Genomic DNA, 288,358 nt, shown 5'->3' with positions numbered 1-288,358 from the left:
GCCATTAAACAGCAAGCTGCTTAGCAGAGGAGGGGAAGGCCCTTCATGGAGTGGTTTGGTAAACACAGCTGCCATGAAGTTTAACAGACAGGGGAGGCACTTCAGAAAACCCTCCCCCCTTTAAAAGGGGTTGGCAGTGGGAGTAAGCTGTGAGAGGAGGAGGGTGAGCTTAGGGAGAGCTATGAGGGGAGGTGGTATTGTGAGCTGTGAGGGATGGTGAAAAGGAAGGAGGGTTGACCATGCGTAAATGGATCCCAGTCGTAGGAGAAGTGGGGTTGGAGGGCAGGCAGGGATGACAAGCAAAGTGAGCAGGGGCAGCCACCATTCATGTTCAGTCAGTTCATGGTTTGGTCAGTTTACTTTATTGCTGTGAAGAGGCTGAGTGTGGTGTGTTCTTTCTTTCTTTCTTTCTTTCTTTCTTTCTTTCTTTCTTTCTTTCTTTCTTTCTTTCTTGTGAGAGCCAGCATGGCGTAGTGGTTAAGAGCGGTAGACTCGTAATCTGGTGAACCAGGTTTGTGTCTCTGCTCCTCCACGTGCAGCTGCTGGGTGACCTTGGGCCAGTCACACTTCTCTGAAGTCTCTCAGCCTCACTCACCTCACAGAGTGTTTGTTGTGGGGAAGGAAGGGAAAGGAGAATGTTAGCTGCTTTGACACTCCTTAAGGTAGTGATAAAGAGGGATATCAAATCCAAACTCCTCCTCCTCCTCCCCCTTCTAGTAACCATTTCTCTAGTACTCTGCGACCTTCCTGGCTGCCTCTGCTTCCTCATCTGAAAAAGCTCTTTAGGAGCTTTTTTACCTCATAAAATGAGCACCTGGGAAGGCTTCAGAGTGCAGATCCCTGCAGTTGATTTGTAGAATGAAAGAAAGGACAGATTGTGGAGTGTGACCCTGTAATTCTTGATGGAATGTATTAGAGCATCAAAACATTAAATTGTTTCAATATAGGTTGTGCATAAATCTTGGTGTCAATTCAAAACCCATGAACAAGTCTTGCTTCACTGCAGAATATGCCACTCGAGGTACATTCCAGTAAGTTATATCTCAACAACTAATAAGGTTTGGATAATCAACTTTGCATCTTTCCCTCTTAAAAAATAGGCTTCCTTAGGCCAAACATGGAGAAAACAGTCATAAATATTTTAAGGCCAACTCAAACTGCCTGAAACAGATTTTAATAAATTACTTTATATGCTGCAGCTCAAACATTAAGCTGCCACACTTATGATTAATAGAGGTGGAATGTAATTAAAGGAAAACATCTCTAAGAAAAGAGAGTTGTGCTCTGACAGTGGTATAATGGTGGCACTATAAATGGTACAAGGGTTTCACAAAAAGATAAGGGAAACGGTTTTATAAAAATGCAGTTTCTTGTACATCCTTCAACTGGTTACAATAATATCCGTACAAATGAATTTCAATAAGATGAAAGGAGGAGGACAAGGTGAGCATCATCATTACTTGATAAGAAAAATAGATTGCTCTTATGAGAACAATTTGCATTGGAAGACAGGAGACTGCAAAGCTCCTAACTATTGATGAATGCTGCCTTTTGTATCTTTTATGGAATATAATTAAATGGGGACAGAAGTGATTTCAGCATGCCCAGTAATCTGGGTATGCCTGCTACGATTCTTGATATTTTTGTTTGCAACAGAGCCCTCTCCCCATGCTGTATAACAACCTAAAAGAGATTTTTAAAAAAATATCCTTTATTAAATAATAATGATCATAATTTTCTCCTTCCCCCTCCCCTCATGACTGCACTGCAGAGAGCAGGATGAACCTTCTGCACTGCAACAGGTGAGCAGAGAGTACAATCCTGCTGTGTGCTACTTCACCAAGGTGTTCCCTGTAGAAACAGGCACACAGAGCCAAAGCACAGCGTGGGGCTGTTTGAAAGCCCTTTTGCAAACAGCCTCATGTTGCTCTTGCAAAGGCCACTGCCTACCTCTCCTGCTTGCCACTGTCCTGCTGCCCTCAGCCCTAGAGTTGTTGGTTTTTTAAAACAACAACAACCGCAGTCTGTTCTCTCCCAACTTGGTATTTGTTACACCGTCTCCTAGCATTTAGAAATGCTTTCATTTTCCCACTGTTGAACAGTTAGCAACTTATCAAGTCTTAGTATCTACTAACATGCATTTATTGGTTTTTCCATGGAGTATGTCTAATCCTATTTAGACTAGTTCTCCTCAGAAAAAGAAAAGCCTCCCTCTGGACTTGTCCAAATCACTCTTGAGTTGCAGCCTGGAGAATCAGGCCTTGCACTACATTTTCTGTTCATTCATATCACCTCTTTTCTATTTCAGTCAGAATCAATCTTTCATTAATCCTTCTAAGACATCTAAATATTTGATCACCTGTATTTACAAGCTGTTTGCTGTTCAAGTTCTGTTCAAGTTATTAATAAAGTTCAGAATTTATTTACATGAAAGTATGAGCTGGATGTGTGCTTAACACACTTCATATACATGCAGATTAACATGTATTGATAATCACCTAGACTTGGCCAACTCTTTAGTTGTGCAAAGATCCATTCTCTGAATAAAAGGGAATGTTCTGAACTATCTCCTTAACAAAGGCAACTGGTAGACTGGTAAATTACTTAACAAAGTAAGCTGGATGTTGGGCATGATTAGTTATGTATTGAAAGAGCAACAACGACATCTAAAAGTAAGCATGGTGAACAGTATAAAACCAATGTATAACTTGCTAGAAGGAAGAAGGACAGGAAAGTGTACTTTTGCATGTGGATTGGACAAAGAGGGCAGGATACACATGGGATGAAGGGAAGAAGGAAGCACTATAACTCTCCCATGGATACTTTAATGTTCAGATGAAAGGCAGTATATAAATTTAATAAATAATAAAAATAACCTTACCGGGGAACAGGACTTTTTTTTAGCTGGAACTCACTAGAACCCAGTTCTGGCACCTCTCAAGTGGGTTCCAATAGCTCTTGGGGAGTGGGGTGCCATTGCTGTGCTGAGAACAAGGAAGGCATTCATGGTGAGTACTGGCACTTCTTTTTCTAGAAAAAGAGCACTGCCTGGGAGGATGCACCATTGAAGTCAATGCAGCTTACTTCTGAGTAGACATGCCTAAAATAGCACTAGAGAAGTGCCAGACATTGATGAGATTGCACCCTAGTGAAACAGACCCAGAGATTCTTTGGAGTACAGAGTATTAAAAGACTCCTTCAAATCATCTGTTTATTCAGTATTTGTCTGGATTTGCTTACACGAAGCTCACACGGTGGTTAAACAATATCTGGTCTTTGTTGAGCATTCATTCTGATTCATGTACAGGTTTACATACTTGTGTAAGTGTGTGGGAGGAGACTCCCCTAAACCGAAGAAATTAACGAATGACAGGATCTAGCTAATATCTGGAGTACTGAAGGGAAGATTCCTGGCCAGTATAAAAATACTGGCTAAGCTTCCTTTCCAAGCCAGGGCCTCACCTGAGATACAGGCATCAAGAGGACATAAGGTCTTGGTGACCCATCCAAGAGGACTTCTTGGGCCTGGGCAGACAGGGGTTGCCAAGGTGGTGGGGAAGGGGCAGGCAAAAATGTGCCTCTCGAAAACTAGACTTGGGATGGGAAATGGATGAGGAGGAGTTGCTTGGAGCAGAATTGTGCTGAGGAGAAGGAGAACAAAGGCCTGACCTCCATGAGTTGCTGGGCAGACCAGAACTCCATATGGGAGCTGGAGATCAGAACCGTCTTGGCTGCTGTCTGGAGAGGCTACAACCTGAAGACTAGGAACCCTGATTGACTGCTGCTTTGAACCCAAGCTTGCTGAAGCAATGAGATACCCTATTGGGGTGTAATGTTCTGCATCCCCTCCACTGCAGTTTTCCAGGTGTATACATTGTAAGGTAAGGTAAAGGTAAAGGACCCCTGGACTGTTAAGTCCAGTCAAATGCGACTATGGGGTTGAGGCACTCATCTCGCCTTCAGGCTGAGGGAGCCAGTGTTTGTCCACAGACAGTTTTCCAGTTCATGTGGCCAGCATGACTAAACTGCTACTGGTGCACGGAGGACCGTGACAAGTGCCAGAGTGCACGGAAATGCTGTTTACCTTCCTGCCACAGTGGCACCTATTTATCTACTTGTGCTGGCATGCTTTCAAACTGCTAGGTTGGCAGGAGCTGGGACAGAGCAACGGGAGCTCACCCCATGGCGGGGATTCCCTGTTTACTGTAAGTGTAAAATAAACCACATTTCTTAAACACACTAGCCACCACTGAGCTTCAAACTTCCCAATGGAAACACAACCATGGGTAAGTCCTTGGAACCCCTGGAATCTAGAGCAGCTGTTCCTCCCATGCTTTTCAAAGCATTTCCCCATCATATACCAAAACACCAGAAGTCTGTGATTTTTTTAAAGTGGATTTGTTGTGCTAGGGCAACAGAGCCTTTTAATCTACTTTACCTGTCCAAACCTAACATTCCAGGATGGGCTTGAATCCCTCCTGCAAAAGACTGACAGACTGGAGCCACCCAGAGTCGCCATACTCCAGGGTTCCCCCCTCCACTTCCTTTCTATAAAACCATTTGCTACTTATAGTTAAGAGAAAGAAAGGGGAATAATTTTGCATTTCTTCATAATTACAACACTTTGTTCAGTTAAAATAACTGCCTTTTGTCCTCTGAAGGATGCCTTTCCACTATAATCTGCTTTTTGCACACTGAGATACTTTAAGCTTGCCAGAAAATGGATGCATTACTCTTCCTCTTTTCCTGACAGAAAACCATAGAATTGAAAAATTAAAAAGCTAAAGTGGTTGACTTAGATATATTCATATTGACAACAATTAGTTTTAGTATGTAATGAGTTTTAATTCAAAGCAGTACAAATGGCTTCCTGGAGTTTGCATACTGAAGCCTACATTTTATCTACGTTTACTGTCTTGTACTGTTCTGCATGTGGCATATAAATCAAATGGAAAAGGACAGGAAATGCTGCTTATCCACAACTTTGATAGCATTTCTCTCCCAGTATATGTGTCTCTGAACTTGCACACCCAGGTGTTCCACTATAAAAGCCACATGTTAACACCCCTTGAATGTGATATCTCACATGCACAACTTCTTCAGTCTGTAGGCCTATTGCTTTGGTCTATGCAAGTATGCAGTTCACACATGTGAGATGGTACTATTTAACAGACACATTTATCCTGCACGTATATTATGTGACGATCTGCTGTGCTGGATTAAGTTTGCATGTGTATCCTCAGCAGAAAGTTGGTATAGTCAATTTTGACTGTACAGCACATCCATTTGAAGAATAGGGGGATGAAGCCCAAGTACTCCTCTTGTCACTTCAGTCTATTCTCAAGGTTTTCCATGTGTAATTTGTAAGTCCACTCCATCCTTTTCCTACATTAATCAGCAATTGATTGATTGATTTATCTATCTATCTATCCATCCATCCATACACACACTTACAAAATGCATATTTAAATATTATTTTATAATGAAATAGGCAATTAAATGTTGTTTATTTCAATATATGCCCTTCTGAATGTATTTTACCCTACAATATGCACTTTGGTACTTTTTTTGAGCTAAGAGCTACATTGCAGAAGTTGGAACTTCAAAGCATCATTACATTCCAAACCACACTTCATCGAGGAATCAGGTCAGTTTGCATTGGAATTCACAGAAATCAAATTCTTCAAGCATCTCCATCTATCCAGCTCTCTTTAAGGGTCATCAAAGTTGGCTGTGCCAGACATCTCTTTAATGAGTGGCTCTGCATAGATCTTTGCAGGCAGCACCATGTATACTACTGAATGCAGGGATCTGTAAAGGTGAAGGACCCCTGAAATGTTAAGTCCAGTCAAAGGCAACTATGGGGTACAATGCTCATCTCACTTCAGGCTGAGGGAGCCGACATTTGTCCACAGACAGCTTTCTGGCTCATGTGGCCAACATGACTAAACTGCTTCTGGCACAATGGGACACTGACAGAAGCCAGAGCACACAGAAACGCCATTTACCTTCCTGCCACAGTGGTACCTATTTATCTACTAACAGTGGTGTGCTTTTGAACTGCTAGGTTGACAAAAGCTGGGACAGAGCAATGGGAGCTCACCCCATCACGTGGATTCTAACCGCCAAACCTCTGATCAGCAAGCTCACGAGGATCAGTGGTTTAGACCCTATATGCAAGGATCTGTAGATTAGTGCCAACACCACCTAATTTAGTCAGTGGAAAATTCCAATGTTGTGCTAATTATGAGAATGGGGAGCTGTTTGGGGATATGGAATAACTATGGTTGTCAAAGAATTTTAAGCCACCAAGACCGCAAACTAAGGAAATAAGAAGTACCTACTGAATCAGGCCCATGGCCCATCTAGTTCACCATCTTGTTATCACAGTGACCAACCAGAAGCCTGTGGGAAATGTGGCCTTTAGGCACTTCTACTTCACCCCCAGGACTCTTCACAGACCATATGTTCTCCTTAGGCCACGCCCATCATTGGCCTTGCTCCACACCCTCCTCAAGTGCTTTTGCCTGGCTGGGATATATCATTGAACTGTAACAATACTGTACCTCTTATTTGCCTGGATGGAGGTTGGGGATGTGGATGTAGAAACCTCTTACTTTGCCCAGCCGGAATGTATCCTATTGTACAGAGACAATTGCTCCACCTAGTTTTTGCTTCTAGCCCCACCCACCTCTGGCACGCAGCCTTTGGAGACCTGCATTCCCACAAGGCACTGAAGTCCACTGGCTTCCTTTTCATACTCAGAAAATAGTTCATTTGTAGTGGAGTTACAAAGACCCGGAGACTAGATGGCTTTGTTTGAATCATCCATAAAGGATGATATCTCGAGACAAGAACTGCCATCTGTCCTTTATTGTGTTTTAGCTTCTTTATTTGTCCCCCAAACAATTTCACAGAAAGCTGTTCTCAAATACCTTGACACCTAGTTCCCAGCAAGCACAATAGGAGGAGGCTTTTAGCCAAATGATTACCATATGCAGATTAAAAGGTTTGTTTTATGTTATTTACCATTTAGAATAATAATGAGCAGAGGTCCCTTGTGGCACTTGAATTAGTGAGAGAAATAAGCTGGCAAATGACATTTCACATGATCTATATGTGCAAATTATTAATACAGTGCTTACACAGGGAACTGGAAAAATTCTTAGGCTGTGTGATTGTACACCCTTACCTAGGAGTAAAATCCAACTGAACTACTTCTGACTAGACATGGTGATGAGTGTACTGATGATGCCACTGGAACAGAGCTGAATGATCACTGTCTGTTGTTTTCAGCATATGACTCTTGAGGAAAATATATATAGTCACGTGGTTCTCGAGGATTCACATCCAATAAGAATGATGGCCAAATGATGCATCACACTCTACAATAAGAATTAGGAACCTGGAGAAGTACTCTTCCCTTTACAGCCCAAATACAGGTCTTATGTCCCATGTCAGTTCCCATACGTCTGTCCCAGTATGTAACGTAAGGATTAAAATTCTGCATATTCATACAAATTTAATGTCTACAGAACTCTAAAAGCACAATGATTTTTCTGTTGTTTTTATAGAAAGGAGAATGTTGGGCTTGGAAATTGAAGAGCGTCTGTTTTCATCCACACAAAATCTGTGTCATCGACTGAGGGCTTCTAGAATGTAGCCATTAGCACTCAGAAATGGGGCTATAATTCAGCATACACTTTATTGAATCCTGTAGAAGCTGATGGACTTACACTTGTATAGACATAAATTGGATTGCAGCCAAAGTTACTCATTTCATATTCAGTTAATACATTGAGGAGGCAAGGATGACTGACTTGCATTTTCTAATTCCTCACAAAAGGGGTAACAAAGAAGGCATAATTTGTAGGACAAAGAGCAACACCCTGGGAATTATTTCAAAATATAAAATAGATTATGTCTGTATGATAAACATTTCAATGCAGCAAGATCTCTCTAACCTTGTAAATTCCCAAGTCCACTATGATGAACCCTATTCCAATGAATTTCTTTATTTAAAAGAGAAGTGGTAATTAAAATATGCAGTCAGAATGCATGCAGTAACTGTCAGCATATAGTCTAGAAAGGTGGGCTCCTGGTCTTTAATCATCAAACATTATCAATTGGCATAATCCTGTCTGGGGCAAATGAGGTCGCTAAGTGCTTTGAGCATACTTAAGCAGCATTAATACAGCAGTCACAGCCACACAGGCACAAAAACCCCACACACAATATCATAAATCAAAAGGATGAAAATGCAGGAGAGTTTTTACCACCTTTCCATTAATATAAAAAGAGATTTTTACATTATAAAATTCCAAGAACTAATTTGCATAATTCAGAGAGCCTTCTGTCTGAAGTTCAGGGACTTCCAACCAATTAAAATAGTTCATAAAGTTTGTTTACCATCTTCCTCCCCAGCTATCAAAAATCTCTCTGGAAACCCTCTTCTAGTAGCTATATGTGCAAATTCCCAATTCTCATTAGTTATCAAGTTCATTCACTGTACTCAGAAGCAATTTGTTCTGCTTTAATTAAGGTGGTAAACATGCCCTCAAAGCTCAAGGAGGAATTCTTCAGGTCATTTGTTTTCCTTGCTTCTTTATAGAATTTGGAGAAAGCTCCCATTTCCTACACACACACACACACACACACACTCAGCGCCCGTAGCTTACATGGCTATAAAATAATTCAAGGCTTTGCCAGTTATAAGTTTCTACAGAGAATTTCATTCCCCAAGGCATAAAATATGGCTTTGAATTTAGAATGCAACTGAAGGCCTAGCTTGTTTTTAGAAGCCAGGTTCCATCAATTACTTTCTGTGTGACCCTGAGCAAGGGAGATGAGAACACACTGCGACAACTGAAGCTATTGGGAAATGTAGTGCAGCTTAACGTCTCTGATAATTGGGCCAGGGCTCCACAACTCTATTACTTATACTTCCCCCAGAATCAGGAGATAACTCACTTTCAGACACTTATCAAAGGCACTACAAATTAAAGTGAGTAATGTTTACAACCTGTAATGTTTACAACCTGTAATGTAGAACTTTGATCAAAATTCTGTGGGAGCGGCAAGATTCAAACCAATGAGAAAAGGGGCGGAGATGCAAAACTCAGACCACTACAGAGCATCATTTCAGAACGGTGAGTGACTCAGAATATTCCAAATTTGTAGTCTGGGAATGAAGACTGAGGTTTTTAAATAGGTATCTACAATGCATTGATTGGTGTGCTTTAGTGAAAAGGGTATTAATTAACTATTTATGTATTTGAACAAATGTGCTGCATAGGAAGGTATGTTTTCTCTTTAGAAATCAATAAAGTAAAGTAACATTTATATTATGTATTTAAAAGGTAAAGGGACCCCTGACCATTAGGTCCAGTCGTGGCCGACTCTGGGGTTGTGGCACTCATCTCGCTTTATTTGTCGAGGGAGCCAGCGTACAGCTTCCGGGTCATGTGGCCAGCATGACTAAGCCGCTTCTGGCCAACCAGAGCAGTGCACGGATATGCCGTTTACCTTCCCGCTGGAGCGGTACCTATTTATCTACTTGCACTTTGACGTGCTTTCGAACTGCTAAGTTGGCAGGATTAGAAGTCAATACATCACCACTATTTAATCAAGAGAGTTGACCTAACTTCTAGCTCTCTTCCACAAATCTTCTGTCCTCAGGTTCAGCAAAGAAAGGAAGGTGGCCTCATTTAGAAATGCTGTATCTGTCTGATATAGGTGTGGGGGAGAAAATAGATTCAGTTTGAAGGGAAACCCACCTGATAGGCACTTACTGAAGCAATTGGAGAACCAAAAGAAAGCCATCCAAAATCCACTGTGATTTTATTTACTATTATTATTTTGGCAATGTGGTTCTCCAGCCAAGGGCACATTAAGGCCACTGCCCGCTAGGGTCCAAAGGGTGTGAAAACTCACAACACTAAATCATAAGGGTAGTCCATACAACAACACTAGCCTAAGAACTCCAGTTTTCAGAAAAGGGGTAAATAGCAAACTCCAGGGTATATACAGTTCAACATCATGCAAATCTAGCTAGTGGGAGAGTCAACTTACTTTTTAAAAGGGCAGGCTTATCTACAATTCTAAATGGACACTACCAGTAGAGTAATGAAAAGACAATACTGATCGCTGGTCCAAAAATATATATCACAAATCAGAGCAGATGCCACATAAACACTTGTCCTCTGTTGTGATTGTTTTTTCTTAATGAATATTGTCAAAGAGTTGTATTCAAGTAAGTTTTACATGGAGCAGACCCACTGAAATCAATGGCCATGGCTAACTTAGGTCCATGAATTTCAATAGGTATACTCTGACTGCAATTCAGTGATTCTAATGAGAAAGTGGTGCTTAAGTAGAAATAAAGTGATTTTTTAAAAAAGCATGGAAACACTTGAAATATATTTTATAGAAGTATTCTGGCACAAAGTCCTTCACAGATTTGACTATGTCAACAAGATCCTTTAAAACGAACAAGCCTTAACATTGTATCAGGGAAAAGATTGCTCTCTTCCCTGGTCACATTTCTCCATGACATGTAGACCAACTCTGACGAGATTGAAAAAAACAACAAAGAAAACGAGTCATCAAATGGAAGCCCATGTATTTAGATGAAAGATCAACCGCACAGAGAAACAAATAAATTTTCAAAGGTGGAGAAAAGTGACTGAAAGCTTTCAGAGAGATGTGCTTTTGCCAAATATGTGGATTCATTTCGATTCCTGGCAAGACTGGGCCATTCTTCCCCAAATTTTGATACACTGAACGGGAACATGAAAGGGATGCAGAAGATTTAGTGAGAGCTTACTCAAAATGCCTTCGCATTCCTCCATCCTCTGAGCTCAACCATTTCATTCACTATTTAGATGCCACAGAGTGAAGTGATGGATCTGAGAATACTGCACATAGAAGACAATTCACAGTAAGGACCTACATTGGAGACTTTTCCAGAATTGTACCATAGCTCTTTGCCTTTAACTTTGTCCATTTCAAATTCTGAAGGGAAAAGATCATTCACCAAGTAATTTTTTCATTAAAAATAAATCATGGTTACCACTGCTGCAGTCACGACTGCTATCATTATCTGTTCTTTTCTACAGAATTTGATATTACAAGAGCAGTGTCTTTTGAAAATCTCATATCTGAATTTGCTGCCAAGAAAAGTAGAAAAAAGAAGATAGAACTTTACCTATTATATGGCAACTTCTACAATGGCAAGGTCATCACTGTGTGTAAATATTTTCTTTTAACTTTACCAATGTTCATATCAGATGGAACTCTGAACACAGGAAGCTGCCTCACACTGAGACAGATTGTCAGTCCGCTTAGAACAGTAATGTCTACACTCATTGGCTGTGGCTCTCCAAGGTTTCAGACTAGGGACCTTCTCAGCCCTTCCTAGAGTTGCTGAGGATTGAAATTGACAGCTTCTGTGTGCAGAGCAGAGGCTCTACCTTAGACCTTGAGACCTCCCATAAAAGGGGGAGCCTATATGTGCATACAGTGGTGCCTCGCAAGACGAAAATAATCCGTTCCACGAGTCTCTTCGTCTAGCGGTTTTTTCGTCTTGCGAAGCAACCCTATTAGCGGCTTAGCGGCTTAGCGCTATTAGCGGTTTAGCGGTTTAGCGGCTATTAAAGGCTTAGTGGCTTAGCAGCTAAAAGGCTATTAGCGGCTTAGCGGCTTAGAAAAAGGGGGAAAGTGAAAAAAATCGCAAGACTCGCAAGACGTTTTCATCTTGCGAAGCGCATTGAAAAACGGAAAACCCTTTCGTCTAGCAGGTTTTTCGTCTTGCGAGGCATTCGTCTTGCGGGGCACCACTGTATTCCTGAAAAATAACATACAAAAATTCATTGTGTTAGGGAAAATTGTGTGGAAAAATGTGTATATTAAGATAAATGCATATAATTTTTTAAAAGAATCTGCAATCTGATGTACAAATAGGGCAAAGTGAACATAAGATGGGGGAAATGAGAAACCAAGAGGAAGCCTTATTGAAAGATTCATCTATCCGAAACTTACAGACTAACAAATGTTGTTATGGAATAAAGGTCTATGGACCAGAGCCCTGACCATAAAGGCTTATTGTCATAATAAGGCAGGGATGAACAATCATTTTTTGGAGGGGGACAAAGGTGCCTCAAGAACCTTTCAATCAAAGAAAACCATGAAAACTGTAACATTATGACATTCATATCATGGGCTAAACTGGCACTGAAAGTCACGTTTTTGAGCATGTTTTGAGTGCAGTGGGGGATTCATCAAGTTCTCACAGCATATTAGTATATCTAGAGCTCAGACCCATGCGCTGCTGCGCCTGCATCACAAAGCAGCATCAGGTTCTTGGCTCTCAGCAGCAGAGCAAAGAGATAACTTATCTGCAAAACTCTGACAACAAACCCAGCCTCCACTTCAGCCCAGCACTTTGGTGCTCCAGCAGATGTTGGTATAGTAGTTGCAGCACTGAACAGAAATGTATTTGAGAAAGGTCAGTGGGGCAATTGCCCAGGGCAGCAAATTTAAGGGGCTGGCATATGAAACATCAACACGAGGCCTGAACTTACAATTTTCATTTAAGAAGAAGAGTAAGTTCATAAGTCTAAAGGTGAGCTGCTGCCACCTGCAATTTTTGTGAAATGAGTTAGCTCACTTTGGCTGACCTAAGTCCTCACCGATGGTGAAATCAAAGCTGTGGGTTGAGGATGCAAGGACTCCTTCAACACCTCTCCCGTCTTCAGAAAGTCCATAGTGAAGGCAGAAGCTACAGTTTCTTCTCCTTCATGCAGTGCTTTTTCTCCTGACAAAACTGACTCAGTGCTGGCACCCCTTTTTGCTGCCACCCCACCATCTCTTGTGAGGGAGTAGTTTTGCCCTCTACCTTTCAAAAGAGAGGAAGACTCCCATGGCTTCCTCTAGCTAGGAGGGGGGCTTTGGCACTCATCGAATCCATGGCAGCCAGTGGGAGACAGGCAGCTCTCTCCAGTGAAAGAATCCTTCTCCCTCCTTGTCCTCCACAGCTTTGACGCCAATAAGTGAGCAAAAGACTTTTCCCAATAAATAATACCCAGATGAATAAAACACAGAGTCATACCATTATTTGCCATTCCTACTCCCATGTGACTCATTCCTACTCCCATGTGATGCATCTGTGGCTAAAGCAAGCCATGGAATCTATTATCCCATGTCCATTCCCTCACTTCTAAATTAAATGACAGGGTGCCAAAACAGTCTGCCGCCTCAAGCACCATGAAACATCATCTTTGAATCACAATAATCTATCTATGGCTAAGAGATTCCTTCTGTACCTGTATAAAATCCTCAAGGGGGGCAGTGTTAAATGGTCTAAGACAAGAGCTGCATCCTATATCTCACCTGTAGAGAATGACATCAGTGAAGCACAGCACTAAGTGGCTCATGGCCTCTTAGGAAGTTGTGTTAGGAAAGGAGAACCTGTGGCCCTCCAAATGTTGTTGGACTCCAACTCCCATCAGCCCCACCCAGAGTGACCAATGGTTGGGGATGATGGGAGTTTTGGCTAGCAACCTATGGAGGTCCACAGGTTCCCTATTCCTGACTTAGTTCCTCCTTTCCCCTCTTCCACTGCTTTAGCATTAACAGTTCCACTGTGCAAGAAACACCAGCTATTACTACAGAGGCTAGGGCTATTGTGCTAAGTCACCCAACTGTGTCAGTACTTTCTTCCACAATTCCCTCGGTCAGCATAATAGCTCGGCTTATGCTGTTATGTATTTTCAAGCATGACATGTTGCAAAAATTGGTCTTTGGTTTTCTGATATAAAACCAGGCCTTAGCTAGACTACTTGAAAGAAGTCTCCCCCAACTTTCTTCAGAACACAAAGCTTGAGTTTGATTATTTATTTCCCTTATATCATCTGTGGGTTCCCCCACTCCTTTTCTTTATCTAACTGCAATTTAGCTATACACATTTAATTGAACTGAAATGACTGGGCCTAATGTAACCATGACTATAAACTAATTCCGAAAGCTCAATTAGGTATCATTTTAAGTATCTCTTTTCTAAAAAGAATACATATTTAACATTCACTCTTTACTTTTCAATTATTTTCAAGGAAAGAATTGTGTTAGTTATAATTAAAGAACACACAGAAGAGTGGCATTATCTCTGGACCAGCAGGAGTTTCCAGCAACAAATACAACCATGACCATTTTTGATGTGCACAAATCTACTAATGGAAAAGCATCCTACTGTTTCAGCTATTTATTGCTAAAATCATGCACCATTGTGTATTCATCACTCATTCATTCATAAAATGAATAAACAGTTATATTGCCTCTTTCAAAATGTATGATAAAAACCGTATGATCAGATCTCCCACCTCAAAGATATTTCAGCAGCCTCTTGAGATACATGCTTAGTGCAAGGAGAAAGCAGTTATTCACACAGCAGGTTGATCCCCTGGCAACTGATTCTTCCCCTGATCTTTCTTACGGTGCATTCAAGAATCTCTTTCTCTACAACCACATAAGAGCTCTCTGCATGTAATTAGGACTTTTCTACAATATCTCTAAAGGTTTCACCCTGAAGATCACATAGCCTAGCTGCAGAACATAAATTTCTTTCCTGGGAGTGAGGAACTCTTTACACCATGCTGGGGGAAAATAGCCCCTGTCCACCTCCTGGATTTCTCATTACACATCATTTATTGGCTTTATGAGATATTTTGCAAGTGAAAAATGCAACAAAAAGTTGCAGCATGGAGTGCTCCTTTGCAGTCCTCCAAACTTGTCATGTCTTCTTCCAGGATACTCTCTTCCTTCCCCTCCATCCCAGCTTTTCATTTCCAGGGTTCCATTTCACCTCCTTCTTCTGCATGGATGGTGCTGTTTTGACTACATATGGGCTGGTCCTCCCATTAGGCAGAATGAGGCGGCTGCCTGGGACAGCACATGTTGGGACGGAGAATGGCAACAGAGTGCTACAGACCATGGTCTGACTTGTGCCCTCTAAGATAGCCTGTTGCCTTCAGGTGTACTGAAGGATGTTGTCCTATTGCCAGTGTTGAAGGTTCAACTGCCAGTCCATTAAGCTCCTGTATGTTGAATACAATCAACACTCTAAGTATGACAGCTATTATAATATATAGCAGGGATGGTGAAACTGTGTGCCTCCAGATGTTGTTTGGTCCAAACTCTCATTATCACTGACTGTTGGTCATGCTGGCTGAGGTCCATGGGAGTTGGAGTCTTACAACATCTGGACCAAGGGTTCTCCATCGGTGGTATATAAGGCAGAATTTATATTGAGGAAAATTGAAAGGGTTTCCTTTTTTAGTAAATTAGTATGGATCAGTAACAAATTCTCTTGATTTTCCAGCAATCTACCTCCATTCCTGCCTTATCTACATACTCTGACTTTCTGATATCACATGTTCCACCTATGGAAATTCTCTTTATACCCCACACTTCATATTTTGTGAAGAAACTAAGGATGCCTCAAAGTGGACAAGCTCCTAGCTTAAAAAAAAGAAAGAAAAGTCTAGCAATGCCTCTTAAGCCTGCCCCACAAAATTCCTATTTGGGAAATTTAAATATAAATAGGTCCTCAGTAAATCATCTCCTCAAGACATGTGATATCTAGGCATTCAACTTAAAATCATGGCCCTGGGTTTGTAATCTTTGGCATCAATTTTCACAAAGAGGAGCTAAACTACAATAGATGAATCCACCCTATCATAAGGCATTATGCTCAGATAGAAACCAATTACTCTTTCCTTGATAGAATATGAATTCCTATGATAGAATAGTGGTTCAAGTTCAATTTGCAGCTAGTGCTTTCAAATTCCTGAATGCTACTTGAAAATTCAGAAGCACTTTGAAGACTTATGAAAGTCACAAAGCCCAGCAAAGAATATCTCTTGAGTTCAAGGACCTACATTTTTTATTTGGGAGTTGTTGTTTTTTTTAAAAAAAAGATTTAACTCTGTGCTGATAGATGTTATTTTCTTGAGTCTTTTTTTTTAAGAAAGTAAAGTTGTGGATGTGCTAATGCAGACTTCATTGGCAATATTGCATGAGCCCCTTCCCTCTTTTCCATATATTAGTGTTAACAAAAACAAAGCAAAAATGACTTCCAATACAGAAGTATTGACATCTTACATCCATCAAGTACACAGTCTGTGTACACAAAGAATTGAGTTGTACCAATCAATAAGTGTACACTCTTTCACACAATATGCTTGGATCGGTGTTCAGTATAACATGTGAACAAGTCTACTGCCACCATTGGATATGATCCTCTGATTATGTGTTGCCAAACTTATTATTTTGGGAATATCAGCAGAAGAGAGCACTTTCTTCGTCTTTCCCATACTGCTCATCACTGCTGATGGGGTGGGGGCAGAAAGGGGGTGAGGTTCCAGGAAAAATGACTTTGGCAATTCCATCCACCACTGAACCCAATGTGTTTGGCTTTAGACGTGACCCTCAAAACATAACCCCCATGTAAGTTGCAGGCTTACTGTATATGATATATTATAGTCATCATGCATATTGGATTTCTGGTGGCTCTGATATTCACCCTATGATATTTAAACTCAATCACAGCTATATGCTTTTACAGCTACTGCTATATACAGTTTTCCTATCCTTGTTTTGTGTTATTTTTAACAGAATAGATCCATTCCCGGCCTGACATCAGATGGGTACTGGATTATGCAATTGATACTAGACATTTCTGAGGGAGCTGGCCATGCAATCTTATCCATGTAAGAAGTCCAAACAAAAATAAAGGTTGGGCTTGATGAATGTTTGGCAAATCAGATGTAAGCGCCCCTAGTCCTAATAATGCTTAAAGGTAAAGGGTAAAGGGTACCCCTGATCATTAGGTCCAGTCATGACCGACTCTGGGGTTGCTGCACTCATCTCGCTTTATTGGCCAAGGGAGCAGGCGTACAGCTTCTGGCGTACAGGTCATGTGGCCAAGATGACTAAGCCGCTTATGGTGAACCAGAGCAGTGCACGGAAATGCCGTTTACCTTCCCGCTGGAGCAGTGCCTATTTGTCTACTTGCACTTTGACGTACTTTCGAACTGCTAGGTTGGCAGGAGCAGGGACCGAGCAATGGGCGCTCACCCTGTCGCGGGGATTTGAACCGCCGCCCTTCTGATCGGCAAGTCCTAGGCTCTGTGGTTTAACCCACAGTGCCACCCGCGTCCCTTGGAAGTAAATATTGCTTCTGGTAAATTCCACATGAGCATGCTTCCAATTGCACATAAGTACAATAAAGAACCTTTTATGTCACTAGCAGTACAATCCTACGCATGCCTACTTAGAAGTTCCTTTGAGTTCAGTGTGACTTAGTCCCAGGTAAGTTTGCCTAGAATTGCAGTTTAATGAGGTTTTATGCTGGGCATACACTAGCTGATGTCATGCTATTGTAGCTTCTGAAATTGCTGTGAGTTTTGAAGAGGATAAAGCCAAACACTCACAGATGTTTTCTTTCTTGCAAACTTGCAGGGAGCGTTGAACCCTAGTATAAAGTGCTATGGTTAAAAAAGAAATATTTTTATAGAGCTTTGCTTCCAGAGTTTCAGTTAGTAATTATTAATCTCTACAAAGTCTTTCTTGTCTTTTTACCTTAGCACTTCATCGATGTAGTCATTTTTTTTTTCCAGGGGAAAAATAATCTATGGGAATTACATTTCCCTTCCCCTTCCACCCTATAAAACTCACAGTAGTATCAGAAACTAAAAAGGCAGAAGTGATGTCTCTTTCTACCTTACTGAAATTGTAGCTAAATCCATTCAATCTCTGCTACAAATTAAAAAGCAGATGATAGAGTAAGAACTCCCTTTTGACTCCTCTCCTTAGCTATCTTCATTCCTGTTATGTAATGCATCCTGTTTGTATCAACTTTTATTGGTCCGTAACTGTCATGAATTATTTATTCATTCTAATTGCTTTTTTTGTGGTCCCTTGATTTAAATGTGTTCTGCAACTGATGGGGAGATATTGAACTATTTAAATTAACTTGCTTTATAACACTGTGTTATGGATCAATATGATTTGTAAACCTTAAACGAACGTCCAACACAGACTCAGAATGCAGATGGGATAAAGCAGAGGTAAAACACAACAACAAAAATCTAGCACGGGTTCTGGCATGTTTAGGAATATTGTCTGGTATTATTGTCCAGCATTTAAACACACCTGTGTTCGGCATCGATCATTAAAACACATCATGCTTAAGTTTTGGAGGTTTTTTTAAGCAATATGAATTTGCAGGGAAATGCATATTGTGACCTGTGATTATTTCATGCAATAATAATAACAGGCATGGAGGAGGGCTATTTACACCACAAAAAGTAAAAATAAGGATACTATTTCATGATCCAGGAAAAAAGCAAGGTGGATTGATATAAGGGTTATTCTGGCAAAACACCAAGCCTTCCCCATACTGTGCTAGCATGGAGGCATGCGTCTCAATCAATTCTACTCCTCAAGAACACACTGTTTAGAGAGATAGCATGTCTCAGTGCAACTCAACAGTGTTTCACAAAATTGTTATGAGGTACAAAAACCAGTCAAAATGGGAGGTGGTCAAAGACAGAGCAAGAGAATGTCATTCAGCCACCATGGAGCCCATTATATATATCACAGTCTTATATGCCCGATACATTGCCAAAGCCTGTTATAGTGAGATTGCAACTAACAAGCAGCATACGGGATACAGCTGTCTCCACCAATGTTCTGCTTATTCTGTTGCAGCATCCACAGAAGCTGCTCTGCACTATTGTGGTTAGATAGATCAGGAGGAGAGAGGTGCCCAACACCAAGGAAACACAATCAATTAGTATCAAATCTAGCCAGCGTTACACTAAACTGTAGGAAAAGGGCATGCAGGACACTGTATCACACATGTCCTGGGGGAATGTCTCTTTGTAGCATTTGAAGTCTACTCTCTTATGTTATGGTAGACTCTGTGCAATAGCCTACCACCCTTTTCCCTCCACTTACCCAGGAACATGCATCTGCTCTTATCCCAGCTGGAGAAGGCATCAGGTAATATTCACATCCACACCATTTAAGGCACCTGACTTCCTCTGAAGACTCCCAGGAACTGTTCCCTGAAAATATATCTATGTACACTATGTACAATGGTACCTTGGTTCTCAAACTTAATCCATTCCAGAAATCTGTTCCAAAACCAAAGTGTTCCATAGGAAGTAATGCAAAATGGATTAACCTGTTCCAGACTTTTAAAAACAACCCCTAGAACAGCAATTTAACTTGAATTTTACTATCTAACGAGACCATTCGTCCATAAATTGAAAGCAATAAACAACGTACTGCAGTTACACAACCAATCAGTCAACTGGGTTCCACACAGTCACAAAAACAAACAAAAAAATAGTTACAAAAACTAAAACTCAAAATAAATAGCAAAAACAGGCAGACCTCAGCGTAACACTCAAATCGGAAGTGTAACACTCAAAACAGAAGCGTAACATTTAAAATGGAGCAGGTTCGGCTTCCAAAAAAAGTTCACAACTTCCAGGTTTGCAGTGTTTGGGTTCCAAGTTGTTTGAGTACCAAGGCATTTGAGAACCAAGGTACCACTGTACATATTTATAGGGAGACATGATATAATACTAACATGATACAGGGTCCCATCTCACTCTTCCATCTCTTGCATTGCTGGGTCTTTTTCTACTACCATTCATAATACTTCTGAATGCCATTCATAATAATTTCTTCCTCCGCCTTTTACTTACGTTCGTACCCAGTTGTTGTTGTTGTTGTTTGTGTGTCCTAAGAGATCAGATTGGGGATGCTCCTAAACACTGGATTCGGATTTATTTGCATAGATCGGGCGAGAGCATATAGTTATAGAAGTCACTCTATCATTAGCTAAAGAGGGATATTAGAATTATTTAATTGGGATTTTAAAGTTTCCTTACTATGCAATTATGTCTGTGTCTACTCAGAAGTCCCATTGAGTTCAGTGAGGCTTATTCCCAATTAATTGGGTATAGGATTGCAGCATATCTATATGTATATAAGGGACATTTGTGGCGCTGTGGGTTAAACCACAGAGCCTAGGGCTTGCTGATCAGAAGGTCAGTGGTTCGAATCCCTGCGACGGGGTGAGCTCCTGTTGCTCGGTCCCTGCTCCTGCCAACCTAGCTGTTCGAAAGCATGAAGTGCAAGTAGATAAATAGGTACTGCTCCGGCGGGAAGGTAAATGGTGGCTTAGTCCTGCTGGCCACATGACCTGGAAGCTGTATGCTGGCTCCCTCAGCCAGTAAAACGAGATGAGCACCGCAACCCCAGAGTCGTCCACGACTAGACCTAATGGTCAGGGGTCTCTTTACCTTTACCTTATATGTATATAGATGTATACAATCAATCCTTGTTTTGCACTGGGGTTACTTTCCAGATCCATCCCCCACCCCCCACACACTGGTGGAACATGCATAAACCTACTCTGCCCTGCCTGTGGTCCTCCCCATTCTGCCCCTTTTCATGACATTTGGAGACTGTTTCCAAGTTCGGTGCCATGCACACATGCATAACCGTGCATCATCCGGACACTCCTAAATCGGTCGTTGCCTGTATATTAAAAATCTATTCTCTTTAAACAGTAGTGTGTGTGTGTGTGTGTGTGTGTGTGTGTGTGTATCCTTGTATGCTATATGCATGCAGGAAAAGTAAACAGTTTTTCTCTCTTACTAAAGCTGTTCCTTTTTGGCCATTCCTGACAATGCATTCCTGATAGCATCAGGATTAACTTTTCTAATTGTGCTTGGTTTGTGCCAACAGCTATCACTTTTAGCTCCTGTTACTTAATGGAAGAAAAAAATTCTGGTCACTAATCTGTTGGGGATCAGAAGGTTGGTGAAGGAAATTGAATTCAACATCAAAATAGATCTTCTGTGAAATTTAATTTTCCCCTCTAGGGGTTCCTTTGAAGCTTTGAGATTCTCTCTCCTCCTCCTTATTTCTTAGACTCACAGTGGGATGACTTGGCTTCTGGATGTGGAAAGCTGGTTGTCTCAGATGAAGTGTATTCCCAGCTCTGAAAGACAAATGACCCCCTTCTGTTCAGCTACATAAATACTTCTGAAGACTTAAAAATTTAAGGCATGCTGAACCTTCTCTAGAAATATAGCTGGTGCATTAGTAACAGAAGCCTGAACCAAAATTGTATTTTGTTTCTCTAAAGGAAATGGACTCAGACAATTAATTAATTATCCCACACATGTTCCATGCAGTTATTTATTTTAGACTTTAATCTGATATTCCTTCAAGGATATCTCCATCTACTTATTTACGAGGGGACCCAACGCAATGCCTTCTTACCTGACTGATACCAAACCTGTAATGAAGGCCCTATAGCTCCCCCTGCTTTGTTACACATAAAGCCCATTCATCAGCTGAGCCACAAGATCAGCATCTAGACCAGAAATATCAGGAGGAGATGCACCAAAGAACAGCTGGTAGAAACTGCATGGCTAAATTGGTGTACAGTGGTACCTCGGATTAAGAACTTAATTCGTTCTGGAGGTCTGTTCTTAACCTGAAGCACCACTTTGGCGAATGGGGCCTCTTGCTGCCGCTGTGCCGCCGCTGCACGATTTCTGTTCTCATCCTGAAGCAAAGTTTTTAATCCGAGGTAATATTTCTGGGTTAGCGGAGTCTGTAACCTGAAGCGTATGTAACCTGAAGCGTATGTAACCCGAGGTACCACTGTATTGGCAAAGAAGTTGAGAATATGCAAAATAGTAGCCGTAATTTTGTGTCAGAGACCAGACTGAGGATTACAGCTCTGAAGAGGAATGGTGGGAACCTCCCCATCTTCCTGCTCCTGACCAGGATCCTGAAGCTGCTCTGAAACAACGGAACAGTGTAGATTTAGAGAATTGGTTTGCAGAGGGACATAGTTTGGAAAACAACAGCTGGGCATAGCTGAGTGGGGAACAGCTAGGAGAAGCAGAACAGGAAGAGAGAGAGATAACTGACTCCCCTTCGCTAGAAAGTATCCAGCCTCTATCTCCAAGGGCAAGGAGAGCTGATAAGGTTGCTATGCAGAAGGCTCAGTGGTTGCGAGATCAGGTTTCAAGAAGGGGGAAGTGACAGAGATAACTTGGGGGTGGGGGAAGTAGGAGGGAAGCTTAACTGGGAGCACCTTTCCTCCAAGAATGGCTGCATTGTTCTTTTGCTCTGACCATTAAACACTCTTAAACTAGTAAGAGACTTGAATTGCTTTGTTCTGCTGATGCACAGCTAAAGGGGGGCAGAGAGAGAAGCCATTCTCCGAAGCCTGACATTTTGGAACCTGGGATATATCAGTCTTACTGAGCCTTTCTCTTCTCTATGTTAACCCCAAACTCGTTAATTCACCAAAACGCTATATGGAAGCAGGAGCAACCTGGTGTTTGTATTACAGTTTTGGATAAATATAGCAAGAGAGAATAGCACAAGATCCACTGGAGTGGGGGAGGGGGGAAGAGCTCCAGCGTGATGCAACTAGAGCACTAAGAATAGACAGCATCAAACACCTTTGCGGAATTAGCTCAACCCTATCTTAAAACCAATCTTGTTATGGGTTCATGCTGTTGTTTCTTTTTGGAGATTGTTCCCAAACTTTACATGCTAAGCAGTTTGAAATCTTCTTTTGATTCCTCGTTGAAACTGATTAATCAACTTGAAGTTAGTAATCCCCAAAAGAATAATTTGTTTTGCATGCCAAAGGAGATGGCATTTTAAAATGCACCTTCTGTTTTTCTTCCTCTCCGACTCTGCTGGTTATCTGCAGAAGGCTTTCTTCAGATTCCAACATATTAAAATTTAACAACTCGAAATCTCAAGGGATTATCATTTATAATTTATAGGGAACACAGGCAATCTGACATATACTTCCCTTTCCCCTCCAGCTCTACTGTTGTATCCTTCCTCTCTTTACTGTTCTATAAAATATACAATTGTTTTCCGTAGTAGTATTTTTTTTATTACCCAACAGATTTTCCCCCGTTACCTGCTGAAATATTTCAAGATTCTCATGTTGCATTCCCACACCTACTTATCTGGGAGTAAGCCCCACGGAACTCAGTGGAACTTACTTCTGAGCAGATATGTATAGGGTTATGTTGCACAAGTTGAAGTGGCAACATTTTTATCCCCGTGTATTAATGTTTCATTTTAGCTGATTGGATTAAGAGTTGTGTGGTGTTGCTACTTCTATTCTGTAAATGGGGATGGATACAGTTAAAATATAGTGGGTGGAATTAAACGCTGTGCAATTCGATTGTGTCATCAGTTTCTGCTTGACAAATGGAATGATCTACCCTTCTTCATATGTTCTCCTGCCCCCCCCCCCACATTTGGATTGGGGGGCATGCAGGGGGAGAAAGGAAAGCCCCCTTGCATTAGTGGGACTCATTGCACTCATTAGTGGGACTCATTAGTGGGACTCATCACTGGTTTGGAATACATAAGTCAATTTAAAACAGTGCACAATAATCATGGCTCCCCTCAAAGAATCATGGGAACTGGAGTTTGTTAAGGGTGCTGAAAGTTGTTAGAAGACTTCTCACAGAGCAACAATACAGTGGTACCTCTGGTTAAGAACTGAATTCGTTCTGGAGGTCCGTTCTTAACCTGAAACTGTTCTTAACCTGAGGTACCACTTTAGCTAATGGGGCCTCCCGCTGCCACCGTGTCGCCGCCACACAATTTCTGTTCTCATCCTGAAGCAAAGTTCTTAACCCGAGGTACTATTTCTGGGTTAGCGGCGTCTGTAACCTGAAGCGTCTGTAACCTGAAGCGTCTGTAAACTGAGGTACCACTGTACTGCACTTCCCAAGGAGAGGCTATGATGGTTAAATGTGAGGTTGTGTGGATGGGACCTTAAGACCACACCAAAAGGTGGGTCAAAATTACACACTCCACACCCTTGGCGCTCCCTGCCTGCCCCAGGGAGCACCTGCAATCATTCCTCATCCTTTGAACACTATATATCATATAGCCACTGAGAAGCCTACTCTGAATTTATATTTCAAGTTTTTGTTCTGAAAGTAAGCCTACAACAATCATCCGAAGCAGGGTAGCCAGAGGCACAGTATATAATCGGCTGAGCTAGCAGCTTCAAGGCACAACTGAAACTGCCTCGGTATCTAATCTAATTGTATTCAAAAGATAATATTCAAGGGGCAGAGCAAGTAAAGATTCAATAAAAGCCCTGTCCGTTTTTTGTACATCAAAAATCCTTGTGCATGTCTGAAATTGATTATTCAATTGAGCAATCTCTGCAGCCCTGAATAGTCTTTCTGTAGTGTCAGCCAACCTTGAAACCTTTCTCTTTTTCAATTTGACTATTAAGCAAGTCCTGCAAGTTACATTTTAAAACACTGAATTTCATTTTCAGAAAGGGTTCCTCTATAGCTGAGTTACAAAGGAGTAAGCCACAAAACCTCTCTGTTAGGCTGCTGCAATACTGCAGTTCTCCTTCCACAGTGCGACAGCCTACCTGCCCGGGCCTTGGTGCTGTTGCTACTGCAGGGAACAGCTGCAACAGCTCCTGTCCAGGACAATGTTCTAGTGGCCCCTTTGACACAGCACATAGCCATTCAGGCTTCAAGGACATGTAGGCTCTGTCTACCCAGGAAGTCTCCCCCTTCCCCATAACATCCATTTTATAAATAAAATAAAGAAACATTTGGCTATATAAGCCTGGAACTTCCCTCATCTTCGACTAATGGTTTTCCAACTTAATCTCTAATGTGCATTTTGTTCTTATAAATATTACTATTAAATCACGATCTTAAATAAACAATTTGTAAATTGCATTTAGTGATAAATGATAATTTGAGCCTACAAAACTTCTTGTAGCCCTATTAGCGATGTCAATTGTTTACAGTTGTCTTTCAGATACAACATAAATTTATTCCAGTCTTTCAAGAAATTCTGGTCCTGCTGGTTCTGAATTTCCCCAGTCAAGTTCGCCAATTCGGCATAGTACATTAATTTCATCTGCCACTCTTCTTCCAATGGTATCTCTTCTTGCTTCCATCGTTGAGCTAGTAATATTCTTGCTGCAGTTGTAGCATATACCGTAAAAATAATGTTTTGTCCTGACTATGTATTTCTCTACACACAATTCCTAGTAGGAAGGCTTCTGGGTTGTTGTCTTTTACAAATGTACATTTCAACATTTTTTTAAGTTCATTATATATCATACCCAGGAAGTCTCTTGGGCCTGTAGGGCCAGGCTGGTGACCCAACAAGCAAGCCATCTGAGCAAGGAATATATGAAGGTAGCAGCTGATGACAGACTGATGCAACAACTCCTTTCTTATGGTCCCTGGAAGCAGAGTACTTCCTCATATGCATCTGGTTGATTGTCACAAATGCTGGCACACATCCCTTGCTATGCATAGTGGTTTAACACTCTCTCTTCCTAAGGAACTCTGAGAATTGTAGCTCTGTGAGGGGAATAGGGGTCTTCCAACAGCTTTCAGCATGCTTAACAAACTACAGTTCCCAGGATTCTTTAAGGGAAGCCCTAACTGTTTAAGGTGGCATGATATGGCTCAAAATGTATAGGGCAGATGGCACCTGATAAGTTTCTCACCATGTTTGTGTGTGTGTGTGTGTGTGTGTGTGTGCTTCTTTGTGAAATGAGACATCTTAACTTTCCTCAGTTACAATAAGCTTCATATAACTACATGTTTGTTTTAAAGGAGGGATCTATCCCCTCTTCTCCTTAATTCATCAAATTGTATTATATACACCCATTCCAGTTTTCCTTGTTGAGCAAAGAGCCAGTGTGGTGTAGTGGTTAAGAGCAGTAGTCTCGTAATCTGGTGAACCTGGTTCGCTTCCCTGCTCCTCCACATGCAGCTGCTGGGTGACCTTGGGCCAGTCACACTTCTCTGAAATTTCTCAGCCCCACTCACCTCACAGAGTGTTTGTTGTGGGGGAGGAAGGGAAAGGAGAATGTTAGCTGCTTTGAGACTCCTTAAGGGGAGTGAAAGGCAGGATATCAAATCCAAACTCTTCTTATTCTTATTCTTCAAAGTTGGTGATCACTTTTATCGGAGTACTTTCATTTGAGGAAGTACAACAGCAATGAACTACAATTAGGCTTTGTACAATCAGCTTTCTATACAATTCTTTTATTTTCCTTGTGCATATCCACAGCGTTTAACACTCCCTGGAAGAGAGAAGCAGCAGAACAAGAAAGCAGCGAACCCACATGCCTCACTTAGACGAGAGAAATGCCTTGGTATGTCTTAGTAAATATTTGGATGTTACAGTTTAATAATTTAGCCATAAAAGTGCCAGCTCAAACCGAAAGTGCATTGCACAATATTGCACCGTACAAACGAAAGAGAATCCATCTTCATTTCTATCATACCAAATGAGCAATTAAACTTGGCTTATGCATGGCATACAACAGCTGCTTTGTTGCTTGAATGTGAGGCCGATTATTACATGGCAATAGCTTAGCCTAAGTTTAAATGAGAAATCAAATTGATTACCATATAATTGGAAATAAACAAGCAGTCTCATATAAAATCTCAACCTCACGCTAGCATTGTCTGTTCAGATAAGTAGAGCTCAAGCTGAGCTTTCCATTAATAAGCATAAATTGAATGTAGGAAGCTAAAAATTGCTCTGTCTCCTGGCTCTGAGTGATACGATTCAGCATATTTGATGCTCTGTCATCGTATATTGGCATTCAGGGCACCAAATTATTGATATGTGTTATGACAAAGCTATTTTTTGCCATCTCCTTCCAGGCTCAGATACGATCAGTCTGATGAACTTTGCATTTGTGATTGAAGACCTTCATCTACTGTTATAAAAAGGAAGGGCTTGATGGCTTAATGGAGAAAGTGCTGACCTTTTTCCTGGTCCTGCTCTAAGCACTTCACCGAACAATAGACATCCACAATAGATGAAAAGAACATCAAGTGCCATGCAATCAGCAGGTGCTATTCACTGGAAGCTGAAGACTAACTCAAACAGTGAATTCCTCAGGTAGAAACTCACTTTGCTGCACTGGGTTTTTTCCCTTTATTTTAGACCCTTAAGCATAACTCAGATGGCACTGAGTGGGACATGATGGCAAGGGTGGGATCAGAGGGTGGGACCCTGCTTTTACTCTCCCTACCGCTGATCATCTCATTGAGATTACTGAGTGAGCAAAACTTTTGAAGCATTGAAGAGCAGCAGCAGATGCAAGTTGGGGTGTGTGTGTTGCATTCTTCTGAGTCAGACCATTGGTCCACTTAACTCAGTGATGTCTATACAGTGGTACCTCAGGTTACAGACACTTCAGTTTACAGGCACTTCAGGTAACAGACTCCGCTAACCCAGAAATAATACCTCAGGTTAAGAACTTTGCTTCAGGATGAGAATAGAAATCGCGCGGCAGCAGCAGGAGGCCCATTAGCTAAAGTGGTGCTTCAGGTTAAGAACAGTTTCAGGTTAAGAACGGACCTCCAGAACGAATTAAGTTCTTAACCTGAGGTACCACTGTAGTGACTGGCAGCAGCTTTCCAGAGTTTCAGACTGGTGATATTCCAATGCAGGGCCTACATAATGCAGGATAAGATGGAGATAGTAGCCAGGTTTCTGCAACACACAATGAGGATTTGTGAAGGCTATTTTTTTTTGTGAGGGATTTTTTTGTGAGTGGTTCTTTTGTATTGAGCCCTACTGCAATATTTGTCAAGCTCTGAGAGTCCTCCCCTCCCTTCGGCAACTCCACAAATAAGAATTAACGAGCGGTTGATAGATTTATAGTCCTTTTTTTAAAGCTTCATGTTGCGGTCACAAAATACACAGCTCTCCGCAAGGAGAGCAGTTGCCTACTCTAAATTTGCCTCCCTACTTCCCCAGCAAGGAGTGCGCCAATGAGAAGTTCCTATCCGTCTCGGCTTCCTTTGTTCTCTGATACGTTTGGACCTCCGAGTCCGTGGGGAGGGGGTCCCCCACACTCTCAATTGATGTGTCTCCCAACTGCACCCTCCCTTCTGAATCTCTTGTCATTATCTCGTAAGATGGGTAACTCCTTCCTAATCTCTTCAGCTTCTGTGTCTGTGTCTTCTTGTCTCTCTGCTTCTGTAAACACGGGAGATGGGGTGGCGCAAATATTCCCCCTCCTCTTCTGAGAGAAGCTGATCCGTCTGCGACTGCATTCCCCAGTCTTCAGATCCAGACCATTCTCTGACAATATTGTACATATTCGAATAAAGGTTTGAGAGAATCTTTTAAAAGAAAATATTCTTTTATTGATTAAAAAATGTGCATGTCTATGCAAACATTATGTACTATCTCTTAACAGGTAGAAAAAAGGAAATTATATAAAATAGGAAATTTATAAAGAAAGGAAAAAATAAAGAAGTAACAAAGATAAGAAACAAAGAAATTTTAAAAAAGACAAAGTTATTTACATAGTAAAAGTACTCATTGACACAATCCTTCCCATCCTTCTCATTATACTGTTTGATATAACATTCTTTTTTACACAGGTTTACATTATATAATATCATTTCTTTCTGCTTTGTAGACATTCCTTTGATCTTTTTATTTACAAATATCACTCAATTTGTGCTAATATGGAGTTATTTGTACAATAGAGTTTTACATAATTCTTAAATATTATCCATTCTCTCGTTGTTTTTTGTTTCGATAGTCCTCTAACTGAGCCTGTCAGTTGAGAGAATCTGATGATATTCCCAACCCAAGCTAGAAATGCTAAGGATTGCACTTGGAATCTTTTGCATGCAAAGCAGAGAAGGTCCCTGCTTCAATTCCTGGCATCTCCAGGTAAAACTGGGAGAAAGCCCTGCCCGAAGGAACCACTGCCAGTCACCAATGGTCTGATTAATGTTCCTGAGTTACTAATCCTATTGGTGAGTTCTGCCAGTGCCCCATTCTTGCAAACAGGGGATATTTATCTTGGCTGATGTGACATTCTCTTCAGTTGGATCAGTATAAGGCCTGCATGGCACTTATTCCTGACTAAATGGAGCCTAAATGGCATTGGTCATGCTACTCTCCTAAGCGGAAAAGAAAGAAATTACCTCTGTCCTGTTTTAGGGGAAGGTGCTTTGAAAATGAAGACCTACTTTTCAGAGACAAAAATGCTGCAACTTAACTGACTAAGACTTGGTTTCATCATAACTTGCCACTGAGGGTGGAATACAGAACACCTATCAAACAAGGAAACAGAATCATCTCCCACTGTGCTACACAGGATAACGGAGCTCAGGTGTTTTATTTCATTCAACAAAGCAAGACTTTTGAAGCACAAACACCAGCCTAGACTGGAGAGTTTAAAATGGAATTTATTTCCTACAAATAGGAAATTCTCTTTTGGGTAAAGCAGAATAAACAAATGTCATTAATATTTCATTGAGTGCGAATATGTGTGTGTGTGTGTGTGTTTGTTTGTTTTGTGTGTGTGAGAGAGAGAGGGAGAGAGAGGGAATGAGAATGAATTTGACAAAAACATTGACTGTTGTCCTCTTAATGTGCTTATTTGTTTTATGAAGCAGTTTAAAAAACATTTTGGGCAAATTCAAATGTTTTTAATAGTTACAGTATATTCTATGGGGGTATGTGTGTAATACTTTTAAATGCTTTAAGAGTACTATTTTCCCAGCCAGCAAAGGAAGCATCAAAGCTTTGATAAACCCCTTGTTGTTGACAATTATGTGAATGTCTATGCTAAACTAACTTTGCAATTGTATAGAAAATCTGTATTAAGATATAAACATCAGAGTGGTGGTTCTAACACCTTGCAGGTGCTTTTAAAAAGCAGCATTCATTTAAAAAATAACAATAAATTACGGAAACCATCTTTTTTAAAAAAATTATTTCACAAGGTTTATGGACAGCTATTTTTTCCCTTTTTTAAAAAAAATATATATAATGTTTTCACCTATATCTATCTCGCTGTAGGCTGTGCCCCTGCTCATTCCTCTTGCCTTTGCGAATGTTGTGGATAGTAGGAGAGGATATATTGATTAAATATTATCCTTCCTCACTCATGCTAGTGAGTCAGTAACATAGTACATTCCCCAGTATATAGCTAGTTGGTAGAGATTCATTTAAATCTCTTTACTTAAGTACAGTGGTACCTCGGGTTAAGTACTTAATTCGTTCTGGAGGTCCGTTCTTAACCTGAAACTGTTCTTAACCTGAAGTACCACTTTAGCTAATGGGGCCTCCTGCTGGCACCGCGCCGCCAGAGCACAATTTCTGTTCTCATCCTGAAGCAAAGTTCTTAACCTGAAGCACTATTTCTGGGTTAGCAGAGTCTGTAACCTGAAGCGTATGTAACCTGAAGCATATGTAACCCGAGGTACCACAGTAACCCAATCTGGCTTTGATCCAGATTAGGTTTTGTTCCTTGTAAATTCTCCTTTTATCCCTCCTAAAAAGAATAAAGGCACAACAATCTTTTCTTAAAAGTAATAAGAAGTTTACTCACATTCAGTTCACAGTAGGTTCTCTGAAGGCAGGCTTCGGCTTGTAGTTACAAAAGAAAGTTTGAGTTCATCCCGTATGGAAATGAGCCCATGTGCTGCTGTCTGACAGCCCGCAGATAGCAAAATACATCGAGATGGAATAAAACGGAGAAGAAGGGGAAGGGAATATGGCTGTGTGACCAGTCCTTTTATGAGGTCACATCCATCTACCTAGTCACATTCAGGGAAAGGATGCTCCAGACAGGTGTGACAGGAAGTCCTCCGGCTGGAGTAACATCCACCTGTGTGTCCACTCTGGGAAAACAGGAAGTGTTTTACTTGACTGCTTATGTTACATCTCACATTGCCAACTCACCACCACCACTACCCCCACAATTACCACCCAGTGTTTACCCTTTCCAACCCATGCAACTACTGAGCTCACTTTTCATCTTCCAAACCCCATTTCTGAAGCCACCACTCTCTTCGATTCTGCAGCCCCACTTTGCATCCCTGATTTCCCCTTTGGCTCCAAACTTCTGAGGCAAAATGACCCTGAACTCCAGAGTGGGACCCTTCTAAAGGCTTCTAGCCTAAGGTTACCAGATTTTTTTTTCAATGAATCCGGGAACACATTTGAACTTCAATTGATTTTGTATGGTGACTGATTTGTAAATCCGAGGACTGTCCCCGGGAAACGGGGACATCTGGTAACCTTATTCTATCCCCTCCTGTGGCATCCCATGGGAGAGTTTTTTTCTGGGGGTCCCCACAGGAGCATGATCTGGGCAGGACCCTGCCCCCATTTGCGGCCACTTGGCCATGTGTCACCCAACAAAAGGGGTCCCAAGACAAGTGTGCCCTGGAACAAGGCTCATTTGAATGGAAAATGGACTAGATTTTTTAAAAATATATCAATAAATCGGTTAGTATAAACATAATTCACAGACCTGCACTCTAATGTGGTTGTGTTTGCTTTTTAAAAAAGAAAAAGCTAACAAACAATTGCAAAAAAAGATTTGGAAACTAGCCATACAGCAGCATTCTGCACATTGCATGGTGGTCCAACGTCAGCCTAAAGAGAGGCAATCTGGCTTCACTTGACTTCAGTGGCAGCTGGTGTCCATTGGGGTTGGTAGGGTATAAGGCAAGAGCCAACAGCAGGTGAAACTGGAGTCAATGACAGGCACAGTGACATCCAGTGAAAGGCAGAGCCAACTAATTCTAGTTTATCCTCATCTTCCTCCCTGCTGGGTTCTATAAGGGCAATATTAAGATTCAGGAGAAGGAAGCTGAAAGTTCTGCACTGGATGCAAGTAAGAAGGCAGGTGGATGGGGGTTGTCTGGGAATAGACTGAGCTTGGTGGGACAGAGCCCAATTCACTCTAATGGACCAGCCTCTGCTGTTTTGCTCACCATGAAGAGGTATCATAGGAGCCTTGCTGAATCATGGACAGGCTACCAACAAGTTAGCTGTGCAATTATTTTCTCTCACACATGCTGCATTATTGTTGCTGTTTAGTCATTTAGTCGTGTCCGACTCTTCATGACCCCATGGACCAGAGCACGCCAGGCACTTCTGTCTTCCACTCCCTCCCGCAGTTTAGTCAAACTCATGCTGGTAGCTTCGAGAACACTGTCCAACCATCTCGTCCTCTGTCGTCCCCTTCTCCTTGTGCCCTCCATCTTTCCCAACATCAGGGTCTTTTCCAGGGAGTCTTCTCTTCTCATGAGGTGGCCAAAGTTTTGAAGCTGATTTCCTTCAGAATGGATAGGTTTGATCTTCTTGCAGTCCAAGGGACTCTCAAGAGTCTCCTCCAGTACCATAATTCAAAAGCATCAATTCTTCGGCGATCAGCCTTCTTTATGGTCCAGCTTTCACTTCCATACATCACTACTGGGAAAACCATGGCTTTAACTATACAGACCTTTGTTGGTAAGGTGATGTCTCTGCTTTTTAAGATGCTGTTTAGGTTTGCCATCGCCTTTCTCCCAAAGAGCAGGCGTCTTTTAATTTTGTGACTGCTGTCACCATGTGCAGTGACTATGGAGCCCAAGAAAGTAAAATCTCTCACTGCCTCCATTTCTTCCCCTTCTATTTGCCAGGAGGTGATGGGACCAGTGGCCATGATCTTTGTGCTCCATTATAGCAAGATCCAAATCATCTACTGAACCTTCTCCTTTAAAAACAAAACAAAACCAAAAACCAATACTTTCCAGTCAGTTCTCAGTCAGAAAGTTTCAAAGCAGGACCAAGCTAACTACCGAGATTATAAGACATGGCCAGGTTTGGTCACAAAATTGACTTAAAATATAGGCGAAGCATCAGCTGCAACATGAAGTTCTGCTACAGACAAGTGAGATATGAGGCCCCCTTCCTTAATGCCAAGATACCAGCGTATCACTCAAAAAAAATTTATACATGTATCTCCCATATTTCATAGAACACAATTTTCAAGGAATGCTGACTTGCACATTGTAATGACTTAAATGGTCAGGGCAGAAAGGAAGACCACGATAACTGTCATTCTTTAAAATGATGCTAAAGTCCAACCATTCATCATAGGGCATGCAAAAAAAAAAGAAAGAAACCTTTGTGCTGAAACCAGCAGCTACCTCAGCAAACCTTGCATTTACCCAGTCACTCATAATCACCTTTTCTTAAAGAAATGAAAGTAGCAAACAGAACATATATTTCCTTATTATTATTTTTACAAGCAACTAAATATTCATATAAATAGTTTTTGCCCTTTCCTTAGAAAATCAAGAGTGTTGCTGAACACTTAGATATTGGTTTCTTCAGCAGCTTTACACATCTTACATTGGCAACAAATATTATTCAATGATCCAGCCATTTTATATAAACATGAGGCAGTTCTGAAGAGCTATTCTAAGTAGCAACTTAAAATGTAGGATCATAATTTTGTAGATTCCTGCCATGCACACGTCTGGGCAAATGTTGTCTGGCAACTTTCAGGTAAGGCCCTCTTCTCCTACTATTATGTAATATCCGACACTATGTTTGTAGTTCTCCTCTCCCTACATGCTGTCAAAATCTGCTCTGGGTGATACTCCAGCCTTTGAAAGCAGATTTTGAGGGTATGCAGGGAGCTCCAGGAGAGAGGAGAGGAGGGGGAAATTGCATTGCACAGAGTGCTTCTGCGCTAGTGGAAAAACAGCATTGGATATGACTCCTAATGTGTGAAATTGGGATAAACTACATATGATGTTTATCACACACTTTGCCCTCCAGTGCAAGCATTTTCCACCGCAAATTGCCAACATGAGGTGTCCATGATCTGGATCAGAGCACTGGCATTAGGGCTGGGTTTGACCTCACTGACTTCTTCAATTTGATTTCACTTTTGTACTTTAAGTGAACCAACAACATAGGTTGTGTGCTCTCCAATAGCTTCAACATCGTTGTAACATGGTGGGGGTGATTTTTACTGCTTCCATCTGTGTTGTGAAATGTTCTCTTTGCTGAAATATAAGAGTCCTCCCCATCAGTATTGGCATTCGGCTGGCTCTTAAAGACCTACCTGTTTATACATGCATTCCCCAGGCTTCCTGATTTGTACTATGTTTTAATTTCTGTTTTAACTGTTTTAATTGTGCTGTTTTAATGGCCTTGTATTATTGTACATTTTAATTTGGGATATATATTTTGATGCATTGATGAGGTATGTGTTTCGGCTTTATAATTAGAAATTAAGTGGTATATAAATTAATAAATGAGGGTGATGAGGGCCCTCATTGCATCCAACCAACTGTAAGTAGTGGTGGCATAAAATACATTCGGTTGGATCCCAGATTTGCTCCTATGGATGAGAACATCCACCAAGCAGAGTCCAACATCAGAGGACTTTCCCAGTGGCAGAGGTGGGGAGATGACTTTTGATGACTCCCCTCTTCCCCCTGCAGACCATACTTTTCCAGAGGGTTGGAGAACCCTTCTAAACAGTGTGGGAGTTGGCACTGGAGGCTGCAGGGAGAGGGAATCAGTGAAATTCCCTTGAGCAGCAGGATGGAAGGAAGCTTTCCATTTATGAAATATGAAATCTGGATCCAAGCTGTTAGTTATGCTATATTATCTCCATTCTCTTCCTATTGGGCAACAAGGGACAACATGTCAAAATCAAAGTGAATCAGTTTAAAATGGTTTGATCCATTTTCAAGCATTATTTTGGTTTTCGGTATCATTGTCAAAGCTTGAAAAGGAAATTAATGCATGTGTATTTGTGTGTGTGTGAGTGAGTGTGTGTGTGAGAGAGAGGGGGGGGGGAGAGAGAGAGTAGTAACACTTAATTGCAGTACAGCAGCTTTATAAATGGGTGGTATCCACCATCAGTCATGCTGAGACTAGACCCACTGAAACAAGTGAACTTAAGTAACTTATATTCATCCATTTCAATGGATCAGCTGTGAGGATGACTTAGTAATATATGACCCCATGATATTGCATGAAAATCATCACCATCATCATTAGCATTAATTAACTAATTAAGTTGCACTGGGATGGAAAAACCTTCGTGATAGTTGAAAAAGGGAGGAGAATTTTACAAATCACAGTCTGAAAATTTGTAACCATCATTTGGTGCACAGCAAGGCTGAGCCAGTATGGCCAGGAAAATAACTATTAAAGTTAACAGCTCTGCACTGCAAAATCTGGCTAACCTACATTTAATTTCAAATGCAGCCATTAATTTAAATGTGCTGCAGCAGATTCAACAAATGGAAGTGAACCAAATGTTCATTACATGACGCTGGCATTGTATTACTTGCCTTGAGCCACATTTACGGGAATGAGCAAATTGCAGGTGTGGTCACAGGCTGCTTCCATGCCGACATCTTCTAACAGAAAGTTCTGCTGCTATGTTTGAAGACAGATTATGCATTATGGTTTATTTCTTATGAGAACTGGATACCTGCACTCAGTATTATCGTCTGTAAATACTTTCTTTACTCTTAGGCGGGTCTTTCAATCATGGAAAAATTATCCCCCCCCAAAAAAAAAAAAAAAATACTTGATCCACTGCAGTTTGGATATAGAGCTACGTAGGATGAGATCCAACTTAACAGCTCAGGTGTCTGCTTGTACAACAGGGACTATTCTAGCTTTCCTCCACCTGCAGCCTTCCACACATACCCAAAGAAACATGCTCTGGCAGGTGAGGCAGAGCAGATTAGCAGCCAGAAGTCCCATGGTGAGTTGATTCCCATTCCTCATGCAAGTAGACATCATTTGAGGCCACTCACACATGTTTTGAGCTATTCTGACTGAACATCATGCATTTAACTATTTCAGTACAGCCGCAGAATAGGAAAAGAGCAAAGAAGAAAATGATTCCATGTGGCCTAAAACACCTTTTAAAAATCTGCTACTTTACTGGCTTCTGCTTAAAACATGTAAAATAGAGGCGGGAAATAATAATCACAAAATACGTTGATTTTTACTGTGATTTATACTCATGCTGCAACACACTGAACAGGTATGGTGTTGTGGCTAAGAGAATGAATTAGCAAGTGCCTGATTCAATTTTTACCTCTGCCATGAACCCACTACATGGCATTAGGCAAACCATTGCCTTCCAGCCTCAATCTACTCATCTATAATTCGGGTGGATAGTAAGATAATAAAGGTAAAGGTAAAGGTACCCTTGACTGTTAGGTCCAGTCACGGACGACTGGGGTTGTGGTGCTCATCTCGCTCTATAGGCCGAGGGAGCCAGCATTTGTCCACAGACAGCTTCCAGGTCATGTGGCCAGCATGACAAAGCCGCTTCTGGCGAACCAGAGCAGCACACGGAAACGCTGTTTACCTTCCCGCCAGAGTGGTACCTATTTATCTACTTGCACTTTGATGTGGGAGCGAACAACGGGAGCTCACCCAATCGCAGGGATTTGAACTGCTGACCTTCTGATCGGCAAGCCCTAGGCTCTGTGGTTTAGACCACAGCGCCACCTGCGTCCCTAGTAAGATAATAAGTTTATGTAAAAATCACTCCATAATGCATGTGAGGCACTTTGAACACTTGAAAGAGCCTAGGAACCTAAGGAACTGCCAGACACTGAGTCCATTGATCCGGTTAGAAGTTGTGCAGAGGAGGGCAACTGAGATGATCAAGGGTCTGGAAACCAAGCCTTATGAGGAATGTTTGAAGGAGCTGGGTATGTTTAACCTGGAAAAGACTGAGAAGATATACAATAGCCACCTTCAGATATCTTAAGGGCTGTCACGTAAAAGATGGAGCAAGCTTATTTTCTCCTGCTCTGGAGGGAAGGACTAAAATCACTGGCTTCAAGTTACAAGAAAGGAGATTTTGACTTAGCATCAGAAAGAACTTTCTGACAGTAGGAGCTGTTTGGGCAGTGGAATGGTCTCCCTTGGGAGGTTGTGAACTCTCCTTCCTTGGAGATTTTTAAGTGGAGGTTGGATGGCCATCTGCCATGGATGAGTTAGCTGAGATTCCTCTATTGTAGGGGGTTGAACTAGATGAGTCTTGGGGTTCCTTCCAACTTCATGATTCTATTATTATAATAGAATTATTATTATTATTATTATTATTATTATTATTATTATTATTATTATTATTATTTACCGTAGTTCAGTATTGTCCACAGTGATCAGCAGTGGTTCTCTAGAGTCTCAGTTTGAAGTTGGTCCCAGCTCTTCCTAGAGATGCTGAGGACTTGAATAAGCACACAAGAAGAAAATGTGCATGAATTTCCTATGTCCATATTCCCATCTCCTTCACCTGTGTTTCAAGGCTATCTTTCTGGAGCAGGGAACTCTCCTATACTTGTGAAGGGTCCTGCCTGGTTTTGTATGCAGGTAGGGAAAACAATCCATTCCTGTTAGAACTGGAAAGCTGAATTCAGTTTCCCAAACATAAACATGGAGATGATCAAATTAGCTGAAATAGTTCCTAAAGCTAAATGGGCGAGGTGTGTGTTTCACAGACACACACAGATCATCCTTGCCCTCTCCATTGTAACACAATAGTGCAAAACCTCAGTCTGTTAGCAGGATTACTGCATGGCTGATATTCAGCCTTTCTAATAGAGCACCTCTGCACATTCAAAATTCTGCTTACATTGTAGGTAAAAAGGGGAAGTAGTCAGTAGTCATAGTAAGGTATTGATGTTTGTAATCCATCTTCAGGTCATCGATTCTCAACTAACTGCTTCAGAACAACCTCTTTTACTGGTTTTAAGAGAACCAATATGTCACCAACTGCTTCCTTTTGGCACAGGTTTCCCCCCCCCCCCCAACAGGTAATGGCTATAGGAAAAATGGGGCCCGAGGTAACATTGCTTCATTGCTAGCCAAAAGATAGAGGGTGGGAAGAAGGGAGAGGCAGCTCTCATTACATCTTTACTGTGTGAACCTGTTGTTACCTGGCAGTTATTGCTGCCGAGAAACGGACTGGCCAGCTGCTCTGCAGGCTTTCTGCTCTTCTAACAGATGGCACAAATGTAGTCAGTCTATTGACAATGAATGCAGCCAGGCTTGCTCACAGGAAGGGAAGACTCCCCAGGTAACAAGGTCTAAATGGTCACACGTGCTGGAAATACATGACTGTGACAGCAGCACTGTGTTTCTGAGTTGGTCTAGGTTTTTAAAATGGAAAGGAGAAGAAGAAAGCACATCTCAACAAAATCAGCCTGGAGACTGACTCTCAAACAGTGAAAACACAAACAGTGTCTGCGTTCCCACTCTTGCCCTCTTCAAAGATGATATGCATACATCAGTTCTGCCCAAAGCTCTATAAAGGCATACCAACATTTGTGCATCAGTGTGCTAATTACTGTTGAGAAAGATCTCCAAAGGACATGATAGCCTGCCATGGAATAATTATCTCAGCATGTTTTTTTAAAGGAGAGGAGCTGTTTTAGTAGATACTGACAAAAAGAAGATGGGCTCATTTCAAGCTCATATAAAAGCTCATATAAAAATGTATAAAAAATGTATGAACAATCATAGATCAACAGGGTAACCAGTTAAGTGAGCCTTCCACTAGCTGAATGATTGGGTGATGGCCAATATTTAAATACAGTGGTGCCTCGCAAGACAAAAAGAATCCGTTCTGTGATTCTCTTCGTCTAGCGGTTTTTTCGTCTTGCGAAGCAAGCCCATTGACGGATTAGCGGATTAGCGCTATTAGCGGCTTTTAGCGGCTTTTAGCGGCTTATCGGCTTATTGGATCAGCTGATAAGTGGCTTAGCGGCTTAGAAAAAGGGGGGGAGGAAAAAAACCCTGCAGGAACTCGCAAGACATTTTCATCTTGCGAAGCAAGCCCATAGGAGATTTGTTTTGCGAAGAACCTCCAAAACGGAAAACTTTTTCGTCTAGCGAGTTTTCCGTCTTGGAGGCATTCGTCTTGCGGGGCACCACTGTAAATACAAAAAAAAATTTAAAATAATAAATCAAACTCCTAATTTTATTTTGCATTTTGATGCAAAGAGCAAAACAGAGAACGGAGGGGTATCTATGAGAAGAAACAAAGAGGAGATCATTTGGCATATAGCTTGCCTCATATAAGGTTCAAATCAGTCTGAGAGAGACAATTTTCTAAAATCCAATGCAAACTGAAAACGCACAATAAAAATAAGTAAGTAAGTTAATAAGTAATCCTATTAAAAACAGCACTAAAAACTTAAACACCATTTAAAAGCACAAAAATATGAAATAAATATTTTTTGTTAAGCATATGTCTGAAATTCTTATCCCAATAGTTAATTGTGATGTTTTGGAAGATAGGCCATTTTACGTGGAAGGTGTCGTGTTTGGGGCAGGTCCTTATCAGAGATTTCACTACTTCGCATTTTTAAAAAAACCCTGCTCCTTGAGAAATGATTATGTGAGAATCTTCTTCTAGTTGGCATCATTTCTGGGGCTATATCATGGAACACATGCATAAGAGCCATGACCCATAACCATCGAAACAGAGATGTAGATATCTTACTACAAAAAAATCTGAATGGAAAGTACTGCACAGTGAAATTCCATGTGCGCAAGCGGCCGCGGAATCTGGGCATCTCAAAAAGGACTTTCCAAGGCCTCATAGCAAGACAGTTCTGAAATTGCTCCAAAAGCAGTTGGTGATATGACATAGTGATTAACTTTGCAAATAAAAAAATGTCAGACATTTCACTCAGAAGGCAATCTCTCAGGCATGGCTGGAGTAGCATATACTGGATCCCAGCCAACATCAACTTGTGTAGAATCTTTAAATCAACAAGCTTAGGGTCAAACTTTGCATTTAACATGCAGGGAGGTTAATGATAATATTAGGGTGGAATTGGCTTAATGTCCCACTCCTTTCTAACCAATATATACCTTTTCTAACAATTGCCTGCGTCTTCTCAGCAGAATCAGTATTTCATTTGGAGAATTTAAAATATAGGCAGAAAAAAATGCTCATATATTTGCAAAGGCATTTAAAAGAAACACCCTGCTCTGTTAAAGTGGAGAGTCAAGGTGTGATGTCAGTAAATTTTAAGGCATAAGCAAGAAAATATTGCTTATTGTTTTAAATGCATAAGCAAGAACATTCATAATTGAGCATCCCCTGTTCTTGGTGGCAACCACAAAATCCTTGATCCTCAGATTCTGTCTTTGAGTATCCCAGCATTTGGCAGTTCTACTTTTAGCTCATCTCTTATCTGTCAGCTCAATTTGTTTCACTATGACCTTATGTGAAAGAAAACCTCCTGTGGAGTTTGTGATTAGTTTTTATCTGGAAGCCCATGGTGCCCCTCCAGAATCGTGTCATTACCACAAGCATAGTGCATTCGTAGTGGATTTATACTGGACCATCCACACAGCATTCCACTCCATGTTTTTTCTGCAATATTTCCCCAATGCTACCACATAATTGTCACCTAGAGGGGCACTCTTGTGCTGTAGTGCAAAAAAGGCAGGATACTTGTCCTTCCACCCCACTCAAACAGTTGTGGTATGAAAAGTTTTGTGATTTCAGCAGGCATCTCTGAGGCATGCACCAATTGGAAACTAAACAATATGGCCACCCTAAACCTCTGCAGAGAGAAACAGTATTGAAAGCAGAAGCAAATGTGAAGTTGCAGAGTGCATTTGAAGTCACATCAGGAATGCAAACTGTATCAATTGCTTGTCATTTTCAGTCACTAAATCCTGACACTTCCATAATCCACAGGATTAAAATTCACCTGCCTGGTTAAGCAAGTTCAGTCAAGAAGATATCTCTTGCAAGCATTTTACACTTGCTGTCCACATATACTGATCCTGGATGTGTTCCTATCTGTGTCAAACAAGGACCTTGCTTGCCTAGAGTTCCCTCACACCAATTAATGTTCAGGATGTTCCTTTTATATCTGTCCAAAAAGAAATTGTGCCTGTCAAATCGATCTTCCAACCCTGGACTGACTTTGGCATGTCAGAGCATCAAGTCATACAATCACATTGTCTACTGCCTTGACAAGGATAGTGTTCCTATTAAAGTAGCCTGCATGCTGCTGCTAAATTAAAGTGAAGGTGCGCTATTTTATTTTTCTTTGGAAGCACTCAAAACAGGACTAGAGATTTTGCTCTCTCAATACATTGGAAATTTTCTTTCAAACTTTTGGAGATAATTTTATTTTTTTGAGATGGCATAAAGCAAGTCATAGCCTAAGCAAAACAAAACAAAACAAAACAAATCTTGTTTAAAAGCATGAACATATTGTATAATATATACATTACAACATTTATATTTTACTCAGTTTGAAGTCATGGTAAAGGGTGCAGTCCTTAACTTCCCCTGGGAAGGTGTTCTACAAACATATAGGTTTCTCTTAGTAACAACAGTGAAAAGCCGACATACCATATTGCACTTTCAAAAAATGTTTTTCTGTAGAGTGTTATAGGTTTCTCATCCATATTATTTTATGATCAAGGTGTCTCCCCTGCCAGGTAAGTATTCTCATCCATATTATTTTAATCCTCCCCAAAGTCTTTTCATAATCACAAGCAATCATTTTTTTCCTATTTATCATTTCCAAATTATTCTTTAGGAGCAGCCATTTTTAATGTAGTTATATTTTATGACAACAAAACAACAGAAATGAAAATTGTGTGTTTTACAGGGTAGTCAATCTGTGAAAAAGTGTGAAACAAAAATATAGGAAGTTGGTTGCAGACCTCCCCATGCCCTGTGGGTGAAGACATTAATCAGCGGTAGAGGGAACAAACTACACATGAGAACCTTCTGGGACTAAAAACCAGCCACAACTTTATTGATTATGAGAGGAAGGTCTGAAGTTGAACCGGGCTGGGATATGGACCACGTCAAGATGCAGGTCAACTAAAGTGGCCAATCCGAGGCTGCTGCCAAGGCTTCGCCTCCATGGCTGACTCTGATTGGCCAGATTTGAACTGGGGATTTGGTGAGCTATCCCATGATCCCTTGTGGCCAACCAGAGAATCAAACAGCTGGCCAAATATAGAGCCTTTTCATCCTCAGTGGGTGAGGGATGTAAGAAACACACTGGGGCCTAATTTGAATAGTAGAGTGCTAGGTATCTGGTGGGAGGGGCGTTCTGCTCCGGAATCATCCCCTCCCTTCTCTGTGTTCTATAAATTTCTATTAAGAGGGACCAACTGCCTCTTCTTGTTTTCTTGCCTCAGACTTGCCTCATATTGTTGTATTTAGTTTCTCTCATTATGTCATTTTGTTACACTTTTCTTTATTTTTAAAGCTTAGTTTACATTTACGTGAGCCACTTATTCTTTCTCAAAGAAAAAGAAACTCTGCTGAAGAAAGGTGTGGAATGTCCTAAACTGCAGGAGTGAGGGGATATTCCCAGTTTGATTTAGTTAATCATCCCCCCACCTCCACAACAGGGAGAAGCCCATGATGGCTACAACCACCAATACCCCAGAGCTGGGTAAGTGGTCAATCCCACAAACTGCAATAAATGATTCCTAAAGACTTCTTAATCAATTGTTTCAGTTTCCCAATATAACTAGCTTAGTAGCTTAGTACAGAGTTCTGGTAGTGGTAGTAGTAGTAGTAGTAGTAGTAGTAGTAGTAGTAGTAGTAGTTTATGATAATAAATAATAATAATAATAATAATTTATTTATACCCCGCCCATCTGGCTGGGTTTCCCCAGCCACTCTGGGCGGCTTCTAACAAAATATTAAAAATACAATAAAATACATTTGACACTTATCTGCAAATTTGCTAAATTAATAGATTAAAATTTCAAAATTCAAGTGACAGCCCCCATTCTAAACATTATTTGCGTGTACTTTGCAGAAAGATTGCACAACAAATGTCATAAATAGCCTTCTCCTATAGGTGTGCTGAGCCAAGCAGTTAGGAAAACTACAAGCTTTCCTTCAGTGTTGTTTTTTTAATTCTCCCCTATGAATGATTGCTTTAAGTTAATTTTACAATAACTTAAGAGTTTCCATCAATCTAGAACTCATCATTAATGAAGTGTGCTGCTGTTGTTTTCTTTTCTTTGCTCGATTCATTTAAAATGAGTATCTTACACTGATATACAGTAATTGTACACTGTCCAATTTGATGTAATGTTTTTCTCCATTAGGGTAGTTACAAGGCAAGGAAGGGGAACCTGAGGCCTTCCATAAGATGTTGGACTACAAATCTCATCAGCTCCAGCCAGCATCACCAAGGATGATGGGAATTGTAGTCCAGCAATCAATTCTCTCCCAAAGTTGGGTGAAAATATGTGCCTTTACAATATGACAGAAGCCCCATAGCAAGGGACCAGCTGCATCTTCAGAGAAAGGGAATTCCATAGTTGAGGTGCCATTACTGAGAAGTCCCTACCCCATGTCATGGCTATACCCAACATTGAGAAGGGCCTTAATATGAGTGTGTTGAATTGGACCTGGTAACATATAGGCAACCAGTGAAGGTCCCTCAGAATCTAAAAAAAATTCACCCATTTCCCCATGCTCAGGGCCTGTTCAGGACTGCCACAGAATTTACACCTCTGTTGCAAATGCTAAAGTATCTGTTTAATAACTGCCAGTTAAAATGAGTAGTTTGAAAGGTAAGAACCTTCCGCCCCAAAAAATCAAAATAAAAAAATCAATTTATCAAGATTTTTTTTCTAATTCTTTCATGGTAGAAAGCATGAGGGAAAGAGAAGGAGGGAGGAAGAAAGCAAAGTCAGCCACAGAGTGTCAGTTTACCTTCCTCTCTTTTTCTCCCTGGAGGGAAATATTCAATTTATCTTTGAGGGTAAATGTTGATGCAACAAATAGTCATTATGTAACTATGCTCAGCTCAGGAAAACCTGAAATGGATTTTCAGGCTATTTGTCAAGTTATTCCTTCAAGCAGGACACTTGGTATTGATTTTTTAAAAGCTGACCCTGCTCAAAATACACTGAGCTCCACTGTAGAGTGAACATAGCAGCATGTGATATAATGTAAAATTACTTATTATTGCTTAAAACAATAATAAAATGATCAGCTTGACAGTAAAGAGTAATTGCATGCAAAAGGCACACTTCTAATAAACAAATACTGTATTAGGATTAACAAAACCGTTTTGTATTTGTCTTCAGTGTGTTGACCTGATACTATTTCCACAAGGGCCAACATTGATGCTGAAATCCAGAATCACCTGAGCTCTGCTAGTGCAGCTTTCTCCCGATTGAAGCGCAGAGTGTATGAGGACAGGGACATTCACAGGGAAACCAAAATGCTTGTTTACAAAGCTATAGTACTCCCAACCTTACTGTATGCTTGTGAAACATGGACCACTTATAAATGCCATCTCCAACTCCTTGAAAGATTCCATCAATGGTGTCTCCAAAAAATTTTACACATCACTTGGAAAGACAGGCAAACGAATGGTAGTGTACTGGAAGAAGCAAAGATCACCAGTGTTGAAGCAATGATTCTTCAACATCAACTTCATTGGACTGGTCATGTTGTTCAGATGCCTGATTATCATCTTCCAAAGCAACTACTCTTTTCTGAACTTAAAAATGGAAAGTGTAATGCTGGTGGTCAACAAAAGAGGTTTAAAGGCTATCTCATGGCAAATTTTAAAAAATGTGGTATAAACACCAACAATTGGGAAACCCTTGCCTGCGAGCACTCCAATTGGAGAACAGCCTTTACCAAAGGTGTCATGGGCTTTGAAGACACTCAAACTCAGGACACAAGGGAGAAAGGTGCTAAGAGGAAGGCATGCTTGGCAAATCCACACCTTGATCAACTCCCACCCAGAAACCAATGTCCCCACTGTGGAAGGATGTGTGGATCCAGAATTGGCCTCCACAGTCACTTATGGACTCATTGTTAAAACCGTGTTTATGGAAGACAATCATACTCAGTTATGAGTGATCGCCAAAGAAAAAGACTTAATTTACACTTTCCTTGAGGCTGGAGGATCTCAAACAATCTAAATGAATTGTTTCCTGCAATAAATGCTTTAAAAGTGACCTTGAGGGTAACTTAATACAAATGTGTATTTTGCTGGACAATCTACCATGAAGAAATTCCCTAACAGCTTTGGGACCCTGAACTCAACCCTCACCTAGCTTAATTAGGTAATGACTCCCTCCCACAGAAGAAAATATTGTTCAGAAAGAAATAAAAGCATCCATAATGTTTTGGGCTAGGTCCTGGTTGCAGAACAGAGCCAATAACAGGATGGGTAATACTATGTCTTGCAATGGTTAAAAACAACTAGGTGAGAACTAGGCTAGGTGAGAATTGACTTCATGGTCCCAAATCTCTTATGGAATTGTAAAAACAAAAGGGGGCTACTAGTTCCTCAGTCCTACCCTGGAGTAAGAGTTCTCTTAATTTGAATTAGGTGCTCAAAAACAGAATGGGGGAAAGGCAAAACCTAAGAAGGCAACAGATAATACTTATCTGTCACAACAACCAGGTTCACCATAGCTCAAGAAGACTCGCAGTTCCTCCTCTAATACAGTGGTGCCTCGCAAGACAAAAAGAATCCGTTCTGTGATTCTCTTCATCTAGCGGTTTTTTCGTCTTGCGAAGCAAGCCCATTGAAGGATTAGCGGATTAGCGCTATTAGCGCTATTAGCAGCTTTTAGCGGCTTTTAGCGGCTTATCTGCTGATCGGATCAGCTGATAAGCGGCTTAGCGGCTTAGAAAAAGGGGGGGGGAAACCAGCAGGAACTCGCAAGACATTGTCGTCTTTCGAAGCAAGCCCATAGGAAATTCGTTTTGCGAAGCACCTCCAAAACGGAAAACTCTTTCGTCTAGCAAGTTTTCCGTCTTGTGAGGCATTCGTCTTGCGGGGCACCACTGTATCTTATACTCCTGCAAGATTAGAGTTCTGGAATACTAGGCATTATTATTATTATTATTATTATTATTATTATTATTATTATTAGCTACCAAAGCTTTGTTTGTAACTCCAATATTTTCTGACTGGAGGAACATAACGATATGGAAAGAGCCACAGAACTTTTTTCAGTTTGGGCACAATCCACCATTAGTATGGACAGGAAACTCCCACACTTACTTTCTAACAGCAACATTTGAGCAAAAGTGCAGATAATCAGCTACAAATTCACTCTTAAAAATGTTGGATCAATCAGCCACAATAACACTAAAAATGCCAAGTGTGGAAAGGCTCTAGCTAAGGAAGAGTCAACGGCAACTGGTCTCTCAGCTAAGTTGATGGCTTTACAGTAACAGGCATGAATAAGCCACAAAGCTAATGCAAGAAAACCACTTACAGTGGTTTGTTTTCCTGCCCAAAGTTTGAACTGAAAATACAACCTGACATCAGTAAGAAGCCAGTAGCTGATATGTGGCATCAGCTGAATGTAGGTCTTCTGTATTTGTTAAAGTACAATAATCTATGCATCACGACTTTTCAGTGGTGACCTACTGGTTAAGGAGTGCTTCTCTGAAGAGTTTGTCTGATCTTTTCAGCACCAGGTAAAACACATACCCCCCAAAGCTTTTGAAATATGAACTTTTGTATTCCCTGAATTTGACATCTATTGTATGCTTTTAATGTATTTCTCTGGAAACTCCATAGCTCAGTGTTAGAGCATCTGCTTTGCATGCAGAACGTTCCAGAAGGTACCTGACCCCTCCAGGTAGGGCTAGGAAAGACCCCTGCCTGAAACCCTGGGTTGTAGACAATACTGACTTAGATGAACCAACTAAGTACAAGTGCTGCTTCCATTTTAATGTTGATTTTTCTGTGCAGCAATTTATTTACTATTTTTGGTTTCTTCCGCATCTATACTGTATTTTCATGTTTATTGTTGGTAACCCACCCAGAAAATACCAATACCAAATGGCATATAAATACTGTTAATAATAAAATGTGAAAATTCTGGAGTGAGGTACATACTATAAATTAGTTGTTTTCTGGTTTGTGTCAAAGCACATGTTTTGAAAGAAATTATTTTTTAAAAAAGAAGATTGGGAGAGAGGAGATACAAATCAGCACAGGAACCAGTAATACAGAACTATACCTCAAAGGTTTTATAAATTTGTATGTTTGCTCATGTAATAAACTGCACCATAATCAGGAGAGATATGATTTATTGCCTGGTTTGACTAACATCACAATCCCATTTCCATCTCTGAGGGGATTTTCAGGCACAGAGTAACCAGCAAGCTACCAAGCAGAGTCTCGTTAATGAAATGTGTTCTGTCACCAACGTCAGTTACTGCCTATTATAATCTTAGAGATGTCTGATCATTTTGACTGTATTAAATTTAATAACATGCTGTTTGTCAGTTTGATGGGACCCGCAATTACCAAACAGGTCCACTCAATCCTACCGCCTTAAAAAAAAGATGATTTCTTAATTAGAAAGTAACTTTGTCATTTATTAATGTCAAATAAATTTAAAGTGTTGGCATAGTCTTCTCCAAGGGCTCAAATTAACCAACAAATAGATAATTAATATAAAATGTCCTTTCCCTCCATTTCCCACTTTCAAGCTGGCTCCAGTGCTGAGAGGGCTTTTTCTTTCCAATTTTTGGGTGGGAAATTTTCCAAGTGTAAATCAAATGTTTCAAACTTCTGGACTTATCTCATCCAAGCCCTAAGTAATATAACTTATGAAGACTCAAAAAAGTAAATAAAAGTCACTTTCCACATCACTTCTGCATCCCCAGATACAGAACAACAAATACAGCTCTTCTAAAAGACATAATCAGGCCACCTCCAGACTGGCGTTTTACTGCATGTCTAATCCCCAACATGTTCTTGAAACAATAATAGTGCATTTGTTGTGTATTTTGTAATACTTTAGCTTGTTCTGCGATGCTTCCACAATTCTCCCACATTACAGTAGAACCTATACTTATGACCGCCTCTACTTGGGCCCGATCCAAGTTGCAACCGCAGCAAACCCGGAAGTAAATACTGGGTTTGCCGCGATTCGCGCATGTGCAGAAGCGGCTGCCACCATCTGCACATGCGCAGAAGCGTGCTGTCACTAAATGCGCCTGCACACAACGGTGCTTCTACCAGTGACCCGGATCAACTTACGGACGGACCTCCAGAACTGATTACATCCTTAAGTAGAGGTTCCACTGTAATGCTGATGAGAGGGGTAGAAGCACTGGGGTTTCTTTCCAAATCCTATTTCCTGGTGCTGGTCTTAATGCTTGTAAAGGTGAATGTCTGTTTCAGAAATCTATCAGTTACAGTAATTAAAGAAACAGTTATAGGTGCTGAGGGGTGTGTGTGTGTGCACATGCATACACATCATGGCCAAGCCTCTGGCCACCCCATCAAATTTCAGCTTGTTTACTCTGCAACAGAAAACATAGTTGTGGCAGCTTAGCAATTAACAGATTTATCATGGCAGAAGCATAAATGGATTCGAGACAGCTTCATTTGATTCAAGGTGATTTCCCACTTTCCACTGGTACTTTCCATGACCAATGAAATAGGCTCCCATAGGCATTGAGATCTTTGTATTTTCTTGCTGCCACTATGAAACTGGCTTCTGCTAAAGTTCTTGGCTTGGGGATGGCTAGATTTGTAGTAAGCTTCCCTCCTTTGGTCATCTGGAATCATTTGCTCTGTACATGCTTTTCATTTGTGGCATGATGATAATCAGCATTATGGCTGCCTGGCTATGGCTGCTGTGTATGCACAGCTTGGTCCTTGTTTTCACTGGTGAGGTGCTGGGTGGTATTCCAGTAAGAAATACTCATATTCTCTGCTTCACTTACTGCCATCCAGTTGTTAATTACTAATGGATCGTTTTAATTAGGTCTCAAAATCAAAATTGTTACATAATCAAACTGGCAATATAAAACATGAAAATGGCTTGAAAATCAATAGTTTAAAGCTATTGTTGCACAGTTCTTTTTATACTTGACATATTTTCCCTACGGGGTGCTTTTATTATCTCCCATAATTTAGGGCATTAAATTAATAGGAGGCCATTGTAATTTATGCAACCAAATAAAAAGTGCTTCTCCTTTTCCACCACATTTCCCCCTCTAAGTCTAGACTGAGGGGAAAAAAACTGGAGATGGAACAAGTATTTTTTTAAAAAAACACACACAAAAACCTGCAAAGTACTGAGAGAAGGGCCATAACTCAGTGGCAGAGAACTTCCTTTGCATGCAAAAGGTCCCAGATTCAACCTCTAATACAGGCTTCCTCAATCTCGGCCCTCCAACTCCCATGATCCCTAGCTAGCAGAAGCAGTGGTCAGGGATGATGGGAATTGTAGTCTCACAACATCTGGAGGGTCAAGGTTGAGGAAGCCTTATCTAGTATCTCCAGGTAGAGATTGGAGAAGCCCTGGAGAGTTGCTACCCGTCAGTGTCAGCAATATGGATCAGTGGTCTGACACAGTATAAGGCAGCATCATATGTTCCTAAGCAGCTATTTCTGCTTTGTTTTAATTTATTGGAAGAGGGGCAGTCTTATACTGAGGAGGGCCAGAACAGGCTGTATGAGTGAGTAGTCATCAGGCCACACTAACAGGTTAAGGTATCTGCCAAACAGCAACATAACTCAGTTGCTGGAAACCCAGCCAGATGGGTGGGATATAAATAAAATAAAATAAAATAATAATAATAATAATAATAATAATAATAATAATAATAATAATTATGAGCCAGTATGGTGTAGTGGTTAAGAGCGGTAGTCTCGTTATCTGGGGAACCGGGTTCGCGTCTCCACTCCTCCACATGCAGCTGCTGGGTGACCTTGGGCCAGTCGCACTTCTTTGAAGTCTCTCAGCCCCACTCACCTCACAGAGTGTTTGTTGTGGGGGAGGAAGGGAAAGGAGAATGTTAGCCGCTTTGAGACTCCTTAAAGGGAGTGAAAGGCGGGATATCAAATCCAAACTCTAATAATAATAATAATAATAATAATAATAATAATAATAATAATAATATCATGTGCTACCACCAAACAGCACAGTATAAACAAGCATCCATGCTGTGGTGAAATTAAGCTAATAAACTCCAGCTTCAGGAGCATCATAAAAAGGCAGGTGTTTCTTCATCAACAGGAATGGCCCAATACATTTCCTGCTTGAGATTAAGCACAAGATGGTGCATCCCTGCAATTCCATGTACTAAAGTCAGATGTGTTGCAATGGCTCTGTTCCTGCTTGCAGGGTCATGCCCAGATAATAGCACTGGAGTACTGCTCTGTGGCCCTGTGGTAGTTACATTGCAGGGTCCTACCTTTTTCTCCAAGCAGTTCCAGGTGGTCCACATGATTTCCCCCCCCCCCATCTCATTTAATCCCCACAGCAACCCTGTGAGATAGGTTAGGCTTAGAGGCAGTGATTGGCCCAAGTTCACCCAATGATCTTCATGGCTGAGTGGAGATTTGAACCCTGGTCTCCCAGGTTCTAGTCCAACACTCTAACCACCACACCACACTGGTTCCACTCCACTGTACAAACGTTTAGCATCAGGATGTTGATGAGGTTAAAATGTGAAATGTGAAAGTCACAAGCAACTGGTTGGAGATGTTGGCCATATGCTGGCATGATGGGAAAGCAAATTTCCCAAGAAGCAAAATCAACAATTTTCAGAAACTTATTGCTAGGAACATCAATGCCTGTTAAAGGAATAGTTGCAGATGCTGCATTAAATCCTACACGTTTTTTCTTTCCCCATCGTAATAAAGCATCTTTGCTCTATGGGAAGCCCTCCCATCACTTTTCTTCAGTTTTCTCCATTCTTTTAATGTAGATCTTAACACAAATGAAATCTTATTGATTGGCATTTTTCCTTCAAGAGCTTGTATGCTAAAAGCTTCTTCTGGTTGCAAAGGAAGAAAAGGTATCAGCTTATGGAAAAAGGGGGTTGTGCAAAGGTAATCCTGGAACCTGAAAACTTGTCAGGAGCCAGACAGAATGAGAGAAACAATGTTTGCTGACAGTAACAATCTCAGCAGCTGCAAGAAGATATAATTAGACTTCTGGGTTGTTGTTGTTTTTTCCTAGTGTCCATTGTGCTTTACATCAGGATCATTTTCTGGAGGCAGTCAATCATCTCCTCCCCAGGCTGCTGTCACAAAGAGGTCATCAGCAGCTGAGCTGACAACATTATTAAGGTGGAGATGTTTATTTGGTCCCTTTAAGTAAAATATTGCAACAGGATATGACCATTAGTATACATACGCAGGCACCTTTTTCTGCCGTGTTAGTCTGTATTTGATGTCAACAAGGAATATACCGTGTGTGTGTGTGTGTGTGTGTGTGTGTGTGTGTGTTTGTGTGTTGGTGTGTAGGGTTGGAAGGAACCCCAAGACTCATCTATTCCAGCCCCCTGCAATGCAAGAACCACAGCTAAAGAAACTTTAACAGATGGCCATCCAACCTCTGATTAAAAACCTTCAATGAAGAAGAACCCTCCAGCTACTTAGGGGAGTCTGTTCCACTGCCAAACAGCTCTTACCAACTTATTATTGATAAATTAATTTATAGACCACTTATTATATAAAAACTTGTTCCATCCTCCATGTGACAGCCCTCTAAGTATTTGAAGGTGGCTATCGTATCTCCTCTTTGTCACCTCTTTACCATAAAATTGTAGAGCTGAAAGGGACTCTGAGTATCATCTAGTCCAACCCCCTGCAATGCGGAATATACAGCTGCCCCATGTTGAGATCAAACCTGCAACCTTGGCATTATCAGCACCATGCTCTAAACAACTGAGCTATCCAGCTTGTGCCAGGCTAAACACATCCGATTCCATCAATTGTTCCTTATAAGTCTTGATTTCCAAAATCTCTATCATCCTGGTCGCCGTCCTCTGCACATGGTCAAAATCCTTCTTAAACTGTGGTGCCTTGAACTGGACACAGTATTCCAGGTGTGGTCTGACCAAGGCTGAATAGAGTAGGACCGGTGCTATTTTTCTAGGAAAGAAAGGTGATGGAACTCACCATGAACACCTCCCTTGTTCTCTTATAATGGCAATGGCACCCACCTGAGAGGTGCCAGGACTAAAAACTAAAAAAAAAACCACTAAAAGCCCTTGGTGGGACTATTCTTTCCTTTGATCAGAACATCATATTTCTGTTTATGCTGCCTATAGAAGCATTTACTTTTTTTGCTGCTGCATCACCCTCTTAACTCATGTTCAACTTGTGGTTTACTAAGACCCCATGATCCTTTTCACATGTACTACTGGCTTTCCAGTCTTTCCTAGCCCTACTTGGACACACCAGCCATTGAACCCAAGACATTTTGCATGCAAACTGGGCTATGCATGGTTGTGGGCCTTCTCTTAAGCCTATTCTGCATCTCTGATCTCAGGGTCTCTCTTTTGTGCTATCGATTCTTGACTAAGAATATGTTTTGCCTTCTGCGTTTGCCCAGTCAAAATGACTCTCCCCCTTTTTTTCTTTCTTTTTTGGTAAGCCAATGATTTAAGCTCTGTGATTATTCTCCATTAAACTGCTGCAGAAATGCCAGTCAGGCATTATGAGGTTTTCACTCCAGCTGTGCTGAACCACAAGTAGATATGAAGTAATTGACCTTGTTGTTCACTGAATTGTACAGTGCTTTGCTACCTACTGTTTGGTGCCACTCACTTCACTTCACGCGTCTTCGGAAGTCGCAACCTTTGTGGAGGATATTACTCTCCAACATTCCAAAAGCGGGGGAAAGAGCTTTTGCAAAAGCAAAACATTAAATACTAGGAGTCCCTTATGCTGAAACACCGGGGGCAAGCAAACCTTGCAATATTAAAATGAAAGGTTCCAGATTATTCTCAGAAAAGAAAGTTGGGGGTAGGGAAAGCTGCTTTTTGTTCAGTATACAGAGATAGGAATAAAGCTTCAATACTTTCACTGGGAGATCAGTATCATATTAGAACCTACTGTGAGCTGAATCATCCATTTATGAAGAACCTCTGGGCTGTCAGGTGCACTGAAAAAAATACACAGCTTATTCCTGAATGTGTTACCTTTAGCGGACGTATTTTACACTTGCTTCCACAAAATTAAGTACTGAAACTATCAGGATCTCACAACAGCACAAACTGCTCTGTGCTCCCATGTTGATGCTTGGTGCAAAGGTTCATTCTGTGCAGAACTTCACACATGGAATGATAGCAGGATTGTAGCCCTAGAGTGTGCAGAAGCTCTTTTGAAAACCCTCTTTATGCATAATCACTGAACCCATGAGGGGGAAGAGGAGATTGCACCATCTGGCCACACCCCAACACCAGAGGGACGCTCTGATCATGCCCCACCCCCCATTAAATTGAATGCATGGCATAGAAGATTGCAAAGGCATCAAATACATGTCTACACTAAAACACTGACAGAAAGTTTTCATGAGCGAATGTTCGGCTGCAATAAATATTAGCCCCGCATGCATAAGCTCAGGTGTATCCAGTACAGAATGAGTATAATTCATTCACATGGAAGCTCCCTTTGTGCCTCATAGTTCTAGATAGGACTAATTATACAAAATGTCTGCACACAGGAAGTGTAAATATATGTTGAGGTCATGTTTTTCTTAAATTTCATTCATTTTCCCTTTCAGCGCTAAAAATGTAAGGAGGTGTGACATAATTTTCAATTTTTTGGAAGGGAGAATTTTCATAATTTTCAGGAAGGATGTGCCTTCCCATGGCTATGTGTTGGGGTGCCTGGGTTTTGTGGGTGCAAGGCACCCATCAGTCTCAGAATTAGTAAAAGTTAGAATTAATCAAGGTTTGATTGAACGAGGCCATACATGGAAATTCCTAGGTTTGGCTTATGCTAATGAGCCACACTAACCTAGCAGGGCTAGCTGAGTGCAAGCCATTAAGGAACCAAACAGAGCAATGGCCCATCAAGGATACCATCAAGACTGCAAAGCGTGTTCTCACTAAAAGAGAGCACGTGTTGCGGATGGGGCCGAACAAAACTCCACTTGGTTGCCAGGCAGTATTAGATTCAAGGGGCCTGGAGCAGATTGGAGGATGGTGTTACTGGGGTAAATTTGATGTTGCCAATTTAGGGGTGGGATCAGTGGTTATTTAAGCAAGGTCCACAGCTTTCTCTTTCTCTTTCGCTGTGGACATCGGATCACATGGAGCACTTGGACTGTCTGGAGGACAGTGATGCAAACTTCTCATTGTCTGGTTACATTTCTTTATTTCCCTCTTCTTTTAATCCTCTTTAGTCCCTTAAATAATTTAATTCCCCTTTTTCCTGTTCAATTTCCCACCCCACCCCTTACCCTGCCCTGTGGGAAGATTCTCCCTGTATCTGTGGCTTGCCTTTCTTTCGCAAAAAGGTTTCCCCCATTTCTCCTGTTGTAAATTGTGAGGCTAGTCAGGGCTGTTCCCAGCTTAGCTGGAATCACTTTCGTTTATAGCACCCCGAAGGTTGGCTTTATTTGAGTGTGTGCAGCGCTGTTGGCCAAATTTTAATCTAGCCTTGGGCGGGAGCACTATTTTTGAGTTCCTTTAATATTGCTATGAGACTAAGATTCTCAAGAGCAGAGGCATGGAGCCCTATTCGGCCTGGGCATAACTTCCGAGCCTAAGTAAGCTACAGGTAGCAGTTAATTGTTAAGTCTCTGACCTCTCTATAAGAATGTACCTGCTTGCAGGCTCAGTTGCTGCTAATGTATATCTGAGGCAGACAGAGGGCGGCAGAGGCTCTCTGTGCCTCCAATGACTATGAGCACTCTGTATATGCTCTTGAACTATGCTGTTTCTGAACAAGTTTATTTTCTTTAAGTTTGTTTTGCCCTGATAGTGGCGACTGCCATTTTAGAGGCGAGCCATTGTGGTTTAGTGGCTAAAGTGTAGGACTAGGACCTGGGAGACAGGGTTCATATCCCCCTCTTAGCCATTGTTATAACAAAACAAAACAAACTGCTCCCTTTGGGCTATTCTGTTGCTGGGTAGTTCGGCCCATTTGTGATAAAAGAACTTTGGGTTTCTTGAAGGGGTGCTTCCCTCTAAAAGGGCAAGCAGGGGTACCTGGACAAGCTGTGGGCTGCCTCAACTCTGCTATTTCACTGGAAACATTTATGCCTGGCCTAGCAGGTGATCCTAGGGCTTTGCCCTAGAATTCGATGGCCTGGAAGCGTTTCCGGCCTGAATAGTGTCCCCATGTGGTCCATGAAGCATTGGTTTCACCAGTTCCTTACATTGTTTAGTTTTTGCGGACTATGACTGGGCTTTTGCAAATGCCTCAAGAGCTTGCCTCTCCTGCAGGGGATGACTTGTGGATGCCCCAGGTGTCTTCTTCCAGAAGGAAGCATCTTCGAAGGCTGCAATCCAGGAGGAGGGCAATGAGGAGCAGGGATCATGATTCAGACATCACCTTGGACCTCTACAGGGGTCAGGGTGAGGCTGTCCTGGGTCTTTAGGGATCGTCCTGGATAGCTCAGCTGGTCAGCGCATAGGGCCGGTAATGCCTAGGTTGCAGGATTGGTCCCTATATGGGACAGCTGCATGCTCCCCCATTGCTCTACCTGGACACTTAGGTCCAGTGTCGAGGGCCTTTTGGTGGTTCCCTCACTGCGAGGGATGTAACAGGCGCCACGTTTGCAATATGCAAGCGGGAGAAAGCACCTTTGTGTGCCCACACTGCAGTTTGCTCTGTGCGTTGCAGGGCACAGCGCTGCACGGGCTGCATTTGCATTGCATTGCGTGAGAGATTTGCATTTGCATTGCACAGAGGTTGTGTGTGCATTGCACAGAGTGTGTGTGCATTGCACAGAGGGTGTAGTGGCATTGCACAGAGTGTGTGTGGTTTGGTTGTTGTTGTTTTTTTTTTGCATTGCACAGAGAGTGCATTGCACGGAGTGTGTAGTAGCATTGAACAGAGGGTGTGTGCAGTGCACGGAGTGTGTAGTTGCATTGCATGGAGGGTAGTTGCATTGCACAGAGTGCGTTTTTGCATTGCACGGAGTGTGTAGTTGCATTGAACGGAGTGTGTAGTTGCATTGCATGAAGTGTGTAGTTGCATTGAACAGAGTGTGTAGTTGCATTGCATGGAGGGTAGTTGCATTGCATGGAGTGCGTTTTTGCATTGCACGGAGTGCGTTTTTGCATTGAACGGAGTGTGTAGTTGCATTGCATGAACTGTGTAGTTGCATTGCATGGAGTGTGTAGTTGCATTGCACAGAGTGGGTAGTTGCATTGCACAGAGTGGGTAGTTGCATTGCACAGAGTGGGTAGTTGCATTGCATGGAGTGCGTTTTTGCATTGCACGGAGTGCGTTTTTGCACTGAGTGTGTAGTTGCATTGAACGGAGTGTGTAGCTGCATCGCACGGAGTATAGTTGCATTGCATGGATTGTGTGAGCACTGCACGGAGTGTGTTTTGCATTGCACAGTGTGTGTCTGAAAAGGAAGCTGGCTCGGCGGCAGTTTTGTTGGGATTTTTTTTTTTTTTTTTTTTAGCGGTTCTGGCCAGCGTCGGCCCTGTAATTTACGTATTATGATGGCAGCACAAGATGCCCCCTGCCCAAGCGGGGCTGGAAGCTGGCAAGCAATACCTCAATACTTTTTGCCCATATTCCCATTTTATTTAGGGATCCAGTTGGATATCGTTGCTAAAACATACCACTTGCCTATGGAGAAGCTGTCTGCCTTGAAGGAAGTTATTTTGTAATACTTCCTCTGTAGCAAGTGATGCTTCATCAGATCCGATCTTGCTGGGTCACTTAATTAATCTTGCATGCAGAGTGGTTGCCCCAGGCCGCCCCTTCCCTTCCCACTAGGCCAGGCTGCCTGCGGCCTGAGGTCCCCTTACCTTTCTCATGCAATGGTTGCAATTCCTAAATGTTGAGGTCCCCTTACCTTTCTCATGCAATGGGATCTCATGCAATGGTTGCAATTCCTATATGTATGCAATAGTAGTTGGCCATGGCAGGATACTTGCACAGGGATTTTTTCAGGTTCATGCTGATGCTGCTGGATCTTTGCCCTTTGGTTTTTTATTTCAGGGGCTGCTGGTGTGCAAAGCCATGGCCTCAAGCCCGGTATGGTGAGGCAATCATGTGACCTAACTTTTGAGTTTTCCCCATTGTAGTAGCAGTTCACATGTGGCCCGAGGAGTTCAGTGACCATCGGATCTGCTTTTGGTCTGATAACCAGGTAGTGGTGAGCGTCTTGGCTAAACAGTCCTCACGCTCCAGCAGAGTCTCCGCCCCTCCGCTCACGCTTTTGAGCTGCACCGCTTAAGGTTTAGTATTGTGCTTTCTGCTCTCCTGATTACGGGATCATCTAATGATGTCTCTGACACTCTATCCCATTTTTCAGATGGAGCGCTTCAGATCCTGGGCTCCAGACTCAGCTATTGCCAGACTTTTCCAGACCACCTGTGGCATTTTGACAACAATTAGTAATTACAGAGAGCAGCAGCTTCCATTTCCCCTTCTGCTTTTAGCTCTTATGGGAAGGCCTGGATGGATTTCTTAGCCTTAAGCCGGTAGTCCTCGGCCATTCAGATGAACTGGCCCCCATCCTCTGAGCAGATCCTGCAGTATTTGGTCCACCTGCCGCAGATTGGGCGTGCTGTTATAACTATAAGAATTCAGTCTGCTGCAATGTCTGTTATACTGAAGCTTTATTTTTCAGAGACCCTTGCATAAAGTTTGTAATGCGCAGGGCCTTGGAAGGTTGGAATAGGCTCCAACCTCATAGGACAGTGGGCAGGAAGTCGGTCAATTTTACCTATGCAGGATCTGCAACAAGTTAAAACTTGTCTGCTGGTAAAAGATCAAGGCGAGACTCCTTTCAGTAGTCCATTGCATTTTGGGCACTGAGGGTTGGGGAAATGGTTGTTGGAGCCAGCACAGGGCTGAGAGTCTGAAGGCTTATTGCTTCAGGACTTTTCCTTATCTGCTTTGGAGCTTGTCATTAGAGTTGGGAACTCTAAAACAGACTTAGTGGGCAGGAGTCTCACAATCAGGCTTCCCATTACAGATGAGGAGGGCCCTTGCACGGTTATGGATACCAGAAAAATTTGGCTTTTCATTCCCCTGGGGGCTGGCCCACTCCTAGTGCATGAAAATGGGTTCCCGTTAGCCAGGCATTAATGTGCTTACGTCGTGCACCAGTTATTACGGCCTGCAGCTTGCCACTGAACACGCCTCTTGCCACTGAACACGCCTCATTCCTTCCAAATAGGGCTGCTGCAACGGCTGCACACTGGGGGCCTGTCTGTAGACAGGATTGTGAATACGGGTCATTGGAAGTCTGACGCTGACAAGGGTTATATCAGGAAGTGTCACAATGATGTCTGTGCTGATGCTTGTCTGTTATTTCCTTTTCTCATAGGAGCAGCAGTGCACATTTGGGCCACAGCATTGTACACTGGGCTGGCAAGCGCGCTGACAAGTCTGGACTGGGGCGCCATCTCAGTCTTCCTGCCCATGTGGACATATACTGGATGTCCAGATGGGGAATGCTTTGGGAGGAGGTCCTTCCTTTGGTGCGGTCGAGTGTGACCTGTGCAGGTCCTCCCGCAGGGCTGGTGGTACAGCTGGGCGAGAATGATTTGCTGTCTTCCTCCAGCATAAGTTTGCATTCCTGCATGCAAGAGGGCTTGGATTGAGTTGATGGCAGCTCTCCCTGGACTCAAAATAATTTAAGGCATTGGTTCAAGGTGGTCTGGAGGGGGGGTTGGAGCACCTGTCCCCTCCCATGCGCAAAGATATTCCATTAAAGGAAACCAAGGATTTTCCATGCTTTGTCAACCCCTTTCGAGGGGTAGGGCCACGCAAGAGTCCCTGGGAGCATTTGGGGTGAGCTTGAGTCTGATCCTGGTTCATTGCTCCCCCATGCTGTTTACTTGTACTGACGATATGGTGGGGCCCAGTCGTCAGTGCTGCCCTGCTGAGGTCAGGTGCAGCTAGTCGGGAACCAATGCCTAGACAAACTACCACCGAGCAGGCCAGAAAGCATGTTAATATGGTGGTGGAAAATAAAATAAATAAAGTAAATCAAATCAAATAAAATAAAATAACATTAAGATAAAATAACAAATAAAATAAAATAGGTCCTTGCTTTAGGTGGTTCTGTGATATTGCACCCTGCTATTTTCTTCAAGACTGTTCCCCTCTGTGGGGCAGATGGGGGTGCATCTTTCCCCTATGGGGAACGACACCTGGCGGGATGCGATTGCCTTGGGATTCATTGCTCCCCCACAATGTTGCTGGTACTGACGATATGGTGGGGCCCAGTCGTCAGTGCTGCCCTGCTGAGGTCAGGTGCAGCTAGTCGGGAACCAGTGCCTAGACAAACTACCACCGAGCAGGCCAGAAAGCATGTTAATATGGTGGTGGAAAATAAAATAAATAAAGTAAATAAAATAAAATAAAATAAAATAACAAATAAAATAAAATAACAAATAAAATAAAATAACAAATAAAATAACAAATAAAATAAAATAGGTCCTTGCTTTAGGTGGTTCTGTGATATTGCACCCTGCTATTTTCTTCAAGACTGTTCCCCTCTTTGGGGCAGATGGGGGTGCATCTTTCCCCTATGGGGAACGACACCTGGCGGGATGCGATTGCCTTGGGATTCATTGCTCCCCCACAATGTTGCTGGTACTGACGATATGGTGGGGCCCAGTCGTCAGTGCTGCCCTGCTGAGGTCAGGTGCAGCTAGTCAGGAACCAGTGCCTAGACAAACTACCACCAAAGAGGCCGGGAAGCATGTTAATAAGGAAGTGTAAAATAAAATAAAATAAAAATAAAATAAAAATAATAAAGTAAAATAGGCTTTGCTTCAGGTGGTTCCGTGATTTTGCACCCTGTGATTACCTTCAAGGCTGCTGCCAGCTTTAGGGTGAATATTTCCCCTATAGGGAATGACACCTGGTTGGCTATGGTTGCTTTGGGATTGAAGGAAGGGTTGCATTTGTGAGTGGTTTGGCGGTGAGCTAAGGCTCTGTGGCGGTTAGGCATTGGTTAAATTGGTTGGTGGAGGGGTATGGATTGGCTGTGCCTGCCCCTCCAATGCTGCTGCAGACGGGTATTCCGTTAAAGGAATTCTGAAGCTTACCATCCCCTTCGTCCAAACCCTTGGAGCAGGGTGCGGGCCGCGTAAGCTTCAAGGAGCAAGCGCGGAGTAGCTGAGGGCCTGTGACGCAGCTCCAGCTGACTCTGTCCCTTGTTCCTCCGGGACTGACTAGGGAGTCAGTGCTGTCCCCCAAGGCGGGGGGTGACAGATAGTCATAACCAATGCCTAAGCAACCACTCTCAATTTGTATGAAAATAAAGTTGTGGCCAAAAGTATGCCAAAAACCTTAAACAAAAATTATGTGTGATGTGTGAGTTATTGGGGTAGGGGTTTTGGGGGACCTCAGCACGCAAAGCGTGTTCTCACTAAAAGAGAGCACGTGTTGCGGATGGGGCCGAACAAAACTCCACTTGGTTGCCAGGCAGTATTAGATTCAAGGGGCCTGGAGCAGATTGGAGGATGGTGTTACTGGGGTAAATTTGATGTTGCCAATTTAGGGGTGGGATCAGTGGTTATTTAAGCAAGGTCCACAGCTTTCTCTTTCTCTTTCGCTGTGGACATCGGATCTCCCGCCCGCCCTCCCTTGATTTGGGCTTGCGCTCTGACCTTGCTCTGCCTGTCATGGGGTCGTTCGCCTTGGTGCGGGGGCCCAGTAGGAATTTTTCCAATTGGCTGATTAGTGTGTGCCTTTTGGGTTTTGCCTACTGCTTAGCAAATCGTCACAACTTGTAAGGTTGGCGGTTAGGCATTGGTTAAATTGGTTGGTGGAGGGGTATGGATTGGCTGTGCCTGCCCCTCCAATGCTGCTGCAGACGGGTATTCCGTTAAAGGAATTCTGAAGCTTACCATCCCCTTCGTCCAAACCCTTGGAGCAGGGTGCGGGCCGCGTAAGCTTCAAGGAGCAAGCGCGGAGTAGCTGAGGGCCTGTGACGCAGCTCCAGCTGACTCTGTCCCTTGTTCCTCCGGGACTGACTAGGGAGTCAGTGCTGTCCCCCAAGGCGGGGGGTGACAGATAGTCATAACCAATGCCTAAGCAACCACTCTCAATTTGTATGAAAATAAAGTTGTGGCCAAAAGTATGCCAAAAACCTTAAACAAAAATTATGTGTGATGTGTGAGTTATTGGGGTAGGGGTTTTGGGGGACCTCAGCACGCAATACAAAGGCCTCTCCTCCAGCTTTGTGCTGGTGGGCAAAGACCAAAGGATTCTTGGGTTTCCAGGCTGATAACATTGTAAGCGAACTGGAAAACCGTTATGAGACATAACTATGGTTCAGTGAATATTTTTCTGGGTTAATCCTACCATGGAAAGAAGGAAGGAAGAAATGGGAGTGTGAGGTCAGAGCACATAGGCCCATGGTTCATACAAGGCAAGATGTGCATTTACAGTCATACTTTGGAAGTCAAATGGAATTCATTCTGGAAGTCTGCTTGACTTCCAAAGCATTCGACTTCCAAATTGCGGTTTCTGATTGGCTGCAGGAAGCTCCTGCAGCCAATTGGAAGCTGCAGAAGCCCTGTCAGTCGTTCGGCTTCCGAAAGAATGTTTGAAAACCAGAACAGTCACTTCCATTTTCGATCATTCGAGAGCCAAAACGTCAAGGTTCCAGGGTGTTTGACAACGAAGATACGACTGTATTCATTGCGTGTTTGTTTGTTTGTTTATATATACCATTTAACATTTTTGGCCCCAAAAATCTCTGAGCTGTTTACAAAAACTATAAGATCAAAATATAGCAAATATGTTTATCCAAACTAGGCCATTTAATAAATTTGGAAGGAGTGACTGCACAGTAGGGTTTCAAAATGAACCAAATCTTAAGGGTTAATTAAATAAAAACAGAGATATCTCAACAAAAGCTTTGCCAGAAGTAGCTGAGAAATGTCCATCAGGTTTATATATGAGGTGTTTATGTCCCTAGAGCTCCATAATCAATGTATGAAGCAGCTTATTTACAGGACTGTAGCAAATAGGTAGTGTCCTAGGTGTTAAAACTATTATGAGGAGTAGGAAGGTCATCAGTGTGTATTAAATCCTATGTTGTCTATTCATTTGGCCCCTAAACATTTTAGTAGTGTTTTGTTCCTTTCCGTTTTTTTAATTTGAGTAACATTTTGGTGGAAGAAAACCACAGCAACCAGTTACTATAATTGGAATAACTCTTGCTTTTAGAATAATTGATCTAGAGACCAGTTAAGCTAAAGGACCATTTGAACTAATTCTGTTCCAATGAAGTCAATTAACTATACTGATTAAATCCAAGTGCTTCACCTGAAACAATTGAGTTGGCCACCTACCTGGGGATTACTTTATTCCTCTTTCTTTCTTTCTTTCTTTCTTCATGTGTAAAAGATTTAGAAAGTAAGCAATTTGAAATTCTGAAAAGCCTGCTATCACCATTATGTATATTTTTATAGGTATATTTTTATAACCATTTCCTTCTCTACAATTTATTCCTTGAAACTTGAGAAGCCCTAAGACTGTATACATTTCTCTGCAAAGCCATGCAAAATAGCTTTAACTTGGATGGGTGTGATAGGATTCTAAACCTGGCAACTGGAGCAAGTTCTTGTAGTGGACTCTGTCCGCTGTAGTCCAAATAAGCATTGTTGTACGTTGTTATTTTGTTCATTAATATACTGCTTAATGACAAAATAGGTTTATTAGCAGTTTACAAAGTATGGTTTGAATTCAACTAAGTTCCACTTAGACAGGGGCAGAGGAAGGGGGTGTGGTAGGGGCAGGACACACCGGGTGTCACCTCTGAGGGGTGACATAATACTGGGTGGCGCTCACCATGAGGCCTGCAGTGCGCCCGAGCCACACGTCTCTCCTGGGAGAGTCATGGAGGCTTGGGTGCACACAGGCTTTGAACCACCCCAAATGGCTCGCCCGCTGCCTCTCCCTCAGCTGTAGGGCAGCTGAGTGGGAGGAGGCAGGCAGACTCCTCAGAGGCCCCCCAGAGCATGCTGCCCCAGCTAGCCCCGCCCCATGGGTGGCTGGCCCCGCCCCCAGGCACCTGATTGGTTTGCTCCGCCACTGCACTTAGAGCAAACCTACTGAAATCAATGGACATGGGCCAATTTCAATGGGACTACTTTAAGACTACTTAGTCATACTGGCCACATGACCCGGAAGCTGTACGCCGGCTCCCTCGGCCAATAAAGCGAGATGAGCGCCGCAACCCCAGAGTCGGCCACGACTGGACCTAATGGTCAGGGGTCCCTTTACCTTTTTACTTTTTACTTTAAGAGGGACAGTCTCCGTCTGTCTTGAGAGACAATTAAGTGTGCCTCTGAGCACTGGCAGAGGAACGGGGGGGGGGGAGGGAGTGGACGGACCCCAGCACCACAATTTCAGTAGGGTGCCATCATGGCGGCCCCCCCAACATGCACAGCGCATTCCCGCACACCGGGCGCCACGCCCCCAGATTGTGCGTCACGCAACTGCAGGCAGTGCACCACGCCACACCCTCGCGGGTAGTGCACCACGCCCCCAGGATGTGCGTCATGCCCCCGCGGTCAGCGTGCCACACCCCTGGGGTGTGTGCCATGCCCCCCAGGGCTTCAGCCATGCCCCCACCTGCTCTCCGCCCCCGGTAGGGGAGCATGCAGTTTCGCCACTGCCTCTGAGTGGTGAAATCAATCAGTTGTATTAGTAGCACTGAAGTGACCTACCCAGGGCACCTCTAGGCAGAGTGTATGGAGGTCCTGGACTGCCCAGATGGCAAGACCCACCCATCGCACGCTCAGCAACTGGCATGCAGAAGCACACTTCCTCTGACTGGAAGCAGTGAAAAAGCAGTTAAAACAGCTGGATTAAAAAAAAAACAGCAACACCATTGTGTTGAATATTGGCGTTCTAGCAACTACTGATGCAACCACATTGACCCACACTGCTGCACAGTAATGGACTCCTTGAGAGAGGGGAAATTAACCAGTTTGTGTGGGAGAGCACAACCTCAGCTGCATCAAACCTTCCCCCCTCAATATCTCTTCAGCGTCTCAGGGTATAATGCCCCACTTTCCCTAACTATAGCAGAGTTCAGCTGACATGCTCAGCTGACAGAGCCACGTGACTGGGCTTGTCTCATTCATTTCAATTGAAGTTTCACACATTCAATCAGGTTCTTAGAACTACTGTTATCACCATCATTTTCATCTTCATCATCATCCCACCTTTTTACTTACCCAAGGAGTGCTTAAAGTGGCTAACAACATTCAAAGTCCAATAAAACAAGCAACAATTAAGCATTAGAGTGAAGCAGCAGCAGAGCAGATAATTAAAGCAGCATCAGCTCAGAATACGGAAATTAATGGGAAAGCCACCCAAAAAAAATGTTCTTAGTCTAATGAAACACTGTAATAATTTAAAACGAACACAGATACAACCTTGGAACTAAAAGCACCAAGCACGAAACACACACCAGCTTTAACTAGTTTCTAAATCCCCAAGTACATCCTAGGTGCATTCTTATACACACATTTGGTCACAGAGAAAGGCATATGCCAAAGGCACAGCCTCAGGCTACAGTGGCTGAAGGTGTGGGCAGCAGTGGGAAATTCAACAAGCTCTCATGTTCTGCCTAAATGGTCTGGTGTGGATGTGTCGGCCAAAGAAAAGAAATTAATGGATTTAAGTGCCCATATAAGTCCTTGCTTATTTAAATTACGCAGAATTCATGATGCAAAAGGCTGGACTGGATGACTCCCAAGCCGGAATTAAGATTGCTGGAAGAAATATCAATAACCTCAGATATGCAGATGACACAACTTTGATGGCAGAAAGTGAGGAGGAATTAAAGAACCTTTTAATGAGGGTGAAAGGGGAGGGCTCAAAATATGATCTGAAGCTCAACATCAAAAAAGCTAAGATCATGGCCGATGGTCCCATCACCTCCTGGCAAATAGAAGGGGAAGAAATGGAGGCAGTGAGTGGTTTTACTTTCTTGGGCTCCATGATCACTGCAGAGGGTGACAGCAGTCACGAAATTAAAAGACGCCTGCTTCTTGGGAGAAAAGCAATGACAAAACCTAGAGAGCATCTTAAAAAGCAGAGACATCACCTTGCCGACAAAGGTCCGTATAGTTAAAGCCATGGTTTTCCCAGTAGTGATGTATGGAAGTGAGAGCTGGACCATAAAGAAGGCTGATCGCCGAAGAATTGATGCTTTTGAATTATGGTGCTGGAGGAGACTCTTGAGAGTCCCATGGACTGCAAGAAGATCAAACCTATCCATTCTGAAGGAAATCAGCCCTGAGTGCTCACTGGAAGGACAGATCCTGAAGCTGAGGCTCCAATACTTTGGCCACCTCATGAGAAGAGAAGACTCCCTGGAAAAGACCCTGATGTTGGGAAAGATTGAGGGCACAAGGAGAAGGGGATGACAGAGGATGACATGGTTGGACAGTGTTCTCGAAGCTACAAACATGGGTTTGACCAAACTGCGGGAGGCAGCGGAAGACAGGAGTGCCTGGCGTGCTCTGGTCCATGGGGTCACGAAGAATCGAGTGCCTAATGTTGCTAGTTGTGGGGTGTAAGAGGGGCATCCCCCCCGCCTTGTTGAGAAACCTAAGTGCTGAGCTAAATCACAGTGGCTATAACATTATGCAGAATGTTTATGAAAAAACGCTAGACCAACATAGAATTTCCTTTCCTCAAAAGTGGTTATTACCAATGCCACAAAAGGAACATTTAAATAATAATAATTAAAAAACCAAAGTATGGAGAAATTAAGGAAAGTTCCAAGCATTTATTCACATACTGGGACAGAACACTTTTGAAGACAAAACTCAAGGGGCTTTATTGTGAATCTCAGCATTTCATTTGAATGCTAAAGGCAGTTGCTCATTTGTAGCCTTTGCAAATTTACATTTAAGGGTGTTATGAGAATACTTTGTCTTCTACTGTGCATTATGGAAACAAGAGTTTGAAATATGTCATTTCCCAGAAGGCTGGCGAAAGACAAAAGGCCCAGGAAGCCTAGCTCAGCTTTATCTTGCAGTTCCTCAAGGATGATTCAAGTGCAACTCTCTTAAAGGAGGGAATGCAGATGTTGTTATGGCAGTAATAAATTGAAAAGTTATAAACTCAGCAAATAATCTGTGTTAAGTTAACCCCATGTGAATACAAAGGTTAAAATCAAGAATCAAATTGGGGCATAATGATGCAAAATAATAATTAGACTCTTATTTATAATTTATCCTTGACCTTCAATTTATTTAAAGAGAATAAGTAGGAAGAGGTAATGTGTACAAAGCTGAACACATGTTGATCTTGGCATTTTAATGGCACACATAAGATGAATTGATTAGTAATGATTCAGTGGCTTCAGAAGCTGCTGCTCTGCCATTTATTTGTTTCTTAGGATCACTGACTTCATTCACGTGTGGGAGAAACAACCTGCATAGACTGTGATGAATGGAGAACATGGATATATTGACTACATGAATATATTATGTAGAATTTTTCATGTTTCTACCACAGTTAAAGCTTCAAGGTGAAAAATCTATAGTTAAGCCAAATGAGGTCCACTGAGCTACCAGAATCATAGACTTGTAGAGTTGGAAGGGAACAAAGGGGTCATCTAGTCCAACCCCCTGGAATGCAGGAAACTTCTGCCCAATGTGGGGCTCGAACCCACGACCCTGGGATTAAGAGTTTCCAACTGAGCTTGGTTCCTTTTCCCCTTCAGTTGGGATGGCTTACCTGTGGCCTTCCAGATCTAATGCAACTCGCTGACTATAGCCCATGTTTGTTCAGGCTGATGGGAAATGGAATCAAACAACACCTGGAGAACCACTGTTTTCTCATTCCTTTCCTACATGTACTGGTAAAAGGTAAAGGGACCCCTGACCATTAGGTCCAGTCATGGCCGACTCTGGTGTTACAGCGCTCATCTTTCTTTATTGGCCGGGGGAGCCGGCGTACAGCTTCTGGGTCATGTGGCCAGCATGATTAAGCTGCTTCTGGTGAACCAGAGCAGCGCATGGAAACACCGTTTACCTTCCCACTGGAGCGGTACCTATTTATCTACTTACACTTTGACGAGCTTTCAAACTGCTAGGTTGGCAGGAGCAGGGACTGAGCAACGTGAGCTCACCCCATCATGGGGATTTGAACCACCAACCTTCTGATTAGCAAGCTCTAGGCTCTGTGGTTTAACCCACAGCACCACCTGCGTCCCTCCAACATGTATTGGTTACCAGTACTGGTAACTCATTCTTTACAATGGCTTCCCAATGTGTATCCATGCTGTAAACAGACTTGTATTCAACATTGACACAGGATGTTATGCACTATTTCCCTCTCCCATAAAGAAGAAGAGTGATGTGTGTAGTATCACACAGGTGACTTTCAGTGTGTGCAGGTTGGCATGGAATCCCCATCTAGAGTCATGGGGGGAGGGAATGTCCATTTTAGAATGGGATTCTTGTGTACACCCCTTTCAAATTCAGGGAAGCAGTGTGCATCAAAATCCCCTCCCCCAAGGGGCTTTAACTCCATTTTATCAGGGGTTTCTATGTAGCTTTGTGACCTGGAGGTACATGAATGTACTCAAGATTGCCATAACACAGAAAAATGCAACTTCAAAACACATGGCCAGAATCACAGCAATCTCTGCTGAATCCATAGCCTATTGTACATTGTTTTTCTAAACAATTGGGGTCCAGACACAATTGCATAGAAAACAGCGGGTGCATTCCGGAGGTGTGTGTGAACTGGCCCTTAGCTTAGCTACTTCTACAATGGCAGTTCTTTATTCAACTCATTAAAAAAACTAATGAAGCCGACTAGTCTCTAAAATCCCATGTGCCCAATCTGTCAAATTCTCCCTACCCATATTAATAATGTTCTATAAATTCAAAGCCTGGCTTAGAAGTCAGATTTGATGGTTTATATGTAAAATAAGCAGATCAGTAATGTGGTAGCATTATCTCCTTGAAAATATTGCTGTTACTATGAACTTGTTAAAGAGCAACAGACGTGTTTTCTGGAAACTCTACAAAAGGTACAAATTAAAATGGCTCAAGGGTTAGTGGGTAAAAGCAGGTTTTTCTCTGAACATTTTACCATGCGATACATAAATCATTAGAGTAAATCCCATATTGCAAGTCAACTCAGGGAATGGTAGAAAGGTTAATGCTTTGAAAAGTGATGAATGGGGAAGAAATTCCTATTTACTTAGAGGGAAGAATTTGTATAATGATAGAAATTTTACACGTAACAGATTTATCAATGCCTCGGAGCTAAATTTTGCAAGGGATCTCAGTCATTAAAAAGAAGGAACATACTCCTGTTATCGGTTCATCATCTTCTTACATGTGCATCAACAGGAATGCAGAAAAATTCAGGTCTGCTTCTCCCATTCTCCCCCCCCCCCCTTTTCTATTTTTTTATTTTTACCATCATAATTCTGTTCCCCCCGGTGGAATTTCTTTAGAATAAGACCCTAGATTGGAGGTAGCGAATCTTCTCCAGCCTAAGGGCAGCAGGCCCTTGTGAACAGTCTTCTGGGTACCACATGCTGCGGTGTGCAAGGCCAGAGGCAATAATTGTGACTCTTACATTTGTACAGTTGGCTACATCCCAGCCACATAAAAGCCAGAAGTTTCTACACACAAACATCTCCATCCAGGCAAGCAGGAGACATTGTCACAGTTTAAGGATACATCCCTGCCAGGAAATGGACCCAAGGAGGCCACAGAGCAGGGCCAAAGAGTGGTGCAGCATGGAACAAAGGGATGTGCTTTGGAGCAGATGTGCCTTGGAAGAGTCCCAAGGGCTGAATGATACTGAATCCTGGAGGGCTACAATTGGTCCCCATGCCTGAGTTCCCTGTCATGGATATTGGAGAACTTTAGCATTTGAAGGGACTTTTTTGAAGTCTTGAAGGTCTTGACTGTAGACCTTACAACATCAAGATGCATTTATGAAAACAGAGACTTAACAGAGCATGTCTATATACGTGTACCTCAATGGGACATACTTCAAAGGTAAATTTTGACAGCATTGTGGCCAAGGACACCTAACTGTGACTTCATAATGTCAAATCTGAGAACAAATCTGAGAGCCATTGACCCAGAGAGGTCCTCCTTAAGAGAAAAACCACAGCCAAGAAAGGTTAAAGCAAAGGACAAGCACATCTGGCTTCACTCTGAAGCTTATCCCATTGCTAATTTTCATGAATCTGGTGATAAATATTTGGACACTCAACCCCAACAGTAAATATGGACTTTCCACTTGAGGAAGCAAAAAATGCTGAATACCTATGAGATCCACATCATCAACCAAGGAGATGGCAAACTAAAAAGGAAATCACAGAAAAATAATGTTTTAAGCATTACTTTCCTGACTGGCGACATTTTGAGATGAATTTTTAGTTTGCAGTTGTTCTCAGGGTTTTCAGAGGGTGAATGGATGAGTGCACTAGCAAGAGACGCGGATAAGCATGACATTTTCCTACAGACATTATCAGCAATTTTTTTAACCAAATGGTAAACACAGTATCATAAATTAGGGAGGCATGAAACCTGTCCCTGTGAATTTTTCCATTTTGCCTACTATGCTCTCAGATAGCAACAAGAAGTCCATGGAGTGTCTCTGATATCTGTAGTTTTCTGGACAACTTCTACACATGTAGGCTCTTGGTTCCTTTCCCATTGAAAATATAGTTGTACAAACATTACAGCAGCATAGTGGCTAGTTTCACTAGATGTGGAATTCACATTTGAATGTGTATCAGAAGGGACATCCCAGCAGGAATAATGCTGGGCTGGCAGATGTTTGCACCTGATGCACATTCTGATGCACAATTCCATGCTGCTTTCAACCTGTGCACTTTCTGCCCTTACTCTTTGCTCATTCAGTCACCAATTTTCTTTTCAGAATGGGAAGTAAATCAGATCACATTAGGCAGCAGGAAAAATCAGGATAATTTTCCACACCACTAGACTAGCAATATCCATGTCAACAATCGAAGCTGGCAGATTATGATAGAACCCCAAATATAAACTAAGAAATGCCATGCAGGAATTACTGCCAGGGACCTCAAAAGCTGCATGTTCATAGAAAGCTTGTAACCTCATCTCTAGCTTCTTCTGTGTTCATATTTTTGTACAAGTGTCAAGTCAAAGATTCCACCAGATGCCCGAGACTATTCGTTCTTCTTTTATAAGACACCATACTACAGACCCACTCACATTTCTTTATGGAATTTTCAGCTTGCGTACTAGTACCTTTTGGTAAAAATACTATCAAAGAATGCCGTGTTTGCTTCATTGAGATTGAATATTAATGGATGTCAGAGGTGGATGGGAAGCTCCTAAATGTGTGATTCAAATGGATTCTGAAGTAAAAATAAATAAATTATTCATTTAAGAAGCATTCTGATGAACAGTTAGCGGGGGTTATACTTTATGTCTCCTTAATAGTCTGCATGATGAAGCGGGGGGGGGGGGACGGGGGACCTTAATTAGAACTCATCTAGCTATGCATAAGTAACGCCAATTCAGCTTTTTTACTTGAGTATGTTTGGACTCCTCAGAACACACACACACACACACACACACACAGAGAGAGAGAGAGTCAAAATCTAAATTTTATTACTACTAATGTGCAGTAATGACAGTGGCTACAGCTTCTGCACCCAGTCACAGCTGGAGCCACCATCGATTAATAGCTTTAACTAGAGAATTCCAGTTAGCATGCTGAGGAGTCCCTTTCCCCTCCACCTGCAAATTATCTATGCAATTTTACTGGTTATTTGCTTTTATTTTATGAGCTGCTCCAGCTAGTCCAGCAAACAAATACAACATTGGGTACATTGCTTGAGCAGCACAAGTCACCCCAGGATCTTTTAGGGCTTTAGGGAGGGACCATTGCTTAGCAGTAGCTTCAAAGAACATAAGAACATAAAAATAACCTGTTGGATCAAGCCAGTGGCACATCTGTTCTCACACTGCCTGAACAGTTGTCCTTGAAGGGTTTTTCACAGGCAGGAGAACTCTTCTCTCCTGTGGTTTCAAGCAACTGGTATTCAGAAGCATCCAACTATGGCAGCAGAACATAGCCATCATGGCTAGTAATCACCAATAGGCCTCTTCCCCATGCATTTGTCTAATCTTTGAAAGCCATCCAAGTTGTTTGCCATCACTGACTCCTATGCAGAACTCACCATGAAGTTGTTGCATTAAGTTGCCAGGCGACTCAGGGCAGCTCCGAACAGCCCTGAACAGATGCTGGTTTGACAACAGCCACATTCACTGCCCACAGAGGTGCTAAAAAGTATGGCAAGCTGTCACCCTAGCTGGTTTGGGGGTCACCCCTGGTTCTGGTGCAGGTCAAATCAATGTGCACCCACCTGCCTCGTTCTCTTAGATTCAGGCAGGTGGCTAGGGAAGCTCAGAAGGGCCCTCATGCAAATACTTTGTATATGCCTGGTTGGAAAGCTGAAAGCCCACCAGTGCTACTTTGGAGAGGGACTGAAGAAAATGAAATATGAATTGGGCCCACCCCCTAGCTTGGCCAATCCCTGCTAGAAGCAGCTAGGAGTTAGGTGGAGTCATAGATCTAAAGAAAGTGCAGACTCGCACATGCTCGCCAGCTTCCATTTTGACTTGAAATGTTTGTTTTGGGCTTCTCAGAAGTATATAAAGGCATGAAGTGGGTGGAGGGAACACCGGTCCAGAATGGCACCCCCCTGAGAGGTACTGGAACTGCACTCTGGTGCACTCCAGTTGAAAAAGAGCACTGCTCCTGTGGGAGTTCCATGGTTTAACTATGTGCTGTGTGAATAAGTACTTTTGTTTATTCATCCTGAATCTTACAACACTCCGCTTCATTGGCTGTCCATGAGTTCCAGTCCTCTCACCTCTCCTGCCAATGGGATAAGATAGCAAATGTTGGGAGAGATCTCTGCCTGAGATCTTGGAGAACTGGGGCCAGTCAGAGTAGAAATCACAGGCTTGATGGGCAAATAGTTTGGCCTGGAATAAGGCAGCCTCTTGTGTGTGTTGTGTACACTGATACAGCACAATTCTAGCTGAACTAGAATGGCCTCGGTCTAGTATATCTGAAGGAGTGTCTCCACCCTCATCGTTCTACCCAGACACTGAGGTCCAGCGCCAAGGGCCTTCTGGCGGTTCCCTCACTGCAAGAAGCCAAGTTACAGGGGACCAGGCAGAGGGCCTTCTTGGTGGTGGCGCCTGCCCTGTGGAACACCCTCTGACCAGATGTCAAAGAGAACAACAACTACCAGACTTTTAGACGACATCTGAAGGCAGCCCTGTTTAGGGAAGCTTTTAATGTTTGATGCATTACTGTATTTTAATATTGTGTTGGAAGCTGCCCAGAGTGGGCTGGGTATAAATAATAAATTATTATTATTACTACTACTACTACGTAATTCACTCCCACAAGAGGCATTGACGGCCACCAACTTGGGTGCCTTTAGAAGAGGATTAGATAAATTAATGGAGGATATGGCCACCAGTGGCTGCTAGCCATGATGGCTATGCTCTGCCTCCACAGACCTGTGTTTGAGTCCTGCTTCCTGCAGACATCTGATAAGAACCTCTGAAACAACCCCCATTTTCCCAGGGAAAAAAAGGAAAGGTCCACATTTATAGAAAGCATAATGACTCCTTTTAGAAGTCATAATGTTTTCACTCTTTGTTTTCCTGCTGAATATCCCTGCATTTTATCAATGCGACTTTATGAGTAAAAATGAGGAATGTCATCTAGACGAAAAGATCAAGCATAAAAGTGAAAATGAGGATGCCGACATTTTTCATGCATTAAAATTTACTGTGTTTATACATCCTCTTAAACATTAATATAGATTTTGCCAGCTTCCGCTGTGAGATCCAGCAGCATATTCATTAATAGTGGCAAGTGGCTGGCATGCCAGCCAATATAAAATAAATGGATGATACTGGCATAAAATAAAATGGCAACAAAAGGTAGGTAAGCCGGCATCTGTCCTTGAAGTCTGATTTGCTGCCACATAAAAATTATCCATAACAAATTTAAAGCACCATTGAAAAGAAGAAGAATATAAGCCAGGAACTAATAGCAATGAATGCGAAGTGTTTCTCTGAGTAAATGTGTCCAGTAAATGCTGCAGTATGGGGGAAAATATAGTAAATTAAAGCAAGGCTGTTTGCAAGGCAAAGTATATAGCTGTTCCAACAAATCCCCTCAAATGAATATCTATCATGAGTGCCTCCAAAGAGTTCTATGCATTCCCAAATGCAAAAGATATCAATAATATGGAAAAGCAGAAAGGCAGTGGATGGTTGCCAGTACCTTGATAATTAACTGTGCAGTCAGATCCATGTTTACACAAAAATAAGTCACACTGGAATTCATTTCAAAGAAAGTGTGCAAGGATTGCAGGACAAGGGGCAAATCAAATGTTGAATGAGCGTGTGGGTGGGATTTCCAAGAAAATGTAATGTAAATAGCCAGTATGGCCAATAGAAATAGCCACTTTGAGGTCCTACTCAGGGGTGATGGAAATTATAACCCAGCAGCATCTACCAGATGTCATCATTCTTGCTCATACAACTACACTACACTGTCTCCTTATACATATACCATATTCACTCACTCACTCAAAGAGACACATTATTATGGGTACTCAGAAGTGTTCAAGCAAACCTTAATCAGCCTTGATTGAGTATATGCAAATTGTATAATATGCACTTTAAAAAAAACCCTCTCTAGCAATAATTGCCAGTTGCCAGGTTTGAACCTACAAAATGCTGGCTTCTGTATCTATATAAATTGTATTAATTCCACACATGTGCATGCCTTTCCTTACTCTGCAATAGTTCCCATACGCAAGGGGAAACTGTTTTGTTAAAAGCCATCTACAAGTTAGATCTGTATGAGAGAGAACCTTCTTTGCTGATCATGACTAGACTCTGGACCCATCATAACTTGCCTTAACTGAACAACTGTTTTAAAAAAGCAGAAACTTCATTGGAATACTGTACAGAATCCAAAGAAGCTTTAAAAAAGCCAACCCACCCTCAGCTAAATAGTTCTGATTTTAAGTGATGTTCTGTACAGGTGTGAAATACAACTCTAATGGCTTTCCCAGCTGAATTTCATTAATATTGCAGTGAAACCATTTGTGACATTTAGTGTAACATGTATAATGCAGAATTTGAAAAGATGCCTGTCTCTCTTAGGTATGCAACTGTTTTATGTAATCTGGAAACCTGGTGGGAGGAAAGAAGCTGAAATAATTGTAGTTCATTTCCATAATGAATGCTGCCTCAGAGATAATTAAAAGCAAAAACATTTAAAACTTTGCCTACCCCAAATTAATTACTGTGACTCAAACATTCATAAGAAAGAAATGGTCAATAGTAACTGGCTTTCCCTTGACCTTATTAATGTTGGCTTATCATGAATAGATGCAGGTTACAATCCTGAATAAAGCAGTCATGACAAAAGAGGAGTTGGATTCATGTAAATAGCTGGAATTACAGAGGTGAATGACATTAAATGACTGAAGCAAACACTTGAATTCTAGTCTAACTTATTGCTACAAAGGGGTGGTCAGTGGATTCAGATCAGGTTAGAATCATGGAAAGCTGCCATCTTAGATCTGCATCATCCATTGCCACAAGCGCCAACTGGACGAATCTGTAAATTTTGGATTCTCTTGGTTTCTCATTTTAAAACTATTTTCAGTTTGCCCCATTTCCACATCTATGGCATCAACTCGCAGGTGGATCCTGTTCCACACAAGGGAAAGGGAAAACCAAATGGACACAGATACTTTTCTTTAAAAAATCAGCTCTCTCCATCTTTTCTTTTTCTTTAGTAGATGGGGGGCTTTTCCATTTAAGCATGGCATAACATCTAAAAAAGTTTATTATGGCACAATGAGTCACTCTGATGTCCAAGTTATTTTCTATCATGGTAGACACTACTTGGGCAAGCTGTAGCAGTAGTACCAAGACAAACAGTGCCCATTTGCTTGAAATAAGGTGGCTGATTAGCTGTCCAGTTTCACAGCCTAGACACCACAGAGCCAAGCTGAGTATAGATGGAACACCTAAAGGAATGTTCCTCTTTAAGGTCTTTGAACAGGTAATGTGTTATCAAATTATGTTGACTAACAAGCCATATATCTATCCTGCCATTCACAATACTAACTGCAGATCTGGGTACAACAGAAAGGCAAGGGTGGAGTGCAGAGAAATAATCAAACAACAGATTTGAATGGTTGGAAGCAAGGCCACATTTGTTGGTTAACAATAGCCCAGGAGGGTTTGGCTTGGCATTGGGGAAGGATAGGCTTGTATACCCCAGTTGCTGTGTGGGCCCAAAGTATGGACCAGTTTTAGGTAACCCTTGGAAACAACTGGGGATGCCCCCATCCAACTTGTCCTCCTCCAAGCTAGGGCATCTGGACTTGGGGTGGCATTCCACATCCCTTAAGGGGATCCCCAATAATGGGAAGCTGGGAGCTGATTTCCACTTTCCCAACTGGAGATCCTGCCCAATGTCAATTCCCACCCAAAAGCTGTATCTAATATAACAAAAAACCTCCTGAATGGAAAAGCTATCTTTATTGTCTTATCATTACAGGGTTTCAGGTACAATTATTATCTGTCATCACAGAATACAATAACATATTTCCCAAGCTAACTTCCGCAGTTTCAGAAAGGTCTTAGCAAAGTCATTGCCATGCCTTCGGTTGGTGTAGATGAGGCTGGGCTGGGATCAGGCTGCCCTGTTGAAAGAAAGAAAGATCGGAACCAAATGATTCAGCTTAAAGAAAAGTGGTAGACTTTAGATGAAAGGTCTTCTATTTCCTTTTTGACAGCATTGAGGATCAACCTCAAGGTCACAAATGGTTTGCATGAGAATTTTCTCCTTCGGATAATTTTACGAAAAACAGCAAAGCCACAATTTGCCACAATTTGCGTATTTGGTGAGAATAAAACATGGCAATAAGGATGTTGTGTCGGGAGATTGTAAATCAGGCATGGGGACTCTTTGGCCCACCAGATGTTGCTGAACCACAATTCTCATCATTGCTGGTCATTGGCCAGGCTTGCTGAGGATGGTGGGAGTTGTAATTCAGCAGCATCTAGAGCAGTGTTCCCCAACCTTGGGCCTCCAGCTGTTTTTGGACTACAACTCCCATAATCCCTAGCTAGCAAGACCAGTGGTCAGGGATGATGGGAACTGTAGTCCAAAAACAGCTGGAGGCCCAAGGTTGGGGAACACTGATCTAGAGGACTAAAGATTCCCCACACCTGTTGTAACTTAAGATGCTGGACTAATTCAAATTAAAGTATTGAAACCATCCTGTAGGCTTTTTTTTAAAGCAGGTAAAATAATCACCCCCAAATTACCCTAAGATGATGGGCTACTCTAGTGCATGATTCCTACTATAATACAGAAAAGAGCCCCATTAGGACTGGCCTTCATTGCCTTTCATTATCTATCATGCTACACCTAGCAAGAGAATTGCATGAGTTCATATGAATGAGATCGCAGTTATTCTGCAGCAACTCCAACCCCATTAAAACTACTGAAGCTGCACCAGGTTTTAACAAAGGTCAATGGAAAAGCTCTCAGTAACTCCAAAGTGCTTTGGATCCAACCTAGGTCTGTATCTAATTTGGCTCAGTTCATTTCAGGTCCAGGCATTTGTTAACACTGCAATTTATAATGCTTGCAGCTCCTGAAAATTCAGACCTTAATCAGTGGCTTTAGCGTCAAATCAAGTCAGAAAATGCAGGAGGGGGCTTGGCGGAATGAATGCTGATATATATATATATATATATCTGATAGCTTGCAGGAAAACAATGTTATAGATTCCTCCATACAGTTTTTTTCCTTCCTTCATTTCATACACATAAAAAAACCTTAATTCTGCATTGACACTGAATATATTTAATTTGTAAGAAATGAAGATACCGGGACTGAAAACAGATTAGTATAAGCTTTGTAGGCTGCTTCAGTGCTTCTGCAAATGAGCTACAAGGGTGGTGATTAATCTGGTGCACTTTAACTTTTAAATTTATTCTTAAAATTCAGCTCCTCTTACAAAAAAAGTTTCTTTCCTGTCACTTAAGGCCCTTGAGAAAAGTTTTTCTTTTTTGAAAAACAAATTAACAGAGATTAGCGTTTCCTTACCATTGTTAAGATAGGAGCCTATCTGCTTCTTTGTTCGCGGTTTTTATGTCTTTGCACTGCAAGACAGATTCATTAGGAATGGCCTACAGAAAAGGAAGCGCCTCAGTAATATCAGTCGAATTCTAGGCTTATTTCAGACACTCCCATGCCCTAGCACAAGGTTCAGAACCTGTGGCCCACTGTAATATATGATGTCAGGCATTGGAACAGGTAAAGGTGTGGCTGGGTCAAAGAGGGCTTACAGGCGCTACTGATCAGCTGTTCAGAGGGTCAGACACAATGGTTGGGTTCTCTATGAATTGGAGGCTGCAGCAATGGAAGGGATGTGAAAGTTCCGCAGTCTCTCCATCTAAGTGCAGGTTGCATATACAGTGGTACCTCGGGTTACATACGCTTCAGGTTACATACTCTTCGGGTTACACACTCCGCTAACCCAGAAATAGTGCTTCATGTTAAGAACTTTGCTTCAGGATGAAAACAGAAATTGTGCTCCGGCGGCACGGTGGCCGGAGGCCCCATTAGCTAATATGGTGCTTCAGGTTAAGAACAGAACCCCGGAACGAGGTACCACTGTATATGTAAACAAACCATATATCATAAAGGCATCACAGTCCCCTCTGTCCCTCATGTTTTCCAAAAGGATACACAAACCCTGGTAAGTGCACCTGGAACCCCTGGAATCTTGCACCACTCAGAGATGGCTTGTAACAATATATACACCCAGGGGCGGCCCTACCATTAGGCAAAGTGAGGCCTAAAGTGTCAGAGTCGGGGGTCAGAAGCAGCCTCTTGGCTGTTCCTCCTAAGACCTCCAGTCATCCCCTGTGTTGGAAGACACATCTGAGTGTGCTCTGCAGCCCGTCCTGGGCTACCTAAACCTGCATGCTATCCCATCACCAGAGCTGAAGTAGGATTCAACTGCCACTCTGTGCCTGGAATGGGAAGGGGACACAATCTAGTCCTTTGCTTCAGGCAGCAAGATATGTTAAGCCAACCCTGTGTATACACGCCACCTAATGTAATTCACAAATAATGATTCCAAATAAGGACTACATTCAGATCAGCAAATCACTCCAGAATATATTGATCATGTGAGTCTACTTTGCAGTATGGACCCAGCAAATGCCTCCTCTGTTCCCAATATAGTATTGCAACAATATTTCCTCAGTATATCCGCTATCTCAGACAAAACAAAAGGAAATCACATGCACCCTAAAATCTGTGTTCTTATATGGATCCTTCTTATTAGGCGTTCACAACAATTAGAGCAGTTGCTCTGGCTTTCCTCCCCTTCTTAATTGATGAGTCAAAGGGAAAGTTTCTGTAGAGAGCTTGATTTATTTCAGAGGGAGAATTCAAACCTGAGCATGTGTTGGGAAAATAAATCAAGTAAAGATTTCTTTGTGCTCATTATAAAACAAGAATAAACCTACAGAGGAGCAAAGTATTTTCCTTTCCTTTCCTTTAAAAAAAAGGGGGAATTACGCTGTCAGGAATGGATTTTGCATTAAACTGTGCCTACATACACTATGCAACGTCTCAGTTGTGATCACAGCAAAAGCTATTATACTGGCCATTATGCAGCACCACTTTATTTTGCAGTATCTATTTCTGAATATAAGAAGGGTTTTTCCCCCCTTTGCTAACAAAGAGCAAACACTAACAGGGAGAACAATGTCCTAGTAAATGTCTCTCACACAAAGTGTCATTCTCGGCTTCTTTTCTGTGAGCCTCTGTGGCACACAATGAATTATGGTAATCCTCAATGTTCATTTAATTCTTTCAACGGAAAAAAAAACCTTCTGAGGCCAACATTGATATTGCCGCCTACACTTGCCACTCAGAAGTGTTTGCCCATTGAGTTGATAGAACGGTAATTCCCAGACTAGTGTCCCATGTCATGTGCCAAGGAAATGTGAGACCAGAACATGCATCCACAGAGGAAGCCTTCTGCTGCAGCCTTTTTCAGACACCCCACCACCTACCACCACCAATGTACATGCCCCCAATGCTGGCTATGCTCCAGATTGTAATGTGAAAGTAGGCAAAGGATAAGATAATGCTCACTCCCATTTTGTTTATAGAATCTGATTTGCTTACATCTGTTATTAAATTTATTACCTAAGTTTTATTGTGTTTTGTTGCTTGGGGTACTTTAAATAACTTTTAAATGTTTTAACTTAGCTTTTATTTTATTTTCAATGGTATTTTTTATCACAACAGAGTTTGCCAGGCATAGGCAAACTCGGCCCTCCAGATGTTTTGGGACTACAACTCCCATCATCCCTAGTGATCAGGGATGATGGGAATTGTAGTCTCAAAACATCTGGAGGGCCGAGTTTGCCAATGCCTGGTGTTTGCCATCCTGAGCTCCTTTGGAAGGAATTTAATAGATCAATAAAATCAATGAAGATCCAGAGTCACTTCTGTCAGTGACTTGTCAGTTCAAGAGATCAGGGTATGGAAGGAGTGGATCTTACATTCTGGGGCAAAAAGGTTATCTTTATCCAAGCCTTTGGAAAATCAAGCATATGGACCGGACTTCAATGTTCAGGCAACTGCTTCAGAACTTCTTCAGTATCTCGTTCTGTAGTAGGTGAACTGCTGCAGGACCCCTGGAGATCTCTTGAAGTGAAGCTATAACGAAATCATTAGTTTCCTTAACAGTATTTCTCTTTCCTTCATCTCATTTGAAAGACATGAAATCTATTCTTCTTTAGGCTTTCTACAATTTATTTTTTTTGCTAAAGGATTTAAAGAATTATGCGCTCAAATCAATACTCTCTTTTGAGCATCCTGCCAATAATGCATTCTTCTTTTATGAAGGAAGGAATCAAATCTGAACTCACAACGGAAAGACTCACCCAACCATCTTTGGGATTTCTTTCAGGTGGTTAGCTCAGTCTTAAAATGCTCATTGTTGCCATTATAGGCGGTAGATTTTTAAATCAAAGAGTCCTAACAGGTCACTATGAGACCATTGCAAATACTTGATCTCTATTCTCTTTCAAGTGTTGCTAGCATAAGGGATAATGATAATAAAAAGATGGGAAACTAAGGAAGCTTGAGGATGTGCTTTTAAAAATACTAAATCTAGCCATTTTCTGGGCAGTAGAGATATACAAGTTTTTCTCCATCATTAAAGGGTCACTTTATCAATAGTCCTAACCTGGGTAGGCTGGTTATTTCTTTTAGAATGGCAGATATCTTCATCAATGGAAGAATTCCTTCCATCAGAGGAACATCCCTTCCTTCAGAAAAAGTGAATCTTTGATCAAACCCATATCTAGCTGCAGATATGGAAGGGATCAACCATGTGACCAGGTTCAAATGTGAGGCTCAGGAGTTGCATGCCCAGATGCGGTGTGCCCAATACCCCTTTGATGCTGTATATGTAGAAACTGAAAGGATCACAGTACAATGTCACTTTGGTTCTAATTAGGCTACAACTTTTTTGATAACAGATGTAAGTAGGTTTTGGCTCAGGCATTGAGGATCTCCTGTATTAACCAGCCCGCCTGCTGGAAGATTTTCTGGGGGATCAATCCTGATATAGGGTTGACCTATGACATGTATCAAACCATGACAAGATCACCACCTTGGGCAGTGCTATGGCCCTTAGCCTTCTCCTGGGCATATGGACAGAAGCACCTCGCCCTAGGATTCCTTTAACTGGATACCCCATTTCCTTGGAGGATAAGACTTTAACTGCCCCCTTCTGTCCTTGACTAAAGATGATGAAGAAGAAGAGTTTGGATTTGATATCCCGCTTTATCACTACCCGAAGGAGCCTCAAAGCAGCTAACAATCTCCTTTCCCTTCCTCCCCCACAACACTCTGTGAGGTGAGTGGGGCTGAGAGACTTCAAAGAAGTCTGACAAGCCCAAGGTCACCCAGCAGCTGCATGTGGAGGAGCGAGGAAGCGAACCCAGTTCACCAGATTACAAGTCTACCACTCTTAACCACTACACCACAATGGCTCTCTTACTCAATGCCTTATTTACCAAAGTTGTGATGATTACTATGAGGTGGGGGGGGGGGATCCAGACAAGCCCAATTAGTCTGATTGATAAATTCCTCCCTGGCCTTGAAAACAGCAACTGATAGTTCCATAGCAAGGCCATACTAAGGACACTACCCCCTCTGTTGGGTGGGTACTGGCTAACAAGGGAGTGTGGGTGGAAAATCCAAAAGTCGCTGCAATGCTGGGTGAGGAGGCAGGCCTAACTTAAGCCTGGGGAGCAGACCTGAGTGAAGACTCCAGCCTGAGTTGCAGTTAACTCTGCCCTGCCTCCAGGCCCGCCTGTGATTGGCCAATTTTCAGGTAAGCCAAATTCAAATCCCCTTGACCAGCAAAAGAGAACATGACATCTCCCACTGGCCATTGAGACTCCATCTGAGGAGCCCGACAATGGCAGCAGGGCAGCACCATGGCACAACTGTCACCTCACAAAGGATGGAGACAGGACATGCAACCCATTATCATGATTATCAAAGTTGATGTCATTGGCTCTGAGAATTCTAGGCCAGGGGTCAGCAAACTTTTTCAGCAGGAGGACAGTCCACTGTCCCTCAGACCTTGTGGGGGGGGCTAGATTATATATGGGGGGTGAACAAATTCCTATGCCCCTCAAATAACCCAGAGATGCATTTTAAATAAAAGCAAACATTCTACTCATGTAAAAGACAACAACAGGCAGGTCCCACAAATAACCAAGAGATGCATTTTAAATAAAAGGACACATTCTACTCATGTAAAAACACGCTGATTCCCAGACCATCCGCGGGCCGTATTTAGAAGGCGATTGGGCCTGATCCAGGCCCCAGGCCTTAGTTTGCCTACCCATGTTCTAGGCTGTCTGTGAAGTGTTCCCCAAATTAACTTTAGCAAATAAGCTAATTCAAATACACTTTATTGAATGCATGCTCCCAGGCACTGTGTTGTTGCACCCTTCCTGACTTGAAGCAAACTTAGGTCAGACGTTCTCTGCTAAATTACTGCAGCTACAAACACCATGGGAACTGTATGCAAAAGCTCTCTGTAACCTCCAGAGTCCACCTGCAAAATGGGTCAGATCCCCTGGAACAGAACTAAACGTATCTAATCCTTAGGTTCAGTCTAATCCATTAAGATAAACCTCATTAGTACTAATCCCTTTTACTAATTACAAAAGTTCCTTAAAGCTTTAAGATTGCATTACAGACAGGAGGACATATTAATTATACCCATGTGACTCCATTTACCCACATGAAATCCACCAAATTGCTACTTTGGTCTAAAGCAAAAGATGATGAACCAAAATTAATAAGTATAAGAAGTCAACTAAACTAAATAATCTTAAATTAACACTGCAGTTATACTGACCATTGTTTCAACATTAATAAAAAGCAACAGTGTTCTTGAATTTTGATAGCCATCGAGATTTAGATTACCTATAATTCTTGGGTGAGCTGAGAGTTTGTTTGGACTGTGGGTGAAAACCTGGAGGCTGAGAAGGAGAGTGTGTCAGAAGGAAAAGGAATTGGTATGAGTTTATATCTATTAGTAAATTTGTATTAATGTAGCATTTTTATATGTGACTATTTTTGTAATATTTTGTTTAAGCTATCTGATGTTGCTACAATTTTTTGTACACCACTTAGAGAATATATATTTTGTACACCGTTTTTTAATATATTAAGTGGTATAGAAATCAAATAATCAATCGCAGGCATTGAATTCTAGACCTTCTGGTACATCAAGCACTTTACCAATGAATGGGTTCCATGGCAGATCAGCACTGAATGCCTTGCACTTCATTCTAGCCTTGCTGAAAAACCACATCATATACTTCTAATTTATGTTGCATTTATCATTCAGTCATTACAACTCTCTCATACAAATAAAATGTTAGATGTCTCTTGAAGGGGAGTGCGAATCATAGCACTGTCCTCCCAAAATAAAATTGATCTGTATTCATTTGTCTTCATAATTCATAGTAGTGATTGGGGGAGTTCTTCATTTTTATTTTTCACAGTGTGAGAACAAATGGCTCATTAATTTTAAGCACATCAGTCTGCAATCCATGTCAGATAGAATAATGACTGACATTATATAGAACACAATGGACTGAATGTACAAATATAATTTCCCTGCATTCATCCGTGTTTGCATAGGGAAAACTTTTAAGAACCAACTGATGAGAGAGGTGCATAATTTAGCAGAGGCAGGAAAAATGTGTGATGGGTACAGATATGGGCAATTCTGGGTAGAGTGGATGTTTTGTAAAAAGACATGGCTTGAAATGTCCAAGACATTAGCATCTAGCAGAATGCCCACCATGTAGGTAGATATGTAGGTAGATATGTAAACCCTTCTTACCTAACACAGAGAGCTCTGGAGATTCTATGGATGTCTGCATTCTCTGAATGATACAGCGCACAATTGCATCCCTGCAGGATGCCTGCCACTATAAGGACACTCCATCTGTGTCAGACAGACTCAAAGGTGGAGGGTAGCCTTTGCTTTCACCACAGCAATGTTAATGGCAGCCATTCGGTTGTGACATCATTGAGTACCAAGCCACCTGTTATCTACAGACTCCTAGACTGGAGTGCTGAACTTGCCCACACTGGTGAACGATGGAGCTGGTGGAGTGGAATGGGATGCTGCAAATTTGCATGCATAGTAGATAAAGAGATCTGAGAATACATTGTACCATGTCTGATCTAACAAGAATGGTCCTGTTCAGGGTTCTAGCAAGCCATATGCTTTTCCACTTACTTCCTTACCCATCTCCCCTTTCTCCAGCTGGGTTGTTCTCTCTCTACACCCCCTCCCCAATCTATTTCTGCATACCTGCATACCCCCCAAGCATGCTGATACTTTCTTCTCATTTCTCAACTGATATCAACAATACTGGCAAAAAGAGGGAAATTTTGGATGTATATGCTAGACACTTTAACACTGCATAACATCAGTCTGGAGGCAAGCCTTTCTGGACAGCCCATCATCAAAACTCTATAACTGCCAGGTTGGAAAGAGCATAACTTCATTTGTATCAGAGCAGCTCATGAAGGCAGAAGCAAAAACATTTTTCAACGTCAAAAAATACTCCATTTTGTTAATCATAGCCACATGTATATTATTTTCGTTACCACTCCAAGCTTGTGGGAAGTGTTGTTTGATATAACAAAGCTGTCATCCTATACCACCTGAAGTTGCTATTAGGGGAAGTGATGGGTTTGACCATATTCTTTGATTTGTATATATCCTTTATACTTTGGCCACCTCATGAGAAGAGAAGACTCCCTGGAAAAGACCCTGATGTTGGGAAAGATGGAGGCCACAAGGAGAAGGGGATGACAGAGGACAAGATGGTTGGATACTGTTCTCGAACCTACCAGCATGAGTTTGACCAAACTGTGGGAGGCAATGGAAGACAGGAGTGCCTGGCGTGCTCTGGTCCATGGGGTCACGAAGAGTCGGACACGACTAAATGACTAAACAACAACAACAACAAAATAGTGGGATGGCCAACTAACACGGCCAGTTAATATATTCATGCAAGGGCTTTTGACCTAATGCTCACTAGTGGTGAGAAAGAATTGCATGGAAAGCACTATCTTATTAAATTGATATCATTAAATCAGTCAGATTAACTTATCCAAAAGAAGCGGTAGGCTTTCCATTTCCAATGGTGTAGGGAGATCTTGGCCGAAATCCCTTATATAGTTAGACTGTTTAAATTCAGTTGAAGTCAATAGTAGTTAAGTGTCATCACTGTGCACAGGATGGTCGTTCTTGAGGGCATTTCTATCATTCTGCTGCCACCAAATGAGCCTCTTAACTAACATAAGGCAAACCTTCACCATTAATGCTTGATTGAGAATTATATGCTTTCCAAAAGTTTTCTGTGACAATGTCAATGTACATTTATTAGGAGTGGAGCTTTGGAAGTCATTGAATGATCTTGCAAGTGTTTCAGACTTCAGCTCCAAGAAAAAAGTTGAGGGGTTGTCATACACTGAAATCCATTCTCAACATATTATGTCAATGACATTTCCGAAACTGCTGGAAATATAGCTATTTGGGTTGCCCTCCCACACCCACCCACTCCACTTAACCATTTTGTAGAATAACCATTCACAGGTTTGCATCATTTACGGGATGGAAAATACTCAGTGGCCCTGGAATAATTGTATGCTACTTCTAAGATAAAGGGAATGTTTCCTTAAGATAAATGTGACATCCTTCGTATTTTTCTACCATCAATATTTGCTGCCCAAGTGAAGAAAGAAACTTGAATAAGCATGTGAGAGGGAATGTAAATAAGAATATTGCATGCATTTTCTTAATATACTCAGAGATATCATCCATGAAGCTGCTTAGTTAGCAAAATTCTATCAGTTTCCTGCATAAAAATGGCATTAAAAAGCTATAAAGGCAGCTGTTTTCAGGAAACTGAGTCTTTATAGTCCCAAGCTGGAGATACTCTTGCACATCCCAGCATTAATAGTCATGTTTTGTTACTTAATTTAGAGCAAGCAACAACATAATGTAGTGTGACTAATGCAGCCTGACAGTAAAACATTGCCCGCCTCCCCAAAGTCCATCACCTGGAAAATGTGGAAATCAAAGCAATTTTCTAAAAACAAAGGTTAAAGAAATCAAAATTTCAAAAGGAGAACACAAGGAATGATTTGCATTTAAAAATATTTATTTGATACTATCTTTGTTTTTAAGGATTTGCTCTAGTCACTTTGAAATCAATCGATGGCATCAGATTCAGTACCCAAGCCAAGTATGATGGCAAAATACTAATTGTCTGAGTCATCAGTGATTTGTACCCAGACAGCAATGGTGCACAAATGTCCTAGACTGGAAGCAGCCTCCCCAGAGCTGCAAAACATTGAGTCTGTGATGGTATTGTTCTCCATATATAAATAAAAAACAGCCAGAACACATCGACCTATATTAGCAAATCTTTATAATGTGGTTTGTGAAGGAGCAAAATTCAGTGTAATGCTTCTACACGTAAGGATTTTCTCATGTAGGTCAGAGTGTTCTGAGTGCTTTAGATTAATATATTGAAAATAAGACCATCAAAGATTAATAGTTTTAGAGCTCTGGGGATGTTGCCTCCTACTCCACCAAGTGCCTGAACTAATGTATCCCATAATTGATGGTGGAGTACAACATAGGCATCATATGTTTTTAATTTCTCATCACTTAGGGAAATTGGGATTATGCAACAATATTGTTTATAAAATAGGTAATTTAAGCCAGAATGTGACCTCGTCATTTCAGACTATTTAAATTTTATATTCTCAGCATCTAAATATGCTTTATCTCTAATCCAACATATTCTGATACTATAAAATCCCATTCTTCTTACAAGGGGCATCAGAGTTTAAAGGGCCCCATGAGTAATTAAGACACTGCCAGAATTCTTTTGAAAGGTTATCCTTGTTAAACTACGACCTCCGGTATTATTTTCACCAAAACCGTTTTTAGAGCTTTACAAAATAAGATATAAAACTATGTACCATCATTTGCAATATAACATCAAAAACAGGAGAAAACTTGTTGTAAGTTAAAAGTGGTGTATATCAGAGTGAGAAAGTATAGATTGACAGCTGATTGATTGTTCTGAAACCTTGGCCTACCTGGCAGCAAGTCAGTATGACAAGTCCAAAGTTCAAAGTCTGAGGGCTAATTCACATAAGCAAAGTCCAAAGATCAGGAAACTCAGTCCAGAGTCAATCCAAGTAGCCAAGTCTGAAGTCCAGCAGTCAGGATACAGTCCAGAGTCAAACCTGAAGCACAGTCCTGTGGCGGTCCAGGAACATCCAAGTCAAGGACCATCAACATGGTCAATGGAGCAAACACAACAGCCTAGCTCTGCATCCCTTTTGTAATTTGCATGCTGATAGCAGAATCTGGGCTTGATGAGGCATGTGACCCTCACCTGTTCTCAGCCTACTCCAGCTGAGGAACCACACACCTCCTCCCAGAGCTAGCTAGTGAGCTGGGCTATGGGTCCTTGACTGCCTCAGCCTCCCAGAGCACCATTTCCACTGCTTCCTACATGTCAGAGGCTGCCATTCATGGATACAGGGGCCCCTCAGGCTCCAACAATGGGTCCTGCCACTCTGGTTCCTGCACACTGTCCCCATCTCCTCTCCATCCTCCATCACCATGTGAGTACTTCCTTCCCCATCCCCTGCTTGGCCCAGTCCTGCCTACATCCCTCATCTTCCTCTTCTTTCTCCTTCCCTTCATCCTGCCAGTTCCTGACACTGATTAAGAGACAGACAGACCATTCTAAATGAAGCTTCCAAATAATCATCAAGGGCAGACCCATGTATAATACATACATTACAATAATCCAGAAAGTCCTTTGCCAGAGCATGGGCCATTGTGGCCAGGCTACTTCTATAAAGGAACAGCCATAACTGGTGAACCAGCGCACACTGCAAAAACGCATTCTTCACCACAGGTTCTACTTGAGTCTTAATCAACAAAACTAGTTCCATCACATTAATGCATTGAATCCAGACTTGCCTTCCATGATCAGAAAAGCTTCTAGTGCAGGCATAGGCAAACTCGGCCCTTCAGATGGTTTTTGTTCACAACTCCCATGATCCCTAGCTAAGAGGACCAGTGGTCAGGGATGATGGAAATTGTAGTCCCAAAACATCTGGAGGGACGAGCTTGCCTGTTCCTGTTCTAGTGTCCATGGAAGGCTTTTGAGCTAATGGAAGGAACCCACTGGTGGAGTAGGATTTCTACCTACCTACCCCTGCAGACCACCTTTAACACTGTTCCAGGATGTTGTCCATCTCCAGTGTGGCAGGTACTGCTGGGGGCTGAAGGGGTAGAGTGAAATCAGCAAAAGTTGCCCCCACCCTTCTGAGAGGATGCTTCCACCAATGGCAGCAAAGGCAAGATCCAATCCAATATAAATGCAGATGGAAGCCTTGCAGACTTTCCAGGTGGAAATGTGCTCACCAAATCACACAAAGAAAATAGCTCCTGCCTTGAGCATCACTTTTTAAGTTTAGACTTTTTCTCTGTTTAAGGTGAAAAATGAGATAAGCCGCATTGAAAGCAGGAGGTGAGAGTAGCACCCTTAATGTGCTCTGCTTTGTCTGTTGCTCAAACATGTTAATGTGATGCTTCCTGAAAATATGGAAATTAATTTCCTAAATGATCCTATTGCCTCTGCCAGAGCTGGAGTGGATAATTACTCTTTGGAGCCTTTCGTTTTTGTGAGATAATGCTAACAACTCTCTTGTGCAATATGATGTATCCGTACACTTCAGTCTCCCCCCCTTAAGTCAAGTACCTGACACATGGCCTACGATGTTGCAAATCTCATCCCGGTCATTATTCCCATTAAACACCTCAAAATGCCACCTGCCTTACCCAGGAGAAAAACTAGCGAAAGTTTCCCCTTGTAAATATCTGCAGCAGCAAGCTATATACAAAAAGAAAGAGATCACCTTTTACAAGATACTCAAGTAAAAGCTGTTATTTATTTTGTTGCTATCTTGGATCTTCACTGTAAGCACCAGGGACATCCAATAAAGATAGAGAACTGCAACGCAGAGTTGTCTGAGGCACATAAAACACCCAAAGGTGATAAATTTCATTGACTTACCTGGCGCATTGGCCTGGCTGGTGACTGCAAATCCTCTGTTGTTTATCAAATAAATAGCATGCCATTAGGCAAAAACATGCAAGCCAGCTCTGTAATTGCTCTTTTCAGCAGGTGGCATTGATATCTTATAGACAACCTTTCCATCAGTACAGACCATGAGCTTAAAGAGGTGGAGATATTTGCAGTAACACAGGAGAAACAAGCAAGTCCATTTCTGTTTGATTAGATTAGTAACAGGACCAACTATCTGTATTCACCAAGTCTCTGAGCACAGAACTAAATACTTAGTTCTGACAGCAAAATTAGGTGTGGGGTGGAGGAATACCTCAGTCTTTACTATTTATTTTAAAAGGCAAAGTCACAAACTAGAAGAACATAACTTATATTTTCTTTGTTTTTGAAAACCATTAAGTACTGTTTTAGTATTTGTGTTCTACTCAGAAGTCCCACTGACTTCGTTGACTCCCACGTGTGTATAGCATTGAAACCTAATGGATGAGATGAAGGGTTGCATCCTACCACGAGACCCAAAAAGACTTTTACTCAAGCCTGGTAAATGTCACTGATCTAAAAGTGACTGTGAATTTAATCACTAATACTGCTTCATGTATATCTGCTTATTGGAAGCAAGCCACAGATCCAGTAGTTTTGGAATCTCACAGTGGTTTGGAATTCTACTGTTTGTTCAACTTGGCACATATCAGAAGAAGAAATATATAACATGCACATAATTGTGTGGGCTTTCATACTGTTCCAGAATAACATATTTTATAATAGCATCCAACCATATATTATGTTTTCCTTATTATACTGGCTTTGCTTACATAGTTGATACTTTCTATTTATATTATTTCTTTAATTGGGAAACATTACATTAAACTTGAATAGATGGCACACATTAAACTGTGTCTATATAACTAAAATCTAGTTCTAAGTTTGTAGCATCTTTCTTTTCTTTTCATTCAAGGCTAGCATTCTCCTGAGCATGGATATTCCTTTTATATTCTAATGAATTGTTCACACTGCACATCACTCTGTAAAGGTCAATGTGACAAATAATTAAAACTGCAATTATGCACAATGCACATTATGATTAGCTTTTTTCAAATAAATAAAAATGTGTCATAAAACACACACACAGAAACACACACATACACACACAAATATATGCAAATCAGAAATGGTCCGAGGGCTCCTTCTAATAATATTGTATGACCGAAAGACAATTAGAGTTCTTTTTTAAATTCCATTCATAAATACAGCACTTATTAAAAAACCAAACCATTGATGATTATCTAATATGTTTGTGCAATACATTTGTAAATATATAGGAAGAGAGATCTCAGGAATAAAGATACAAATATCTTTACCCCGATTGTGTCACCGTAACAACTGAGTTTGGAGAAATAGTTAATTAAGGAGTACCAGCAGGGAAATGCTGACCTCAGTTCACAGCTGGGAGTAGAAGACAGCAATAAGATGTAGCCATAGAAATATGTCACAAAACCCCACTAGCAAATAAGTAAGGTGCAGATGCCAGCAGTCATCAGAATTCCTAGGAACCAATGCAATTAAACAAGAGGCATCTCCCTAATAAATGTTGCCTTTATCAAACAGGTTTTGTTGTGTTTTTAACAGAGGAGCCCCATCCTTGGGGATATTGTCTACACTTTTCCCCATCCGTCTCTGTCCAATGTTTCCCACTTCTCGAATTCATCTGCAGTCATCTAATGATGATCTGCTGAAATCCCCCTGTGGCTTGCAAGCAATTAAAAGAGAATTAGAACAAATAGGTTTTTAGGGCAAGCTCAGTCATCATGTCTCAGACTTAAAGCTGCCTTGGAGAGTATTTCTGATGCAGATGAGGCTTTTGTGGAGCTGGGTCAGGAGGACAGCCAGGGGAAGAAGGTGCTGCTAGCTGTCTGATGAAAAAGGAGTTCATGCCTGTCTCATCCTGTGGGTTCAAACTTCTCAAAGAACGAACTAGAACCCTCAACTCCATCACTTCTCCAGTCACCTAAGGCTGCTCGCACCCATCTGGCAGAGGATACAGAAGATGCTGATTCTGATTTTTTTAAGCTAAACTTACAGCTGGGACTGAGGCATTGGACACCTACTAGAGCTGGGCCACAACTGCCATTATCCATGGCTACGCTGTCTGAGGTTTATGGCACTTAGAGCCCAACCACATCTAGGGGGCCACAGGTTCCCTGTTCCTGGTTTAGGTGTTTAACTGAGCTCTGCCCCTTCTTCACCCTGCTTCACCACCCTTAGCTGTTTGGACACTTGATCTCCCTGCTGCTGGACTCACATCAAAGGCCAATCTTCTCAAGGCCCGGATGAGCAGCACCTGACAAGATTGCAACTTTGTTAGAACACAACATCAGCATGTCCTACTGAACTACAAAGCAAACCTGTAAAGGGCGAAAGAGTTGGCAAGCAGGAATGACAGGACAGCCATGTGTCCTACTTCACAGAGGCAGTCCTCTGTTGTGAAAGCATGCCATCCAAGTGTGAGTAAAAGCTAAGGAAGAAGAAAAAGGATGATCTGGGACCTTGAAATTGGCTATCAACCATGAACAGTACCAGGTCAGCAGATCAAGCAGGTCCACAAGACACCTGGTGCCTCTCCTGCTAAGGCACGATGCATTGAATTTATATTTAAATTATAGTAATTATTTATTAATTTGCATAAGCATTAACATATGCAGATGGATGTCCTCTGTTGTGATTATGCAAATGCTCTCTTCTTTTTCTATGGCAAACTGGTAACCATAAACAAGGATGCAATCTAATTTTAGAAAACGGGAGCATAAGATTTTTTTTTGCGGGGGAAACACGTATGATAGATAACTGAATGCATGTTTATTGTGATGCAAGTACTTTATACGCTATTCTGCACCCCCTGTGCTTACAGCAGGGGTGGGGGTGGGGTATAACAGGCATTTGCTTATAGACGAGCAGCTTTATTATGGTTGTTTTTTAATTGCACTGGTGCTTGCTCCAAGAAAGAAGAAAAACAATGCAAAGGCTGTCATTGGCCTGGAAGCAAACCCATCTGGTGAAGTCATGAATGACTGAGTTTAACAGCAGTACCTACTGCTAATCAGTTTTGCAGCCAATTGAGAAAGCTAGTGAAAATTCATTGAAGAGACAAAAACCACCCTTAGCCTTTTGCAGAATGGTGGGCTGCTGAAGTTAAATATCAACCTTCCCACCACCACCCATCACCCCACTATGCAAGACACTCTATTCACCCAGCCCTTTGGGTGAGCCTCCTGGGCCTTGAAGTTCCACTGCCTATCAATAATTTATTGGTCACTGTGTGTTGTTTCATTACTCTGCCATTTCATTATGCATCACATTTTTGTAAGCCACTCTGAGATTACTTTTAGTAATGAAGAACAGGCAAGAACCATGTTTTGAATGAATGAATAGAATACCTATATGATGCAAGTACAACAGAAATTGTTTGAGAGCCTAAGAAAAGAGAGAAAGAGATTCTTTATGATTTCAAGTACACTCTGTGTCAATTGTGTCAATGCAATGGCCACTGAGTTGGGAGGAGTTTCATGCTGTTGCACTCATGATCAGATTGTGAGCTTCTTGCATGTCAGCCGCTGTGGGAACAGGATGCTAGACGGGATGAGCTATTGGCTTGATCCAGAAGGTTCATCTTATGTTCTTACGTTTTCACAGTCATAATGCATCTCTCTCTACTCTTTGTACTTAGTAAAGTTTTCTCCCTTTAAGCCAGCATATGCTTACTAGAAAGCAAGGGACTGCTGGAACCAACATTGCAAAATACATTTAAACAGACAAACAGGAAACACAGTGCTCAAGTGATGGAAAGCTGGTTGAATTGGCTGTGGGTAAATCTGAACCAGAATACATCTCCTGACTGTTCAGCTATAGAGCTTCAGTTCTTGGACTCTCAAGTCCCATCAACCCCATGAAGCATGGTCAGTGTTAGGGATTATGTGAGCTTTATGCCTTCTTGATATGTTGACTGGCTGGTTTCTCCAAAATTGTGAAAGGATCCTCTGTTCTTTGCTCCCCACATTCACCTCCATTCTCCTGACAGAAGGTTTGCATGGAACTTGGGGAGAAGGCACCAGCAGCCTCACCAAACAGAGCCATTTGCTATTAAGAGCTTTAATGGGATGTTGCTTTCCCAATGCTACCGTTTCCAATGAGAGAGGGAAAGACTGCCTGGACTCTCCTTCTCCCCTTCCCTCAGAATATCCCACTGCTACTATTTCTGCCTTAATTATTATGAGGAGCAGCAATATTTTCTCTTACTCAAGTGAGGAAGTAGGAGAAGACTGCCAGGTCACTGACTGGCATGCTTATGCACCCAATCCCAGAAGAACATGCCAGCACTCAGACACCAGAGAGAGTGGCTGGCTACCTGGATTCCTTCTGCTACAGTCCAAGGGCTACATTATGTTCTGGAAAACCTTCTGAAGGCCAGTTTTATATATTAAAAATCGATTTGAAATCCAATGTGGGTACAGGGATCTTCAATGTGACTTTTTTAAAAATGAACATTCATCCTGACCAGATGGTGCTAGCTGTCTATTGGGCGTTCATTTTGTTTTGTTTGTGGGAAATGTGATATTGCATGAAAGGGCAATTTTCCAACACTTTCCTTCCATTTTGGGGAAGGAGGCATTCTGCACAAGACCTCTCAGCCATCTATAGTAAGGTAAAGGGACCGCTGACCATTAGGTCCAGTCGTGACCGACTCTGGGGTTGTGGCGTTCATCTCGCTTTATTGGCAGAGAGAGCCAGTGTACAGCTTCCGGGTCATGTGGCCAGCATGACTAAACTGCTTCTGGCAAACCAGAGCAGCGCACGGAAACGCTGTTTACCTTCCCGTCGGAGCAGTACCTATTTATCTACTTGCACTTTGACGTGCTTTCGGACTGCTAGGTGGGCAGGAGCAGGGACCAAGCAACGGAAGCTCACCCTGTCGCGGGGATTCGAACCGCCGACCTTCTGATTGGCAAGTCCTAGGCTCTGTGGTTTAACCCACAGCGCCACCCGCGTCCCGTAGCCATCTATAGTAGTGAAGCCTAAATTTGCCAGTATGTGTCTGAATCCCACTCAGAAAATAGCAACAGTCTGGAGATGCCCACGGACTGGGATAAAAACCTCCAACCTGAAAGTCTTGTTGAAAAGGAAGAGTCATTAGTATGTGCCCAATCTGTAACAGGTGGAAATGTAACAAAATGCTGAGCTGCTGCTAATGTTACCTACAAAATGTCTCATTAGTATGCAAGAGGAAGGTAAGTCTGCAACATCTCTGACTTTTCTGACTTACATTTGGGGAAGTCTGACTAGGGCTGGTGGAAGTTGAGCCTAAAAGACCAGGAGGGCACCAAGTTGGTGAAGGCTGCTCTATTCAGTGCACAACTTCTCAGCCACCCATGGTGGGGAATGGAAGGCCATGAAGTGAAGCAACCAATTAAGATTCTGGAATCTCTGGTCCACTCCAAACGATGCAGCAGCTACTGGTGTGAATTCAAGACTCCTGCTGTCAAATGACAACTATATACCAGCTGGAAATCTTTCCACTTAAAGCAGAATTAGTGCTTCAAATGTTTCATACAGCGTCTACTATGGGAAAGATGCTGGCTCTTACTGAAATTTTGGAACAGAATTTACTGAAATCAAGAAACAGTGCTTTTCATTTTAAAATCATTCAAATGCTTTCCAATTTAAAACACATTCCTTTCCCAGTAATTTTGAGCAGACAAAAGGCTGCAAAAGAAGGTGCTAAAATCATTATAATACTCAGGAGAGTAACCTATTTTAGAAGCAAGATGTCTGCTAGAATGCTTAATAGAAACTTAAAATAGTATTAAACTAGGAAAGTTTCCTGCTGCTATATAGTCTACTTCAGGGACCACCAACTGATGAAGCAGCAGCAGGAACAATCACAGCAAGACCAGCTGCCTGATCAACACACAATGTAAAGATGAAATGTAAGAGAAAAATTGTAAAGGAAGAGATTCACCACATCTTTTCAGCAATGCCCACGGCAGCTGCTACTCCAAATAGTTGCAGCCCTTCACCTAGTTTCAGTGATACCCACTGATGCATACATAGAACCTCTCAGGCACTGTTTTCTGAAATCTCAGCTTCCATTTTTTTATATACCCAAAACATACCTGTAGCATGTTGGACAACTGTCCTGCTTGGTGACCTACAGGGATGTGTTCTGAAGATGTAGTACACTGGGTCCATTACAGCTCATTTGTTTGAACTAGATGCTTTGAGCTGCAGTGGAAGGAAAATGGAGATGACCCTGCCTTGAGACAAGAATGAGGACTTGATTACTCTTGTTGTGTTCCTGCCCTGACTGGGTATTAGAGTTCCTGAATGAGATGAATGTGATACTTGGTTCTCCTCACCAGCAATGTCCACAATCATGGGGCCACATTCTTCTGCTGTCATAATCACAGGAGGTGGTGGTTGTATCTGGTTCACAAGCAACATTCCAAATGTAAACGTATCCCTGCAGGTGCTGGAAGTGTGTAATGCAGAGGGAAAAGTGACTACATGAACTGACCTCATAGCAATAATTCATCCAAAAGGCCACTTTCTTGTTTGGATCCGGTGTGTTCTGCTTTTCCTTTAAAGGATCCTTTATTTAAAATAATTTGCATTCCTTTTTTTTTGCATATTTACTTTCATGTCATATGGACCAGGGGCTAAAAAAATGGCTAAGCACATGTTGGTCCTCATTGTGCATGCAGCTGGACTTTGGTGCATTGTTTTCCTTGTTATGTTGCAGGCATATGGCTCCACCATAAGATCTGAAGGAGAAATAAAGTCCTGGCATGAATGCACTTTCCCACTGCATGTATCATATATTTAAAATCTGGTTCTGGGCCAATGTTATCAGCCTCAGGTCCTTATTATGGAACTATAGGAGGGGGGAACTAAATAAGCAAAATTTCACTTGGATGATCAGGGATAATAAATGGAAGAAATGGTGAACAGTGAATGACCTTATTTGCTTTTTCTTTTCTTTTCTTTGTAGGCTCTCCCCTCTCCCCATTAATAAAAATAGATCAAAGCTGACACTCTGAGCCTTTGCAGGTACAGGTCTTTTCTGTATGATCTGTGCAAATTTCTGCACCTACAGCTTATATAAATGAAGGCTCCATTCACAATGCATGAGCAACACTTGGAGCCTGGATGTTAAATCTGTCAATACAATACTTTCTCCTCTTTTATATGCTGCTGGTGCCTAGTTCTCATTCTTCTGCTCAGGGCTTTATTGGTGCCTCATTGATAGGGGGAAGGACAGGTCAACCCTTCAGTGTCATTTGCCGGTCATATGACACTGCTCGTTTCAATAGACCAGTGATCTGTGAATATAAACTTGAATATTCTCCAAGTTCCAACCAAGCAAGAAATGATGGTGCTGGTTGTAAACTGTGGTCTTCTAAAAAAACCTTCAGCCACATCATGCACACTGAAAGAAGATGGCATCCCCACAAAGAAACATCAGAACTGTAGTTTACCCCTCTAAAGGTAAAAGGATCCCTGACCATTAGGTCCAGTCGTGAATGACTCTGGGGTTGTGGCGCTCATCTCGCTTTATTGGCCGAGGGAGCCAGCATACAGCTTCCGGGTCATGTGGCCAGCATGACTAAGCCGCTTCTGGCAAACCAGAGCAGCACACGGAAACGCCGTTTACCTTCCCGCTGGAGCAATACCTATTTATCTACTTGCACTTTGACGTGCTTTCGAACTGCTAGGTTGGCAGGAGCAGGGACTGAGAAACGGGAGCTCACCCCATCGTGGGGATTCGAACTGCCGACCTTCTGATCAGCAAGTCCTAGGCTCTGTGGTTTAACCCACAGCACCACCCATGTCCCCGTTGACCCCTCTACAGAGCTACAATTCCTAGCACTCTTTACAAGTTACACTTCCCCACATTCTTTGAGGAAAGTCATGTGCTTTAAATGTATGGTATATACATTTTAAGTTGGGGGTTTGGGTAGGTATGTAGTCCCTTTAAGGGTCCGTCATTTTCACCAAAGTCAGCTGAAAGAGTAGACTCTTTTAAAAAAAATTCATTTCCTGCTCTGTGTCCCTCAAGAAATGCTGGCAAGGTGCAGCCATTGCTCCACAGCCTCTAATCATGCTGCTCTAGCAGCTTTTAGATTGCTTACCAGGATAATAGCAATAGAGAAAGCTCAGGTCTCAAATTTTATATATCCCTTGTGGCAGAGTGTTGTGCTATCAGCTGGTTTCCCACGATGTGTGTTCCATTAAGCTCTCCATATATAATGAGAGGTAGCAGGTTACTGTGATGGCTGAGTGACAGGAGAATGCTCTCAAGCTCTCACACATGCACACACTAACAATGTTAGCTCTGTGTCGTGTTAAATGTGATGTGATCTGATGGACTCTTTCTTGACTGAACAGCCCATTATGGTCGTTCCATTTACACTGTATCGATTAAGACTGCCGGAATGTTTCTAAAATAGCTTTTCTCTCCTCTCCCCCCCCCCCCCCGCAAGGCCTTGACGTTAACAAAAAATAATAGTTGGAAAATAGAATTAAGTGAGACACAAATGTTTAAGATCAATGTCCTTCACATTAAATTGCTCTTGGGGCTTACATTTCTTTAAAAGGAAATTAACATGTAAGAATGTCCGCCTGAAAAAAAGTACTGCTAAGTTAGAGATAACTAATAAATATATACAGACAGTCATTGTAAAGGAACAGCCAATGACTGTCTACAGCATGTCATGTTCAGGGCTTGGGAATACTGCAGGAGTGTCATCGCTCTTGTCCTTGCTGTTTGTTCTCTGATAGACAGATAGCATGTGCTTAAGGATGGTGACAGCTACAAGATTTTGCCTCCTACTCCTTGGACTTGGCTTGGGAAATGGAGCATGATCCCGCCCCTGTGGGAGGGAGAGAGAGAGAGAGAGAGAGCTTCTTAGAATTGTCCCTCCTCATTTTTGTGGCTGTGTGACTTGATTCCTATGACAAGCATCTTTTCCCCTTCACATTCTAAACTGCCTCTGGATTTGAAACTTTTGCATCAATGTATGGGCCTAAGAACTCCCTGACAACTGAAGAGAGCTAGTAAACATAGGAACACAGGAAGCTGCCTTATACAGCGTCAAACCACTGGCCCATCTAGCTCAGTATTCTCTATGGTAACTGGTGGCGACTCTCTGGGGCTTTAGATGGGAGTCTCCCAGCCCTACCTAGAGACAATTGGGACTGAACTTGGGACCTTCTTCATAATTGATAGCATGGAGATGCTATCACTTATGTGGCAATTGCCAGGAGTAGGCCACGGCCTCATTTAGCTAAGGAAGGCTTAAATAAAGGATGCAGAACCTGTTTCAGCCTTGGGGCATTTGACATGATACAGCAGGGCTCTTATGTTAGATAAAAGTAGAGGTGGGAAAACAATTAGTGAGAGGTCAAAGCAGGCAACTAAAGCAAAATGGTCAAGGGCATTTGGTTTGCAGATTTTCTCCTCCAGTCATGGGATGATTGAAGATTGTTAGGCAAATACCTATTTCCATCTCTAGATGTATTGGTGTACACAGGTTTCATTCCTGTTCATTACTTCCAGCAAGCAGACATAGGAGCAATGTTGAGATGCCACATTATGTTATTTTGCACCAGGATTATATGTCTTGTGCCACTTGCATTGTCAAACTCTTAATGCTCTCCAAATTCATTTTAAAAATGAAGCACGTTTCTTTGTGGTATTGATGGACACTGTTTAGCCTCTCCTTCTCTATGACTTCATAAGAATTCATAGTGAAACTGTAGCCCTTTTTGGCATCAAAACCATGCAAGGCTCTTAGAGGTAAGTCATAGAACTTCAGTCAGAGGCCGGGAGAAAACCTATCCTCTGTCAAACCAGCAGTCCCTCCAAGCAATTTTTCAAAGACCTCCTCTCTCTGTAAAGTGTTCTCCTGCAGAGCTTAAAGAGCCATTCTGGAAAATAGTTTCCTACATTGCAAAGAACAAGTACAAAAAATAAGACCTCCTGCGGTTGCTATATTTGTTCATTAGTGTTGTGGCCACAAGCTATTTTTCTTCCTCTCAAAAACAACATGTCAATAATGGTTGAAAATCCTCAATAATAACTTACTTCCTTCAGAAACAAATTAGATCTTGTCAATGTTTCACATGAAGGAATTTATCTACTTCATTTTAAAAAAAACTGGTTACTTTACAGATACAGTTACCTGGTCCAGTACAGATGATCATATATTGGTTCAATAAGTAATTTATGCATGAGCCCCTTACAAGCACATTTAGTTATTATTTTTTGTCTTCATGACTGGAAGCAATTAAAGCTGGAAACAGGGACAGGTGAATCTGTCAGTTTTGGTTTCTCCCAGTTTCTCGTTTTTCCATCTCCAGTTCTCCACACCTCTGCAACAATTTGCAATTGAGGAAAAAATCGTTATGAGAATCCATCACCATTTTAGTGCAAATGGTTTATTTCTCCAAATAAACATATTTTATATGCAGTTTTGACATTTCTGCAAGCACTTTCCCTTAATTTAATGCAATCTAAATGTTATCTTCATTAATATATGCATTTTAAACACATTAGTTGGTGGGAGAACTGCATCGCCAATTCAGCAACGTGTGAATTTCAAAGGATAGCTTTGTTTCAGATTATATATTTGTTTGAAAAGTGAAAATTAGTAATTCCTCATTAAGATGCACACAAAATCAAATCTCTTCTTCAATTCCTAGCTGGAAATCTCCAACTAAGCATAGTAGTTAATAGGTCCATAACAAGTCACAATCTTAAACTTGGCTCCATGACTTAAGATCCTGGTTTGTTCCAAAGTTGGTAACAAAGTTTCCTGGTGAATTAGTGACATTCTGGTCTAATGGCACCACACTACAAAAGGAGCTTGTGCAAGACACCTGTGCATATCTTGGTGTTAGCTAGAAATAGAGTAAAGATTTGGTTAGCTCTTCAGAGCTCTGCTACAGGATTGGCAGTTTTGCTTAGGAATTTATTTGTTTCCACCGTTCTCTGTTTGTGTATTTATAAGTAAAGCAAACATTGCAAAGCCACCTTGAGTCTCCAGTACATTTTCTTCGAAAGAAAACTAAACCCTTTAGCATTGCTCCTGGACCTCTCACAGAGAATCAATGATTATGTTGTGCCAGATGCCACAGATTTTCCACTCTAGCAAAATGTCAGTTGATTTTGTCCACAGGATGCTTTAAGAGTTTGCTGCTCCATTATCAGGTATCTTGATAATGCTGCATCTTTTTCTTGATTTCTACAGATTTCCATAAACTCTGCTCAGGAATGTAAGTCAATTTCTCTACAATAATGTTTAATCATAGTCTATATTTTCACCCTGGGCTCTGAAAATGTGGGAGGGAGATTTGTTTACAATCTCTGGACCTATATTCTCAGATATGGAAAATAATTAGTATCAATGGACACTGGAATTCCAGCATCTTTAATAACCTCATTCGAATTTCTCACACATACACAGAAAGCTTGTTACCCTAGGATAGATCTATTACCTGTTGGTGAGGAATTTCTGTTTCATTGTTAAGAGGTGAGAATGTGAAAGCCTTGCTGAAATGCAAAATGGAAGTCAGCCTTAATTACAGAGTCACAACTGGCACTCTCAACATCTCTGGAGATACAAACAAACTCTGCAGAGCCCCTGCCTTGTGGAGTTTGTGAAAGAAGATTAATGATCTGCTGAATTCTACAGATTTGGAGCAAGCCTGCCCATAGAAAATGTCAATAATGTTACCTGTTTATCTTGCACTATATAGCTCAGTGATTTAAGAAGCAACAACAAAACTATGTGAAAATTCCTGGGAAATGAATTTCAGGCTATAAGAGAGAAGATATTTCTCCAGTGTTATTTCAGCAAAGATAAGTTTATAATGTACTCTAGATTCCACCCCACCCCCGGCAACTGATCTGTATAATGTTTCTTCATTTTTTGCTCAACTTCTGTATTGAGCAAACAAGGTCATATGGATACATATCAACTGTGGGTGATCTATAGCTTGGTCAAAGTTCAGAAAATGTACCTGACAGTATAGATAACAATTTTGTGGTTTGTTCTCTGATTGAAATGATTGCCTCTGGTTAGGAACAATACAAGTAAACTCTGTTTAAATCCTGGACAACTGAAACAATTTCAGTTCATTCATGCTCTCTCTTCCTTCCTTTTGATTAGTACCTACTTGAACAGTGGAAACTGACCTCAGAACCTTTAAGTAGCAAATATATTTAATGGCCATAAAGCAACATACATCGGATGTCAAGGTGATGGACAACTACCTGACATTCAGAAAACATCTTAAGGCGGCCCTATTCAGGGAAGCTTTTAATGTATGATATTTTAGTGTTTTTTGGTTTCTGTGGAAGCCGCCCAGAGTGGCTGGGGAAACCCAGCCAGATGGGCGGGGTACAAATAATAAATTATTATTATTATTATTATTATTATTATTATTATTATTATTATTATTATATAAAAATCACCAGCAGGCATTGTAACCACATTGCAAGATTATTTGTTGGGCAACGATTGACTTCCAGCCCACCTGCCAGCAGTGAAACCAAGTGTAAATCCAGCAGGAGGGATTTCTCTGATGTACCTCAAATAGGGGGACCCAGACAGGGATTGTTGTCTTGAGGAGTGCTATAGGACCCTGACCCTGCCTGGGCAATCTGGACACAAGCAACTCCTCCCAGATCCCTTTAACAGGATACCCTACCACTGGAGGGGCAGGCAGAGACCTCTTCTCTATCGAAGACTAATGTTTACCCAATGCTTAAAGTACCTAAATTGCTATGAGATAGGCAGTATCGCCAGGCTGAAGCCAATTTGCCTGAAGGACAAATCCCTGCCCAGCCCTGAACATGGCAACCAATAATGACATAGCAAGGTCAAAAATACACGATACACATCTTAAACAAAAGAGTGTGGATGAGTGGGAGATCTGACCTGAAAAACCAGGTGCCGGGGGCAGGCCATCTTAAATACCCTAGGAGCAGACCCAAAAGAAGCCTACCTGTTTCATTAGGCTCATCCCCAATGGAAGTCCTGCCTCCAAGCCTGCCTGCCATTGGCCAACGTGCAGACAGGCTTGGATCCGGTTCCCAGTCGGTGAAGAGAGCATTTAGCTTCTCTCTCTGGCTAGGCAGTCCCAGCAACCTGAGACTGCATCAGATCTGGTAGAGGAGGCATCACTGGCCTGCAAAGCCACTGTACCTGGACAGAGTAAGCAGACCTGTAAGCAACAAAAAGGGGGGGTCTCCATCTTTTACATATGAAGAAGGTGAATAGACCAAGGAAGATGAAGAGCCCTCAGATCATCTTGTACTACTGTCAGTTCATTGGTAATCTGGCCACCCAAAGGTCTATCTCATCAGGCATGGCCTACGCTGACAGGCAGCGGCTCCCTAGGGTCTCAGACTCATATGCAGATATTGTTTCTGAAATCTGCAAGCTAGTCTCGTTTTAACTTGAGACACCGGGGACCAAATCTAGGATTTTCTGCATACAAGGCACCTGCTCCATCACTTAGCTATGGTCCCTGTAACAATACAGTCAGAAGATCAGGCAGGAGGTTAGTGACACGGAGGAAGGACACGGGTTGAGGGAACACAGACTCAACCAGGAAATGGCTCAACACAAAGAGTAAAGAGAGAAGCAAGTCAAGAAAAGGCATGTTTATTCTGTCGAAATCCAGACTTCAGTTTTGCGTAACTCTGAACTCTTTGTTAATAGCAAACACTTTCAGAAACCACCCCGATTCAGAATTCCCAGCCATAGCTATTCAAAAGTAATCCCCACTGAATCCAGTGAGACTTACTACCAGGTAAGTCACAGCCTGAAACGTGTGTTGTTTTAAAGCCATTATGCCAATGGCTGTGGTGACACCTAGTGGTAAATACTGTGGCGTTTAAATATTGGAAAGTATGGTGTATATGAGAATTAAGTATTTCTGAACTCCATGCCAACATGCAAATAGGACTTCCCCAGACCATTTTCAAACTGCTTTGACTTGTTCACATGTGCCAGGGGATGTGAAAAGCCAGAAATCTTCTTATTCACATGTTAGCTTTCAGTGTGCATAGAACACAAAAGCATTCAGCCTGGATGTCCCCCACCTGCAGTCTGAAATGGTACAATCCAGGACAGGCTGTAACACAGACAATACTATTCAGCACTTTTGGGTTGTCTCTAAAGATGCGTTTGTGCAACTTAAAGGCAGGTTGAAATGTGAGCTGGAAAATGGGCTGAGTCTGAGTATAGAGATGTTGTTAGGTAGCGCCCCCCAAGCATCAGGTCTTTTACATTGGGCCCCAATCTCCTGCAACCCCCACTTTTTAAAACCTTATATTTGCTTAAGGGGTGACTGGGCATGTTGCAAAGTACAATGCCAGTGAGACCCTAGCCATTTATTTAACTTACTCTTCTCTCTCTCTCTCTCTTTCCACATTATAGGTGTTAATAGTAGTCTGAGGGTGGGTTATATACTGGTTAGTACAACTGAACCATATCATGGCTTCAACCCCAAAGACTTGTGGGAAGAGGTGCATCTCTTTACCTAAAATATATGCACAGATGAGGTCAAATACCCATTGGAGATTCCACAATCTGAGGACCACCACAGAAAGGTCTTCTCATGCACTGCTGTCCCTCAAACTTGTCAGTGTAAGCACCTTGAGTTGATTTCGGAAGCACACCCAGGGCACTGCATTCTGCACCACTTGGAGCTTCTGAACGACTGAACAGCCCCATGGAGCCACTCCAAGTATGCCATGATCCATGGTATCACAAGCTTCTGAAAAGTCTCCTGACAAAGGTTACCAGCCAGGGTGACCAAGGAAGTACATGCAATTTTGTGTCATGAGCCTGTGTTCTGAGTCTTTAAGGTAAGAAAGGGTACCTGCTTGAGCATATGGAAGTGGAATAGCTTCAGTGTGCAGACTCAGCTTTTCAATGCATTCAGACATCCTCTGAAGATGATTCAGAAACTGCAGCTAATGCAGAATGCAGCTGCTAAACTTGTCAACTAGAACAAGAAAGGCATGCACATACATCACCAGTAATTTGTTTCTGTACCCAAATCAAAGTGCTGGTCTTAACCATTAAAGCCTTATACAGCTCAGAACTACCATACCTGATGGAGCAGCTCTGGACCCTGGGACCATCATTTGAGGCCCTTCTCTGCATGCCACCTCCAAGGTGGACCCAGATGGTGGGAAGAAGAGAATGGTCTTCTCTCTAAAAGTCCCCAATTTGTGGAATGTTCTCTGCAGTAGGGCTATCTCTCACCAATGTTCTCATCATTTTGGTGCCTGGCAAACACATTTTGTTTTCCTGAACATTTGGGCCACATCAGTAATATGATAATGCATTGCTAAATCTGTTCTTAATATGTTGATGTGATTTTATTTTATTTTTTACTTGGCTACAAATCACTCCAGGACTTTTTCTGTGGGGAGCAATGCATAAATTTAATAAACCTAACCCAAATAAATCTTAAAGGCTTTTGCTAGTCTGGACCTCGTACAGGCTTCTTCAGAACTGTTGCTGATGGTCTTTTAATATCATTATACTTGTGTTTTTTCCCTAATTGTCCACGACAATATTGGTGCTTGTTTCCTGTACATAGTAAAATTCTTCCATCTAGCAAAATAGAATTTTAAAAAATCTATTACCAACCACTTATACTCTGGAGCCAGCAGAGAGATGACTTGTCTATAGCGTTTCTTATTTTATTTTTGCCAAGCATGATCTCTGCTGGAACTCTGGAGTGGTGGAAGTTGTTGAAATTCTATAGTTGTCCTTGATTGATATTTGTATGCAGGGACTGGAGCAGGAGCTTAAGCTGCAAATACAAATCCTTTCTTCTTCTTTTAAAAATCATCCCTTAAGTCAAAACAAAGAAAGAATTAATTCCTGTCTGTTGTGGTTCTCACACAAAACATTACAGCATGGCCGTTTGCAGGTAACTATAAAGTTGATTTACAGTTAGCAATCATTAACACAAAGCATTGCTAAAGCCCACCAAGTTCTGAGATATTATAATCTTTCCCTTGTAAGATACAATGACTGTGCTAGTTCAGTCACGAAGAAAGGAGGGGGAGGGAGAGACTTTCCAATCCCAAGGCAAGCTATTAATTTAGATAAACATTCTACACTCTGAAGTGCTTATCACTTTTAAAGATAAAAGTTCTCCTCTCCTGAAGAGCCATACCGAAGAGTGGCCTTCCCTGTTTCCTTTTAACCTTGCCGCTCCATCTATTAGGCTCCACACTGCTTCGGGTGTGCTGTTTTTGCACCCTATTGCTCTGTCCTTTTGTTTTCTGATTCTCCATGACTGCAGGGATGCTGATGAGATTTCTCCATCTTACTGAAAAGGGAAAGTAAAGCAGACCCGATGAGTCTAATCTCTGTGACCAGGGTTAACCCACCTGGTGCCACTGGATTCATCAGAGACTCATCAGTCGCAGAAAAGCAAAATATGATCGAGATCAACAACTCAAAATAAGGATAACCATTTCATTGTACTGTTTTGGAAAGAAAGTGGTGGGATTAGTCATACTCTCCAGAAAGGTTGATGCTTGGCAATGAGAAGAATGATATCTGTGAAAGGAAGAGGTGAACAAAAGTCATAGGAGTGGGTGTTCTGCGTGGGGATGAATGACTATTCCAGAAAGTTGACTGCATCTTTGGGGAAATTTACAGCTCATGAGGGGAAAAAAAATCGCATTTGTTGTTGTTGGCAATTGTCTGACTCAGAGACAATGGAGTGTGCCTCCAAGGTTGGAGTCAAACTACTGGAGAATCATAGCACCTGTTGTGACTGCAGAGACCAGTAACTTGTAACTGCTGTCTCATGAATTGTTTTTGCTGTGTTAGCAGCAGTTAAGTGACCTCTCTGGGGAACAAGCTTCAGTTTTGTATGGGCTGCCCGGACGACAAGACTCTCCTCTTGGCCTCACTGATTTGGTCCTAAAGAAAGCAGAGCAATATGTTTGGCAGCAGCTTGGCTACAGTAGTTGCTGGAAGGAGGCATACAAGACACCATCCAACCATCTTAGGGATGCCGCTCCAGATATGGGTACAGTTTATGCCTTAGCCTTTTCTTCTCCTGAAAAGATGCTCACTGGGAGAACTTGGGCCACTCACTGTTTCTCATCCTTAATTTATCTTACAAGATAGTTGGGAGGATAAAATGGTCCATATAAGTCACCCTGAGGGAATTAGAGGAAAGGTAGTATAATGGATATCATAAAATAGGTAGGTAAGTAGGTAGGTAGACATACAGACTTGAAAAGATGCTTCAGATCTTGTTGCTGGACTTCAACTCCCGTCATCCCTGACCACTGGTTGTGTTTGCTGGGGCTGATGAGAGTTTTAGTCCAACAATATCTGGAGAGCATCATGTTGTCTACCCCTGGTCTAGAACTACAAGTTTTAAACTTCAGTGATGAAATCCTATCAGATTTGTGTGTTTAAAGTCCTGTAAATCAAACACTTAACATCCCATTTAAATGGTTTCTTGTATAGGTGGTATTTCAGTTCAAGGACAGAGAACAGTATTAGACTTCATGAACCACTGCAATCTTGGTAAAAGATTAAGAAGGAACACAAGTCCTCCTCACTTCCTTTTTTAAATTTTCTGCTGAAGCTTGAGCTATACAACTTTTTTCCAGAATTCTCTTCATATTTCAGAAGCTTTCAGCTTCACATTTTACCTGAGACAACTCCTCTTCCATGGTTTATTACTCTAGGCTGCATTTTCAGATGAATGGGAAAAACTATGAGGAAATTGAGGCACATAACTGTACTCAGAAGCTGACAACTGGAGATTCTCTTCCTTGATCATTTTGCACTCATGTTAGATAGCTTTCTAATGTTTGTACCGGTATTTACAAACAATATTGGAGATGCAATAGATGTGTAAGTAGCAATATCTTTAGTAATATTCTAAACATTTCATTTTACCCCAAGCATATATGATAGTCTTTCTATCCTTAATCTATAAAACAACAAGCAAATAAATAAATACATGGGCTCTGCCTTTATCATATCAGATCTGGCACCGTGCTTAAGTTCTTCATTATCCTTTCTGACTCTTGTAGGGTACAATTATTAAGATCCATTTAATCAGCTAAGAAAGGAAGCCAGAACTACACATTTAATACATTAGCATACTACTGGCTCCTGGAAAAGAATTGATACTCAGGAAATATCATACCTTTCCCTCTTTAATGTGCTTTTGGCAAAGCTCCCTGACTCTTCAAAAATTACACTTAGCATGAGATACTCCAGCCAGACTTGTCACTCGTACCAAAAAATTACAGGCGCATTAGTACAGTTCACCCTCAATTATTCCAACTTACCCATTAGTGGAATGATTAATAACCCGGATATTTTAAATGGCATATAAAACCTTTCACAGTAACATTTTCATACAGTTTGCTAGAGACAGTAGCTGCTGGGTTGCTTTGAAAGATTTACACTTTGATCCTAAATATGGAAATGATTCTTCCTGAGTTTAATGGGACCAGTTTCCAAATGAATATGATAATATTCCAGGCTTAAGAAATAAGGTGACATCTTGTACTGCTGGGATGGGACTACAGCTCCCATCATCCCTGACCATTGGGCATGCTGAGTGGGACTGATAAGATTTGGAGTCCAACCACATTTGGAGGATGAGAAGTTCCTCATCCTTGCACTAAGGCCTATATGTCTTTTTGTCTGTTTTATTTTATCCTTACAAATTTCCATAACTGATGTTGGAATGATGGTGACATTGGAATGGAGAGAGAGTAGGATTCAGGTGATGGAGTGATCTGGGCCTGCTCTAACTGGAGTGTGCTCTTACCTCAAAGGACCATCACGGCCTAGGACCCTCGTACCTACGGGACCGCCTCTCCCGGTATGCCCCACGGAGAGCCTCAAGGTCCATAAATAGTAACACCCTAGTGGTCCTGGGCCCTAAGGAAGTTAGATTGGCTTCAACCAGAGCCAGGGCCTTTTCAACTCTGGCTCCGGCCTGGTGGAACGCTCTGCCTCATGAGACCAGGGCCCTGCAGGATCTGATTTCTTTCCGCAGGGCCTGTAAGACAGAGTTGTTCCGCCTGGCCTTTGGCTTGGAGCCAATTTGATTCCCTCTCCCTCTTTCTTTTTTCTTTTCCTTTCTCCTCCTGCGATGAGGCTACATTTTAATATTTTAATTTCAACATTTTAATGTTGTGTTTTAATTTTGTTTTTAAGTTGTATTCATTCAACTTATTTTTATTATTGCTTGTTAGCCGCCCTGAGCCTGGCCTTGGCTGGGGAGGGCAGGGTATAAATAAAATTTATTATTATTATTATTATTATTATTATTATTATTAGAACATAGGAAGAGTCTACTGGATCATCTAGTCCAACATTCTGTTGGAATGTTTGCTATGTAAATAATAATAATAATAATAATAATAATAATAATAGAAGAAGAATTGAATTTATATACCACCCTATACCCAAAGGTCTCAGGGGAAGTTCACAGAATAAAATAAAACCACAAAAGATACAATCAAAATAAAAGCAACAATAACCCAATAACCACTCGCCCTCCCCCCAACCCACATTTTAAAGGGCATGGGATGTCAATCAAATCAACCAAAGTGGTCACCCTCACTGATCAGAGCACCTTGTCCACATCCTTGAGCCTTATCAAGTGAAACTCATCCAACACAACAAGACTAGACTGTGCTCTGGACACAGTACTTTCTTTTATCTGTCCTGAATCTTCTGACATTCAGCTTCCCTGGATATCCACAAGTTCTAGCATTAAGTGCTTGATGGGAAGGATTCCAGGAAAGAGAGGCAAGCAGGCAAATATGGCTGTAGAGCCTGCTCCAGATGGACTTCCCTCTCTGCCCTCCACCCTGTTCCACCTTGGATGATGAATCCTCAGTTGTCCTGTGGGTAGGATGCTAGGAGAAAGAAGGACACCAGCTTGTATTTTTGTGCTGCTTTCTGTGTTTGCTTTTTCTCACCGTCTCTACAATAAATACATTTTAACTACTTAGCATTACTGTGCATATAATTTTCCTTTCATGGAAAAGACAATCTGAGCCCATCAACATTATTCATTAAAATCCCATTCACCAAGAGTTTTTTCTCTTCTCTTTAACTTCATGAACTTCTTATATGCTCGTGATATAGTAGACGTCAAGGGTATAACAAAACTGTTTTGAGAAGAGGCTAAAGAAGCAGCTATCATTGTGTGTTTAATGTGATAGCTCAAAATACTTTCATCTCTCTTCCTTGATTAGGCAACTCAAATGCAACACTTCTTTAAACTCAAGAACCTTACCTCACAAAGGGAATCCTGTTAATAATGCCTTTTGAAGTAGGATTTGGGGGCTAACTACAGCAAATTCTTGTTGAACCTTATTTTAGTTTCTTGACATTTGTCTGGTTCTCAATTTTCTATTCTCGGTTTTACCGACTGCGTATTCTGCAGTATCCATGCAATTTTTAAAAGCTATTACAATCCAATAACAAAGAAATGTCAAAGTCATAAGCAAAGACTAGCAGAACCTTAAAAATGAGGCATTGACAGTGGTTTGGGTTTTTTTAACATGTAATACTGAAAAAGGATGATGCTTTTCACATTTCTTACCCAAGGGTACATCATGTGTGATCCCATCTTCAGTGTTTTATTTCTGTACTGATGAAATTGCAGCCTTCATGAAATTAAAACACATCTTAGGTATGTCTCACATCTTGGATCCAAGAACAAGGACATGCAAGTTCTTTTTAAAGAGATAATTGAAGAGTGAATAATGAAATGTTTTCAAAGTTACATTCTCCTTATAGTACAATATGAGATTCTTTCAAACAAAGACTGTATTATCCTGTTGGTTTGGGAAGGTTACTCACTGTGAGAAGAAACCGCGAAATGGGTCTGCCCTAATATCAGAAAGCAACAAGAGTCAAGAAAACTTCAACAGTTGTACTTATTGGGGAGGAACATATCAATAACTCAACATAGCAGCTACACAGGTAAGACTCAGGTTTCAAGAGAGTGGATGTAGTTTGTGTTACAGACCAAGCATGTCTCTTAAAGACGCCAGACACACACACTATGAAGACTGCATCATTCCATGTTAAGATAATTTACTAGGGTGAAATAACATGGTCAAAGGACACATATGCCTTAGTACAAAGCTGGGGAACCTGTGGTCCTCCACATCTGGTTGGACTTCCATCAGCCCCAGCCAGCATGACTGGAGTCCAGTAGCATCTGGATGGCAACAACTTCTCTATCCCAACCTTAGAAGCATATTTGGTTCATGTGTTCATCTTTCAAAAGCTTATGGAAGATGGTGATACAGAGGAAAGAAATGAGTAAAGTGGGTGGTTGAAAAGAAATGTGAAGAGTTTGTGTCTCTTATTCACAATCATATACACACTTACTGGAAAGTCAAACCCCTCCCCAGAACCTCCTCTTGCACTTTGGGCTCCCACCTGCAGCCAAGACAGGAGACTGTATATCATGCAGAGTAACCAAGATGATCAAGGATCTGGAAACCAAGCCTTATGAGGAACGATTGAAGGAGCTGAGTATGTTTAGCTTGGAAAAGAGGAGGCTGAGGGGAGATATGATAGCCATCTTCAAATATCTCAAGGGCCGTCACATGCAAGATGGAGCAAGCTTGTTTTCTTCTGCTCAGATCCAAACCAATGGATTCAAGTTACAAGGAGGGAGATTTCATCTAAACATCAGGAGAACTTTCTGACAGTAAGAACTCTTCAATAGTGGAACAGCCTCCCTTGGGAGGTTGTGGACTCTTCTTCCTCGGGTGTTTTTAAGGAGAGGTTAGATGGCCATATGCCATGGATGCTTTAGCTGAGATCCCTGCATTGCAGCAGTTTAGACTAGATGATGTTTGGGGTCCCTTCCATCTCTATGATTCTATGACCCCCACAAGTCTATATAAGAAAGTGCTTAGATAAAATATAGGACCGTTGGTGTCGAGATGAAAATGGTTAACATCATTTCCCACAGAATGGTGGGTCCCTGAGATACAGATTACCCTGTCCTGATTTCAAGAAGGAGCCCACAGCACAAGAGGTTTTGGGGAGGACACTGACTCAGCTGGAGCCAGTGCATCAGGGTACCAGGAGTGGTCAGGCTACAGGACTTTGGATAGGTCCTACAAATACATCCTCCCCTTGGCTCTAACTTTGAACTTTGAGACTAATTTCTACTTGCCTGCCTCTGACTTATCTCACTTCCTAACCTGTTCTCCTAGGACCTCATCTCCTAGTATAACCAACTCCTTAATTTTACCTGGAAATGCCACCCACAGAAAACAGATCTTTCCAAGCTCAGTGAAGATTGTGGTGTTTCAGGGTGTTCAAAGCCCCTGGAAGCTCCACCATCTAGGAGTTGCTCATGTCATATTTGACCATGCGACCATTATCAATAGTGTCTGATTATTATCAAAATTTTTCTTGGCAATGCTGTTTGCCTTCTAGATGCCCCATCAGACGTTTCTCATTTTCTTTTTCTTAAAGCGCTGTGCGTAAAAGTGGTCAGTGTGCCATGCTTTTCCTTAGAATAGCTTCCTAACAATTAGGCACTGTTTTATTGGCTAGTTTGCTGACCATGTCAACAGAGCTTGCCAATGACTTAGTTTTTAATTTAGGAAACATATGCTTAATGGTTGTAGTGTTCAAAGTTTCATCGTAATCAAATTTTGTAGAACTGCTTTGATTTCATTTCATTTAGAATTTGGCAGGAAAAATGTCTGGAAGGTGGAAAACAAACATTCTTGTTTATGTACTTTCTCCTGCCCACAGTGGAGACAGAGCATGAATTAATTACGATTCTGTGTGAAGGCAACACCTGGATGACTAGGTTTTGATATATTTTATTACAGCTTTTTCTGATTACATCTTTGCCTGTCGTTTTTCTCTATTCACAGTTCCAAAGATGATTTCTTTTATTGGTAAACATTATTGCTTTGGGGAAAAACAGGAGCATTTTCTGAAAGTAGGCTGGGGTTTATTTATTTATTTTTGTTGTTGTTGCTTAAGTTTTTATTTGAGTCTATGTTTTCAGAGTGCTTACAAAAAACGAGTGTTAAAAATGGCTGTCTATATCGTTCTTTGTTTTAAATGCTGGTCTTAAATGTACTCCCAGTTAAGTATTGTCCTAAGTCTCATTACACAAACATTATGATTGATAAATGAATATGGTATTGATAGCTGATACAATCAATTGAGATATGATGGATGGAGCTGAGTTATACTATATATTTTTATTTAAAATGTATTCTGTTGTCCTCTAAAATGACAAGCCTAACTTCAAATGACAGAGAAGCTGCTATGGTCTTGAGAATATTAGCCATAAATATAAACTAACAACATAAAATATTGCTGTGTTCTTTCTTGTCTATGAGAACTGTATTGCCCCATTTTCAGATTCATCAGTGTATTTGTTCTTTCATTATCAGTACAAACAAAAAAAAAAATGACTGCATTCAGGGCACGAAAAACAGTAAATTCCCTACTCTTCCTTTCTCTGCAACAAACACAACTTATCCCCAAATAACATGCAAAACAAGATAATGGACCCCCAAAGACTACAAAGATCCTGTGAAATGGGTTGGTTAATTGACCAAAGACCCATCTAAGTCTCAACACCTAGACTCAGGAATGTTTCGATTAGGATTCATTGCCATATTCTTTTCCTGCCTTGTTAAAATAACATATGTGACATCTTTCTTTCCCCAGCAGTTTAAAGTAAGAAGTCTTTTATCCTGCCGGATCCTGAAAGTGTGCCCCATATAATTCTGTTTAAAATAGTGTGTTCTGACCTGCTGCACCTCTGGGGGGGATGATTGTGTGCCAAGGCGGTCCCCTAGTGGATAAATAAAGCACACAAACAAGCGGATTTTGGTTTATGGGTTCAAATAGGCCACAGTTTTATTGGTTACAGAGGTGAGCATTTTGGCTTAGGCATTGAGTGAAGCCATACTATAGCTCAACTCCTGCTCATTTGCTGGGAGTCCAACTACAGTGGTACCTTGGGTTACATATGCTTCAGGTTACATACGCTTCAGGTTACAGACTCCACTAACCCAGAAATAATACCTCGGGTTATGAACCTTGCCTCAGAATGAGAACAGAAATCGTGCTCTGGAGGTGCGGCAGCAGCAGGAGGCCCCATTAGCTAAAGTGGTGCTTCAGGTTAAGAACAGTTTCAGGTTAAGAACGGACCTCCGGAACGAATTAAGTACTTAACCCAAGGTACCACTGTAAGGGTAAACCACCAATAAGGCAAGCCCTATGACTTTCATAAAAAGGGGCACCCTGATGGGTCCCCATTGGGGCAGTGGTGTGGCCCTATCCCATGTCCAGGCATTGGACACCCCCGGACCCTTTAACAGTATACCCTTAATGAGGGGCAGGCAGAGGCTACAACCTCCCCTCCATCCCAACAAAGGCTTACCCAGTGCCTAACCTCACAAAGTTGTGATGATTGCTACGAGGCAGGCGAAAACCAAATGGTGGAGCCAATTTGCCAAGTGGAAAAATTCCTGCCTGGCCCCAACCATATGACAACCGTCCTTAGTCCACAGCAAAGCCGTACACATCAAAGCAGAAAAAAGAGAGTGAGGTGGGTGGGAGATCCAGCAAAGGGTGCGATAGGACGGCCTCCTCGCCACGCTGGAGTTTAAATTCCCTGCGGACACATCTGTCAGCACTAATTGGACAGTGAGGCCTGCCCTTTGGGCGCGGCCCTGCCCAACAGCGATGGCATGGGGAAGTGGAGGTAGGGAGAGCGCCAGTCTCTGACCCTTGACCAGGTCATGCGAAGCCCAGGGCCCAGCCGCAACGCCACCTATGAAATAAGGTAAGTGGACTTATTGCAAGGCTGTTGACAGAGTCAAAGACTCAAGGGGCCATTTTGTGACTTGAATAGCCACTCCACTACCTTCCCACCTGCCTTCAATGCACTATGAATCTGACACCAATTTCACAAAATTCTCAATGAGATTCTTTTCTTTTCTCAAACTTATACATGGGCCAAACTGGATCTTTGTCACATCGGTCAACCCTTCAAAGTTGGGTTGTGGGTTTTTTTAGCAAATAGCCAGTGTGGATTGAACCCAAACTGTGAATAGCCAACCTGCATCAGTTATTTGATAAAGAAAAACCAGCTATGAAAGACCAAAGTATGTGCTAAAACACAGAGACCTCTAGTCTGACTAGTCCAATGACCAAAGTCCAGTGTTCCACCAGTATCTGGGTTACTGCTGGATCACCCATTTGTGAGACAATAGTTTTTAAAGCATTTGAACAAACAAGACATAGAAAATAGGATCTAAATTAAAATTCAAAGCACTCCCAACATAAAAGTCACTGAGGCCTAATGCAGTATAATAATAAGTTAAAAGAAATAATTTTTATTTTCAGCAGGAAAATATTAAAAATGTATTTGAGACTGTTGGGGCTGACTCATTGGGGGAATCAATAATTAATTGGCAGGAAAGTTGTGGCTCACTTATAAATATCAAAGACTTTTAATAATTACTTTACAAATCCAAATTAGCACACACCACACAGGCTTCAAACTGTGTGGGGCACAGAAGCACGTTAAGAAGCTGCGTGATTCAAAATTCATCCAACTAAACTGCGGTTCTTTGTTTGAATTATTGCTGGCACGCCACGCAAATCCCCATTTGAACATGAAAGAGAAGTTGCTATAGATCACAAATGGCTTTCCAGACATTGTTGGACTGTGCTGACCATAGTTGGTGAGAGCCTCAACAACAGCTGGAGGAGCACAGCTTCCCCATCTTAGTTAGATCTGGTATATAGGTCACACCTGCACCATATATTTAAAACAATAATATGGTTTTAGATATATATGTAAAGCACTATCATGGTTTCCCCAAGGAATCCTGGAACTGTCGTTTATTCAGGAGCCCCCTATTCCCCTCACAGAGCTACAGTTCCCAAAGTGGTTTAACAATGAATCCCTCTCCTCAGGGAACCTTGGAGACTGTAGTTCTGCAAGAGAATAATTGGTTTCACATCAACTATCCTTTGCAAACTACAGTTCCACAGATACTTTGAAGGAAGCAATGGCTGTTTAAAGTGATATAACAGTGCTTTACACGTTTGTTGCAAATGTGGCCATAGTTTAAGTTCTTGTAATAGTCCAAGTTGAACATAACGGTGGGTGCAAAGTAGGGAAGAAATTTAGTTTGGTTCACCTTTTGATATAAGCCTACTTAATTTACCCTGTCAACAAAAGAGGTTTAAAGACTCTCTCAAGGCAAATCTTTAAAAAATGTAGTACAGTGGTACCTTGGTTTACGAACTTAATCCATTCCGGAAGTCCATTCTTAAACCAAGGTGTGCTTTCCCAAAGCAGTGAGGGACTCAATTTACAAATGGAACATGTTCTTATTCCAAGGCAAAGTTCACAAACCAAAACACCTACTTCCGAGTTTGCAGCGTTCTTAATCCAAGTTGTTCATAAACTAAGCTGTTCTTAAACCAAGGTACCACTGTATTAACACTGACAATTGGGAAACGCTGCCCTGTGAGCACTCCAATTGGAGAACAGTCTTTACCAAAGGTGTCAGGGACTTTTAAAATGCTCGAATTCAGGACGAAAAGGAGAAACATGATAAAAGAATGGCATGTTTGGCATACCCTCACTGTGATAAACTCATGCCTAGAAACCTATGTCCCCACTGTGGAAGGACGTGTGGATCCAGAATTGGCCTCCACAGTCACTTATGGACTCACTGTTAAGACCGTGTTCATGGAAGAACTTGGCTATGAGTGATTGCCAAAGAAAAAGACTTAATTTACACTTCCCAAATAATATGCTAAGCAAAACACAGCTCTCCTTCAAAAGCCTCACTTCTCCAAATTTCACACAGCAAAAGAGTGCATACATAAATGCATATATTAAGGGAAAGTGTGGATAAAAATGCTTATATTAGAGGGGGAAAACAACAAAAATGCATTATGTTATGGAAAGTAGTTTGCAAAGAATGTGCACATTAAGAAAAATGCCAAAATGCTGTCAAAATTTCCATGAGGACTTTTAAACCAACCAACCAACCAACCTGTAAACTGATACAGAAAAGTGGCAAAGTAAACTTAAGAGTTGGTAAAAAGGAGAAAATGAAAGAAATCAAAATAGATAGATTTGTGCATCCATGTCAGCATCACACAAGCTGGTTCCGACATGGAATAAACCCTACTGAACTCACTTCTGGGTAAGCATTTTAAATTGTTTTGGGGGGGGTGTAATTATTTATTTTAAGAAATTATTTTTAAATGTATTGTTTCAACATTCTTGCCTTTGCTGCAGGGTTGAAATGCTGGTTGCTGTATAAGTGTAATAAATAAATATTAAACATGAATAAGGTTTTTCTTTAAGCCCCATTTTGACAGGCCCAGGGCTTAGTTCATCTGTGTTTGTTCTTTACTATCTGTAGGTACAAGTTCATATGAATGAATGATCACCCATGCAGCAACATATACACATATAGGGGCCTGGGAGACATTCTGGTGGCATTTGTGTGCAACTATTCTCTATTTTTGGGATGCGGGTGGAGCTGTGGGTTAAACCAGAGAGCCTAGGACTTGCCGATCAGAAGGTTGGCAGTTAGAATCCCCACAAAGGGGTGAGCTCCCGTTGCTCGGTCCCTGCTCCTGCCAACCTAGCAGTTCGGAAGCACCTCAAAGTGCAAGTAGATAAATAGGTACTGCTCCGGTGGGAAGGTAAACGGCGTTTCCGTGCGCTGCTCTGGTTCACCAGAAGCGGCTTAGTCATGCCGGCCACATGACCCAGAAGCTGTACGCCTGCTCCCTTGGCCAATAAAGCGAGATGAGCGCCGCAACCCCAGAGTCGGTCACGACTGGACCTAATGGTCAGGGGTCCCTTTACCTTTTACCCTTATTCTCTATTTTGCACATGCATGTTGGCTAAAATATATCCCGTATTTCCATAAATCAGCAATAAAGTAGAAACTTGAAGCTGCTGAATATGTAACAGGAATTATTAGGGAAGATTTCTTGTGTTTGTGGATCAAAACACTGCTCTGGACTAATTTTCCAGTACATTTTCAAATTAAAGTTAATGAAACATGCATTTTTCATATCGTTAGGCAGCCAAAGTAGTTCAGCTACATGCCCGGTAAGGGGGGGGGGGGGGAGATGCTTTGCTTTTCCTAATTGCGAGCCACACGTTTCTTCTGCAGCAAGAAGCTGAGAGATGAAGAGTATTTCAGACAGCTCCTTCCTCTGAGTTCCCATTCTTCATCTTGCACTCTACTTTTGTGCAACTTTCTGTGCTCCAATTCCCATGTGCTCTGTGTTGTTTACCCTTTTCTCTCTGCTTTTCATCTCTCTGCAGTGCAGCTCAGAGGGAATTAGTGACACTAATATGGCAGCGGGGAGTTCTCCCTGCAAGATGTTGTTGACAAGATGCTTAGAACTTTTGGACTTCAAAGTGCACACACTTCCCTCCGCCCTCCTCAAAGGCATGTTTAAGATAGACCAGGGGAGAAAAATATTTCTTTACCCCTGTGAGCAATTTCACAATTATGTAAGGCAATCAAGAGGCAGCTCTTAATTAAAGGCATACCGCTAAGCAAGATTAATGTTCATTTATTGATCCTTTTTAAAAAAAAATCTCTTGAAGAAATCTTTAGAGGGACTTCTTTTGTTATTGTCATAACCATCCGCCCCCTTGATTATCTCTCTGTGTCCTGGTTCCTTGATTAAAGTTTATGGTTCGATCTTGTCTCTATCCAGCTTTCTGCTCTTTAATCAGAATGCTGCCTGGCTGCTTACTTTGATTTTACAGAAAATTCCAGGTGAGCTTTTCATCAGCTGTTTGAACCCGGACGGTTCCTTTTAAAAATATTTAAATAGTTTTTTTCTTTATTGTCCTGGCTTGTGTTGAAATTGCATGCCTTTTTAAGTGCTGCGAAGAGGCAAACAATATAGCTTAAAATTACAGGGCCACAGTTGTGGTCCTACTTTATGCATGAATACGCTGGATCACTTTCTGCCATTATGGTGAGAAATTGGAGGGGCAGGATAATTAAAAATTATTCAATGGACTGGTTTGAAACTTGGCAGTATAGGAAAGGTAAACCTAAGCATGGCCCATGCCAGATTTGGCATAAAAAACAATTATTTTAAACTAATTAAATGTGTGTTAAGTAACTCTGAGCGGTTGACATGTGATATGTGCTTTCCTGCCATATTTATCCATTTGTATTATGCCTTATGTTTGTTAGTTTAAAAGGGAAAAAAATAAGAAGAGTGTCTAGTATGTATCACTTCTTATGAGCTTTTCAACATATTTGTATTGTAGGCGTTTTTGTGACTACGATTTCTCCCACCAAAGCCTCTGAACCTGTTACACCTGTCCCCATCATTTAACCTTCCCTCCCCACTGCCAATGCCTTCCCATATTACTCCCTTGTAGAAATGTGGCTGTGTTGGGTTGTATGAATGTACCCACGTGTGCACAACTGGGTATATAAGGTGGGAGGGCAATGCCATCCTATTTGCTTGCATCATTTAGTCAGGATGCAGCAACAGTGAGGAGAGAAAAATGCACTGGTTTGGAGAATGCTGCCTAGGCTACTCCCAGCTTATTGATGGGCAGGTGAATCGGCCTCCTAGATCTTTCTTCAGGCAGGTAGGCAAACTGACAGGAGGCAGTCCAGCAGCACTGGAAATCCCTGATAGGCAAGCTCAAGGAAACTGATAGTCTGCCAGTTCTTTGGGAATGAAGGCATGGGTAGGCTAAAGGGGGCTCTTAGACTGGATTCCTCTTACTCATGGGTAGGCAAATTAAGGCAGCATCTGGCCCAATCACCTTCTAAATCCGGCCCGCGGACAGTCCAGGAGTCAGCATGTTTTTACATGAGTAGAATATGTGCTTTTATTTAAAATGCATCTCTGTGTTATTTGTGGGGCATATATATTTGCTGACAAAGGTCCATATAGTTAAAGCTATGGTTTTCCCAGTAGTGATGTATGGAAGTGAAAGCTGGACCATAAAGAAAGCTGATCGCCAAAGAATTGATGCTTTTGAATTATGGTGCTGGAGGAGACTCTTGAGAATCCCATGGACTGCAAGATGATCAAACCTATCCATTCTGAAGGAAATCAGCCCTGAGTGCTCACTGGAAGGACAGATCCTGAAGCTGAGGCTCCAATACTTTGGCCACCTCATGAGAAGAGAAGACTCCCTGGAAAAGACCCTGATGTTGGGAAAGATGGAGGGCACAAGGAGAAGGGGACGACAGAGGATGAGATGGTTGGATGGTGTTCTCGAAGCTACCAGCATGAGTTTGACCAAACTGCGGGAGGCAGTGGAAGACAGAAGTGCCTGGCGTGCTCTGGTCCATGGGGTCACGAAGAGTCGGACATGACTAAACAACTAAACAACAACAAGGAATTCGTTCATTATTTTTTTTCAAAATATAATCCAGCCCCCCACAAGGTCTGAGAGACAGTGGACCCGCGCCCTGCTGAAAAAGTTTGCTGACCCCTGGTCTTACTGCTTGTATAGCCTTCCAGTTTGCATCAGGATCACAGAGCAATTAAAGAACCATTAGTATGTGTCCCTGAGGCAAATACCTATGTCCCTGATAGGTCAACCTGAAAATAGTTGCTTTTGGGTGCAAAAAAAAAAAAGTGGCAAGAAGTTTTCTTTTTTGTAAAAAGAATAAAATGAGCCTGAAAGGAAAATGTCCATGAGGGAAAAACTACTCTCCCTCTTTGTTATATTATAATGCAAATTCAAAGACTTGAAATACCCCACATTTCACAAATAAGTAAAACTCTCTCCATTTTTAAACCCCCTTCGGGAACAAAAGATGATGCAGAATATACTAAAAAACAATTGCCACAATGTCAGACGGAAAGTGCAATGAGGAAAGGAAAGGAAAGGAAATGTGGGAGAAATGCTTAGCATTAATCCTCAGGAGCATCTTCTGAATATATTATTAAGTAATAATTCACCTCCAACTGAAAGTAGAAGTGTGTACAACAACCAGGTTCTCCAGGAGTCTTACTGATATTGAAAAATGTAACTTTTATTCTTTTTTGGTGACGATATGCATTATACATAAAAGCAAGAACCATGCATAATGGAAATTAATGTCATCCCTATATGTCCCATATGTATCCCTTTCTACTAATCTCTGGAAAACAAGTAACACATCAGGTGAGAGGCTTTGAAGGTACCTTTTGATCATTCTGAAGTGTCACAGCGTTCCTTCTGCAAGCAGGGTGGGTAACACATATCTATTAGAGGCACACAGGGAGAGCTATTCGAGAATCCTGTTTTATTTACTAGTTCAAAGAATGGGGTTACAAGGGATTCCTGCAGAAAACTTTCTAATAAATGGACCCACAACAGCATTTCCTCCATACACACACACCTTCACCACCTTTCTGTCCGGCTACCCATTCACCACCACCTGCACTTCCGCCACGTCCTCTAATGTACTTCTGGAAGTGCCAAAATCACAGCACCAGCTTCTGGAAGTACAGAGGAGGAAGAGGAAGGAGCCAAATCAGGAGATCCAAGATTTGAGAAAGAAGCCAGGTCGGCATCTGATAATCTGGTATGCCTTGCTCAAAATGGGACAGTTGGGTGGTATTAAAGAGTAGAATGGGATATCAGCATTTTTAGGCTGCTTATTTTGGGCCTGGCTCTGCCTCACCCCAATACAATATAACATACAATAAAATCACCGAACAAATATTCAAACAGCTCTGAAAATACTGACTTTCAAAACATAGCCAGAAACGTTTTGACAGGTTAGTATAAAATAACTTTAATCAGATTATTATTTTTTTAAAAGCAACAATTTAACAACAATTTTAAGAAGGGGTAATTCAGAACAGATGAATTTTAAGACATGTTTAAAGGCTTCCATAACAAAGGCAGGAACCACTGAGAAATGAGACTTAATAATATAACGGGGTGGGTAACCTGTGGTCCACCAGATGTTGATGGACCTCAGCTCCAGCAGCCCTGACAATTGGCTATGCTGGCTAGGGCTGAGAAAAACAGGAATACAACATCTGGAGCAGTGGCGTAGCGTGGGGGTGCAGGGGGACCGGCCGCACCGGGCGCAACATCTGGGGGTTAGAGTTAGGGGGTGCAAATCCACGGGTTAGGGGGCGCAAATCCATGGGTTAGGGGGCGCAAATTACTTGCCTTGCCCCGGGTGCTGACAACCCATGCTACGCCACTGATCTGGAGGGTCACAAGTTCCTGATACCTGGAATACAGAAAATTCAACAGTCAGTACAGTTAACCTTTCTGAGATTGTCTTTTGTGATGCCATTTCATCTCACAATCTATAGTCTTTCACCTTCTTGGCCTCTGGAACCAGGCCTCGATCTTATGGCACTTGTAATCTCAAATGTATAGCTTTGTAGATAATGGTTTCTGGAGTCTGAGTAAAAGCTGCAGAATTTATCCTAATGCTATAGTCATTGCAAAGGTTAAGAACAATATTGTGTACAACATGATATCTCACAATATGGCTATTCTCTGTGTCTTTTACATCATTTGATCCTGCTTTTGTTGTTCTCCATGAAAAAAAAAATGTTCACTGGAAATTGCATGACATTATCGTGACAAGTTTCCCCAGCTCCTGTTCAGGGCTTTAGCCATTGTGGAACTAGGTGTCACAGAGCAGTAATTTGTCATATTAACTGCATCCTACCATCTTGACTCCATAAACGTCCACATTGCCTGTAGGTGGTATGTCGTAGTAGAGATTTGAGATGATTTGGATGTTGTAATCCAAGTTGTATTTCCCGACCTCTATTCAGGTTGATCAAAGGGATTCTCATGGGTTGTGTGTATCGGCAATGAGATCTCCAGAACATGCAAATGCTTTTTTTATTTCTATCCTACCCCTAACCCAATTAGGTCATCCCAGGCATAGCCTGTTTGGACCTCCAAAGAGCCCTGATGGAGTGAACTCCGTGTCTTAGGTATGAAAACCACCAGCAGACACATTAGCACCAAAGAGCATGGCTTAAAGTTGGAGCAGCAGAGATACACACCCAACAATCTTTTTTGCAAACAGCATGCCTGAACATTCATCATCTGAATTAAATCTGGATAATTTAAATTGCCAGAAAAAAAGAAAAGAAAAGGCTGTCTTCTATTTTTTAAAAAAATAATAATAATCATAAGTTCTATAAGGACACAATCCTAAGGTCTTGTTTTTCAAACCAACACCCCAAAAGCCACAGGATATTGTGGATCTCCCTCTGGGCAGACAGGGAGGTCAGTGATGGAGCAGCTCTTGGTGCTCTGACAGTGGAGAAAGCAAAAAAGAAGCATTATGGGGGTGCATTGTGGTGGATCGATGAAATGTTTGGCTCTGCTAAATCCAAAGCCCTCCTATTCCCCCAATGTGCCCCCATAAAAGTATGCCAGCCTAGGAGTGGAGCACTGAGTTTTCCTCCTCTTGGGACCAATGTGAGGCAAAGTCTTGAAAAGAAGATACTAGCTGACAAGTCTGGCAGGGCTTTGGATATGGGAGTTGTTCGCCTGTAATTCTCCCTCTCCTGCCCTCTTTGAATGGCTCTGCCTAGGCTGCAGCCCACAACACACTTGCTTGGATTGAGCCTCATAAAAAGCAAAGAGATTTACTTCCAAATATACATGGATAGCATTGCACTTTAAATGAAACCATTCTGCTTTAGCGGCAGCGTGGGGGACAGCAAAATGGGATATATTTTATATAAAGTACTTCATATAACTTCTCTAAAATGAAAAAAATATATCTATTTAAATGCACAGAAGTCAAAATTTTAAAAGAAACAAGTCTCATAAGTTTCTGCAATCACCTTTTTTTTTAAAAAAAAAAAAAAGCATTGAGTAGCTAGACTTTTCAGAATGCAACACAAACTCTGTCTAGCCTTGAGTATTCAGAAGCTGCCACTGTTGAATAATGAGGTCATTTCTAAGGATTTAAATCATAATTTCAATAGCCATTAGACATCAAAAAATTGCATGCATTTAGGGAAATAGTTATTCTGTATTAACATCAGGTCTAAAGTGGATGCACATCAAAATAAAAAGTGATAGTGCCATTAATACAGAATAATGTAGACAGGTCCCCCCCCCCAAAGTTGATGTCAAAAATCTGAAACTGGCTTATAGAAAGAAAACAGGCTTCCAACAGTCATACATAAAGAGGGCCCTATCAATGGGTGTATATGCCATCTTAAAGTGCAGTTTTAAGGAGTTATCGCAACAGCAAAATTACAACATGGTGGTGTTGCATTGACTATATCAGGTGTAGCCTAGGGAACCTCTTTTAGCCTACAGGCACATTTCATCTTAGTGTCTTACACCTTATTATATGAATTATTTCCATTCATCCATTCTGGCTGGGGCTGAGGAGAGTTGTAGTTCAATGTACCTGGAAGGGAACAGGTTGGGGAAAGCTGTTTTAGGGTTAGAAACCCCCAAACAGAATTGCTACATCCCCAAACCCATTTCACATTGTGGTACCTGTTTTTGCCCACCCACTCTCCCCTAAGGTGTTAGCTCCCCATTCAAGTGATGAATTTATTTACAGTTAAGGGCTTCATGTGCAGCAAATGTCAAATCTGTGTATTTGCATTTCAACACTAGCTGTCTCTGAAGTGAGTAATAACGTTGCAGTCGAAATAATAATAATAATAATAATAATAATAATAATAATAATAATAATAATACCTTTATTGTCATTATACAACCTGTGTACAATGAAATTAAACAAGCCTCCCCCACAAAACTTTCAATCTCTTATCGAACAACGCACCACCTCACAAGTCAATTTCACTATGTTATTTTTCGTTCAACAGCCTAACAGTCCACGGATAGAAGCTATTTTTTAGCCTGTTGGTACGGCTGATTATACTTCTATATCTCCTGCCCAAGGGTAGAAGATTAAAGAGGTGATGGCTGGGGTGTGAGTCACCCCTGAAAATTTTTCTCACTCTCCTAAGACAACAATTCCTTGCGATGTCATCTCGCAGACTCAAGGGACAGCCCATGATATCATGTGCTGTATTCACCACCCTCTGTAGAGACTTTCTGTCCATGGCTGCCAGGCCAGCATACCACATTTGATCTACAGAGCCTTGTGGTGTTGCCTGCTGCTTCGTTTGCTGAAATAGTTGGTGTGGCAGACAGAAGGCACTTTACCTTGTGGGTAAAGAAAGCTGTATGCCATTGTTTAAATCTCACAAGGGTGCTGGGGTGTCTCCCCTTTTGCTGCACTGGGGCATGCTTTCATCTAGTGGTAGTTCATGGAAGCAGATGCCATGCAGCTATTTCATTCTAAGCATGAACACTTACGTCTAGACATTCCCCTTGTGTAGCAGAGTTGGAAAACATTGGCTTGATTACTCTAAATGTGAGTCAGTCAGTTCTGGTTGTACTGAGCTATATGGATTGCTGGCCTGACTCAGTGCCTTAATTAAGGTTACAAACTAGATAATATCGATACAGTATCTTACATCAGACCAGCTACTGTTAGTTTTTGGAGCATTCAGGTTTCCAAGAGACACAGAATTCTCTATCAGACAGGATCTGGCTGGTTACACATTTCCATTTACTCTGCATCTAGTGCCCTCCCTAGAGCCAGTGTGGTGTAGTGGTTAAGAGTGGTAGACTCGTAATCTGGTGAACCGGGTTCGTGTCTCCGCTCCTCCACATGCAGCTGCTGGGTGACCTTGGGCTAGTCACACTTCTTTGAAGTCTCTCAGCCCCACTCACCTCACAGAGTGTTTGTTGTGGGGGAGGAAGGGAAAGGAGAATGTTAGCTGCTTTGAGACTCCTTCGGGTAGTGATAAAGCGGGATATCAAATCCAAACTCCTCCTCTTCTTCTTCTTCTCCCACTACTGGTGTGTGTAGCCATATATTCACAATGTTAAGTACGTTGTTCCTTGAGTAATACTGTGTTTTGATGCATTTCCCACACTCCAAATCAACTTCAAGCTACTAACTTGAAAATGTTAGACCCCCTCTGTGCCCACAGACCACAACTTCAAAACACATACAAATCTCATTTATCTTTGGTTTTTTCCCCCTATAAGAGTTGCAAGCTTGGTGGATCAAGGGAATGCTGGGGATGTAGTGTATATTGAGTTCAGTAAGGTTTTGACAAAGACCCCCAAGATATTCTTGCAGAGAAACTTGTAAAATGTGGGCTGGGCAAGGTAACTGTTAGGTGGATTTGTAGCTGTTTGACTGGCCAAATCCTGGAAAAAAGTAAAAAGTGTGGTGTCGCACGGTCCATTGTTGTTCAATGTCTTTATTAACAACTTGGCTGGAAGAATTGAGGGGATGCTCATCAAATTTGCAGATGACACCAAACTGGGCAGGTAGCTAATGTTGCAGAAGATAGAATGAGGATTCAAGATGACCTTAACAGATTGGAGAACAGGGCCCAAAGTACTAGAATGAAACTCAATAAAGACAAAAGTAAAGTTCTACACTTAGGCAGGATGAACCAGCTGCACAAATGTAAGATAGGGGACACCTGGATTGCCAGTAGTACATGTGAAAAGGATCATGGGGTCTTAGCAGACCACAAGCCAACATTGTCAATGGTGAGTCAACAGTGTGTTGCAGCAGCAAAAAAGCTAATGCTCTTCTAGGCTGCATCAACAGAAGTGCCCCAATCATGGGAAGTCACAGTACCTCTCTATTCTGCCTTGGCCAATACCTGGCCAGAATACCTTGACCACACCTGGAATATTGTATCCAGTTCTGGGCACCACAATTTAAAAAGGATATTGACAAGCTGGAATGTGTGCAAAGAAAGGCAACCACAATGATCAAGGGTCTGGAAACCAAGGGTCTGGAAACCAAGCCTTATGTGGAACAGTTGAGGTAGTTGGTATGTTTAGACTGGAAAAGAGGAGACTGAGAGGAGATATGATAGCCATCTTCAAATATCTAAAGGGTTGTCACATGGAAGATGGAGAAAGCTTGCTTCTCCTGCTCTGGAGGGTAGGACTCAAACTCCAAGTTACAAGAAAGGAAATTCCACCTAAAAATCAGGAAGAGCTTTGACAGCAAAAGTGGAATGGACTCCCTCAGAAGATGGTGAACTCTCCTTCATTGGAGGTTTTAAGCAGAAGTTGGATGGCCATTGGTCATGGATGCTTTAGTTGAGATTCCTGCATTTATCATCTTCTTCATCATAATCAATTAATTAAATTTCTATACCCAGAGATCCCAAGGCAGTTCACAACAGCATTGGAGGGGGTTGACTAGATGACCCTCATGGTCCCTCCAAAGTTTGTGATTCTATGATGTGTACAACAATATGCAAATGCAATTTGAAATGCAGGCTAGCGGGGTTTATCTTGCTGACTTTTAAGCCAATAATGTCTACATCGTCTAGTCTAAATTCTAAAGCACAAACTAGAGGAAATATGAAAAATGTATTTCACATCTCTCTGTATGTGGTTTAACAGCACCCACACAGGGTGGAGCAGAATTGGGACTATAGCATGTACACAGAAGGGGTTTAACCTTTTCCTTCCATGACACGGTCCTAATAAAACAACCACCCACTCTCCAAGCTTTCCTTCATCCCAGGAGAGAAGTTGCCATTCGGCTAATGACAATGAGCATGTTTCAGGTTAAAGTTTGTTGTTGATAAATTAAAAGGGATTTTCCTAGCCTTGCCCCCCTCCCCCCAACAATACTGGAAGAAGCCTAGGGAAAGCCTCTGAGATTCATTGTGGAGCACTGCTTCAAAACCGTGCACCGCGACCAAGGGCAAAGGAGACGCGAGAACAAAGATGAGTTGAACTTTTGAAGATGTATATTCTGCCACAGTTTCAGCTTGGGCCATGCTGAGAGCTTTTCTAACATGCTAAATCAAAACAGCAGGGTAGCTGTGGCCTCGAGGAAAGAAATATTAAACATCTGCTAGCTTTTAGACTTGAAACATTGCCATAACCTTATCGGAGGGGGATTTCTTGCCGTTACTCCTCTGTGGAACACACTCTTGCTGCAACGTGGAGATAAAGGTGTCGGCACCTTGACACAAACTGCCACTTCCCAATAGTTATTGATCACACCTAGCGTCGAGTTCCATATTTAGCTACCATCACAGCTTTTCCAATACAGATTTATTGTTTTTAACACTGGTGACAAGTCTTTTGTGAAGAAAGAGTCCTGAATGCATTGCCGTTCTCCAGGCAATATGAGATGTAGTAGATGCTATGGGTGCGCACCAGCCCCAAAGTTCCTTTTTGTTGTTGTTTAGTCATTTAGTCATGTCCGACTCTTCGTGACGCCACGGATCAGAGCATGCCAGGCACTCCTGTCTTTCACTGCCTCCCACAGTTTGGTCAAACTCATGCTGGTAGCTTCGAGAACACTATCCAACCATCTCATCCTCTGTCGTCCCCTTCTCCTTATGCCCTCCATCTTTCCCAACATCAGGGTCTTTTCCAGGGAGTCTTCTCTTCTCATGAGGTGGCCAAAGTATTGGAGCCTCAGCTTCACGATCTGTCCTTCCAGTGAGCACTCAGGGCTGATGTCCTTAAGAATGGATAGGTTTGATCATCTTGCAGTCCATGGGACTCTCAAGAGTCTCCTCCAGCACCATAATTCAAAAGCATCAATTCTTCGGCGATCAGCCTTCTTTATGGTCCAGCTCTAGCTTCCATACATCACTACTCGGAAAACCATGGCTTTAACTATATGGACCTTTGTCTCAAATTCAAGGTTATCACATTAGTGTTTCGAGCCCTAAACAATTCGGGTCCCAAGTACCTGAAAGACCACCTCCTTCCCTACAGATTCTCTTGGGTGCCAATATTGGCAGTGGGGGCCCCCTAGATAGTTCCTCCATGCTTAGAAGCTTGGAGTGTGTGTGGGGGGAGCAGTGGTCCTGGAGAGGGAAATATCTGTGGTGGCCCCCAAGTTGTGGAATTCCCCACAGAGGTGCGTCTGTCACCTTTGTTATACAGCTTCTCACAATTGCTGATGACACATCTCTTTACCATGGCTTTTGACACCTGAGGCAGATACTTTTGGGACCCACCTTATTTCTGCAAGTGTAAGTAGTTCTAAAACAACTTGTAGTTGTGTCTGTAGCTTTGCAAAGTAGCCTGAGCTGTTTGGGAGCCACTCCCATTTACTATAATGGGCAATCTAAAATTGGCTATAATCTCTCCTCCCTTTTCACCAAAATGGACAGAATCTGCATGCATGGCAACCTTTCAAGAGTAGACTAACCTTCCCAAATTGTAGCAGGGCAGGATTATGCAGGGCACCTTTAAATTCAAATTGATAAGAAAGAAAGAAAGAAAGAAAGAAAGAAAGAAAGAAAGAAAGAAAGAAAGAAAGAAAGAAAAGGGAAGCCTGTAGGTATTTATTTTCTGCCAGCATTGTGGCAATTTGCAGGCATGGTCAACCTGCTGAGTGAATGGCACCTGCCAAATATCAGAATGACTCCTGACATGGGTCTCACCTTAGTTCACATCATAATTCAGGGTATACATGGTATACTCAGAGCCTGATGCACATCCCTAGCAAATACCATGGACTACTGGCATATACAAATGCCTCAGTCTACAAGCATTTTCATGTGCAGTGATACCGGCTATGATTTGTGTGACAAGTTTTCTCTCATTGATTTCAGAACTGCCCCATCTATTGAAGTGAAGTGGGGAGCCAGCTTGCGCAAGAATCCCTATGAACACATCAGGGCTCATGGAGCTCTAGGCAGGGAGGAAACATTTCACAATTTCAGGTGGAAATGTCTATGGCGTTAATGACTTAAAACCTTAAATGGTATATAGGATTCCTGGGTTATCCTGAGCTGTACTATAATTGGTAAGGCTGTTTTGCCTTCTCTGGCTAATAGCAGCTCTTTCACATCCCGTGTTTCCAGGTCTCTTTTAAGAGAATATTAATAAACCTGAGAACTTCCACATACAAGGCATGTGTTCCCACCACAAATTAGATTTGTTTTTGTATGTTCAGGAGGCAAATGCCTCACAATCTTTCTCAATGTAATACACAGGACAAGTCTAATCAGGTGTTTACCAGTTGCCTTATCCTAACTTCACTGCTTCCTTTTGTCTTCCAGTTTCTCTCTTCTATTCCCCTCTCTGCTAGAATAAAGTCTTTTGAAACATACTTTTTAAAAGGCACCCTAATATAGCAGATGAGATTTCCGTACAAACTTCTTTGTAAATGATAATCGGGACTACAACTCTTTGTCGCCTAAATACTGTGATGGGAAGGTTTAATGAAGAAGTTCCATACATGTGCTAATATTGCCCTCTAGTGGTTACTGTTCCATAACTATTTGCAACCTCCACCCCCCCACCCCCCGTTGCTTTTGAGAACCAAATTCATTCATGTTGCTTTTCTTTTTAATGCACCATCCTTGTAAAATTAAAACTTCCTCTTCACCATCACTATCATTGAGTTTGATGGGATAATACACTATTATCCACTGTGCTGACTCTCATCAGTGAAACATTGGCATTTACTCTCTCTTTTTAAAGTTTTAAGAGTTTTGAAATTTCCTCAGGTTCCTTCATCCATGACAAAATCCCCAAACAGAAATTGTCACATTCCATTCCTGCTATGTAGAAATGTTACCATGTGTGAAGCAGCACCTGAGTCTCAGGGGAAGGCAATTTCACATTTGTGTAGGAGCTTCTTAGAATAGCTCTGGGCACTACAGGAACCATCACCAGTCACTCTCACAAACAGCTGGCACTGTTTCCTCTTAACAGGCAAAAGAAAATTCAAACTGGGGCTGTGTGCACATTTCAGAAGCAGACACAGATTGCACATGTCATCTGAACAATTTTCCCTATGGACTTGTGAAAAGGCTTATGTATGACGAAAACGAACCCAAAAGAGAGTGTATTTGTGCATAAACTGTGTATGTGCTCATGTATATTGTTGCACACTACCCCAATCTCTGAGTAGTGCGAGATTCCAGGGATATCAGGTGCTTCCTCAAGGTCCATGTTTCTTTTTGGAAATGAGGGGTTCACAGAATTAACACCCCAAAAGGGTCACAGCCTTGGATTCAAACAGAACTCAGACATTGCTCTCAAATGTTGCTCTGACTCTCTCTCCAGCTTGCTGCTTCGCTTCCAGGTCACATCATTGCCACTTTAACTCTAAACTCAGACTTGTCCTTCTAACTATCTCTGAGTTGAGAGGGGGCCAACTCATTGGCCATCTCACACAGAGCCCCCTTTCCTCTTTTCTCCTAATGGTCCATCACCCAGGTGATCACCTGGGTCACACAGGAAGCTGGCCAGATTTATATTTTAACACTTGCTGGATTCAGGGGTTAGAGAAGGATCTCACATACAATCTACTTCTTCCTTCCCAAACTCATAACAATAAGCATAAATGATGGTGGTGGTGATGATGATGATGACGACTACCCACCATTCACCAGCAAGTCTCAGGACAGCTTGCAACAATTTAAAACTCAGGATTTAAAGCAGGTTGCAATCTCCGGAATAGGAAGGGACCTGAACACACACACCTCAGGTGTCAACAGCCAAGGTAAAGAGGTACCTCTATTTAGAAATAACTACCAAGAGGGCTCCCCCCTGCAGATCTTAACACCCAAGAGGGTCTGTGGAGAAGGAAGGGGTCTTGAACTAGTCACTGCAGGTCCTTGTTCAAGCAAAACTTTAGCTGCAGATTTCAGCAGGTGACAATGTTGTTTCCATGCTATGAAAGAGTTTTTGCCTACTGATTTATCCAGACTGTTGTTGAACATAAAAGCAGGCCGGGCTCTTTTCCAGGGTTATTTTACTATGCTATGCACATACACTTCATAATTTGTTTGTCCTTTGTTTATCAAGGGTCAAAATGTTTGCTTTATTTCCATAAAAAAAAACACCCTAGCTTGCGAACCTCCTGGTTGGTGCTGGATAGTCCTATAGAAAAATAGCCAAGCTGTGATAATACCCTCCCTCTCACTTTTCATTCTGCAAACTAAACTTCTTTGGCAATGGGAAAGGAACTCGTTCTGCTCTTAAGGGTGCTTAACCTTTAGAGTGAATAATATGTCCCGGCTAGCGCGCCAACATTTGCAGACATGAAACCTTAATATTGCACATTATCACAATGCAATATTTCTCGCACTGAATTACAAAATTGCTGAGCAGGTAGTAATTGCAAAAATGAACACTTCTGCCTGAAAAAAGCCTGTGAGTATCTGCCCCTGTCCAAGCCAGTTAACAAGAATTACGCATGAGGCCTTTTGGAATTAAAAATTTAAATTGCTTTGGGCTGTCAAGATGTGAAACATAGCTATAGGGTTATGTGGCCTAGAAATTCAAATGTACAGCATCCAATTAGGAAGGAGGGGGGAAACAGTTTCAACAACATACTGCATCTTTAGAATGTTAAAATATGATCCTTCTAAAAAAAAAAATCTACGTTTTTCTATTGGCCTCAAAGCTGACATATATTCTGTGCTTGTCTTGCTTCTCTTTCTGATTGGAAGTACAAGGTAAGTTAGAATGCAAAGTGTTCAGGAAGATTCTGGAAAAAATATAGCCATAAGGATGTGCCTGTAAGAATGGGCACATCCAATAAGTCCACACAAGACAACAGGTTTAAGTTTCCAGTGACTGTAAAGGCAACAGAATGTGAGATTAGTGCCATGATCCTATTCCTGTCTTACAATGCAGAAGCAATGTAGCAGGGAAAGACAGGTTAAATTGGGTGCTACTTTGAACCATCTTTCTGCTCATGTAGGACTGCAGCATTCTTTTCTTGGAAAGGTCAGGAAGCAACAAAGCTTAACAAGGAGATGTGCGGTGTTGGAAAATCTGGAGACCAAAGAATTGGGGATAAACTGCAAGTATTCACAAGAATTCAGCCACCGCTAATTACAGAAATCCCAAACCACATGCAAACTTGATATATAAACAGTTCATTTAAAGTCCTTTGTGCACATTTTGCTTGAGATATCTAAAGGCAAAAAAACAAAAATCAACCCTCTGAATTTAGGAAAGATAAGACTTGATCATTTTCCATTCTAGCCTCCTCTCTCTTGACTAGAGAATCAGCTGGGCAAATATTATTGAAGCTTAGTGGAAGTCCAACACAAGAATTGGATTCAGATACTTTAGAAGGTAATGTTTCCTTTATTCATTCTTGCCCCAATGTCAAATTTGGGTAGCATGACTACTAAGTAAAAATGATTGCATTAATTGAACTCTCACAATGCTTGCATTTAATGAGCCCCTCTTATCCTCAGAATTTCAGACAGTTATTGTCTGTATTGTTCAGAAAACCACTGAATAAGCATTGTTAGGATTAGTCATGCTGAATCATGGTCTCCTAGAATACAGAAAAACAACAGCTTGTGCATTCATTAATCACAACATTGCTATTTCAGCAATGTAGAAAAGGGGGAATCAGATTTGTCTGTCAAAATCTACCATATGATCCATACTACCATCTCTAAAATCCTGCTGGCACTGTATTCTGGAGGGGGAGGGACATGGAAACTTCTAAAGCTGTAAAACTGTCAAACAATATTTAAACTTTAGTTGCAAAATAACTCATTCAGAAAGATGTGCCTTGTTTACATATTTTTAATACGTATGTTTTAGCCTCTCTGTACTTCCTGCTTTTTGTCACCTTTGCATCTGCAGTTTAATTCCTTGATAACCGTATCATTTGAATTTTCACTTTTGTTTCCCTTATGATGGCAGTAAGATCAGAATTTCACTTCTTTTTTGCCCTTCCCTCTCCTTCAAATCTGCTTCCACTTTATCTGCTCCCATTTCTTCTGGGCTCTGAAATGAAGATACACACACAATTTGAAAACACAGGCACCCAAAATGTGAAGTTTACAGAATCAAAGTGTTCCACAACAGAGATGCTGTAAACCACTGACTACAATAATATATGGAACTGGGACTATAACTGACATGAAACGGAGCCTCAATAAATTAAAAAATGGAAATAATCTAATTATAGTTGCCAGAGTTTAAAAGTCCATCTATCAGCACCCTGGACAACAGTCTTGGGTACACTTCCTCTGCACAATACAAACTGTTGTCCTAGGGCATGCCTTGAAGGCACTTGAGGTTATTACTTTACAAAAGCCAAACATCGTCTGGGTCTGGTAGGTGCCTGGATGGGTCAGTTACTGGGAACCATGTGTACATCTCCTTGGATTCCTTGACGGAAGGAAGATGGGATATAAAAGTAAGAAAATAAGATAAAAACAGATAATACTTGGAAGCAGGCCTCATTGAAAAAGAACTTCAGGAACAAGTTCCTCCAAGCAGAATTCATATTCTACTGTGTATGGCTATTTCACATGAAAGTATAATACATATTAATAAAATTCCTATCTTGCCTTCCCTCCTTCAGGAGCTCAGAGCAGCAACCAACAAAACAATGCAATTAAAAACAAAATAAAACAGTCACATATCCTTACAGCTAATAATTTCAACACTGTCAGAAACAGCATCTTACAGCCGTCAAATGCTTGGGTGAACAGGAATGTTTTTCAATTCCTTCCGAAAGTTACTAAGCACCCCAAAATTCAGTATAATACAGTAACAGATAATACATTATTATTATAATAAATAAAAACACACTAAAATCAGGCAGAAACGACTGGAAACTAAACTTCAGACCAAACAAACAAAAAGAAAGCTGGACAAATAAATGGCTGGCACTGAAATGGCTGTAAGATGATTTTAACATTGGCACCAGTCATATTCCTTTAAGAAAGGAATTCCACAGATGGAGACGCCAACAAGAAGGTTTTATTCCTCATTGACACATAGCAAAGTTTACCCAACAAACACAAATGAAGAAGAGCCTCATCTCAAGATGTTAATACATGGGCAGGACCGTTCCATTTTCAGACCACCTTCTAGATAGAGCGGGGATAGCCAGCCTGGTACCATCCAGCTGTTGTTGATTCCAACTCCCATCCACTCCAGTCAGCATGGCCATTGGGGTAAGGAAAGATGAGAGATGTAGTCCACAACATCTGGCACCACATTGGCAACCCTGGGCTGGTTTTAGGCAAAAGTACATATTGACGCAAGTTATCATTTTGCATATCTGACTGCCACATGTCATCTGTACCCTCTGTTACTCAGGACATCATCACACTTCCCCCTCCCTTTGTGGTTCTGGTATGTTGGTTCAGCTCATCGGATCCCCTCCCAGCCCAACTTCAATCCCATATATCTCATTATAGTTTCCTATCAGACTATATGCTAGACTGGGAGCAATGATGATGGCACAGTCAGTGGAAATGTGTGCAAATGTGAAAGGGCAGCAAGGAAACTCAGGATACCCTTCTAGAAGGCACAGGTGAAGTTTCCAAGAAGCCCAAAACAGGTGAAGGGGACTATGCTGGGAATGGAGGTCAGTGGGATAAAAAAGGGGGTGGCTGCATAACTACAGTACCAGGAGCTCTGGGGGATCTGTCCCAGAAAAAACACCATATAATCTTGATATTTCTGAGATCAGTATTATCTAGTAAAGGACAGAAATGGGTGGGATAACCTCCCATGTAGCCAACACGCAACTGGAGAGAGAAAACTGTCATCTGCATCCAAGCCCAGTTACTATGTGAGAGTAACAACTGAGAAAAGCAGTAAGGGATGTCCTGAGTCAGTTTGTCTAAACAACACAAGTTTAAAGAACAAATCTCAGATGTCAACACTTTCCCTTCTTATCCTGAGTGTCTCTGGGGCACAAGTGCATAGGCTCCAACACTAAACAGATTTCGTGAGTTCTCCCCTCCTATCCACTAGCAATATACAAAGATAAAGTAATCTACATAATAAGATACTAGCTCTTTAGAAATGTTCCCCATTTTATAATTTTCTTTCATTTTTAGCAAATACGTTCATATTGGCATTGTAAATACCTGAATGCATTTTTTCCGCTTTAGTATATACTTTAGTATGTGGGCTTCTTTTTCGCCAAGCTGGTATATTATATGCTGAAGTGCACCTCTCTGTAAAGAAAAATACAGTTTGATTTACATTTTCAGCGATAATTATAATCATATTCTGCCAATCTAGTTACACACACACACACACACACACACAGAGAGAGAGAGAGAGAGAGAGAGAGAGAGAGAGAGAGAGATTTAGCCATGATGTTACCTGACATCACATAAATCATAGATCACTTCGAAAAGCATATTAACCCCAAGGGAGAATGCATTCCATTTTCAATCTGGGAACATGAACTAGATTTTGGGAGAGGGAAAGCTTAACACATATGGGTGGCAAGACCAGTAAATACTTCCTTAAAAGAAGGTGTAATTCCATTGGCTGTTTGGGACTTTTCAACCCTTTACTTAACTCAACAACTCCTACGCCAAATTCACTAATCTTACAGAAGTGCTATTGGGACTCCAAGTATTCTTGGATGAAACCAATTATTTAGATCTGTTTTAATATTTGATTTGGACTGGAACTGCTTTAATTGTCCTGGTGGTTGACTTCCATTAGGAAACAGACAGGAGGAAGATGGCTGTTGATTGTCCAGGTCCTAGCAATAGTGCTTAATAGCAATGACCATGATATACTTCTAGATCACCTGCCTGGAAAAGAAATCATAGGACATTGGACTCCAAAGATACTACAAAGTTCCATCTTATTTCCCACGCTATTTAACATCCATGTGAAAGTTTTGGGTGAGGTAATTCAGATGATACCCAAACCTCTCACTCATTTCTTTTTTATTTCTTTTTTTACTGAGGCTTAATATAACAAAACAAGAAGAACTACTGCAAAATGACAAAATATCAAACCACACAGAGAATTAACCAAACATGTTTCTGAGCATAACGTAAGGCTTAGAGCTCGCAATACTTCAAGACAAAATTTAAACTAGAGGAACTCATTGTCTGATTTTTATGACATTCTCACTACAAAATTGGCAGAGTTGGGACAGATTTATAAGAAAACAAACAAGCAAACAAACAAACAAAATAAACATTAAGAAGGATAAAGACAAAAGGAGAAGAATTAGACCATCCAAACCATTCTTGCCACATCTGACAACAAATTATCTCTATTTGTATCTGAACTGAATAAAACCCCACCAAATTGCAGCAAAATCTCGTGGCTGTGCTTTTACCTTGTAATAAACATAAATTATAAGTTGTTGTTTTTTCTTCAGAAATAGCTATTGACCAGACAGAGACATTACAAACAGACAGTTTAGAAGGTTAAAAAAATCAAGTTCTTATATATAACCTTACAAATAATAGATGAGACTGATAGGTAAAAGAACAGTCAACAGTAAACAGAATGGTAAGCCCTGAATTTATGTGGGGTTGATGTTCCGGAGATCATACCTATAACTAGTCAAAACACAACTGGGTGCAAGGGCAGGCCAAACTCTTATCCCCTGGATGCTGACCCACTATCTGCCTCCTATTTACGCTGAATGCACACAAGTTAAATGTGCTCAAGCTGTGCGCTTATTGTACATAAAGCTACCTTAAAATCTTGAGAAAATGGGAGGGGAAACTTTTCCTTTTAAAAAAGAAAGCAGTGTTGGCCACAAGGCGAACCTGCTGAGGGAAAGCGTTCCATATTCAGGGCACCACAATGGTAAAAGCTCTCTCTGTAAGACCGTCTTTTGTTTAAGTCAAATTTGGTATAACAGAACACAAACTTAATAACGCAGGCAAACTTCCATGCTAGGAGGAGGGGTCTATGAGACTATGTGCTCACCTGCAGCCAAATTCATCTTGGATTCTTTGGTTGCACCAATTTTACCATAAGTCAGATTGGGTGACCTTGCAGCTGCTGGAGAACTCAAGGAAATACTTCTCCCGCTGGCTCTCTGAGAAGGAACATAAGAAGCATTCTCAGCATTCTTGCTTTGATCATTTTGTTGGCAATACCCTTTACCTTTAGGGTTTGAAGTATGCATTGCTGCAAGAAATAATACGATAATCAATATTTTCCCCAGACTTGTAAGAAGCTACTGAGTGCTGCTCAACATATAGGGCAATGGACAGGGACATGAAATTCAAATATGGAGCTCGCCCCTTTTAAGAGATTGCCTCTGATGTTGAACCAGGACCAAATGAGTCAATTGGCCCTGTGTGACTTTTTCGACCTACTAAAAACTGTTTTTTCAAAATACCTTTTGCTGTCAACGGGAGAGGAAGGTTTTTGGGTTCCTCAGAAAGCCATTTCTTTTTCTTCACTCCTTTAAAATGATGCTTCTTTATGCTTTCAGCGTGACTCGTAGCTAAAGAGAAGAAAAAAATGACAACAGGATTTTGCCTCTCAGTTCTAGGGCGTTGAGAAAGGAGGTGGATTCCCAGGGTTGTTTCATGCATTCACTGAGGATTCAGTAAGGGGGGGGGGCATGGTAAAGGCCAACATTGCTGTATTCATGACTTGGAATGTGATCCAAAAATGACCAGCAGATAGCCTTACATGCATAAGTATGGTTTTAACAATCCTCCCTTTCTCCTCCCATTTTTTTGTGCAGTATAAACTGGCCATGTGTGTGTAGCACACCTAACACCTGAGCTGTTCCCTCATTTACCTGCTACTCAATCTATGTGAGGATGCAGGTGGCGCTGTGGTCTAAACCACAGAGCCTAGGACTTGCGGATCAGAAGGTTGGTGGTGCGAATCCCCGTGACAGGGTGAGCTCCCATTGCTTGGTCCCAGCTCCTGCCAACCTAGAAGTTTGAAAGCACGTCAAGTGCAAGTAGATAAATAGGTACCACTCCGGCAGGAAGGTAAACGGTGTTTCCATGCACTGCTCTGGTTCGCTAGAAGCGGCTTAGTCGTGCTGGCCACATGACCCGGAAGCTGTACGCCGGCTCCCTCGGCCAATAAAGCGGGATGAGTGCCACAACCCCAGAGTCATCCATGACTGGACCTAATGGTCAGGGGTCCCTTTACCTTTACCAATCTATGTGAACCAGTGCACAGATGCAACACAATATAGATTTTCCCCGCCGCCATTCCAGTGCATTATTACGGGAGGCAGCTGGACTGAAGCAGCTGAAAGGAGCTGTCCACCCATACAGAGAGGGGACACAAAGAATAATTCCATGTATTAAAATGAGGTGGTTGGCATTTTATGCAACTAGGTGCCTGTTGTGGAGGTCAATAATGGATATGTTTATGGTGCTCTTTCGCTGGCAGCCAGGGGCATCAGAGGTGGGCAGCACGGGGTATCTGTTGAAGCTCCTGCCCTACCAGGTAATGTATCATTGGTGCCCTGATTCTGCTGCTGCAACCATTTGGTATTGTTGCCTGTTTTTACCTGTTGCAGCCAAGTGAGTGAGAAGTGACTGGCATAATAAGAAGGGACAGCAGTCTTGGCTTACCTAGTGCACACACACACACACTGGCCATTGGTGAACATTGGGCATGGAGGGATAGGGCAAGTGAATGGGCAACTCCAATGAAAATGTGGGACTGTTCAGTAAAGGGGATTCCCTGATCTTGCCTAGCCACCTCCCTCCCCTCCATAAAAGAACCCCCCAGTGCTTCCCCCACCTACAGTATGTCTGAATTTGAGGAAGTATCATGCTGTCAAACAAGGCTATATCCAGGTTAACACAGAAGCATCTTTGGTGGCTGTGATAATTGGCGTTATGTGAAAAGTCCAGCTGATTATTTCACACATTTAAATGTGTCGTGAAACTGAGCCTGCTATCTAATACTTCTCAGCACGGGCCCCTTTTAGACTCTTGGGAAGTTGCAATGGTTCACTGCATCACAGAACAGTAAAAGTGATCACAGTAATTAATTGGATGATCCTGCCAAAGCTAAACTCCGTAACAAGCTTGTGTTGGCACCAAAGAGAATAGACAGAATGAGCTGTAGCTGGGGGTGGGGTGGGGAATGAACCGAGTGTTAACTCTGATAAGGAAATGAAATTAACCACCAGTACAGTTGAATTCCCTGGCACAAATTATAGAAAAATCATGCAGATGCATTTGCAAACTGCAAAAAAGAAGAAACATATATCTTTCCAATTTCCCCCCTCCCCCAAAAGAGGATACATGAGCTCTGAATACCTTTAATGTTCGAACACTTCAGCATGGCAAATTCTTTTTCTCCACTGAATGCTTTGCTTTGTATCCCTGCAACAAATATATTTCTTTGTGGCAAATAGCAATCACCTCCTACAAAGAGAGACAAAAAAATAAATAAATCGCAGAACTTGTATTTGTATTTTAGTTTCCACTGTCATTTGATTGTCATGTAGATCATAAGAATTTAAATAGTCAATGTACGTTTGAAGTAATTACCTCCATTTTCAAAGGCACTAAAATCAGATCGAGAGCTACAATCTAATGATGCCGTTATCTCCGTTTGCCTTTCTGCAATATTAAACTTTGATGGAACTGCAACGCCATCACCTAAAAGGGCAAGAGACAGAATCGTTGAACTTACTAAACTTATTTTAATAGTAGGAAATCTCCATCGCATAGGTATTACCATAGCATTAGTCAAACTGCTGTTCTGTTAACTTCAGCTTTCCCATCTGCAAAATGGGGATCATAATATTATAAGAATCTAATAAGGATTGCTGAGATGGCATTTGTAAAGTGTTTTGAGCACTTGGAAGATAAATAAGGCTGGCAAATAAGACACCAAAGTTATCAGCCTGCACATTTAAAACAACAACAATAACCTAGACTGCATTTCCATGCTGGGCTACCATGGAAATACAGGCATATTAGCAAGCTATTTTATTATAAATATCTTCTAGCATATGGGTTGGTTGAAGATGAGCAGGGCAATCCACCTCGCCTTCCAGCAACCCATTCAATTGCCTACATGGAATTCCTAGTCAACTATAGTGACCAAGGTGTTCCAATTTTCATTTTTTCTGAGTATGTGTGTGTGAAAAGACCATTTTTCCTTTTCTGCAAATTCATCCCTTCTCTTCTCCTCTTCCTTAGAAGCACATCTTCCACTGCACATCTGTGGACATGTTTAGAGACACACATGGTAACAAATCTCTCTCTTTCTTCCAGTTCCTTAGAAGCCACAGTTTACTGCGCCACTATACTTAGATCCCTCCTTCTTGGTCTCCCTGCCCTCCCTGTGTGAAGTCACTAAATCGCTGCAGTGGTACCTCTGGTTACGAACTTAATTTGTTCTGGAGGTCCGTTCTTAAGCTGAAACCGCTCTTATCCTGAGGTGCGCTTTCGCTAATGGGGTCTGCCTTTGGTGCACAATTTCTGTTCACATCCTGGGGCAAAGTTCGCAGGCAGGAGCAGCTACTTCTGGGTTAGCGGAGCTCGTACCCTGAAGCGTTCGTAACCAGAGGTACCACTGTATTTTGTTATTCCACCGGTAGTCTGCAGATTAAACACATCTATCCCAAGCAAATGTGGCAACAGATAATGCACAGCAGTTGACAGAAAAACACAGTTTTACAAATCAAAACGGATTATTCCTCAAGCAGCTTTTTTGAGAGGGTCACTGCTAAACACACCTCCAAAGAAAGGATAGTGACTGAAGCAGGCTTTTTAGGTTTACAGTTATTAAAGGCTTGTTCAAAATATAAAGTCACAGTGTGATGCCTCTTTAGATTCAGTGGGGTCCACTCTGAAGTCAACATACTGATGAATCAGCAAAATAAATCAGTGAAACTAAATTGAGCCTTCCACTAAATATTTTCTCCCTAAATTGACTGGGCCAGTTTAATGATTTCTTCTTTTTTGTCCAAATTACTGTTTCTCATCAGCACTTCCTAAATATTATTATTCCTGAGTTCTCTTATTTTAAGCATGGATTACATGAGATATTACGGATTCTTTTTTCCTGACTGTTCCTTTAAAAAACCTACTGGGGAAAACCCTGGGGTCACTAATGGCAGAATAATTTGCCCATTTACAGTGAGCAATGACTTCCATCTCTATCTAATAAAAAGAAATCATATAAAAATATACATTTTTCTCACTTTGTTAATTTCCTTTACATGACCAGTATTGTTTTTATTTATTTTGTTGAAAACATTCCAGGGTGGTTTACAACTCAGTAAAAACAGTCCATTAAATCTGAATAAGCACTAGCTATATGTTTGTTGACACTCTCAGAGAACTCATTAGAGTTAGTAAGTTAGTAAGACAGGACTTGTGGGACGCGGGTGGCGCTGTGGGTTAAACAACTGAGCCTCTTGGGCTTGCTGATCAGAAGGTCAGCGGTTCGAATCCCCGCAACGGGGTGAGCTCCCATTGCTTGGTCCCTGCTCCTGCCAACCTAGCAGTTCGAAAGCATGTCAAAGTGCAAGTAGATAAATAAGGACTGCTCTGGCGGGAAGGTAAACGGCGTTTCCGTGTGCTCCTCTGGTTTGCCAGAAGCGGCTTAGTCATGCTGGCCACATGACCCGGATGCTGTACGCCTGCTCCCTTGGCCTATAGAGCGAGATGAGCGCACAAACCCAGAGTCGGCCACGACTGGACCTAATGGTCAGGGGTCCCTTTACCTTTACTAAGACAGGACTTGCCCTTGTAGAACCCATCCTGGCTGTGCTTCAGCAAAGCTTGTTCTCCTACATGAAAAATAAAATAGAAGTTATATTGCTCAAGTTCTTGCCTTCTTGTAAATCTCTGCCAGTTTCCATGGTTTTCAAGAGGTCATTCTCCAGCACCAAAGGTATGTTTTTTGTTAAGAGGTTTTCCTGAGAAGTCTGAATTCTGTAGTATTCTCCTGTTTCACCCCAAGGAAGAGAAAATGGGGGCAGTTACCAGAGTGATATCAGCTGAAAAGTGAGATAAGAGAATCAGAAATCACATTCTTACCAGATTTATAACACATTTCCTTTATTGCCTTTTCTTCTTCTATGTCTTCTGGTGTCTTAGACAGTAAATAAGAGGCATCTGTAGGGACCGAATTTCACAGAGCTTACTAAGCAAAGACCTTGCCGGATGTCTTCTTGTACCGTGTAAAGCAAAACTTAACTGCAATTGCATTCATAGTACAAATTGCAATATGATTATTTACTGGTGGGGTTCTTCAACTGGGCTGTATTCTTGAGAATTTTTTCAATATTCTGGATAAAATAATATTATTGCTTAACATTCTATTTTTTATTAATAAAAGTTAGAATCCTCAATTCAGCTGTAATTTATTTTAGGAATAATATTAAATTTGCAATAGAAGTTGCAATAGGCCAACTTCTATTATCAAACAGGGTTGGTCATTTATAAAATATATTAACATTACTTCAGGATACATATGGGTAGGTAAAGTCTAAAACATTTTTTCTTTGTATGTGTTAAAAGATTGAAGTCACATTGCTTGGGATGGGAGCTTTTAAATACTATTACAGTTACCACAAAAACGCTAAAAAAACTTCTAATATAATGTTATATGAGATCCTATTTTGTAAACTTTTTCTAGATACAGTGGTGCCCCGCAAGACGAATGCCTCGCAAGACGGAAAACCCGCTAGACGAAAGGGTTTTCCGTTTTTGAGCTGCTTCGCAAGACGGTTTTCCCTATGGGCTTGCTTTGCAAGACGAAAACGTCTTGCGAGTGTTCCGATTTTTTCCCCCGCTCCCCCCTTTTTCTAAGCTGCTAAGCTGCTAATAGCCTTTTAGCCGCTAATCCGCTAAGCCTTTAATAGCCACTAAGCCTTTAATAGCCGCTAAAACGCTAATAGCGCTAATCTGCTAAACCGCTAATAGGGTTGCTTCGCAAGACGAAGAAGAAGAGTTTGGATTTGATATCCCGCCTTTCACTACCTTTAAGGAGTCTCAAAGCGGCTAACATTCTCCTTTCCCTTCCTCCCCCACAACAAACACTCTGTGAGGTGAGTGAGGCTGAGAGACTTCAGAGAAGTGTGACTGGCCCAAGGTCACCCAGCAGCTGCATATGGAGGAGCGGAGACGCGAACCCGGTTCCCCAGATTACGAGACTACCACTCTTAACCGCTACACCACGCTGGCTGAAAAAACCGCTAGACGAAGAGACTCGCGGAACGGATTAATTTCGTCTTGCGAGGCACCACTGTAGATTCAAATTGCTAGAAACATTGAACAAGCACACAAAAATGTCTGGCAAAGTATTTACATTTCTCCTCCTGTTCTTCTTCGTCGTCGTCCTCAAGATTGATGGTAATAATCAGTGGAGGATGGATAGGTCTTAATGTATTTTCTTGACCTTTTGTGGAATCTTGATTTTGGGCAGGAGGTAAAATCCCTTCCTGAACTTCCCTTTGCAATGTTGAATCTATAGGAAGGAACTTAAATTTCAGTATAAAACTTTGAGTAAAACTTTGAAGTCCTCATCATACTTAAAAGCCAAGACAGTGGTTTGGTTTTGCTCTTAGACACATATGCAGTGGAAACATATTACAACTTGGGCCATCACCTAACTAACTATATCATAGTTGATTAATTGTATGAATCCTACACAGAGCATTGATTCATATGCCTACTATTCTGTTCTGTTGACTTCACTCCTATGCTAGTGTGAAGAGGATTGCAGCCTATTAATTGATTAATTAAGGTTGCAACCCTATGCACACTTACTTGGGAACAAGCCCAATCAAATTCAGTAGTTTTTTTATTTATTATTTTGATTTCAAGACCACCCTTCACCATTCATGATCCTAGAGCAGGGTACAACATAAGACCCCAGTACTATCAAAACACCAGTGAAAGCATATATCACAATTGAAACCTCAAATACAAATATGCAACCTTTGCAACACAGTAGGCACAAACCCATAATCTCACAGCTGGCCATATCAATTTACCTCTGTTGACATGAGGTAGGCCTAGACTTAAGAGTGTGCCTTCAAATGAATACAACAATGGTGCCATCACACTCATGTTAATCACTTCCTTTGCTACCTCTAGAGCAGAGTTTCCGAAACTTGTGTCTCCAGCTGTTTTTGGACTGCAATTCCCATCATCCCTGACCACTAGTCCTGATAGCTAGGGGTGACAGGAGTCGTAGTCCAAAAACAGCAGGAGACCCAAGGTTGGGAAACCCTGGTACTGTATAGACAATTCTATGCCCTCTGCCATTACAGTGGTACCTCTGGTTAAGTACTTAATTCGTTCCGGAGGTCCGTACTTAACCTGACACTGTTCTTAACCTGAAGCACCACTTTAGCTAATGGGGCCTCCTGCTGCCGCCGTGCCACCGGAGCACGATTTCTGTTCTCATCCTGAAGCAAAGTTCTTAACCCAAGGTACTATTTCTGGGTTAGTGGAGTCTGTAACCTGAAGTGTATGTAACCCGAGGTACCACTGTATCATAGCTTTTTGGGGGAAGGGGCTTTTATTCCACCCATTTCCTCTCCAATCAGAGTTAGTTCAGAGAAAATATATTTCTTCTGAGCAGGAAATGCATGTGGAATCCATCAAGAGTGGAATGGAAATGCACATGCATTTTGCAAGAAAGATACACGACAGAATTCGATCTGTGGATCTTTCCTGCAATATTCAAGCTGATTCTCCCCACCCCACCCCTGCTCATTATAATACAATGCTTTCCACATGTATTCTTCCATATACAAACATATTAAATTGGAACCACATTCTTGTGTTTGAATATAAAATGTAACATTCATTCTTCGATGGAACATGTACACTTACACTTTTAAAAAATAAAGAAACAGAAGATCCTGAAGTTATGCAGTATGTAAAATATTGTGCTTGAATTCCTCAGTAGCACAGATACAGACACTGGCAGCACTGCAACTGCCAGCCACCTCTCCCCCTCCTCCCAGGATTATCTGTGGTGCTGCTGTAATGGGCTGGCTGGAAGCAAAGGGGTTGCTTGGCTCCAATTGGCCCCTGGTGGTCACCATGGCTTCTCCCCCTTAATGCAGTGTCTGGTTGTCAGGTCCAGCACCTGTATTACTGTGGGGATGGCAAGGCAGGGCAGTAATGACAGAGGGATGGCATTGGCGGGGGGCAGCAACTCAAGTCCATGTTTGGGGGTGGTACTGGTGACATTATGCTGAGGGTCCACTCAGCCTGGTGCCTGCCCTGTTCTTATCCCTATGGATGGGCCATTAATATGTTGCCCCATTTGCCTTGTATTCTAGACATTCTACTAGTGATCTACTAGTGAAGCCATCCATCTCTAGTTCAGACAGCTGCTCTAGAAGGATACATGGTCAATGGTACCAAAAGCCACTGAGAGGTTGAGAAGAATTAACAGGGACATGTTTCCCCTTTCTCTCTCTCGACAGAGGTCATCACCAAAGCAGTTTCTGCACCAAAACCAGACCTAAACCCCGATTGAAATGGATCCAGAAAATTAGTTTTTTCCAAAAGTGCCTGGATCTGGTCTGCCACCACTTACTCCAGAACCTTGCTCAGGAAAGGGAGATTAGCAACCGGCCAGTAGTTAGTTAGGTATTCCAAATCCAGGGAAGGTTTTACCACTGCCTCCTTCAAGAATGTTAATCTTGAAAACACTGACCTCATTCTGATCGGTTAGGCAACAGCCCAGAGTATTTCAGTGTGTAAAAGACAGTGTCCTTCTACAGTGATGTCCTTAATATTTTAAGACTAGACTCTACTCTAGAACATTTATATTTCAGTTTTCCGAATATGTAAAAAAAAAAATTGTACTCACCATTACTAGGTGGCAAAAAAAGTCCATTTATGTTACGAGGTTTCCGGTGATGGAAGACACAACTGATTCTCACACAGCCCAATGGCTGTGTCTCCCAGAAACATGAAATGCTGTTGTATTTTTGCTATGGAAAAAAGAAAAAAAAGGTGGTTCCATATTTAATGATTACAAAACACTAAAGCGGGTCATGGCTGGAACACTGGAATCCATAAAACTAGACAGTGAAGAGCAATGGCTGAGAAATTGCTGAGAAGTCTGTCCCTTATATTTTGCAATGGAAACTTGCAGAGACATCAATAAAAGATGTGTGAGAATGTGATCTTATTGAAAATGATTTGGCTGATTTCCCTACCCAATCAGCTATCAAAAGAGAATCAGGCTTCTGGTTCTTTATACATTACACATTTTCTGTTGAATCTAAAGGTACGCTTCCAATCACAGGAGTTGTGTGAGGAAAGTAAAGCTCAGTCCAAATTTATTGTTCTACTTGTGTAGAATACGAGCACTTGAACATTTGCATTATAACATATTGAGCTCTTCCACTTTTGCAGAGCACTGCTAGTGGCTTTATCTTGTGAACCACCCTGAGACCTTTTGATGAACGGTGGAATATACCGTATTTTTTGCACCATAACACTCACTTTTTTCCTCCTAGAGAGGAAGGGGAAATGTCTGTGCGTGTTATGGAGGAAATGTCTACAGGTGGCATGCCTACGGATTTTCCTCCTCTAAAAACTACGTGCGTGTTATGGTCGGGTGCGTGTTATAGAGCGAAAAATACGGTACATCTAATTAATAAATAAATATTTCCCTTCTGCCCATTTCCTTGGGTTCCAACCCATATGTGGTATCTGAGAGAGGAGGCTGTTCCCCTGCCCAGCTTCCTTTTAATCGACTTGAAGCGCAAAAACAAGTTGCCACTAAATTTAAGAAGACTCAAGATTTGACTAAAAAGCTCATTTTTCTCCTCTATATTCACTGCAGTATAAAAACATTCTATTCTCGCAGTGCAAAGAAGAGCGTTATGGGAACATAAAGCGGTAATAAAGTACAGATGAAGGGATCCTTAAAATTCAGTGAATTCGTTCAGCTTTTCAAGTGGGGTAGAAGGTGTGAACCAGTTCTATCTTTAGGTGATAAAATGATGTTTGACTATTTCCAAAGCTGATATCTGGGCGTCACAGGAAGATCATGCATCTTAACTGTGAAACTTAAGATGTCACATCTGCAGCAGCAGAGGCGAGAGACAGCCAGTAAATGCTTATAATAGATCTCTTCACAAGAGAACACTTCAAAGTGCTTGCCGTTTCTACCTGTATTTCCATATGTCTAAATTTGCAAAGTTGATGGGAACATCTCCCCTCTCTCCATAATGAGCACACGGTGTCACTGCCAATGGCTTTTTCACAGTGACGGAATCGGCACTTTGATCCCTGAATAGAGAAGAGAGAGAGGTTGGAAAATTCGGCCAGGCAGCATTTCTTTTAGTGTTCTTTAGGCTGCCCTTCAGTTTCCAAAAACTCTAGCGTGGATCACAAACAAACAATTAAAAATACAATAAAACTCCAGTCAGAGAACCAGCAGAAAGGCAGCAGTGCAATAAAAACCAAGCTGAACTAATAAAATAACAAATAAGATTGGATTATATCAGATTATGTGACATGCCAGAAGGCCTGAACAAATGAAAAGCACTTTTTGCCTGGCACTAGAGATACATCAGATGTGGTGTCAAGCAAGGCTCCCTCGGGAGGCCACTGCACAAACAAGGCCACTGGGGTGTGTGGGTGTGAAGGAGATAATGATCCAGACCACCAGAAAGATCCAGTTCCACCCCTGCCTTAGGACAAAGACTTGCTGCAAGCTACAGATCAACAGTTAGAACCTAGACATTATGTGGAAGCACATTTAACATACTGAAAGGGCTTTGTAGGTGTAGAATATTGAGATGACCATGCCAGTGGAGCGCATTGATATTTGAAAACTGGTGAGGTGTAGGGACTGTCTGTAACTGAAGGAATTTCTCACTAGTGTTTGCAAGTGATGTGGAAGTAGAATGGTGGGAGCCTGAAAGGATGATTAGCTAACTGTAAATATTGTTTTGTTTTGAAGGACAATGATGGTCCAACTTAGGAAGATGTATATCTATATATACTTAGTCACACAATTCATTCATTGCTAATGGGAAAAGATCTTCATAACCGATAAACAGCTAACTACACATTGCCTTGTATGTTCCGGATTTTTTGTTAATCTTGTCAGTTATCTCCTACTGGGGAAGCCTTGTGATCACCACCACTCTTTTAAGCCATATTTGTAACGGAAGAAAAGTCATTAGGGGAAGGCTGCAGGCCCTCTTTAGCCTTCTAAATGGGATGCCCATTTGAACTTGGAGAAGGTGAACACTCCTCCTGAATGGGGAGAGCAGAGGAGCAGCAAAAAGTAGTTTGCACTTTCCATAATTATTGTGGGTTTCAATGGAAAAGGCAAATGAACATTCCTTCTGCCAATGACAAGGGGAGAGAAACAGCAAAAGTAATCTGCAGTTTTTTTTAATGGTAGAAACACAAAGAGGTAAATCAACTGAGACCTGAGAATTTCAAGGTGGAATTAAACAAAATGAAGCATTTGTGCACTCTAGGGCCTCTTTTGCCCATTGCGGGAATGCATGTTTGCTTTTGCTGTGCAATCATCATCATCATCCTATTACAAAGACAACTGAAGTCTCTAGTGCTCTTTCTTATCCGAAGGGAATGAGACTCCAGTTTTCTACACGTACCTGGGATTAGACTCTGCTGAATGGAGCTTACTTCCACACAAAAACACACAGAATTGCTCTCTGAACCCTTCAGCACCATCCCTGAAACATCTCACTACTTGGAAAAGTGGAGGGCACATAACAACATGATAGATGCAAGCCATTATAAATTGTGCAGTATTTACCTTTATACAGGTTGAATGAAAATAGAAATAGCAGTCATCCCCAACTTCTGCCATTGCCACCTCTTGTGCTTCTACTCCACTGCCTTTAGAAAGGTCTCAATGCAAATGTAAGAACTATCAACGTGTAAGGAAAGAACATTCCCTTTTGTTCTGAATACAGCTGTATTCGGGATCTAAATTCTATTTCCTCTTAAAGGGAGACCTCCAGTTGAGAGTTTTATTCAAAGGGTTACTTATACTAATTGTAAAACAGACGGTACCTTCTCCAGGTTTGTTGAAGTGCTCACAGATTGAGAGTGGTTGCTAGACAGTGCGCAAATTCAAACTTCCAGAATTTCTCTCATTGTTACCTTGGTTCTTATGACATCATCACAAAGGCCACCATACGACCCCTCAAACTGGGAGTGCTCGCTTATTTTCATCGCTCCTATGTTTAAAAGAGGAAGAAAACAGTGATTTTTGTGTAGCCCTTTCATCTCGTTGTACCTTACTAAGTCAGTAAAATTCAATTAAGAGAAGAACATCTGTAACTTATATAATTAAGAGAAGCACAAGGATGGGAGTGAAAGCAAGTGAAAACATCAGCTCCTGGCCTCTTCAATAATTGCCTGCCTGCCAAAGCCTTGGTTTTTAAATATATTTTGATCATTGATCACTGCTGACTGGCATATCTACCCTACAAACTGAAGTTACCTGGGAGTGATTCTGTACATTTCTGGAGGGAGGGATTCCTGTTTTGCCTCCTTTAAATTATCCTCTCCAGTCCCACAGAGTTCTGTTTGTCATTAAATGACAAGATTATTGGAGGATTTGGAGTTCAGTGTCATTAGTATTGCAGTTAATACTCAGTTACATCTCTGCTTTCCCTCAAATATTAGTGAAGCAGTGGAATCCCTGAATCATGACACAAAATCAGTAACATGCTGGATGAAGGCCAATTATCTAGAAAAGACATGGATTAAGGTGGTTAGCAGGACTCTGGATTGTGGAATGAATGGTCTACTCAATATAGAGTCTCACCCCTCCTGAAAGAACAAATTTGCATTCTATGACTTCTGAATCTGGCTTTATTCCTAGACTATCGGGTGGCGGTTGTGATCAGGAGTAACTCCTTCTAGCTTCACCTGGTACACCATCTGCAATCTCGTTTGATGATGCAGCCTTTGTGAACTATGCTTTGCAATATCTAGATTGGATTAATGTCCTGGAAGACTTTGCTGGCCTTTTCCCACCTGGCCTGCGAGGGCGGTGTATTTTTATTTTAAGATTTTATTATTTTATATGCAAACTGTTCAATTTGGCTGTGCACATTTTAATGCATTTTGGTTATTGCTTATTACTGCTATTGTTATGTTTGTAATTATGCAAATCTTTTCAAGTTGTAAGCTGCCTTGAGCCTGGCTTTCTATGGAAAGGCTTTTAGGTCATAAACTTTTAAAGGGAGTTGCTTTCAAATTGGAGAATGGTTGTTTTAATCCTTGTAAAAAAATATTGTCACTATATGTTTAGTTATATTTACAATTAATATTTTTGTGTGGTTTCTTTGATAACTGTTGTTGGAAACCAGTGTACATGTTGAATAAACACAGTTTACATTTTATACAGGACTTGTTTTCTGCCTTAAAAACTGAGCTAGTCACACCAAAGAACACACAATGAGTTTAGAAATAAGTTTTAAATAAGTAGAACATTAGAAGAAGAAGAAACAATGAGAAAAGGTTAATGTAAAAGACTGGTCCTGAACTTCTTGCTATTAAAGGTTGGGAAAGCATAGAACAGTACCAGCTACAGTACAGCTATTCAGACTGTGTATGCAACCTTATAAAGCATGTTTACCCTAATGGGTCTTGTAGTTCAGTGGCAACTGGTGTTCCTTCCATAAATGAAACCATGAGTAAGTCATCTGAATGAAGAAACAAGCTGATTTGGTATTATTTTAAAATATATTAATATATGTGGCTAGTATCAGTTCCCCATGTGTTTAATAACACTGAAACCCTAGAATTCCACAGTCAGAAGGAAGTTCCATGGTTTGCAGTGGGGCTACCTCCCACTTAATCTGTATGTAACTGAAGCCAAAAGTAACATTGATCTAATTCAGTCTATTGCTTGACATGGAGAAAGGGCACGCTTGTTTTTATGACAGCTCATAGTATAATAATAGAGAAGCAACACACTTCTGCTGAACAGGCTACATATCTAATAGAATATTTGTAATAGTAACTTGTGAACATACATTTCTCTACAACCCTTACATTTGATTTTAAAGACTAGCCATCATTTCCCCACACAAAGGGAAATCACCTGAAGACTTGTCTATGAAACACAGAAATTTTTTCAGAGTTACGGAAGCTAACTGCTGGACACATGCTATAGAAAATGAACTAAATTGCCCATTTAGATGTAACTACATTACCAAGCAGCAGCTGCCGGGATAAACATCCAGGGAGAGCACGGATTTAGCCTGTAAAATGGTATAAACTCTGGAGATGTATATTTTAAACGGTATTTCCTTCCTGAATAACCACACACCACTTTAGTAATTAAGCAATATATAAATATCTAAAATGTGTGTGTTGCCAGTACCCTCAAAAGACGGCTCTCCATTTGAAACATTGTTCAAGGACAGTCCTCTATCTGAACGCATTGCTGGAGTTGTCCAAATCCATTTTTAAAGTATATACTGTATGTGTACTTCTTTAATTCTATCAACTTGGCTTCTTTCTTTCTTTTGAGCGGTGCCTCTTTTTCACTGCCAGCCGCCTTGAGTCCCGTCGGGGGTGAAAGGCGGAGTATAAATACTAACAAACCAAGTGGAAAAAGTTGGCCATCAACAGGGAGCACCTGGGTGCTTGTTGCTTATACTTTTGCCCGCTAGGGGGAGATGTACTGTCTTATTTCCAAGCACAATCATTTCTAACTCTTCAAGGCTGTCATATGCAAAAGCTGCGCTCTCTTTATTAGGGACGAGCGAGCGGCCCCACCAGCCCCTCTGCGCTGACGTCACGCGAGAACGAGTCCCTCAGCTTCCCTCCCGGACTACATTTCCCGGCACCCCTTTCAGCCGGGCCTAGCTACGCCTGCTGCTCCGGTCGCCGCCGGGGGGAGGCAGACTCTAGGCCTGCTGCTAATCACCGGCGTCGCGCGCGGGCCGGCCGGCCGGCCGCTGCCTGCTCCGAGGCCGGAGGGACCACCATGAGCCGCCTGGGCTCGGTGCAGCAGAAGGTGGCCTGCCTGTTCGTGACGCAGGTGAAGGAGGAGCCCTCGGCCAAGAGGGAGCGCCAGGTATGGGGCGGGGAAGGCAGAGCGAGCCCCGCGCCCGCCGGGGGGAAAGAAGAAGCCGGCGGGGGGAGGAGGGTCGGCAGCTGGGAAAGGAAGGCGCTTCTTCTTCCCCGACTGCCCTCTTGACCGCCTCGTGTTTTCATCCCACGTGAGGCGGCTATTATTATTATTATTATTATTATTATTATTATTATTATTATGGAAGACCCTGCAGCCTGTGCTTCGCATGCAAGGGCACTTTACCTGCGTGCACCTTTCTTTGTACAAATGTCTGCAGGAGCGAAATGGCCCTGAATGTTTTGAGGACGTTTTGGGGCCCCTTTCTCTGTTTCCTAGCCCTTGGTAGGGTGGGTCGTTAGTTACTTGGGCATCATATTTGGGCCAAAACTTAGCTCGGCTTAGCCTCCGACCCCTCCAAAAAATTCCACCCATCCACCTTGCATCTCCCCTTTCAGAAATCCCATACAGTATTTTTAGACCTGCACACAACATCAACACCACCACCCCTCCCTTGGAATATGTGAGTCTCATTTAACACAACAGGTGTATCTTACTTTATTTTTGCACCTGCTGCTCAAGTAAGCGTGCTCTGTTTGTCATTTACATTAATCTACCTAAGTGCCATCAGTAGCTGGAGTGGGCTGGATACTTGTGAAGGTGAAGATCCCTCCCCGCTTTCCCCTCTCAGGTATATTTTCACATTCAGTCTGAACCATTATAATGCACTGAGCGAGTTCCTTAATAACTTTTCTGTATTCAGATGCTAAGAAACAGCAGTAACCGCAAGCCATCAGAACACATCTCACTCTTTCTCTGCTTAAGTTTGATGGAAGAAAAGGTTACATTACAAGTTGGATACAAGTGTAGCCATCTTTTAATGAGATTATCCCTGTGATTTCAAAGTAATAAACATAGCTACGTACCATTATTTTGTTGGTGATGCGGCTTCTAATTTCAAACTGAAGCCTAGAGAGCAACTGTTGTTCCCATGATAAATGATGCATGGAATCTTTGTTGCCATGGATATAGTAGCTTTTAAGATTCTGTAACCCTAGGCTTGATTCCTTCAAAATGGAGAACCCTCTCAAAAGGACTTTGAAATTCAGTAGGAAACAGAGTCTACGTTTCATCCTGTGAATTGATATTGTTATTATTACTTATGAAATTTATATACCGCTCTTCATATAAATACCATAGGGCAGTTTACAACATAGAAATATGGAAACATAGTGTCATGGAATCAATGTTATTAAGAATGAAAGTTGCTGGGTTTGGGGGCAGGCGTGGGGGTGGGGATGGAGAGCTAATTCCTGCCTTGAAAAAAGTTATACTTCCAAAATACTTTGACACCTATTTTCTCCTTAGCCTTTTAAAGTGCTGGCCACCGAAACAATTAATCCAAAGGCATTAGATGCAGATATATACAGTGCGATCCCAACTGAAAAGGTGGATGGAACTTGCTGCTACATAACTACGCACAAAGGTAACGTGAAAGAGCTCTGTTAAGTAGTCCTTTTTATAGTGAAAATATGCTGTACATAATTCAAGATATGGGCTTTATCCATATTGAATTCATGGCTAAGGGAAGTGTTGGGCTCCTGTCCATGGTCAGAGGCTGAAAGGTAGGTAGGGCAGCCTCCTTCATTTGCCCAGGGAGATGGAGATGAGTACATCAGCCCACACTATCTTCACTGGTAAGAACAGTGATAGCCTGATGTCACTGTAGCCACCTTGGGCAAGCCAGACCTTGGGCAATTGGTTTAGTCGCCTCCTTCCATTTCTCTGCAGTGCCCCCCCCCCAATTGAGTGAGCAAGGTCTTCCTCACCACATATTGATTGGCAAAAGTGACCGGCTGTTCTCTTCTCCCCACTGCACACGACTCCACTTGCAGGCATCTGGGCCCCATGCTTTCTCTAGGCGCTTTTGTAAGTTTCCTTCCTCTAGGCCAGCGTGGAAGCACGGGGCTACTATCCCTCTAGTAGGCCAGCAGAAATTTGTGTAGATCCGTAACTTTTGTGGGTTTACTTCCAAGACTGTTGTAAGAGCTTATACGAGCAGCTGCTCCATGCCAGAGTTAAAAGCAATATTCAGTACTTGTTGAAAGCAGTTGTCTAGATTTTTGTTTGTTTGTTGTAAGGAACTTCATGATAAATTTTGATGCCATTTTGTTCACTATAGGGCAGCCATACCTTTGGGCCCGGTTGGATAGAAAACCAAACAAGCAAGCTGAGAAAAGGTTTAAACGTTTTGTGCACTCAGCAGGCGACTCAAAAGGTTGGTAGCTGGCGGGGGGGTTTTGGTAATCAAGAGCTTATTTATTTTAAAGATTTTAATGGTTTACAAAAGTACATGTCTTATCTCTTTTGGTTGTACTGTCTTTCCTACAAATCAGTTACATTTGTTGTGAGACATTAGTGTTGGGTACAATATAATGTTGGGGAAGAAGAGGGGGGAGAGGATGAGTGGGGTGGTGAGGCTTACATTCTTTTGTATAGTGTACGTGTGGGGTTTTGTGTCAGTGTCAACTGGGTAGGTTTTCTTTCTATTTGTTTATTACATTTCCTTGGTAGTGAGATGTATTGGGGGGGCAGGGTGTGGCTGGTTGACTGTGGTTGGCTGCAGTGGGGTCTGTTTGCATTTGTATGGGGGGGGGGCTTCTTGGGTCAGGTAAACCAGATTTATTCATATGCTTTCAGTAGATTCTTGTTGTCTTGTTGGGCTGATAAAGGGGAGTCATACTGGGGTGAAGGCATCCTCTTATATTTGTCCCTGTGTCAGTTTCAGTTTATTGGTTAGCTTTTCTATCAAGGCTGTTTCCCATACAATCTGATACCATTGGTTCATGTTTACTCCTGAAAATTCCCTCCAGTGTCTGGCTATGAGGCTTCTGGCTATTGAGAGTAGGTGGGTTATAAACTCTATATAATGTGAGTGGTCATTATGATCTTGGAAGATGTTCAGTAGGGCCAATTCTGGGGTGAGTTCTAATACCTGTTTAGTTATTTTGCATATCTCTTGTAGGACTGCTGTCCAGAAGGGTTGGATTTTAGGGCATTCCCACTACATCTGGAGGTATGTGCCTGTGGAGGTGCAGCCTCTCCAACATCTTGGTGAGGTTTCTGGGCATATCCGTGCCAGTTTCCGTGGTGTTAAGTACCACCTGTAGATGAGTTTCAGAGTGAGTTCCCTTCTTTTGGCTTATATGGACTTAAAGGGCGGTTTAGACCACATTCTAGACCAGCGGTTCTCAACCTGTGGGTCCGCAGATGTTGTTGGACTACAACTCCCATCATCCCTGAGCTCTGGCCTTGCTAGCTAGGGGTGATGGGAGTTGTAGTTCAACAACATCTGGGGACCCACAGGTTGAGAAAGGCTGTTCTAGACCATTGTGTGGGGTTTATTTCATAGCCTATGTCATGCTCCCATTGTTCTTTGATTGCATCAAGGGGGGTTGTGGGATTTTGGAGCAGTATTTTATATACTGTGGATACCATTCCTTTACTGTGTCCCTCTGCTGTCAGGAGAAGGTTTTTGAAGGTGGCCAAGGGCCTAGTGGCTGCTGATTCTACTGTTGGATTGTTTAAGAAGGCATGTAGTTGATGATGTTAGCCAAGGTATTTGTGTGTCCCCTAGTTCGTCCTGTATTTCTTGTGTTGGTATGGGTTTGCTGTTGTAGAAGTCTTTTAGACAGTGTTGGCCTTTGGCTAGCCTGGTTTTTATCTGGAGGTTTTGTGCTGCATGTTGGAATAGTGGGTGATAGACCAGGGGGGGTTAGTGAGGATGGGGATAGTTTGCCTACTTTTCCATTCCATGCTTTAAGCATGGACTGTTCAGTGTTGTGGAGATTTTCTTTAGTTTGTTTTGGAGAAATGGGGATGCTGTTGTGGGGATTCTTTTGATGGTTTCTCTCTTCAAGTGGACCCATTGTTTCGTCTTCTAGAATATACTGGATTATGTGGCGTACTTGGTTGGCGATGTAATATGATTCTATTTTGGGGCTTCCCCATCCTCATTCTGAGGTGGGGAGGCACAGGTATTTGCGGCTTATTCTTGGCTTTTTGTATGAGAAAATAAACGAGAGCAGTTTTTTCTGCCACTTCTGGAGTTGGGCTGGGGGAATCCAGGTTTGTAATAAATAGATTAGTTTTGGGAGGGTGATCATTTTGATCATGGTTATTTTGTCTGAGAGGGTGAAGTTGGTGTTGTTCCATTTCCTCAAGTCTCTGTTGATTTGCCACCATGTGCACGTGCTCCTTTCTTCTTGTTGACTGGAATATCAACATTTTTAGGAGGAATGTAGGAAGGTTCAAAAAGTAAATGCTTCTAAATGTGTGGGGCTGCCTTTAAAAGGTGACTTGGAAACTACAATTAATCCAGAATGCAGCAGCTAGACTGGTGACTGGGAGCGGCCACCGGGATCACATAATGCCAATCCTAAAGGATCTACATTAGCTCCCAGTACATTTCCAAGCACAATTCAGAGTGTTGGTGTTGACATTTAAAGCCCTACAAGACTTCAGCTCCGTATACCTGAAGGAGCATCTCCATGCTCATCATTCAGCCCAGACATGGTCAGTTCTGAGAGCCTTCAACAAGGAACCACACAGGTGGTATTTTTGGTAGTCACACCTGCCATGTACATTGCATGTACCTCCTGCCAGATGTCAAAGAGTTAAACAACTGTATAATTTTTCGTAGACATCTGAAGGCAGCCCTGTTTGGGGAAGCCTTTAATGTTTGATGTTGCTGCTGCTTTTCCTGCATTTTTGCTGGAAGTCATCCGGAGTGATTGGGGTAAGCCAGTCAGATGGGTGGGGTATAAGAAAAATAATTATAATTACAAATGCAGAATCAGTATTTTAATACCCTTGATAATTCTCTTAACAGAGCAGTCCATACTACTTAAATTTATAAAAATCCATGTAATCAATTGTTATTGCCAGTTTTTTTGTCTTAGGATAAATTGTGTTAATACTTGAGAAGATAGATAACAAGTGTATTTCATATTCTTGCTTCCAGGATTTACTTGGAATATTGAAGATGACTTCAAGCCTGTCCCTGAATGCTGGATTCCAACAAAGGAAATAGAGTACTGCAATGGAAAACCTTTTCCTGATGAAAATGGACATATTCCAGGTAGAAAAACATAGCTTAACACCAGAAAAATCTGTTCCAAACTTTAGTCACTTAGGGATCTTGAATACTTTATGTAATAATTTATTAATTTACTCATTCAACAATTATAACTGAAAAACAAGCCACCCAGATAAATTTGTTCTAGGGTGGCCTATAAATATTGCAAACAAGTAAGTTGGGAATTACCATGTCAAAAGTCATACTTGCATGGTGAATTAGTCCTTGTATAACCTATTTCTTCTTCAGGTAGCTTTATATATCTTGTTTACCTTCACTATATTATTTGAGGGACTAAGGTTGAAATATCATGACAGGGCTGATCTGAATAACATGAATTCTCCAGATCACACTGAAGTGCAATATTGAGACAGAATTGTTGGAGGCATTCCCTAGTGAGCAATATAAATTTGGATATATGAAAGACCTCAGTGTCTGATTAGAGATTATTTTTTAACCATTGGTTTTTCATATTTGAGCAATATTAATGTTCATATCACCTGTAATATTTTTATAAACAATGGAGCCAACCTAAATAGGGGGGAAATATTTTGCTTTTTTACAGGCTGGGTGCCAGTGGAACAAAACAGCAAACAATATTGTTGGCATACCTCTGTTGTTGACTATGAATTTGAACTAGCGCTCATTCTGAAGAATCACACTGAGGAACCTGGTCTTCTGGAAATTAGTTTAGTGCCCTTATCAGATCTCTCAGAGCAAACTCTGGAGCTTATTGGAACGAGCATTAATGCAAATCCATATGGTAAGCATCAAGATTTTTCTGAGAGCTTTATATCAGGCACTGGTAATAAACACTGTGTACCATTATTGCAAACACAATCTTTTAAAATAAAAAAATTCCTTCCAGTAGCACCTTAAAGACCAACTAAGTTAGTTCTTGGTATGAGCTTTCATGTGCTTGCACACTTCTTCAGATACACTGAAACAGAAGTTGCCAGATCCTTCTATATAGTGAGAAGGTGGGGAGGGGTATTGTTCAGAAGGGTGGTGGGATGGGAGATTGCACATGAAAGCTCATACCAAGAACTAACTTAGTTGGTCTTTAAGGTGCTACTGGAAGGAATTTTTTAATTTTGACTATGGCAGACCAACACGGCTACCTATCTGTAACTAGAACAATCTTTTAAGAATTACAATTCACAGCAAAACCTTTGGCAAACAAACATTAATATGCAGCTTGCTTGAAGTGTTTACAACTAAACAAATAAAAGCATTGTGTTGATAAAGCCTAGGGCAATGGTCGGCTGAGCTGCAGCAAACAGAAGGTTTCCTGTCTGTCTTTAGCTGAATTGCTCAGACTCTAGAAACAAAATATTTGGAAAACGTCTACATGGAGCCCAAGAGAGTTGGCTAAGGGAGCATCATTGATGATTAGGAAATAAAGGTGGGACTTGGGAACTTCTGTAATACAATAAAATAGTTGATTGTATTTGTTTAATAATCTTTTAAATAGGCTTAGGAGACAAGAAACATCCTATCCACTTTCTCGTACCACATGGAACATTTCAAATAAAAAATGCCCCTCCACTGAATCATGATGACATATTGTCTTGGTTTGATGAAAACAAAGAAGGGAAAATTGAAGGAATTGTATGGCATTGTGCTGATGGAAACTTAATTAAGGTAATTCTGAAAGATTTATTGAATAACCAACATCTTGATTTTATCTATGAATGAAAGGCCTTGAGTTCAGTAGCTTCAACATGCTGCCAAGTTTATTTTTTAAAAATTGAGCAAAGAAGAAAATGGATTTTCAGCTGCAATTGAAAGCTTAGTAAAAAAAAAAACCACCAAATTATGTTATTTAATTCCCTAGAAGCACTTTCACATTATACATGAATGCATTTCAACATACCAATGCTTACAGAAAAAGTTGCATAGAAGATGCAAATATACACACGTGAATCCATATAATACTTTGGTGTTTGCTCATCATTCAAACTATTTGGCTGTTAATTTTTCATTCTCATGGCTTTCTTCTAAAATAAAGCCTCCAGAGTCATTTCCAGATGTCAGTTTTGATTTGGTGCAATTTGTATCTTCTATTTTATGCTTGTAATGTAATTTTGGAGAGAAGAATGGAGTAGCTGTTTCAAACACAAGTAGGAAAGGATGAAGCCTTCAATCATCAAGAATTTAAAAACCTGTCTCAGTGATTGAGTATTAAAATGGGTCCGTGCAATTGTTTCAGTGCAGTTAGTAATGTAATTGTGTTTTTTTTCTTCATAGCTCCATCGGCATCATCTTGGTTTGTGCTGGCCAATTGCAGACCCTCATTTGATTTCTCAGCCAGTTGTTATCACCTTTAGTGGTGCCAAATACGACTATAATTTTGAGCCAAAGACACTTTTCCATTATTTTTCAAAATTGGAGGGACAAAGATTCAATAGTCTCAGAGATATAGTAAGTAATCTGTGACCAAATTATTTTTTTTATTAAAAAAGTAGCCATCTGTGTGATTGTTCATTCCTTAGGGGATGTCAAAAGGTTTCCATTGTTGAAATGCAATGTAAATAATATTTAGGCAACACATGGCTCAATGTGTATATAACAAATACTGCTGCTTATTATGTAGCAGACAAGCCACAAATAAAAATCTATAAACTTTTGAGCGGTTGTTTTTTTAAAAAATTGTGTGGGAAACATACATATTGAAGTGATGGTTACGTACCTGAAATCTCCTGCTTTTTGTTTTAAATTATTGTATAGTTTGTATGGATGAATTTCTTCTAGCAACGTATAACTGAAAAGCATATTTAAATTTTGCAACAGATCAAACTATAAAGTGAAAGAAAAATTTCCAAAAGGCTTTTTTTAAACAGAATGCTTTACTGTCAAACTTTTGAGGAGCAGAACATTATTCTTCACTAACTTAGGGTCAGTTGAGTAGCCTCGGGGTAGCTTTCTGTTTATATTTTATACTCTGCTACAAATATTGTAGCAAAAAATACTTGTGTGCATTATATCAATTCTGAAGAGTTACTGTGTGCAAATTCATTGCTGTTTCCTCAAAAATACATACATGTAGTGATTTCGTTGCTTCTATATATTTTCAAAGGAACAACATATATCTTATGAGTAATAAAAGTAAGATACAAGTGTATATGTCATGGAATACAATGTTTGAGAAGCCACTGGCATTTGTTTTAAAATGTTTAAATTAATAAGATACATTTCTTTTGAAATACATATGTTACAATACTACTGTACATTGTTTGCTTAAATGATGTCAGGGCAGCTTTACGTAAAGTTGCTTCTGATAATGAAACTAAAATTCAGTCATACTAATGGAACGCAAAAAATGAGAAGTAAACTTGTTTAGCAAGTATGTATATATTTTATTAGATAAAGCCCATATTTCTGGGCTGTCAGTTTTAGGGTAAATAAGCATAAAACTGTTTGAATAATACACTAGTAATGAACAAATGTAGAAAAATAAATAATTTCTAAACTGCATTCAGTTTTATACCTTCACTGCAAGCACATCAATGTAAGATCTATAAAAATATAATACTGACTATATAATAAATTAGCACAAAAAACAAGTATAATAGTACTATACCTTCATTCCTTACTTTTGCTTCTGTGTTTGCAGAAGTGAAAACAAGCAGTAGCTCATGGAGATGCTTGCTTTTGGCAAGAGCTGAAACACATTTCTGAGAAAGTATAAAAAAAGCTTGTTTGACCCCTGACATAAGAATGTTCTTGTTTCTTTTCTGTGCCAAGTCTCAGGTCTTCTTCAAAAACATTCTGTACCTTTTCATTTAATCAATAGAAACTCTGGCTGGAATATCTACCTGAACACCAAATTGTTCAGAAAGTGTTTTCAATTTCTCTTCCAAGAGAATATTTTTTTTAACTTCTTCATTATAGTTGTATTTTAGATCCTCAATTTCTTCAAAAAAGGATGGATCAAAGTGGTCCAGTTCATTTTTCAGCTTTCTGACTTCTTCCTAATGAGGAACAGCAAAAATTTCACACAATAAATCCTTACACATTAAATCCTAACAATTTCATCTCAGATACATGTGCATTGTTTCATCTTTCGCTTGGGGCTTTGATGTAAAATGTAGGCCATAAACATAATGGGCACAATCCAGCCAAAGTTAAGTACTTTTAAATCCCAGAGATTCTAGTGGGGATATAAGAATGTAGCTCTTTACCCACTAAAATCAATGGGACCCAGAAGTCTGGCTAGCTCATGCTCCGAGTTTAAGAACATGGATGCAACTTTTCATTGTAGCAGAGGAGTGAATCTTCAGGTGGGTCGTTTCTCTTCATTTTGCTAGGTAGGACTGTAGAAATACAGAAATGTGTGGGAGAGAGCCTTGCCTTAGCTCCTATAGACAAGCTTTGGGTTTGCTCTCCCATTTTCTCTGCTTGCTGGAACTTCATAGTCTTTCTTCTTGCTAGATCTACTCTCAAAACCCCAAAGCTTTGCACTTGGGAAAGTTTCACTATTTTTTCCACAGAATTAGGTTAAAAATCTCTGGTAGTATCTTACCTTTGGGAATCTACAATCCAACATGGGGAAATTTCACCTGTCTTGAAAAGCTTGATAAGAAAGAGGTAACCTGTGAGTGGCAGGTGAAATATCTAGCAAGGAATGACTGTTAATAGCTTGCCTCAAATTGTGGGTAATGATAGCTAAAACACATTCTGAAAATCTTCTCAATAAACAGATACTTATCTGGAAGAAATTGGAATATTTACAACTCTTACATGAAGTCGCTGCTGTTCTAAATCGGAGGTTTTCAACTGTGTCTTGAGGCTTGTTACCTCTGCCAGTAGTTTATAGTTTCCATCTTTCCCTAGGGATTCAAATGGAAGATTTTCCATAGGTATGTGTGTGTGATGAAGATGCCTCAAAAGTTACAAATTAGCTAGAAAGTCTGTTCTCTACTGCTACAAAGTTAATAATTTACTGCAAACATTTACAGGCAGCTCCTCATTTACACACCTTTGATTGCATGCGGTGCAAGACACCTGGAAGTGGTACCCAGAAATGGGGAGCATCTGGTTAGCCAAGTGCTGATGTCCCATACATGTCAGCTGTGCCTGCTATGCCACCCCTGTGACTCCTGTGAGCGTAAGGGACAGCAGGCCTTGGTTGAGGACTCCTCTCCAGGGTGCTTCCATTTTACACGACTTCATGTGTGCATGCGGGGCCCAGGAGCGGAACCCCCACGTAAATAGGGAGTCACCTTTACATTATTTACATAAGCATATTGTTCAGGCATCTTCAGACAAATAGTCTAACTGCTCATGTGTTTACTAGGCTTGTACCACAGGCAGTTTGGCCTACTTTTTTTCATACATGTAGGTAATACTCATAGGTTTTAGATGCCACTTAACAGCCTTATGTGCAACAGCTGTATAACCTCAGAGTACAGTAAAAACTACCACTACTTTCCAGTGTTCTGTTCTCATTTTCCTGAAATGTAATATTCTAAAGCTAATGTGATTTCCCTCAATAAATGTAAAGTTTCCAATACAAGTGGAGTAAATGAAGCTGTTTCATTGGTCCAGCCAGGTGAGTAAATAAAGTCCTTACATGACAATTCAAGATGAGTTTTATCATTAAATAAAACCAGGGAGTCCCAGGTTTTCTAGAGCTTCACCTGAGTTGCTTTGTGACAAAAAGTGGATATTCTGGGAGAATGGTTCCACAAAAACTTAGATACTGCTTACTGTAATTTACTTCACATTCAAAAACCTATTAGTCAAAAGTCCTAAACCTTCCCTTGCTTGAGTGGAAGGCACTTTTGCTCACATAGGTCTACCATTTCCTCCCTCTTTTAGCCTTCCACACGTCATTCAGCATTGTTCAGATATGTCCCTGATTCTAGGAAGTAGCTTTTCAGAAGGCTAGACAGCCCTGTTGTGTGAGTGAAGCTTCTTTATATTTAAGTCTTTGATAGGTTTGATCCGTAGTATTTTAAACGTTACCAGCTGCAAAGCCACCATCTTCCTTAACTTCAGTCTGTTTTCGAGAACTCTCCACCTGGTAAGCTAACTCTGCCTTTTCCTTTTCCAAACGATCATTGGTTAATCTGCAACCGCATAAAACAGGACAAAGATCTAGATAGTCCTCAATATTTTTCATGTAGATCTATAGAAGAAACAAGCTTTTCTTCACTTTACCTGAGAAGCTGAAGTTCTTTGGCAAGCCCTTGCTCTGTTCTGGCACCCTCAGGAAAGTGTTTGAGAAGTTCAACCTTTATATAGAAGAAAAAGATTACTGTTATTTTAACATTAGAAATTTCTAGGTCTTTGCCAGATTGCCTGTAGCAGAGCAAAGAACCCAGAAGACAAAAGTTCAGCTCCTGTGCTGTCTGGGATTGGGGTGTGGCGTGTGGACAAGAACAGGTAGTGCATGCCTGCCTCCAAAGGAAAGAAAAAGCTAGAAAGTAATGAATTAAAAAGCTGCTGAAAATAAAACTATAAGGGACCCTTAAAAAACAACCCTGTTCTTTGTAAAGCCAGAAGACGTGACACAAACAGAAGATGGTGCCATTTCAAATGCAAGGCCTTTCCTCTAGATGAGGAAAGTACAGCATCCTAAACAAAAGGTAGATTGCGCATTAAAAATTTGCAAATAAAATATAAATTAAAGATGGTTGGCAAATTACACCCAGAATCATGTTTACTTACCTGTTCTTTTAAGATTTCAATATATTTTTCATTTTTTTCTTCACTCTCTGTGGATTTTCGTAATGCCTGTTTAAGATCACTAATGGCTTGAGTTTTTTTGGCAATATCAGCTTCCATTTCTTTCATCTTATTTTCATACATTCTGAAAGAGAAAATTAAGATCTGTTCAAAACATTGTTTCTAGACGTTAGAATAAAACCTTAAGCTGCTATATCAAGGGAGTGCAGCAAAGAGGGATCATTTTACAAAACTGTGGGAAAGATGTTTCATATGTCAAGACTTGCTGATCTACAAATTATATTAAGGCACCACACTTTACAAATTTTGCATTAAGGAACTTGTGCAACTTGCATTTATTATTCCATTAATATACAAAGCAGAAACATCCAACTAATGAAATTCACAAGTGGGAGAAGATATAAATAAGGAGGGTGGGCAATTTTTTAGCCATTTCTCTTCAGTAAATATGAAACCAGTATGATGCTTTATCAATTTGGTGGTGGTGGCTTTTTTTTAAAAAAAAGGATACTTTCCCTCTTTCCAACATTGTTGCTCAAAGTTCAAAGAAAATACCTACAATATGAGAAGAAATCTATATGATGGTGAGTATTCATGAGCACACCATTTTCTATGGACTACTTGATACCTGTTAGTTGCTGGGAATCTTGCAAAGTATCCTGGACTAGGCAGAGCCTGGTTTGATATAGCCAAGGCGTTTATTATATTCTTTAACTGGAGTGCAAATTAAGGATAATTTAACTATCAAAAAGTCCCAAAGTATGTCCTCTTTTAACAAATGTGTAACGTGTGAATGGACCACAGAGACTCTTAATAAAAATAAAACCAACCTGAAATCAACTCACTCCTATTGCACACTATATTATTCACAGTAGTCTAACAACAGCCAGCAACTGTCCCAAACAGCATTTCATACACTTTCCTAACTCGATTATGTATGTATGACTGACTAAATAAGTATACTTTATACATGACTCAGGATCATATACTGGATATGTACAATTTTTTTTTATTACTTCTGAAAATAAGTCTCGTTTATTGGCAATAATGAGGAAAATAGACAAGCAAAGCTATCCAATTAATCTTCAAGTTCTTACCTTGTTATCACAATGGATTTCCCACCCTTGCCATCAGCTCCCTCAAGCTGCAGGTTTCTGCTTTCTGCCAAGCTTAACTTCCTTATGGTCTCTTCCAGTTCTGCAGTCAATTTCTCATTTATTATCTCAAGATTATTCTTTGCAATTCGTAGCTTCTCTGAATTCTCTGCTTCCTAGTGACCAACAACCCCCCCCCCCCAAGATATTGCATGCATTGAAATGGTTCAGATGGAATTTTTCAAGACAGGGTACGCCCACACCTTATGTCAGTTTAAGCACCGTTCAGTTCAAACGAGTTGTTCATTATATCCGAAATGAGAAACTCTTTTAATACATGCTTACAAACCTAGATCTCAGAAACCATCTTTCATTCCTGATTAGTAAATACAAAAACATATTAGCTTGTTTCAGATGTAATGAAGAACCCTGCTCTGAATGAAACAGAAGTGTTGAAGCTGTTGTGCAAGGGAAGGGCAAAAGGAGAGTATTAATTCCTACTTGCTATATACTATGCTTTAACATGCCAGGGTTTTTATGCCCCAAAGGATCCATTGTAACAAGGAATTTTAAAAAAGCTATATTAGATATTCTAAGCTAGAAGGCCTTTGTGTTTTGAGAGAAGAACTGAAAGATAATAAGAATACGTCATGATATCAACGTTTTCACAGATGTACCTTTTTCAGCTCCTTCCGGATTCTCTCATTTTCAGCAATTATCTTTTCTGTGCCTTTAGTTTTCAGTTCATAGCGCATACTCAATTCCCCTCCAAGGTGAACTTTTAGTTTTTCCATTTCAGTCTTAATTCAGAAATAAATAAAAAAGAGTATTGGTTATCTGTCACGTTGATATTGCTACAAACTGGAAAAAAGCACCGTGCCCATTTAAGTATAGGAAAAAAACTCACACCAATTTATAGACAGCTGTGTGTAATTCTTTAAAAATCACCAATAAGTTTAAAATAGAATCCTACACTGAGCTTTCCATGTATACATTGAAAGTGCTGACATGGATCTTATATACATTAAATTTTTATATTAAAGAATGAAATCATACTGCTTTGAAAAGGGAATATGTTACCTTTAAACATTCATTTTCTTGTTCAAGGCTGGCCAGTTTTTCATTGGAGACTACTCCAGGTGCTTTCTTAAGCTCTTCGTTTTCTCTCTGAACTCTCTCCACAACCTTTTTCATCAAACCAATTGTTTTCTCTAATTCTGGAATAGTTTTCCCACTTCTTCCAGACTATACAACAAAGAAATATTTGTCATTTTCATGTCAAAGAACTCCAGTTATTAGACAGCACCAGTTCATTTTCATTTAGTTCTCACAGAATCTTTAGCTTTTTCTGAAACATTAGTTATCAAGGGTTGGCAAGCTGGAATTGTGTTTTTGCAGGACCACCTCTATCTATCTTTTTTATGGATGATAAACTTGGCCATGCAAAAGCCAAACGTTCCCTATAATCTTAATGCAATCAAGACAACTCAACACTTGGCTCGAAAGTTCTAGCCCTGAAACTCATCCATCCAGAGTCACATGCCCAGAAAAGTGCAGATAATTGCATTCCCTTTTAACTCACTTGGAAATTTCCCTTTCAGTTGCCACAGTGGCATTTTGTTCTCTAAGATAGCTGACTTTAATCCTGGGACTCAGCATTCTTTGAAGCAGAGGCGTATGTGACTCCCAAAGTTAAACATTTCATATTGTTTTTTGTGTGAATAGTTAATAGCTATAAAATAAGTATGATTTAGGAAAAAGGAAACAAAATATTTGGTTTACACTTGTTCTTAAAATTTCAGCTCCACAATGTTTAATACATACCCCTCTGACATTGCCTAGCTTCCGCTCAGCTTCTGCCTTCTCTCGTTTCAGGAGCTCACACATTTCCCTTAAATCAGCTACTTGGTTCTAAAGAGAATAAAATAGCTTTACCCAGCTGAAAACCATACTCTAAAAATTATGCAGTTTACACTGAAAATAATTGATCAGAACCATTATTATCTAATGAATTTTTCTGTTTGGGGTAAATGAAGGTTATATATGTGACTTATCATATAAATGATTCATAATGAAAGGACTCATGAACCCCAAAGTATATATTGACATTCCGTGGCACCGGTCAACACACTGCATGTTAAAAATATACCTTTAATCTTGGCAAGTCTTTGTTGGCCTGTTCCAGCTGGAATCGTAATTCCATATTTTCAGATGATAGCATTAGGTTCTCCTTTTGAAGCTCTTGTTCTTTTTGATATTGATCGTCTGATCCTAATCCTGATGTCTTAGCAAGCAGAAAAGGAGAAAGATTAGTATCAAAATGCTGAATATTTGCATTGTTTCACTTGACAAATAGCAATGCAATTGTAACATTCTGGTAAATGCCTGATCAGTTTATCCATAAACAGATCAGGCATTTACCAGAATGTTACAATTGCATTGCTCTTTTTGTCTTTGGGTTTGTCACTGATATATGGCGTCTGATACAACACTTGTCAAAAAGAAATGTTGCTCACTGCTAAGGCTTTAAAGGGACTAGCAGTTTGAATTGTGTTTTGAAATGGGCTAGAAGCCCATTTCCAAGAACAGTCCCAGTAAGCAGAACTAACAGTAGCTGTCACATACACATGCGCATTATACACATACACATATGCATTATAGTAGTGAATCCTGGGTCCTATTCACTCGATAATTCTGTGAGTACTGTTCCACTGAATTCAACCAGAATTTAACAGTAATATTTGATTTGAGCTCAACTCACTGCAACACCTGCCATGGTTTGTTATGAAAATATTATCTGCTTTGTACAGCTAGCCACTATGCACAGAACTGTATGCTAATGTGCTGCTCATGGTGGCTAATAACTACTTGTAGTATTATATGCACAAATAACAAACAAATTCAAGCCCTATTTGTGTGCACATGCAACACATGGAAGGTGGTAAGGCAGGTGGCAGGGATGCAGCAGAGATATCAAGGCTAGCTGTTTGGGCCCCTTCCGACTTCCCTCCCAGTGACTAATCACAGGAGGGGCCCCTTTTCCAACTCTACAATTCTGTGACTGAACATATAGGGCTTGAACAAGCAACAGCAACAAGACACATTCACAATGAACCATAAGCAACGCTCAGGATATATGCTGGAATGTTTCTGTTGTAGAAGTACAAGCTCATATTTTAGTACAATTTTTTACATTTCATTCACCGTCCTGGATGTTGTGGCAGCCTATTTCATCCTATGCACTTGTATTCTAGAGCAAAAAGCCTCAGGTGTGGACAGTTACTATGATGGTGCTGTAAGTTAAACTAGGAAATGATGGGGTTTCTGGTCACACTACATGACATACTTCAAGCAGGATCAGCTACACAAAGGATTGGTAAAGGGGAAAAGCAGGGAGTTCTTGTTTTTGGCAAACCTGAGGAACTTCACAAAACTCTGGAATCAGGTCAGCCCTCTCTTGCTCACTTTGACGGCTCTCACGGGCATCTTCTACCATGATCTCATCATTATTTTTTTCAATTTCTGTATCAGAATCGCTGGGCTGATTAGCAGCTTCATCCAAGTTAGGTTGAATGGAGCTCTTTCCGTCAGGACAAGATTCATGCCCTATTGCTTTTTCTTGTTCACCTTCATCACCTTCATCTTTATCACCACCACCGCTGCCACTAGAATGCTTGCAAGTTTCTTCTGTTTCTCCTTTGGTTATTTCACATTCTTGGTCAATTTTCTCTTCTTCAGCAGAAGAATTTTTCTGTTCTGCATTCTCTTCAATGGAACTTGTTTTTGGAGAGCTGCTCGTTTTACCTTCTGATGCTGCCTCTAAATCCACTCGATTTCCCCCATTTTCAAAGTGCTGTTCTGGAATTCCATTGACAACAACACCTTTGGCAGTCTGATGGGATTCGTCTGTAATATGTGTCCCCTCATTGTTCCCATCGTCATCTGTGTTAGTCATATCATCAAAAGCTTGGTGTCTTGACTTGGTGTTGCCCAACAGAGTCCTCTTAGGCAGATATTTCAGATGTTTGTGCTTAGTGAATTTGTTAGTAGTAAGAGAAGTATTAGCCAATGCAGCTGTCTCACATGGAGAGCTCTGATACAGAGAAAGGTAATGTTGCATAAAAAAAGGTAGTAGATAGTAAAGGAAGGATGACACCTATTAACATTAATGTAACTTAATCGGAATATAGCTTAACTGCAACAAGAAACAAGATGCAAGTCAGGATGATGTGGACTCGTTCAGTACATCAATTTTATCTGGTTTCAGTTCTCTAAAGCTTAATTCAACCTCTGCTTCCACTTGTCTCTAAACTAAGCTGCCATATTCAAATAAAAAAGGGAATTTCTTTTCCTGTCCTTAAATCTAACAGAACTTTGTGACCCATCTAGTTCAACATTCTGTTTTTAACCAGTCAGATGCTCCTGGTAGGTACTTCACTGTTTGTCCCTGCATCTAATACTCTGAGATGCAGACTGCCTCTGAAGATTGAAGGTTCCATTTAGTCGTAACAAAAGAGCCACTAAACAGACCTTTGAGTTTGTCTAATTTTTTTTCAAGTTATCCAAGCTAGCAATTATCACTGTATTGCAGTAATGACTATTATAAGCAGACCATAAGTTGTTTGAAGAAGTATTTTCTTTTGTCTTTCTTGAATGCACTGCCACACCAGCAATTTAACAGTGCAACCCTGAATTATAACATTAAGAAGGAAGATAAAATTTTCATATTTTTTTCCATAACACTAACAAGTTTTAAAAATCAATATCATACTCTCTTTAGCCTTCTTTTTGAACTTAAAAGCCCCCCAAATTTTAACCTTACTTAAGATGCGAGTTGGGTCCAACCCCTTTTCTAGTTCTTGAAATAGCAAGGTTAAAACTGCACAATATGTGCTTGCATCATAACATAAGGATACACTGACACTGATTTTATATCCTTTTTCTAAAATGTGCCTTACTCTGAATTTGCATTTTTCACTTCCACTAAGTTCAAACCTTTCAGTGGGGGTATTCAGATGTTACTAAGTTCAGTGTATCTCTCTAGTGGAGATGGAATTGAAATTCCCTTTTTATCTAAGCCTGCTCAGGCAGTAATTCTTCCCCCATTACAGGACCTTACATGCTTTCTCATCACCCCTCAAGACAGGCATTGATGCTTCAATCTTCTCACTTCAGTCCTTGCAATATAAAATCTGAAGGTTCTCCTAATGTTAGTACAACGCTGTCATTACAAAACAACCAGGTACAGACCCATTGGTGTTCGGAATTACAAAGCTTTAAGCACCCGGTTTCTGCAGCGCTTGCACAGGCATTAAAATTCTCATCAGCTGAGATAAAGAACAGAAACAAGACAGCTTACACAATGAAGGCTACAAGTTGAATGTAAACACACACACACACACACACACACACACACACAGTTGCATAATTCAAGTAATAAGAATAGATTAACCTACCGAAGGTCTTGAAAAAGTGTCTCTGGAAAGCTGTTTCTCCAATACAAGAAGCTTTTCTTGTAGGTATCTGTTTTTTAAGTGTAAATCTTCTACAACAGAATCTCGAGGGACAGCATACTGTGTCCTGCATAAAAAGCATGTGAGACTGCAGAACCAGGGCATGACTTGACATACGATTTACATTTTTGTAATTATTCTACTTAAACATGGGTAAAGATGAGTAGCATTAGATATGCAGCAGCTTTCTTATAATGCACATGCTATCCTACAGCATTACATAAAATATATTTATCCACACACCTATTGATCTGGTTCAAATGCAATGCTAAACTATGCTTTAGTTTTACATGCATAACTCTCGGACTTGTACACCACCCATTCCCCTCTCCTCCTCCAACATGACCATGAACAATTGAACAGAAGGTTTCACTTCCATTTTCAATTAACCACGATTAATCATTTCATCAGAACTCCTAAAAATACATATTTCTGCACTGAACTTGTTAATAAGAGGGTGCCACAGAAAACTTTAATCCTCTTTTAAGAAATACCTGTTTGTGAAAAAGCAGCATTCCTTTCTAAAATATCAAGAGTAGCCTAATTTGTACATAAAGCTAACCCATAGCTGTTTAGCTAAAGTATGGTTTTTCTGAAAATCTGAACCCAGCTTACTACTTTACCCATATTTGTTTCTGCCAACAAACCATCTTGTGAAGCCACAATTGCTTATTGGGTTACAATGATTTGGAGTAACGCCCAAACCCCAAAGCTGTGCTTGACCATGGTTTGTTGAGCCAACTCACCCCAACCACTCACCAAGCTACAGTCATGAGGCAAGAACAACTAGAAAGCAAACTAAGCTTTAGAAAAATAAGCTGTGGCTTGTTTGCCTGTCTGCTTCTTGAACAAAACCATGGTTAAAACAAACAAGTATCCAGCATAGTGTGTACATTAAAACTAACTAATTTAATTTTTTAATGCCATGCTTGTATTAATTCCTCAAAATGGTTAAAATGTTCAGCTTCCAGGAACATTGCTCTCTTGAAATGTACTGAATATAATAAATCAAAAGTGCCTATTTAGAAAAGACCACAAAAAACAGAGCACACTTTTTTTTGGTAGTATTTCTTACTTCAGGTGAACAATCTCATTCTCCAAATCTATATTTCGTTTTCGTAGCTCTTCCAGCTCTCTCTCTGATTCAGAGGCTCGTACTCCTACAACCTGATCAACAGTAACACCACAGTTCTTGAGTTTCTTCTGCAAAGTAATTTTTTCTTTATCCGCCCTGTAGTATTTAATGGATTTTCATTAATATAAAGGTACATTTGCTTCCATACAAAATAACATTTGAAGATTAATTGGTCTGCTTAATCTGATGCATGCCTACTCAGAAATCATTCCTACTCAGTTGAATGAGATTCCCTCTCAGGAAATGTGTACAGGATTGCAGCCCTACTTGAGGAAGTTTTTTCCCAGGAGTACCTACAATTAGGAGATCTAGAAAACTGTGCCAGTGCACTACATTTGAGAAAGTGAGGTCTGCAGCCTTATAGACATACAATACACTACTATAGCACCATGTCCTTGTGCAATAAATAGTGGTATGTCATATTGCTGTAAGTTTTGTTAATTAAAGTAAGCTTACTTTGAAAAGAGTTCCTTTACTGTGTTTAACTGTTTGGCTAAGGACTCTACTTCCTTCTCCTTTTCTTTCAGTTTGTTCCTCATTCCTTCCATTTTCATCTGCCATTTCTTACTTTCCTCCCATCTAATTAATTCTTCCTTAGAGCTCTGCAAAATGACCAAAAACAAATATGTAAAGTACTCCAATTTTATTTCTAAAGAGTGAAAACATCCATATTTAAGTCTGCTTATTTTTCTTTAATAAATGCACGGATAAATGTTTGATGTGCTGCTTTTTCTATCCTCTTCACTGTGGAAACGACCAATCGACAGGACCAATCATGCTGTCTGACCATTCATTTGCATTCTGCCTTTGGGGGCACAGCCTACCCAAGAAGCCTTGCAATATCAAAACAGTATAAAACACATCACGCATAGCATTAACAATGATCTAAAATGGGTAGGCAACCTAAGGCCCATGGGCCGGATGTGGCCCAATTGCCTTCTCAATCCGGCCCACAGACGGTCCGGGAATCAGCGTGTTTTTACATGAGTAGAAAGTGTCCTTTTATTTAAAATGCATCTCTGGGTTATTTGTGGGGAATAGGAATTTGTTCATTACCCCCCCCCCAAAAAAATATATATAGTCTGGCCCACCACATGGGCTGAGGGATGGTGGACCGGCCCACGGCTGAAAAAGGTTGCTGACCCCTGTGCTAAAACAAAACTTTAACCCAACCCTGCCCACAAAGTGTTGCATTCATAACAAAGCAAAGGAGTCATTATAATGCACCACCACCCCCCCCAACATGACAGTGAGAAATGATGTAAGCTAAATTTATTTTAGTCGTGCATCTCTCATACCTTGTCCTCTCTCGGGGTTTTCATTTCTGACTCATCACTCTTCTTTCCTAGTTCACTTTCCAACTTCTTAATTTTTCTTTGAAGTTCCTCTATCAGGCTTTGGTCATCAGCTTTTCCCTGAAAAATTGGGAAAAGTTTAAACTAACTTTAATTGCCATGCATCATGACTGTGGACATTGGGAGCATTTTAGCAGGTATCACCACTGCACATCCAGATGCGATATGCAAACTCCATTGAAATAATGCAAAATACACAGTGGCTGTCTTTTCTGGATTATGCTCTTAATTAGAGAAGCACTGGCTCTAAGGAATGATTCTATATATTACACACACACACACACATATACATATACATACACACATTAAGGGAAAATGCAAGCCTTCTACACATGCAAATATTCTTCATTCAAATAACCAAGTTTAATGCTTCAAGTATATAAATAAGATTATAATTAAGATTTAAATCAGACACAAGCACAGATACATAGATAAGCTGGCTGATTTGCACTTAATCATAGTTGCCAGGTTTTTATTTATTCAATTCATTTATATATTGCAAACTCAGATAAATATATATGCAATGTACAAAATTCTCAATTAGAACCGAAACAACGTTCAGATGATTTGCTGCAGTGCAAAACTAGCCAACCAGTGACTCAAGAAATATGCAATTTATTTGTATACTACCCAAACAATGTTCTTTGTTTTATAATTCAAAATATATTTACCTGAATTGCATTGGTTAGCCTTTTAATCCGCTTTTTCAGTTCTTCATTTTCTTTTTCCATCTCTTCTCTCTCCCTTAGAAATTTAGTGTGGGCTTTAACTTTTTTCTGAAGCTCATGATTTAAATCATCCACCTCATCTAGTAATGAATTCTCTTTATTTTTGCTTAGTTTGAGGGCATCTTTAAGTTTTGAAAGTTGGTCATTTAAATCTTCTAACTGAATCTAAGAAAATATTTTTTTATGATATATTATTTTCAGACTGCCAACAAAATGAACAAAGAAACAAATGACAATGCATGCCATGTCAGACAATAAACATTTGCTAATATTGGGTGATATCATGGTCAATTAAACCCAGCATGGATCCACTGAAAACAACATACAAGTCAACATACAATCTCTATTTGTCTACTCTGAATGTGACTAATCTTAGATATCACCTACTAAAAACACAGTTCTAAAAACCCTGACCCTGTACATTTTTGACCAAAAAAAAGCTAAAAGGAAAGATCCTTTTTTTCTTAACCACACCAAATACTCTGTTGCATTAAGACTCTATGCTGCTGGATTCAACATCAAAAGCTGGGGCCGTTGGTGCATCAAGCCCAGTATGATCAATTCTTCTAGGCAGCACCTGTCTTTTGGAAAGTTACTGACTGAAATATTTTTAGTGGAAATGCTAGAAGTACAATCCAGGAATATATGTATGCAAAAGGACTTGGTTCATCACATAGCAGCCCTATTACCACATAGTAAGTAATTGCTGAACTGCAAGCCTAAATTCAGCCACTTTCTCTAAACACCAATAAAGTATTATGATGTATCCATTTATTGTTCTTCTAGGGAAGAAACCATGCAAAACCATGGGTAGTATCCCATACATCTTGCAATCCATGTGCCAGGTTTCAAGGAAGCACAAGTCTGTTTTTTTGTGGAATAGACTACGATTACAGACACATTATCAGTGTACCTTGATCACAGTAATATGGAACACCGTTTCATTCAATTTTATGCAGGAGGCCCACACACAATGTGGTGAAATTAACAGAAACTGCTAAGTAGCAGTGTCTGGGAAAGTGCATCATGGGGCTTTTAACACTCAAAAGAACTATTTGAGGACTGGAAGATACAGCAGCGTATTGGTGTCTGTAATGCTCACAGTGACATTTATCCGCTCTGGTGTTCTGCTTTCACATCAGGCCAATATAGGTAAGAGTTCACTTCCTGCTCACCCTCAGTTCCTTTGTTTGCTTGTCAACGATCTGTTGAACGTTCATGTGTGCCTCTTTTTGTGATGCTACAGAAATAATCTGTTGTTCTGCAGCAGCTGTCATTTCTGCTCGGAGCTCCAGAAGTGCTTTACTCAAAGCCTGAAAAATATTTATCAATCTTAAAAAATGATTAAATTTGATGAAAAACAATAAACACAAATCCTTTTAACATCTAGGTCAGAAATTTGCAGTTATACGCCTATGTGCTTTGCTGGACAGCTAAAGAAAGCAAGCAATTTAAAAAAAAAACCCAACAGGGATAAAAAACAGGAATAAGATATATGTCTATGACATATAGAGGGAAAAGGTTAACAGTAGATAGAATTAATATTAAGTTTAAATAATAAAGTAGGCTAATATTCAACAAGCTCTCTGCTTAATATATTGCCATCATTTCTGGTGGCAGTTAACATAAGGCAGTAAGAAGAGCCATGCTGGTTCAGACCAGTAGCCCATCTAGTTGGGGTAACCCAGTCAGATGGCGGGGGGGGGGGTTTACAAATAATAATAATAATTGTTCAGCATCCTGTTCTCACAGTAGGAAACCCACAAGCAGGATTTAAGCAGAAGAGCATTCTCCCCTCCTGTGCTATCCAGCAACTGGTTAAGTGTTTAGAGTGGAGTTGAGTCCACGACATTCAAAAAGTTATAGAATTCAAGCCAATGTTCCCTCAATTAATTCTTTATTGTTCTTATTTCACAAAAAATGTCTAAAATATACTAGACACTGTATGTAAGAAAAATGAGTAGGTCCCTGCAGAGAGGCTCACAATAAAAAAGGTGAAATAATTCTGTTTTGTTAGAGAAAATGAGCTGGTTTACACCCAATTACTAGTTTCCACGCTTACCTTCTGCTGTTTCTCTTTTAAGGCTAGCTGATTCTTCAGCCGTTCCACTAGATTTTTCATTGTAGTTGTTGGAGCTCTATTATTTGCTTCTCTTTGGGCCTCCAGCTCCAGTTTTGCATTCATTAATTCTTTCTCCATCTGTGACAACAAACTTCTTAGCTCATCCACTTCATCTTTCAATTTTTTCACTTCAGATGCATGCTTCTCTTCAAGCCTAGCAGAGCAAAATAATAAATAATAATGACATCCATTGGCAAAATTGAGCGAGTTCCAGATGGACTAACTAGGCTGAAGGATTGCATCGTTTCGATTATAATTATACATTATTCCCAACAGCAGCCTAGAGGAGCAACACACTGTCAAACTGTCTTTGTGATAAGCAAAGTCAGCTGTGTTCTCTCATTTATTTTCTTCATAGCTCATTAACAAACAAATGTCCTCATTTTATTTCACCTCGTGGCTCAAAAATCTACTGTTCAAAACATATGCTTGGGAGGAGAATCATCAGGGTAGTCCATGCCACCACCCACCGCATAAAAATCCTGAGAGTTCTGCCAGATGTCTGCTTGTTAAGTTTCATGTTAGAATGGGGGTTTATCAAAGCTGAATCTAATGCATGTGACCCAGAAATTAGGAAACTGTGGCCATTCAGATCTTGTGGGACTCCCGTTTCCATCAGCCCCATACAGCGAAGCCAATGGCCAAGGAGAATGAGAACTGTTGTCCAGCAACATATAGAAGGTAATGGGTGTTCCACGCCTGTGATGCACAGACTGCAGAGACCAGTGAATGGATTCCAACTGGTCAAACCTTCCAGTAATTTGAAGGCAAGTAGTTACAATCCAGTCACGTATACCTAAATCTAATTTGGGGAAAAAGACACTATATAGCAACCCCAGTAACAGGAGGTTAATTATGGAGGGAAGGACACTGTCTACATAATGCTTATTCCAGAGCAATGAAGCTGAACTAAATAGGACTACAGGCTATGGACTACAACCAATTTTATTCTTTTAAGGAAATCCTATAAAAACCAAAGGGTGGTATCCAACAAAGCAGTTCCACTAGCCCAAGCAATGAAACTTATTCTCCCTCTCCTCTCCCCATGCAATCCATAAATATGTTCTGGGGTTCCCCCAGAGCAGGTTGGGGGGCCTGGTGGGAGAGGAAGCTCCACAGTTCAGCCAAAAGGGCTTGTGCAAGAAGAACTGTTAGTTGGATACTGCCCAATGAACTGATCTTTTCAACATACCTTTAAAAGATAGTGTTGCTGCTATTATTATTATTATTATTATTATTATTATTATTATTCTTAATAATAATAATAATAATAATAATAATAATATATACTGCTGTATGCCTGGAGGTCTCAGGGAGGTTCACATAAAAAGATCACAGTATATAAAATAAAAATAAAAGCAATAACCCAATAATACGCCCCGCCAAAGAGCCACATTTTAAAAGGGTAGGGGATGTTGATCAGGTCAACCACAGGCTTGGTTAAAAAGGAACATTTTTGCCAGGCGCCTAAAGGTGTATAATGAAGTACTCCTGAAAACAAAAATAACCTATTATTTTTATATAATGAAAATGAGCTCTATGTTTAAGCTGAATGCTTACCTCTACGATTATTTATATTATATATTTTAGCCAAGGTTTTCTAAAGATTGATGAAACATGATGACTCTCAAGATCTCAGCAGATCATATACAGAATGAAGTATAATTCTAATCTACACTTACTGGACCCTGATGTTATCAAATTCCTTGATTTTTGCCAAAGTAATCTGCTTTTGTTTCTGCAATTCGGACGATGTTTTCTTTAATTTGTTCAGAAGGGATGCAAGGGAATTGTCCTGTTCTGCTACAGTTTGCTCCATCTCTGCCAGACGAATTAAATGTTTATTTGCTGGGACAGCTAAAGATGGCTTTTTCACCAACTCCTGTGGAACAAAACAGGTTATCTAATGAATAAATAAATATTCCATTGTTTGTTTGATATTACTGTTTAACTCATATCCTGGATGTAATGCATAAACTAAGATGCATGATATATTTGCATCTTAAATAAGTTGAGGTACAGTATGGCTCATTTGCCCTTATTTACCTGGTAAATTCTTGCAATATAACCATGTTTTTCATTCGCATGCTGTGAAGCCCTAACCGTGAAGCTGTGAAGCTTGTCTAAAAATAGCATTTTACAAAAATTCCTAAAAATGGTTTCCAGAAATCCTTTTTATTACCAGTGTGTGTTTTATTACTTTTCTATCATCAGGAATGCAGTACACTATGGCACTGATGATATCATAAGAAAGGCACCTTTGTTGGTTTAAACATTGGGCCACGGTCACAGGATATGAAGTCATCACTGCAAATTTGGGGCCCAGATCCTTAAGAGCTAATGGTGCCCCAAAGGCTGCAGAAAGTCAGTGGAAGCCTGATGGAACTCAGTGGCTGGAACCCAAGGGCTTCTGATTGATTCAGCTCACTCAATGGGTGGGACAGTGATCTCCGTTGACTTCCCACTTCATATGTATTCCTCTTTAAAAACCAAAAAAAATTCCCAAGGTTGTCTCCAACCCATGGGACAGCGTTTTGACGGTGGGGTGGGCAGCTGTAAAGAGACAACTTCCACAAATTACCGTATTTTTTGCTCTATAAGACTCACTTTTTCCCTCCTAAAAAGTAAGGGGAAATGTGTGTGCATCTTATGGAGTGAATGCACGCTGCGCAGCTATCCCAGAAGCCAGAACAGCAAGAGGGATTGCTGCTTTCATTGTGCAGCGATCCCTCTTACTGCTCTGGCTTCTGAGATTCAGAATATTTTTTTCTTGTTTTTCTCCTCCAAAAACTAGTCTTGTGGTCTGGTGCGTCTTATAGAGCGAAAAATACGGTACTTTACATCTGAACTTTGCTGGATCCAAGCCAAAAAGGATAAGAAATCACCATTTTTCAATTCTGTCCCCATCTTATCTTCATTCCCCAAATCCTCAAATGCATAAATCATGAACAAAACTTATACTTACTAATGCAGTTTGCTTGAATTTGTTAAAAGAACTGTCAGCATGTACATCTAACTTTTGATGTAGCACTCTGAGGTCGTCTTCATGTTTCTTTGCAATTTCCTCTTGTTCCTAAATAGTGCAAAAATATATATATTTGTTTCTGTGTCCATTCTATTCTACAAAAATTTCAAATAGTTAATCTTATCACACTAAAGAAACTGAAAAGGATGTCCACAACAAAAGGCAATACTCTTCAAGTTTTCCAAACACAGAAGTCACTTTTAACTTCCTTTACTTCCTTATGCTACGTATTCAGGACTTTCCCCCATGAATGGCACTCAAAATAATGCAGTCCCAAGTCATGTTGGAAACACCAATCCACACAAATGGCACCTCTGTGCCACCACTGCCCAGTTCAAATGGCCCTGTGTAACCCAGCATTTTCCATTCATTCATTCATTAAAAAAATTCTACAAAGCCCTTCAATTCAAAATTTCCAGGGCTGCTTACAATAACAGCTCGTGCATTTTGTATTGTAAATACCTCTCTTGCTTTGGCCAAAAGGTGTTGGTACTTTTTCAACACTTCCTCTTTTTGATTTAATCTTGCTTGCATATTTGCAATTGTCTGGTGCGCAATTTTCAGAGCACGAGGAGAGGCAGCAGAGTCCTCCTCTTTTGGTCCAAGCTCTGCTATTATTTTCTCTCTCTCTGATGATGCTGGCAATCGAAGTCTCAGTTCATTTATGATCCTGTCTCTGGATAATATACTTTGCTCCGCTTTCCACAAAGCAGCTTCTTTTTCTTTCAGTTTCTGTAATAAAATTAATCTCTGTTACCAAAAACGACAAAAATAATTGAGAGGATTTCTTCTTCTTTTTTCAACATGGAGAAAAGAGTGGGGAAATAAAGGCAAGTGGGGAGCTGTGAAAAACAAGTGGTGGGGGCAGGACCAGAATAGATAGATAGATTATTCATTTTTAGGTCAACAGAACTAGACAACCAACAAAGAACATCACAGTATAGCTGTTTTAATCAAAGGCAGGAGCAACTGAAGTGCATTCTGGGAGCTACCTGCTTCCCAAGACATTGTTCCTGCCTTTGAGCACCAGGTGGAGTCAAAGCCCAACCTGATAGCCTGGCGCCTTCATTACATATCTTTAAGTGCCAGGCCAAACTGTTTCTCTATAACCAGGCCTTTGGCTGAGTAACATTCTGCGGCCTTTTAAATGGGTTTGTGGAAGAAATTATACAGATTTTTTTCTTTTTGTTCCATTATGAATTTTATGTTCTCATCTTATATTTTTACGCTGTGAATCACTGTGTGATCCTTGGGTGAAAGGTGGCATACAAATTTAATAAATAAAAGGTAAAAAAAAAAGGTTTTCTGGAGTGAGAGGAAGGAGCAATGTAACTAAAGATACTTTCCTCTGCCGGAGGCAAAATCTCTAATCTACAAATCACTAAAAGCATATGATTCAGTTAGCTGAACAATCCAATCACCTCTTCTAAGGATTTGCAGGTGGCTTGCACTTCCAGGATAGTTCGGATGTGTTCTCGTATTTTCCTTAGAGCTTGCTCAAGCTGATGTGCAAGGGGCAAGCTGGGGTCTGGAACTGATCCTGTAGCTTCATCAAACTGCAGAGAAGGAAACAGAAAGGGTTGTTTTGCGCAGGCAGGCGGAGACCCCCACCCCCAACCCCAGACGACAGCCGGGTGGAATAATGACACTTGACGTGTTATGGGACTTATCAGTACGAAATCAGGTACCTTCTGAGCGGTTCTAATTATGTCCTTCTGCTGACGGTCATAAGTGTCGAGCTGACGTTCTAATTCTACTTCTCTTTGTTCCCAGGCCAACTGCCGCTCCTCATGGAACTACAAGATTTAAGGGGTTTAATAAGGACTGTACACAGTCTCTGAGAGCAGCACAAATATATGCTAGATACAGGAACATTTTCCACGTTACATGCAGCAAAACCTTTGTAGGAGTTTTCTCTGCAGAATTTCTAAAGTTACATTAATTTTTAAAAAAACCAATAGTGCAACACCACTTGCTTTTCTGTACCTTGCTCTGCTGTACAATTTCTTCTTCCAGGTTATTAATGGTACGTTCGTATTCAGAAAGGATATTGTTCAAATATTTAATCTCTTCCTTTTTCTTGGCTAATTCGCGGTTCAGTTTAAGGTCCTGAAGACGAAGCTCTTCAATTTTCATATGCCATTCAATTACCTGACAATACACAAATGACCAAATCTGACAACAATTTAAGGACCAAACTGATTCCAAATAATGCCAAACTACTGCAGAAAAAAAGATGAACTAGCTCATTGTGGTGTTTCTCTCAAAAATCAGGAGAATTTAGTTGAAAGGAGTGGTGGTTGGGAAAAAATACATAACCACGTAGAATCCTTGGTGCATGGGTAGAGGCACAAGCAAGCATCTCATGAATTCTTTGCATTTTGGCCCAGATTAACAAAATGAAGAATGTGTGCATGTGATTAAATATGAATACGAAAGAATCTGAGTGATGAAGCACTAATGGAATACAACACACATTCAAATGGGGGTGACTGACATTTTTACAGTGGAAATTGACATTCTGTCAATTGACATTGATAAGCAGATGCTGCTTTTCCCTCTCGGCTAATCAAGGCAATAAAAATGAAAAATCAAATCAAACAAACCCCAAAACTTTATCTGAACTGAGAGTCAATTCTCAAATCTATAGTTAAAGTTGTAATATCACAAACCTTCTGTGCTCCTCTTGTATCTTTCAATGTGGCTATTAGTTCTTCTAATCCTTTTAACTTTGTCTCCAGCTCCAGTGCTCTGTTCTCTGCGTTTCGGCGCTCCTGCTGAGCAAGCTGGACCTCATCCATAGTCTTAAGTTTGTCATTCTGAAGCTGAATCATAGTTTTGGAGAACTTCTCCTGCTGAGCCAGGGGCAAAGCGCCACTGAATTGTCGTCGCAGTGACTGTACAGTCTGGCGGAGATGCTTAGCTCTATTCCTCCCCTCGAGGCGTGTATAGTACAATGCTTGCTCTTTATCATCCAGTTTCTGCTCTAGGCGCATATTAGCCACCTCCATCTTCTGAAGTTTTGATAGGGCAGCCTCTAACTTGGCCACAGCAGTGGCTTCACTAACCTGAAGGGCCACGATATGCTGATGTAATTTTGCAACAAGTGTTTTTTCATCTGATTGTGCCTGAATAGCAAGTAAGATAAAATATATATATATAATCAAATGCATTCGCTAAGCATTTACACGGTATTGGGCTTATTATCTGTGTCACAGGGGTGAACGGTTATGCTTCTAAGCAGAGATAGACCATACCTGAAAATCCAAAATCTGCATTCTGAGCGATTCCACTTCTTTCTCTCTGGATTGCTGGCGATTCTCCAAAGCATCAACTTGCATCTTGGCAATATCAGACAGCTCTTTTAGCCTAGCAAGACAATTGAAACCTATTTACCAAAAAATACTGCAAGGGTAACAGTATTCCCTTTTTCTTTTTCCCCCAATATGCAAATAATAAAAAACAGTACTGAAAGGATATATGTTGAATGGAACTGCTGGACATTTAAGGCTAGCAGATGAAAATGTCTAGCAGATGAAAAAGCTGTTTGATTCTCTATGCCTGAAGACTGTTTACAGGTTGAGAATGTGGTTAAAACCTGGAACATTGTCACAACAGCACTGTCACTAGGTCCGTATGCAGTGCCACATGGAATAGTTGTGTCACATAACACAACTGAGTTTTGATGCTATAAATGAGCTGTTTACATTAAGTTGTAGCCCACCACATATTGGTTACATTCACATGCAACACGGTTTAAAGCTATGTGGACAAGCTACAGCAAGCCTGAGCAAAAGATCTGACTCCCAACACTCCCCCTTTTGCATTCTCCTGCAGGTTTGGTGAAAGGACATCTTCAGAGTTTAGTTTCCCTTTTAAAGACTCTTGATTTAGGATTACACTTCAACCAGGTACATCTCATAAGAAGCCATTTTCAAACCCTAGGTTCTGCTGGCTTGTGAAACCATTGTTTGATCCTTGATTTGTGCATAACGCCAAGCCAAGATTCTGTAAAAGTGATACTATAACTTAGCAGAGGTCTTCTGAATACAATGGCGAAGCAGGGCTCATTTAAGCCAGGCACTTCGTTTGGGCTCATGAGCTTCATCCATACAGCACTAAACCATGATTTCACATTACAGTCATACCTCAGGTTACAACCACTTCAGGTTGCGTCTTTTCGGGTTGCTGACCGCCAAAACCCGGAAGTACCGAAGCGCCGAATCGCAACCCACACGTGCACAGACGCAGTTTGCGAACGTGCATCCCGCATGGATCACGTTCGCAACCCAAGCATCCACTGTACAATGCAATCCAGACCACTATGTTAAACACATGTAGGTTTTTTTATAGCTGCTTCCAAACATAGATTCTATTCTATGGAATTGTATAGGTTTCAGTTGTTGCTGCTGCTGTATAATTTTTTGTAATGTTTTATATATTTATTATCTATTTTATACCTGCACACTCTTGCCTTACAGGCCTTTTCCCACCTCGCCTGGGAAGGCTGGGCCCTGACTGACTTCAGCTACAAAAGTTGAAGCTGCTGAACAGACTCTTAGGTTGTGATATTGTTTTTGTATCTTTATTTTTGTGATTTATGTGGGTATTTTCAATTTGGTTGTGTACTTTCTGATATGTTTTATTTGTTGTTATTTCTACCTTTGTTAATTTGTAATTATGTAAATATTTTCATGTCGTAAGCCACTGTGAGCATGGTTTTAACTATGGAAAGGCAGAATACAATTACAATAATGCATGTTTACTCTTTTGATTATTTTATCATAAAGCTGCCTGAAAAAATGACCGATAATATTTAATTAAACAAAACTAGAGCAGCATGCGTACACAATTTCAACACTTCTTTTGCAAATCTTCCCCAAAGACCTCCCAATTACTCTTTAAACTTCCCCCAAGCAGCTCCAAGATGAGGAATGGTTGGGTTTTAAAGTGAAAAACTGGTGTCATTCCCCACAATTTTCCCTTTAAAAGGCTCCCATGACATGTGTGCGTGCGTACAAGGGAAGAGGGGGGCAGTTCTAGAGGGAAATTCAAATAAATTTGGAAGTATTCTCTCCCCCCCCCCCCACACACACACTCTTCTACGCAGGGCTGAAATCAGAGTAATGCAAGAACATTTAAACTTACTTTGATACTTCAATCTTGAGCTCAGTTTCACTTTTCTCCAGGTCCATAATTCGACGTCTATCTGCCTCGCTGACTGCTTTACTCACACTGCTTGACAGTTCATCTCGCAAAGACTGTTCCACTTTCTGTGCTTCAAGGTTGATCTTTGTAAGCTAACACATGGCAGGTTTGGTAAAGATATTCAGAATCAGAACACTACATTCAGTCCAAAACAACAACCTATTAGTACATGGGTAGCCAACATGCATTATCAGGTGTTTGTGGCACGCTTTGATAGGATTATGAGGACTCGTGGCATCCACAGCTGGCTGTAATGTAGAACACCAGCATGTCTTTCCTGGGCTGAATTTCCGCCTGCTCTGACTACTTCAAGATACAGGAGACTTACAAACACTAACTACAAACAATCTTGGATTCAGCTTGTGACAAACTTGCCAAAAAACGCCACTCTCTTAGTTCATGTGCCTCAAGAATTAACTGGGCGAGAGAAATGGAATGAGAGCCTTTCAGCAGAATGCACCAACATCCTGCGTATTCACATTAATCCACAGTTTATTTCTAACTACAGTTTAATGTGATGTTTGGCTTGGTCATAAAGCCATTTCTTCTGGGTGTTAGGAATTTGTCAACCTTATATGCATACTTCCCACCTTACTCAATAGTGTCTCTCAAACAGTGCAACATCTCTAAATGCATCTAGATCCAAGAAACTATTTGGGGGGGGGGGCGCACGGGGGAATGATAGGAGTAATGAAAGAGAACAGTATGCTAATGCATTTTCCAACACCTTAAGCAAACTATGTAATCACAGCTCAGCAGCCAACCTCAGCAAACTTTGTTTCCAGTTCAAAATTACGTTCTTCCACTTGTTTTAATGTGTTCCGTAAGTGTTCGTACATTCGCTGAGAGTGCTCTGCCCTTTGCCTTTCATTTAGTTCTTTCATTTCCAGCATAGTAATTTTCTTAGAAATAGAAACAATCTCACTGTTTGTTATTGCTTTTGTGGCTTTATCTGTAGAACTGTCTCCTCCTACAAATTGACAATAATATAAATGGAAAAATTTAGTGACAGACACATTTTTAAAACCAAACTATATAAAATCTGCAGTATGGAACAGAGGCAGAAATCTTCAACTTTTTCAAAATATTTAAACATCTTTTGCATAGTTTAGAACTGGAATATCATTTATAATTGCCCTTTACCTTGTTTAGTTATTATTACTTCCCTTTTTTATCAAAGGGACTGGGTTGATCTTTTCAGACTTTGGCAGAATCTTGACAAGATATCTCACTTCTAATACACTACAGGGGTTGTCTTTGCAAATAAAACACTCTAATAACAGGTAAGTTGTACTAATGATCACAGATGCCTTTGGGGATATATTGAGATCAACATCATTTTCCCTTTTATTTTTCCCTTTAAAAAAAGTTCTAGACTTGTGTGAATACCATTTAAGAATACTAACAAACTTTCAACTGAATGTTTGGATTCTTGTTAATTTAGGAATAAGAAGGCTTGTGTTTCAAAATGTTGTTCAACTCTACATTTTAAAATACCAGGTTTACAGAGAAAACATGTATCATCTCATTGCAATAAAATGATCATCATACACAATGCACTCACCCAATTTTGCTGTTTGTTCCCAAGCTTGTTCAAGTGTATGAAGTTTCTCTTTTGTAATTTCCAGCTCCTTGTTTAAAGACTCAATCTGTTCTTTCAGGGATGCATTTTCACGCTGTATGGTATGGCAAGATGTAGCACACCAAAAACAATTTAAAGACAAATTAAAATATAATAACTGTTTAAAAACAAAAATATTGCTTTGTGCAAGCGGTGAGAGAACGTTAGACACCAATTAAAGGGATCTATCCATACAGTGCTTTCTCCTAAGTTAAAGTGTAAGTAGCTTTCAAAAGAGATCACTATGAAAATCAGACCTAAGTATACCCTTCCCTCTCTGTTTTTATAGTTAAAGCACTAGTGGTCTATAATAGTATTTGGGGAGGACAATAAAAAGATTGTTTTCCTTTCAAATCCTGCCTACAATATTAGGCAGCTGAATCTTCTGCTGGACCTGCACCACCTACATAAAAAACAGATGGAGAAATGTAGATACTCAATCTAAAGTTATCTCAAAGTAGCATGGTAGTATTACCTCTAAGTGCTCCAAATTAGTTGTTCTTTGAACAAGCAAGTTATCTTTTTGTAGCATATCCCTGTATTTAGCTGTTAATTCGTTATACTGTTTATTAGCCATTTCCAGATCATTCAGAGGTACACAATCATCCAACGCTTTCTGCAATGCTGCCATCTTGAAGGTTGCCATTTCCTGAACAAAGAAGGAAGAAACAGTCTATATGGCATTCGAAAAAGGAGGAATGCTGAAAGTGCACTCAAAAATACCACAGGTCACTAGGAATATAGAAGCCAAACTGTACTGTGAGAATAGCTGTGGCATATATTGAAAAGTGCAAAAACAGCTTGGATTTTGCAGAGACACTTGGAAAGAGTACATGATAAATCCTATTGAAAAAGAGAAGTATCGAGGCTCCACACAATCAGGACATCTGATTTGAGTAGGAATATGACCCATATGGTGCTCTTATGAGCAGCTTGTGTGCAACACTTGGGATTCCTTTTCAAATGTTGGGTGGCACACAGTTGGTGCTGCCTGAGGATGTGATGCTCGAAATGGTTCGGGAAGCACAACCTCACTGCTGCTTTGAATACAAAAGCGTCTTGCACACAATCGCCATCTGAGTAGAGCTGGCATGATATATAAAAACATACCTTGAACCTTTGCAAACGGCCAATCTTTTCTCCAACTGCAGCCTCCACAGCTATTAACTCAGCCTTCATCTTCTCATTCTCTTTCCGGAGATGCTTCTCCATTTCAAGTACGGTTGTGTACTGCCTTGCCAGTGACCTTTCATTTACCCTCAGAACAGTTATTTTTCTACTGTAGTCCGCAAATAGCCGTTTAAAGTCATCGCTATTCTTTTCAAGTGCATCTAATAAATTCTGTGGGAAGATTAAAAACGTCACTGGCACTGTGATGTGAGCATTAACACATATTTTAAGCAGTCAGTGGCCTTGATCTAGCTAAACAGAAGCAGATACATTGGTGCATAACAGGCCTCTTCTCCCTTCCTCCCAGTCCTATGCACTCCTGGAAAAGCCACTCCTGAGAACTGCATGAGATGAGACATGGACATGAGGGAAATCACTGCAAATCTCCCCTCAGAAACCTTGCCAGACCCCATATTATTTTTTATAAAATAATCCAGCCTTTAGAAACAGCATTTCAGGAGATGAAAGGGCTCATAGCAGGAAGGAGGTGGGAAAGCCTTGTTGTCTCACGTGGAACTTGTCATTCCTGGCACCCAAGCCCATGAATATAGGATCACTACTTACATAATATTCTTTTATTTTCACATCATCTTGCTCCTTTTGATGCTCCAATCTTTTCTTTTCTTCTTGTATTTTTTCACCAGCAGAATGCCAGTGTTCCCTTTCACTAAAACAAGTAAATGAATGTTTGGAGCTTTTTTCCTTTTTGTAAAACACATTATTGCAACTATTGTGTCATATTCTGCTAGGTAAAATCTGAAGTCTGAAAGTTCAGAACCAAAGATTTATAAGCTTCCAATAGAGGGGAAACAGATCTTAGAAAGAGCAAGTTAACTCTTCCATCATTGCAGAGAATGGCTGAATATAAGCATTATGTACTAGAGCTGAACAATCTTTGACACCAGAATTACTAAGAGTATTTGAAACCCTTTTAATTAATTTATATTTATTTATTATGAATAAAAAACTGTATTAATGAACTTTTTTATTAAGTACTAATTTATTAATTTTTATTAACAACATTAGTTTGCTGCCCCATAAATGTTTTCTTGGAAAAAAATACAATTTTTGTTCCAAAAAGGATAAAATACACTATCTTAACTGTAGTGTTTGATTTTATGGTTGCATTGTAATTCACCTAGACACACCTTATTTATTGTAATTCACCTTCTTTGGATACTATAACAAGGTATCATCCTCAGGAGCAACAATTATACCTTTGATATTCTTTATACAGCAAGCCTTGCTGGTGGCGGGCAACTGCAACTTTCCTTTTATAGTCTTCTAGCGCTTCTTCTAATTTCTTCAGCAGCTGCTCTTTATTTTCCAGTTCCTAATGATACACATCAAATTAATTGTATGACATATCTCAGCTTCAGTTCGAATGTTAATGTTATATAAAATGGAATGCCTTCCGATAACTATATGCTTTCTGAATTAAAATATTCTACAAAGACTGACCTCATCACATATATTTGTCTGTGGGAAAAGTTGCAATTCAAGATGTAATATCAGTTTTCACCTTAAATAATAACATCAAGGTTATATAAAAGATACGTGAACAGGATTTTGTTCCTTTCACTATTACTTTAAAAGCCATTGATGAGATACTCAACTGCCATGAATACGAAACTCTGAATATAGAATGCTCTGTTTTTCATTAAAATACTGCATGGCTTTGAAACCACCATGGTATATACATACATATGTACATACGTGTGTGTGTGTGTGTGAGAGAGAGAGAGAGAGAGAGAGAGAGAGAGAGAGAGAATGGACAGAGGTAAACATGTTAAGATATAGCCACTAGTCAGTTTTAAAGTATTTACCTGCAAAAGGTATATTAAATATTCATTCTGTGAATTTATTATGTTTACACTAGATGGAGCCATTCCTTCCGGAAGATTTACTGCTTTGAACACCATACCGGCATCTTCTGATTGCCGCAGCAAATGGATCTCATTTTCTAAAGAGGCAACCTGAAACATATAAGCAACAATAGGGCACAAAGAATCACTGAAAAACTTTAAATATGTTAAGTATATCATTTACATGTATTGCAAAATATTGTCATTACTAGCAAAAATGTTTATGAAGCGCCACAATTTTTTAAAAAGCTGCTTCCAGTGATGGTCAGATGAGCAGCAGTTTGGGTGTGCAGAAGTTACAGCATCACTATCAGGGTCCCAGTACGCACCCATAATCCCCCACACTAAAGCAGCACTCTTTCAGTGGGTCTACCTTTGTCTATCAATCAAATCTTGCATGACACATATGAGAAGCTGTGGATAGAAACCCATGTGTACTTCACTTTGTATTGCTACCTAGGCTACTTTTGAAGGCTAAGATAGCCTGCATACCTTGGCATTTGCTTTTGAAAGCTGATTGGAAAAATTCACTGCTTCTTTTTGTGCTTCCCTCAGTTCCTGCCTTAATTCTTCATTTCGTCCTGTTAGTTGGTCAACTTGCGTCTTTAAATGTATGCTAGCATCGAAGTTTCCTTCTGTATTCTTTAATTCAATTGCCTGCCAACAATTGATTCACCATAAAAGAAAGTAAGTGCTTTCCATGAAGTTAAACTCTCTTCTCCTAACCCTACATGGAGATACAAGTCTGGTAAATTTTCCCATGCATAGCATGCACTCTACCAATTGCCTAGATTCCTCCGTTAACAAATATACATCAAGTTCAATTAAAATTATATAGAGCCAAACAGTAAATCTGGCCATTTAAAGAGTAAAGCATGCTATCTGCATGAGGAATAAAACTGCAATAGAAAGGAATATTGCAAAGGTGTGATTCTACATATGGCGAATGTATTGGGGGTGTGAACCTTTTCTGCAACAGTTAATTCCATTACCACATGATTTGTATAGCGTTTTAGCACACAGGACACACAAGATTCAAATTGGGAAGTGCAGCTCAGTTGCTTAGCCGCTGCACTACAGCAGCTTGACTACTATGCAAAGCAGATTCCCCGAGGGCACACTACAGCAACAATCCAAGCTACAAATCCCAATGCCCATGCATTCAGTCTTTTCTTTCTTCTACTTTGCCTGTCAAAGGGAGAAAGCCAACGCAGATTGGCTCTTCACACTAGGTCACGGCCCTGTGACCATTTGCTGAAGAGGGATGAGAAAGGCTCAAGAGAGACACCCCATGCCTTCCGGTGCAGACCATATCATAGTTGGAGAGAACAGCCTCCCCAGATAGCAATTATGTAGGAAGAAAGCAAAATCCTTAAATTTCAACACAGGTTTGCAAGCACCTGAACTATATTTTTGCTGCCCTTGTTGTTTAAAAAAACATTATACACTCCGTTCAACGTATTTGGTAAGGATACACTTTCCCCTCCAAAACCCAATTTCCTTTATCATCTCATACCTGTGTCATGATGTACATATGGCAACCAATCAGCTAAACAGATTCAGCCAAGCTAAGTAAGTAATGAAATACAGACTTACATTTACTAATCGTTCCAGACTAGGAATGATTACAGCAGTTTCTCCACCTTTCACACCTGGATCTTTCTGCATGTCCTTTATAGCTTGTAGGATTTCTTTCATGCCTTCTTCAAGGTGCTTATTTTCTTGCACCAATTCTTTTACTGCAATTACATTACATATAGTTCACTTCCGCACACTTTGCAATGGACAATTGCAAGTTCATATGTATTTCAGCTGGGTTTCTAATTATGGTATCCACACTTCCAAGAGGAGATATTAATGAATTTTAGCAAGAGTTGTTACTCAAAACGATTCATTCAGAAAATATTTTCAAACTTGGATTCTTTAAAGTCAATGTAGATACTACAAGGTTTGCAAGATTTATAAAACAAAACAACAAGATGGTGTATTTTTGCCTGACTCATTAACCATTGCTTTAGCACTCTTATTTTATAAGTAAATTAAAATTTATGCTTACATTTCAATTGAAACTTGGCTATCACGGCCCTGTTTTGTTCCAAGTCCCTGTCACGTTCCTTTAATTCTTTGGTAAGGTAGTTATTCTGCCAATAAAAACAGAATTACCATAAAAATGTGTTTCCACAACTTTAAAAAGGCTCGTTTTTTAAACTGAGTTGTTGAAAAAATGTTAAATGAGACAAAACATCTAACCTGCATTTTGAACAATGTATGACAGCATATTGCATTTCATGTATTTCAAACAAAACAGCAATAATGTTTTTGTAATAAGGAGAGAATACTAAGAACAGTAATGTTTTTGTAATAAAGGAACATTACAATTTGCACGACAGTATATTCAGTCAAAGAATACTATGTTATTAGAAAAATACTTATTAGTCTCTTAATATGGACTATCATGACTTTATCTCTCAGGCAGAAACCCTGAACTACCTCAAACTCCTGGCTCCTGTGTCTGTCAAGCTCTAGCTCTGCGCTTTTATTCAGGGTATTCTTGGCGAACAAGTCTTTCAATATCTGCTCGTTCTAGAGAACAAGTAATAATTAATGGATTTGAATTTCAACTCCTAAAGACTTTTATATTCTATATGCCTCACAATTCAGTTTTAACTATTTGTAGTTGCCTTTCATAATGAGTCACAACAAGGTATCTATCAATAACAGTCACTGCCGTTTTACTGGGATGATCTTTTTTGTAATGATGCAATGATACCACCATTCTCAAACACCTTTATGGGCGAGTACAGCCAATCTTAACATCAGACAGTGACAAATAATTGGTTCAGGTTTCTGAAGTCCCAGTCTTTGTGCCTTTACTCTAGAAAGCATATATATATATTTATTTATTATATGTTTGCAAATGTGGCACATTCATCTGTATTGCAGTGGATTAGTTTTAAATATGAAATTGTTTTACTTGGTAATCACTTCAAGATATTTCAAATGAAGTGATTCATAAACAAAACAAAACAAATCAATTATGGAAGGCACAAATTTAAGCGCATATGAAGATGTCTCACCTCTGACCTAAGGAACATTAATTCACTCCTCAACTGCCTTATAAGACTCTCAACTCGATCTATCTGATATGTATTCATTCGCAAGCCACAATCAAGTCCTTCATCCATGTGTTCTACTGCCCATGATTCTGGAAAATAGAGCTGGTCTTTCCCCATCTCTCTCATATCAGTTCTTAAATCCAACAATTTTATTTCAGAATTGTCCTTCTCATCTCGCAACAGGACCTCCTGCACTACGTAGGAGGACACTGGCTTTCCAAGCAGAGAAAGAGGCAGCCCTTCCTGGAAATCCAGTGACAGAGTCTGAACCCGAGGTGCTTCAGGTCTCTTCATCTGCCTTTCCTGTCTTTGTCGTCTTTTACTAGCCCTTTGTTTCCCTTGCATAGCAGAAAATGATAGTGGACCGTCTGCTCCCAGTTCTTTCGATTCACTGTAACTGACCGGACATAAAGCTTTCCCTAGCATTTCTTTAGATTGCTGCTTTACAGAACTGTAAAGTTCCTCTACTGTAAAAGACTCGGAGCCATCACAGTTATCAGTCACTTGTATCTCTGAATCAAGCTGAAAACTCAACTGAAAAGAAAAGAAGATATGCTTTCACTTTTTCAGAGAAATAAACTTTTAACACGTTCCAGATCTTCTCAATCCATTCCTCAAAGTTTTACTTTTTTCCTCTGTTGCCTCCCACAACTCTGAGGGAAAAGAGTATTGTTTTAGGAGAAGCTATGCTTTTCTTTCTGTACTACACGAATTGCTATTTACAGAATAAAGATCAGCATTCTTTATACGTGAAAGCAATTAACAAGATGGCCACACATTAAATAAATTCAGTATAGATTTTTTTTGCATACAATGCTTTATTTTTATTTTTAAAAAAGATACCATATTTTTCGTCCCATAGGACGCTCCGTCCCATAGGACGCACCTAGCTTTTTGGGGGGGAAATAAAGGAATTTCCCCCCCTTTATTTCCCCCCCAAAAGCAGGTCGGGGAAACCAAACCAGGTCGAGGAACAGCGGGATGGCGGCGCTGCGCCTCCCTGCTGTCCCCCAAGATTGTGGAGCTGGCCGATGTCTGCCCGGCGTGAGGGGCGCTCTGCTTCAGGGCGCCCCGCCCGCCAGGCTGCTATCCGCAGCGTGGGGAGCCCTGCGGGGAACTCCTGCAGAGCTCCCCACGCTGCGGATGTCTGCCCGGCGCAAGGGGCGCTCTGCTTCAGGGTGCCCCACCCGCCTACCGGGCGGCAGGCTGCTATCCACAGCGTGGGGAGCCCTGCGGGGAACTCCTGCAGGGCTCCCCACACTGCGGATGTCTGCCCGGCGCGAGGGGCGCTCTGCTTCAGGGTGCTCCACCCACCGGGCGGCAGGCTGCTATCCGCAGCGTGGGGAGCCCTGCGGGACCTCCCGCAGGGCTGCCTAGGCTGCGGATGTGTTCCCGAAGCACCAGACGCTCTGCTTTCAGTGCGCCCGGTGCTCCGGGAAGCAGGCTACTATCCGCAGTCTAGGCAGCCCTGCGGAAACTCCCGCAGGGCTGCCTAGGCTGCGGATGTCTTCCTGAAGCCTGGAGAGCGAGAGGGGTCGGTGCACACTGACCCCTCTCGCTCTCCAAGCTTCAGCAAAAGCCTGCATTCGCCCCATAGGACGCACCCAGATTTCGCCTTCATTTTTGGAGGGGGGAAAGTGCGTCCTATAGGGCGAAAAATACGGTACTTTAATGATACTCCAATCTAAGAAATCAGTCAAAATGGAATTTACAATGAATAAAACTTAGGCCATTACCTTTTCTTTAACCTCGTCAACGTTAACTGTACTCATAAACTCATATTTACTCCTTCTCATCTTCAGATCTTCAGTAAAGGTATCAATCAGCTGTAGGTCATCTGTATCCAATCCTAATCAGAACAAAGTTTACAAGCAGTACTTTAAAATTTAAAACAATGCAAGGTTGACCTCAGTAGCGATAAAAAGTCTCAAAAGCAAGTCCTGTGAAAAAACTCTGTATGTAACTTAAAAGAAAGATCTCTCATTATCTCTGAGCCTGCACCAAAAAAACATTGGTCCTCACGCATCCAGCCTGACTTAGGAAGAGATTAAGGGGGCTGGATAGAACACAGATAGGAACTGGCCAGCCCAAATGCCGAGATCACACAGGAGATAGATATTGCTTAAATGAAACAACAATTTAGCAGATCAGATTACCTAGGGAGGTTTAGCATCTCCCTCTAGATATATATTCAAAGGCAAATGCTATAATCATCTGTTTAGGACTGTCATAGAAACCAAAGACCACACTAGATTCCCAACAAGAGTTCAATGAATTTGAGAAGGATTGTTTAATTCGTTTCCTCAGTGGTACCAAAAATTCATTATTCAGACTGTTCCAAGAGATAAACGAAGATATTCTTCTGGAATCATCTATTGTTTGCTCATGGCGCAAAGTAACTTCAGAGACAACCTACCTAATGTCGCAGCTCTTCTTCCTTTCTCCTGAGCCAGTTTACGAATATGTTGTTTCAGGGCAACTCTTTCTTCTTCTAGTCTTTCAATCTGTAATGTATTCAAATGCCTAGTATTATTATTTCAATCTTATTGAAACGGTATGGAGATGAATCAACTGAGATGCTTAGGCAAGAAAATCATGACTATGTCCATTTATCACTTGCCTCCTTCAGCAGGATTTGGTTTTCAGCCTTGTACTGCTGCTGTTTCAGTGCTTTGCTGTTTCTAAATTCCGTTAAATCAATCATTGTCTTGGGATCAAGACCTGAAATGTAATACATTGCAGAAATTTGTATATTCAATTAGAAGAATTCCATTCAAGGATGATGGCCTGAGGGATCTAGGGTAGGGAGGAAATTGTCGTCCTACATATCACTCAGTACATAATTATCATCCTACATATCACTCGGGACGCGGGTGGTGCTGTGGGTTAAACCACTGAGCCTAGGACTTGCCGATCAGAAGGTTGGCGGTTCGAATCCCTGCAACGGGGTGAGCTCCCGTTGCTCGGTCCCAGCTCCTGCCAACCTAGCAGTTCGAAAGCATGTCAAAGTGCAAGTAGATAAATAGGTACCACTCTGGTGGGAAGGTAAACGGCGTTTCCGTGCACTGCTCTGGTTCGCCAGAAGCGTCATAGTCATGCTGGCCACGTGACCCAGAAGCTGTACGCCGGCTCCCTCGGCCAATAAAGCGAGATGAGCACATATCACTCAGTTGGATATTTTTGCTCAGATCCTCATTTAGCCAGCCACACTAGGAGCAGTCCTCAGCTGTTGCTTTCAGCTTGTTCATTAAAGGCAGAAATATGCTCTAGAATTCTCTAACTGCACTCTCATATACATGCACTAGGTGGCAGTTCTAGACGTTTCCTAACAATGGCAAATAAACCAACTCTCAGATCCTAGTGAAACGTTTCTCACACTGTTCCTGGTGCAGCAGTGAGGGACTACTTCTTCTGTAATTGATTATTTGTACTTTCCACTTTTGGCGTAGGGGTCATAGTAAGCCCTGGATCTCTTGCTTTGAGGAAAGGGGAGAGAGAGAGAGGACCCAACCTTATCATTACATGATGTCAGATGGTCCTTCCCCTCTGCCACAAAAAATTCTGCTGTCCTTGTCCTAACACTGGAGCTTCACTGTCATGGGTTTGCTGGGGCATAACAGGGGAACAACTGGTTCCTAAAGATCCAACACCTTTCCAGTGTCCCAACATGTTCCTAAACCAGAGAGTATGATAAGCCCTGGAACAGGGGTAGTTCAGTCCCATTTATTTCACTTCCATTGTTTCCAGTGAGAATAAAATAATTAAGGGGAAAAGGATGGAACAGCACAATAGGATCAATTGCCTTCAGTTCACAGTCCCCCTGGTCATAGGAAGGTTATCTAAGGGCCGCTATACAATTAAATATCTCCAAGAGTTAACATGATACATACCCAGTCGTCCACGGAGGTCTTCATTTTCATCAAGAAAATCATTGATTTTAAGTTCAAGTTTGTTAACTTCTTTAATTAATGTTTCAATTTCATGATCCCTTATTTTAATTTGCTTTTTTAAATCTTTTATTTCAGCAACAGCATCTTCCAGGCCATAAATTCCCTTACAAAAGGAAAAGCAGATAAACTAAGAAGTGCATTAACCAAATGGATTAACCAAGAAATATAGTAACACAAATTCACGGAAGATAAGGCTATCAAAGACTACTAACCATGATAGATATGTTCTACCTCTACTGTTGAAGACTTTTGAATACCAGCTGCTGGAAACCACAAGAGGGAAGAGGGTTGCAGCTTACAAGCTTCCCACAGGCATCTCGTTGGCACCCTTAGAACAGGAGGCTGGACTAGATGGGCCACTGGCTTGATATATATATGCATAATTCAACTTAATGAATTTTCATCTTTTCTGTGGTTCTGCTATCATGATCACAAGACATTGACCTATTAATGGTCTAACAACTTTGGCTAATGTAATATATTCAAGGGAAGGGGCAGATCTGGCATGGACAGAAATTATAAATAAAGAAAAGGACTCCAGGACAGATTCTTTCATCACCTCAGGGACATATTATTTAAAATTATGTGTGACCCATTTAACAAATTTGCTATTAGTCTTCCCCATACCCTTTTAGAGTATTGTGTCAAATCAAACTACATACCGATTCATAATCTCTCATTCGTTTCAGAGTGTCAATAAGTTCTTTGTCCTTCTCCCTTGCATCAGCTTCTGCAAGTTCTGCTACCATTTCAGCTTCTTTGGTTTTCTGTTCCAACATATGTAATTTCTCTTGGATGTTCCCAATATGGCCCTGTTGAGCAGAAGATGACAGACCTAAAAAGATACAACAGACGTCCATAGAAAGTTGGTGAGAAACTAACTGGAAGACATACTGACAGTGAGTGAAAATTAAGAGAGAAACTCATAGCGAGTAACAATTAATCAAACCTCCTTCCCATCATATATATCTAATCCAGGAAGGGGAGAGCATTAAATATTCAGTCTTGCATACAAAAGCAGGAGCTCTGTAAGAACTTGCTCCTATGCAATAAGCAGGACCAGAACTGGGTGAGGTTTTCTCCAAAGGAAAGTCAAACATCTGCAGTTATAAGGACAAACCTGCCTGTGGAATGTGTGAGACCTCAGGAAGAATGGTTTATATTCATAAATGCACCATAAGACATACAACAGGAAATGAAATATCCATAAAAGGTTCAGGCCATTGGTAGGGAACCTCTGGGCTTAATTAGATCCAGCAGGACATTTGGAACAAGCAATACCTACCTCTCCCATACCTAACGTCTTCTGATGCAGACATGGCAAAAGCTTCAGCTACTAGGAAAGGAAGAATCCTCCTTCACAGCCATGGCTTGAAGTTTTAATCACCTGACATCATATTAACTCAGGTGATTGACTGGTGGGTGGTTTGGCCCACTTGTGGAAGTGGCCTGCAGAGGACTGGCCTCTGCATGTGGCCCTCCAACTGGTTGAAACGTATCATTATGAGGCCATGCAGACATAATGCTCCCACTCAGTAGTGGTCCACAAGAGTATGTGCTTTCTTGTCTCATGCACAAAATCCACAGTATTAGTCACGATAAATGGGTTCAGCACAGACAAGAATCATGGTTAACACTAACCAAACTTGAGTCTTAACCAGGTTATAAAATCAGTTTCAAATCCAGTCAAGACATATGGCTAAAGTTACACAAAACACATAAACAAGTTACTTTTTTCTTTTTGAAGTTCTCTTTTCATGTCCTCAATAAGCACTGCATTCTTTTCCATCTCTTTCGTATACTGTTCAACCTGTTCCGTGAGCAGTTTGATCTGACTGTCTCTTTCTTGCACACCCTGAAAAAATATAATTTGGTACCTAATTAATAGCACTGATAGTAAGCCATTAACAAACAAAAGATCAATGTTAAAAGAAAAACAGAAGTACTTACAACATAGAGTTCTGATATTATCTAGAAGAACGACAAGGAAAGGCAAAAGCAGCAAAAATAAAAGCAGAGAGGTAAAAATAAAATGCACATCCTGCATCATCATAAAAACGAGGAACTTTTTAAAGCTAAACTCAATTTAATTTGTACTTTGGTCCAGACAGATATTACTTACCTTATACTGTTATATGAAAACAGAACTAACATTTTAACTGCATACAACAGTTTTTGTCATAATTTACTCCAGGGTAACATATGCCAAAGAGCCACATGTTAGCTACTATGGGTGCACCATGCATGCATGTGAAGTTTCCACATTAAAATTATAGTATAAGAATTTTCCAGGGGTCCACAGACTTTTTGGGGGAGAAGTGCTACCACCCCCCTCACTCTGTGCTTTTGGAGAAAGTACAAGCAAAAGGTAAGCCAGAGGTTGCCATTCATTGCTGAAGGCCCCACAGGCAGGAACAGGCAAAGAAGCTGGCATGCTTTCAAACAGGGCCACAGCCCCATTGATTAATAGTGACCCCCAACTTCAGAGCTAAATGTTTCGTGTATGAAGACCATTAGTTATAGTTGGAGTGGATCCACTGAAATCAATCATCTCAGGTTAGTTTAAATTCCTTGATTTCAGTGTGTCTATTCAGTGTGTGACATAGCTGGGTATAACATAAGATTATAACATAATAAAATGTAAACATGTGAAAAAAGTATAGTTCATGCTGGAAAACATATATGTATGTTTCAGCTGAGTTTATAGTAAGTTTTAATACATGCAGCTCATTAGAAAATGATGCACTGTTTTAACAGATACACATTTTTGGTCTACAACACCTATTAAAATCCTAACACATGGAGAAGTCATCAGATTTCCCCTCCAAATGAAACTTAGGTTTCATAATTCATAAGTAGGAACCAGTGACGGTGAACCAGTGAACCTACTCTATAAGTAGGAACCAATTTGAACCAGTGAAGGCGGTGAAGGTCTAGTGTGAGTGTCTAGAGGTGGTTGGAGAATGGATGGTGGCTAACAGATTGAGGCTGAATCCTGACAAGACAGAAGTACTGTTTTGGAGGGACAGGCAGGTGTAGAGAACTCCCTGGTCCTGAATAGGGTAACTGTGCCCATGAAGGACCTGGTACGCAGCATGGGAGTCATTTTGGACTCACAGCTGTCCATGGAGGCACAGGTTAATCCTGTGTCCAGGGCAGCTGTCTACCAGCTCCACCTGGTACGCAGGCTGAGACCCTACCTGTCTGCAGACTGTCTCACCAGAGTGGTGCATGCTCTAGTTATCTCCTACTTGGACTACTGCAATATCTCCCCTCTAAAACAGGGACACAAAGTAAACTTCTTCTGTTCATTGTGTTGTACTCTATACTCATGCATAGATTTCTAATGTTTAACACAAATATTTGTTTGGTTTCTTCTTATTGGAGAGAAAACTACCTGCTGGAGGGCCATAACGCTGCTCTTGTCAGCATCAAGGTGGGCCATTTTCAGCTTCTCTCTCAGAGTTAACAACATTTGCTGATACTCAATGATTTCTTCATCTTTAGAAGCCAAGATTCCCTGCAAAGTAGAATATGGTAAGGTGGAAAATCTTCAACAAAACGTGAATCTTAAAAGGTAGCTGAAATAAGATATGTAATACCTTCCATTCTTCCACTTTTTCATTCACAGCTGCCATGAGAGGGTCATCTTCTTCATTCTTTGCTTTAAGTTGCTCCATTAACTCATGCACCTGTGAGGTACCATCGATATATGATGCATGAAATATGACGTATGAAAATACAAGCTATGAGTGTGTTACTCCAAAAGCATTAACAAAGGGAATCAATGGTTATCCAGTTTTTACTCTATTTGCTTACTGAATCAAATACTTATTTAATGATCAATTCGTCATCACTCAGTGGTCATGCAGGATGTGTCATCTTTCTGATTTGATCTTTCTGTTTTGGTCCATTGTATTCCAATTTTAAGGTCTTTTATAGTTGTACAGTATCTTTACTAATCTGCTTCTGGAAAGAAGGTAGGTTACATTTTACCTGAAACTTATACTGTTCCTTTTCCTTTTTTAGTTGGTCCACAACAATGTCAGATTGCTGCACGATAAGCTTCATTTTATTGTACTCATCAGTCATCTTTTCCATTTCTTGCACCGATTCTTCTAGATTCTTCCTCATTTCCTGATTCTGAGCCTCTAATTTTTCATTAGCTTCAGTCAAACTCTACGAATTTAAAAGTAAAATATTTATAATGAGAAACCCATTTCAAAGTTGAAAAAAGCCAGCTCTGGCAAACTCCAAAATGGACTGATAGAGCCAACCCTGGATCCAAGTAAAGTAGGATTAATTTTTACCACAAGACCACCACAACTGACAACCACTGCTGAATCCACTGAAATATATTACTCATTTACTTCTTAGCCCCAAAGTCTAAAACAAAGCCATTTGCAACATTAATAATCAAGAGATCTTAAGAGCCATATCCTAAGTGTCCATCTAGAAAAATTGGAGCGATGCCATCTTCATATCAGCAGAAGATACAAAATTCACTGAATGCTGATGTTTTAAATTCTTCTGTTATTTTGGTGCTGCTGATTGTATCAATATACAGCAAAAAACAATTTGAAAATTTTTTAATACGCTGATACTTATATGCTGTTTTGGTCATTATTGTAGAAAAGCAGGATAAAAATAAATTAAAACACCACTGTAACAAATTTCTCTAGTTATTGAAAGGTGAAGTACTCATCACAATAACCCAAATTCCAAACTAAGTATCCTTGGCACAAGAAAGACTCTGAAAGTCCACTAGATAGAATGATACAGTCCGAAGATTTATATTAGATTCAAAATTCTGAAAATAAAGACAAGACAAGGGCAACCCCTTTAAGTTTACCTGAATTTCATCTAGATACTGGACAAGCTCAAAGTTCTTTTTTGATAACTGTGACCTGTAATCTGATTCTTCTCCTCTTCGTGAAAGAAGCGTTTCTTTTTGTGTATCTATCTGTCTCTGATAGTCAATTACATCCTGACGAAGTTGTTCATTCTGCATAAGACAAACAGGAGGAATTGGGAAAATTATACAAATCAAGCATTTGAAGTGTGCCAACAAATGCCACAAGTCAATGTGTGATCTACAGTATCTGAAAGAAACTACAATATCACACACAAATATATCCAATAATCCTACAAACTATTAAGCTGAATACTCACCCTCTTTTTTCTTCGCTTTTTCTTCAAAGGAAATAGAGTAGAATAAGAAAGAAAATCAAGGCTAATTAACATATAACTTAGGAAAGCTTAAAAGTAAAAAGAAGAGAGCTGTTCATAATTGGCCAGGAAACATCAAAAAAGCACATTAACAGCGTAATGCTATGAAATTTATGTTGGCAATGGCTAATAAGTTAAAGTGAGAGGTCTTTGTGCAAGAAGGTGAGGACTTCCTTTCTCCTTGCATCAGAATTCACCCATCGCAGTGATTTAAATCATTCCAAATTAATGGGCCTAAATTTAAAAAATATATTTAGGACTTGGATACAAGCCAGAGGTAAGAAATGATAGACAGACAGCAGGTTAGAAGTACAGTGCCTGATAAAACAGTTGTGACAGTAAGACAAAGAAAACAAGCAGGTTATAAAGAACACCTATGAAACAGAAAATACTCCTTAGTAACACAAGTCCTTGCCACCCTACAACAGAGTCTCACTCTAAATTATTTAAAATACTATTTTAAACCAGAGGAGGGAGGGAGAGCTGCATGCATGGGAGGGAAGGTCAATCAAACATTGATTCCAAAGTTCTTCACTAACCTCCCTTCTCAACTTGCTGTTTTCATTTTCTGCATCCTCATTCCGAAGAGCAAGCTAAAACAACAAAATTAGTTAGCTAGGAAAATGTATCAAGTACAAAACAAAGGCATATCTTCCAGAAGTATCAACACTCCTGGAGTACATGAATAGTAAATATTGTATTATATATGCATAGATAGGTAGGTAAATAGATACACACAAACACACACAGGGGGAGGGCAGCTCCTGCTCGCATTTCTCATCAACCCTTCCTACCAACTACCCCAACAAATCCTTCAATGCTATTGCCAGTCCACTTCCTTTACAACTCACCCAAAGCCCACATCCCCTCACAGCTCCTTAAACAAATTCAACTGATCTCAGCCTACCTGCCAACCCACCCCCCACCATACTGCCAATCCCTCTCCCCTCACAGCTTGCTCCAATGCCAAGCTCCCTCTGTACTACTGCCACCGGGGAGGGGCAGGGGATTGAAGAGAACAAAATATTTCATCCCTTTGCTCCTCTTAAAACTGTACAAGACTGCACTGCTTTACAGTGGTACCTCGGGTTACATACGCTTCAGGTTACAGACTCCACTAACCCAGAAATAGTACCTCGGGTTAAGAACTTTGAATGAGAACAGAAACCGTGCTCTGGCGGCGCGGCGGTAGCAGGAGGCCCCATTAGCTAAAGTGGTCTTCAGGTTAAGAACAGTTTCAGGTTACGAACGGACCTCCAGAACGAATTCAGTACTTAACCCGAGGTACCACTGTATATTTCTAAATTCCCGGTCTCATAGTGTATTCACAACCTCTGTTTTGTGCAAATGCATACATCTTTAACTTTTTTCCATTTCTATTGCTATTATTCAATACAAGTCTTCAATTTTATATTACTTTCCACAGTTTTACAGATGTCTACTTAAAATACTGCATACCTGTTCATTGACTTTCTTTTCTTTCTCCAGCTCCTTCTCCATATCTGCCAACTCTCTGTCTTTTTGTTCCATCTGCCTTTCCAGCTGACGGATCTCATCACGCAAAAAGCGAGTATCACGACCACCAGTAGATCGATGTGCTGCCTTAAAACACCATTAAAATATAACAAGCTATGAATGTGTTTCCAGTTAAGGTAAGCAGGATAGTACAGAACTGTTTTAATCAACATTTCAACACACACACACACACACACACAAACATTTTGCACAAGTTGGGAAAAGTCAGGTTATACCTGACTTTAATCTAGTATTTGTACTGTAGCGTATTTCAGCTTCAAAAATTCAAATGGTTTAAAATAAAGGTATGCTTTAAAGGACTAAGGTAAAGGTAAAGGGACCCCTGACCATTAGGTCCAGTCGTGGCCGACTCTGGGGTTGCGGCGCTCATCTTGCTTTACTGTCCAAGGGTGCCGGCGTACAGCTTCTGGGTCATGTGGCCAGCATGACTAAGCCGCTTCTGGCAAACCAGAGCAGCGCACGGAGACACCATTTACCTTCCCGCCTGTTTATCTACTTGCACTTTGACATGCTTTTGAACTGCTAGGTTGGCAGGAGCTGGAACCGAGCAACAGGAGCTCACCCCGTTGCGGGGATTCGAACCGCCGACCTTCTGATCGCCAAGTCCTAGGCTCTGTGGTTTAACCCACAGCGCCACCCGCATCCCCTTAAAGGACAAACTATGCACAATTATATATGTTTAGCTGTTTTACATTCCCACTATGTTTAATACATGAAGGAAAATCGAAAAGTTATTTTGTCATAGCGTGCAGTAGGAACTTGCCTTTGCTACATTCTAAAGGCACTATGCTACAGATGAAACCTGTGATCAAAATAGCTGTGATTTCAACCAATAAGGGTCTGACCTTCCTACAGTTAAGCAAATTTAAGTCCTGCTTATTTCATTTGCCCTTTGAAATTGCAGGACACGGTTTAAAAGTATCTAACTTTAAAAGGTTGAATTACACACTTACAATTATAGTTATGTCCCCAAATGTTCTGTTTATGTTTAATCAAATCAAATCAAATCAAATGTTTAAAATATAGACTAGAAATGCAATCCTATTCTCCTCTACAATGTTTATGATTGGAAGGGGTTAGGATTATATGTAGTTTCCTCCCTTCCATCCTCCAGGGGGAGACTGCACAGAAGGGAAGCTAAACTTTCCTCAGGCACAGGGAAAGCTATCACCAGCTGTTCTTGCCAGTATGAAGCTGGGATGTTCCACAGTGGGGTTTGGGTCTCGTAAAGGTGTCAATTATTGAACCCATCAACAGTGCCAGACTGAGGCTGGCACAGCAGAAAGTATGTTCTTTCCCACTCCTTCTGCCCTGGCCAGAACGAGCCAGCAGGACTTGGAATGTATTGGTGGACTTGCTGTTCCACTCCACCACTGCCCTGCCTCTCGTTAGGATTGCTTTGCCAATGCCCATTAAAAAAATAATGCTTAATAATGCTATATATCAAGTAGTACCACCAAGAACAGAATAAATAGTATAAAATGCAACTTTACATTTTGGCATACCTCTAACTCCTTTTCCAGTTTCATCACTTTAGTTTTTAACTGATTTTCTGTTAGAATAAACAAGACACACAAAATTACCAAAATATATTTCCATAAGCCTCCAAATGAAATCTACAATAAGCTTGGTGGCAACCTCTACTAACATTACAATGAGTGACTTATTTAAATCAAATTTTAGTAACAACAAAATTGAAGCTACATTATGATACTTTTTGGGAAAAAAATACTCTTTACATAGTTTTGAAAACAATAAAACAAGCAATAGAGGAGAAATGGCAAATCACATGTTGATGGACTGTCACTATAAATAACTGAACTCAGGAACTTAAATATGCTTTAAATTCTAATGGAAGTTTCCATCATCATCTACTGACCCTGCTGAAAATTGTGAATATACAAGTGTACATGTAAGTGTGTGTTACTTATCCACAAAAACTGATGATACCAAATTTGGCTTGCTCCTCCCCAGCTTTCTCAACTTCTTCCAATGCCAGTTCTACTTCTTGATTTTTCATCTACAACAAAAATAGAAGACAAGTGCCCAGAACAAATAATTACATATGAAGCTACAAGATTACCGTATGTAGACTAAAAGAAGATGCATGTTGCTACACACAAGTAAACACAATATAAGCAAGCAGAGGTTTTAGTTTGGAGGAATGCATCCGTTATAAATTTCAGCAGATCATATAAAGCAAGCAACAGGGAGCGATTCATCCAGCTATTTCCAAATGTGCCCTCTTGAAAAATGACCATGCCCACTTTTCAGCTCCTGTGGGGTTGGGAATGGATCCATGCAATCCTTAGCTCAAAAAAAGAAAAGAAAAGAAACCACTATACTATGCATCAGAAACCAAGAAGCTTTCTCATTTTCACACTTGACATAGGAATTGGGTAGAAAACTTTAAGACCCAGAAGAAAAACTCCAGGGAAATTAGACTGTTTCCTAACAGGGTTATTCAGACTAAGGACTGGGAATCTTTCAACAGGTGTACACCTTCCTGTAGACCAGTAGGACAAAACTCAAATTACTCAGGGCACTGTCACTAGCATTCAAGAGGGTTGCACTACTGCATTAACTATGAAAAAGCATTTCTGTCACATTTTTCCTAACTGCATTTATCAACCAAAGGAACTGTAGATGGGCAGGCCAAAACGACATGTTTCACCTCAAAATTCTAATTTATCCCTTTTTAAAAAATAGTAATTACCCTGTGACACAAACATCAGAACTTCCACTATAGATTAAGTGAAGAAGACTGTCTTTCCGCAACAAGATGGACTTTTGGCACGCCCCTGACAGGAACAACTGCACTTACTACTGTTGGGGGCACCTGCTGACTTGGCTGGAGGGGAAAGGCTGCAAGCAGAGAGTTTGCCCTAGGATGGAGGAAATAGACTCTGCATTGCTGCCTAGCCTGGAATGGAAAGCTCATGCTCATGCAAAATTTGCTTCTTAGAAGTAATTAGGACGCATCAGTACTGACCCTCATTAGTGACTGAGAAATTTTAAAAAGCTGAATTAAACGTTCAGGGTTCTCATCCTTCAGATCGCTTCCATCAACCTAAAGATAAAAGCAAAATACTTTATTACTATTAAACAGTTTAATATTAAGCATTATATCCATTTAGTTTCTTCACATAAAATGCTCAATTCACTGTTCAAAATACCTTAGCCAACATCTCCAGCAAAGTATCTGCTAGCTCCTCCTGACGAGGTAAAGAATCAGGATCTACTCTCATAACCTTCTTCCATTCTAAAATGGGTGCCATCTTGAATGTTCATTTATCTCTGTACAAAAAGAAAAAGAAAGGTATTTTGAGAAGACATGAAAATATCCACAAAGGTAGTCATTCCCTTTACAAAGATATTTACAAAGGAAGCAAAAGTTTACTAGACATTATGTTCATGATATAAACAGAAACACAAAACAGGTCATTATTAGAATCAAAACATTCTTGCTTGTGTGCTCAAGTGCTTCAGCATCATTTCCATTTTTAAAATCTCTAACTGTACTAGTAGTTCAGGAGGAGCACTCACTTATAGGAGGGGCCCTCCTGAGCATACAAGGGAGGGAAAGGACAACTCTAACGGCATAAGTGCATGGCTTTGTTGATCTCACATGGGATTGAATACCACAACTTTAGAGTCGCTGCTAAGAAAACCCTAAAGTACAGACAGTGCCTTTTGTTTTTCATACAGAAGTTGTGAGGTTTCCACATGCCACTTCCATCCCTCATCCAACGTAGCATATCCGTCAAGTGAGGATAACATTGTAAACCATCAAGCTTGCTCCCACAGGAGACCGGTGATGGCTACCAGCTTGGATGGCTTTAAAAGAACACTGGACAAATTCATGGAGAAAACCATTCATGGTTACCAGTCAGGATATGTTACTCTGCTCTGCTGCTACAGTTGGAGGCATTAGAACCAATTGCTGGGAACCACAGGAGGGGAGAGGACTATCTTGCGCCAAGGATCCTGCTTACCGGATTCCCACAAACACCTGTTTATCCCCTGTGAGAACAGGATGCGGTGCCAGGTGAGCATGGCTCGTTTTTTATGTCCTTACCTGATGCAGTGGGCTCATGAAGCGCACACACTTTCAAGCGAGTACACCTTAAACCTATAGAGGTATATAGCTGTACCTATAGTTCACAGGGTATATAGCTGAGATATATAGAGATATATAGTTATAAGTATAGCTATATAGAGGTATATAGTTGAACCTATAGTTCACGGGGGAGAAAAAATTAACAGATTGGCTGGTGTTTCAATGTCTACTACAAGACTCTCTAAAAGGACTTTAAGGTGCTACTGGAAGGAATTTTTTTATTTTCTCTAAAAGGAGTTTAAACACACACACACACACACACACACACACACACACACTAGGCCTTCGCCATAAACCTTTCGAAAGCGCCTCTAGACCCTCCGAAGTGGGTCAGCTGGGAAAGGAAGCGAAGCTATGAGCCTTTTTACCCCGGATACCTAGGATGCGGAGGCTCCACGCAACCTCTCCTGCGCGCTTCGCAGTGAGCCAGTAGGTTTACTCCAGGGGAAGCGGGTCGAGGATTGCAGCCATTTGTTTCCCCAGGCAAGGAAACGCCTCTCCGCTCTCGGAGCCAAACGGTCAGCGAGGAGGGCAGCCTAGTGGCCGCTAGTCCTCCTTCCGGAGCCCCGCCTCGCCCGCCAGGTGCAGGCGACGTTAATCCGCGTTTATTTGTTCACGAAAACATCCCTCCCTCCTTCTGGCTCGCTGGTTTCCTCAAGTCGTTCACCGAGGAGGCGGAGCAGGCCGCTGCTGCTAGGCGACGCCCTCAAACACTGCTCGCCCTCAGCCGGAAGAACCCGGATCTTCTTAACTGGAGCGAGAGCCGAGTCAAAACTCCCGCGGGACTACAACCCCCATCATGCCCCAGCCGAAGACCACAAGTCCCGGCATGCCTTGGGGTGAACGGACCGAAAAGGAACAGCCGCGGTGTGGCGCGCGCTGAGGCTGACTTCGCACTGAACAAGGGCAGGCGCGCTTTCCCGAGTGAGCGTGCCTGCATGCTTGTTCACGGCATGCCGTGGCCTTCAGCAGGGAAAAGATACCGCCGAAGGAATCTTAGGCTAAAGGGCGGGAGCCACGGGGGAGGACTACATATCCCAGGCTGCTCCGCGCCGGCCAAGAGGCAGAAGTCGGCGGAGTATCCACCGCTTGGAATGCCGGGGGAGGGAGTCGGGCTTCCCAGCATCCTTTGCCGAGCTCCGTGGGTGACAGGGGGAAGTGTCTGCGCGTGCGCACTTACGGGAGGGAGGCTCCGATCGCTCGCCCCGGGTTCGGTTTTCCCAGGGAGGTGCGGCTGAAGCACCAGCGGAGCGAGACATGGCGGAGAGCGTGTGCATCCCAGGCGAACCCAGGTACAGGATCACGCGCAGCTAAGAGCTGCGGGAGAGTCTTGGATCGGGGTTCTGAGAGAAGAGAGCGGCTGGCTCTCTGGCCCCCACGCGACGGGGACGGGAGAGGGACGGAGGGGAAGAGGCGGGGGTGCTTGGTTCTGCCCGGTGCGGTTTCTTGCGCGACTCTCGAGGAGAGCGCTGCAGCTTCCATGCCAGGTACAGGATTCAACCCGATGTAGGGATGAATCGCCTTTGCTTTTGGAATTGCGCGCTGGACCTCGCGTGCAATTCAGCAGCTCGCGGTCTCCCTTAAGGTGGGAGGATGTTCTGCTAAGATACGGTCGAAGGAAAGGCTTGCGGTGTATAGCGTGAGTGTTCACACGTGAGGCTTGTGAAAACCCCCGAGTTAAGTCGTGGATTTCTTCGTGCATATCATGGGCGTGATGGGGGGCGGGGCAGAGAGGAAAGTGCTCTCTGTGTAGAAAATAGTGCAAGAAAATAGTTGCACATGCCCCATGGGAAAACCTAAGTGTTTCCCAACTGCTTAGTGCACCGTAGGCCCAGCACAATCCCGTGCATCTTTACTCGGAAGCAAGTGTTTGTACATTCCATAGGATCTACTCCGGAAGTAAGCGAGTTTAGGATTGCACCCTCAAGCTGCAGCGAAGTTAAATGGCTGCACATTAGTTCCAACTGAGTGATACGATTGGTTACATGGGGCTTAAGCGCTACTTTCTCTTACTTTCTCTTTATTTATACTGTGGAGATTTCAGTTACTGTGTAACAAGTTATGAGCAAACCTTACAACTACTGTAACGTGTGGCGTTTTTCGTTACGATGTTGATTTCATCAAGTAGATAGTAGCAATGCAGAGTAAAGTGACTGCTGTTATGTTTTGTTATTTTACAAGCTGTAACATTTGTTAAGGAATGCTTTTGAGAACAGGCTGCAACAAAACTCATTTTAGAATAGGAAGAGGGTAGAGGAAACATATACCCGAGTACACACACAGTAATTATATATAAACTTGGGTATCACTTTCCTTCTGCATAGATAATTTATTAGAAAGGTTTAATGTTTGTTGGTGACTGTATCTATACTGTATCTATTCACCATTTACAGACTATGAGCTGGGGGGGGGGGAGCCTGAAACTTTGAGGCAAAATGTGGTTCTGACTGCTTATCCCCATCTGCAATGTTGCTTTGTTTTATTTGACCTCTTATCATAAGCAGCCTTGAGCAGCTTGAGTAAAGAAGAGTTCAGTAATTGGGATGCTCAACAATACTGAACCAAAGGCATTCTAATTGTCTTCTTTCATTATTCATGTGTCCTTTTTTTGTTAGCATAAGCCTGACAAGGAATAATCTGTTACATGTGAATATTCTTGATATTATCAGCTTGTCACTTCCCAGACTCTCTCTTTAAGAACCAATAAAAAGATCATAGCTCTCTTATAAATGCATTATTGCTCTTTTTATGCTCAGAGAGAAGCTTGCATACCTTACAAACAAACATTTTAAAGCAATTAGTGCGATGCAGAATGCCAAATGGTTGTTGCAAAAGTAGTAATTGACTCTACTCCAGTTCGACAAAGATGTTTTTAATATACCGTACCGTAACTGGATGTGGTGATTCAAGCCCCAGTCCAAACAATGGATTTCCACACCATATCACAAACTCCTTTTGAAGATTTTGGGAAGGGTTGTAGCGCAGTGCTTTGCATTCAGAAGGTTTGATTGGGAATGTTCCATGCCTGGAGAGTTGTTGTCAGTAGTGCACTGTAGACAGTATTAAGCAAGATGGACTGACTCAGTATGAGATCATTTCCTGTGTTGCTTGTTTGAATTTTAAAAACAAAAGCACCATAGAATTGTACAGTTGAAAGGGAACCTGAGGGTCATCTAGTCCAGCCCCCTGCAATGCAGGAATCTCAACTAAAGCATCCATGGCAAATGGCATCAAGTCTCTTCTTAAAAACCTCCAAGGAAGGAGAGCTCCCAAGGGAGCCTGTTCCACTGTTGAACAGCTGTAACTGTCAGAAAGTTCTTCCAGATATTTAGTTGGAATCTTCTTTCTTCGTTCTTGTAACTTGAAGCCATTGGTTCAGTTCCTATCCTCTGGAGCAGGAGAAAACAAGTTTTCCAGCAGTTCAAACTCATACTGTAAATGTTTCTAGGTGTGTGATCCTCTGGATTTTGATAACAATGTGCAATGAGGTGTGGAGAGTGGATTCATATTACAGTTCCGCACTTCATCTTCCTATATTTGTCAGATTACCATCATAAAGGTCAGCATTCTAGATCTTCCAGTTTTTTGCCTTTATGCAAAGTGTAAACTTAAAGCAATCCTGTCAAAAAGCAACAATAAAAAATAAGACCCAGCAGCAGAATTTATACAGTTGAAACCTGCTAAGATCAAACATGTTTTGTTTCCATATAAAAAGACACCAGGAAGGTACTCCATAGTCCAAGCACTACTGCCAAGAAGGCTCTGTCTCTCATGCTTGCTCACATAACCACCCAAGATGTTGGCATAGAGCAGTGTTCCCCAACCTTGGGCCTCCAGCTGTTTTTGGACTACAACTCCCATCATCCCTCGCTAGCAAGACCAGTGGTCAAGGATGATGGGAATTGTAGTCCAAAAACAGCTGGAGGCCCAAGGTTGGGGAACACTGGCATAGAGAACAGCAGCTCTGGGACAGACCCTTCTTGAGGTAGCAAGGCTCAAGACTGTTTAGCAGTGATGGCCAAACTTGGCTCTCCAGCTGTTTTGGGACTACAGTTCCCATCATCCCTGACCACTGGTCCTGTTAGCTCGGGATGATGGGAGTTGTAGTCCCAAAACTACTGAAGGGCCGAGTTGTTGCTTTGAAAGGAGCCTAGAAACCAAGTAATCAGTGAAACTGAAACAAGGTTGGAGTTCTGTGCTTTAGTTGTTGGGCTGCAGGCAAAGGTCTGACTACCACATTTTGAAAAAAATCAACCTTTCACCATTCACATTTTAACAACGCAAGTGCACAATAGGCTTCTTTCTCAAAACAGTTTGTAGCACATGTCTTTCTGTTCACAGTGAGTGAATTCAGGAAGATTTACATCATTGAGTTGCCCTATATAATCTATTCAGTGTCTTAGTTATACTATCTAGTTTTGTGGAACAATATGTCCAGACACTTCTGTTCTCCCATAGGGCATTGGTGCTCAGCATTGTCATTTGAAATGTAATCCGTGGTTCATGAGCTGTCCGAGTGAATCTACAGAGGGATGAGCCAGACCCATGACTCATTTTTCCTAACACATTTTATTTCTCATAGTTAGCCAAGATCCCTTCCATTTGGGGAGATCGTTACCTTGGATGTTAGAAAGAATTGAAGAATTGAATTGGACATCTCTGTAATGTCCAAAGGGTCAGTGCAGGCCTGACAAGTCTCTTTCTAATCTTCTCAACCTGCTATGTTTGAAACACCTGTTGGGCTACAAGCAAGATCTGCAGATGCTACAAAGAAAAAGTCCAGCTGATGTTTTTACAAGCAACTCTTTAAGTGATCATAAGTCTTAAAGTAGTTTTGTGCAATGGTGGTCAAACCCTTTACTGAAGGGGAGACTCCCAAAAATTCCTTCACCTTTGCAGGCAAACTATATTTTCAGTTGTGAACATTCTCCTTGAGGCCTAAAAAAGGGGCAAGACTAGTGGTATAATTCCAGTTGCCTGCTCTTGCATAATCCCTCTTCATTTGAGACGAATTGTGAAATCATTTGTAGCTGAGTTAGCAAGATGGGAAGATGCTGAAGATATAAACAAAAGATTCCCTTGCCCCCTTGACTCATGGGAAATCCTTGTCTGTTCCAGGTTCTCTGCAGTAGGCTAAAGGTAAATTCACTGGGAAATACGACATTCTGTGTCTCTAGAGACCTTTCCTGTGTGCTTGCACCAATACACAAGTAGTCCATGTACATGCCTAGGGATGAAGTATTACCTTGTCAGCTACTTATTTATTTCCTATAATTTATATACCGCTTGATCGTAGAAAAGAACCCAAAGTGGTTTCCAAAAAAGCTGCAACAATGATATTATCACTAAAATAAAAATAAAAATACAGTCATACCTCGGGATAAATATGCTTCAGGTTGAGCACGTTCGGGTTGCGCTCCACAGCGACCCGGAAGTAACGGAGTGCGTTACTTCCAGGTTTCGCCGCTCTCGCATGCGCAGTCAAAATGACGTCATGCGCATGTGCGGAAGCGGCAAAAAGCAGCACGCGCAGACGCGCTGTCGCGTCTTACGTTATGTTCAGAATGTGAACGGGGCTCTGGAACGGATCCCGTTTGCATCCTGAGGTACCACTGTGTATAGCAATAGTTTTAAACATGCAAAAAGTGAAAACAAAAACAGACTGAAACAAATTAAAACTTGCACCAGCTTTCTAAACATCTGGGTAGGTTTGTCTGAACAAGAATGTTTCTAGCAGGTGCCAGTAAGAATACAGTGAAGGTGTTTGATTGATATTAATAGTCATATGAAGGCTCAGTTGCCTGCCCAGTCTCTTGGGCAGCAATGGGGAACCTGTGGTCTTCCCAATGTTGTTGGACTCCCAACTCGCACCATTCCATCCAGCATGCCCAATGATCTGGGGTGATAGGAGCTATAGGCCATCAACCTTAGGAGGCCTACAGGTTGCCCATCCCTGCTGTAGTGAGAACTTGGTCCATGAGGGCAGATCAAAAGGTAGTCTTCTCAAGAGGAGTCTGTGTAGCTTCTCTAGTTGAGGATGCCGAATGGTTTTCTCTTGTGGTTAAAGTGTGGAACTAGGACCTTGAGGGACCTGGGTTCAAATGCCCACTCAGCCATGAAGCTCATTGTGGGACAATCATTGCTTCTCAGTCTAACGTACCTCACAGGGTTGTTGCTGGGATTAAATCAGGAGAACCACGTATACCAACTTTAATAAGATTTTTTTAAAAAACTAATAATGGGGAGAATCTAGCTGCATCTAGCTCTTTAGAAATGATCCATTTTCAATGTAGATTTTGACTCCTATATACACCTTTTAGTTTGTATCAGAAGCCTGCCCATTTCCCATTGGGTGCCTATATCCTAGCGACATCTTCCCTGACATAAAAATTGCATCCCTTCTGTGTGCATTATGGCAGGCAGGTCTCCATTTAATTGCTCTTTAAATAGCACTAGGAAGAAAAGAAGACAGAGTTCTCTTTGTTGGTTTTCATCTTTTCTTTTTCTCCTCTGTAGTGTGTTTCTGGAGATCTTAACTGACAGCTTGTGAACTTTCTGATGTTTGGTTGTTTTTATTTTCTAATTCCCAGAGTGCGAGATACATTCACTGTCTTCTGATTTCTCACCTATGCATCACACCAAATGTGTGTGTGTGTGTGTGAGAGAGAGAGAGAGAGAGAGAGAGAGAGAGAGAGAGAAAACCTACTAAGCGTGTTTTAATTCTCTGCTGTAGAATGTTAGGGATGTGTGTTTTCTGGAAAATGTTGGCATAGAAAACATTCCTAAGTAAACTGAAGCAATTTACATGGAAAAATTTATAATGCCCTAGAGAGTAATCTAGTATAACATGTTTATTTTACTTATATTGAGTCAATTAAGCTAAAAATGGTTGCCGAATACTGTATTTGCAATTGGAATGATTAGCAATGAACTCAAAAAAATGGACAGATTTCCATGGAAAAGCAAAGCGCTAGAAAATTCCCACCCCACATCACAATTTTTTATTCCATAACATAAATGTGTACTGAAATGAATACTTCACCTGAAGTTCTGAAGGACACAAATATGCAAGATTCAAGTAGGTAGCCATGTTGGTCTGACGTAGTTAAAAGAAATTAAAAAAAATAAAAAATTGTCCAGTAGCACCTTAGAGACCAAACTAAGTTAGTTGGTCTCTAAGTTGCTACTGGACAATTTTTAAAATATTATTACAAATAGGCAAGCAGAACATTGCACAAATGGAGAGACTCTCATATTCATAGTGGTGCTTTAGATTGCTCTGTGCACATATATGCATCTGGCTCTGATCAGTGAGGTGAATGGCAAAGAGCTCTTGCACAGAGATCTTTATGAATGCTGTGTATTTTTGACTCTGCGCGCCCCCCCCCCCAAAAAAAAAGCTGCACAAAGAAAATGTGAACTTTGTGCAAAATTAAAGCAGTATAGGTATATTGTTCACTTTTGTAAAACTTGACCTGTTTCTCCTAGTCAGACATAAATTGAATTTTCTCTAGGTGAAGCATGGGCTAAACCTCTTGAGTTTATGATCCCTCTTCTGAGCATTCTTCACACACTTTCAAGACTGACTTTAAAGCTTTTGTGAGCAGAAGAGGAAGGCAAGCAATGTTTAGCAACTTCCGCTGCCCCTTGCAGCCCCTTGGGGACTCCCCCAATCCTCTGGAGCAGATTTATGGGATGTAGGGAGGGGGAATTGCTAAAAACTTCCTCCCCACTCCACCTAAATGTTTAACTGTACATGTGGGACGTGTACATTGTAACATGCTACAATAATATACCAGTTCTGATATATTAGAGACCAAGTTTGTTAAACAGGTATCTTCAAATGTTACTAGTTACTGTTTATTAATGTATAAACTGCTTATATGCCAAGTTGAATTCTAAGCTATTTACATCTATAAAATCAATTATAAAATAAATATAAACTAATGGGGTTCCGTTTGCCAGTTGGAAAGCCCTATTTAGGCATTGAAACAGAAGATGGTTTTGGAAGTAATTTAAAGAGTGCTTTCCTAAATTATTTCCTGTATGTACGATTATTTGTATACGATCCTGTTTGTTAGACCTTGCAGTATTTTAAAATATATATTTTGTCAGCTTTCAACTATCTGGGTGTGAGGGCTTTGTAACTGTATGGGGAAATCACAGTTCCTTTAGCAAAATGTTAACTATCTTGCTAATAATAATAATTATTATTCTCTGTTTTTCTAGTAAAGATCCATAAAAATCCAGTGCTGGTCACAGTGACTTCAAAACAGATTTTTAAAGAAGAGAATGCTTAAATGAACAGATACTGTGCTTGAAACGTAAGTCAAAGATTTTATTAAAGTTGTTTAGCAGACGCTGGTCATCAGGTTCATACTGCTTTAAATTATTACATGCACACCCCAGATAAAATCTAGGTAGTTGTTTTCTTCTAATATAAAGAGCATAACTGATTTTTTTTTTTTTAGCAGCAGGCATTCTTTGTGTTATTTTGGGGCATGTCTCTTTGTTCCTGAGATCAGAATGTGAACCCCAGGTTGTTAATAGAAGCCAGTATCTGCAACTAATTCCCGTATTGTTTTTTTATAATGTGGTTGATCTCACTGATGGAGGTGGGAAATGACCTGAAACCCTGACAAGCAACAACTAGTGAAAGAATATTTTGAATTTTCCATAAATTTGCTTCTGGAGACCAGCACCGTACAATGGTTAAGAGGCAGAGCTATGAAACTATAGCGCTGTGAGCTAGGAGTAATTATTTACTGCTGGGATACTTCAGTTGGTGGAGCATGAGACTCCTAATCTCAGGGTTGTGGGTTCAAGCCCCATGTTGGGCAAAATATCCCTGCATTGCAGGGGATTGGACTAGATGACCCTCAGGGTCCTTCCAACTCTACAATTCTCTCCTTCTATGATTCTTATAAACTCAATCTAGCAGCTCAATCTTAAGTTTGTATTCTCATAAGGAATCATCATTTGTGTTCAGTAGGGCTGACTCCCAGGTATGGGATTGCACCTAAAACAGGGATGAACGCTACTACCCTGACTCCTCTTGTTGTCTCAGGATTCAGGTTTGTAGGTTTCTCCTTTGCACCATTCATATGACCGCACTGGTAAAATACCAGTAGGCGAGAACACTGAAATATATGGCTTGGATTTAAACACTCTGAAGGGCACCAGGTTGGCAAAGGCTGTGCTAGTTAAATTAGCCATTTTGATTTGCAAATGCCGATTTTTATGAAGAAGAAAAAAGATTAAGACATGTTTGAATCTGTTCCACAGCTATAATTTGTGAGCGCTCCGGAGAAGATGGCTTATGTTAACCTAAAGGAAATTGCACTAATAGTTGGAGTAGTGGCAGCTTGCTATTGGAACAGCCTGTTTTGTGGCTTTGTTTTTGACGACGTTTCAGCCATTTTGGACAACAAAGATTTGCATCCTTCTACTCCATTAAAAAATCTCTTCCTGAATGACTTCTGGGGGACTCCTATGTCTGAGGTAACTGATTATCATCCTGTAGAAATATTGACAGCATTTTTAAAGTGTCTTGCTGAGCTGAAACATTGGCCACATTAGGACAATCATATATTGGCTTAAACGGGTTTTTGACTGAGGTTTTTTTTGCCTGTGTCTGCATCCCCTTCCCTCCCATTTTGCAAGCTTCAATTAGGTCAGGAAATCTCTAACCATGATTTCCCATTCCACCCATACTGGGAAAGCAGGGTTACCAGACTTGAAACGAACCAGAACGTTTCACAGTTTGAACTAGTTTGAGATCTTGGCTTGTTCAGAAACCAGTAACTCGACCTTCCCAGATTGGGAAGTGGTGGTTTGTTAGAAATTTCTTGGTTTAGATGTTACTCCTGCAGAAGGAGGAGTGAAGGGACTTTGTTCAAAAGCTGTATGCAGACAAATGCCGGCTCCCTAGGCCTATAGAGTGAGATGAGCGCACAACCCCAGAGTCGTCTGCGACAGGACCTAACGGTCAGGGGTGCCTTTACCTTTACTAAGCTGATGTATAATTATCTGAAGTAGGCCAGTGACTTCCAACACCCAAACTTTAAAGTTCTTAATGAGATTTTTAGAAAAGCTGAAAAATTAGTATTATACCTTCCATAAACTTTATTTTGTAATGTATATGTTCACAGTCTTGATCATGGGTAGACAAACTAAGGCCTGGGGGCTGGATCCAGCCCAATCGCCTTCTAAATTTGGCCCGAGGACGGTACGGGAATCAGCGTGTTTTTACATGAGTAGAATGTGTGCTTTTATTTAGAATGCATCTCTGAGTTATTTGTGGGGCATAGGAATTCATTCATATTTTTTTTCAAAATATAGTCCGGCCCCCCCACAAGGTCTGAGAGACAATGGGTTTGTACAAATGTTGCCAAAATAACAGACCCTTAAAAAAAAGATGGGAGGTATTGGCAGAGCAAGGTAACCATGAGGTTTGCAGGAGCACCAAAAATGTCTGTTAAAAAAAACAAAACCAACCAGTAAGGACTCAATGGCTATGGATTGCTGTTGATTGGGTTGAGTGCGGGATTGTAGAGCAGGTGGGAAGTGGAATGGAATGGGGCCACTAAGAGGAACTGGAACAAAGATATAACAAGGCACAGACAGAGAAGGGAAAGAGTGGCTGGAACCCCGAACAGAAGCCCTCCTATCTTCAGCAGTTTGTTGCAGGGCTCTGCTTGTATGATCTAGACACCAAGCCCCATCTGCAAAACTGCAAGGTTTGCAGTAAACAAATAATCAAAGGACATAAACTTGCAGGGGAGTTGGATTGTGTTCTTTTTTATGCTACTGGGTTGAACAGGCAGAATTGGGGTGAATGCATCCATAGCTCAGAAGGACATCAAGGAACCTCCCAAGCTTCCCTCGAGTCTTCTCCGCAAGCCAGCAGACTTGGGAGAGCACTGGGAAGGTCTCACATTGTGCTGAGCTTTATTAATGTAGAGTATGAGGCTTTCTTATGAATTCTGTACAATGTCCAGCAGTCTCAGGGGCAGGGATTTGTGTGTGCAGTCAAACAGAATACGTTTTGGAAGTCCGTTCGACTTCTGAAACATTCAAGAACCAAAGCGCGGCTTCTGATTGGCTGCAGGAAGCTTCTGCAGCCAATTGGAAGCAGCGGAAGCCCCATCGGACGTTCGACTTCTAAAAAGAACATTCAAAAACCAGAACACTCACTTCTGGGTTTGTGGTGTTTGGGAACCAGAATGGTCACCTCCCAAAGGGTTCAGGAGCTGAGGTATGACTGTATTGCTTAAGGTAGGGTTTTTTGCCGCTAGTGACCATATTTGTGAAGCCTGCATCTGAGCAATACCTTTCTGAATGTTGGGAGGTTTTCTTTTATGGTGTCTGCCTTCTTGGGAAGACTCAACTATTTGCAATGCGTCTTGCTTTTAGGCTTCTGATTTTATGCTCTAGTTGAGCTATTTTACCACAAAGATGGATATATTCCCCCCCCCCCCAGTTCGATCTACATGTGGGTCTGTGTGTTTTTGTTTTTTAGGAGCGAAGTCACAAGTCATACAGGCCGCTCACTGTGCTCACGTTCCGTTTGAACTACCTGTTCAGCGAGTTAAATGCTGTCTCTTACCACTTCCTGAACGTCATCTTCCATGCAGCTGTTTGTATTGTCTTCCTCAAGGTCTGTAAGCTTTTCTTGGACAACAGGAGCAGTTTGGTTGCTTCCTTACTCTTTGCAGTGCACCCAATACACACTGAAGCGGTAAGTAAGCCTGAAAAGGCTCCGTTGAGTTCTTGTTAAAGAATAGTTCTCTTAACGACAAATGACAAACTGTCAGCAATGACAGTCTTGTATCTATCTTGGGAAGGAGAATAGGAACATAGAAAGCGGCCTTGTATTGAGTCAGACCTAAATCAGACCATGGTGTGTTGAATTTGTCAACTTTCAAATTCCAACAATCTCAAGAAGTTGGTTTGGCACGGTAAAAAAAAAATTCCAAGAGTACAACTGGAGCATTTTTTTGTCATCTTCTCTGTGGTAGGTTTCAATGACAGGCATTGAAGTAAGCTGTCACTTGTCTTTAAAATGAGCTTACCTTGTTGGCTGTGGGAATTGTATCAGGGTTAACTACAAAGAGAATTCTGCTAGCTACATAGTTCATTTGCATGAACAAATCCTTTGGATGATGGCCTAGATTAATATGTTAATTTTCTCTCTCTGTTTCTTTCCATCCCTGTTAGGGCATGGGCTGAAGCTCAGTGGTATAGCTCATCCTTTGCATTCAAAACGTCCCAGGTTCAACCCCTGATTTCTCTAGACTGGCGGAGGTCCCCTCTCTGTAATCCTGGAGAGTTGTGGCCAATGTTGACTATACAGTGGTACCTCTGGCTATGTATCCTTTGGGTTACGCATGCAGCAAACCCAGAGGTATTTTTCTGGGTTTCGCTGCATGCACCGAAGTGCTCTACCGTGCACATGGACAGAACAGGCACCTCCAGTTGCGAATTCCTCGGGATCCGACCGGAGCTCTGGAATGGATTCCATGCACAACCGGAGGCACCACTGTACTGAGCTATAGGGCCTAACTTCATATAAGGCAGTTTCCTTTCTTCTTGTTGCAATGTTCAGTTTGGGCAGTTTCATAAGCCTGACTGCTCCTTGAGCCCCTTTTCAAAAGATACACTTTGTCTGTGAGTGCCATCAATATCTTAGCTTTTGCATCATGCCCTCCAGATTTGGGGAACTCCAGCTCCCATCATCCCCAACCAGCAAGTCCAGTGCTCAGGGATGCTGGGTGTTGAATTCTAGTCAGCTTTTCATTGTCTGGTTTAGTGCTTCAAAGGCAGCAAGCGGCACTTTGAACTAGACCAGGAAACAGACCAATGCAAAGGGTATTACGTGCTCCCATCACTTGGTTCCTGCAGGCAGCTGCCTTCTGCACCAATTGAAGCTTCTGAATTTAGCCAGATAAATCAGTGTAGAGCAGTGCTTCTCAAGCTATCTGATCTGGGGGACTGGCAATCCCCGCCCCACCCGCCATATGCCAGGGGCCTGTACCATACAGTGGTACCTCGGGTTAAGAACTTAATTCGTTCTGGAGGTCCATTCTTAACCTGAAACTGTTCTTAACTGGAAGCACCACTTTAGCTAATGGGGCCTCCCGCTGCCGCTAGAGCACAATTTCTGTTCTCATCCTGAAGCAAAATTCTTAACCCGAGGTACTATTTCTGGGTTAGCGGAGTCTGTAACCTGAAGCGTATGTAACTCGAGGTACAACTGTATTTGGTCCATGAAGCACCCTGCCCAAGCTGGGCTGTGATGTTGTTGTTGTTGTTGCTGCTGTTGCTGTTGTTGTTTATTGAATTTAAATACTGCCCTATACCTGGGAGTCTCAGGGCAGTTCACAGATGCGGTGATAGAGTCGCTGAGGACGAGCAGCCAGTGACTCACAGACCAGCACCAGCCTGTGTACCATCACTTTGAGTAGCACTGGAGTAGAAGTTTAACCGTGGATTTGAAATGCAAGTTCTAAACATGGCTGATCAGTTGTAGAAATAAACAACATTGAAGGTTTATAACAGTCAAACTCCAAGCACTCGACTCCTGGGAGATGGTTCTGCTAAAGAATATGTTCTATTTTCCTCTGTGGTGCTTTTATAAGCTACTAAAAGCCTCAAAAAATGAACAGTGCATTTATTAAGGCAAAGGCCAGTCTTCCCAATCTGGTGCCCACCACATATTTTGGGCAATAACTTTATTCGGCACCAACCAGTATGACCAGTGTTCAGGAATGGTGGTGGTCTTGTAACCCTTGGAGGACGCCCTGGGAAAGGCTGAGCCCTGTGGAAATTGGTGCATGCATGCACTTGTGCATGTTGCACATGGTGAGACTATAAATGCATCCGCCGAAAATGTCATTGGTTAGGCATGCTTTCTCACCATGTTTTCTACAGAGCAATCCTAATTAGGATTTGAGTACTTCCATTTATCAGCCACTTGAGGGCACAATAATGCTGTACTTGACATCGTCCGTCACCAAAGTAGTGGAAGCTCATTCCACTTGTCTTTGCTTTCTTATTTAGTTTACTTTTGGTGCAGGTGCCCCTAAGGATTGCATTTATCCTGCAGTCTTTGTTCATCACTTGCATAGCTGGTTTATCTTCTGTCTTTACATCCTAATTTTGTTTACCTAATGATCACTCTCTCCTCTTCTGTTTAGGTAACTGGTGTAGTGGGCAGAGCAGAGCTTCTCTCCTCCATCTTTTTCCTAGCTGCTTTTTTGTCATATACCAGGTCCAGAGGTCCAGAAAACACGATTGGTAAATACCTGCTTTGGGTCATGTAGTTTTATTCACAGACACAATGACCTCTAAGGGTGTAGTCCGCAAAAGAAAGCTATCAAAACTGCCCTTTGTGTTGGTCTCTGGTGCTCCCTTTCCTTCTGTCAAAGGTGGAGTACTAATAGTGCAGTCCTAGTAGTAGTAGTTCTTACTACCAGTGGTATACCAGTAGTAGTACACTACTGGTAAGAATTAGTGAGTGTAAGAGGCACTCTTCTTAAATCAATGCATTCTGATTGTTTCTACTCCTCATTCAAACCCTGTTTGGCCTCAAACATCATTAGGAACATAGGAAGTTCCCATTGGTTATCCATTGGAACATAGGAGTCAGACCATTGGTCCTCCCAGTTCAGCATTGCCTATGCTGCCTGGAAGTGGCTTTTCAGGGTTTTAGATGGGAGTCTCTCTCTACTCTGCCTGGAGATGCTGCAGGTGGGAAAGGAGCTGCTAGGATGGATTCTTTTCATCTGAATGTGCTTGTTAAAATGCCAGTTTTTAGGTTCATTATTAAAGGAACATATAGCCCTACTTGCCACCTCTAAAAACTTCAGAAACAGGCAGTGTATACAAGGACTGCTTTATAAGTCTGTGTCAGTAGGTGAGAATGATACATTATTGTTAGCTTTCAGTACAGTAGTACCTTGGTTCTCAAACGCCTTGGTACTCAAACAACTTGGAACCCAAACACTGCAAACCCAGAAGTAAGTGTTCCGGTTTGCAAACTTTTTTTGGAAGCTGAGCATGCTCCCTTTTGGTTGTTACGCTGAGGTCTGTCTGTTTTTGCTATTTGTTTTGCATTTTTGCTTTTGCGGCTCTTTTCGTTTTGTTTTTGTAACTGTGTGGAACCCAGTTCAGCTACTGATTGATTGATTGTGTGACTGCAGTACATTGTTTATTGCTTTCATTTTATGGATCAATGGTCTTGTCAGAAAGTAAAATTCATGTTAAGTTGCTGATTTAGGGGTTGTTTTTAAAAGTCTGAAACAGATTAATCCATTTTGCATTACTTTCTATGCAAAAGTACACCTTGGTTTTGGAACGCTTTGGTTTTGGAACGGATTTCTGAAACGGATTAAGTTTGAGAACCAACGTACCACTGTACTAGCAGTAGGAATGCGCTTTGCTCAACCCAGTATGATTGGCTTGCCCACCTCATTTAGTCTACAAAAGGATAAGGAAATTGATGATCGCTCCCAAGTCATAAAGTATTGCTAATGCTCTCAGCATTTACAAATGACACATTTTCTTTCCCTAAATTTTTTGCCGGCTAACCATTTGTCTCTTTTGCATTGCAGTGTGGACTCCTATTGCAGTGACTGTGTTTCTGGTGGCTGTGGCAACATTATGTAAGGAACAAGGAATAACAGTGGTGGGAATCTGTTGTGTCTATGAAGTATTTATAGCTCAAGGGGTAAGGAACTTGTGCAATCTCATTCTAAGCCTGTGGTTAACCCAAGAAATGTGCACATTTCTAATTTTGTGATAATACGCCATGCTCATGTGACCACTTATTTTATTTTGTCATGCTTGGGTGGGTGGCTTGCACCCCTCAAAAGGTTTGTGGCAGCATAGAACTAAAAATCACCTCAAGATAATCTAGTCAATCTTGCTGTGCCAGAACAGACAGACTGAAAACATTCCAAGCTGGTTGACTCACAAGGTACAGTGCCACTGTTGGAGAAATTCAAAAGGGGTACCTAGGCTGCAGGTTACCCTCCCAGAAACCAAAAATAAAAAGGATGCAGGCTTCAAGTGAAAAAACAGGCCTTTATTGAAATACCAGTGTGCATAGGGACAGCCTCAAATATGAGAAGGTTGTAAAAGAACCACATCCAAAGAAATGGGCTTTTATACATTTCCAGTTTACACACATGATTTCTATTCACAAATCAAACCAAGCAAGCTTAATAAATGCAACCCATCATCCTGAACCAATAAAAATATTTTGGCTCCTCAGATCAGTCCTCTTCATAATATCATGTGATTACATATAACCGTTTTTCAGTGTCTTTCTTTATTAAGACTTTGATTAGTTTCCCTATTCATTAAACGTCTCTCAGGATCCTCTTTCACCTGTCTTCAAAGCAATTCAAGATTAATCACCATCTAGAGATGTTTTGAAAGCATCCCTCCCATTTAGCCAGTTGAACAGAACTTCCTTAGCATCATTCCACCCTATTACAAAATCCTGGCTTTTCTTCTGGCTCCTCTGAGAAGGGCGGGGCAACTGGGGAGGAGAGCGCAGACTCTTTCATATTTCTAGAGATCCACTTCTGAGCCAATAGGGGAATAAGTAATCAAATAATCACCCTTTGTAAATGTATGCTGCTTACAGTATAAAAGCTGGGGGGGAGAGCATGCAAGCACCCAACAAAATATCAATAGAAATGTTTTCCATTTAAAACAGGCCGACTTTTTAATTTGGTGATCTTTAAGACTTTTTAATCAAGGTTTAGAAGTTATAATTGCGGTGGCTGAGAATGAGACAAATAAATTTCCTCTAACCCCCCCCCCCCCCGTCCTTAAAATTAACTTTACTGAAAAGGTTCTCTGAAGTTGTTCATAATGTGTGTATATGCAATATCTGCATTCTTAGATATTTTGCAAGTTTGGGTAATAAACATTGTGTTGCAGGGGACTGTCACAAATTGGATTTTGGGTTTTTCTTCCTACTCATGGGCAGGACCATAGGTTGGCCATCTGTGATACATAGCTATAGATAGATAGGCAGGTGGATGGATAGATGGGTCAGTGGGTAGGCATCTTTCTCCCTAAAAGCAAAATAGTTAGGCCTTTATTTTCAGAAAGATCTTTTGTCTGAGATCCAACAAATGGGGAGGGGGAATCCATAATGATTTGGCGATGACTAGGTGTGCAGTCCACACCTCCAGGGCCAGCCTGCCCATGAGGCACACTGAAGCAGCCACTTTGGGTGGCAAAATCTTGTGGCGCGGCACTCCCATGGGTGCCCTGCCACCGTTGGGGTTGCATGGTGGCGGGTTCCCAGGAGATCTCACCAGAAGCTGCCACAGCTGCACAACCTCAGTAAGTGAGGCGGGGGCTGCGAAATGGGATGGCTCATCTCTGTGTGCCTCGCTGGCATGTCACGACTCCCCAGAGAAAGCAACTCAGCCTGGCAAACCTCCAAAGTACATGACAGCAGGGGCACTGCATGGCCCAGCAGCTATGGAGTCTTTGCAGAGGCTGCTTTGACTGAATAGAGCCACCACAAAAGCTTCCAGCAGCTGGAATCTATAAAAAATACAGCAGCAGCAAACCATTAATGCCATCCATAGAGGCACTTCACTCTTGCAAGGCTCGTGGACAGTACTTATGGCTGTGCTTACTTTATGCTGCCTCTTGTTGCCTTTATGTGACTTTATTGCTTGCGCTTTTATTGTACGCTGTTTGGGGAACTTCAAAACTGAGAAGTGGTCTATCAATTTAACTAACCATAACTGTATTCATTGCTGGTATTGGTTCATGGCAGTGAATGGCACTGAAAGGTTTACTTTGCTTGAAAACTAAGCTTTTTCTCCCCCCCCCCTTTCCCCCCCCCAGTATACCTTGCCTATTCTTTGGGATACAGTGCTACAGATTCTCCGAGGCAAAGGCAGCATTCCTTACTGTATGCTCCAAATGCTGTTGAAGCTGATAGTTCTGATGTTCAGTACTCTGCTTCTTGTTGTGATCAGAGTCCAGGTCATTCAGTCGCAGTTGCCAGTGTTTACAAGGTAAAAAAAACAACAACACCCAGTATTACAACTTGGTGATGAGTAAGTTTCCACCAGGTGTCCACTTGGATTTATTGCAGAGCTGATATTCTTTTATATCGTTTGATTTCTCTGAAAACTAAGATATCTCCCTAATTCATGTCCTTGAGAAGAAGATATGCAAAGCTTGCTGGATCAGTCCAGTGGTCCATCTTGTCTGTCATCTTGTTCTCACCAAATGCCTACTAAATCACAATTTAGTGTTTCACAACGAGCCTCAGCAAGTCTTGGGCTTGAACAACCTCCCTCCTCTGGCAAAGCCACAAGGAAGGATATGAAAGGTTTTGTGTACATTTTAGATTAACCACAGCTTTCCACGCTGGCTAATCTTTACTTGTTCTTGCTAACCATAGTTATGATATGAAGAGATCTTATTTTCACTGACTGTAGTAGAGATTAATAACCACAGTTTCGGGTTCAGGCAGCATGCCTGTTAACTGTGGTTAATCTAAAATCGAAGTGGAAGCTTCCAGTCTCATTGCAAATGCGCTTGGAGAGAGGGAAGGGAAGAAGTCTCTTGTGGCTCATCTTTCTAACTCCAAGCCGTGGCCAGTTCTGTCATTGCAGATGGAATAAAACAACTTTTTTAATTAAAGGGAGCATATTCAGAATGCTAGTCATTCTTTTGCAAGTGACCTCATGGTAATACTTCAACCTTGTTCTTGATGACTGGCTGCATGGCTGATGTGTGTTTCTGACAGAAGCACAGTTCTACACTAGTAGCTCATGCTATTGAGACAGAATGTATGAGGCAGATTGATTCTAGTTTATAGTAGTTCAGGTGGATAAGAATGCAGCCGGACAACGACTAGGCTATCTCTTTTCTTCAGTGGTTTTTGTTCTAAGGTGAGGGTCCTGAAGGAGTTGCTGGGGGAACAGACAGGCCTCAACTTGACCTCTACTTGTGACTCATTATTAGGTCATTGCAAAGACTTGGAAGGCAAAGGGACTTACACACAAGGTGTTAGAAATCAGAAGGCACATGTAGCCTCCCCCTTGCAGGCCAGATATACTCTTGCATGATTCACTTGTGGACTTCAGTACACTCTGAGGTTCTCCTTAATCCTTTCTGGTCGCTGAGCAGCAGTGAGAAAGAGTATACGCTGTCAGATTGACTTAACTGTTACGGCCTATGGCTTATATTTGTTAATCTTGGCAAAGCTTGAACAATTATGGAGTTGGAGGTTTCAAGATTTTTTTCCTCCAACTTTTCTTACGGCAGATTACTATGATTTAAGTTCAGAATCTGCTGTTCTTTGCAGTGTCTTGGGATCTCCTGTTACTCAGAACAGTTTAAAACAGAACCTTTGTTGTTTCTTTGAACTAGGTTTGATAACCCAGCTGCTGTCAGTCCATCTCCTGCAAGGCAGCTGACTTTCAACTACCTCCTTCCTGTGAATGCTTGGCTGCTTCTTAATCCCTCAGAATTGTGTTGCGATTGGACGATGGGCACCATACCATTGGTAGAATCTCTTCTAGACATCAGAAATGTTGCCACCATCGCCTTCTTCTGCTTTTTGGGAACATTGCTCATCTTCAGTCTCCGCTATGCTGGAGATTCTTCCAAGACTGTGTTGATGGTAAGTGATGTCTCACTGTGATTTAGAATTGAAATGGAAGAATGGTCCATGACCAGAATTCACAGGAGAAAATCACCTTGGCTATTCTTTCAGACAACCCTTCCCCTGCTCCAGTCTCCTGGTGCCTGTCTCCATCCGGCCACTGTACCTGAAAGTATTCATATTCAGATTATAATGGAAACTATTTTGCAGGTTTCTTCATGAATCTGATTCTGAGAAGCTCTTTAAGTCTAACACTAGACGCATCAAAGGGCCCTGAGTGCCAGAAAATGAAGATGCATTAGTGTTGATAGAATGATTCCTTAAAGTGCTGCTTAAACTGGTTAACAGGGAAATCCATTTCCTTCCTTTTAGAGCCTTTGGGTATGAGCTGTGTTCATACACCTTTTAGGGGCCATGCACCAGGGACTTGCACTGCCAGATTCCATTGCTTCATATTAATTGATCCTTGCTACATATGTGCTCATTCAGCTCCACTACTTTGCTTCCTTTGTTAGACCATTTTGCGTTCATTCACTGACATGTGGGTCCTTTTGGACCTGGAAAAGGGTAGAATGTACTGTCGAACACGAGGGCCAGGAACAGAACCCCTAAATTAACACTCTTTTATGTATTCCTAGTAGGTCCTAACATGGCTTCCTATTATTTAGCATGACAGCATATCAAGCCAAGTTAGATCAGTGCTCCTAAGAATGTTATTGGTAACCATCAAAATGGTACATTGTATAGCTATAGTTTAAGGTTACATCGTATGTAGTGTTTGTCAATAGTTTGCCATTCATTTGCTCCATTTTTCAGTGTATCTCTAACTTTGCACTGTCTGCTTTGCAGTGTACTTTCGTGATTTCCCCCTCTACTCTTATCGCCCCTTGTAATGTATCCCTCCCCTCCCCCTCGGTAATGTGTTCACGCAATGTGGGCCGTGTTGGCAGCAAAGTTTTTTTGTCAGGTTACGACGACATCATGCCAGTAGCACTAGGAACAGTGTGAACATTAGGACAGGATGATTTTTTTCTCTCTCTCTCTCCCCCACACGCTCATTCTAGGGATGAATCAAAATTTGTGAACAGCAAGGATGCTGGCAGCTGCTCTATTACTTGTTAACAGCCATCCCTGCTACAGAAATGGTGTGAGAATTCAAACAAAATTCAATATAGGAGCAGTCCCCCGGGCAATTCAGGACTCTTGAGTAGGCATGTCTTGCAATCGGGATCAGCTGAAGCCATAACAAGATTTTTCCTCCGTTCATTTTACAGCTCACTTGTTCTACAGATTTGATCAAGTGTGCTGTTGGTCATGGTTTCGGTAGAACTGAAGGCATGCAGTTTGCATTTCAGAATTATTGTTGTTTTATTATGAATGTCAGAGTGCCAAAGAAGAAAGGTGGTGGTAAAGAAATGTAGTGAATAATACATTATATGAATATATGCACAATTTGCAATTCTAGCTAGTGTTTGTATGTCTTTTTTTCTTTTGCTTTTTTTAGGCACTTTGTTTAATAGTGTTGCCATTCATCCCAGCCTCCAACCTTTTTTTTCCTGTTGGCTTCGTAGTAGCAGAGCGAGTGTTGTATGTTCCCAGCATGGGATTCTGCATGCTAGTAGCCCATGGGTGGAAAAAGCTCTCAAGCAACAGGTAGGTTAAAAGTTACTGCTTGCGGGTGAGACTGGGGTTCACGGGGCAATTTAATGTTGTGGCGTTGCATGCATGGCAGCTGTCTCTGTGGCTCAAGCTCTTAACTCGCTTTACCATCTTTTTCCATTAACATGATTAGCAAAGTCACGGGTTAATGCGCCCGTATGTGTCATTCCATTTGGCCAGGAGGCCATTTTTGTGGATATCCCGTGACAAATGTGACAACTGCTACTCTGTCCTTCAATATGAGGATAAAGCTCCAACAATAATTATTATTTATATTTAATAATTTATAACCCGCACTTTCTAAAAATGCAGCTTGAATAAAATCAACACAGTACAAAGTAATACCATTTTTAAAAGTCTGATGGAAATCTCAGTTGTATGCAGTGTGCATAGCATGAAATGGCCTTGTTTAAAATGTAAAAATATTTTGAAAGTAGCTATTTAGTAATTTGCAATGGACACCTATGTTTGCCTACCCACCATTGCATTCAATGAGGCTTACTCCCTAGAAAGTGTGCACAAGATTGCAAACTTAAAATACTCTATTAGGCAGCAATCTTGTACACACTTACCTGGAATCATGTCCACGTGAACTCAGTGGCACTGAGGATTGCCCTGTTAAGTCTTATAAAGAAGCCTACAGAATTTCCCACCAAATATGATAAAGGGGTCTTTTTTATATTTGATTGAGTACTTCTTATAACTGAAACATCATGTGGCTATTATAAAATGGTTGTGTTTTCAATTTGAAAACAGAACTCCTGCTTTTCCATAAGTTGGAACAAGGAAGGAAAAGCAGATTGGGAGTTGTCTCCATTGTAGTTTAACTGTACAGCTTTGTGAGGCATGATTTAAAATCCATACTTGTCTAAAAGAGTAATTTCCTAAAATACATCTCACTAGCCGACATTATAGTTTAGGGATCACTAACCCATTGCCCACAGGCACCAGGTTGATTGCCCTTGTGTGTTAATGGCTGGCACTTCCTTTGTGCATAGAGGAATTTTTCTAAATGGGGAAGGAGAAGAGGCTTGAATATTGTGGGTGGGATGAGATTGAGAGAGCTTCCCTGTGGTAGAGAGGGAAAGAGAGAAGTGTGTGTGTGGTCTGTGGGAAGGAGGTGTGGCGTGTGAGAGGAAAAAGCGTAAATGGTAAGTGAGAAATGGTGTCTATGAGTGTGGTCTGTGAGAGACAGGGAGACATGTACAGGCAAGAGCAAGTGAGTGTGGTATGGTCACCTCGTATCAATCTCTATTATGATTGATCAGCCCCAAACCTGTGCATCTTTTGTATATCTTTCCTGGTATTGGGGTATGCTTCTTCCTGATAGACGGCAATAGCATTGTTGTGGGGAGGGGGACCATATTGTATGACCCCCCCCACACACACACAGTCAGGACCAGCTGGACATAGGTGACTTCCTATGGAAGCTTGAGGTTGTCGCAGGGGCAGTGAGGATCAGCAAGGACTGTATTTACCCTAATTTGTGTGGGGCAACTGTTGCATTATAGATTATGGTAGTCCCATCCATGGTAGGGAAATAGGGTCCACCAGTTTGCGCATTGCCACTGGTGTCCTTTCTGTGTGCTGAAGAGCACAAGGGCACTTTCCCTGCAAACAGGACCCTTCTTGCTTTGACCCTTATTCCAAGGATTCTAGTAGGCAAGGAACCCTTCTTGAATCCTTGCAATATCCCTCTCCTCTCAATATCCCTGTCCTGAACTGAGCCACATGGTCACCCTGCTTGCCTATTTTCCTATATAGAAGGGGCCTTAGCCTTCATACGCAACAATAATGTGTGTGCATACACAATACCTCCATTGACACAAATGGGAAAGCATGAGCAGGAGATCTATATCTGCACCTCAGATGCGCACACAGAGAGAGATCTCTAGATCAGGCTTTGTGTTCTCAAACCAAGAGTCAGATATGTTTTCAACATCTCTTTGAAAGAGCCATAATTGCTTTCCAACATTGTACTTGGTGTGAAGGTATTTGTTACAGCTTACTAATTATACTTCTAGCCACGCTAATCCTAATAATTAGTCTCAGATCTTTTTATATCAAAGAAACAAATGATTAATTTTGTTTCTCTCTTACATTGCTCTCTCTTTTTAAGAATGAGAACAAAGAAAATGTAAATTAGGTGTATCTAAGGAGAATCTGTTCCAGCTTGACTTTACTGGAGGGGGAGATACTATCAGTTGCTGATTCCCCCCCCCCCCCAACAGATTTTTAATCATTATTATGAAATGAGTTGCAGTTTATTAGGTAATTAAAATTCCTTTTCAAAAGTACATTTTCATAATATCAGGGGCTATATATAGACACAGAGTAATACAGTGGTGCCTCACAAGACGAAATTAATTCGTTCCGCGAGTCTTTTCGTCTTGCGAAGCACGGTGTTGGAAAAGTTTTGGAAAAGCTTCAAAAATCACCAAAAACCTCAAAAAAGGCTACCACACCGCGTTCTATGAGTTGCTCCTCGAAGTCAAGTCGCAACTATATTAACGGAGTTAAGAAAAAGGAAACAAAATTGCAAGACGTTTTCGTCTTGCGAAGCAAGCCCATAGGGAAATTCGTCTTGCAAAGCAGCTCAAAAACCACAAAACCCTTTCGTCTAGCGAGTTTTTCGTCTTGCGAGGCATTCGTCTTGCGGGGCACCACTGTATCTGTGAATACCAAACATGCTCTCTAGCCTTAATCATTTGAATTCGTCTTAAGAGCTTAGCAAGATGTAAAATAGCACATCATTTTGGTAATTTATTTCATTTCTCCCCAAGACTGCGGAAGATACCATAAATCCTTCAGCAGCCTTGACGTGTATATGAACAGAGGCATGAAAATTGCAATACTTGCTTCTGATGGGATCACAACCACAGTGAATCAATACATGGCAAGAATTCTGAATCTGTGGCACAGTAATGTGGTTTTCACCAAGCGTTGTTCTGATTCCCGCCCCGTGTAAATTGTACCAGCAGCCTGTTGCTTAACCGGTTATTGTCTCAACACACAAACAATATGGTAGATGGTGGAATATGATAGTTGTGATCTACCTTTGAAAGCCACTCTCTACATGTTGTGCTTTTCCAACTCCTTAGTGCATTATTCAGCGTTGCCTAAACATTGCTCAAGCTCTCCGTCCTTTGATATTAAAAGTAAGGTGATCATTATCTATCAACAAGGATCAGCCTGGAAGTTTCAGTACTTAGGGTGACATCCATGTGTAGTTGCCCTTGTCCGCCCCCATGCCCTCTCTCAAATCTGTTGCAGACTCTCTGGAGCAAATGTTAAGGTTGCAGTGGGTGGGGAGTGGGAACCACCTTAAAATTAAAAGAGGCCCCCATTAATGTCACATTTAAATTTTCAGTAGTATTTTATTACTCATTATTTAAATTATATGTCCCCTGTTCTTTCTCCTGTTCTGATTCCCTCCATTCAGATGAAGGTTATATATGGTCTGTTTCCTTTTGCTTTGCGTTTTGCACCTTCACATTTAGTGCTGTTTCTCTAACTTCCTTTCGTGAAGTAACCTCATCCTCCCTTCTCTTTTGCTGCTGCTGTCTAATTGTTGTCTGCCCTCTCTCCTGCTGCTCATGGTCCCTTCTACTGCTTACCCCCTATTAATGTCTTGTCTGTGAATTATTTAGATTACCTCTTGGATGAGTACTATAAAACCACAGAATTTCTGGAATGACATGAACAGCAGAATTATTAGTATTGGTCCATGAAGCACAGTATTAGTGCTGGTATTTTTAAATCTGGAAAATAGTATCAATAAGAAACCAGGCAAGGAATAACTTTTACAAAAGCAGCAGAAATACCTTACTGGTATTAAATGTCCCAAACCATTAACATTTCTTTACAGAAATCTGGTCAAATGTTTCAGATTGCTGTTTATTTGTTGTGTAGGCGGACGTCTTCATTAATTTGGCCATTACAGCTAGATTCCAAATCTTTGAAAGCCGTTATCTGACAGTTGGAGGATTAAGAGTCCTGCCATTTATGGGGAGTTAAAGATTATAGCCACAGTTTATAGACGTCAAGCCAGTTCACAATTCTCTCAACACAGAGAGCCTTCCAAGCATCCTAACAAAATCCTCGGAGAATTGAATGAAAGGATATAACCAATTATAGCATTAAGAGCAGAAATGACTTCTGAAAAGTCTTAATCCCCAGTTTGAAGGGTGGATAAAAATCAGCTGCAGGTTCAGAGCATTTCGAGCACCTTAACATCCGTATTTTATTTTGCTTTGTTTCCAAGCTGTTTGAAACTATGTGGGCAACTCCATGCGGCAGGCTCTGTACTCTAGTGGGGAACTAAGTGTGAAAAGGTGGAGTAAATGCATGACTCTGATGGGGCTGGGTGGCCAAGAAAGTAAGATGGGTTCATATGGGGCAAGTCTGGTATTTGCTTGCACGGTTGGGGTGTCTATCATCCAGTGATAGAAATGGAATTAAATGTATTTTTTTTAACTTGCTCCTCCTGCCTTTTTCTTCCCAAACAGTGTCCTAAGAAAGCTATCCTGGGTTTGCCTCTCTATGGTGCTGTTTATCCATGCCTTAAAAACCTTGCACAGGAACTGGGACTGGGAATCGGAATATACACTGTTCATGTCTGCCTTGAAGGTACAATATTGCGATTCCAACTTTCTCTTACTTCTCATCATAGAAAAGAACTTTAGATCCGTAAAAACCCTGTTGGGTGTTGTGATGGGATGATTAGCTGCTTGTGCGTAAAATCGTGCTCCCTCAGAGTTTGTGCCGCTTCACAAACCTCTGTGTGTGACAGAGCTCCACAAACATGTCTGCCCTAGTCACTTGTAGATTCCGACAGTGGTTGTTTTTGGAATCGTCTCCAACATAAGAGCTCCTTAACGGAAACCCGCCTTCTGGACTCACAGCGTGACAGTTTCCGGCGAGGCGTGGGTCTCCCTATGGGAGCTTCAGATACCTCCCCACTGTTCTCGCTGGAAGCGTCTCTGAGCCCTCCCTCCTGCTCGCATTCCCTCAGAGATCCACTCCTCCCCCTGCTGGTTCCTGCTTCAGCTGTTGAGTCTCTTCCTTCCTCCCTGAGCCCCTCCACCACCTGTCCCTCCGATGGCAGTTCCCTGACATCCACCTCCCCTCCAGGGCCCCCCTCACCCCCTCCCATTTCCTCTCCTCTGGGAGGTGAAGAGGTAAAACCCCGAAAAGAATCTTCTTCATCTTCAGACGTCTCGAACAATTCCCTCCATCGATCGCCGTCCTGGCTCGCTGAATCCTCCTCCTCCTCGGAATCTGTGAACCCCTCCAACTCCTCTTCTTCGTCGGTGGTGGCAAAGTATTCCCTCCGGAACCTCGCTACAGGCTGAGGTTTACGTGGGAACCTCTGATGAAAAGTTTCTATTAAAACTTCGTCATTGACATCCTCTGCCCTAACCCAGGTGTTTTCCGACTCCGGTTCCCCTTCCCACATTACCAAATACTCTACTTGATCTCCCTTCCACCTGGAATCGAGGATCTCCGCTACATTGTAGCTTTGTTCCCTTTCCTCCATTGCTGGTCCCCGAGTGACCCTCCCTTCTCTGTCCCCTTTATACAGTGACAGCAATGACCTGTGGAAAACTGGGTGCAGCTTCATGTGGTTCGGTAACCGGAGTCTGAAAGCCACTGGATTGACCTGTTGTGTGATTTCAAATGGGCCCAGTCTTTTGGGTCTTAACTTCTTACAACCCCCTTTGAAGGGTAACCCTTGGGTTGACAGCCACACTTGGTCCCCCACCCTAATGGTTTCACCTTCTCTCCTGTGTTTGTCTGCCTGCCTCTTATATTCCTCCTTGGCCCTGTCTAAGTTAAGTTGGAGCTGGCGATGGATAGCTTCCATTTCTTCTACAAACTGTTCGGCAGCTGGAACGCTCCATCTCTCCCCTTCCCCCCCTGGGAAAGCCCTGGGATGGCACCCGTAATTTGCCAAAAAGGGGCTCATCCCCGTGGACACGTTCTCCGCATTGTTGTAGGCAAATTCCGCCAATGCCAACTTCTCCACCCAATCATTCTCTCTGTCATTGACGTAACACCTCAAATATTGTTGGAGGATGCCATTGGCTCTTTCCGCCTGCCCATTGGTTTCAGGATGCCGGGCCGTCGAGAAATTTACCTCTACATGCAGTAAGCTCATGAGCTTCCTCCAGAACCTGGAAGTAAATTGTTTCCCCCGGTCTGAAACCACCCTCAAGGGGGCGCCATGCAACCTAAACACATTTTCTACAAACAATTTAGCGGTTTCTTCTGCCGTGACCGCATGCGAGCAGGCTATAAAGTGTGCCATTTTGGTTAACAGGTCTACCACAACCATGATGGCTGTTTTCCCTCTGGACCTTGGCAGATCAGCCATGAAATCTATAGCTACTGCTTCCCATGGTCTTTCTGGTGTGGGTAGCGGTTCTAATAACCCTGCCGGCGCCCGCCTTTCCCCTTTGGCTCGCTGGCATTGGTCACAACTCCTCACATACTCCCGCACGTCTTCCCTGACCTTAGGCCACCAAAATTCCCTGGTCACCAACCACATGGTTCTGTGTTGCCCAAAATGCCCCGCTGTGGGGCTATCGTGCAGCTGCTTGAGTACCTTCCCCCTCAACTCTCCTTCAGGTATATATAACGCTCCCTTGTAGTACAACGCCCCGTTTCTCTCCTCAAAACCTCCGGGTTTATCTCCCTCCCTCCTGAGTCCCCTGAGTTTGTCCTGTGCGTATTCATCGTTCTCCGTTCCCTCTACCAGTTCTCTTTGCCCCACCAATGCCGCCCCACACACCCAGCGGTCCTCTGGAATGACATGTCTCTCTTCGGGTGCTCCCTCCCCCTCCAAATATTCAGGTTTACGTGAGAGAGCGTCCGCCCTAACGTTCTCTGGGCCGGGCACATAACAAATCTCAAAGTTAAATCTGGAGAACTCCTGGGCCCATCTCAACTGCCGTTGGTTGAGCACTCGTGCCGTTCTCCAATACTCTAGGTTCTTGTGGTCAGTGCACACTTGCACCTTATGTTGAGCGCCAATTAGCAGGTGCCGCCATCTCCGAAAAGCCTCATGGATAGCAAGAAGTTCTCGATCGTACACCGTGTAGTTCCTCTCGGATTTGTTCAGTTTTCGCAAAAAAAAAGCACACGGTCTCCACTCTGACTCCTCCCCCCCTGGCTGCAGGAGAAGCACCGCCCCAATGGCTCTGTCTGATGCGTCTGTTTCGACTCTCATCTTTTTTTGTAAATCCACATGCAGAAGTTGTTCTTCAGAGGCGAAGGCCCTTTTTAGCTCCTCAAAAGCTCGTTCCGCCTCCTCAGTCCAAACAAATTTCTTCTTACTGCTGAGACAGTCCGTTATGGGCGCCGTCAAGTGGGCAAAGTTTCGGATGAACTTACGGTAAAAGTTCCCAAACCCTAGGAACCTCTGCACATCCTTCTTTGTTTTGGGAGTTTTCCATTCCAGCAGTGCCTGGACCTTGCCGGGATCCATAGCCAATCCCTTGTCTGACAGGCGGTACCCCAGGAACTCCACCTCCTTGGTATGAAACTGACACTTCTCCAGTTTCACCCACAGCCGGTTGTCTAGCAGCCTGCGCAACACTTCTCTGACGTCTCTCACATGCTGCTCCTCATTCTCAGAATACACCAACACGTCATCCAGGAAGGCCACACAATTCTTGTAAAGCAAAGGCCCTAGTACGTGGTTCATCAGCGATTGAAAGCACGCTGAGCCTGCTTGTAATCCAAATGGCATAACGAGATATTCAAATGCCCCCAAAAGGGTGAACATGGTGGTTTTCCATTCATCCCCTTTCCTTATACGTATCAGATTGTACGCCCCCCTTAGGTCCAGCTTGGTAAAAATCTTTCCCTTCCGCACCCTGTTCAAAATGTCATCTATTCTAGGCATGGGAAAGGCCAATGGTTCTGACACTGCCACGGCCCTAAAATCACACACAAGTCTCGGCTTGTCCGTGTTTTTTTTATCCACAAAAAACACTGGACTCCCCCCCACTGCCCTTGACTCTCTGATGAAACCCCTCTTCAGGTTCTTGTCGATGAATTCTCGTAACTCCTGCATTTCTCTGTCTGACATGGCATACAACTTGCCTACAGGGAGCTGTGCCCCAGGGAGTAAATTGATTTGACAATCAAAGGGTCTATGCGGGGGTAGTTGGTTAGCTTCCCTTTCACTGAACACGTCGCTGAGATCTGCGTATTGTTGTGGTACCTTCACTTTCTCCGTTACTTCCGTCCCTGCTAGGGTAGCTTGGGCTCCTGCTGAACCCTTTCCCTCCCTGCAGTGTTCTAATCAATGTGCGGAACCAAAGGAAACCACTCTCTGATGCCAGCCCACCAGTGGATCATGTAACGCCAGCCAGCTCATCCCCAAAATAATGGGAGCCCCTCCCAAGGTAGCCACATTAAACGCTATCAGTTCCGTGTGCCTTGCCACCTTCATTGTCATTGGGACGGTCTGCAAGCTGACTTCCCCTCCCAACAGCTCCCTGCCATCGATCGTGGTCACCTGTAGGGGGTTGCTTAAAGGGATTGTCTGTATCTGGTGTTCAGCTGCAAACTCCTTGCTCATGAAATTGCAGGAGCTGCCTGAGTCCAACAGCGCCTTAATCTTCAGAGGGTATCCGTTTTGCAACTCTAGTGATACCTCTATCACTAGGGCAGGTTTGGGGGGTTCTGGCGTGGGCACTTTCACTGCTCTTTGGCCTGGCTGCTGTGCCCTGACGGTGGCAGCCAGGCGTTGGCTTTTACTTGCTCCGATATCTCTTCCACTCCTCCCTCAACAGCTCCCACCATTCCTTGCCATTCCTTCCTCTGGGGGCAGACTCTGGCAAAGTGACCTGGCTGTTGGCAGAGATAGCATTTCCGGGCGCCTTTTCCCTCCTTCCTACCCCCTTCGCTGGGCTTTGAAACTGCGCGCGCGCGCGCTGTTCCGATTTCCATCGGCTCTGCCGGCGGGAAAGCTGGCTCAGGAATGTCTGGAATGCGGAACTCCTTCCAACGTTCCCCTTTACCTTCCCGCCTCTCCAAGGCTCTTGCCTCCTGGCGCGCTCCTATGGTCAGCGCAGATTTGGTCAGCTGATCCATAGACACCGCCCTGGGGCTCCGGGACAGTTCGTCTTTCACAGCCGAAGAAAGACCTTCTTCAAATAGCATCTGAATGGGTGCCGCCGATAAATCCCACCCCAATCTGTGAACCAGCATGGTAAACTCAATCCAGTACTCACGGACAGATCTGCTTCCCTGCTTGCAAGCCATTAGCTGTCTGCGCACCACTCCCTCCTCAATATCGCTGGAAAACATGATATCCATTGCACGAAAGAACTTCATGGTGTCCTTTAGGACGTCATTGTGCGTTGCCATCAGGGGTCTAACCCAGTCCCTCGCCCCCCTCGCAAGATGCCCAATCACGAAAGCAACTCGCGATTCCTCATCAGGGAATTCATCAAACTGCACATTAAGGGCATATTGCATCTCTGTCCTAAAGGCATGGTAGTCCTTGGGGTCCCCCCCAAACTTCTGCACCAATCCTGGTACCTTTCTGGGGAACTGGGTGGCTCTCCCCTTCTTGTCTGCATCCTGAGCCCTACTCTCCTCAAGCCTCGCCGTCTGCAGCGCAAGTTGGATTTCCAACGCTCGGTACCTTTCTTCCAAGCTTGGACCAGCTCCAACCCCTGCTCCTTCGGTTCCGGCTGGGTCGCTCATGATGCCTGCTCCTGCACAAACAGCTTACAAAGACTGTCGGAATGCTGTGATGGGATGATTAGCTGCTTGTGCGTAAAATCGTGCTCCCTCAGAGTTTGTGCCGCTTCACAAACCTCTGTGTGTGACAGAGCTCCACAAACATGTCTGCCCTAGTCACTTGTAGATTCCGACAGTGGTTGTTTTCGGAATCGTCTCCAACATAAGAGCTCCTTAACGGAAACCCGCCTTCTGGACTCACGGCGTGACAGTTTCCGGCGAGGCGTGGGTCTCCCTATGGGAGCTTCAGATACCTCCCCACTGTTCTCGCTGGAAGCGTCTCTGAGCCCTCCCTCCTGCTCGCATTCCCTCAGAGATCCACTCCTCCCCCTGCTGGTTCCTGCTTCAGCTGTTGAGTCTCTTCCTTCCTCCCTGAGCCCCTCCACCACCTGTCCCTCCGATGGCAGTTCCCTGACAGGTGTGTTCTGTACAGTGGTGCCCAGGATGACCAAATTCTCTTGGTGTTTTTTTCTTCAAATGTGAAACTCTGAGCTTCATATCTAAAAGTACACATCCAAAAATTAAATTGTATTATGGCTTCTTACAGATCGTTCATTTAAAACCCAGAAAGGGTTCCTCAATAGAGCCCCTTAATATAGTGTTGAATTGAAATCTGAACTTCTAAAGGGGGTTGTGTTGGATATATCTGTTGTTTGACAGGTAAAGCTACTGGGGAAAATACAAGTTTCAGTTTAAATCTCAATAGAGTCTCTATAGGAAGAAAGTAGATAGAGGAGTCAGATTTCCCAAGCGCACATGAAATACATTTAGGGGAAAAGGATATCTGGATATTACAGGGAAACATTGTTGTGGCTGCCCCTGTTTTAGATTTAACAGGCATTTTCTGCACAAGCCACTAGGAAATATGTGTGTGCATTGCTGTAATCCACCATGAGTTAAAAAAATCATTTTTCTATTATGAGTTCTGTAGATTTTTTTCTCTGCATTGAGTAGCTCAGTTTCAAAAGTACTTTGAAGTTACAGTGCACACATGGAACTCCCATGTATGAAAGATGGTCCTACACAGACAGGTACTTAATTGAGTACAACCCTACATCATAGTGTGCACCAAACGATTTCCACAAGTGCAGTAGAACTAACCCCCCTTCCTTCCTTCCTTCCTTCCTTCCTTCCTTCCTTCCTTCCTTCCTTCCTTCGCTTCCTTGCACACCACCTGCCATATCCCCCAAATCTACTCCAGAGTGTTGGAACTCCAGAGCAGATTAGGGGGACGATAATGTGGGGGGAGAGGGAGGGAAAGTACCCTTGTGCTTGGAAAAGTCATTCCATGAGGACAATTATTTGGTTGGATATGAGTGTTATCCAGTTCCCCTCCACCCAGTCCAAGGGATTTGGCAGATAGGCTAATGCTTTCAAAATAAAAAAAACTGCATTACTTAAATTTGTATGGCGCATTCCTGTGTTGGATGCACTTAAGTTTGTTTCTCTGTGGTTAGGTAAATAAGAACAATGCTAAACTCTGGAATAATGTGGGCCATGCTTTGGAAAATGAAAAGAATTTTGAAAGGGCATTGAGATTCTTCATACAAGCCACCCAAGTGCAACCTGGTGAGTTTGGAAACAATTTTCTGGAGGGACTGGCCAGGAAATAAAGATTGTACTCTGTCTTTGCATAATTACAGACTGCTTAATACTGTGAAGTCATAGGGGGTCTGTATTATTTACGAGGGTGTATGGCTGGCTAGCTGATTTTGTATCCTCAGTTCAACATAGCAATATTTCAAAAAGGTATTGAAAGGGGTTTGTAACTGTATTGTAAAACAATATTAGCCAGAGAAGACATTCACACCATGCCTTGTTTCTGCAACGTTTGGTTCATTTTCCAGCTATTCTTGTCTTGTGCCTTCATAGCTGGTGAGTGTCTAGAGTGGGGATGACCAACCAAACTATGGTTAAGGAAAGATGACAGCATTGCACATTCCACCAAGCCATAGTTTAAACGAACTAAGGTTTGTGAGCTAATAGGAAACCATGTCTTCAGATTTTGGTTCTTTGGTAGCAAACATATTTAAGCCACTGGGCTGGGTTTGGACAATCGAACAAGCCAAGGTTTTGTTTGTTTTTTAGCAAACGATGGCTTTATGTTGTATGAGAACCAGGCAATTGTATTCAACCATACTTGGCATCGGTGTTGTATTCTGAATAAAACTTGTGCCTGTTTATTATATCTTCGGATGCCATTTAACATTATTCCCAAGGCAAATGTTTTTATGGGAAAAGAAATATGAATATTCGTTTCTTTACATGTGAAGATGATATTGGTGCCCACATGAATGTAGGAAGGACTTATAAAAACTTAAACAGAACCAAAGAAGCTGAAGAATCTTACTTGATTGCAAAATCATTGATGCCACAAGTAAGTAGGACAATAGTTCTTCAAATGTACTTTCAGTAGATCAGAAATATCATTTTAAAAGCAACAGAGTTTCTTCTTCCTTTTCATTAATTATTTGTGTGGATTACAGCATCCTGACTTAACCTTTCCGTTATCTTGGAAAAACATATAAAATTGTGGTCAAAAAAGCTATGCATTTATTTGCACAATTCATCAAGATCCAGAATTTCAGTCGCTTTTGTACAGTGTGGAGCAGCAAATCTTTGAAAGCCTGCCCGAGTGGTAGCAGTGGAACTTAACTCTGCTCTGTTTCCTAAAATTTCTGCATTCCTTTAAAAAAATTACAATAATGCAGTCTAGATATTGCCTGCAGGTCATTCACTGCATGGCTCTGCAATGACATGTTTACTTTTGGTGCAAATGGAAGTAGCTCTTTCTTTGCAAATAATAATATTTTGAGATCTATCTTCGTTTAAGCAGTTTTTAAAAGTTATACATAAATCTGCTTTTTTTTACTACATAGCCCTGGTTTGCAGGTCACTTTAAACCATAGTTAAGATTAACCGTAGCTGAAAGGTGAATGGGCAAGCATACTGGTGCACAGGTTGAAAATCGTAGTCCCTGCTGCTGGAAGCTAAGTTATTATTTTCCTTAGTGTTAGACACAAAGCCAGATTTGTGGTTTCTCTACACAAAAAAATGAGCTGAAACCAAGGTTTTGTTTTGGGCTTGCTGCTCATGATTTGTCAAGGGAAACGAACTATGAGCTTCAGTTCAGATGCTAAGCCAAGCCATGTAGTAGAAGGGAAGAGCTGTGCACCAGCTTAAACTATAGCTAAACCTAACTATGGTTTAAAGATATGTCTGGACACCGTCGCTGATCTTGTCAAAATAAATTGAAAAAATTGTCCAGTAGCACCTTAGAGACCAACTAAGGTCTTGTCATTCAGCTCATTTTAATGCCTTCAAGGGCTAAGAACAGTTTCTTCTGCTATCAGATTATTCCAGGTAAAAAATACGCTGCCCGAGTCGCTCCTAACCACCTGAATGTTTATATCAATCTTGCAAACCTGATTCGAGCGAATGAGTCTCGCCTTGAAGAAGCAGACCAGTTATATCGCCAAGCCATTAGCATGAGGCCAGACTTCAAACAGGCGTACATAAGCAGGTATTTATTTATGTTTTGAGATATTTCCAGGCATTCATTAATGTAAGTAAAATAGTGTGCTGTGAATAAGGGGGCAAGGTATATTGCTTTAAGACATCTCTCAGCTGGGCAAGAGGGTTATCTCTTTATAACCTTGGGCCTTGATGAGAAGAAAGTGCCTTATAACCTACTATAGTCTTTGCCAACCTGGTGCCCTCCAGCCATTTTGGACTACAGCTTCCATCATCCCCACCTAGCAATGGCTGCCCTACTGCATCATAATGTTGTCCTTCACACCGTTTTTTTTGCTCCCTCAGCTTCCCAGGAACCTGGTCCCCATTTCCATTGACCGTCTCCTGTAACAATCAGCTTTGGCAAGATGCATAGGTGTGAAAGGTCCAGGTTCAAAGTTATTGGAGCAGGAAAACATTTCACATTTCCCTACGTTTCAAAGGAAAGGAATTAGATTGCCATCATCTACACCGGTCACTTAAAACAAAAAGTTTTGACCTTATGATTCAGCATCAACAAAGATGCATAGTTAGAATTCCCTACAGATGTATCTCCTTCTTTGCAGGAAATACCCTTGCACACAGCCAGAGCAGCGCACCATTATCCGTCCATATTTAGCGTTAGATTCTGGACAGAGACATGTTTAAAGTTCTTGGTGTAGACTTGTCATAACACTACAACTTATTTTTTGAGATGATCTGGGAAAGAATACATGCCCAGTCTCAAGGGCTTTCCCCTGTACACTGGGTCTAACTCCAGCCCCGTGACTGCTTGGATAACACAAAGGAACTATTTAGAATGAGCAAGGAATGTACTGCTGCAGCCAGCCAAGCTGGATAGGTCCTCCTTTTGCATTTGGTTGTAGCTCTTCATCCTGTGCACACTTCAGATAATAATAAAACAAAGGAGTTCATGAGCTTGGAATGCACTCTTGAAAAGGCCAGGCTGGGCATTCCTTCTCCTTCCAGAATGCTATTACGAAATGAGAACAGAACCTTTTGGCACTTAAGAAGCTGACTAAATGCATCATGAGCAAAATAGGACAGAGGTGGGGAACCTGTGCCCCTCCAGATGTGGTTGAACACCCATTAGCCCTAGCCGGCATGGCCAGTGGTCAGACATAGTAGAGTCCAGAGAACATCTGCAGGGATTCTCTGCCTCCAAAATTGACTCTTGAAGGGTGTAACTGCAAGAGTGGGCAAGCCCATAGATCACCCATGTTCAACCTGGTACCCACCATGGTAGTTGTGGGACTACAAAGCCCACCACTCCTGATCACTGGCCATGCTGCCTGGGGTTGATGGAAGCTAAGGTTCAAAACATCTAGTGGGCACCTGGTTCAGAAAGCCAGCCAATGCTCATGTTGTTCATTTCTTTTAGGGATGTGTAAATCTATTCTATAAATTGGTCTATGTTGATCTCAAGTAACAAAGGCCCCCTTTTCAACTTGAGATCTTGTTCTTCTAAAGAACTTGAAGATGTGGGGCCATCCAGCTAGTCTCTCACTCTGGAAGCTCTGCGTCTTACTTTGTATTCAAAAGACGTCAGACTCATTGAGTTTGATTCCTCAACAGGGGCGAACTGCTTCTGAAAATGAACAAACCTCTGCAAGCCAAGGAAGCATACCTTCGAGCCCTCGAACTGGATAGGAGCAATGCAGACCTGTGGTATAACTTGGCAATTGTTTACATTGAACTGAAAGATCCGACGGAAGCTCTGAAGAACTTCAACAGGGCATTAGAACTCAATCCTAGTCATAAACTAGCACTATTTAATTCTGCACTACTAATGCAAGAATCTGGTATGTGTGTGTTCACTTAAAACTCACAAATGTATTACATGCACACCAAGGGCTGTGTTATGTTTCTTAGGACTCAGCTATGCAGCTGCAAATATACAAATGTGACTCTAGATGGTGATGGTGAGCTATGGCAAATTCAATATATTTTTCAAAACGTTTTTTTTAAAAAAAACATTTCCACAGCTTTTTTTTATATGTGTGTAGATTCCACCTTAGCTTGACACAGAGCACATGAGTACAAAATAGTCCCTGAACCCCTTTAAAAGGTGCATGAGCAGGACAGTGTTTTATCTACACCTCAAAGTACAGCAACTACACCTCAAAGTATAGCAATTAATGCAGTTGGCAGTGTTCAATGATGTCTCCTCCGCTGATAGAGAACATCAGTTGGTGAAGGAGGGTGTAAGATGAGTTCCAGTGATTTCTCTTCGTCCCCACCCCATTCCCTCCCTAAACCTGCTCCAGAGGGTGCTGGGACCATCCAGAATAGATTGGACTGGGCAGAAGTAGGAGTTGCCAAAAAAAGTCCTTTCCATCCATGGAGGAGACAACATTGAATTCTCATTCTTTTCAGTCTGCAACACCCTTGCATGGTTAAGTAAATCCTGAGTACTATTCCAGTTTAGATTTAATACTAATGTGAAATTACTCATGGCTTTGCCTACAGCATAAGTTTTTCTTTCTTCCCTTTAGGCTCAGTATTCCCATAGCCCCCCTAAACCCTCTTATTATTCACTGAGGGGTTCTGGTGAGTCTTTTATTCAACCAGAACAAAATCTTAGACTCTTCTCATCATAGGGCACCCATGGACACCATGTGCTGTGTTTGACTGCCATTTTCTAGTTACTGAACCCCTCAGAATTCTGCATTCATGGCATTCACATCTCTCCTGTCATTAGTGACCTTGTAGAAATCACTTCCTCTTCGGGTCCAATTTTATGGGTCTGGTGTGCTGCAATGTCCTCCTTTTGCATTCAAAGTCAGTTGCTATCAGTCATTCACTGAGGCTCTGTCTCTCCTTCCTCCCATTATTATTATTATTATTATTATTATTATTATTATTATTATTACTACTACTACTACTACTACTATTGGAAAACAGAGCATGCACAGCATGCAGCTAAAACTACATAGTGATCACTTTCGTTTAGAATATACGTATTCATGTTCTGTGTTGTCACAGCTGTGTAGCAAAAGGACAATTTCATAATACTTTTTCCTCTCTTTCCTTTAGGTGATGCTAGACTTAGGCCGGAAGCTAAGAAAAGACTTCTAAATTATGTGAAAGAAGAGCCTCACGATGCAAATGGCTATTTCAACTTGGGCATGCTTGCAATGGATGACAAAAAGGATGCTGAGGCAGAAACCTGGATGAAAAAAGCCATAAAGCTGCAGCCAGGCTTCCGAAGCGCTCTGTTCAATTTGGCCCTGCTTTATTCCCAGACTGCAAAGGAGTTGAAAGCTTTGCCAGTTCTGGAAGAGCTGCTAAGATACTACCCTGATCATACCAAAGGTTTGATCCTGAAGGGAGACATTTTGATGAACCAAAAGAAAGATATACGGGGAGCTAAGGTGTGTTTTGAGAAGATTCTGAAAATGGACCCTAACAACGTACAAGGGAAACACAACCTTTGTGTGGTTTATTTTGAGGAGCGGGACTTGATCAAAGCGGAGAAGTGTTTGGTGGAGACTCTGGCCTTAGCGCCACATGAGGAATATATCCAGCGTCACTTGAGCATAGTCCGAAGTAAAATCGCTTTGCTCGGTACCGGAGAAGCAGCTACCATTCCCACGGAAAAGACGACAGCTTCGGAGGTAGGGAAAACTCCTCCTGAAGACTTGAAAGGGGCAAAAAACGAAAACTTGAAAGTGGCCAAAAATGAACAGAGGAGCTCTCGGACCACAAACAGTGACAGCAACAAAGGGCAGGCGAAGCCCAAGAAACAAGGGGAGAAGAACACCACAGACAAAGAGACGAAAAAGAAGTCTACAAAAGAAATCAAAGACATTGAGAAAAAAAGGGTTGCCGCTCTGAAGAGACTAGAAGAGATTGAGCGTATATTAAATGGCGAATAATTTCTTGGGAATACCTCCAGTGCCAGAGGTTTTTTGCACCTACTTCCGGGGTTCTGTGCGCCTGTGCGTCTTATGTTCAGTCGGTATGACTACTAGGCAGCTTTTGAATTTGGAAAGAATACTGAAACCGTATCACCTTTAAAAAAGAAAAGCAGGAGAAGGCTGTTCCTACTACACAAAGAAATAATATGTCATAAAAATAATGGATTTTAATTAATGTTTTTGGTTTAGGGTTTTGAACATAACTGACAACATGGGGATTTTCCAGGTACAGCACCTGCAGTTCTAATGCTGCTGTTGAGAACTGCAGGCCGATTCACAGGAAGCAAGCCCTGCTGAACTCCAGTGGTGCTTGCTTCAGAGTAAACCTGCTTAGGACCAGGCTGCAAATTACTAGCAATCAGGTATCTTCAGTTCTTCGTGTCCTCTAAAGAACTGTCAAGTGCTAGAAGGCAATTTTTTAACAGGGGTACCTCAGGTATGATGGCTTCCAGGCTGACTGTAAGGGAAATTCACTGGTGCAAATGATTTAGGAACGCAGCTTTCGTTTGGATAACTTTCTTTGCTTGGGTTTACTCATCAAGTCATTGGTGATTTTTATAGGTATTAAGTTATGCATCATACAGTCCATTTCTACCTACACCCTGGAATTACAGGCATTCCAGAATGTGTTGAAGGTTAACTAGGAAATATCACTCATGTTATGTATGTGCATGCATGCATTTTGTAGTTTTTTCAGTCCTGCGCAGATCATATTAAAGGTGCAGTGGTCCGCTAAGCCGGGGGGGGGAGGCATCCCTGCAAAAACCCCACAGAGGTTTGTATTCAACAGTGACACTCAGTTGATGATAAGGGTTTCATCAGTGGAGCAGAGAGAGAAGCAATTTTCAACTGTTTTCCTTCCCCTAAAGCCCCATCCTTCTGTCACCCACTGGGGTTTTTATTGGGAGGAGAGATTGCTGAAACTTGCTTGCCTTCCCATTCTGCCTTACTCCCAGCTGAGTGGCTCCACTGAATATTATTCAAGCTTATTAAAATTCTCTGCCCCTTATGCTATTTATTGCAATCCTATGGTGCTCTTACGTTTTAGAAACAAATGTGATTGTTTCTCAACAGCCCCCAGCCATACTGTAAGGAATCACTTTGTGTGAATCCAGTGTGGAAAATTTTGTTGGTTTTCTTTTTCCCCTTTGCTTTTCAATTAATCAATATTTGTGGGGCATTCTGTGCTTTTAAGTTTCTCACAAATTAACTCCCAAAATTATATGGATTGCAAAACATCACTACTCATTATTTTATTTTTTGCAGTCACTGTAAATGTGCTTTAACTTTTTGACATAAACCAGTGCTTGTCTGTCTGCTGTTCAGGGCTGTTCTGCCGTGATTAAGGTTGCAATCCTGCACTCACTTCCTTGAGAATAAACCCCACTGGACTTAACTGAGAAGATCCGTAGCTCAGTGGCAGAGCACATCATTTGCATGCAACAGGTCTCAATCAGCCCCTAACAGCTGTAGGGCAGGCTGGAGAAAACCACTTCCCCAGGACACTGGAGGACCACCTGATCAGCCTTCCCCAACCTTATTCCCTACAGGTGGTTTTATACTACATCTCCCATAATCCCTGGCCATTGGTCATGCTGACAGAGGCAGATGGGAGCTGTAGTTGAAAACATTTGGAAGTACCAGGCTAGGGAAGGCTGTGCAGTAAAAGCACTTCCTGGTAGGAGAGAGCATGCAATGTGTGTGGATCATCATGTGTCCATAAAGCAAATTATGATGATCACACATACACATAATGTATATTCCGTTTGGAAATGATGTGTAATCTCCAGATTCTGCATTGTTTCCAACCTTGAAAGACTGACTTCTGGTTTGATTGCTAACACACTAAATGTTTCACTTTTCATGTCAAAAGTTCTAGGGCTTTTAATTAAATATTTATTCAGTCTGCTAAGTTTTCAAATGGTTTCCACTAACGACATTGTTTTTCTAAAATGAGTTAACCCAATTCCTTATGTGAAACATGGATTGATAACTTCTGCATTTTATATTGGCGGCTATGCATTCCCCCCCCCATCTAAATATATTGTTGGATTGCCTAAAAAAAATGCTGCTTTTTGTTTTGTTTTACTGTGAGCTCTTCAGTGTGTTCAACACTGGGAAGTCAATAGTAATTGACGCAAGCAAACATTTTTCATCTTGTATTTAAATTGATCGCATGAAATACCTTGGAATTAATTTAGTGCTTAGTTTAAGCTCTGAACACTCAGGATTGTTTTTGTTTGTTTGTTTGTTTTTTGGAAAAAGGGCAGCCACAAGACCAGACAGTTTGTGCACACCAAAAAAGTATTTCAACTTTTACCATATCACAAACTGCATCTCAAGTTCCTGCAAGTGCAACAAAAAATCCTATGCTTTGGAAGGAATAAGAACAAAGGGCAAATGCTACCAGTCATTCACATCTAAAGTATGACCACAAAAAACAACAATAATACATGTATTTCTTAATCCCTGGTTAAGAATACCAGGATTCTATGTGCCAGTGACTTTTTATTCAAAGTAAGCAAGAGATAGTTTAGGCATTTGGAGGCTGGGCTTTCATTTATTCAAAATATAGTTCAGCATACTTTCAGAAAGCTGTAGTTGAAGCTGTGTATATACCATATACACAGCTTCAACCACAGCTGTAGTATAAACACCGACAACTGGGAAACACTGGCCTGCAAGTGCTCCAACTGGAGAACAGTCTTTACCAAAGTGTCATGGACTTTGAAAACGCTCAAAGTCAGGACGAAAAGGGAGAAACGTGCTAAGAGGAAGGCACGCTTGGTAAACCCTCACCATGATCAACTCCCGCCAGGAAACCAACGTCCCCACTGTGGAAGGACGTGTGGATCCAGAATTGGCCTCCACAATCATGAACTCACTGTTAAAACCGTGTTCATGGAAGACAATCTTACTCGGCTATGAGTGATTGCCAAAGAAGAAGTTACCTACCAACAGTTCATCCTCGGAAGCAGAGTTTAGTGAAGTGAGGCCTTGTAGGGTCAAGTGACCACTCCACCTGGATTTAGTATTTGGAGCATCTCTAGTTAGAAAACTTTGTCCACACAGCCAGAAAAGGTAAAAAAAGACTATCTCAAAAGGATCTGGGCAATGCATATGCATGTGGGGAGCCTGTGGTCCTCCATAATCCTTGGCCACACTGGCTGGGAGTTGGAATGCAACAACATCTCATATGACTTATCACATGATAGGCCTTTGATGCACAGAGCTATAAATCCCTGAGTTTCTGGGGAGGAGGTATTGCTGCTAAACCACTCTAAGAATTGTAGTTCTGTGAGGAGAACAGGTCTCGCAGTTTTCAGCATCCTTAACAAATGACTGCTCCAAGATTCTTTGGGGAAAACCATGTCTGTTTAAAGTAATATGATACTGCTTTAGATGTGTTGTGCGGATGGACCCCCAGTCAGGTTTCAACCCAATAATTGTATTCAATGCCCATTTATTTGGCGTTGCAAAAATATTGGGGAATGCAACAACCTCCAGCACCTCTGGGAATTAGGTAGGCAGTGAGTCTTCCAAACTCACCGTGTGTGTGTGTGTGTTTAAAGAAAGTAAGTTTCAACATCAGTCTTGATAGTCTTCAGTTTGGCTTTAAAAAAGACCAAACCCTGATCTGAATCACTGCACCTTCAAAGGGCCCTTTTTCAATGGATGGCTTAACCCCAAAGCTTCCTTTCCTTTATGAACATATTTTCGTTCTCTTGCTTTTTACTCACCTGCCCAACGTAGCAAATTTCAAGAGAAACTGTGCAATCAAAACTCCACAACTTTTATGAACGATCAGACCAAGGGTCAGTGAAAACCTCTGTAAATAGAACTCTTGTTTATCTGAATGTGTGGAATATTTTGGACATCTGGGGCAATTCGGACTAGTTAAGAGTTCTTTCTTTCCTTTTTTGTAATGAGGACAACATTTTCAACTCAATAATAATAATATATGAATAATAATCCTAACTGCATATTAATATCTTAACTATAGCTGTGTTCAGACCCACATTCTGAAGTTTTAGCTGCAGATGGAGAAAGGGCATGCATACAAACAAGTTCTAACCCCCAGAATCCCAGGGGTGCTCTTACAATCTTTGCATGGTTAGCACAAAAGTATAGGCTGGGTTTCAAACTGTGTTTAACACGCTTAAAAACCTGCCCACAAACAAAAAATCTGACTTATCAGAGTTTTGAATCATGGGAATTCCTAAACTGAGCACCCTTAAAAATCATGTCCAGACCTTTGTAGTAATTGTACAAAGATCTGAAGAGCAGCCTAGGCATCAGGATGCTAGGGGCGTGGCTTTTATTTGCTGCTCTGCACCGCCCCCAGAATAACCTTTTGCGCGTTCTGGCAAATATTTGAGCATCATTTATGTCATCTTGGTTCTTACAGTGGTCAACAGCATGCCATCCATTATTGGTTTGACTAGGATGCTAGCTTCAAGGTCTTCCCCACCTACTCGCTTCATCCTCACAGCAATCCTGTGAATTCTGTTAGGTTAAAAGACTGTGACTGGCCCAAGGCCACCCAGCAGGCTCCATGCCTGCATGAGAATTTGAGCCCGGTTCCCAGTCCAACATTAACCAAAATATCACACCACATAAGACTCAGATAAATAGTTTGAATTACACTGGCGAAATCTTATTTCAACACTGTACCTGAGTGCAGCAACAATCTGTCTTGCAGCAGCTTGTTTCCACTCTATACCCTTCGTGGCACATGCTAGAGGTTGGATCGCAAGACCTGCCATTTTCCTCCTATAGGCTTATATGTTTCCTTACTACAGTCTCTATTTTTGAATGTTCAACAAGGCTTTCCTTGGAACAAAAGGCTATATTTGAACAGGAAAAGATCATGGCAAAGCATAAACAAAGCTCTTTAAACGACGCAGATTCATTTTAACTTATCAGTATACTGCTTTGTAGTTATAGTTGTCACTGTGTCAGGGAAAATCTAATTCCAGCTAGCTTTGTCATGGAATCTTTTCACTTTCGGTGGCCTTCCATTGTATGCTTTTATAAACCTATGTTTTTAAAAAGATATCAAACTGGCTACCTCAATATACCTGGAAGGTAGTCCAGCTGAACTCAGACAGGCTTATTTTTGACTAGATATGCATATGATTGCTTGGTAAGACTAAACTTCCCTGCATTAGCTGAAATTTTGTTCCAGTTGTGTTCTGAGAGGATAGATGGACAGTGAGCTAGAGAACATACTTCAGGCATATGTAGGATTATGCCTCCACAGGTAGCTGTGAACCCAGGCATAGACACTGTGTTGTTGGATGAAAGGGAACTGTGAACACTGAACCATAATAACAGACACAGTGCGGCTTGCATCTACGCAGCATGTCGCTTTTGTGCTCATCAACTTATAAAGAGCTGGTGTATTTTAAGCTATGATGACCAGGGTACCTATATTTGTAGTTCATTCATGTGCACAATAGGGGAGATTTTGGGGAGGAAAGGATCACAATTCTAGGAAGTAGCATACTGTACGTGTGACTTTTGGTTTCTAAATATTTTAAGAGCATTCTCACCTTTCTTTGGGGTTTTTTTTTTTAAAAATATATTGGTAACTGCAGTGTAGTTTTGATGCCATAGCTTTGCTTAACAATAGCCTTTGTCAAGGCAACAATGAAATGCTTAAATATAAAATGTACAGTGAGTGAAAGCAGAGTTTTTATCAGTATTATTTGTTGCTAGAAATTAACACATTTCACCCTCAAAATAGACATGGAAGAGCAATGAAGCTGAAATACACACACACACACACACACACACAATAATAATAATAATAATTGAAGTTGGTTCTTCTGTGTCAGCTTTCAGTGTAGCAGCTTCTGGTGTGTGGGTGTATCGCTGTGTATCAGCTCAGAAAACAGCAACCATTTCGTGCCAATTCTAGAAGCATTTAATGACTTCTCTACAATTGTGTAAAAGCATGTACCCCCTCATTAGCAGTCAGCAGAGGTCTGAATATAGTATGTGCAGAACTGCAGGGTTGTGAGTGATTGGAGGAAGCAGGAACTTATGAAGTAAGCTGCCAAGCACTATTCTCTAAAAGGTACAAAATTAAAGGATATAGAGGGAAACTATGTATAGTTAAGAGTGTGGTGTGCCTCACTGTACATTACTGCAAGTCAAAGAACTGATAGATAAAAATTATTAAGCACTGTTTTGTTCATGACCTCACCAACAATGCAACATCGATGCAATGCAAATTGCATAATAATTCCTGGAATGTAAGTGAATGTGTATGTGTGTGTGCGAGAGAGAGAGAGAGAGCGCACACAAAGATGCTGTTTCTATGGCATGTGTAAAGGGTCATGTTTCTAGCATCCCCATCTATTAGGATAAACAGGAATATATTTTCCTGGAATACACCCGGGAGACTATAGCAGCTTTCATCAGCTCCATCCAGCCCAACCAATGGTCTGGGACAATGAGAGTTGTCATCCAAAACTTACAATAGCTGGAGTGCTACCTGGCTGAAATCTTATACACAAATTGAGCTAAGTCCCATTGAATTTAATGAGATTTACTCCTGAGTAGATATGGATAGGATTGCACAAGATTCCATTGGCAGCCCAAAGTCAGGCACCAGAGACCTGGAAATGTCCACTCGTCCCATTCTGCTTCATCTTTCCCCAAATGGAAATTTCAATGTCTGTCAGCTCCTGGGAAGCTGTCGACAACCATCTCACCTAGGTATTGTGTGTCCTAGGGATGGTTTGATCTTCATTTTCTCATTCCATCTGCATGTTGCAGTTTCAAAATGCCATACACATGGATGCTCATGGCACTGACAAAAGTGCCATGTGATGAATACTTTGGGTCTGTTATTACATTAACTGCGGTCAGCTCTTCTCACTCTCTCCCCCCCCCCCCCGTTCTTTCCACTGCATGGCAGATGTTTGTTAATTGTGCAGATGTAATGCAGAGGCCTCGAGAGGTGATGAGACCACTGTTTCACAGTTTTGGTGACTTGTACGCTGGACTGAATGGTGTTTTTTCTCACTTCAACATTAATAAAACCCAATCCAAGGGGGAATGGCGATGACAGACTCCTAAATGCAACGTAGCAGCAGCCAAGTCTAAATGTACTAATGGATAGTTTGTTACTACCTGCCAGACTAAATTGCTACCAGATGAGGCGGCTCTTAAAATTCAGTTTTATTAGTGTGATAGCAATGGCTTAAAATTAAAGCTGCCGGGATGCATAACTCTACTTACTGGAACTGCTGGCCTGAATTGTGGTTTACTTTGGGACAGCCTTCCCAGTCTTTGTTTTGTGTGTTTCCCAAAAAGATAACCCTCACCCAGTCCCACCCAGGATTCAGGAGAACTTTCTGGTGGTAAGAGCTGCTCAGTAATGAACCAGACTCCCTCAGAAGGTGGTGGACTCTCCTTCCTTGGAGGTTTTTAAGCAGAGATGCCAACTTCAATGTACAGGGTAGTATTAATTTTATGTACCTGTGGATTCACTGTATATATGCAGCTTTGTACAGTGGTACCTCGGGTTAAGAACTTAATTCGTTCTGGGGGTCCATTTTTAACCTGAAACTGTTCTTAACCTGAGGTACCACTTTAGCTAATGGGGCCTCCCGCTGCCACTGCACGGTTTCTGTTCTCACCCTGAAGCAAAGTTCTTAACCCGAGGTACTATTTCTGGATTAGCGGAGTCTGTAACCTGAAGCATCTGTAAGCTGAAGCATCTGTAACCCGAGGTACCACTGTATATCATCTGCCACCTGGACAGCTCCTACAGCTTTTACTCTTATTTTCCAAGCGAGTGTTTAGCCTTCAAGTTTGAAAATGTGCAAATTCTGAAAAGTTCTTAGGTGTGATCCTCTTGCATATTGCTATGGAGAGATGTAGGAGTGTACATCTTGTAAATGTAAACAACTTTCTTTTGTAGGGTATGTGCTTTCATTTGTAGAACAAAAAGATTTGTTTAGTGGTCCACAGAGACTCCTGGCAATTCTCAGATGATCTGCATGGGAGGCGGGGGGGGGGGGAGCAACAACTTTGAGAAGTACTGAATTAGAGACCTAGGCAAGATCCTTCTTTAGGTGTTCACGCCATTTTATTTTTTATTTTATTTTTGCATGCAATGGAATAGCACTTTCCCATCTGCAGAGGATTGTGGGCTGTTATGAAAATGAAGTGCTGCCTTAAAGAAAGATAGCTAGATCTTTCAACTGACAATTTAGGTTGCCTTAGATTCCACTTCAGGGACAGGACGTGCAGGGTATAAATAAGTAAATACAATGTTGTTCTAACATCAAAGCTATTAAAAACAATGCAGACACCCTGGAAACAATAACAACACACAATAAAATGATGTAAAAGCACTGTAACAAGTAACAATGTCAGGAAGCAATGACATCATTTGGCTATGAGAGTTAAACCAGTTTCAGTTTACTATGTAACCACTCATAGGACTGGTTTTTGCAATCTCTGCTCTGTTGGGTACAATGGAGGAATGGGTGCAGGCTTGTGTTCACTCCATGCATTTGATATAATGTTTGATATGAGTGTACCTACACATATACATCAGATCAGGACCAGATTTAGGTTTGATGAGCCCTAAGCTACTGAAAGAGACGCTGGTGGTGCTATGGGTTAAACCACAGAGCCTAGGACTTGCCGATCAGAAGGTCAGTGGTTCAAATCCCCATGACAGGTTGAGTTCCCGTTGCTTGGTCCCTGCTCCTGCCAACCTAGCAGTTCAAAAGCACATCAAAGTGCAAATAGATAAATAGGCACCGCTCCTGCGGGAAGGTAAACGGTGTACCCAGAAGCTGTACGCTGGCTCCCTCACCCCAGAGTCGGTCACGACTGGACCTAATGGTCAGGGGTTCCTTTACCTTTACCTAAGCTATTGAAGGTAATGGGGCCCTTTATATGTCCAGCTGTCCTTTGTCAACAACAAATTGTCACTGTTTTTTGTGTTGAATATATGCTATATGGTAATTTATGGACCTAATAGGTATCTAAAGCCATTTGCACATAACAAAATATGTATTTTTTTCAAAGTAATTGTTGAACTGAAATACAATTAAGAAGAAGTATATTAATAGTAATATTTTAGGGAGCAGGCTAGCAGGCGGGGCCCATTACTTACATCATAGGGGCATACACAAGACACAAACACTGCTGCTGTATGTAGGTTTTATTTTGTGTGTTTTTTATCTTAGATTTTGGAAATGTACATCCAGGTTTTTTTCCTTTAAGTTTTTTTGGGGGGCCCCAAGAGAGTGGGGCCCTAAGCTATAGCTTGTTTAGCTTATAGGTAAATCTGGCACTGCATCATATGCTGGAACCGTCCCATTTTATATCTCCTCCTCCACACCACACAAAAGGATGCTGGTGATGCTGGAGACCTCCCATAAATCCAGAGCCCATTTGGGAGAACATGTGCTATTTAACCACAGCAGACACTCTTTCTCAGCAGCATACCAGGGAAGCATCTAAGGATAGAGAGCTAGTTCATGAATATAGCATGCAGTGCTCTGCCTAAGCTGAACAGTTGCTGTGGATCATTTTCTCTTATTTATTCCATTCTTTGTGAAGAAAATTGAGTTTGTTCAGACTATTCAATGTCCTTTCTACTTGATCTTGGAAAGAGGAGCTGGGGCAATATAATTTACTACTGTTACCTCATTTTAGAGAGATGAGGTCTGCATGTACAAATCCATTTAAATGGGAGCACTTTGACTTCAGCTGATTTAGTGCCATTTGCTTCAATGGAGTAGCTGTCTTTAAGTATTGTGGCTGGTTGATTTGGAAGTGAAATGCAGGAGTCTGTTGTTCATCGAGGTCACAGCTTGTTAAGAAAGCAAGGCTGCAATCCTTGAATTCGATATGACTCACTTCTGAGCAGGCAGGCATAGGAAAATGCTGCCAATCTATATTCTGCATAGATTACAGTGCCTTAAAAACATTGGTTTAGATCCTTGATCAACCAATAATTTTTAGATATCATTTATTATTCTTTTTAGCAAAACTGTTAAGCTTTGCTGAGTAGATTTGCTTTTTTCTGATCTTTTCACTTGGAATGCCTTAAAACATTCTGGCATGCATCAGAGTTAGGAAAGTGTGTGTGTACACATGCATACATACATACATACATACATACATACATACACAGACACATGTGCACATACACGTTTCAGAAAATCCAGGTGTCCCTATAGCAAAATAAATCCTGATTAGATTGTTCTGGAAATAAAACTGTACAACGCTGGCACAAACACTTTGTGAACTTCAGCCTAGCAGAAAGTTTTCTTGTATTCCTTTCTGTTGCGGTGGGTGATGGGAAGGCCTGGGTTCTGCTGAGGAGATTGTGAAACACATCAGAGGAAGCATGTGCCTCCTAATGACCTCTAGTAACCTGTAAAATGGAAGTAGAATCGTAGAGTTGGAAGGGACAATGAGGGTCATCTATTCCAGTCAAAACCCCTGCAATGCAGGAATCTTTCACCCAGTGGGGTCTCGAACCCACAATCCTGAGATTAAGAGTCTCAAGCTCTACTAACTGAGTTATCTTTTAGATAGGCTTTCTGGAAAGGATTAACTATGCCGTGCTGTCCCTTTCCCTCTAGTTATTCATTTCTTCTGTCTACAATCTCTAAGGCAGCGGCGTAGCGTGGGTTGTCAGCACCCGGGGCAAGGCAAGTAATTTGCGCCCCCTAACCCCTAACCTGCCGCCGCTGCCAGCTTCTTCTTGCTGCTGCCTGGTCTGGTCTGGTGTGGTTCTCTCCCGCGCTCAGCGCTGCGCTGGGCGGCCGCTGCACTGTCCCTCCCCCAGATAGTCCCTCGCGCTCTCTCCGCACCGCACGCCTGGCACCCACCCCCTCCACAGTGGGCGGCGACCCAGCGGCTTGGATCAGATTCGCACAGCCAGCACTGCAGTGAGAGAGAGTGAGTGAGCCAGGTAGGGGCAGAGAGCTGTGAGTGCGAGCGCCCCCCCAGATGTTGCGCCCGGTGCGGCCGGCCCCCCCCTGCACCTGCCACGCCACTGCTCTAAGGACAGGTTTTTCTCATGCAAGGTGTGCAGCTTGTGTTAACCACCTATTAGGAAGGTCACTGGGGGTGTAGTTCTTTGAAAATGAATCTGCATGACACTCCCCACAAAAGGTCTGGAACAGTCAGTCGTGCAGTGTGCCTAGCTGAGATTCTTGTCCATGACAGGAGGCATGAAGCTAAGCCTTTTCACATGATTTATACTTCCTACAACAGAAAATGTCAACAATAATAGGGCAGGTGACTTACGGTCATAAATGTTGCCATAAACCAATTGGGAGTAATTTTATTTCCTGAAGCACAATTGTAGCAAAGTTCATGTTCAGCGGTAGCCAATTAGTCCAGGGAAATATATAGTTATTACCTTTGTTCAGTGCAATTACCTTTTACAACCAGCAGTCAACCAAGATTGTTATATTATGATGTTAACCCTCTAAGGTGTGGATTCAGACATGCATTTCCCATTCCATCCCAAATCAGCAGTCAGTTAGGTCATCACCAGTCAAGTGAGAGTTAAGCAGAGTTAGGGCGCCTTAAGGAATACAGGGAGCAACTGACTGCACAGGCAATGCTAGACAGACAAGCAAAAGTCTTTCATGTGTTGAGTCTTTCCAGTAACAAAGGTGATAAGGAATTGACAGGTATGGAATATTGGCCAAATGTGTTCAATCAGAAAAAAACCAAAACATTATTTACATTAATTAAGGATTGGAAACTTCTTATGGACTTTTTGTGTAAAAGAGAAACTGAACTTGTAAAATCTGGATTTGGAGATTGAAAAAATAGCAGTTTATAGAAAATAGAATAGTTGGATGTCAATCTGAGTGAATACTTCAAACAAGTTATTATATTTAGCTGGCAGAAAGAGAATCAGAAGTCTTTTTGTCTTTTTCTTCCCTTTTTTCTTTTTCTCTTTTCTTTTTCTTTCTTCTATTTCTTTTTTCTTCTTTGTTCTCTTCACTCCTGTTTCTTTTTAGATTAGAATTTTAAAATATTTTTTTATTCTTGTATATTATAAAAAAATACTCAATAAAAAGTATATTAAAAAAGGAATATTGGCCAAATGTGATAGATTATCTGCATAATCCATTTAATATCTGTCCCAACTTTATTAAAGGGCAACTTGTAATAATGTGCTGCTGCAAATCAGTAAGAACAACACAACTTGTACTAAATACATGTCTGAACCCTCCACTCAAAAAACAGCTCTCTTGTTATCGTGGCAATGGTTTTAATTTATGGCTCTGGCAGACATAAGACATTATGTAATTGTGATGTCTGTCACATGTGACGCCAATGTTCAAATGAAATGAGGAGAGTTAGTGAATTTAGCGTTGGTTTCTCAGATGAGAAGGTATAGGCTGGCTGCTGAAATAAAAAGGTCAGTTAGAGTTCTTGAGGCTATTAAAGATAATGTATCATGGCCATAACATTTCCGCCATCAGCTCTTGCACTGCTAATTTTAGCAAAATATTGATTTGTCTGTTGAGAAAGGGACAGCGCAGATTTTGGGCATCATGACATGAGTTTTTATTTTATTTATTATAAAATATTATTATTTATTATGAAAATCCTTTTATTTTAAAAATATTAGTCACAAGCTTTTCTTGCATGAAGAAACTTCTGAAGCGACCCATAAAATCTTAGCACAAAAAGTTACTCATTACTGTGTGTGGTGTTTTTTTCCAAAACCAACACTACATTTTCTCAATTTTGTATTTTTGAACCTGTAAATTAATGTAGAGAAGAAGGCAGCAAGTGACATCTTGTGACCTTTATTTGGCACTAGATTTTCAGTCACTCGGTTCCAAGGAGGAAGAGATCCCTGACCTTTCAAAACTGGCAGCAGAAAGTCATGCTAGAATCTTCATGGTAGTTTTGCATGTATAGGGAAGCTTCCATGGGGGGGGGACAGTTTTGGGAGAAGTGGGTGGGGAATAATCAATCCTCCAACTCAGATCTGAAATGGTAAGAAGACCAGCAACAGCTTCATCACATCACTAGGGCTGTTGCTCGTGTAGGTGAGTGAAGTTTTCCCTGCCAAAATACTCACAAGGCAAAGGGAAATCGTCCAAAACATCTAAGCATTTGGAGGGAAATAGATGCACTTTTGTTTATTTTCATAGCTGAATGCGTAGCTTTTTTCCTCCAAAATATTGGGTCTCTGGTTACAGTGTGTGTGTGTTTGTGTGTGTGTGTGTGTGTTTAAGAAAGGCACTTTTGAAATCTACACATGGACCATGGTCGGACATGGTACCATCAAGAGATGACTTTGAGGGCAGACATCTAAATCCTGCTCATCAGAATGAACAGGAGAGCCCTCAAACTCAACAGGATTGGCTTACCACATTTTGAAGCATCATCTTAAAAGGGTGGCAGTAAAAGACCATTAAGGCCAGACTCTAAGGTAAAAAGGCAAAGGACCCCTGGACAGTTAAGTCCAGTCAAAGGCGACTATGGGGCGTGGCGCCTATCTTGCTTTCAGGCTGAGGGAGCCGACCTTTCGTCCACAGACAGCTTTCCGGGTCATCTGGCCAGCATGACTAAACAGAACGCCGTGACAGAAACCAGAGCACACGGAAATGCCAGTACCTATTTATCTACTTGCACTGACATGCTTTCGAACTGCTAGGTTGGCAGGAGCTGGGACAGAGTGACAGGAGCTCACTCTGTTGTGGGGATTCAGACGACCGACCTTCTGAATGGCAAGCCCAAGAGGCTTAGTGGTTTAGACCACAATGCCACCTATGTCCTTAGGCCAGATTCTGACATTATGTAAGTGCAGCATAGTGGTACAAGAACAGACAGTTCTGGTTGCATTTCATACGAGGAGTTGTTATCAATGTAGTGTTGGCACCAACACCCAGATCCCTGAGTGACAACATTTAGTATTCTTGTGCACAAATCGGAGAGAAGCAGGGGTCAGGAGGAGCCTTGAAAAAGCTGGTAAGGGCAACTGAGGCCTTATGGCGAAGACAAAACAGTTGCCCACTGCTGATGGAATTTAGCTTGCAGCAAGCAGTATGATCCTAAAATCACCAATCTTCTGGCCAAAGTCATGCTTTGTTTTAAGGTGGTTTTTCTGATGTAAGAAATAAAATTCCATGGAGAAGAACTCAGTTGAACCATCTGGCTTCTGTGTTTGTGTTGGTTAAACACATGCATGTAATATGTTCAACAAAGAGGGAGGAAGCCAATGAAGAATTTCATGCTTGACTTCAGAGAGAGAACAAAAATAATATGACCATAGGACTACAAAGGAAACTTTGAAACTGAAATGCATGGCATATCCTCCAAGTGCCCCAATTCTCTAGGGACATTCCTATTTCCCCTGCCAGCACTGCCACCACCGAGCTCGGGGAGGAGGATGAGCTGGTCTGTGTCCCAAATGGTGGCCGTGGCAAGGGAACTACCCTGTTGTGTAAGCAGTTGTGTAAGCACACACAGAGAAGGAGACACGTAATTAATACCTTTTCAGCCCAGGAAGGAAGGAAGAAGAAAAAGTGATAACGGAGGGGGGTGGATTTCCAGGTTTCTGTGTCTGTGAGATGTGAGAAGACATCATCCCTGTATTGGAGATTTGAAGTCATTGGGCCAGAAGGAGAGCTTTTTAAAGAGGCAGACATTAGATTCTCAAACCCTTCACAAGCCACCTGATCTGGTTCTCAAGTGCTTTCACAGTTAATTTATCATGCTAGAAACTGTGTGTCTGAGAAGTCAAAGAAGTGTGTATCGCAGTAGCTTTCAGAAGTAGATGTTTATTGCTACAACAATGGGGGATTGTAGAATTCCATGCAAGACACAGAACTGGGTTGATAAGCTAGGATATTATTTGAAAGTTTTCTTTAAAAACTTGGCAGGCTCTTCACCAACTACTGGCCAGCTTTTTACTAACTACTGCATTATGTTCCAAAAATGGATAAACTTCCTAGAATTGTGTGAAGACTCTTTACAAAACAGAACTCCATGCAGTCATAACATTTTTTTTTAATGAACACCATTGCTTTACAAATTCAGTATCCTTATAAAATTCTGGTTCTTTGTGTTATTGCATATTGGGTGTATGGAATTGAATTTTGCAAGTGGGTTGTGCTTCATGGAGTTACAGTTTGTCCTCTTGTGGTGGCCTCCATTTATTGTGGACTACAACTCCCATCAGCCTCAGACAGCATGGTCAATAGTCAAGGGTGATGGGAGCTGCAGTCCAAAAATTTGTAGGGTACCACAATGGCTCCTTCTTCAGTCTGTGCCTCCTTCTCCAGCTGTACAGATTTAACAGAGATTAACAGAGGGGAAAGAAGCAGGCTATATACCTGGAAAGGTATCATCGCATGGATGCATGTGATAGTGGTGTAGTAAGCACTGAAAGCAGGGCTAGAAATGAAAGGAAGAGGTGGGGCAACCAGTGGGGGAAATTATCACCGTAACCACCTTTGTTATGGAATGGCACAGGAGCAAACCTAACTGAAGCAGAAAGCAAACACAGCATTTCTCACAAGGTGAAAAGTAATACCTGCTCATTGTTTTTTCAGATGCCAATCACAGTCAAAACGGTATGTGCTGTGATTAATAGGAGTGAGCAGCAGCGTACTGTTACTTGTGAAGTTATAACAATTGCATTTCACACGGTAAAGGAATTTGCAACCCTATTTGTTGTTGTTTTTTAGTTTGCAAGATTAAAGTACTGCACAGTGTTCTATTTTGGCAGCAGCACAATTAGTACTACTTCTAGAGAATATTGGTTAGAAATATATATCAGCAGCTTCTGCTTTTAAAACGAGGAAGGTTTATGTTAGTTGTGTGGGTTCTCAATAAAGGGAAAGTTAATATTGGCAGCTTCAGGAGTTTATCAGTTAAGCCACAGTCCCAAAAGTGACACCCACGCCAAAAAGGTACACATGATTATCCATGCCTGCTTGATGTAGGTATTAAGGAGCAGCCAACAGGAATCCACATTGGTCTTTGTTTTCTTTGCTTGCTAGCGAGCTAGCTAGTTTTAAAAAGCCATGGGGTTTTTTTGTACTTAAAAATGCTAATAAAAGTTGGAACAGCATATCATTTTACACTGGATCAAGTGCAGAGCTAATGCAATGTGAACATAGATACACACTGAACAGAACTGCCCTCCTCATATGGTGGTGGTCAACAAAACATGAAAATACAATAAAATAGAGAATATAATAAAACAGTACATCTGTCAATATGACTTTCTATAAAAGACCAACAGTTCTTTTCTGAATGTATGACAACCTGATACAGTTAACTTACTCATTACATCCACATAAGCAAAAGAAGCTGGGTATTGAATAACTTTGTACAAAGCTGGTCTTGAATGTTTACTTGAATTTTGGTGAAACAAACTACTCACTGACTGCTCCTAATTTATTGTGACTACTAAATAGAGAGAAGACTAGACTGTTAGCATATGATAATGTGGCATTTTCCTTTCCTTTTTATACTTCATTTTTAAACAAATCTTATGAACCTAATAAACTTTAAATTAAAATAGGCCCTTCAGGTTGGGCCAAAAGAAAAAGAAAAAGAATGGTGCTTGAGGAGAGAATTCCAAGAAGAGGGTGCCTTAACTGAGTTGGCTCTATTTCTAATCCTCACTCTCCTTAAATCTGAGGACAGGGCCATTCAGACAAGTTTCTCAAAAGGATGAACCTAGCACCTACACAGATTCATGAAACAAGAACAACAGGGGAATTTGCTTTGTTGAAGAGATAAGGACACTCTCTGTGTTTTCATTGAAGCCAGTGTTGAATTTGTTCATCATGGTTCTCAGGAAGTCAGTGTTTCATTGCCTGACTTAGATGCTGACACTCTCCAATTCCATTGGTCTGACTTCTTCATTGTCCATACAGTCCATATAGTCATTTCACTTTTCATGATGTACACAGAATCTGAATCCTCTGGTGTAAAATATAAACAGGATGTACAAACTGTCCACAATATTGCATAGAAGAGGCAATGACTCTAAAGGAGTCAGCTCCATCATTTTCTGAGTTTGTTTTCAGCAAGCCTTGGTTATGGCTTAGATCTAGGGAAGGATCAGCAGAAGGGTGGTGGTGGTGGAAGGCAACAGCTTCCCAAGTCCCTCAAAAAGCCTCTCCTAAACTATACTGTGGAGGAGGAGGCTAAAACCAGAGGCGCCTTCTGTGACCAGGATCCAGGCATAAACCTTGCTGAAACAACAACATATTATTTATACCCTGCCCATCTGGCTGGGTTTCCCCAGCCACTCTGGGCGGCTTCCAGCAAAATAAAATACAATAATTCATCAAATAAAATACAATAATTCATCAAATATTAAAAGCTTCCCTAAACATGGCTGCCTTCAGGTGTCTTCTAAAAGTCAGATAGTTGTTTATTTCTTTGACATCTGATAGGAGGGCATTAACAGGGCAGCACAACTTCCTACAAGGCCCTCTGCCTCGTTCCCTGTAACTTTGCTTCTCTCATACAAGAGAGGGAACTGCCAGAAGGCCCTCTCATCTCAGTGAGGGAACTGCCAGAAGGCCCTCGGCGCTGGACCTCAGTGTCCAGGCAGAATGATGGGGGGGGAGACACTCCTTCAGGTATACTGGTCCGAGGCCGTTTAGGGCTTTAAAGGTCAGCACCAACACTTTAAATTGTGCCCAGAAACTTACTGGGAGCCAATGTAGGTCTTTCAGGACCGGTGTTATGTGGTCTCGGTGGCCACCCCCAGTCACCAGTCTAGCTGCCGCATTCTGGATTAGTTGTAGTTTCCACGTCACCTTCCAAGGTAGCCCCACATAGAGCGCATTGCAGTGGTCCAAGCGGGAGATAACCAGAGCATGCACCACTCTGGCGAGACAGTCCGCGGGCAGATAGGGTCTCAGCCTGCATACCAGATGGAGCTGGTAGACAGCTGCCCTGGATACAGAATTAACCTGTGCCTCCATAGACAGCTGTGAGTCCAAAATGACTCCCAGGCTGCAAATCTGGTCCTTCAGAGGCACAGTTACCCCATTCAGGACCAGGGAGTCCTCCACACCCACACACCCCCTGTCCCCCCCAAACAGTACTTCTGTCTTGTCAGGAGTAACCTCAATCTGTTAGCTTCCATCCATCCTCCAACCACCTCCAGGCACTCACACAGGACCTTCACTGCCTTCACTGGTTCTGATTTAAAAGAGAGGTGGAGCTAGGTATCATCCACATACTTATGAACCCCCAGCCCAAACCTGCTGGGCTGAGTTCCTGCTCATAGAAAGTGCTTTTGCTCAGTCTTTGGTTAACTTCCAGTCTCTACTCAACCTCCCACACCACTTTCTACCCCATTCCTGATGGTCAGGAGAAGCCATGGGGCTAACAGAGTAAGGAGCAGCGGGAAAGCCCCTTTTTACCAATGCTTCTCTAGCATCAAGGCAATATCTTCTAATAGTCAACGTTGCCGCCATGCACCAGTAAGCCATTAATTGAGGAAGTTATAGAACTCCGGATGTTACTAATAGAATATAGCTAATTACAGAATACAAGGAAAAGCAAGAATGATGGTAACTTTTGCCAACCACCACAATGGAAGAGCAAGTAAACCATTCATACAGTCCACAGCCATTGAAGGCAATTAATCATACAGTTGCACTGTCATCATTCATCTATTTGTCTCTTTAAAAGAGCCAATACACAGAATTTATGGAGACCTTTTACAAGTTTCTTATTTTAATGAAAATCTGCAATCCACAGCAAAGGAAAGTCCCTCCCCTGTAGGGAGTAAACCAGTTTGAGGAGGGTGTGTTTGAGAAGAAAAACAGCTGGAGGGAAAAGTAGGCATTCGTTCACCACCCACCTTTTTTCGCTCCCAATTTCAGCTTCCAGAGGCTATGTTTCATTTTATGAAAGTTACACAGAATTCTGGAAAATATGCAAATTGGCACAAGCTCAAAAAACAAAAAGGTTATGCAGGTTTTATACGAACTAGTTCATGATGATAGGAACATTTTGTTTTCATATTTGAAGGCTGAAATGCATTGCTCAATATCCATCCATCCATCTATCTCTGTTGACCTGCCATGGTCTACCTGACTTCTCTTTCCTTCTCTGTGTGAAAAGCTCTACAAAAACAGCGGAAAATATGTGACACCCCCCCTGGTCAGTGATTATGAGTCCTAAAACATCAGCTTCATATAACCAACATGTTTAACTCTAAAGAATGCATGAAGGGGTTAAGAGCACAGAATAAGCTGTCCCCCCAGGTTTAACTTGGGAAGAAGGGTTATCCAACTCTTTGTTCTCTTTCTTCTACCATGTGAACCATATCAGTAAGGAGGTTTAAGAGGGATGCTCCAAGCTTAGACTGTGTGGTTTATTTGTGTTTCTATGCAAAAAAGTTAGAAACATTTACCATTTCAGAACCTAAATTATGCAGTTGTACCTCAGGTTAAGTACTTAATTCATTTCGGAGGTCCATTCTTAACCTGAAACTGTTCTTAACCTGAAGCACCACTTTAGCTAATGGGGCCTCCTGCTGCCGCCCCACCGCCAGAGCACGATTTCTGTTCTCACCCTGAAGCAAAGTTCTTAACCAAAGGTAATATTTCTGGGTTAGCGGAGTCTGTAACCTGAAGCATATGTAACCTGAGGTACCACTGTACTGCCTATCTTTTCTTGCTGCTGTATGGAAAAGCACATGAATCTGACCTTTGAAGAGTTTTTAAGTAAAACATTTTTAACTTACCAAATATGTGGTCTCTTTCTATGCTAAGGGAAGTGGGGAACTTTGGAAGCAACTTAGAAGGGGATATTTTAAAAGCCTAGCAGCTTATATTTCCATGTTTTGCTTGGCTGAATGTTTCGTGATTTTAATTCTCTGCTGGGACTCTCTCACCAAATATTATTTGTCCCAAACCTTGATCTGGGCATCCAGGGAATCCCCCCTTTTTAATTATACCATATCTAGTATTTATACTTTTAACCAAGCCAAAAACTAACATCATGTGACAACCCCATATCATAGTAGTGAAAAGATGAATCGGGCACATTCACAAACCTGCCCTAAGATAAAACTATGGAGACAGTTCTATAGTTTTTAACAGACCATGTAGCATTCTGAAAGGTCAAATCTTTGGCAGTCTCTTCATTTTAATGTTATGTTAAAGTAAGTAAACACAGTCAATAATTCATTTCTTTTGTAAAAAGAACAGATGAATAATGAAGGAAGGTTCTGTTTAAGAAGTGTGGGGAAATCATTTATTTACTATACTGTGATTTCATAGACATTTCATCAAGAAAAGGTTGAAGAGAATTATTTTAATATGGAAAAAGGAAGCACTACAGGTTTTTCTTTCCCCCACAGGGAGAAAAAAAAGGCCATAAAGAATTATGCAAGAGTCTTCTCAGGTAAACTCACTATTTAAATAACTTTTTTTAATCTCACAAAGGAGTTCAGAATCACGTACATGCCCCCTCCATTTTATCCTCACAGCAGCTTTGAGGGGTAGCCTGGGCTGGAAAAAAAAAAAGGTGACTGGCCCAAAGTCACCTAATTAGCTTCGTGGCTGAGTTGGGATTTAATCCAAGATCTCTAGGTCCATGTTCAAAGATTTTCATCCTCCCACTCCCTTCTTTGTTTTCAGTTTAACTGTGAATCTAAGCATTACATCATTGGTTAGTTCTATGCTATGATTCTCTGTTGGGAACAACAACTGAAGCATGAACAGCTAATGATCTTAAAACAACAATAAAATCAAAAAAGCAATCATAATGAAAAACAAAGACCTATCAATAAAATGCTACAGGACATATGAATAACTAACCAGCAACAATTAACTAATACCATGATCTCATCTTATGTCAGACCACCAAAAATGTGCTCCAAAACAGCCATGCTTTTAGATGCTTGCTAAAAGATAAAGCATTGTCTGTTCTGAATCCTGCTGTGGTTTGTATGAGTCCAGAAAAATCCTTATTCTCCAAGAGAACCTGGAGAAGTCCCAAACAGCCCACTCCATTACGCAGCTACAAAATTAGATACCAGTCTAGAATTGTTTATATCAGAGAAAGGGGGCTTTTCCTATAAGGGGAAAATTACAGCTACTTTTACTTGGTCCCCTGAATGCCCATTTAAAAGCTGTAAAAAAGGAACTCAGCAAAAACTTGTTGGTTTTTACAAGCCATGATGATCAAGGGCAAGTCAACTACCACATTTACAATTTCCAAAAATCTTACCCCCATCTTGCCCAACAAAATGGTACAAGCAGAAACTTCAAATACAATCACACCTGGGCATGCAAAACTGCCAGAATCTGAGTTGGGAGAAATATGAACAATTGTATCTGTAAAATATCTAGGAAGCTGGGCACAGCAGTTCATTGGTGGTTATTTACCCTTTGGGAAAACTGAATGTAATAAACCCTTTCCTATTTGGCAGAACTCAACTAGAGGATGTCGATCAGATGCTGTGGTGCCAGAGAAAAATAGATTTTTGCCATCATCACATAGACTTTAGGATGTCCTCTAATTTGCACTCAGTGTATGCTCTGGCTATCTCTCTTGCAACTTCATATCTTGGAGCTCCTGTGTTCAAGCCAAAAGCATCAGCCACATTCACACCATATATTTAAAGGACTACAATCTCATTTTGAACAGGCAGCATTTCTCCCAAAGAATTATTGGAGCTGTACTTCATTAAAACTGCTGAGATTTGTTAAGAAGTCCCTCACGGAGCTACAATTCCCAGAGTCCCCCATCAAGAGTAATTGATTCTTAAACTACTCTGAGAATTGCAGCTCTGTGAGGGATCTCCTAAAACCTTTTAGCACCTTTAATGAAGTACAGTTCCCAGGATTTTTTGAGAGAAGTGCTGCCTGTTCAAAATGGGATTTTAGTGCTTTAAGTGGTGTGAAATGTGGCTGTCTTTGTTTTCTTGTCATCAGAGAGGCCATATGTGCATTGTCATGTCCAAAGCTTAGTCCTGTTCAGCCATGCTCCTTCCATGCATTCAGTTGTGTGCAACTGCATTTAGCTGCACTCACAGAGCATCCCTCCAGTATTCGTATGTGTGGCTGAGCATAGATAGGTCAGGATGTGGCCTGCAGGTGTACTATTCCCTCATGCTTAAGAACAGGGGTTGGCAACACAAGCGGCCCATGGGGGTTGTTTAACTGGCCCATGGACCCCCGCCGCCCGCTTGTTCAGCTCCTGTGTGCTGCACTAAACCGGCACAGAGCAGAGCAGGGACCACCTTCCGGGACGGCGGCCGGCTTCCCATTGGCTGCACGCCTCCTTCGCACCAGAAGGAGGGCCAGAAATAGCGTTTGCGCATGTGCGCATGCACACACACACACACAAACACTCCGGCCCACTGTGGCATCTGTGGGACCCTGAACTGGCCCAAGCCACAAAAACTTTGCTGACCCCTGCTTAAGAAGAAAACCTCAAGAAGAAAGGCTGTGGCTGAAACCACTGGGTCCACCAAGGTAGTGATAACCCCAAATTCCCAAGACATCTCCAAATCATTCTAAAAACCAAGTGGATTCACAAGTCTCTGTGGGTGAAGCATCATAGCTCCTATGCACAGAACAAGCTTTCCTCCTAATGCAAACAGAAACTTTAGCAACTTGCAGGAGAGGACATGCCTAAACTCCCTTTCCCCACCTACTGTGATCCTGGTAATCGTCAGCCAAACTCCACAGTGACTGCTATTTGCATTTTTTAAAAAACAAATAAATGTGCATGCCATGTTCAAGAAGTCATTTAATGTTACATCTAGCTTGACCAATAAAGCTGAAGTGTTTAGAACTATATCATTCCTATGGAGTAATGAATCATAGGGAGATAGACTTGGGTAATACTTAAAAATCATGGCAAAAGCCCAAAATGTAGCTAAATCACTTGGATTCCAAAATGTACTGCACCAGCCTCTGATGCTGTTACCACAAGACACCCCAGTATGTGATGTGCAGCATTGTCATAAAATGTGATACCACACCAGGATTGCAGTTACAGGTAGGTAGCCATGTTGGTCTGCCTTAGTTGAAACAAAATTTAAAAATTCCTTCCAGTAGCACCTTAGAGACCAACTAAGTTTGTTATTGGTATGAGCTTTCATGTGCATGCACACTTCTTCAGAAGGATTGCAGTGATGCTCCAAAAATCTCTATACCACACTAGATCGTTTCCCACAAAACTCATTGCTGATGATTACTTGCAAGGCTATGAGGGTGTAGGGTGAGCTACAGATGTTACAGTTCTGTCTTTAAGGCAACTATTAAAGTCGCATGAACCCTGTCCCCGAATGAGTTCAGAAGCCCATGGGAAAGGGACAGGAAGGTTGTCTTCAGATGGACCATGACTCATCTTTGTAACTTATTTCCGGCTATCATCAGCCTAGATATTGGCTGGAAATTAAGCATAGGGACTATGGTCAAGTCTAAAGGGAGAAGGTTTAGGGAGGGGGGAAGGAAACCAGGGGGCACAAGGACTTCCGGCAACTAAACCTACAGGGAGTAGTTTGAAAACATGTGGTCTATGTCTGCTTGAGGCTCAGAAATGAAAGAAATCTGTGGGTAGGAATTGGAGAGAAATTCAATTCAGGTCTCCTTTGAAACAGAGCCTATCGAACTCACACTTTCTGGAACAATTATGAGAACTGAAACACATATATCCCTTGAATTTTGCACTTACTGTGCAGTTTGTTAACCTTTGTTTACACAGGCACACAAAATGCAAATATATTTTTAAACGAAGCACTGCATCTGGTAAGCACGTGACGGAGAACTTGGCAAGCATCTCTTCAAGCAGCACTGTTTAGATCCTTTCACACGGAGTCTGTTCCTCAGTTTTATGGGGACACAGTATTGTAGGATTCAAGACTTCCTTTCAAACAAGTCCAAATCTTGGTGATAATTCTTTTGAAATCCTTGAAATATTGCTTGACCTTCACATTACTCATAAAAGAAAGCTTATGGAATTAGGCTCCCTGAACTCTTTTGTGTTTTCTGTTCCTTCTTACAGATTTTAGGGAGCTTATTGTTAATTGTTTTTAATACAATTCTAAACACTATAATGCCATCTCTACGTTAAAGTATTCCCCTACTGGGGAAAAGTTAAACAACACAAGGATTTCATCTCCTTTGGATGACAGAGAACTCCCTGGAAACTTTTTACTGCCTTTGTACTATTTGCCAATATTTGCTTGATTTACAAGTGGACAAGCAAATGATGGCAGTCCTATAGCAGGCAGTATATCTGCTTAGCTTGATTCAAACAATTCCAGAGAAGGTAAAAAAAAAGGTAAAGGACCCCTGGACAGTTAAGTCCAGTCAAAGGTGACTATGGAGTTGTGGCACTCATCTCACTTTCAGGCAGAGGGAGCTGGCGTTTGTTCACAGACAGCTTTCCAGGTCATGTAGCCAGCATGACTAAACCACTTCTGGGGCAATGGAACACCATGATGGAAGGCAGAGTGGATGGAAACACTGTTTACCTTCCCACTGCAGCGGTACCTATTTGTCTACTTGCACTGGCATGCTTTCAAACTGCTAGGTTGGCAGGAGCTGGGACAAAGCAATGGGAGCTCACCGTTATAGCACCCCCACTTTAGCTAACTCTAGCTAAAATTTTGGCTCTCTCTCTCCAAATTCAAAAGTGCAAACTCTTTCCTTTGCTACATGCATACCTCAGCAGCGCATTGTGGTCACAGATTCCACTTCTTGCAGATAGATTGATGAGGGGTAGGGAAATCTTCAAACTATTATCTCCTCCTGAAAGAGTTTGCCAACTGTCCTGGATTATCAGCAACTCAGCAGCCAAGAAAGTTGCAACAACACAAATTTAAATGGCACTGAACCATCTCTTGAGAGAAACCTGGTATAGCTATGCCCCTATCTTAGTAAATACAGTATACTGCTTCTATTGGTACAAATATGGTGAAGGGTTTTATGTAAGTAGCTGCAACCAGCAAAGTGAGAGAACACTGAACACTCTTATGAACTCTTATTTATGAATCAACATAGCTGTCAACTTTTCCCTTTTCTTGCGAGGAATCCTATTCAGAATAAGGGAATTTCTCTTAAAAAAGGGGAAAGGTTGACAGCTATGGAATCAGTAGAGCCACAGGTTTATTCAGTGCTGTAATATGTTCTTTAATAAATGGGCATGAGAGTGGCAAGTGGGTTTGGGTTTTTGACTCCTTTCCTTGACCCTACTTCTCCCTGGAAAGGAATTAGCCTTTAATAAGCTCCTGACCTCCAGGAGGATGTGTTCTGGAGTCTAGTGCACTCTCTTAAGTCTGACAACCTCCTAAATTAAGATTCCCACCTCATGTGGGAATTTTCAGAAGGTTTCCAGCCCATCTGGATTCCTATAAAATGTCAGTTTAGCTATCTTGGTGATGCTCCAAATCTCATAAATCCACTAATCTCTTGCCATTCTTTCTGTCTTCATTTACAGCAAGCCATTTGGCTGATCAGTAAATAATTTACAGTGCAATCTTAATGGTAGGTTCTCAGAAGGAAGTCCTATTGAATTCAGTGGGCTTACTCCCAGGTAAGTGAGGTTGGGATCAGAGCCTAAATGAAAGCTCCTCCTTGTAGAAAGGGGGAGACAAATAACCTGCCTTCCAATTTGCTCATCTGGCTGAGTTCATTCTTTTTTGAAGCAATTATTGACATTCTTTCAAATGAAAATACAATCAATCATTTTAGTGATTCGTTAAGTTATATATGTATCCGTGCACCATGGAGGGGTAGCAGCAAAATGTTAATGGACGTTAGCACTAGTAGGAAGTTTTTTAGTCCCTTGTGGTGCTACAAACCAGATAATTCTTTGCTCTATTAGACAGCATTAGTGTTATGTTCCCAACAGCAATCAGTATTTCTGGCTGGCATTTCGGACAGATAGATTTCCTATCAATCACAGTTGTTTCTGAGGTGCAGTATGAGCAATTTTCCTCTTACAAGAAAATAGTAAGTAAAGACTAAGTAACGTAGAACAGGGAAGACTAGGAAAGATAATGGAAACAGCTTTGCTTCAATAATGGGAAGCTATCTCAGGAATTGATTGTGACAGGACAGTCTGCTTCAGCTGTTTGTGAGAAGAGAGACCTACCATCGATAAGGAAGAAGATGAAGAGTGGAAAATAATTGCGACTGACTGAAGACAGAGCCAACACATTCGAGTTTGTAATGCAATTTGCTGCTAGGAAAGAAATGCAAGGGAAACTGGCACTAAAGCAAAACATAAAATTAAACTGAACGCAAATAATAAGTATTTTTAAAAATATATATCTCCTCCTCCCCAAGTATTATGCTAAGTAACTATATTCCTGAATTGAGCAAAATATTTTACTTTCTCAATAACAAGGGGCATGTTCAAACTGTTCTTTATCATATGGCATTACAATGGCCTGGTTCATGAGTCATGATAAGCCAAACTGTGACTTACCTGGACATGTGAACTCCCAGAGAGGAGCTCACAGTTGTTTTGCTCTTTCCTGGTAAATTCTCTCTTCACCAACCACAAGTTGAAGCTGGGGTTTAATGTTTAAAGCCATAGTTTAATGTGACCTGCCAACCAGTCCAATGAGTGTGAATGATGAGATTTCAGATGGACCAGAGGGAGAGAATATCACTTATAAATGCTAACACCTGATGACAATCTTCTCTTGAAAACATGATACCCTCCCAGTGATGGCCTGGCACTGGTCCTCTTAGTTATTGTAACTTTCCTCAAATAGGAACATGTTGTGGGCTTTCCCAAAGAGTCTAGTTTGTTGCTTCTGCTTCTTGGGGTCACTCTGAAAAAGACTATCAGCAGACAGGCCAAAGGAAGTAGTTCTTTTTAAAGCCGTTTTTAATGCAAAGTTTTTGATGATACAGGAAAAAAACAAAAGTGGGAGGGAAGGAAGAAAGAATAATAAAAATACAGTAAAACCCCCACAACCACCAGTTAATTAAGAATACAATAAACATCAATTCTTCCATCTTAGTTTGCATACAGAGTGATATAAGCTATCCTAACATTTGAACAGGTATCTAGGCAAAGTTGGTGTTTATCAAAAGCATGTCTAAGTGTACTATGGGTGTTAAGTTCTTTGGACATTTGCATAATCAGTGGTGTTGATTCCAGGCACTTAGAGACCATAACAGCCCATAAAGTCCATTTTTGTCATCCTGCCATTAATCCCATGCAGCTGGAATATAAGTGAAAAGTACATAAACCCCACAAATATCAAGGATTTCACTGTGCAAAGTTAATACAGTGGTACCTTGGTTCCCGAATGGCTTAGTTGTCAAACAAATTGGCTTCCAAACGCCGGAAACCTTGAAGTAAGCGTTCTGGTTTGCAAATGTTTTTCTGAAGTCGAATGTCCGACACGGCTTCCACTTGAGTGCAGGAAGCTCCTGCAGCCAATCAGAAGCAGCACCTTGGTTTTTGAATGGTTTTGGAAATTGAACAGACTCCAGAATGGATTAAGTCTGAGAACCAAGGTACTACTGTATGTATGGACAATGACGTCATACAATGTGCCTGGTGAGACATTTCAAGGATTGCAGCTCCATGACCTATCTGAATGAGATGGCGTCTTCCCACAGAGATGCTGCGGAGTCTATTATACCTGAAATATAAAAGGAAGTCATTATTTATAGTTCATTGAAGGCATTTAGTGCCACAGGGTGTGGTCATAGCCACTGGCTGTAAAAGATGCTGCACAAATTTGCCTACATCAAATCACCAGTGTGCTACTAAATAGTAATGGTTTCTGAGCAGTGGTGGTAGTGGGATATGATGATAAGGGGCTTTATGGAGGCCTCTGGTGAACACTTCTGTGAAGCAGGATCCTGGACTAAGTAGACCTTTGGTGTGATTCAACAGGGCTCATCTTATGACCTTTATCTTATTGTCTCATCATTTTGCCAGCACCATGTCCCTTTCATGGTCTCCATTACAATAGAGTCTAGATTTATTAACATTGTTCTTTCAAGCTGTAGTTATAATTCCTCAAAGAGCCCTGCCTTTTATCATGGGATCTTTCCAAACTCACAGGTTTTACATTTAATTTAAATGTTACTGCAGAATGATTTATTGCTCTTCCTCATTTCTTTTGGATACAGGTGAAGAACTGCTGACTTTCATAAATCACTGCACTTCTTAGAATTCAGCAATGTTCACTCTCAAAGGTAAGTGTCCCTTAGCCTCTCCTTTCACATGTGAGAACAAAGAACTCTTAGACACCTGTGGATTTTCTTTGTCAGCTGGATTCATTAAATAAATGGCATTTTATTCAACTTTGCCAACAAAGTTGAATAGCTTCCCAGTTATTGTTTCAATATGATTTGAGTTCTAATCTCACATTCAGACTCCATTTTGCTTTCTAGATGGCTGTAACCTCACAGTTACCTGTGGCACACAGCACAAAATGCAGCCTTAGCATTAAACTGGATGCCAGGATTTTTCTGTGTAATCATTTTATGAACTGGTGCTACAGTTCCAGGTTGAAAGACTCTGGGTAATTAGTTCTGACAATGGTGACAGAAGTGGCTCATTAGCTTCAGCTTGGATTCAGTAGGAGGTTCAACTGTTAAAGAAGAGGACTATAGCTCTGTGGTGGAACATATGTTTTGAAGGCAGAAGCCCCCTAATTCAAGCAGATCCTGTCTTCAGTCCTGGAGATTGATTATTTAATTTACACACCACTTAGCATATTTAAAATACAGCTGAGTGGTGTTCAAAAAACTGAAGCAGCGACAAACAACTTAAACAAAAAAATTACATCAATACACAGTTACATATAAACATGTTACATCAATACAAAGTTACTAATATATATATAAATCAATATCAGTTCATTTTCCTTCTGATACACCGTCCCTCTCAGCACCAGGGTCCAAACAAACTCTCAGCTCAACCACAAAAGTCTCACAACTTAGAAGGGTTCTGAAAACAGCAGATATCACCCTAGTCTTTCACTCTAGACATGCTTTTTGTGGGCAGGCCCAAGGTGGATGCTATTCCCTCAGACAGCCCATAGCTGTGTCCCACACAGCTGTGCTCTCCACACCCAGTTCCAGAAGCAGTCGGTTTCTTGAGTTCTCCAGGAGGTCCAGAGGATGGGAACCCTCCTCCACTCATAGCTCTTTCTTCACCCTCTCCTGCTCTACCAGCTGGAGAGCTTCTGCCATTCAGTTTAGAGACAGTATACATGGCCATGCTAGTGACACAGGAAGCTATAGCAGGTATCAGCTCAAACTGGTGGTTTTGCACAAGCCAAATTCTCTTCTGCTTGTGCCACAGCACCATTGGGTGCAAGCCAATTCAGAAGGAAAGTTTCTGAGTTGGGTTCTCTGCTTTTAGCAAGAAAACAACTGATGGAAGTCCTTTTATTTTCCAACAATCAAGTTGGAAGTGGGGTTGGTTATAGCTGATTGACTACTCTTTATCAGTCATCCAGATTGCAAATGGAGTAACATTAGGACTTTGTTTGAGCACTGAGCTTATTAACAAACATGCAGGAACTTTTGATGTCATTTTCTGAACTGCAAATTTCCTGTCTTGCCCCACAATTCTGCCTTGTGCTTTTATGAATTAGGACCCTGGTTTTCACACAAGGTGCATATACTAAAGCTATTTTTCATGTCCTTAAACACTGTTTGAGTAATCAGAGTCTCTTTCTGGTTATGAGTTGTGGCCGAACGCTGCTGGACAAAGGCCACAGTTCTTGGCATGAAGTCAGCAACTGCTTGTATGTGTGATATTAAATCCATGTTCAGATTAAGGCCTGTTTCCGTATAAATTGAAACGAGCTTTCACAAACAATAGATTGGTGCAATGTTGTTTTTCAAAAGTGCGTAATTTAATTCAGAAAGAGTAATTTTATTTAGCACTTTTCCACTTCAGTTTAAAGGATTAAAATATTTATTTTACCTAATTGTTCTTGCAGGCTGCATAAATAATAATAATAATAATAATAATAATAATAATAATAATAATAATAATAATAATTTGAATTTAGCATGAAGGGGCTTAAGTTATTAATTTGGTTCTCAAGGCCCTCCACAACGCAAAGCAATTCATTCCATTTTTATAATTGAAGGTAATGAAGTTCTTTGCAAATTAGGATAAACCTTCTTTTTATTTGAGCTTCAAGGTAGTTCAGCACTACACATACTAGGGAGTAGGCCCCAATAAAAGGCAGTGAGACTTACTTTGGAGTAAACATGTGTAGGGTTGTGCTGTGAAGCTATATTTCACGCACCATTAAAGCTTCTGTACATAACAACAAAGCAGATGTGCTTGGGAAAGCTCATGGAGTGTCAAGTTTAGCCCAGTGAATGAAAACCAGTTCATTCATAACACTACTGTAATCAAGCATTTATATGAAAACACAGATGCACACATTCCCATAGAAAAGTGTGGATTGACAAAGACACGCATTAGCCTATAGCTGTATTCTGTTAACTGTAAGTTAGAGCTTGCTGAAGTTTTACCTGAGCAGGATCTATGGTTGGGTGAGGAGAAGCCGAGCAAAACAGACAGCAGGGTGGGTGGGTGAGGCTGAAAATATGACTGAATGTTCACTAAAATCTATTCCTCATGCCTAAGGGGTAGATGGGCTTTTTTCTTTAGCTGTTCGATAAGGGGAACACTAGTAATCGTCCTTTAATTTCCAGGAGCTGGAGAAGAAGCACGAACACCTTGATTCTTCCCGTTCTTTTCCAGCACTGCTAAATGAGGGGGATGGAGAGCAACAAAGTCCTTTGATAGATGAAGGAAGCTGAAAAATGACCAGAGCTTGTTGCAAATGTCTCACATTACAAATTTGGAACCACTGTTGTTTGTTTGTTTGTTTTTATCTCATGTTTCCTAGGAAATCATTTCCCATTGCCAAATAGACAGGGAGGCCATCGTAAAGTTACAACTCTCTCTTAAAGGCTGTACTATCTGTAGATATTTTCTTTTTAAAAAGGAATTTAACCACCCACTCCTTCCTCCTGAAGGCTCCCTGAATAAAAAGGACACTGATAACACAAAAAATTAAAATAAATGATTTATTTTAGAATGGTAGAACCAGCATAAAATCAGAATGAAAACCTAAAGGCTTTCTTTAAGGTGAGAAAACCAAACGGGGGAAACATGTAAGTTGGATTCTTTAGTATTTTTAAAGTGGTCCACATTGATGGATTAGCTGTGACCCGAATGTGCACTGTCGTGGATAAGAACAGCTTTGCTTCCTTAAAGTTAGATGACAGTATTGCTTTCTAGGGGTGAAGACAGATGTGTGTAGGGGCCTCCAGAGTGTTGCTGTTTTGTGGGAGGAATTTAAGCGCATATCGGAAATCGGGATTTGTGCAGTCAAAGCAGATCAAAGCACTCTGTCACCCTAGTGCAACAAATCTACTTGGGGGGCGGGAAAGATTTTTTGCAGTAAGGGCAAGGAAATGCTCTGAAAAGTGTGGAATTAATGAATTTCTAATGGGAAGACGTATAAACACTCTGTAAGCAATTCATTATGAATGTCCCTTGTTGTATAAAGGTAAAGGGACCCCTGACCATTAGGTCCAGTCATGACCGACTCTGGGGTTGTGGCGCTCATCTCGCTTTATTAGCTGAGGGAGCCGGCGTACAGCTTCTGGGTCATGTGGCCAGCATGACTAAGCTGCTTCTGGCGAACCAGAGCAGCGCACGGAAATGCCGTTTACCTTCCCTATTTATCTACTTGCACTTTTGACGTGCTTTCGAACTGCTAGGTTGGCAGGAGCAGGGACCGAGCAACGGGAGCTCACCCCGTCGCGGGGATTCGAACTGCTGACCTTCTGATCAGCAAGTCCTAGGTTCTGTGGTTTAACCCACAGCGCCACCCGTGTCCCCTTGTTGTATAGCCACCCCTCAAACAGATCAGAACTGTTGTTCAAAAGGTCCAGACATATTCTAACCTCCATGTAAGCTTTGTGTGAGCAAATCAGGATGAATGATCAATAAACTGGTCATATGGAGCATTTACACTAATTTGAGCCTGCCTTCTCAACAGAACAGTCAAATGATCTTAACAGGATACCATTCTGGTCTTGCTTCCTACTACAGGTGACAACCATTTTAAGCGTATCCAATTGACATGCGATTGCTGACACGTGGGTCCTTTTTGACCCAGAAGAAGGCAAAATGAGGGCAGAATAGGGCAGGGCATAAGGTGCACTTATACGTACTTATATGTGCCCCACTGACACAGACTAATATAACACAGTGTTGCATGTTATTTTCACTAATGTATACATTGTTATACACACTTTCCCCTAGGCCATGCATTTTGGAACACATTACATGGCTGGAGAATTGCATTGCAAAATGTGGAGATGTCTGAATTTTGAATGATGGGTATGTTCACTATAATTCAAATATATCATTGCTGAAAACAACCTAAAAAATACTGTGGTACACCTGATGTGATCTCTTGGCAGCCATGCTACTTTAGTGCACGTCATGGAACCTTTAATAGCAGCAGAAATACTTGCAATTACGCTGAGATTGAGGTAAACATTGGATCAGTGTAAGTATTGTACCCATTAGTCACAGAAACTGAGCACTTAAATCTGGAGCGTCATTGTTCCAGTATTGAATGTTACGTTCTTTGATCCTTTGTTCATCATTCAGAATTCTGCAAAATTCGTTGAGAGTCTGTGTACTCACTTGGCAATGTGCCTTGCTTTACATCCCACTAGGAAAAGATTTTTTGATCCACATGCATGACAGAGTATTTTATTCATATGTTCATAAATCCCTTAAAACCTAGGGTCTCTAAGTAGTCATAAATTAAAGGTACCTTTTAAGCATTTGTATGGGGAAGTAGCTGTGTTTGGCTTGAGATTAACCAGAATGGTAAAAAGGAGCTTTGGCTAACAAAGCATATAATTCTGGAAACAGTCTCAACTTGTCAGAAAGACCACAAGTATGAAAAAGAAATGCTTGTACAATTAAGAGTTGTTCTTCTGAAATAATTCCTCTGTGTTTTAGGATATTAGATGTTCTTCAATTGTAATTAGCCAACAAAGCTATTATTTGTCTGTATACTTTTGCCTTACAGGTGGTAAAAGGTAAGACCCCCTGGATGCTTAAGTCTTGTCAAAGGTGACTTTGGGGTTGCAGCACTCATCTCGCTTTCAGGCCAAGGGAGCCGATGTTTGTCCACAGACAGCTTTCCGGGTCATGTGGCCAGCATGACTAAACTGCTTCTGGCACAACAGAACACGATGACAGAAACCAGAGCGCATGGAAACACTGTTTACCTTTCTGCTGCAGCAGTACCTATTTATCTACTTGCACTGGCGTGCTTTTGAACGGCTAAGTTGGCAGGAGCTGGGACAAAGCAACGGGAGCTCACTCTATTGCGGGGATTCGAACCACCAACCTTTTGAGCGACATGCCAAAGAGGCACAGTGGTTTAGACCACAGCGCCACCTGCTTCCCAACAGGTGACTGTCATCCCAACTACCCACATCACTTAAGAACAAACACAGATATATCTATGGTAGCCCCATCACAGTTAAGGATCAGCCTTATAACAGTCTTCCTCCATTTTTATGTACTGAAATGTTCAATGTTGAAACCTTGTGTGTGTTGGATTCATAGCTTTTTCATTAGGTTGGCCTTATGATTCAGGGGAATTAATTCTATTGATTAGGACAGATCAGCCTTGGCCAGTCCAGTGCCCTCCTGATGTTTTGGAATACAGCTCCCATCTGGAAGGTACACCAGGTTAGTCAAGGCTGGGATAGATGTTTACTTTTACTAATTTGAATAAGGGTGATGTCCTATCAGACTCTTGTGAGAAGAAAGGCAGGAATTTCATAACTTCCTTACTATTCAAGCTCTATGTGAATGACATACTGAAATCATTGTAACATGAAAGATTCGGTCCCCTGAAAACTGGGAATACAAATCTCTTTCTCATGTATGTTGACAATATGATATTCATACGTTTCCTCTCAATCTCAAAGATTTGTGAAAGTGGAGCCTGCATGTGGGGGTGGGGGGGTGGGCTTCAAAGCATGGTCCTCTCTTTAAGCCAAGACACATTCACCTCAGAGGCCCAAAGACTGTGATGAGGACTAATGTAAACTTGAAATCAATAATCAGTTTTGCATGTTGGTATCATGCCCATAAACTTTCACTGGATAGTATCCAAATCAAACCGGTGGGATCCTTTAAATATCTGGGAACCTTTTCTTTTCTTTCATAGTAAGCTGGAAATGTCAACTTGACAATGCTTAGTGTCCAAGAGCTTAGTGTTACAGGTTATTATGAGGTTTCAGTCAAACAAAGCAGCAAGCCTGTTTCTGCCTGCCCTTGAGGTTTCCTAAAAAAACTCAAAACCTTATTGGCTCCTTTGGGGCACTGAGGTTTGGCACCCTTCTACGATAAAGTATCTGAAATAACATTTAATACCACTCTTTTTTTTGTTCTACCTACACTCCTGATTCTATTTTGGGGGCTTGAAACAGATTTAGCTTCTTTGAAATGTAAAATTGAAGATTTTCTCTTTAATTATTGGCTTAGGTGTCATTAAAATAATCTTTAAAAAGTGATGCCTTGCCGGGTTGCTCATAATCTAAAAAAGTTACTTTCCAAATGATTGGCTCACCAAGCAGCCTTTATGGTGAAATATGCTTGCATGCTTATTCAGATGCATACAGGATGCTAAAGTTATGAATAATAGAAAATGAAATGATTTATTACTGCACTGAGCCTTGCACTCAGTGGCTAATGGTCTTTTAGGCATACAGTCCCCTTCCTAAGTACAATTTTAAACTTCTCTCTCCTCTTCTGCTTTCCAGAATATTTATCTCAGACTATGTAAACAGGGATCACAATCTTGCATACAAAAGTTTGAGGCCCTCCACCTGTTAGTAACTGCAAACATATAACTTTGTCCTGTGCATGCTTTCTGAAATGTAAGTCCCATTGCGTTCAAGTGTGCATTTAGGATGGTAGCACAGAGGGAAGACTTTCTAGAGTTAGATGGAAGAAACAAAGTTCCAACACTGGTTACTTCCAGAGAACCTGTTTATTGAGCATTTGCCATAGCTGTCAGTGTTTCCCTTTTTTTAAGGGAGATTCCCTTATTCCGAATAGGATTCCTCGCAAGAAAAGGGAAAAGTTGACAGCTATGGCATTCGCCCTGATTTGTAGGTGGGAGATTAGAAGACACTGGTTATTTACTGAGGGTTCTTATGAATTGTTTGCAATGACATTGGATAGCACTGCATCAAGCAAATGCCTTCCCCCACTTTCTGGGACATTTCAACATTGCTTTCCTTTTTGTAAAAAGTTCAGTTTTGAGAGGAAGCAGTTTTCTTGCACAAGTGCTTCAAGTCCACTATGATTGTGCAACCTGAATTTGCCACGATGTGAATGAATCCCACCTGAAAATAGTGAGTCAGAAAGCACCCTTGCAGCACCCTGATCAAGAATCAATAAGAATGAGGGGTGATATATAGCGCTGTAAATTTAAACAGGGAAATAGGTAGAGAAGCAATTTGAGCCTTCTGAAGATATGTTTTCAAGTTAAACTCCTTCTACCATTTGCCACCGCAGGAGCATGATGGCCATGACATGGGTTGGGACAGACGATATAAATAAACACAGGAGATTGGTACTTGGGTTAAAACAGGCCACAAGTTTATTGATTACAGGTGTCAGTAGGTGAGGCCAAGGCAATGGGTATGTATTTCATATCATGCAGCCCACCTGTTGGTTGATAAAGGCATTGAGATCTGTCCTGAAGTGGAGAGTCACCCCTGACATGAACCAGGTGACATGACCCTGCCCAGGGTCACCATTGGGAGAGGTGTTTTGGCCCATCAGCCCCCTCCTAGACCCTTTAATGGGGTACTCATTCAATTAAGGTTCCAATCTAATGCCTTATCAAGGTAAACAATTCCTCCCACCGTTTCTAAGTGAATTTAGTTCTGTTTCTAGACTGTTAACAAGATTCAGTCTTTAAACCAATGTGACAGATGTCTGATTTTCTCAGATGCTAACCAGCTTAGTATTTCAGCAATCCAGTCCAGTTATCTGGCATTCTGAGTCTTCTAACAGCAGACTCACACTTTACAGAGCAATCTGTTTCCTGTGTGTACACTACTGGTACACCAGCATTTACTGCAGCAAACACATAACCAACCTTGGGAGCCCAGATCAGGGGTGGAGCTGGGTGCTCCGGGACCTGAAGCAGAGCACATGCTGTGCACCTGGGGGTGGGGACAATCCACCCATGGGGGCAGGGATGAACTGCCCAAGGGGCGGGGCGATTGACCAATGGGGCCGATCGGCACAGTTGCGCGATCCTCCCCTACAGCAAACCAGGGGAAAGAGAAGAGTCGCAGTTTCGTCACTCGCTACTTTGCCGCTCGCCGGGCTTGGGGGAGTCGCGAGGGGGGGAGCGTGCTGAATGTCACCCCCTTCAGGATGACACCCAGGGCGTACCATACCCCCCATACCCCTCCCTACGGCCCTGGCCCAGATGTGTGTACAGTGGTACCTCAGGTTACAGACACTTCGGGTTACAGACACTTTAGGTTACAGACTTCACCAACCCAGAAATAGTACCTCAGGTTAAGAACTTTACCTCAGGATGAGAACAGAAATCGTGCAGCGGCAGCACAGCGACAGTGGGAGACCCCATTAGCTAAAGTGGTACCTCAACTTAAGTATGGTTTCAGGTTAAGAACGGACCTTTTGGAACGAATTAAGTTCGTAACCAGAGGTACCACTGTACTGTGGTGTTTACAGATGAATGCCCATGCATTAAGTCTTCACAGGAAGCGCTACTGTAACAGACCATATACAACATTGTTGAAACACAAGCCGAAAGCACGGAGTTTCTCTAAGACAATGTGTGCTTTCAATTCCATTTTGTTATGTAAGTTAGCTGTTCAAAAGTTTGCAGAATATTATTTGCTTTTGTGCCTTCCTCGTATCTACTGGTCAGATATTTTGCAAGAAATTGATCAGTCCAGCTTATTATGTTCTCTCCCCCATTTATAATACAATACAATTGTATTTGTATTATAATTTGGTGTTATAATGAGGCTACTATTAGACCGTAATCGAAAACTAATAAAAATTATTATATATAAAAATATGTTTTCTTCCCAGCAGCATTATTGTTATGGGAATTTTTTGGATGGTATCATTACTAGCCTTAGGAGTTCCTGATATAGCATTGGCACAGTCCTCACAGCCAGATGAACTGCACCTTGAAGTTGCATGTAGTAACTGGTATAGATGAATTATGGTTTGGAAGGATATTTATATTCCATAATTTGCTTACTGTGTTATGTTTCCTTTCCTTTCGGTTCTATCTTGTGTTCCATCTCTTCCATGCTGAAATATGAAACCATATACAATAAGCACCTGGAGCATTTATTATCCCACCTACTTTTGACCTTAGAGCTCTAGACTCTCCTAGCACTGGCAGGTGATCCTGGAATGCAGCTCTGGGACTGAACATTGTTATTCACCCCTGCTTTTGACCAAAAGGGGACTGCAACTTGCTGAATCTGCTGATAGTTCTCTGGTAGAGAACCAATAGTTCTCAGCCAATAGTTCTCTGGGGAAAGGGCAGGTTATGTCTGTGGTAAAGGAGGATACCTTTATAAGCATCTTTAATTTTGTGCTTTATGTTTTCCACATCCCTCAAAATGGTTCTGAAGCATTTATTGTGCAGGGTCTTCATCAGAACAGAACAGATAAATCTGAAAATTCCACAGGGCCACGTTATTTTGAGGCTGACTATATCACTCTATCACCTGCATGTTAGCTTAATAGCTCTTCACATCCATCTTTCAGGTTTTCTTTTCTCCAAGTCCATACGCTTTGGCTCTCTAGTTTCCCTTGTGAGCTAATGATTAAATTACACCATGCCCAGACTATTACTAGAACAAAATACATAAATCTTGTGACCATCTTTTACAGTTTCACTGCTTGTAAGTTCTTAGCAGGTAATAAAATGTTGCTTAGGAAGCAAGTATGATGCTATATATCTACTTAGTAACAGTCTGGGGGGCTGTTAAAATGGATATAGATTATTAGGCTCACTGTTCTGCAGCCCCGGTGGAAGCAATTACCCTTAGTATTTATTCAGGTGATCTCTCTCTCTCTCTCTCTCTCTCTCTCTCTCTCTCTCTCTCTCTCCGTTAATTATTCCATAGTCTGATATAATTATTCAGTAGTGTCATTTACACTTCTTATTTCTTGCTCCAGAAGCAATGTGTTCAAAGTTATGGAAAACTCATTTCACTGTAGAGAGAGAGAAAAAGCTGCAGAATTTAGCTGCAATCCTGCAGCAAGGTGACACAAAATCTTTAGATACTCTGAAGCCACACAGTGCCACCTCCTTGCTAAAGCTAACCAAATCTGTGTCTAGTCACTTTCTGAATTGGAGACCTCCTAAGGACTATATGTGTGTCACCTTAGGTGAAGAAGGTGGACTATAGATGGAAGAGAATAAGATAAATGTCTGGTGCAAATATCTAGTTCAGGAAGAGTAGATACTCCCCATGTACTGAGCTCTGTAAATCTTCCTCTGTTGTGCAAATTATCATGTATGGGGGACAATAGGCAGCTGCAGTTGTACCTTGGTTTTTGAACGCCTTGGTACTTGTACATTTTGGGTCCTGAACGCTGCAAACCCGGAAGTGAGTGTTCCGGTTTGCAAACGTTCTTTGATACCCAAATGTCCAACGCAGCTTACACAGCTTCCAATTGAGTGCAGGAAGCTCCTGCTGCAAATGAGAAGCCAAGCCTTGGTTTTTGAATGTTTTTGGAAGTCGAACGGACTTCTGGAATGGATTACATTTCAGAACCAAGGTACGACTGTACTTTATATCAAGTCAGATTGTTTGCACATCTGGCTCACATCTATTCTCCACTCGAGCTAGCAGCAGGTCTTCAGGAACTTGGGCTTTCCCATCACCTGATCATTTTAACTGGCAACTACAAAAATAGAATTTAGGACCTTCTGCATGCAAAGAGCTGTCACTGAGCTACATTCCCTTCTTCTGAAAGATCTAGTGGTCAAGGCTGTCAAGTGCAGAGATACAGTTTGATTGTTGGAAACTGTTGGATGTTGTGCTACACCATGCACCAAATCTTATGGCTTTGTTCCTCACCAGTTCCCCACTTATGTTCCTGCCTCCTTGGGAGAAGATGCTCAAGAGTTTAGTAGCTGCATCTCTGAATGTGGTTGCGTATGTGATGCTCTGTTGCAGAATGTCATCCTCCCTTACATTCTTTATTCTCAGAGTAGAAAACTGTTCCTGTGCTGGTCCAGAGATCCAGATGTGCTTAGCTGTGCATGCAGACTTCCTGCATAGCAGACTTGCTCTGCTCATTGAATACAGAAACTTAACCCCTTATGCACATTGCCTTTATGAATGTGGATTGGGGGCCGATGTTGAAAAAGAATAAGGAATCTTTTTGTTTGTCCCAGAGCAAGAAATGATAAGGAAATTTGCAGAAGGAAGCACAGGGAAGCGGTGCTAGTCTTAAAACAGTAGCCCCCAACACTCCCAGCTGCAGCATCTCAGCCCCCCCCCCAAATAACACTTCATTGAACCACTCAAAAAGCTTAGAACTTCTTTCTCAAGTTTGTATTATAAAGCCTCCTCCTTTCAGCCTCTACCCTGTGGGTTAAATGTGGCTTCCTTTCTCTTCTGCAGTGAGCTTTGAATAAAGATGGGCCATTAATGACTATTAAGGAAACCTCTACATTTCTCACCAATCTGCTGACTTTACAAGAACTTAGGAGGAGTAGGCGAGACATTTGATTGGCACTCTGAACATTATCGCCCACACGAGGCTTTTGCAGCTGGGATCAGAGTTCCTTCCTTAATAATTGATTGCTGGATTGGAATGTTTTTGTTCTGAAGCTTGGGGTGTTTCCAAGGAGCTCTTCAGCATCCATCTAAGCACCTTGACTCCAGTTATTTCCATTTTCCTTGGCACACACTGACTACGCAGGCAGCCAGGGCTAGAAAGTTCTCGTTTGTATTTGATTATCTTGGTTTATATTAGACAATGAGGTACTCTTGTTAGGTATGCATACCAGCGTGAGAACATGCAGATCCATTTCTCACCTTGCAATTCATAACTTACTCAAGGCATTCATAAGCTCACGAGCTCAGTCACAGTAAAGCTTCACACTTAAAACATCTTCACTGCTGGTCAAGGCGTTAATAGCTGTTAGTATAGTTTAAGGGTAGAAAACTTCCACTGGAGGTATGTGCAGGACGTCCAACTATTCGATGCTCATCAATACCTTTCCTTCTCTTTGTTGTCATGCAAAGGGGGAAAGACCTCTGGGTATAATTTCACCCATCAGAGGATTCCCAATTACCGGTAGGTCTCAGTGTTCAGTCTTGGGTAAGCTTTCAGTGGGTTTGTTTTGTAGGTCCAGGACGTGGTCTTACTTTGTGGGATGCTCAGGCTTCTCCAACAGCCTCCTTAGCTTTATTTCCTTTCTTCCTTCTTTCCTTGGTTTCCAATGCTCCTTTTTATTCTCCATTTTTGTTGAGTTTGATTCAGGGATTGGAGAGAGAAATGTATTTTTTATGATTAATTATTAATTTATTATTACTAAAACGTTATACTGAAAACTGGAACACTAACCCTACTTCGAATGCATCCTACACTCCAGTTTTGATGAATGGGGAACTTTGGTTCTTAAATCATCGTCATCATCAATGAGCAGTTTCTTTTTTATATATATAAAATTTTTATTGGTTTTACAACATTTTTTAAACAATACAAACAAATAAAAAGACAAACAAACATGTATAATTTCATAACCTTTTTTTCATAACCTTCATTTCTCGGACTCCCCCATACCTCCCCTTTCTGCATTCCAATTTCCAATATTATTTCAGCAACTTCTAAATAATTTTATCAACTATGTGTCCTCTTAGTCTTTTCTTCAACTTAATCTTATGTCACTGTAACCCCTTTTTCTTTCTCAACACCTCGACATTTTAGCATTCATAAATTTTATAATAGTTCTTAAGATAGATTTTGAACTTCTTCCAATCTTCTTCCGCCGTCTCTTTCCTCTGATCACGGATTCTGCCAGTCATCTCAGCCAGTGTCATGTAGTCCATCACTTTCATCTGCCATTCTTCCAAGGTGGGTAGATCTTGTGTCTTCCAATGCTTTGCAATAAGTATTCTTGCTGCTGTCGTAGCATACATAAAGAACGTTCTGTCTTTCTTTGACACCAATTGGCCGACAATGCCCAAGAGAAAGGCCTCTGATTTCTTAGGGAAGGTACATTTAAGTACTTTTTTCATTTCATTATATATCATCTCCCAGAAGGCCTTAATCTTTGGGCATCAATGAGCAGTTTCTGTCTGTGAGTAGTACAGAGGGATTCATTGCCCGGTGTATATGCCAGGATACTGGAGGCTCACGGTTGCTGAATTGTTACTGGCTGTGCCTCACTGGCTCATGCTGTGGAGGTTCAGTCTCACATTTTGTGACTTTTGTGTCTGACAGCATAGAGTGGCATGGGGAGAGAGGGATTGTCCCATCACTGAATGAGGATTGGCTCCATCTGCACCTGGCAACTGTTGACATAGGGCTCCATGATTGGTGGGAGCATTGGCAGTCTTACCACAGATGCTGGCGGTGCGCTTGGTAAAGGTGCTCTGTTCTGTGTCTCTTGTGTTACCTTTGATTTCTCCTTTGTTTTGTGGAGGATAGGGGAGTATAAGTTATACTAAGACTGTGTACACACACTACCTTGAAATCACATTTGAAGCACCTAAGGGCTGCTGGGAACTCTGTGAGGGGTAAACTGCAGTGCCCAGAATTCTCTGAGAGGAAAAATGTCCTTCAAGTGTGATTTCAAGGCTGAGTGTGTATGCTGCATCATGCCAGTGTTATGTCAGTGTAAGTGGCCCTCTCATGTGCCAAGACCATAGGATTGCCTGGTTAATGTGTAATTAATGTTGTCAAATCTTGTTCATTACACAAGTTCTTAAAAGATTCAGAAACTTAAAACATTCAAAACCTTCAAATACTCACCTAGTAACATCAGTAAGAAGGCAGAACCTGTTTATGGAATAAAGCACTGATATTTACAAGCATGCAGATTGAGATTAATGAGGAGATATTTAATGCTGTGAGCGACTGTAAATCTGATTTCATATACAGTTTGACAATGAACAAAGTTTTGTACAAGTTATTGCTTGCACCAACACTCTTGTCAAATGCTTTCAGGCTAGCAAAAAAACCAAATGCTACAAATGATGAGCATTTCAATGTATGAAATGATAAAGTTTTCTTCACATAAGATATTTTAATTTTGCTTCTTCAGGTGCTAATAGTTTGACATGGTATTGCTGCTCCCTTGATTACTTCCTGCCAGAAGTGGCCTGTCCAAGCCACTTCTCACATGGTTGGTGCCTTGTTTTGATCCAACAGAAGACACTTGTGGAATATCCTCTTATTTTGTGAGGGAGTGGAAGGCATGCCAAATTACAAGAGGGCAGGACCCGCATTATCATTAGGCGAAGTGAGGCAGCTGATGTTGGGGGATGAGGAGACGGACATGGGTTTATTGGGGGGGGGGCCTGAAGTGTTGGAGAACAGCCCTGTGTGTGGCACATGACTTATATCTCTCCCCCTACCCCTAAGTGAGACTGGCGTCTTGTCTACCTTAAAAAGATAACGGACCCCTGACAGTTAAGTCCAGTCGCAAACGACTCTGGGGTTGCAGCACTCATCTCGCTTTACTGGCCAAGGGAGCCAGCGTTTGTCCACAGACAGTTTTTCTGGGTCAGGACTAAGCTGCTTCTGGCGAACCAGAGCAGCGCACGGAAACGCCGTTTACCTTCCCGCCAGAGCGGTACTTATTTATCTACTTGCACTTTGACATGCTTTTGAACTGCTAGGTTGGCAGGAGCAAACGACGGGAGCTCACCCCACTGCGGGGATTCAAACTGCCGAACTTCCGATCGGCCAGCCCTAGGCTCAGTGCTTTAGACTACAACGCCACCCACGTCCCTTGTCTATCTTAGGGTGAAATAAAATTCAACTGCCTGCCTGGTTTGCTTCCGTTTGCTGCCTGGTTTTCTTTGGCCACAAACAGCAAAATATTTTGGGCCAGTCCTGCTTGCTTCCCACAGAAATTGGGTTGATTGAATATGGCCTAGTTAGCGGTGTCTGTGAAATCACTGTTCTCCATTTAGCATTGCTCATAGCCCTTTTGGTGAGTGATTGTGGTGATTCTCTTAAGTCTCAGGTGGGATTTAAAATAAAGATTCTGCATTTAAATATTCTGCAGCTTGGTGTTTTTTTTGTGTGTGTGTTTTTAAGGGCTTTGTCTCCATGTGCCAGAGTTCATTTAATGAAGATAATGAATTTTCTGGGAGTTGCCTCTAGCCTGTGTTTCTTCAAAGAGTGTCTGGTGCTTGCACGCTTGGCAGAATGTGGCAAAGAGTCTTTCCTGGTTCAAAGTGGCAGAGCTATTTTGATTTCCATGGAAATCTGTTTCATAGTTGCT

The 288,358-nt window shown here is 41.5% G+C and overlaps 4 protein-coding genes and 1 long non-coding RNA gene across 12 annotated transcripts; 2 read left to right on the top strand and 3 right to left on the bottom strand.

The window, feature by feature from the left end:
* Window positions 1–75,486: 75,486 nt before the first annotated feature.
* Window positions 75,487–81,518, bottom strand: LOC310687446. 2 transcript variants are annotated; one of them, XR_014516431.1, is made up of 4 exons: window positions 81,332–81,518; window positions 79,565–79,721; window positions 77,085–77,167; window positions 75,487–75,669 (listed from the first exon to the last, which is right to left on the bottom strand). It is a non-coding gene; the product is annotated as an uncharacterized lncRNA (long non-coding RNA). The 2 variants fall into 2 exon arrangements; XR_014516432.1 differs by lacking the exon at window positions 79,565–79,721.
* Window positions 81,519–132,441: 50,923 nt separating this feature from the next.
* Window positions 132,442–152,689, bottom strand: LOC310687674 (uncharacterized protein C12orf50 homolog). 6 transcript variants are annotated; one of them, XR_014516532.1, is made up of 13 exons: window positions 152,596–152,689; window positions 148,741–148,817; window positions 146,764–146,883; window positions 145,451–145,574; window positions 142,925–143,083; window positions 141,652–141,729; window positions 141,446–141,559; window positions 139,147–139,257; window positions 138,913–139,020; window positions 137,010–137,117; window positions 136,592–136,703; window positions 134,767–134,856; window positions 132,442–132,661 (listed from the first exon to the last, which is right to left on the bottom strand). XR_014516532.1 is itself a non-coding variant. In XM_083463060.1 (13 exons), the coding sequence occupies exons 2-13, from the start codon at window positions 148,810–148,812 to the stop codon at window positions 132,636–132,638; spliced, it is 1,314 nt and encodes a 437-aa protein (XP_083319186.1). In that variant the 5' UTR covers window positions 148,813–148,817; window positions 152,596–152,689; the 3' UTR covers window positions 132,442–132,635. The 6 variants fall into 6 exon arrangements, 5 of the variants coding, with proteins under 5 accessions (XP_083319186.1, XP_083319189.1, XP_083319188.1 ...); XM_083463060.1 differs by having other exon boundaries at window positions 136,592–136,795; XM_083463063.1 differs by having other exon boundaries at window positions 136,592–136,795; window positions 148,651–148,817; window positions 152,596–152,672.
* On the top strand, window positions 151,457–159,436 carry RLIG1 (RNA 5'-phosphate and 3'-OH ligase 1). Its single transcript, XM_083463065.1, has 7 exons — window positions 151,457–151,675; window positions 153,038–153,155; window positions 153,852–153,947; window positions 156,693–156,809; window positions 157,372–157,569; window positions 158,281–158,450; window positions 159,057–159,436. Exons 1-7 carry the CDS (start codon window positions 151,586–151,588, stop codon window positions 159,243–159,245), a joined length of 978 nt encoding a protein of 325 aa, XP_083319191.1. The 5' UTR covers window positions 151,457–151,585; the 3' UTR covers window positions 159,246–159,436.
* A 708-nt stretch (window positions 159,437–160,144) lies between these two features.
* Window positions 160,145–207,096, bottom strand: CEP290 (centrosomal protein 290). Its single transcript, XM_083463057.1, has 56 exons — window positions 206,664–207,096; window positions 205,343–205,463; window positions 205,159–205,236; window positions 204,117–204,186; window positions 203,672–203,718; window positions 202,089–202,232; window positions 201,170–201,223; window positions 200,254–200,406; window positions 199,398–199,580; window positions 199,004–199,093; window positions 198,799–198,921; window positions 197,352–197,372; window positions 197,133–197,256; window positions 196,064–196,236; window positions 195,342–195,504; window positions 194,072–194,172; window positions 193,868–193,955; window positions 193,188–193,300; window positions 191,413–191,985; window positions 190,826–190,918; window positions 190,392–190,476; window positions 189,932–190,074; window positions 188,828–188,992; window positions 188,297–188,446; window positions 187,688–187,803; window positions 187,035–187,137; window positions 186,411–186,641; window positions 185,776–185,949; window positions 185,244–185,355; window positions 184,444–184,649; window positions 183,620–183,771; window positions 181,729–181,840; window positions 181,144–181,599; window positions 180,458–180,622; window positions 180,160–180,267; window positions 179,893–180,027; window positions 178,934–179,203; window positions 178,412–178,519; window positions 177,129–177,328; window positions 175,387–175,600; window positions 174,500–174,637; window positions 173,268–173,489; window positions 172,540–172,656; window positions 171,698–171,843; window positions 171,182–171,337; window positions 170,050–170,173; window positions 166,743–166,877; window positions 166,418–166,504; window positions 165,674–165,838; window positions 165,271–165,393; window positions 164,597–164,769; window positions 163,482–163,623; window positions 162,972–163,045; window positions 162,777–162,880; window positions 161,550–161,638; window positions 160,145–160,780 (listed from the first exon to the last, which is right to left on the bottom strand). Exons 2-56 carry the CDS (start codon window positions 205,442–205,444, stop codon window positions 160,592–160,594), a joined length of 8,082 nt encoding a protein of 2,693 aa, XP_083319183.1. The 5' UTR covers window positions 205,445–205,463; window positions 206,664–207,096; the 3' UTR covers window positions 160,145–160,591.
* On the top strand, window positions 207,012–244,963 carry TMTC3 (transmembrane O-mannosyltransferase targeting cadherins 3). 2 transcript variants are annotated; one of them, XM_083463059.1, is made up of 16 exons: window positions 207,505–207,578; window positions 209,735–209,845; window positions 214,516–214,610; window positions 215,572–215,787; window positions 217,808–218,026; window positions 220,485–220,584; window positions 221,901–222,016; window positions 224,167–224,339; window positions 225,706–225,958; window positions 227,445–227,593; window positions 232,108–232,228; window positions 238,816–238,927; window positions 239,632–239,735; window positions 240,712–240,881; window positions 242,447–242,673; window positions 243,908–244,963. In XM_083463059.1, exons 4-16 carry the CDS (start codon window positions 215,599–215,601, stop codon window positions 244,747–244,749), a joined length of 2,775 nt encoding a protein of 924 aa, XP_083319185.1. In that variant the 5' UTR covers window positions 207,505–207,578; window positions 209,735–209,845; window positions 214,516–214,610; window positions 215,572–215,598; the 3' UTR covers window positions 244,750–244,963. The 2 variants fall into 2 exon arrangements, with proteins under 2 accessions (XP_083319184.1, XP_083319185.1); XM_083463058.1 differs by lacking the exon at window positions 209,735–209,845 and having other exon boundaries at window positions 207,012–207,578.
* The last annotated feature ends 43,395 nt before the right edge of the window (window positions 244,964–288,358 follow it).

The sequence above is a fragment of the Podarcis liolepis genome (genome assembly GCF_965112155.1).
Source record: "Podarcis liolepis genome assembly, chromosome: 10".
Taxonomy (NCBI): Eukaryota; Metazoa; Chordata; class Lepidosauria; order Squamata; family Lacertidae; genus Podarcis; species Podarcis liolepis.
The sequence above is the reverse complement of the archived record's forward strand: the minus strand, read 5'-3'. Positions and strand labels throughout refer to the sequence as shown.

Coding starts and splice junctions, on each gene's coding strand:
- TMTC3 (XM_083463058.1), top strand. CDS start 215,599: ATGGCTTATGTTAACCTAAAGGAAATTGCACTAATAGTTGGAGTAGTG. Junction 222,017..224,166: donor AAGTATTTATAGCTCAAGGG/GTAAGGAACTTG, acceptor TCCCCCCCCCAG/TATACCTTGCCTATTCTTTG. Junction 242,674..243,907: donor ACTACTAATGCAAGAATCTG/GTATGTGTGTGT, acceptor TCTTTCCTTTAG/GTGATGCTAGACTTAGGCCG.
- LOC310687674 (XM_083463060.1), bottom strand. CDS start 148,812: ATGAAAATAAGCGAGCACTCCCAGTTTGAGGGGTCGTATGGTGGCCTT. Junction 141,560..141,651: donor GGAAATGTGTTATAAATCTG/GTAAGAATGTGA, acceptor GGGGTGAAACAG/GAGAATACTACAGAATTCAG. Junction 137,118..138,912: donor GAAGTGTTCGAACATTAAAG/GTATTCAGAGCT, acceptor TCTTCTCTTTAG/CTACGAGTCACGCTGAAAGC.
- RLIG1 (XM_083463065.1), top strand. CDS start 151,586: ATGAGCCGCCTGGGCTCGGTGCAGCAGAAGGTGGCCTGCCTGTTCGTG. Junction 153,948..156,692: donor CTCAGCAGGCGACTCAAAAG/GTTGGTAGCTGG, acceptor TCTTGCTTCCAG/GATTTACTTGGAATATTGAA. Junction 158,451..159,056: donor CTGATGGAAACTTAATTAAG/GTAATTCTGAAA, acceptor TTTTCTTCATAG/CTCCATCGGCATCATCTTGG.
- CEP290 (XM_083463057.1), bottom strand. CDS start 205,444: ATGGCACCCATTTTAGAATGGAAGAAGGTTATGAGAGTAGATCCTGAT. Junction 193,301..193,867: donor AAGAAGAGCTGCGACATTAG/GTAGGTTGTCTC, acceptor TGTTCTGATTAG/GATTGGATACAGATGACCTA. Junction 165,839..166,417: donor AGCTAGGCAATGTCAGAGGG/GTATGTATTAAA, acceptor TTTGTTGTATAG/TCTGGAAGAAGTGGGAAAAC.